General features: G+C 50.8%; 19 protein-coding genes across 32 annotated transcripts; 9 read left to right on the forward strand and 10 right to left on the reverse strand.

The window, feature by feature from the left end:
- Positions 1–3985: 3985 nt before the first annotated feature.
- CSNK1E (casein kinase 1 epsilon) lies at positions 3986–27262 on the forward strand. 4 transcript variants are annotated; one of them, XM_084205483.1, is made up of 11 exons: positions 3986–4211; positions 8286–8373; positions 14677–14787; positions 14952–15100; positions 15789–16017; positions 22316–22486; positions 23970–24118; positions 24627–24819; positions 24924–25067; positions 25452–25512; positions 26175–27262. In XM_084205483.1, exons 2-11 carry the CDS (start codon positions 8298–8300, stop codon positions 26341–26343), a joined length of 1452 nt encoding a protein of 483 aa, XP_084061609.1. In that variant the 5' UTR covers positions 3986–4211; positions 8286–8297; the 3' UTR covers positions 26344–27262. The 4 variants fall into 4 exon arrangements, with proteins under 4 accessions (XP_084061609.1, XP_084061610.1, XP_084061611.1 ...); XM_084205484.1 differs by having other exon boundaries at positions 26045–26308; XM_084205485.1 differs by having other exon boundaries at positions 24924–25063; positions 25447–25512; positions 26045–26308.
- A 1985-nt stretch (positions 27263–29247) lies between these two features.
- On the forward strand, positions 29248–59974 carry TMEM184B (transmembrane protein 184B). Of its 2 annotated transcripts, XM_084205603.1 has the most exons (10): positions 29248–29408; positions 42299–42559; positions 44851–45016; positions 48247–48337; positions 48874–48949; positions 52081–52172; positions 52459–52628; positions 54556–54750; positions 55630–55653; positions 56693–59974. In XM_084205603.1, exons 2-10 carry the CDS (start codon positions 42359–42361, stop codon positions 56932–56934), a joined length of 1257 nt encoding a protein of 418 aa, XP_084061729.1. In that variant the 5' UTR covers positions 29248–29408; positions 42299–42358; the 3' UTR covers positions 56935–59974. The 2 variants fall into 2 exon arrangements, with proteins under 2 accessions (XP_084061729.1, XP_084061728.1); XM_084205602.1 differs by lacking the exon at positions 55630–55653 and having other exon boundaries at positions 29278–29408.
- Positions 59975–60975: 1001 nt separating this feature from the next.
- On the reverse strand, positions 60976–64304 carry MAFF (MAF bZIP transcription factor F). Of its 2 annotated transcripts, none has more exons than XM_084205924.1 (3): positions 64205–64304; positions 63042–63098; positions 60976–62960 (listed from the first exon to the last, which is right to left on the reverse strand). In XM_084205924.1, the coding sequence occupies exons 2-3, from the start codon at positions 63075–63077 to the stop codon at positions 62547–62549; spliced, it is 450 nt and encodes a 149-aa protein (XP_084062050.1). In that variant the 5' UTR covers positions 63078–63098; positions 64205–64304; the 3' UTR covers positions 60976–62546. The 2 variants fall into 2 exon arrangements, with proteins under 2 accessions (XP_084062050.1, XP_084062051.1); XM_084205925.1 differs by having other exon boundaries at positions 63042–63095; positions 64205–64298.
- A 492-nt stretch (positions 64305–64796) lies between these two features.
- On the forward strand, positions 64797–79963 carry PLA2G6 (phospholipase A2 group VI). 2 transcript variants are annotated; one of them, XM_084206009.1, is made up of 16 exons: positions 64797–65147; positions 65658–65873; positions 66896–67076; positions 68237–68424; positions 69610–69706; positions 70652–70834; positions 71025–71133; positions 71721–71873; positions 73364–73454; positions 74196–74359; positions 74873–75023; positions 75202–75338; positions 75952–76106; positions 76853–77020; positions 78126–78199; positions 78721–79963. In XM_084206009.1, exons 1-16 carry the CDS (start codon positions 64939–64941, stop codon positions 78860–78862), a joined length of 2418 nt encoding a protein of 805 aa, XP_084062135.1. In that variant the 5' UTR covers positions 64797–64938; the 3' UTR covers positions 78863–79963. The 2 variants fall into 2 exon arrangements, with proteins under 2 accessions (XP_084062135.1, XP_084062136.1); XM_084206010.1 differs by lacking the exon at positions 71721–71873.
- A 1054-nt stretch (positions 79964–81017) lies between these two features.
- BAIAP2L2 (BAR/IMD domain containing adaptor protein 2 like 2) lies at positions 81018–91755 on the forward strand. Its single transcript, XM_084205727.1, has 14 exons — positions 81018–81059; positions 81966–82041; positions 82327–82413; positions 83514–83575; positions 83863–83934; positions 84541–84657; positions 85045–85191; positions 85664–85816; positions 86240–86381; positions 87164–87389; positions 88308–88379; positions 88704–88884; positions 90652–90692; positions 91517–91755. The coding sequence occupies exons 1-14, from the start codon at positions 81021–81023 to the stop codon at positions 91590–91592; spliced, it is 1491 nt and encodes a 496-aa protein (XP_084061853.1). The 5' UTR covers positions 81018–81020; the 3' UTR covers positions 91593–91755.
- Positions 91756–97014: 5259 nt separating this feature from the next.
- SLC16A8 (solute carrier family 16 member 8) lies at positions 97015–101777 on the forward strand (the record flags this gene model as incomplete). The annotated part of the gene is made up of 4 exons (XM_084206919.1): positions 97015–97243; positions 97737–97880; positions 98422–99285; positions 101386–101777. The coding sequence occupies 4 exons, from the start codon at positions 97015–97017 to the stop codon at positions 101775–101777; spliced, it is 1629 nt and encodes a 542-aa protein (XP_084063045.1).
- A 2552-nt stretch (positions 101778–104329) lies between these two features.
- On the reverse strand, positions 104330–113937 carry PICK1 (protein interacting with PRKCA 1). Of its 2 annotated transcripts, none has more exons than XM_084206640.1 (13): positions 113890–113937; positions 112992–113083; positions 112287–112398; positions 111687–111815; positions 111497–111563; positions 110141–110230; positions 109676–109729; positions 109508–109570; positions 109003–109136; positions 108148–108240; positions 107251–107301; positions 105869–106013; positions 104330–105615 (listed from the first exon to the last, which is right to left on the reverse strand). In XM_084206640.1, exons 2-13 carry the CDS (start codon positions 113030–113032, stop codon positions 105374–105376), a joined length of 1221 nt encoding a protein of 406 aa, XP_084062766.1. In that variant the 5' UTR covers positions 113033–113083; positions 113890–113937; the 3' UTR covers positions 104330–105373. The 2 variants fall into 2 exon arrangements, with proteins under 2 accessions (XP_084062766.1, XP_084062765.1); XM_084206639.1 differs by lacking the exon at positions 113890–113937 and adding an exon at positions 113544–113848.
- A 25444-nt stretch (positions 113938–139381) lies between these two features.
- On the forward strand, positions 139382–146609 carry SOX10 (SRY-box transcription factor 10; the record flags this gene model as incomplete). The annotated part of the gene is made up of 3 exons (XM_084206383.1): positions 139382–139806; positions 145231–145496; positions 145894–146609. Exons 1-3 carry the CDS (start codon positions 139397–139399, stop codon positions 146607–146609), a joined length of 1392 nt encoding a protein of 463 aa, XP_084062509.1. The 5' UTR covers positions 139382–139396.
- A 3754-nt stretch (positions 146610–150363) lies between these two features.
- Positions 150364–155300, reverse strand: POLR2F (RNA polymerase II, I and III subunit F). The gene is made up of 5 exons (XM_084206103.1): positions 155251–155300; positions 155043–155112; positions 154766–154896; positions 153222–153293; positions 150364–151632 (listed from the first exon to the last, which is right to left on the reverse strand). Exons 1-5 carry the CDS (start codon positions 155268–155270, stop codon positions 151542–151544), a joined length of 384 nt encoding a protein of 127 aa, XP_084062229.1. The 5' UTR covers positions 155271–155300; the 3' UTR covers positions 150364–151541.
- A 65-nt stretch (positions 155301–155365) lies between these two features.
- On the forward strand, positions 155366–158824 carry LOC311154076 (UPF0193 protein EVG1). Its single transcript, XM_084206261.1, has 6 exons — positions 155366–155514; positions 155762–155824; positions 156190–156366; positions 156828–156962; positions 158108–158208; positions 158503–158824. The coding sequence occupies exons 1-6, from the start codon at positions 155424–155426 to the stop codon at positions 158605–158607; spliced, it is 672 nt and encodes a 223-aa protein (XP_084062387.1). The 5' UTR covers positions 155366–155423; the 3' UTR covers positions 158608–158824.
- Positions 158825–159561: 737 nt separating this feature from the next.
- On the reverse strand, positions 159562–180126 carry MICALL1 (MICAL like 1). Of its 4 annotated transcripts, none has more exons than XM_084205905.1 (17): positions 179939–180126; positions 173827–173875; positions 171659–171800; positions 170439–170542; positions 169660–169787; positions 168411–168539; positions 166870–167450; positions 166273–166336; positions 165223–165608; positions 164468–164886; positions 163881–164015; positions 163426–163552; positions 162979–163069; positions 162535–162608; positions 162016–162130; positions 161635–161681; positions 159562–161331 (listed from the first exon to the last, which is right to left on the reverse strand). In XM_084205905.1, the coding sequence occupies exons 1-17, from the start codon at positions 180082–180084 to the stop codon at positions 161210–161212; spliced, it is 2859 nt and encodes a 952-aa protein (XP_084062031.1). In that variant the 5' UTR covers positions 180085–180126; the 3' UTR covers positions 159562–161209. The 4 variants fall into 4 exon arrangements, with proteins under 4 accessions (XP_084062031.1, XP_084062030.1, XP_084062032.1 ...); XM_084205904.1 differs by having other exon boundaries at positions 164468–164946; XM_084205906.1 differs by lacking the exon at positions 168411–168539 and having other exon boundaries at positions 164468–164946.
- Positions 180127–183167: 3041 nt separating this feature from the next.
- On the reverse strand, positions 183168–192703 carry EIF3L (eukaryotic translation initiation factor 3 subunit L). The gene is made up of 13 exons (XM_084205936.1): positions 192615–192703; positions 192487–192535; positions 192167–192377; positions 191504–191583; positions 191189–191250; positions 189824–189893; positions 189057–189130; positions 188021–188192; positions 187606–187760; positions 186671–186841; positions 185169–185666; positions 184112–184192; positions 183168–183371 (listed from the first exon to the last, which is right to left on the reverse strand). The coding sequence occupies exons 1-13, from the start codon at positions 192645–192647 to the stop codon at positions 183333–183335; spliced, it is 1695 nt and encodes a 564-aa protein (XP_084062062.1). The 5' UTR covers positions 192648–192703; the 3' UTR covers positions 183168–183332.
- Positions 192704–193003: 300 nt separating this feature from the next.
- ANKRD54 (ankyrin repeat domain 54) lies at positions 193004–204338 on the forward strand. Of its 3 annotated transcripts, none has more exons than XR_014616194.1 (9): positions 193004–193268; positions 193597–193644; positions 197888–197986; positions 198412–198483; positions 198887–198934; positions 199049–199173; positions 199992–200099; positions 200769–202349; positions 202384–202444. XR_014616194.1 is itself a non-coding variant. In XM_084206641.1 (9 exons), the coding sequence occupies exons 1-9, from the start codon at positions 193013–193015 to the stop codon at positions 204280–204282; spliced, it is 888 nt and encodes a 295-aa protein (XP_084062767.1). In that variant the 5' UTR covers positions 193004–193012; the 3' UTR covers positions 204283–204338. The 3 variants fall into 3 exon arrangements, 2 of the variants coding, with proteins under 2 accessions (XP_084062767.1, XP_084062768.1); XM_084206641.1 differs by lacking the exon at positions 202384–202444 and adding an exon at positions 204222–204338 and having other exon boundaries at positions 200769–200839; XM_084206642.1 differs by having other exon boundaries at positions 200769–202421.
- A 2737-nt stretch (positions 204339–207075) lies between these two features.
- GALR3 (galanin receptor 3) lies at positions 207076–208880 on the reverse strand (the record flags this gene model as incomplete). Its single annotated transcript, XM_084206152.1, has 2 exons — positions 207076–207973; positions 208531–208880. The coding sequence occupies 2 exons, from the start codon at positions 208878–208880 to the stop codon at positions 207076–207078; spliced, it is 1248 nt and encodes a 415-aa protein (XP_084062278.1).
- Positions 208881–211402: 2522 nt separating this feature from the next.
- Positions 211403–212170, forward strand: LOC311154081 (noggin-like; the record flags this gene model as incomplete). The annotated part of the gene is made up of 1 exon (XM_084206266.1): positions 211403–212170. One exon carries the CDS (start codon positions 211403–211405, stop codon positions 212168–212170), a length of 768 nt encoding a protein of 255 aa, XP_084062392.1.
- A 2751-nt stretch (positions 212171–214921) lies between these two features.
- Positions 214922–219651, reverse strand: GCAT (glycine C-acetyltransferase). Its single transcript, XM_084205935.1, has 9 exons — positions 219424–219651; positions 219205–219335; positions 218504–218605; positions 217829–217975; positions 217388–217542; positions 216772–216854; positions 216222–216393; positions 215689–215810; positions 214922–215286 (listed from the first exon to the last, which is right to left on the reverse strand). The coding sequence occupies exons 1-9, from the start codon at positions 219623–219625 to the stop codon at positions 215135–215137; spliced, it is 1266 nt and encodes a 421-aa protein (XP_084062061.1). The 5' UTR covers positions 219626–219651; the 3' UTR covers positions 214922–215134.
- Positions 219652–221749: 2098 nt separating this feature from the next.
- Positions 221750–222714, reverse strand: H1-0 (H1.0 linker histone). Its single transcript, XM_084206924.1, has one exon. It carries the CDS (start codon positions 222525–222527, stop codon positions 221904–221906), a length of 624 nt encoding a protein of 207 aa, XP_084063050.1. The 5' UTR covers positions 222528–222714; the 3' UTR covers positions 221750–221903.
- Positions 222715–228073: 5359 nt separating this feature from the next.
- TRIOBP (TRIO and F-actin binding protein) lies at positions 228074–242715 on the reverse strand. Of its 2 annotated transcripts, XM_084205867.1 has the most exons (14): positions 242461–242715; positions 238782–238838; positions 238364–238432; positions 237863–237952; positions 236477–236586; positions 235473–236028; positions 234756–234866; positions 232641–232788; positions 232038–232149; positions 231411–231570; positions 230966–231079; positions 230585–230671; positions 229552–229709; positions 228074–228855 (listed from the first exon to the last, which is right to left on the reverse strand). In XM_084205867.1, the coding sequence occupies exons 1-13, from the start codon at positions 242464–242466 to the stop codon at positions 229554–229556; spliced, it is 1776 nt and encodes a 591-aa protein (XP_084061993.1). In that variant the 5' UTR covers positions 242467–242715; the 3' UTR covers positions 228074–228855; positions 229552–229553. The 2 variants fall into 2 exon arrangements, with proteins under 2 accessions (XP_084061993.1, XP_084061994.1); XM_084205868.1 differs by lacking the exon at positions 238364–238432.
- Positions 242716–254996: 12281 nt separating this feature from the next.
- Positions 254997–258292, reverse strand: NOL12 (nucleolar protein 12). The gene is made up of 6 exons (XM_084205409.1): positions 258193–258292; positions 257996–258101; positions 257861–257909; positions 257313–257455; positions 256343–256443; positions 254997–255757 (listed from the first exon to the last, which is right to left on the reverse strand). The coding sequence occupies exons 1-6, from the start codon at positions 258270–258272 to the stop codon at positions 255586–255588; spliced, it is 651 nt and encodes a 216-aa protein (XP_084061535.1). The 5' UTR covers positions 258273–258292; the 3' UTR covers positions 254997–255585.
- Between the last annotated feature and the right edge of the window lie 674 nt (positions 258293–258966).

Here is a 258966-nt window from a genome sequence, read left to right on the forward strand (position 1 = left end):
CACAGGACACCTGCAGCACACAGGTTAGATGGTGTTCTGGATGAGCCTGGGCTGTGTCATGAAGAAGGCTCTTTGCAGGGACTCAGCATCATCTCTTCTTTCTGTTATTGTGTTGTTTTGTTTTGGTTGTTGGTTGGTTTTTTTTTTTTCCAAAAGTGTGAAGAGAAAAGAGTGACTCATTGCTGAGGCAGTTGTGTGCTGGCCTGGATCCTTGCCCTTGCTGCGGATTTCCTACCTGATGCTGAGCGAGTCACACACAGCAATCTTTTCAGAGGTAGCTATTAGCTATGTTTTATTTATTTTGGCATTTTGCTTTGTTTTTAGCCTTGTGCTATCCTGGGATCCTGATGTCTCATTTGCAGGAGTATTTATTGCTCCCTGCTGCATGTGAAAGGGGACATGCACCTGACTCTAGAAGATGCTTTAAACTGCAGAGCGCTCTGGTAAAGTGCTCAGATCAGCATCCCCACCTTGCAGGCTGCATTTGACCTTCCCTCCAGGAATGCTGGATCTTCTCTAAAATGCTGCTGTATTGCTCAGTATGAGTATTGAAAAGGCAAATCTATTATTATTTGTAAAGTACTGAGAAACTAGGTGTATGCTGTGTAAAAGAGACCCTACGAACATCGACCATTGTTTTTGGAGTGGGGCTGCACATTCTGAATGAGCTGCGAGTCAATGCTTTGAAGAACTCTGGCAGCCCTGTTGGATGTGTCAAGCCACAGATACCTTCCTCCTCAGGTGCCTTTGCTCTTGAATTACAGGTGGCAATGTGTTTGTCCTCACTTCTGAGCTCCTACTTTCACTGGCCTTGGAGAAGTAGAACCTCAGCACAGTGTCAAAGTTTTGTCTGCTCTTTTCCCAATTGCTCACACTTTCCTAGCACATGCAAGTGTCTCTGTAACAAACTGATCTTGGTCTTCAAAGCAGTTTGTCCTTCTCCAGAGAGTGGGTGAAATGGCATTCTGCTTTTTGTTGATCAGGCAGAGCTGCCAAATGCGACCTGGCAGTTCTCTGAGGTCTGCTAGGTCACTGGAGCTCAGCTTTCCCGTGAGTTTTACTAGCTGCTATGAATATCATATACTGTGGCTCTGGAAGGCCACCTACCCAGCCACGACACTGTGAATAAACAGCCCAACTCTAGCCCTTCCTTTCTTTTCCTACCTGAGGAATGACATGATGGGCAGTGGAGAGGCTGGCTGGGTGCCCAGGGAGGTGCAGCCCCCTTGGATGCACCAGCCCACAGGACTCTGCTCCAGACACGTTGCTGTGGGTTCCCCCTACAGAGCTGCAATGAGGGCACTGGGGACAGCCCAAGCACCCTTGCGTGTGACTAGGACAGCAGCCAAACACAGCCCATCCTCTGCTTGCCTGCCTTCAGCAGCAGCACAGCCTGTAGCATCTAGGGGTGCCCTGACCATGTCTGAATCCTGTGAAAGGCAGACATGAGGTGTCCCAGGGGCAGGGCCCCGGCTGCTGAGCTGAGGGGCTTGGACTCCCTTCCATGCTCTTGCACCCAAAGACCCCTTCCAAGCAAACCAGGCAGACAGGACAAGGTGAGGCCTCCTGAGGCCTCATTTGGGAATGTTGTTTTGAATGTGTGAGCTGTCTCACCACTGGGTCTGGGGGGTTAGACAGCTTTCAAGGTGCTGTTGTCTGAAGAGAGTCTTACTGTACCTCGGTTGGTGCCCATCACAGTGCTAACCTGAGGGGTGTTCCTCTTTGGAGAGGTGCACAGAGTAAAAAGGTGCTGCAGATACCCACCACTTTGATCACTGGGAGGAAAGGAGAGGGCCCAGAAGAGTTTGTCAGCATGGATTCTGCTTGTCCCTCAAATTTATTCCCTCCCCAACTCAACCTCGGCTGGCCTCTCTTTAGTTGGGATCCTGCTGCTTGTGTCATACATAACAACTTCCTTTATCACACACTGGGGCAGAAGATACCTGTTGCACTGCTGGAGCAATGACATCCGTGATGGAGTCAGGGTCCCTGAAGTACTGGCTGCTACATGCATAGCCAAAATCAGCAGCCCCTGGCCCAGGCTCCCTAACAAAAATTACTCCATGAGAAGAGGTGTAACTAGGCAATGCCTGGAGAGAGGTGGGTGTTAATAGATCACATGGCTAGCCAGCACTAAAATCTTGATTACAATTCAATTAAGGGAATGTTTCTAATTAAAGAGTTCTTATTTTAAGCTGTCAATGATTAAAATAAAAGTAGCTAAAGTGTCCGTACACACTCCAGTTTCATCCCCAAGGGCTGCATCTACGTTGGTGATTTCTTCAAATTCCCTCCCACTGCCTCAGTCAGCAACAGGGGGAGAGTTGGTAGGGCCGCTGTCCTCCCAGACCTTGCACCTGCCGGCCAAGCAGTGACACTCTCACTCTGCTGCCACAAGGCATGCTGAGAGCTTCTTCTCATGCATGCTGATTCAGATCCATCCTTCCCAGCTCTGTATCAGAGCCCACCTCTCTCAGTGCCTGTATCAGCCTGCCACTTGCAGCAAAGTCACGAGCGGCGCTGGGCTTTGGCAAATCCCTTCTCTGCTGATGTGCACCCACCCAGGGAAGGAGAGCAACCCTTGGCTGGATCCAGCAGTGGCTGCATACTATTACCTGCCTTCCCATCTGCTCACCGTTACATAAGCTGTGAAAAAACAGAGGCTCAATGGAGCATGTGTAAGGAAATGTCATTACTACAAAAAACTCAATTAAATTTTAAATTCTCCGAGTGCTGGCAAAGTTCTGTAATAAAGCAGGCCCAGCAGTGGGAGAGGGAAGCAGTACTGGTTCCCAAAGGCTTACATAAAAGTGGAACAATTCCCAGGTCTCAGTGAACTGTCAAGTCAGCACAGGCACCGGCTGGCAGTGGCACTCAGAAGGCTGTAGCCCCTCATCTCGGTACAATTTGGGGCAATGACTGCTCTCTGCAGCACACAGTGCCAGCACGGCTGCAGCTTCGGCCTCTTGGTGCCGACAGCCCGTGCTTACGTTTGGAAGGTGACATCAGGGGCCTGGCTTAGAAGCACCTAAGGGCTCTTCTGGTGTGGGGGCTCCTGAGCTCTTCCCCATCACACTTATCTCCAGCTGCAGGAACTGGGGTTCTTGACTTTAGGATGCCTGTGCTAGAGCAGCTCCTGGACGCTGGTGAAGCATCCCAGTTGCCTCCAAAGCTGGGCAGCATCTGGCTCTTGCTCCACAGGACCCTCTGTCCCTTCCAGCTCACACTGCTGGCCTCCAGCCTTTCCTGCAGTCCTGTTCCCAGAGCTCTCAACAGCACCTCCACTGGCTCCTTTGCACATCCAGCCCCCATCTCCCAGAAGCCCCCAAAGAGTTCCCTAGCCCAGGCTCTGCTCCTATACTCCCCATATAGGTCTGATACATCCTGGCTGCTCCCCCTGACTCAGCTGGCTTTCAGAGGTGCTCTGGGACTTGCTGTGCCCAGCTGGCCCGCAAACACCCCTGCGTCTGGGGGGTAGCCCCAGCTTTGCACCCATCTGTTGGTGGGTGCGCTGTGCACCTCTGTGTGCATTTCCACATTAGGGTTTATGTTCATGCTTCGATATTTATGTGGCTTTGTAGGTGCTTCACCCAAGGGGCATCCCCACTCCTGAGGGGCGTGGGCTGAGGAGCCCTGAGTAGTGTGGGGCCTTCCTGATGGAGCCCCACTTGACATCAGCTACCAGCGCGATGGGACCCAGCACCCTCGTTTAATCATTCCCGTGCGGGGCCACCCTGCTGCGGGGGGCTGCCATGGGTGGGCTGTGCTCCATTCTGAGGAAAAACCTTTAGGGGGTCGCGGCCCCCAAAGCCGAGCCCGTGTGTGTCTGCCTCGCTCGCCGGAGGTGAGGGACGGTGGCTGGGAAGGCGTCGGGAGCGGCGGCGGTTGCGCCTTTAACGGCGGGCGGAGGAGGAGGCGGAGGAGGAGGAGGGCCGGGGCTGCGTTGGGTGACATCAGTGGGTTTGGCTCCGGGGCTCAATGGAAACTGGGTGAGCGCCGGGCTGTGCCGAGCACACGCCGGCTGGAGGGGACGGCGAGCGGGCGGGAGGCGGCAGGCAGCGCCGCGCCGCGCCGAGCCGAGCGAAGGAGGGACGCGCCGGGCACGGCCGCCACCAGCCCTCCCCAATCCTCCGTCATCCTCCCCGCCGCGGCCGCCTGGCCCCCTGACAGCCGGCGGAGCAGCATCCCCACACGGCCCCCTTCCCGTCAGGGTGGGTATGGGGGGCGCCCGCCCGCATCTTGGGGCGCAAACCCCGGGGGAAAGGCGGCCCCTCCGGCTCTTTGTGTGCGCGGAGGGAGGGGGAGGGGGCGGGGGAGGGGAGGGCAGGGCGCGATGCGCCGGGCCGGGGGGGCGCGGGGGACAAAAGCCCCTTTGTGGGGGCGCGGGGAGGGGGTCGCCCCTCCGCCACCGGCAGATTTTTGGGGGGGGGGTTCCCCCTTCTCTCCTTTCTCCGCCTGCCGGGGCCCTGCCTGGCTGCCGGCGGGGCCGGGCGAGGAGGGGGGTGCCGTGTGCTCCCGGCGGGAGTCTGCGGGGCTCCCGGCGGGGGGCCGCCCCCCGGGGGATTGAGCCCCCCACTCCTTCCGTTCAGTGATGCTCCTGGTCTCCTTCCCCGGCCCCCCTCATCGCTTCCTTCGGCGGAGAAGGGGTGTCTGCGTTTGGGGGGACTGTGGGGTCGATGTTTCCTCTTGTGGGAGGCGGTAGGGGTGGGGGTCGATGGCCGAGGCCGGGTGCGAGTGGGGGGACGAGGAGAAGTTCAGCGCCGTTCCCGGGGGTGGCAGCTTTTTGTTACCTACCCGGAAAAATAACAGCCCGGGTACGGCTGTCTTCGCGTAGTGTTTGCCTGTAGGGGGTGGGGGTGTAAGGGACACATTTATTATTATATTTTATGGTGTGTGTCCCCCCTTTCCTGTTTTCCTGTTGTGGCTATTTCTTCCTCAAATGTAGTTCAAATGCTCTGTGCTTGGGGTTTCTTTCCTCCCCCCATCTTATTTGCTGGTCTCCTTTCTGTAAGTGTCTAAGGGTCTGGAGGGGATTGGTGTTTTGCATTTCAATCAAAATATATTTTTATTCTTTTTTCCTTCAGATTTTTAAGCCAGTTCAAATTACTGTTTTCTCATCCTATCCTTTTTCCCCTTCAAACACACACCCCCGCCCCCCCCCCCCCAAAAAAAAAAAAAAAAAAAGCCGTGTAAAGCCTTAATGGTCTATGGGTAAAGCAGCCCCCACTCCCTACACTTCCACTGAAAGCTGGAGCGGTGCTGGGATCGGCAGCCTCCATTATGGAGCCGTGGGTTTGGTTTTGTATGGCTTTTGCTAGACGGGGCATCTTCTCATTCCCGACCCCCTCGGGTGGGACAGAGGTGTCCCTTCTGTCCCCCAGCCCCTCTTGATGGCCCCCCCCCTCCCCCCCAGATGGTCCCTGCATCGTTGGTCGCCATCGTTGCTGGCACAGCAATGTGATATCAACTCTTATCGTGTGTTTATATAATGGCCTTTGTGCCTGTACGTGGGTATTTTATATTATATAAAAGGGGCTGGTGCAAAATGGTGTGTGTGGGGAAGCAGCGCTGGCGGCTGGATAGTATTATTATTTTTTTGAGGCTGTGTAGTACTGGATATTCACGTATGCAAACGCTCATGCAGAGCACACTCTCGCTCTGAGGTTGTATGTGTGTTAATCCCTTATGGAAAACTAAATGGTTTAACTAAATGATTGCCCTGCAGCCCCTGGGAATGCTGCCTTGGCTGTAGAGTGCAGGAAGGGTGGCAGGGCTGGGGGGGTTAAGGCTGTAGAGGGGGGGCTGGGAAGGAGGGATGGCTTTTTAAATATTACATGTATAAAAAATACCTAGAGGGGTGATACAAATTTCACGTATAAGAATATATATTTTGTGGGTACAATTTTCTTTCTTGTAACAGTAGACCTGAAGATGAGGAGATAAAGGGCGGAAGCTGTAGATGGTGGTGGGGGTACACGTGTGAAATAGAAGCAAATAGGATAGATGTTTGTACTCCTGGAGCAGTTGTTGAGGGGGTGGGATGTGTGTATGTCCTGCCCTCTTACCAGGAATCTGGTCTTTTGCTCTCTGGCTATCCTCAGCCCAGGTTTTCTACTCACACTTGTGTATGTATGTGTGTTGGGGGGGAGATAAGGCAAAATGACAGCTGTGTGAGACCATGATTTTTTTTACTCCATTATCCTGCTTCCACCCCCGCGCCCCAGAGCATTTTTTAGATTCCCCTTTGGAGCCTGTTGCTTAATCAGCTACAAGGGCTGCTGCCTCGTTGTGTGAGAAACCCTTCTTAACCTGGCTCCTGCCTGTCCCAGAAGGGTGGGTCCGAATTTAGGTTTGGGACTGTGGTGTTGCAGTGCAGTACCTGCTGCGTCCCAGTGCGGCGCAGACCCCCCTGGGACCTCTCGCCTGGCCTCTGCCTTGTGCTCGGCTGTGCTCACCCCAGCTGGGAATTGGACTCAAGTGGAGATGTTCGGGGTTCCCAGGCCTGGGTAAACACTCCATGAAGGAAGGAGGATAGAGAGCTGTCTTCTTGACAGTGGTGTGATGGGTTCCCGGGGACACAGACCTTTGATCGCTTATTGGAGTAGGAGTGTAAGCAAGTCAGATGTATGTTAATGTGGTTATACGGAACAACAGGCAGCGGATAAAAATCATGTCTGTTTGCTGCACCTTCACCCAGGTACGCCTGCCTCCTGGTTCAGTTCCCAAGGCTCTGCCTACATTCCTGGTAGTAAGAAAGTCAGAAATAGCCACAGGGTTTTGTAGACTTCAGATGCCCAGAAACCCACATGCATAAGCAAATGCTAGGTGAGGGGACTCCACCTCTGAGTGTTTTGTGTGTGGTTTCTGGTGACTGGAGCTCTGCTTTCAGGGTTCACAATGTCCCCTGAATGCCTTGATAGGATTATTTCCCTGTACATCTCCGCAGCCCGTCCATTCTTCTTTCTGTAATCCCATCTCCTGGGGCAGGAGAAGCAGCTCTGGGTTTATAGTATGCTCAGAATCCTGTGGCTGAGATTATTTTTTTGTACTTCTGCCTCACAAGGCTTTCTCCCTTCTTTCCTTCAATGATGCTTCCTTCCCACCAAGCTCCAGCAAGGGAAAGTTCCTCGCTCCCACTTGTGAAAACATGAATCATTCCTCACCTTTCCTGTCCCCAACAGGCTCTGTGTCTGCATTTTGTACGCTAATAATGTGGCATTGCATAAATTAGGACTGTGGCAAATCCCTCTAAAAGGAGACACATTGTCTGTCTCAGGAAGAGATGTGGTTCTTAGAATAAGTTGGTGGCCACAGAAGAGGCAAGAGAAAGGGGGCTGTTAAGATGGGAACTGCTGGAGCTGTGTTTGGCCTAGGTGTTTGCAGCAGAAGTTGAGGTTGGCAAAGAGAACAAAACTCTGTGGCTGTGGTCCTTCCACCTAGTTGGTTTTCTGTGGAAGGTGAGTAGGCTGAGCCTGGGCATGTTGATGTGGTATATCAGGTCAAAGGGTTAGCTAATCATCTCAAGTAAAGGGATGAGGAAAGGCCTGAGCTGCTAAAAACAAACAGCTGGCACACCTAGGTAGGCAAGAGAGTTGGAGAGGCTCAGGTAGACCAAAGGAGGTGGTGATCACATCAGCAGAAGCGTGTGGAGATGAGCAAGGGGTGTTCCTGGCAGGGTTCAGTTCAGTGGGATGTCTCCTCCCTGTCCCCTGTGCTGGCCCCTGCCTAGGAGAGATGGAGTCGCTTTCTCCTGGCAGTTTGTCTGTCCCACACAGCCCTTGGGTCCTGTGCTTCACCACCACCACCAAGGTGTTGGAGTAGGGCTGGGTCAGGGGGAAACTCCTCACAGGGTTTATTATGCCTGACACTTCTGGTGTCTCACAAGGTACTTCTCTCCCAGTGCCAGGTACTGTAAGGTACAAGAAGCAGTACCTCTTTAGAGTGGCGTGATCACACACTGAAACATTCTTAGAAGGGGTTTCCTGAACCCCTTCCTAGTCTCTGAGCAATTAGGTGGGGAGGAGGTTCAATCATGCTTCATTCTAATAATGGGAACACGGGAAAAACATGCTTGAGAGTGTTCTGTTCTTGCAGTGTTTCTTGCTCATGACGTCCCTGGAAGTTCAGGAGATCAGAAGAGGTGTTAGAAGCCATGAAAAAGTGAAGTATTTAAAGATTTAAAACTACTCAGCCTCTGGTGAAGTGGGGAAGTCTCTTCTGCAGTCTTACATGAATCACTTCCTGTTTCTGCTCTGACACTGCTCTTTCTGTGCCTCTTTTCTTAGCACGACTGAACCATGGAGCTTCGAGTGGGAAACAAATATCGGCTGGGCAGAAAGATTGGCAGTGGTTCGTTTGGAGACATTTACCTAGGTGAGTGTGAGAATCTGTCTAAAGGTTGGTTTTCTCAATTACATCATTGTTTTGGGGTTGTTTTTCTTGCCTGTTGGTATTTGTGGACACTATGTAAGGTTGGAAGGGGTGGAGAGAGAAAAAACTAATGGAATACTGCTAGTGGCTGCTGGCCTTCTCATGGCAAGGAAAGGGGGATGAGCTCAGCTTTGCCTTACCACATACTGAAGACACAGCGGTGGTTGATCAGACTGATTTAGATTTGGACTGTTTGGGGCATATTTGTCACACACCCTATTCCAGTGTTCTCACTTCCCTTTCTTGAGCTTGGGTGTGTGTGGGTTTAAACTCTGTTCACAGAGCGTGTGGTGGAAAGGGAGGACATAGCTTCCTTCAAGGATAGAAGGAATACAGTTTTGGGAAGATTGGTAGTGGAAGAGGTGGTCCAGGACCTGTAAGAGAAAGGTCTGAGACAGGAGATGTAAAACAGGTCAGAGAGCCTGGTCTGGTTGAAGTCCTGGGGCTCAGATCTGTTAGATCTGTAATGGGATTTAGAGTTAATGTCTGGAATGACCTGAGCTGGAAGCTCAGTGGACAGAGCCCAAGAGGTGCTGGGTTTCCTGTTACCACAGCAGATCACCTGGGTAGAAGTTCTTCCAAGCCAGTGTGCTGATTGTGTAGATATGTTCCCTGATGCTTGCCTGCTCATGTTTTTTATTGGCTCAAACCATGTGGGGCCAGAGTGGCGAGACTACCCAGCAGCCTGCTCGATCCCTCCATGAGAGCTGGAGTTACCTGTCTCTGGTTCTCACCACTGCCTGTTCTGCTGTGCTCCTGCAGGCCAGCGGAAGGGCTGCCCTCTGCTTTGGTGTCCACACTCTCTGTGTACTTGCAGGTGGTCCTCATGTGCTCCTTGACTGTTAATTTGTTCAATTGAGTTGTGTTTTGCTTCCCAGTACATCCACCATTCCTCACTTTTGCTGGTCCTTCAATTTTTCCTAGTTTCTTCATCTGCTGAGCAGCTTGGAGCCAACACTGCTTTTGAGGTGTGGCATTTCCAGTGCTTGGCAGTGGAGGACTACCCTCGAGTGAGCTGTAATGTGATGCCTCTGCATAGGCTGCTCTGGGTCTCCTTGGCTTTCCCCATCACCAGCACTATCAGGTTACAGAATTGGCCTTAATGCACTGTCAGCTGTATCGTAGGAGACCTCTTCTAGGATCTCCAACATCTTCTCATCCCTCCCCAAATCCCTTTTATTGAATACCTCTAGTTCAGATTACGTTTTCCCGTGATTGTAAATCACCGTCTATTTTCAACCTCTGTTTTTTATCTCCAGTTCCCTCTTGCTTTATTATTCTCTCTTGATTGGTGTTGGCTGCCCCTCTTGATTAAGTGTCCCATGGGAATCATCAGTAACAGGCTTTGTTGCCACCTTTATCCAGAACATGAACAAAGATGGCAAATAATGGATCTGGGATCCCAGTTCCAGCGTGTGCTGCCTTTACTGCAGCCTGTTCCTGTATGCCGCTCCTCTGTGGTCCTCCAACCAGTTAGTGTCTTGGGTGACAGTGCTTTTGATTCCCAGGTGCTAGGATTCAGGGGTGATAGCTCAGACACAGCATTTTCCACCTATGCTAGGGTTTGAAGCATTCTGGACTTCTCTAGGACAGTGTAAATTATCAGGATCTTGCTAAACATCTGGGGTACATGTGGGGAGAGAAAGAGGAGGTACTGAGCAGAAAGGCCTGGTCCTGTATTGCTCTCTACCATGTAACAGGTCATCCACCTGTGCAAATTTGGTATGGAAAATAGCCCCTGGTGAGGGGGTTGTGCCTGCCTTGCCTTTCACCAAACACAGAAAGCCCAGTGCCCCAGTGTGGTGAGCACAGCAGGATTCAACCAACTTACTTGAATGCAGTATCAAAGCCCTTGTGATGTTCCTTGAGGTGCAAGCCAGCATGTTTTGAAGCAGTGATAGCGAGACTTCATGGAGCCTGGGTGACTCCCCAGCCTGGAGGGATTGGGCATGTAGTCTGTGGTGGTGCGTCTGGAGGACGCTTGTGCTCGTGCTGTGCTCTCACAGCCTGCTCTGCAGACACAAGGACTCTTTCACGGGGACTTCTCTCCTGCACCAGTTCTCTCCTTTGATAATGGTGTGGACACACAGCAGGGCTTGTCTGTCTCTGAGGATTAGCAGGGGCTGTATGGTTTATCCTCAGCTTCTCTCTTTCAGGGTGTTACTACCTTCACCTGCTCTGTAACCAGTGGGTGCTGTGTGCTGACCTCTTTGGGGTTTGTTTTAGGATTTTTGTCTGTCAGAAGGAAACTTGGATTTTTACATGCGTAGACACAAAGGATGGACTGTGTTAATCCTTAGCTGGGTCTTGAAGCACATTCCTTCCATGCCCTACTTTGAGGGATAGGTGTGCTAAGTGGAATATTTTCCCCCCATTGGTTTGAGAGGGTGGGAAATGAGATCAGGCTGCCCATGAGCCTTGGCTAGCCCATTTACCTCTAGAAATCCTCGTTCCGAAGAGCAAAACCCAGTTGGCAGAAGAATTGCCGAGACCTTTGGGCCGCTGGAGGGGGAGGTGCTTTGTCAGAGGTGCTGGCCAAGAGGCAGGGCAGGGTTGCTGGACGCGTAGGAATCGTTTGGCCAGGATGCACACTGGTGGTGGAGAGGAGCTGGGCAGACAAAGCATGCTGGGACCTGAGCTGGCTGGGGACAGTTCCTGGTGGCAGGCTCCTCCCTTGCTGGGAGGGGAGTGCCTTCCCTTTGTTTCCTGGCTTGTTAACTCTCTCTCGCCCTATCTGCCTTCATCCATCTGTTCCCAGCCCTCCATTCTTCCCTCGGCAGGCTGTGGAGAGGGGCACAGGCGGTGGGGAGTGCGGGGCCTCTGCTTGTTGCCCCCGATGCTCCGGGAGGGCGGTGTTTATTGTATCAGACATGCAGTCAGGATTCCACTCTGAAAAGATCCTGTTCAGCCAGTGACATCCTCTGTCCCCGGGGCCCCGTTTCAAAGAGCTTGTGATGAATGAGTTGAATTTGTGCAGCCCCCACAGCGCAGCGAGACTGGGGGAGGATGTTAGGAATTATCCCCCATCCTACTTTCAGTCTCTCGAGTGGCTGAAGCTAGCAGACTCTGCTGCATTTGTCTGAAACACGGTGCTTTCCAGCCTGTAAAGAGAGCACAGAACTGTTGCTTTTGTACTTGTAGCTTTAAGAAAGATGGTGGTCGAAGCATGGAACAAAGGATCAGAAAGACTCCTGCCCTTAAATTCCCTCCTTGCTAGTGTTGGTCTCGATCTCTGTGGATCTCTAGCCAAGAAATAGTACAGGGAGCAACTTGAAGGTATGATGGGGTTTGGAAAGGGAACAAGCCTAAAGAGTTCAGACAGTGACCCCCTGATAGCAAAGGATAGGTCAGATTGGTTCAGAGAAGGACCACAATAATGATTAGAGGGATGAAGCACCTCTGTTATGAGGAAAGTCTGAGAGAATTGGAAAGTCTGAGAGAATTGAGATTGTTCAGCCTTGGAGAAGAGAAGGCTTTGGGGTGACCTAGTTCCAGCCTTCCCCTTGTGAAGGAAGCCTATAAGAAAGAATGGAAGAGACTTTTTGCAAGGGCACATATTGATAGGACAAGGGGAATGAATTTAAACTTAAAAAGGTTTAGATAAGGTATTAAGAATAAATTCTTAATTTCTGTGAGGGTGGTGAGAGACTGGAAAAGGTACCCCAGAGAAGTTCTGGATGCCCCATCTCTAGAAGTGTTCAAGGCCAGGTTGGATGGGGCTCTGAGCAATCTGGTCTAGTGAAAGGTGCCCCTCATGGCAGGGGTGTTGGAACTAGGTGATCTTTAAGGCCCCTTCCAGCCCAAACCATCCTCTGCTTGTGCTCTTCTTGGCCACAGGGTTGTTTCTTCTCTCTCTAAGTAGCACCTGTGTTTGGGCTATGAAGAGTGTGGGCTGAAGGCCATCTGAATTGCATCATCACGTTTTGAGGAATCTGAGTCTTCTTGATGCCTACCCTTGCTTTCCCCACAGATAACACTCCCTACCTGCAGAAAGCCCAGTCATGGATGCATCTCCATGTTTCTGAACACACAGGGTAATGTGGAGATGAAAACTCATTCGTGTTTCCGTCGTTCATGTTCTGGGAATCAGGTTCATTCAAAATGCTAATGCTGCAAAACGTCAGGGAGACTCATCATTGCTTGTGTGTCAGAAAATGTCTTGGGAGAGGGAAAAATTCTCCCTGGGGAGCAGACAAGGGAGCTGCTTCAGAGGATTTGGAGGAAAGTCTTCACATAGGCATGGGGAAGGGACGAGGCAAAGAAGTACTCTTATGTTTTTTGGATGCCCTGGGTGTCTCCACGCTGGATGAGGGATGGTGGTTGAACACTATATTGAAAGGTGGAAGGATACTAGTCCCTTTGTTACTCTTTTCCTACTTGCACCACCTGGTGCTTTTAAGAAGGGTCCTCTGGTGGAGTGAAGGGAATGTACGGACTTGTTTTTCTGGCTGCCACTTTTTAAGTGGAAAATGCCAGCATCTTTTCAAAAGTAAGCATTGGACAAATGTTTCTACCTCTCAGGATGGCTTTTCCCCTTTCCCTTCTCCTGGATCCTGAGTTGAAATCTGTATTAAATTAATCCCATTGCTCCTCCTTCCTCTCCCTCAGAGCACCCTAAATAATTCCTCTCCCTCCTTAGTGTTTACAGCCTTCAAATATTTGTAGACTGTTGTCATGTCCCATTCTTCCTCCCCACCCTTCTTAGTTGTATCTCTTGTCTATGTTACATATTTAGCTCTTTTAATCTTCCTTAGTAAATCAATCCCTCTAGGCCCCGATCGTTTTTGTTGCTCTCTTACAAATTCCTAGCAGCTTGTCTGTCTCAACCCAGCACTGCAGCATCTAGATCATGTGTTTTTGCTAGCAGGCAGCTCTTGGCTAACTTTGTGTACAAGCCAGAACTCTTCAGCTGGAGATGGATCTCTTTTGGATCCATGGGGAGAAGCAATCCAGTTGTGTGAACATTTCCTTCTTTTCTTTGGTCCCTGGCTGTGTAGGCGGTGTGTGAAAGAGGATAAATGAAGAGATTTATCTGCAGCTTGTCCTTGTGGACTCTTAAAGTCTTATCACAGAGTTCAGGAGGCACAAATTAGCCAGACCTATCAAAACTAGCTGTGGGATATCTGCAAAACATCACCTTTGACTCCAGCTCATGTTTGGCACGCATGTTCTGGAGTAGTTTATTTTGTGACAGTGTTCATAAGCTGCTTGTGATCAGGGCTGCTCTCTGATTTGTGTTTAGTGCAATTTCTGATAGTTCCAGATACGAGGAAGGGCTTGTCAGAGTGTGTGAAGCGGGCATGGTGGGGGAGGAGAAAAGCAAGTCTTGAGTGTCATTCCCGTGACCCGTGTACAGATATTCCTTCTTTCCATTTTAGGATGATGTGAAACATCTGGAATCCTTTCAGCTAGTACAAGAAAAGGAGCAGCCTGTTCCTTCTTTGACAGTGCACTTTGGGACCACAGTGCTGGCTTTTGCAGCTGGCAGCTCAGTTGTTTGCAGAGAGAAGCTGTGGGGTGGTGGTTTAGTGTCCTTGCAAAGTATCTAGCAATGCCTTCAATAAAGGTGTCCAGGCAGCTTAATTCAGGACCGGATTCTGCTTATTTCTTCATGCTTCTAATTTGTGATATAGCAAATGTTTCTGTGTTGGCAAAAGATAAAGGTATTATTAAAACCCTCCGGAGAGGGAGAAGCTGGGGATTTAGAAATTGTCTGTATTGAGCAGGTCAGTGCTGTGGAGAAAACAGAGAGCCGGCCTGTTAGTAATGTCTCCTCCTGAACTAATTGGCTGTGTTGAAATGATGTAACTGAGGTAACCAGTAATTTTTCTGGGGAAGAGATACTTCGTATCACTGCCTGAGGGCTGCTTGGGTTCAGGGGCTAGGTTTATGATCTGAGGAAGCTACAACTTCCACTCAGTTTAGGAACTGTTGATATGTGCAGATTGACCTTCCAAAGTCAGTCACTTTTTGAGATAACAAGGCAGTTCACGTGTAGCATTGTTGTTCTAGACTGACTCCAGGATCTGATCAGGTTTCCTATTCATGTGCCTCTCTCTGGGCTTGCATTTAAAAATGGCAGTGCTGGAAACCATATGAAGTTGAAGTGGCTGAATCTCATTTCTGTCACAGAGAATAAATTTCAGGGCGAATCTCAAGGTCTTGGCATCTTTACAGGCCTTGTTAAAAGTGTTTAACTTCAGTAGACGCTTGTGCAATCTTCATTTCACTCTCATTCCTATGCAGGAGCCAATATTGCAACTGGTGAAGAGGTGGCCATCAAACTGGAATGTGTCAAAACCAAGCATCCCCAGCTCCACATTGAAAGCAAGTTCTACAAGATGATGCAGGGAGGAGGTGAGATGGGAAGGAAAGGATGGGGCTGGGGGAGTGGTTGGAGAAGGAAATTATTCTGGAGGGCTTTAGAAAAGAAATTATTTGGTGTTACACATGATCTTCTCAGCAGGGGATTCAACATCTATTCTCTCTGGTTCCCGGCCTTAATCTTTTTCTTTCCCCAGTGGGTATCCCCTCCATTAAGTGGTGTGGAGCAGAGGGGGACTACAATGTGATGGTGATGGAACTCCTGGGGCCCAGCCTGGAAGATCTCTTCAACTTCTGTTCCCGCAAATTTAGTCTCAAGACAGTTCTGCTGCTGGCAGACCAGATGGTAAGTTTCCTCTGAAGCATTTGTGCCTACTCTCCTTTTCCATGCCTCTTCCCCCCACACATTCCCCTCCCATCCCCTCTGCTTGAGAGCTGCTGTATCTGAGGCTTTCTTCATTTAGCACAAGTGGCTGCCAGCTTTCTATTTCTTGATGAAGTTGGGGGCCTGGAACCTAGGCACTGGTGGCATTTCCTTATCTCCATCCCTCCTTCCTTTGCCTGCTGCTCGCCTTGTGTTAGTGTTGCACACATAGATACTTTTGCCTGCATGATGAATTATTGGCACCTATGTTAATTCCACTGCTCAAGCCCTGGGTTCAAGATCCTTAACTCTTCTGGACAGACCTGTTCCTTTCCTGGCCCAGTTAAGTTCAAAAGCTGTGAGCTGTCAATGCTGAAGCTCAAAATTTTAGTTCCTATAGACTGGCTTCCCATCTTTCCTTCTGATGTTTATGGTGACCTTCCCAGAGTGAGGTCTGGGCTGGTGTGCAGGGTTGAATTCCATCTCCAGATCCTGCAGAGTCCAGAGAGTGTCATTTCCTTGGCTGTCATCACCGATACTCAATGCAAAGTGTCCTTTTCTTGCTCTGATGGGCCAGTGTCTTGGACAGGCTACTATTTTTAACAGGTGCAGTTAAAATAAATTGGTTTCTTGGTTGTCTCACTGTTTATTTAATCTATCCCTCCTCCAGATCAGCCGTATTGAGTACATTCATTCCAAGAACTTCATCCATCGGGATGTGAAGCCAGACAACTTCCTTATGGGCCTTGGCAAAAAGGGCAACCTAGTATACATCATTGATTTTGGTTTGGCCAAGAAGTACCGGGATGCCCGGACCCACCAGCACATCCCTTATCGGGAAAACAAGAACCTGACTGGCACAGCCCGTTATGCCTCTATCAACACCCACCTGGGAATTGGTGAGCCTGCTTGCTGCTGCCTCTTGGTCTGGCTTTCCAGGGGAGGTTGTATGTCCCCAGAGGGAGGGGGTCGGGTTCTTTGCCTGACTCTGCTGCTGACCTGCCTTGAGATGGTGGGCAAATAACTTAAATGCTACACCTGTGTTACTTCTGCTGCTGTGGTGGCACTCTGAGTTCCTGAAGACAGAAATTGTCTCCTGATCTGTGTTTGTGCACTGCTCAGTGCAGGGGACCCTGTTGAGCATCAAGGCTGTGACCTTCCTGACTCTGCTCCTACTAAATCTGCCTTTGCACAATTTTTGCAGGCTGATTAGATATGTAGAGGAGACATTCACAAGCACTGAGCCTTTAGGAATATGTGCAGTTGAAACCTGTCTTTTTGACCTCTGAGTGCATTCATTAGGGATTGTTCTGTAGCTGTCAGAGCTGGAAGATGGAGGCCCACTGCAATATGGTGTTACCCACCACTGAGGATGGGGATGTGCTGGAAATATACAAGAAGCTGAAATGAGAGGAGGCTTTCTGCTGCCTGAACACCTCTGTTCTGTGATTGAGGATTGGCTGTCACAGGCCTTCAGAATATATATGCATGTCTGTGAACTGCACTAACTCAGTGAGGCAACTTCAGGGAAGTAGGGGTCTGCCCTTAATGTGTGTGGTTAGTACTGAAGGGATGAAACTAGGCTGGAAAAGAGTGCTGAGTGTTCAGCCAGGTCTTACACTGGTGATGACCATCATCCCATCTTTTGTAAAAGCCTTGTGCAGGTTAGTACCCACCATGCTTAAACCTCCTGAAGTCACCCAAACTCTTGTCCTGGGAGTCAGCCCCTGGTGGCTGTGAGGAACGGATTTGAAAACCTCTTGCAGTTTTCTCTTCTATTCTCTGCCCAAAAAACATCTTTCTAGCATTTGACCTCCTTTCTCTGCTAAATTTAAGCTAAACTTTGTTCACAGTGTGAGGCTTCCTTAGTTACTGTAGGGTCCGTTTGGAACAGGCTGACTTGGTTCTGCTATTGACTGGCAACTCTTAAGGAACAGAAACACCGAAGCTGTCATGCCTGTTGGACCCAGGGAAGTATCTGCTGTGCTTGCAGATTGTTTATATCTCTGGGAGGCCCTTCTTCTCAAGTATATAACCTAACCTGGGAATTTGAAAATCAGAGCAAGATTTTAAACTAACAGCTTTCAGAGGATTTCATGTTCTCATTCTTCCTACATTCTCCCCTCTTTTGCAAATATTTCTCAGATATCCAAAGTGAATACTTGCCCTGTAGAAAATAAAGCAGTTTTTCCCACCATCTTCCTTGCTTAATACTATATAACTTTGTATGGATAATGCTTTATTTATATAAAAATTGGGAGTGTTGTGTGTTGAGAGTGGGCTGTAATCTCCTGACCTCTTCCATGTTATAAAAATAGTTCTCGTAGAGCTTTCTGAGTTGGCCTTCTGTATTTTGGCTTGACCTGCATATATATAACTGACTCTCCATTGAATTCTCAGTCAAGATTTCCACAGCCATGGTAACTGCCACAAGGAGACATGCACAAAATAATTCTCGCTGCTATGTCTGTCGATTCTTTTGTGTGTGCCTGTTCTGCCTGAACTGATCACGAGAGGCTAAATGTCTGCTTGTGGCTTTTGAACGACTTCATTATTCATTCCACCCCAACTTAGCCCTTTACTACTGGTGTGTCAGGATGAGCAAACAATGTCTAAACAGTAATCCAAGGGCAAATTGCATATGCCATGGGTCTGAGTGCAGCCGCCGCTCTCTCTGTGCCCTTTGATTGGGGAGAGTCTGGGTGTGAGTTACTCTGCGCAACAGGTCTCGGGTGTATTATCTCCACGTTGCCGATAGTTGCCCTGAACGGCATAAAGGTTACATGACTTGCCTGGAGGAAAGGGGGTGGGGGTGTTTGGGTTTCAGCTGGAGTTCCTGTTTCTCAAGACCTTGCCACAGGGTGTATGACAGAGATATTTATGAGTTAGCAGCATTGCCATGGGAACCATCACTCTGAATTTTTTGACTTTTCAGAGACTAAATTCTCTTTCTTAATGTTACGTTAATGTGGTCTAGGGAGAGAGAAGGAACCAGGTGCCAGGGTATTTGTGTGACAGGAATAGCAAATGAATAAATGCCTTTATTTGAATTTGCAAGCTAAGGGTTGGGCATTCCAATGTCTGGAGGAAACACATTCTTTTCCTGGTGACTGGGGAAAAAAGTAGGAGGCAAAATTGGGGAGGGTTCCACAGCTGGAGACTTGCCGTTGGGGGAGTCATTGGACTGTGTGCAGGCTTCGGTTCACGCATTCCAGTCAATTTTCACATGCTCTAGGGATGAGAGTCCCTCGCACCCACTGTAGCCTGTAACGTCTGAAATAGATGCCCGGGGTGCCCATAAGACAGTCTTGGAAGAAGTCTGCTGGTCCCTGTCTGGGTGACAGAGGGGGTGGGGGGGCAGTGCCTTCCCAGATGAATGTCCTAGACTGTTTTGGTGTAGGCTCTGCAGAGCGTAAATCCTCCTGCTCATCCTGCCCTCTGTCACCCATTTCAGATTCTTGCGTGTTTTTAAAGGCTGTTGCCATGCAGTGGGGAGAAAAAGGGGAAGTCTAGTCCAGCATGTGCAAGATCAGATCTGAGTATGTAATCAGGAAAACATTACTTGGTGTAGCCTGCCTGCAGCTGGGCTGGCTCCAGGGAAGACAGCTGATTTCTAGGGAGTTCTGCATGGGAGCAGCATCACTTCGGTAGGATCAGAGTGGAGGAAAACACTCTTTGGACAGGGGGGCCAGGATAGAGTTTAGGCTGCAAAGAAACGTGTTTTGTCATGAACTTTGTGTCCAAGGCAACCAGTCCTCAGTCTTCGGTCTTTGCCTAAGCATGTCTTGTCCTGTCCTGCCACTCACCCCTGGCTTGTCTTCTGAGGACCCTGCTTTGGGAAGGGGATGAAGGTGTGGGCTGGCTGGGAGCCTCACTGGGGGTGGGAGGGAACTGGCAGGACGCTGCTTGCAGAGTGGGTTGGGTTTGGGAGGTCATGCTGGGTTGTGTGGGAAGGCAACCTTGTGTTTTCTATTGGAAGGGCTTTTGGGAAGGAGGGAGGAAAGGATGAGTATCTTATGAAAAAGACATTTTTCATAAAATTTGCTTTCAAACACCCCCCCCCCCCCCCCCCCCCCCCCCCCCCGTTGTAGGAGAGCTGGGATAAAATGGAGAGAGGAAGTACGGTGTGGTATCACAGGTCATGACTATAATCCTGCTTCTGGACTGACTTGCTCAGCGGATGCATTCACGTCACTTGTATTTTTCTTTGTCTTTTTAAACTTGAAAGTGAGATCTTTTTTTCCTGCAGCCCAGGGATGCTGTGAGAATTAGTCATTGATTGTCATGTTCTAAAAGTGGAAAGTAGTAACACTAAATAATGTTTCCTTGGTGTGTAGAGGTAAAGTTTTATTTCTTACTCTTAGCTGTTTAATGTTATCTAGTATCCTGACCCTGAAAAAAAAAAAAGTAATTAAACTTTGGGAGATGTGTAATAGTAACTGAAGATGAAACAAAGAAATGGGATGTAGGAACTGTTGTCCTTTACCCTCCTCCAAGGTTTAATTCACGATCTTTTACTGCTACAATGTTTTGAGGTAGCTGCCCAACTGTGACTGTTGGTACTTCAGGCTCATCAGGGGTGTGAGTCTCCCTGAGGTTGTTTGAGTGGGCTGCAGTGACCACGTGTACGTGAGGTGCGAAACATCGGGAGTGCAGTGCTGTCAAACACTTAGAGTGCTCGGCATTTTAATAATTAGGTGTTGTGCTTGCAGTTGTTTTTCCTTGATCATATTGCTGTGTTAAGGCACAGTTGAGGCGTGTTTGCATGCACCTAATGGATACTAGTTAGCTTCCCATTTTGGTTTTTAACCCTTCTCATTGCCTTCAGTGAGGGCTCATAGCATCCCCCACTGACTTCAGGCTCCCTAATCTCAAGTCTCTAATTCTGGCCTTCCCTAAAGGGCTAGGACTGTGACCAGGCATCTGTTTGCAGAATGTATCCCGTTCTGGATGGCATTGGTGGCTGTGCTCAAAAGTGCTGTGCTTCACACAAGTGGAGGTGTGTTATTCAGCCTGCCCTAAGCAGTTCGGAGTTCAAGCAGGATTTTGGAGGCAACATCCTGATTTATTCCTGAAAGGTTGATTTGCTTGTTCAGTAGGTTTCTCTGGTTCCTGCCCTGCCTTTCCCTACTCCTCTGAGGGGAACCACCACGCTCAAGTCAAGAAGCCACAGCTAGAGGTGATAAAGCTACAGCCTGGATAAGTCAAGGGCTGGCAAGACTGCAGGACTGAGGTTATCCTTGTCTCCTGTGCTTTCAAGCCCTGGGTGTGTGTTCTGAATCCATTTCCACATGCCTCCTGTCTAAGGATGTAGGTCATTAGCCAATATTGTTTAGTTTTGTTTATTTGATATGCATGGTGAGTAATCGCAGCCCTCTGAGAGTACACGTATCCCAACCTTAGGCTAAATGCAAAACTGAGTTTCTTTTCTCTGTTCCTGTCATAGCATCTAAGTATCTCCCAGACAGTCATGTAATTATCTTTGGCAGTAGCCTGATAAGATTAGGAAGTATTAGCCCCTTTAAAGTGGGCAACTTGAGACAGTAAGTTAGTGAGGTCAAAAAATGCTGTAATTTCTGCATGCTCAAAGTAAGACATTTTGGGAATCTGCAGGGCTGCTTTCTCCTCTACCATCCTGGAATGTGGCACTTCTGTGGTGTTTCATGTGCTTTGACCCAAATGATCTCTCCTATCAGTTACGGAGTGATGAGACCCTCCTGTCCTTCTGCAACCACAGTACTTTTTTTCCCCCTCAACAGTTTTAACTTGCCAAGCCCTGAGTTCTCAAAACAACTAGGAAGTTGTGAGAGAGATTCACAAGGAAGAAGGAGCCTTGTGACCCACGGCTTGTGTTGTTACATGAGGATATGTGTATCTGTGACCTGCTGCAGCTACTCTTTTGTCATGATTCAGCTCAGCTAAAAGAAAAAGGGGTAGCTGTAGTGATCTACTGGCCTTTGAATGGGACAGGTGGTAGAGGTGGTAGCATGGATCTGATACTGACAGCTCATAGATTAGTATATAATCTGCAACATCTTCCAGGATGTGGCACTGAATCCAGAAAAATGTGCTGTAGTAAATTAATCTAATAGATGGAGCTCTTTAGTCTTTATTCTATCCCTGTGCTCTCCCTTAAGCCATATTTTGCTTGCTTGTTATCTGTGTCAGTTGTTCTTCTGGAGATGTAAAGTACTTTCTCCAAAGTGTTTATTTTATTTGGGAGGGAAACGAGAACAAGACAATCTTGGGAAGATTTGTAGATGAATTTGCAAGCAATGTTGGAGGAGTTGGGAGGAGTTAACCAGGCAATATTTGCAGTTGTTGAGGTGCTGCATGAAATCCTTCTTGAGCTAGCTTGAAACTTAAAAATGGCTTTGCTATTCCAGAGAACAAGGTCAATGTGAAATGCTGGGGTCTTTTTTGTGAGCTACTTTTGTTTTATAAGTAAGCATCTGAAGATGCATCCTTCCAATGGAATCTTAAGGGTGACCCTTGGTCTAAGTAGAGCTGGTAGTGATGCCAGTTACACAGTCATTCCTCATTTGGAGGGGAATTTTTTCTTCGAAGTATGCCCCTTTCCTCCACAGCTTGAAAAATGTCACCAAGCTGGAAAGACATCTTTGCACATTACGTGTTAGGCTTCTACTATCAACAAAGTTGTTTACTACTAGAAGGGGTCCCTAGTTCCTTGTTTCTGCCCTGCTTAAAGACTATCAGCAGTTTAATTAGACGATGTGTTTCAAAGGGCTGTGCTGGACTTACCTCTGTTAGCTTTGTCTATCTGTGACTACCTCTGTCATGACTAATCCCTGGACTGAAGAATCATTCTGGGTGGGGAAGTGTAGGTGCCCTTCCTCTGGGACTGGGAAGAGCAAAGTAGGCAGGGCTGCTGCAGCAGCTCTTGAGATGTAAAATTCTTGTGTGAATTAGGGCTTGTCGAAGTGAGGACGTAGTCAGAGTCATTAGTTATGAAGTAGGTTGGGCTGTATGCGGAGAGGAGCACCTTAGCTCCTCTGGCATGACCATCATCACAGGAATTTGCTATGGAATGTCTTCTACAAGTTTGACTATCTGTAGAAATCTACCAGAAAAGCGAGAGGGTTGGTTGTTCCGTTCAGTGTTCACCTCCAAAGCTACGTGATTGCCAAAGCAGTTTTGCTTGCTGCTCACTCCTCGCCCCTTTGTAACTTCTCACAGAACAAAGTCGCCGTGATGACCTGGAGAGCCTGGGTTATGTGCTCATGTATTTCAACCTGGGCTCGCTGCCCTGGCAGGGCCTCAAGGCTGCCACCAAGCGCCAAAAGTACGAGAGGATCAGCGAGAAAAAGATGTCAACGCCCATCGAGGTGCTCTGCAAAGGGTACCCTTGTAAGTGCTCTCATCTTGATGGCTGTGTTGTCTGCTACTTAGCTTGTTCATCTGCTGAAACCCCCTGGAATCCTGAATCCTAAAGGGCAGTGCCAATACCCCAGACCAGGATGTGCTGCTGACATGGGTGATGAGAAGGATAATAGTGTGGTTGTGGTACAGTTCGGGTCCAGAAGTAGGAAGTGAGTTTTTGTGTACAGTCAAGCCTTACATTAGCAATGGCATGAGAGTGCTGAGAGGAGGGGCTATCTTCAGGACCTGGTTAGCCTTTTAAAGGAGGGTGGGCATTGAGCTGAGAAGGTATGCTGCTGATGATTCATTTTTTCTGTTTAATGAGGAGTTTCAGGAATAACCAGGCCATAAAGTGGCAAATGCAGTTCTTTGTAGGGAAACATGGAGTAAGGTATGTGAGAGCAGAGAGGTGTCTTGCTCCTCAGGTCACATGCACAATAGTAGGCTCTGGCTGACCAGTGCCACTCACCAATGAGCTGTTGCAGTTACAATCCATGGTTCTGTGGAAACATCAGCTTTGTGCTCTGTGGCTGCTGAGGAAAGGGAGTATTAGGAATTACTAGGAAAGAATCCCAAACAATGTGCATAAACCCATGCACTGTCTAGTCTGGTCCTTCCCACTGTTTCACAAAGGATATGGTATAACTGAGGAAAGGGCCAAAAGCATGACCAGAGGTGAGTTGATTTCTGTCCAAGTATTGAGTCTGCTGGAAAAAGAGGTGGATAGAGAGATTATAGAAGTCTTCTCTCTGGCTATGCCTACAGAAGTTTGGATGGGAGCTGATTATTTGGTGGCCCCAGTTTTTGTACTGGAAGAGAAACAGTGCTGGTTTCTGCCAGCTTTAAAACAAAAGGATGTGGTTCTTCACACAGCCATTGTGGAGACCTGTGGAACTCCTTCCCAAAAGATGTTGTAGATACTTAAATCTTACAGGAGTTGGAGGAGAAACGGGACAATATGTGGAAGAGAGATTGTGTGAGGATTACTAAAGAGTTAGGAACTACATCCAGATCAGGAGGTTCCTGGAGCTGAAAGCAGGTGATAGGCTAATGTCAGTAGAAGTGTCAGATGTGTCTAACCCACTCTTTCTCTCATCTACTTCTGACCACTGTTTACGACAGGCTACTGAGCTAGGAGGACTTCTGTTCAGAGCTGAACTTTCCAAAACTCGTCTCCAGCTCTCCTTTAAGCCTGCATTCTTACTGTCCTTCAGCAGGCACTGTGACTTGCTAGGTCTTGCTTGGAGAAGCTGAGACAGAGATGCATAACATTTTCTCTGGTAAAAAGAGAGATGGGGTCCTTTTGGCGGCCAAATCACTGCCACCAGCAGGCTCATCTGTGTTACACAGCTCTGTGTTTGTGCTGCCCTGGTCCAGCAAGCCGCTGCCGAAAGGCTGCAGCAGCTCCATGGTGGTAGCAAGGAGGGTGGCTGGCAAACCAGAGCCATCATCTGTTCTCTGCTCTCTCCAGCTGAGTTCTCGACATACCTCAACTTCTGCCGTTCACTGAGGTTTGATGATAAACCTGACTACTCGTACCTGCGGCAACTCTTCCGCAACCTCTTCCACCGCCAAGGCTTCTCCTATGACTACGTATTTGACTGGAACATGCTTAAATTTGTGAGTGTGTTTGGCAAAAGGGCTGGACCAGGGTTGGTTTGTATCATGGAGATGGGGGAGGAAGGTTGGAAACTGCCTGCTGTCTGTGCTTAGCTCTGGTGAACAGCCTGAGCAGAGGGACCAGGCAGAGTGAAAAAGAGGCAGAGTTGTTTGGTGTATAATTAACTGGGGGCATAGTTACTGTTGTATTAGTGTGTCTGATAGAGCACTTGTTTCAGTAAATCTATAGCTAGAGGTAGGTAGAGATAATTTTTCAGGAGAGAGCTATATTTGTAGCTGGGACACAGACGTGGATTGCAATAACAGCTGTAGTTCATATGCTTTCTTATCTATTTCATTTTGGAATAGAATGAGGTCCTTTCTTGGTGCAAAGGAAGGTGATGGGGGGAATTTTGGGGATGCCGCTCCACTTCCTTGGCATGATGGAGCAATATGTGTTTTCCGTCTGGGGCTGCTGCTGTCTCCCCTGCCTGACAGCCGTGTGTGGTGTTGGGGTTTCTCTACTCAGGGAGCAGCCCGGAACCCTGAGGATATGGATCGGGAGCGGCGAGAGCACGAGCGGGAGGAGAGGATGGGGCAGCTCCGAGGGTCAGCCACACGAGCGCTGCCCCCCGGCCCTCCTGCCGGAGCCACTGCCAACCGTCTTCGCAATGTCACCGAGCCCATGGCCTCCACCCCCACCTCCCGAATCCAGCAGTCCGGTGAGGGGGGTGGGAGAGCTGGGGGAGGGTGCCACCCCTGCTGTTGGCTGGAAACCAAAGCTATTGACTGATATTCTTGTCTGGACATTTCTCTGCCCCAACAGGCAACACGTCCCCCAGAGCAATCTCAAGAGTGGACAGGGAGCGGAAGGTCAGCATGAGGTTACACCGAGGAGCTCCTGCCAACGTCTCCTCATCTGACCTCACAGGGCGGCAAGAAGTGTCACGGATTTCAGCATCACAGGTGAGTTCCTGCTGCAGTGTTCCTGGCCTTGGCCTGGATGTCCCAGGTCTACAGGCCCCAGAGCAGTTTTTGCCTGATTTGCTGAGCTGACATGAGCTGGAAGCTTCTGGTGTGGTGAGGGGAGTTGTACCAAGTTACACCCTTGCTCTTCTGTTATGTATTTTCTGGAGGCCATGCTGAGTACTGCCATTTTAGCTCTCTGCTTTGCTTGGAGTAAGCCTTCATCTTGCTGTCTTCCAGACCGCAGTGGTTTGGAGAAGCAAAGCAGTAAACTCTTGAGAGGGAGGGTGTTCTGAGAGAAACATGCAGCCTCTCTGTTTTGGTGCCTTTTTTGCTTTATTTTTCCTCTCCAGCCCTTAGCAACACTTCCTTTTCTTTTGTAGACAAGTGTGCCATTTGATCACCTTGGGAAGTGAGGAGCAATTGCCACTGGACCAGTGTTTGCTTAGGTGAGCCTGTACTCATGCTTGGGAAACCCCGAGGAGGGAATTGCTGGGAAAAAAAAGCCCTAAGACTTTGTTGTTATGGGGGATTGGTATATTTCCTTTCCTTTCACCTTGCTTTGAGATGTCTTTTGGCTTCAGAGGGAAGAATAAGGTTGGCTGCCAAAACTTTGAGGGAACAGATTGTCTTAGGTGTAAAGGTAGCTTCCAGTGCTCCAAGAGGATAGGAAGGGTGGAGAAGGTGCTGGGCTGGGGAGCCATTTTGTTAGTTCCTCGTGAATGCTTTTCTGGCAGTGTGACAGTGTTGGGGTGGAGGGTGCTGAGCAGGTAATCAAGTGTGCAAGACTTTGTGCAGCAACTGAGTGCCTCTTTTAGAGGAAACGACAGTAGCTGGGCAAGGTAACTCTGAGGGGAGGCAGGAGTGTAGAAGAAAGGGCTGATTTGATTTGTTACACTCCAGCTGGCAATAGAAGTGCTGGGAAGAGCCTTTACTCCTAACATCTCTTGCCTTTTTCTCTCTTTTGAATTCTCTTTTTAGTGTCTTCACTGTATTTTTCTTTTAAAAAACAAAAAACCCAAAAAAAAAACAAAAACCTTAAAAAAAAAAAAAAGACAAAAAAAAAACCAAACAAAAAAACCCAACAGAATTTCTTTTTGCCAACGATGAGGAGTCGAGCTGTGCCCCCGCGCTGGTGTGAGCCGTTTCCGAGGGCCGCCTGTCCCTGGTGTGAGCGCCTCCGAGGAGCTGCGACGCCGCGGGAGCCGCGTGGGAGCACCTGCGCTGCTCCCAGCCCTATCCCGCTGCCCCCGCTGGCTACCCTCAGTTCCCTCTCCTGACTCTCTGCTCCTGGTTTTGATTTCTCTCTCTTTTTTTTTATCTTCTTCTTGGCTATCCTCTCCTGCTTTAATTTTTCTTTTTAATATTGTTTTCAAATCATATGGTTTCTAGCCGTATAAATTTAAACTTTGCTCTCCTTTCTTTCTGAGGGCAGGGGTTGGTGGTGGGTGGGTGAGGTATTTTTTTGGTCTTTTTTGTTTTGTTCTTTTCAGGAGCCTTGTGGGCCAGGAGGGAATCAGATTCCAGCCACACTTGATGGTAGAAGTCTGATTTTTATTATTATAGAATTTATTTTCTCAAGCATTAAACACATTTTAAGCTGTGAGGGGGAATTGTGGCAACAGCCTAATCATTGACTCGGGCTTCCTTTCCTTGGGTGGCTTCTCTGCGGTTTCTTTTTTGGCTGTTGGGAGAAGTGCCAGCCTTCCCTGATCCAAGTGGTCCTCACACACCGAGGGATCTCTTTGGAGAAGCACCTGGTCCCACAGAAGATGGGATTGTTGGAGCTGACATACAGGGAGAAATATACTTCTCATCCCTGCAGTGGGGTCGTTTTTTTTTGTCTGGCTGTGCGTGTTTTTCTATTTTTATTTTTTAATTAAAACTTGTTTTAATTCCTGCGGAGAGAGTGTGGGACTTGAGGAGAAGAGAGGGCGCACAGAAACTGGAGTTTGGAGTTCTTTCAGAGCGATGGTTCTTGCTCTCTCCTCATGCAACCCCAAGTAAGATCCACCAATACATGCACAATCCCCTCCTGCCCTCTCCCACCCGTCTCCCCCCCCTTTCCCCCCCACTTTAGTTGTTTTTAATATAATTTAGGAATACTCAAGCTGCTTTGTGGCGCTTGGGGCTTTGAAACACAATGATCACCACTGCGACCTATGGCCTGTAGCAGACACACTGTCACTGTAGTGTGGAGCCGATGGGTTGTTGGCAGGGCGGGGAGGGTGGGGTTAGTCTTTGTTTTGTTTGTTTTTACCCTTTCTATTTAACACTTTATTTTTCCTCCCTGTTTTTTTCCTAATTTATTTACCCCTCTTACTGTCTCTCTCTTTTTTTTAATTAAAGAGCAAAACTTTTTATTACTTTGTAATTTAAAAAAACAAAAAAAAACCTGAAGAACTTTGGGGGGGATTTTGTACTTTTTTCCTGTGTAAATATTGGACTTTTTTGAGCTTTATCGTGGTTGTTAATTTGAAGTAATAAAGTAGAAAATGATAAAGTGACGCCAGCATCTGTCATTTCTTCCTTTAATGGCCCTGGCATCTTTGCTGGGAGTCGCATCTTACACACAGGAGCTGAACTTGTTTCTGAATTCCAGGAACAAGTTTGATCAGAATTACTGGAAAAAAAGGCACAGGACTGGAGCGCCTAAAAATAAACCTGAGCTGATCTCTGCAGTTGCAGCCTTGGAACAGGCGAGAGTTATGTGAAATCTGATTCAGGATCTCTTGGTTCCTGGATCTGAGCCTCTGGCATCCCATGTGTCTGGCCTTGAGGAGGAGAAAAGGATGGGCCTTTCCACGCCGTTGGCCTTGGGTGTGTGCTGGCTTCCAGAGAGGTGGACCCTGGATTTTGTGGGTTTTGCTTTCTTCAAACTTAAGTCCTGAAGGAGAGGGGCGCGGAGCACTTGACAACAGCACAGTGCCTGGTGCAAACAGACTGAGCTCTCTGTGGAGTGGCACCTGCTGCTTCGGTGTCTGTGCTGGTGTGGTTTGTTTGGGTTTCTCCTCCTTTGCTTGTCTGACCAGTCTGGCAGTAAAATACTAAATTTTAATACTGATTTATTTCTAAATTGCTGCTCCTATAGTTACACATCCCTGCATTATCCTGATGAGAAGCCTGTTTCTTCCAGGCTCTGTCAAACCCTTGAAACTTATTTTCAGAAACACCTGCTGGGAATAAATGATGGATCTTGGTGACTTTGCAAATTCTTTCCAAGCCTGTTCTTTGCCAGCTGGCCAGGAAGAGCTGTTCCTTTGTATCCCTGCTGCATAGGTCTTCCAGCTCCAGGGATGAGTGTAGAAGGGATGGGAAGAGCAAGGTAGTTCCACGGGTATGGGGTATTCTGCCGTTACCTCTACCCTGCATTTGCCCTGCCTCCATTTTGAGTGTGTTTTTGCTGCATCAGAATGAAACTGGACTTTTTCCGTTGTAAATCCTGTTTTCTGTGAGAAAAGGGGGACGTTTCCTGTGTATAGGACAGCACTGCCCTTCCCTGCAGTGTGGTGGAGGCAGCAGAGCCGTGATCTGGCAGGGTCCAGGAGCTATGGGGATGTTTGGGGCAGGAGTTCTGCCCTGGGACAGAACGGGAATGCGCTGCCATTTTGGGGCATGTGTGGTAGCAGCTCCGTATCTGTTTCAAGATGGGCAAGGGGACTTGTAATGCAGCAGGAGAAAAGGAGAAAATCATCAACCCTATCGCGAGTAGGATGTCGCCTCCTTTTGCTAACAGAGTCGTATTAAACGTTCTAGGGTGTGGTGCGTTTGCTTTCTTTCTTCGTTCGGCTTTTGTGGTTTTGGTTTGTTTTTTTGTTTTTTTTTTTAGACTCAGAGTGCCTTGTTCAGACTTGAGTAGAGGCACGACTTTGCTTTCCAACAGCTCTCCGTGTGCTTGTTTCACTTGGGGTACGGGGGCAATCGGCGCTGAGATCGGGTGGAAATCTGCTTGGGGAAGGCTCTTCCTGAGGCCAGTACTGCCTTTAGCCGCCCGGGCGGGCGGGAAGAGCCGCTGGACCGCCGGCGTGCCCGGCGCCGGGAAGCGCACGCCTCCGCCCGGCGCTGCGCAAAGGCGCCGCGTCACCCGCGCCCGGCGGCGCTGCCCCTTTAAGAGAGGAGTGGTGACGTCACCCTGTTCGCCCTCCCTCGCGGGCAGTGGGCGGCACGCGCGGTGCCGTGCGCAGGCGCGGAGGGAGGGCCGGGCCGGGCCCGGCGTCGCCATGGGCTCCTGAGGCCTCCGCGCCCCCGCGCCGGTGCCGGCGCCGCCCGCGGGGCAGCGGGCAGGGCCCGACCCGACCCCTCCTCGCCCCACCGGGCTGGGCCGCGCCCGCCCGCCCGCTGCACGGTAAGACGTGGCGGGGGCGGCAGCGGGCGCGCGGGCCGGGCGGGCCGGAGGGGCCGCGCTGGCGCGGGGGTGGCTCGTTGAGGCGCCCACGAACTCACCTTGCGCCCCGCGTCGGCCCGGTGTGGTCGCTATTCCCGCTCCCCCGTTGCTCCTCCCGCTCCCCGGCGTGACCCGCGCTACTCCCGCCGTCCCCACTCAGCCCTCCGCCCCGTTCCCCTCCCGGTGTGCGCCCCCTTCTCCTCAGGGCTGCCCCCGCCATTCCCCCTCCGCGCACATTCCTCCCGCATGGCCTCCATACCAACGCACACACCGCCCACCCTCGCGTCTACCCACAGCCTCCCAGGGCAGCCCCCATCCCCGGTGCAGCCCACCCAATGCCTTCCTCTCCCTCCTTCCCCGCAACCTGTCCTTGCTGCAGCTGTTCCACTCTCCCTGTGCACGCACACGCCCCAGCACAGCCCCCTCGTTCCCCGCCGCTGTCACGCTCTTTGGTGCCCTTGGGTGGCTGTCTCTGTATGCACGGGTGCGTCTGTCCTGGGTGGGCTGGGAGCTCAGTAGGCTGCAGTAACGTGGTGGGCACCCGATTTGTGTTTGTTGGGTTTCCTTTGGCACTGGATAGACTGACAGACGCCTCGTGCGTGTGCTGATGTGGTAGGTGTGTGAGGAGGCTGATACTGTGCCTGCGTTCTCTTGCACTGTGAGTTGTGGTGGGTCTTGTTCGGATGCTTGTGGTGTCTCAAAATCTTAATTGCTCTGTAAGGGCTGAAGTCAGCCTTGGCAGCTGCAGCGTGTAGTGGAAGGAGGGTTTTGGAAGAACGTGTGCGTGACTGAGTTCTGATGAATTGTGGAAAGGGACTAGAGTGATTTCAGGGACAGCTCTGTGAAAGCTGCCTTGAACACTCTGAAGCTGTCAGGAGTGGGTGGAGGAGGAGGAGTGGGAAATCTAGAGAAAATAGTGAAGATGGCTCCTGCTTACAGAAAGTTTGAAATTGTTCTTGCCATGAAAGGAGCTTGAACAGGAGTAATTATTGAAGACGTAAAGACGGGTTTCCCCAGAGAGAAGACTGTTTACCTCTGTTAAAGATAAAAATAGAAGACATTGATCAATAATAGAGCAAAGGCTAATAGGGGGAATAGAAATGGCTTTCCTGTCCTGAAAAAAAAAAAAAAAAAAAAGAAAACAATCAATGAAAATGTAATAGAGCATACAACCCACTAACAAAGACTTGGCTCTTTTAATACAGCAGTTAACTGTGCCTTTGAACTTGTGTTGCTGGATGTTACCCTTTGGTCTAAGAGCTTAGCAGCCTCCCTAAAAGGGGACACAGATTTCTCTAGAAATGTTTGTGTTATTCAGGTTTCTAATACTAAAGGTTTGTATTTGTGTGGTACTGTTGGCAAAAAAAATAAACTGTCATGCTTTTTGGGATGGTGGCTAAGTACTAAACAATAGGGGGTTTGGGAGAGCTTTTCTTATGGTGGAGGTGTCCCAGAAAGGCCTACTTCAGGCTTTCTTTTCACCATTGTTTCCAAGGAAATTGGTTTCAAAGCTGCTCTAGTCTAGGGGAGCAGGTTTTTGGTCCTTAATACTGTCATTAGAGTTGTACTGTAAACCTTAGGTGGCATGGAAGCAGCAGGTGGGTGCCTCTGCATCTGGAGCAGGAGTGATTTGTCTTGCTGCAAAATGGTTGGGAAGCTTTACCAGTGAAGTCAGCGTTTCTGACCAGCTCGGTGGTGCGGGTAGATGTTTTTCGTTGTGATCCAGCTCAGGTGGATCACAAAGAAGTGCTGAACAGGTGGAGCAAGGGGATGAGCCAGCCACTCCCAGCCACTGGGCACCTTTTGGACTTCAGTTTGTCTGTCTCCTTAGGACACGTGGCAGTCAAAAGGGGAAGGTTCTTAGATAGACTGGTCAGAAAGTGAAGTTCAGTGTGACTGGCTGGTCTGGCAAAAGCATTCTGAGCTGTCTGGTCTCTAACCATTTGACAGAATCCAGCTAGAAATCTGCCTTATTCTCTGTCAGCTTCTTTGCCTGTTTGCTGGTAGCAGGCTGGGAGGTGAGCTTTTGCAATTGGGGATTCGGATTCTTTTCTTCTTATGGATAAAAGAAGGGTGGGTGGGCTTTTTTCCTAGCACAAAATAGCTTTTAAAACACCTCCTTCCCCCTCAAAAAAGGTAGTCCCTTTTTCTACCCAGTTCTACTGCTGCACTTACTAAAGCATCTAATAATCATGTTTTGGTGTAAGATGACAACCTTTTAATTTCCATGTGAGGAACTTACCCTTCATTCCTTCTCCCTTCCTGTTTTGGTTTCGTTTTTAATTGGCTTTTGTTTACATTGAGGGAGATAAATTGTTACCTGCTCCTTCTAGCACAAGTGCCTGTTTTATTTTCCAGCGGCTCTAAGGATATCTTTGAGCTCTTGCAGCAGTGGAAACAGTGAATTCCTCAGGAGATGTTTGTTGTTTGGTCCTAGCTGCTTCAAGAGCCCAGTGTTGTATTGAATGAAGTTTGAAGTAAAACACAAAGTTTCGAATCAGCCTTGCTGATTCTGCAGTGCCATTGCTATGACTCGTTTTCTCAGTGTTTCCAGCCTAAAATTGAGGAAACCAAGGAAAGCAGCAGTGAATGTACAGGTTGGTCTGTCTGCAGTATGAAGAGGACAGCACAGCCTCAGAAACTGCATTTAACCTTTGTACAGTCGAGTTTTCTAGTACATGCCTGCTGCTGGCTGCCTGTGTAACAAAGCAGCTGGGTGTTATTGAGCAGCCCTGGCTGGGGGCAGAAGCTCTTCTCTGCTTTAGAGTTTGTGATTGATTGTGCTTGTCAAGGCCCTGGAAATTTGAGGTGCTGTAGAGAATAGCACTGGGTTGGAGTTTTGTGTGCTGGCTTGCCCAGCTGTTTGCTTGGAGAGCTGTGTCTGTTGTGTGCTGTTCTCACTTCTTCCCAGATCATTGGGGTTTGCTTTCTTGTGGTGGAAGAGTGGTTTCCTGTCAAGACATCACATCCTGCCAGAGTGCTTGGGACTCTGAAAGCAGTTTGACGCTGTGATAAGATGGATTGAAACACTTAGGTAAAACAACTGTAAAATATTACAGTGCTTGAACTGAAAACACCCTTATAGTATGGGATTTGAAGTATTTTTTTCCTTTTTTTTCCCCCCTCTCCCATTTTTTTTTCTGGGGTTTGGTGTTTTGTTTGTTTGGTTTTAGTTTTTATTCTTGTTGTTGTTGTTTTGGGGGGTTTTTGGTTTTTGTTTTTTTCCCCTGCATGGACTTCTTTTGGGGAGAGCAACTGGACTTGTTTTCAGAGCAGCAATTCCCCAGGAAAGTTTTGGAAGTGAAATTCTGCCAGACAAAGCCATGAGTTGCAACCACCTCAGAATCTCTCTCTTCTAAGAAGAGGCAGGGGCTGGAGTACTTGCTCATAGCCAGGTTCTCTCTCTTTAAAAATCAGGTCATCCTGCATGGGGTTTTTGTTTCTGATGGTGTAAGTAACGTGTCTGGGAAGGCAACAGAGCAAGCTGTGTCCAGGGAAAATACAGTGTATAGGCAAGCTGCTTAGGGACTGTGCTGTATCTGGCTTTGACCAGGTCTTTATAGCCCCAGAGGGAAATAATTCACAGGAAACCTGAGAAGGGAAATAACTGACATTCTACCTGCAGTATTAACCCATACACTACCTGGATATTTGTCTCCCCACCCTCAAGTCTGTCTCTGTATTGAAAGGATGGGAATGTTGCTATTATTATCTTACAGTCACAGTGCCTGGGAGTCTGATGATACGGAAAGGATCAGCTATTTGAGGATGTTGTGTAATGAAGAGTGACCAAGAGCACAGAGAGTTGGTGTCACGGCCTCGCATTTTTTGTGTCTAGCCCCAAAGCGTCCATTTCTGCCTGGGTGTTTTGTATGTGGTGGCTCCTGATCAACTCGCTAGTAAAAAAAAAAACAAACAAAACAACAAATCCCTCTGATTCAGCAAAGAAAATGACTGCAACATGTTACACAGTGCAGCAGTGAGGCTTCAAGAAGATGAGATGAAATAATACCTTAAAAGCTGACCTTGCAGACCCAGTGTTCCCTCCTCAGGCTGCAGAACATGACATGGATGCTGTTGGCGGCTGCTGAGCTGATTGCTTGGGAGCCTGCAGCTGCCTGGTCATCTCCAACACAGATACAGCCTCAGTAGCAGTAATGTAGCTGTGTCTCTGTCCAGGTTACTTGAAATGAACATGGACAAGTCAGTCACTTCAAGAGGCAGGTTAGAAGTGAGTGAATTTCTCTTCTTGGATCACCATATCTTGTCTCTTCCTTGCACTTTTTGCTATGAAAGACTAGTTAGTTGTGGGTGAAGCTATTTGCAGCTATTTGTCCTGTCAGCTGGGAGTGATGTCTCTCTTCCTCCAAACTCTCCTGACTTACAGACTTCCTTTCCCCCCTCCCAATGACTTTGTGATGGCACTGATTTTACAAGAATCTTAAGCCAAAAGTCATTTATACAAATTCCCTTTCAAGTAACTTCATGCAACTGCATAATTTAATGTCAGAGTGTCTGGAAACATTGAGTTAAAGCTTTGTCCTTTTTTTTAAGCATGCACCCTCTTGGGTTGATGCTTGGCATGATTTTTTTCTGTATAGAGAAGATGCATTGCTGCTGATGGCTTTTGGTATAAAGAGACTCCCATGTATCCAGGAATACAAAGGTCCTAATTTGGCTTTCAGATCTTTGCCTCTGTAGTATTTTTATTTTTCTTGATGAAGTAGCAGGGCAGGGGAGAAGTGTAGAGGGGCTATTAGATAGGAGCAATGAATTTAGGAGTTCCTGATTTTGAGGAATTAGGAAGGATGTTTGTGTCCTAAGTCCAAAGGTTTAGCGGAAAAAAAAAATTAAAAAAAGAGCAACAAACTACAAACAAAAAGAAGCCAGCCACCAATAACAAAATGGCTTTATAGAAGTGTGGCCTTGCATGCTTTGTTGAGAATCACTGATTTTACTCCTGCAGTGTTCATCACTGCTACATGTCTGCGTCAGAGAATGATTGCTGGGGAAGTCAGATGTGCCATTGCCCTCATATGCACCACTGCACAGTTGCCTAGACCTCTGATAAGATGTCTGGGTTCTTTCAGCTCATTTATTTGCTAGATTGTATGGATCTGATCTGATAGATTCTATATGTCATCTTCTGGGTGGAAAAGTATACTCTAATGTATTAGAAAAACTTCCGTTGTGTGTGACTGCCACAAGTTCAATACTTTTCCATGCTGCTGTAGAGTTTGAGTTCTGATTCTTCTTAAAAGAGCTGTATACCCTGTGGTAACTTTAAAACTATTGTCTACCCTGTCTTGGCACTCACAGGTGGGAAACAATGAATGCAAGTGTTGGTGGAGTAAGTTCTGATTTGACTTTGTTCTTGAGAGTTTGGAAAATGAAATGCAAACATCCTCTGTCATGTGGGACACAACTGTTTACAACACATCCTTTTTTCTTCTTGCCTCTTTCCCCTCTGCCAGTGGCAGAATATCTTTACACTCTTTCTTTGTTTCTCCCCTGGGAGCAGAGGGCTTGCCTGGTTTGTGTGGAGTTGGGCTGTTGGGAGTATGGGAAAGGGATGCAGTGCGTGGCCTAAGTATGTTTGATCCTGTTCTCAAAGGAGAGAAGGTTGGGGAACATCCCTTCTCCTCCTCTCCCTCCCCCTTTCTCTCTTTTTTCCTGTCTTCTTCCAAAAAAGGGACTGGATGTTAGATATTGACCTATCACAATGTGGGTCAGTCCACAAAAAAAAAAAGAGGAGGAGGAGGATGGGGGGAGGAGGGCTGTGCAAATACAGTGAGACAACAGAAATTAATAGAGCAGAAAAAAACTCTGGAAAGAAGAGTGCATGGCTCAGGGTAAAAGGGTTTTGTTGTTGATTCTGAGTTTTTTAATGGGCGCATGGGGAGGTGAAGCTTCTCTTAGGATGACTATAGGCTAGCAAAATGGGTGGGGGCTGTGTGAACTGCATGTGCAGAAGATTTTTGTGGTATTCTCAGATTTTAGTTTCCCTAAAATGAGGAACATAGGGGTGTGACCGTGTTGAAGGTTAAATTGTTTGTGTGTGAGTGCGGTCTTATGTGTATGTAGGCATGGGATCATCTCTTGAGTATGGCTTAGTAGGTGTGTACCTTGCCATGTGGTTTGGTCTGCCTTAGGTGCCTGACTCCTCTACCTTCTGTTTCTGAGCTAATGGCTCCCTGCTCCACTCTTGCTGACCCTAGTGGTCTTCTGTCCCAGTGACACTTTCCCCTTGTTCCACTGACTGTACCGACAGCTGTGAAATTGTGACTCAGGCATCTCTTCAGACTGCTCACTCTGAAGAAATAACACTGAGGAGAACTGCATTTGAATCTGCACTTGTTGTGCAGACAGACAAGCATGTTAAGTTGACATGGGGTGCAGCAGCTGCAGATGCAAGCACTGGGTGTGTTTGTGAGTCTGGTGAGTGCCTGTCTTGTGACTGAGCACAGCATTGCTCATGTGTGTTCAGGGTTATCCATGTGTGCCTGTGTGTCAGGTGTGTATTGTGGGCTGACTTTGACCGACTTGAAGTTAAGAAAGCTTTGCCCAGCATGTAAGCAGTAAAATGTAGATGAGTTTTACTAGGTAAAATTGCATGCCAGGTCACATATTAACTCTGATTGTTTTGGGAGTGCTGCTGGAGAGCTTAAAAATGCACTGCTGGGGCCTTTTCATGTCTCATAGCTAAGTAAACTAGATGCCACCCCAGAGAGCAAAAGCAATTTAAGAAGTAATAAATGTGAAAGCATTTGATTTTACTTGGATTGCTATCACTGATTTCAGCTGTGCCAGTGACTCTCTTACTGTGTAGTGCTCTTTTGTCCTATCTACCTGCCCCTTTTCCTCTCTTTTGCCATTTCAGCTGGTGATGCCATCCCTTTGGGTGTTGAAAACACCTCAGATTAATTATTTATCTTATATATCTAGCACAATAGAAAGAGCTGGTCCCAGTTGGCAGTTCTAGGCATTGTTATAATTAAAATGATCTAAAATAAACATTGAACCATTTTGTCCTGTGTTTTTGTATTCCTTCTAAGTCTAGGGCACATTGTCAAAAACATTAAGCTTCTGCTTTCACTAATATAGAGCTCTTGCTTGTGTCCTAATAAATGCAGAAAGTTCAGGCTCTGATTTGTCTACTACATGGCACTTCTGTATTGGCCTTTTTGGATCCAGAATAAAGATAATTTAATGGAGAAACTCTTGAAGAAATAAGAATTTGAGGGGAATGGAAAATGTTTTTCTGGTATTTTAACAAAGTTCAGTATGGTGGACATTTAAATCAATATAACTGTGGAGTAAGTTTAAAGGAAAGAACATTTTCTTGTCTCGTAGCTCTCCAGGAGAGCCTTGCAGCCAGGTTGTGTGTGTTTTTTTGGTTTGTGTCTTGTACAGCAGAAGGAGGCTTAGCTGTTAAGACTCTTTCATGGGATAGCTTTGTGTATCGTTCTTTGCTCACTCAGCAGTTTAGAAATTAAATACTTTCAGCCTCGGATGAGATGATCTATTTTAAAACCACAGATTGTTTTTGCAGATGGGAGAGAACAGCTTCTGAGTCCTGCTGTTTGGGGTTCTTTTCTTGTTGCCACTGGGGTAGGTCTTGATCAGAGCAGGCAAACTCCTCCTCCTTTACTAGATTGTGTTGGAATATTCAGATGTACCCCATGGAACTAAAGGATGAACCTTTCTTCCCTCCTCTTACATCACTTTTGTTGTGTCAGAAGTGAGGTTTTCTTATTTATGTTTATGTAGAAATAGCTCCTACTCAGTGGTAACATTTTCCATGCCTTTATGCAAGCCAGAAATTAAGTTTTTTGTTTTCACTTTTGCCACATCCTGTCTGTTTTCTGTTTTGAGTTTATTTTCAGCAGAAGAAGCTGCCATGTTAATGTTGGAGACTGGAGGTCTCTGTTTCCCAAAGATACAGGACTGGCAATCTGCTCCTGATGGAGAATTAGTATGCTGGTTTTTCTGTGGATGCAGGCCATGTGGACACATCCCTGCTACTTTACATGTGTGTGGTATCATTAAGAGAACTGGTCCCCATGCCATTTGCAGCTTCTTCTCTATCAAGAATATTTGTAACAGTGTTCTGCATCTCTGGGGTTTTATCAGGATAGTTGTCTTGATAGAAATAGCACAGGCTTTGTTCTGTTTTCTTTTCCCTTCCTTGCACTGAGAGTGCCCCGAGTACTCCCAAAGTGTTTTCAGAAGATGTGTTAGATAAGTGTAAGAGGTACTAGTGTGGTGTTTAAGCTAATGCCCTGGCAGCTTGTTTTAATGTACATAATTTGTGATGACATCTGGGCAGGAACTGGTGACAGCTTGTAGGGGATGGGAGTGTGATCCGTCCCTTCCATGTTGGGAAGTGGTTGTGTATCGACCTCAGTACTGCCAGAAACTCCTGTAACCCATGTAGAAGAATAATACTAGCTCTGATCCAGATTTCTTATGGCCATCCTGAAATACACCTAACCTGTGTCCAAAAGTCCTGTGTGTTTACACAGATGTACTTTAATGTGTGCTTGTTTCCTGTTTCCAAATTTTGGTGCTTTTTGGGGTCTCTGTCACGGTCCTGTTATGTTGCAGGTTACCTCCGGGGGGAGCAAGGTAGTCACTTGGAGATGGGGAAAGCTCCAGGAGTGAAATCTAGAAATGTTGAAATATTTTCCTTTGATATGTTTAGGAGTGCTCTCCGGAGAGGGAGAATAAGTGTGCAAGGAGATTTACTCTTCCTTGAACTGAAAGCAAGGATAAAACAGGTGGGAAGAGAAAACAGGATATGGTAGAAGAGTAAGAAATGCTTCAAAATTTATTATGCATTAGATTGGTTTGTATTGCATTGGTAATTTGGGTTTCCAAATGCCCCTAATTTGACATATGGTAATTTCAAGCGCTTTCCTCGTGGTTTGGTACCTTGCAGTGCTGGGAACTGTATGGACAGAGAACAAAAAGATGGTTGTCCCAGGGAGCTTAAAATGCACAAGAAACAACAGAGAAATACAGCCAGCTGGGAGCAGCACCAGGAAAGAGATCACAGCCAGGAGGTGATGGAGGTGAATAGGGAATAGCTTTATAGCTGTTGGAAAGTACCTTTTTACCCAGGCATGAGAGTAAGCAGGAAAGTGTGTTGTGGTGCTGGCTTGGGCTGTGATGGAGGTAGGTGCCTAAGAAATAAATGTCAAAACACATTCACAGTGTAAGAGGGAAGCTGCTGATACCAAGGCACTGGATCTGTAGCTTATCAAGGCAGTATTTTTGTTGTGACATGTTCCCAGGCACCAGCTTTTCTGGCCTTTTCTGGACTTATGTCCTGTTGCACAGTGGGAAGAGACATCTCAGAAGCAAGGCCTGTTGAGATGAGTTGCCACAGCCCACCCTCACAACACTCTTTTTAAAATGGCAGAAGAGGAGCTAGCAGACTGAGCTGGTGGCAGTGAATGAGCTGAAATCCACTTTCCTGATTAAGGCTCCAGTCATCTGTGCTATTACCTGTTTCTTAAGTATGGACTGGAATTGCTCTTATAGCTTCAGCTTCTTGCATACAGTAGAATTTCATAACAACAGCTTTGTGCGCTACTTACACCTGTCACCTGTGGTGTGTGGGACTTGAGGAGATTAGAAGGGATAATTTGGAAGGCTTATGTTAATTTTGTGGATTTTGGAGTACAGCATTCCTTAGTGTTTCACTAGAAAGGAGAATGAGCTGCAAACTGATGCATAGAACCAATAAAAGGTGTGAAGGAAATAAAATGCTGTCCTCAGGGGCAGCCCTGAGTGCTCATGGGTGAGGTGGTTTGAGTAGAATGTCACTATAGACATGAAATAACACGACACGGACACGCTGCTCTTTCAAGGTAAAAAGAGACTTTTTAATTTCTGACTCCAACATTTATAGATTTCCAAAAGTGACAGTGGATTGGAGGGTGACAGTGCCACCTCTCCAATGACACTGGACCAACCAACAGTCTATCAAATTTCTCTGCTTCCATAAAGAATGCAAAACAATAAGCTATTTACAGAAAGTGTGTGAGAAAGTTCGTTACAAGAATGTAAACATCAGAAAACTTAGAAAATCTTAAAAAATCAAGGTGACAGATGTAAACCCTGTTTTATAAGAGGGTTTGTATATTTTCTTTCAGAACACAGTGGTGGAAAAAGTTATTAATTTCAATGACTGTGTGAATTGAAGGGGATTAGGTGAAGAATGATGCACAATCCTGTAATTAATGGCTGTTGATGTATAATCACAAGGGGGCAGTGTTAAGATTACATACACAACTTCAATTTATGACTGACCTTGCTTATGAATACATAACCCTTGTCATGACAAAATGCTTGTTGATCACTTTTTGCTGTTTTTACTTATTTTTAAATGAGTGCAGAGACACAGAAGAATTCCCTTTCAGATCATTGGTTCTCTTGATGTTACTGCTGCTGCATTTGGGTCTCTGCTGCTGATGTGGTTTGATTAGCTGGAGTGTGGAGGTCCAGGTCCTGTTTCTCCTGGCACCTGTGGTCTGCTGTACAGATCCTCTCCCCCATGAACTTTTGGAAGGGCTTAGCAGCTTCCTGTCTTGCATAGCTCCCAAAGTGCACTGGGATGTGCAGGACTGCAGCTGGCTGGACTTTATTTAGAGCTAGGTTAACCACAGGTGCATCTGCTCTGATTTCATTTTAGATGTGCCCTTCTTGAGCTTTGTGGAATCACTCTCAGCACTGTGCATATTCAGTTGCTTCAGAAATTACTTGGGTAGAAATCCCTTTCTTTTAAAAGCAATAAAAGTCTTGCTAACTTGTGATATCTCCACCCAGCCTCCATCTCTCCAAATATTTAGATATAGTACAGATGATGAAATGTGTGTGTGTGTGTATGCTTAGAAGCTCAAAAATTAAGTTACATTTTCTGTACTGATCAGGATTGGAGAGGAATTATCCTACTGTACATGCAGTTATGGAAAGCATAACTCAGAGCAGGGATCTGTTGGAAAGAAAAGCCAGGTTTGACGATTAGTTTGTAAATTAAAGCACAGCACTTGTGCAGCTCCCCCTATAGTAAGACATGCTTAAACAAATCTGAGTGTTTCCCAGGACTTTTCTTTTTCCCCCATGGAAGAAAGCAGAAAGGAGGTGGAGTGTGACATAAGGTAACATCAGACTGCTGCACACTGGTGATACGAGTGTGTGCCTTGGAAAAGCCTATGCTAAAGGGGCCATTTTTGTGCCTTAGTGTGCATGTGGAAAGGACTTGCTACTGGCACTCTGCTTTCACTGGGTACGTGTTCCCTAGTTTGTGCTGTGGCTTCAGGTGGAGCAGGGCTGGGACAGTTCCTCTGTGAACATATATTCTCTTTTGTGTTCTGTAACAACCTGTCAGTAGGTGACAGATGTGTCCTTCCCTGGTGCAGCTGTAAACTGGCAATGGATCATTGGCCTTTCCAAAGCCCTTTCCATCCTCTGATTATAAAGGCCTGTGTAAAAGCAATGACTTGAGCTTTTATAGAAGTGCTCTTCTGAAGAATATTAGGAGGTTATCAGAGGGAGGCAATATTATGCTGTTTCCTTTGATAGGGGGATCAGAAGCAGCTCTTCTAATGGATACGACCAATGGCTGCCTGCTTGTGATCTTGGTTTAAGTGGATTATCTTCCTACAATCCAGAGGTCACACTAGAGCTGCTTATGACCAAATTGAAAATAATAGCTACTTTAGATCTTAGACCGTCAAGAATTTTTTCCATTGAAAGAAAATAGCTTTTTAGCCAAGAAATGGCCAAGGGTCATGCTGGTTTGGAATCTTGCATATTCTTGTGTTCTGTATGTTTTTATGTGTCAGCTGGCTTTTAAAAACCAATCAGATTAAATTCACATCCTGTAGAAAACAGTGCAAAGTTAGTAACATTAATGACAGGCTGGCTAAATGTACCATGCCATACAAATTTTGGTAAAAGCATGACTTTCTTGCTGTTCACACTGTCAAAGTGAGGAGAGCTTTCAGTGCATATCCTTCAATGAGAGTGCTTTGGGGTGGTTTTCAGCATGGCTGTAGGAGAGGTGGGCATTGCTTGCTGGAGAAATTAGGATATTCTTCCCCCTGCCCCCTTCCTGCACAGGGACACTGTGGCACATGTTCTTGTTGCTTGTTGCTGCTTGGCAGGCTAACCATGATGCTAGGACACAGCAGAATAGCCTGTACTCTTATGGAAAATAGAGATGTTAACTTAATTATGCCTGTCATCTTCCAGTAGGTTTAGATACTTCCTTCTGATCTTTTTACAAGGGTGTGTAGTGATAGGACTAAGGGAAATGGCTGTAAACTGAGAGTAGATTAAATTAGGTATTAGGAAGAAATTCTTTGCTGTGAGAGAGGTGAGACAGTGGCACAGGCTGCCCAGAGGACTTAGGGATGCTCCATCCTTTGAAGTGTTCAGGGACAGGTTTGTTGGAGCTCTGAGCAGCCTGGTCTAGTGGAAGCAGTCCCTGGCCCATAGCACAGGGCTTGGAACTAAATGGTCTTCAAGGTCCTTTCCAACCCAAACCATTCTATGATTCTGTGATCTCTGGTGAATGCTGTATTCATCTTATATATTTTTATTGCAGAAGGGGGGTGATGATGGCAGTGGCCAAATTTCATGATCTCTGGGGGGCTGTCAGAGGTTCCTGAGTATCACATGATCTGTTGTATCACAAGGGGTGGCAGTGGCAGACTTACCCAGGTCCTGCTCACAAAGATGTGAGCAGCCTGGTGGAAGGCATGTGAGAGATGCAAAGTTCTATTACATTCCTGACTCTTTTCAGCTTGGTTCAATTGCTTTGTGGTTCTCTTCCCTGACAGGTCTTGGCCTGTGGGCAGCTCTTTAGCAAACCCAACTGGAACCTCACACCAAAAGGCACCATGATTATGATGACTGATGTCACTGCAGCCCCCAGACTGGGGTCAACTGCCACCACTCCAGCTGCGGCTCCTAACTTCTCCTGGATGCCAGAGGATGGCAGCCCCACAGCTGTGGAGCAGCCAATATTCCTCATGACCACTGCTGCTCAGGCTATCTCAGGTTTCTTTGTATGGACAGCTTTGCTCATCACCTGCCATCAGGTAAAACCCTGTCACTTGTACTTCTCATCCTTTCCTTTTCCCCACATGCAGAACAGACCATTTCCATAGTGTGAATGGAGAGAAAGCACACTTTAAAAAACTAGCAGGTGTAAAACATTTGGCCATCTCTTGAAGGTCTGCAGAAAGGTGTGTTATCTTAGGTCATCCTTTCACAGGTCTTTAGCTGAATATTTCCATTTTTTATTGTGTCAGCTGTTAGCTAAAAGATCCTAGTCGCCTGTTGTTTGACATTCCTCCTTTGATCTCCCATGCCAGTGGATTCCACAGGCTGAACTCTGCTGTGGAAATGAGTAGCAGGAAATGTTTCATTTTAATTTTTTCCTCCTCCCCTCTCTCTGGGGCAGGTGTCCTGGGAGCCTGAGTAAGTCAAACCCTGCATCCTGTTCTATACCTCTCTTTCATGCAGTTGTCATGTGAACTGAAAAATACAGTGGGGAAACACAAGCCCTGTTATTTATCAACCCATGTTTTGTACCTGTTGGATTGTAGATTCCAGAGTGATGACTAGAATGTAGAAAAGTACAGCCTATTGGTGGAGTACAGGGGCTAGTGAAGGTAAAAAATGGATTAGTCACAGATGAATAAGAGTAACACCTGCAGTTTCACCAGCTTGGGTAACAATTACAAGTGCCATGGATCCTCCTGTCAAATTGATCACCTGCTGAGGGTAGGAAGAAATTTTCCTGTGCAGTATAACATTGCACAGTTAGGCATTAATGGCCTTCTCTGAGGAAACCCATGGAGGTCAGTGCCAGAGAGACACTGTCGATTGAAATGTGCTGTTGTCCTCTTACACGGCAGCAGTTCCTGTGCTCTCCCAGGCACACGGATCACTGGGCTCTTTTGACATCCCAAGGGCAAAGCTTGGAGTCATCTGAACTCTGGTGTCAGCTTTCTCTGTGCTGGATGAGATGTGTCAGTGGGATTGTCGCAAGGCAAAAATATCTCTAAGGTTTGTTAGCTTATTTTCGACCTGTTCTCCTCAGGAAATGAGTTATTTGTGAGCTCCTCATGGGTTAAGAAGAGGAATCGGAAGTATTTTTGAGCACTTCATAGGAAAAGGAAACAGAAATATTTTTGAGCCCTTCAGTCAGTTTTGACCAGGGAGGAACAAGCAACAGACAGCTGGGGAGGCACAAGCCCCTCTCCCGTACAGGGGAAAGATGAGAGTGTGTGTTTTTTTAGTCTCTGGAGAATCCTCACAGCACTCCAAAATGCAGGGTGAAGCTTCAAACAAATGCTTGTACCTCTTCAGGCAGCAGAATCAGTCAATGATGAGGCACATATGTAATCAGCTGGCTGTTGCTAATTCCAGCAGCTGGGACAGCAGCTCAGTGAGAATTGCTGTACAGAGGCCTTGCCTCTCCTGACTCCGTGGTCAAGAGAGTATACCCACAAATAGTGCTGAAGCTCTGCCTGGGTTATTAGGGCATTGCAGGGGTTGTGCTCATCTTCAGGGTGTGCTTGTGGTCAATACCTTTTCGGGGAGGTGGGTATTCTGTAAAAAAGCATCTTAGGTGTGGAATTTAATGATGGCTAAGGAACTGTGAGTGGTGGGAGCGGGAAGGGTGGGGATGCTGTGCTCCCCCCCAGCCAGTGACTTAGAGGGATCGGCATGTGTGCAGTCAGACCGAACAAACTGTGTGGTTCCTTTGAGCGCACTGCATGAGCTCAGTGCTCCCTAGATGGCTGACCCTTTGTGGCTGTGCTGTCACCCATATGCAGAATAACACCTTTTGAGCAGAAGGGCTGTGGCTTATCAACTTTGGGATGTGCTGTAAAGGACTCTCTTAGGTTGTTTCAGGTGAAAGTCTCGAAAGCATCCAAAACAGCCAAAAGAATGAGTATTCACAAGTGTGCCTGCACCTTCTCTTTTCAGAGAAAAGCAGCCTGCAGTGTAATGAATCTTAGGTACTTAAAGGAGGATAGCAGGGATGTAGAACTGATGACTGGAAAAAAAGGTATGAATAAAAAGAATATGGGCAAGGTTATGTAAAAATAAATCTATTCCCTATAAGAAACTAGATTGGATGCCTCCATTTTCTCTTCCCTCTCCTTCCCCCCGTCTGCAAACTAAGGGTTGCTATATCAATGCCATACAATAACAGTGATATATCTTTTCTTTTATGTTCATCACCTTGAGGCTGCTAGAGGCAATCGAGGGGTGATTTAGTGAGTTTGTTTTTCCTGGCCCAATTGACTCTCCAGTTCTGCTTTCTCCTCTGTGCTCCATATACCGCTGATCCCGGTCTCCCCTCTCCGTCTCTCAGATCTACATGCATCTCCGCTGCTATAGCTGCCCAAATGAACAGCGCTACATCGTGCGGATCCTCTTCATCGTGCCCATTTATGCCTTTGACTCATGGCTCAGTCTCCTGTTCTTCACCAATGACCAGTACTATGTTTACTTTGGCACAGTGCGGGACTGCTATGAAGGTAAGGAGGGCTCAGGCAGAAAATGAGGGGGGTGGGATATCTCTGCCCTGAGAGAACTTTATTTCTGGTTGAAAACAGCATTTCTGGAGAGAGCATCGCTGTCACCTGCTGAATGCTGTGCCTAACTGGATGACCATGGCTTGCTTAGTGACTGAAAATCATAGAATGGTAGGGTGGTTTGTCTCAGGATGGACCTTTGAAGCTCTAGTGCAGCACCCTTGCCATGGTCTGGGACACCTTTAACTAGATCAGGTTGCTCAAAGCCCTGTCCAACTTGATCCTCTCCCTCACTGGCCTCTGAGCATGAGCCTTCCTTCCAGGGTTCTGTAGAGACTAAGTTTATGGTTTTCTGTGGTCCTTTGCTTCTGGAAGGTAAAAGCTTTTGGTGAAGCCAAAAAATCTGATGGTATCTGGGTGTTAGAAAGTATTTCTTAGCTCCTGCCTCCTTCAAGAGCACTTAGCAGCCAGACACTGCTTTGTCCTGTGTTCCTAGTACAGCTTGTTAGCAGTGTATTCTTCTGGTCCATCCTGTGGCCGCTAGTGTGCTTGCACAGGGTAGCACAGTGGCCATGTGCTGGGGCTGGTGAAGTGTGAAGTGTTTTGGAGTCCTGTAGAAGAGAGGGTGCCATGTTCAGAATGAGCACCTGCTTGGTTTTGGTTATCTGCTGCAGTGATGTAATACCACTAGCACTGTATGTGAGGGAAATGGTTATTTTCCTGTAAATGCTATTGTAACTTCCCTCCTGGTCTCATCCTGTAAGAATCCTCTACCCACTCAGCAGATACTCTAGCAGTGTCTTTTGAGGACAATTTTACCCTCATTAAATCCTAAATCATTGGTGCAGTTGTTTTGGTGAGATCTGCAATGCAGAGAGTTGCCCCTGGCCATGTGAACAAGTTCAGCTGAAGAGACCAGCAGGCCTTCCTTCACGTCCACAACAATGCTCTGGATGCAGCAGCAGATGGCAAATGCGCACGCATGATTCAAGAAAGCATCTTTGTTTGGGGCCTGTTTTTTTTTCTTTCCCCGCCCTGTGCGTGTGTATGGGTCTAGCAGGAAGCCTGCTGTTCTCCTAGCAACAGCCACTGTCCCTCTGCCTCTCTTGCCCTGGGAGTTTGCAAGCATTTGAGCATCTGCTCAGGAGGCTGCCAGTGCTCCACCTCAGCACGTTTGCCTCTGTAAGTAAATTACAAGTGGAGGTGAAGACACACCTTTGGAAAGCAGGTTCTCTCCCTCACTTTTTCTGGGGATTGCTCAAAATAGCCTTTTTGTCTCTTGCCATCCACCTTCTTTATATTTTAGAAAGGTTTTACATTGCAAAGTGGGCTATTAGGGAATGGAGGAAGAAGACCCTACTAGTAAATTTTGAAAGCTGTCTTAAGCTGTTAATGGACTATATTTTGTAGTGTGTGTTAGGAGCAGCCTGTTCTGGTTTTACTCTTTCATGTCACTGCTTCTATACCAACCAGGGTGTCAGAAACACTGACACAAGTAGGGTTTGTTTGGGGGTATTTTTTATGTTGATATCATGAATACCATCTGATGGATGTGGATGGGAATGGGAGAAGAGTTCTTTGCTGGTGTGATGAGCTTTGCTAGTTAGCACTTCTTTTGGGGATGAATGGGCAGATATTTCTCCCTCTTGTTTTGTTTTCTTCCTCTGATGTCATCTTTTCCCTAGTGCTTGGGGAATGGGCAGCTGGTATTGTAATGACCACATCAAAGGGCAGGGGTCACTGGAGGACAATAGGAAAAGCTTAGCTTTTCTTCCTCTGGGTGCTGGCTGCTGTCAGCTAAGTTGCAGGAAAATTGAAGGCAGAAGGGGTTACCACAGTTATTTAAATAATTTTTTTGTGGTTGGTGTTTTTGGTCCTAATTAAAGCTTTGGCAAAATTATTACTGTGTGAACTTCGTTCAATAATAAGGATTACAGATAGAATAACAATATCCCAATTACATACATAGAAGCATGTATACCACTGGCTTTTATGTGCCATAGCAGTCTTGCCAGCTACTCACGTCTACAAGCCATTAGTACAGTGTTTTGAGACTGTAAGTGTTTTGGGGACCATGGAGTATCTCTTTGCCAGGGCATAGTTTAGATGCTTATAGAAGAATTTGTCTGACTTTGGAAGATCATTCATGTGGAAAAATTGACCTCAGGTCTAATAACTGGCTGCTTGGGGAGATCAGCTTCTCAGTGTTGTACATTATTAAGTTTCTGTTCTTTTTTTAAAGTTCATTGAGACTGCTGTTTCTATCCCAGTTATCTGGGGCAAAACCCAGGATTTGGGTGTTGTCATTCCAGGGAATGTCCAGATGCAGGTGACCATAGAATATAATGTTGCAAGAAGGGTTATCTGGTCTGTCATTTCACCCCAGGGCTGTCTGTGTCAAATGCAGAAGTACAATCCTTGCCCAAAAAAATCTCACAACTTCGAGGGTCCAACAGCAATTGCAAGTCAAGAGAGTGGCAGACAGGGTGTATACAGGCTCACTTCATGCACATTTATGTGAGTCTGGATCCCATAAGAAGGAGATAAATCTGTAGCTATGGGGAACTGAAGTGGGGCAGTGTTAGTGGTCAGTCTGTTTGTCATCTGTAACAGGTTTCTGGGGAAGGCAGAAAAGAGGTAGCCTAAGGAGAATTTTATTCAGCACACAAGAAATTTCATCTTTTTGAGAAAATGAAGCACAGAGCCTGTTTTGCAAAAGTCCCCACAAGACATGAAAACAGAGTTTCACTGATTGTTATAAACTCTCTGTTTCTCCAGCTGTTATGTCTATAGCCTGGTTACCTGGCAGAGACAAACTGTGTTCATTAGCTAAAAGGTTAAATACAGGAGATAGCATATGGCTGATGGACCAGTGATACCTTTTCCAGATTATTTAGTACCAGTGTTATGTCCTGGAATAATGCACAGGAACCCTGTAAAGAATGGCATCTTACAAATGCCAAATAAAACAGAGACTGACCACAGCTTTAAATGTTCTGTGACCCTTTTGGCATGAGTCGTGGAACTGGCCTGGGACCTTGGCCAAACTCCCATTCAGATAGTCTTGTGAGTGCTGAGGTAGGATGATAAATGCAGTGAAAATCTGGAGTGCTTTGAAGAGAAAGGTGCTGCATAAGCAGTCCCTGCTAATGTTTGGTCTATTGCCTGTGCTTTTCGTCCTTGCACCTGTTTTGAAGTTGGTTGTCATTTTACTGTGATTGATGTCTTTGCAGCCTTTGTAATATACAACTTTCTCAGCCTCTGCTATGAGTACTTGGGAGGGGAGAGCTCCATCATGTCTGAGATCAGAGGGAAACCAATTGAGTGAGTATTTATTGTGCTTACAGCATGACGCTGTCCTCCTTCTGTGCCCATCTACTATTTCTCTATCCCTGTCCTGAAAAACTGTGTCAGGTGGCAAATGTCTGCTGGAACTGGCCAGCATGGATGATGATGATTTACCAGTACCTTGCTCTGAGACAGATCAGGCTGATCACATCCTCTTAGGCAAGCTGGACTGATTCACAGTTTTTCTGGACACCTGCCTGTTCCTTTGTTTATTTTCTGACACCCTTCTCTTCCTTTAAATCTCTTCTGTCTTCAGTTGATTGTGTGTGTCCTCTAGGATTTATATTTCTCCCCATGCTATTTGGTGACAGGAAAAAAATGTTGCAGCGTATAGTCAGGATGTTGTTTTAGACACGTCTCCAGAAGAGGGTATGGCCGTAAATGCAGTCATTGTTGGAGAAAGCACCAGTCCTGCAACTTGGCTACAGAGAGGTAGATAAAGAGGGTAGGAATCTTTAACTCTTGCCCAAATCTTGCTTGTGAACTCTGTCATCTTGTGTTGGTTCTTTCAGGTCCAGCTGTGTATATGGGACTTGCTGCCTGTGGGGAAAGACATATTCAATTGGATTCCTGAGATTCTGCAAACAGGTATGGGCTGGGACATTCTGCATAAATTAAGTGTGTGGGGGTGGCAGCGGTGCCTTTTGCTGCTGAATTTCTGAGATTTTTGATAGGGGCTCTAATAGCATTTTGAGAGGCCTGCAGACTGCTGAGAAGAGGAGGTGTTTCAGGGTTGGTTTGGTGTTAAGAATTATTTAAATATGTTAAGAATTATTTTAACATTTTCTACTCAGCCCCACATGAGGAAGGCCTTAGTTTAGACACAAGTTTTCTCCTGGAACTGATGTTAATCCTAGGCAGAAACTTTTCATTTCTGGATTAGAGAGGTCCCAACTCTAAGAAATTGATGTCTGTGTTGTGTCGCAGACACCCCACAGTTGTGTAACAGCCTCTTGAATTCCCACTGCTGCTTTTGTGGTTTGGAGCTGAGGAGGGGTGGAGGTTAAGCATGACACATTGGTTTGTAGGAGGAACTAAGTATTGCTCACCATGTGTGTCTGTCTGTGCTGAACTGGGTATGTCGAGGTCGGGTGAATGGGGGAGGCCTAAACCTCTATACAGCCCTTGCCTGCTCATTGCAGGTCAGTCACCTCTGGCTGTCATGAAGCAGCAGGTGAATTTCAAGGCTTTACTCACTTGCTGAAATGAACACAGGAGGTTTCTGTGGAGGCAGTGTGAAGCAGGTCTGGTGCCCTTTGAAAGGGCTCAGGTCATTGTAATTTCAGTCATCTGCCGTGGCTTCTCCTGAACATCATGGCCCATCTTCTGTGTTTTAGCAGTATGCAGGAACATCAAAAGTACAGTGCAGCCTCATGGTAATATCCAGTGTTAAGCTGTGCTGCACAAGTGGCCATTTTCAAAGGACCACTTCTTTGGCATACGTGTTCTATTTGTCTCTGCCCCATATTTTGTCCTTACAGCTTTTCTGTTTTCTTGCCTCATAATTTCTTTTCTAGTCTGAACCCAGTATGTTACTTCAGCTGTTTCTCATGTGTTTCATCTGGACACCCTTTGGCTGATTCACTGCATTACCTATTCTTCTTGCTCCTAATGTTAATTTTTATCTTTTAAATATATTGTAAGTAGATTAAATATATTGTAAGAAGATTCACCCATGAAAGTGAATGATCCTGGTGAAATAATTTCCCGTAGACTCTTGCTTCTCGTGTCCCACAGCCTCTTGCAGTCACTACCTGGGTTGCACATGTCTGTGTTTTGAAAGTTTGTTCACAACAGTGAAGACTAGAAGCACACCTTGGGGTATGGGGAAGGTGTGTTTTTTCTGCTGGCCTCCACAAATCCCAGCTCTTTTGGTAACTGTCTCTGGTAGATATTTTGCTTTCCTTTTGCTGGTATCTGGCAGCAATTTTTCTGCTCATGCCTGCCCTTTGCTAACTGCTAAGTCTGTGTGGAGACTGTGAGGGAGGTGTATTGCAAAGAGATGCTTAAATACTTCAGTCCTTCTTGGCTTGAACTTTAATATTGTCTTGGTGAGAAATTGTTGATGCCAAGGTTCACTTTCTGGTATTTCTAGACTTTCAGGATTTTGGGGGAAGTCCTTTCAAGGTAGATTCCTGGGAAGGCTGGTGTGAAAGGGCAACAGAACAAATGTCAGTGCTGACCTGTGCAGTATCACCATGGTGATGATCAGGAAGAGGAATATGCTAAAAGGAACACCTTGCCCTTTATAGCCCTGTTCTCAGTATCTCCAGCACTTCTTTTGCCTCCCATCACCACATGCCCATTTTCTGCTCTTTCTGGTCCCTTTCATCCTGAAGGAATCTGTGTGTTATAAATTTTTTTTCTTACCACCTTCACTCTGTCCCCCCCCAGTTTTTCTCAGGCAGGTGCCTGTTGTGGGTCAGTCAGTCTGCCTGTGTTGCCTGTGGACCTCCAGCAGTGTGGTGGTGTGTGGTGTGAAATAGGAACAGCTTGTTTCTGTAAAGATGTCTTGATCAAGATTCTTTGCTGAGCCTCTGTCTGGTGACCCTCACACATGGGTCACACACCATCCGTGTGCCTCCCATATGCTATAGCATCTTCTAGGGAAGCAGCTAAAAATAGTATGTGGTGGTTTGGATTGCAGGGAAATGGTTAAAATGTCCCCAGATTAGAAGGAGGGGAAGCTCAGAGGATGGAGTTGTTTACCAATTAGCTTGACCTTTTCCAGTTCACATATTTAAAGTGACTCACTAACTGGCATGTGCTGGGGTTTTTAATCTCCTTGAAGTCTTATGACCACTAACAAATTGCATCGTATCCAAAGCAATTATTACTGTTTGGTTTTACCTTCTTTCCATACATAGCCCTCCCCGCATGCACACAGGTCAGCACCTACCCAGGCTCTTCTAGCCTCCTTCAGGGAGGCACAGGTCACATCTCTTTAGGGAGACATTTTTAGGTCCATAAGTCTTTCTTTTTTTTAGGACTTTGAAGTTCAACATCTGCAGAAAGTTGAGGAATGTGGTGGCTTTGAGAGAACACTCAGTCCCAATAGGAGCAGTAGTTTATACGGGCAGAATGGATAGAGCTGGTCCCAAGTGCCACGGAATCTTTGGGGAGATTCAGTAAAGGTCATGTGGATGACAACAGAATAGCTCTTGTGTGTGGCAACACACATTGCTGTGTTTACAAAACGCCTGAATATTGTGGCAGTTGTAAAAAGTTCCTCCTCAAACAGCGGGGTTCCCCTCGGATCCAGGGGACTTTCTTGCCTTACTTTGTGACAGCTACGGACTGGAGTTTGCTTTCCTTCCCCAGTATGCCTCTGTTAAACTTGCTGTGTCTGTGCCACAGCACAGTGTGAGATTTTTTGCTTTTTGTACTGTTACAGTGCATAAATGTGCTGCAGCACAGCCTGTGAAAAGCAGCTCTGGAAGAGTGGGGCTGACAGCTTCTAGGAACTACCCTACAGAGAGGTTTTTCTTCCTATTCTGGACAAGCAGATAGCACATCTACATCTTCTGAAACTTCTTCACCTCCTGGGTGCTGCAGTCCTCAAGCAGAATCAATTAGCAAGTGGCAGAGGCAGACATCTTGTTGAGGCTGGATTGTGTTGCCTTGCTGAGTGGTCCCAGTGGACACTCCATTGTGATGCTGTTGGCAGCTTGTCCTCTTACACCACCTGCCTTCTCATTCCTCCCCTCTCATTCCTGTAGGCTACCCTGCAGTTCTGTGTGGTGAAGCCCCTCATGGCCATCAGCACAGTCATCCTTCAGGCCTTCGGCAAGTACCAGGATGGTGACTTTGAGTAAGTTTATTTATTAAACATGCAAGATTTGGCTGCCCTTTTTCTGCCTGGCTTTGCTTATTGTCTGTGTGTGTGCTGGGAAAAGATGGGAGTACACGGGTTGATGTGCATGAGAAAAGAAGGCGAGGTAGCCCTCTTTTAGCTTCATGTTTCTTCTACCTTGGTTTGGGGGTGGAAATGGGATGGGGAGGCAGGAAGGAAAGGGACTCTTCGAACTTTCCATTGGCAGTGGCAAGGGGAAAACATGCTGAAGTTTCAGGCATTCATATGTATCTTCTATTTTCAGTGTAACCAGTGGCTACCTCTATGTGACGATCATCTACAACATCTCTGTCAGCCTGGCACTGTATGCCCTCTTCCTTTTCTACTTTGCCACACGAGAGCTGCTCAGTCCCTATAGCCCAGTCCTCAAGTTCTTCATGGTGAAGTCTGTCATCTTCCTGTCCTTCTGGCAAGGTGAGCTGCTTTTTCCTTCCCTTGGTAGGCATAAAGAGCTCTCTGCAGGGGCTCAGGCACAAGAGTTGATGGAGCAGATGTTGATTATTAGACAAAATGTCTTCCTGTATTCTATTTGGTTTATAGCCATTCATTGCTTTTCTCTGGGAAAGCTGTTTTGCACAGTTTAATTTTTGTTTATATGCTCCTGAATCCTTATTATCCCTGTGTGTGTGTGCACATGTATTTGGCAAAATCAGCTGATAGGTTGAAGAGTTCTCTGCATTCCTGAAACAATCATAAAGCACAAGCTGCCAGCATTTTATCTGCATGCTGCCATTTTATTGATTAAAGTGACACATCTAAAAAGTTTTAGTGCTTTTTTTTAGTGCTCTAAAAATAAAATTTTAATGGTATGTCTGTGGTGTATGTGAAGGAGCAAGCTGGCTGGATGCAGTGTTTACTGCCACAGAACCACTGCTGGGAGAAGGACACTCGGAATTCATACACATGAAGCAGAGGCAGAGTCAGAAAGCTGAAATTCCACCTAAGCTTAGTGCTTCTGACTAATTGGCTCTAAGCATTTCCCTGTTCAATGCCCTACTTAGGTTTACTGAGTTGTACTTCAAAGACTAATTGAGTAGGAACTTAGGTGGAATTCAGGCTGTTGGAGTGTAGCCCATCCTCCCTGTTTACAGACAAACTAATAAGCTGTCTGGTTTATCATCTTGAGGCATCTGGTCACACACTTTGTCTTCTCTGAAATTCTTCAGCCACCAAGCTGTGGACAGGGAGAAACCTGTCAAAACACTAATATGCTTAAATGAAAAGTTCTCTTACTTCAGTTTTTGTTCTAGCTAGTGCAAGTGCTGATGTTGCAAAAGGTGGAATACATCAAAATTTTCTTAAGGAGGGATGTTCTTTGGTGTTTGATCTTTGTATGCTTTCAAGTCTAATCAACAAGAAAAGAGGTTTAATCTGTGAAACAGGAGCTAACAAACAAGCTCCAAGTGATGTCCAGATGTTAGAAAGACAAATTACTTGACAGTAGAACTGCCTTGTTAAGGTTAGGGATCAACGTTTTTCAGTGACCTCAGGAGAGGTCGGCAAAGCTTGGGAAGAGGGATGTACCACAGATAGTGGACACAAAGAATCCAGAATTTACAAGCCACAAAGACATTTGGCAGAACCCCCAAGGTAAGGAAGAAACTAATAAAGACAGCTCAGCAACTGTGCTGAATCAGCTCCAACAGAGTAAAAGGTAATTCTGGCAGGGGGAGATCATGGCCACTGACCCAAGAAACCACCGACTGGAAAGGAGAGAGGGACTGAGCGTGCAGACTAATTAGCACGAGCAGGGAGAGGTCCATTAGCCAATAGAAGACAGAATACTAATTAAAAAGAGAATTAGGTAATTTTTAGCCAAGGAACATTAGTGGCTTTGTTTGGTAAAATGTATAAATAGCAAAAAGCTTTGGTAGTCATCATGCTGGCTTTGTGGATTTGCCAGCCAGCACCCCTTTCTGTGCAGAACTCTAAATAAGCCAAATACCTTTGTGTGAATTGGCCTCTTGCACACTGTGTGAAAGAACCTATTTTGGGACAACACTGAGATCACAGGATTGCTTACAGAAATATCTGACTCCTCTTACCCTTTTGGACTTAATCAAGTCCTACAGCAGTTAGTTCCACAGTTTGTGTCAGCTGGGGATAGAAGAGGGTCAGTGTTTGAACATTCTTTGTCTAAATGTATTTGTCTCGTTTTATTCTTCCTTTCTCTGTTGTACAAGTGACCATAGGTGCGTGTTTGTAGCCCACTCTGTTTGTAGCTCCTGTGGTGAGTGGTCTTGTGTCTAGGACATACAGCACAAACAGCTATTTCCATTCTTTGCAGTTACTGTGAGACCATGTTTTCTGCACATTTACATGAACTTATTACTTTGTTTAGGGATGCTGTTGGCCATCTTGGAAAAGTGTGGTGCCATCCCCAAAATCCACTCTGCTAATGTGTCTGTGGGTGAAGGCACAGTAGCTGCTGGCTACCAAGACTTCATCATTTGTGTGGAGATGTTCTTTGCAGCCATTGCCCTGCGCCACGCCTTCACATACAAGGTGTATGTGGACAAGAGGATTGATGCCCAAGGTAGGAAGCATGCCAGTGCCTATGGTTTGTCTCTTTGGTAGTGAGACTGGGTGGAGACTGGTCCCTCAGGCAGGCAGCACACTGATATGGCTCCCAACCTGATAGCTTGGAAAACACCGCATCCCCTCCTGTGTGGTGTCTGAACAGATTTATTGTGCAACAGCTCTTCAGGGCAGAAACCTTGCCTCAATTACACTGTTCCCTTTTCAGTTCCCCAGTATGCCACCCACGACAACTCGTTGCAGACCTGAGGGCTGTAAGATGTTGCATTGTTTCGGTAGAATGGGTTTGTCCTTCTTCCTGTCTCCCCAAAGGGGAACTCCATTGCTCCAGATTGTGTAACAGACTGAAGGCAGGAGGGACAGGGCCTAAAACAGGCTCTGTTTTGGATCTGGCTTGGGAAGATGAGGCTGTGCTTTGGCAACATGTTTGTCACGGAGGAGGAGGATCTTCCTGTAATGACTTTGTGAGGGCTGGGCTGCTATAAGGAAAATTCTTATTTTGGGGAAGAGGAAGATGGATGTTATCTCTGGGAAAAGGGGGTGTTTTGCCTACTCTATGCAGTATTTTCCAAATAAAGGGCTTCCTTCCTTCTGGGGGGATCTGTGTTGAGGCGCTGGAACACGGCAGCCCTTGTGCAGTGTCAGTGTAGGTGACCCCTCCATCCCAGCCAACCCCAGAGGTTTTGGAAGAGCAGTGGTTGAAGTGGGGGGACATGAGATCTATGGGTGATGAAAGGGTAACTACAGGTCAGTACAGTGGGGAATGTTTCTGCAGTGGGCCTTGTTCAGTTCTTGTTATTTCCTCTTTCTCTGTCTCTGTCTTTCTCTCCTCTTCCTTTTATCTCTCCCTTGCTTTGGCCACTGGTCCCTGATGCAGCTGTTCCATCATATGGGCCATACGGTAGGTACAGCATGCTTTGTGTTTTTGTCTCAGTTGGTTTTTAGCTGGGAGGCTGTTCTCTCCTGATTCCCAAACTGCCTACAACCTGCCCTGCCCCTTGTTCCCCTTTCCTTGCAAGTCCGTGACTCCACTGCCTCACACGGCTGCTTTAGAGTTGTCTGGGTTATAAGTAGTAAAACATCTATGTGGGCATTAATGCATAGCTTTAGAGCATTTGTGTCAGAGCTCTGGGAATCTCTCTCCAAAGAGTTGTGCAGGCTCTCAAAGGAGCTGCCCTCACCCCGGCCTCCCTTCACTTTTATAATTGCCACAGATGATCAGCATACTTTGGTTCTCTAGGAAGCTCATCCCCAGAACTGAGCAGAGCCAGAAGCCCACACTGGAAATGGAACCTAGAAGCCATGAGACATGGCAGCTCCTAGGAGACACCGCTTCCCTCTGTGCTTAGCAATTGGGTGGTACATTCTCCATCTGCTGCTTTCTTCATGGCATCATCATGACACATGGGGTGGTGCTGCCTCTAGTGCTGCCTGTTTCCCTCTTTTCCTTACTTTGCGCTACTTTTTGCTCCTATGATCTCTTTCCCATGGGCACTTTGATACCACCTAGCAGTCTTAATTTGTAGTGAGTGGAATGGCAAATGGCATTTCTCCTATATTTTTAGAATTTACTTAGTTTTTGTCTTCTGAAAGTGTTTAGAGGAGCACCTCCCTACCTGACTGTATTCATTGCACACTCAGGCCAGCACCAATAGTGTGTAATGGAGGTTGTCTCTGTGGGTATGTCCTGTTCTCATGGTATGTCCGCCATTTGGTGCTGTGGTGGATTCACTTGACTCAGTGTCTGGGTTTAGGAGCACCATTGGTAAAACTCAACACTTCTTGTGTGGCATTTCCTCAGCAGCTTCTTAAGGAAGTCTGTAACTCACCTTTTGCGGGATCTAGGACTGCATGTTCCCTGTTCTCCTTACCTTCATATTAAGGGGTGTGGGGAAGGCAGCAGTGTTCTTTACTTGTCCCTTCCTGTCTTATCCAAACAGGTCGCTGTGCTCCCATGAAGAGCATCTCCAGCAGCCTCAAGGAGACCATGAATCCCCATGACATTGTCCAAGATGCGATCCACAACTTCTCTCCAGCCTACCAGCAGTACACCCAGCAGTCGACACTGGAGCACGGTCCCCCCTGGCGTAATGGCAGCCACGTGATCTCGCGCTCCCACAGCTGCTCCGGTGCCCGTGACAACGAGAAGACCCTCTTGCTGAGCTCCGATGATGAATTCTAGGAGGGCAAACTGCCAGCACAGGCTGTCATTTTCCTTCTTTTTTTTTTTTTAATAATTTATTAATGCAGAAACACACAAGTCATATCACTTCCTAGAGAGTAAAGATTGCAGAAGTGGGCACTTCCCATTAGCTTTTGTGGGTACGGACACAATGAGCAATGTGGAGGTGGCAGAATGGCCAGGACTCCATGCTCGAGCCCATTCCTTATGGCAGCAATCAAATTGAATGATTCAAGCATTGAATCCATGACTGGAGCCTAGAGCTGTAGCCAAAAATGTTTTTGGTTTTTTTCTAACAGGACAACCTGACTGCTTTCTATTTCTTTTCTTGAATGGTTGATGTAGGCACAGTTTTCTCCCCAGCTCGCTGGTACTAACATCTCTGTGATCCTTGGGGAATAGGATGGGGATGCAGCCATAAGCGTTCCTGAGGACCACACCAGAGACTGGTCTTTCTAAATAGCCATTGCCCTGAGTGCTAAGTAAGGAACATCTGTACCCACCCTTCTGAGCACCTGGTTATGAGTCCTGGAGTCACTTGAGCGAGTGAAGGGGAAAAGGACAGGGCTTTCTGCGTGTTCCTTGGCTCCCTGCATCCCAAGTTGCTATAAAAGCTTGTTAAAGCTCAGTGGGGACGGAATTATATTTTCACAAGGGTGGAGTTTTTTAATCACCAGGTGTCCAAGCTTCCCATCTCCCCAGTGTTCCTGTGACAGAAAGCCTCCCTGGAGCATCTTTCTCCTGCTAACAAGACTGAGGACTGGCTATGATAGATGGTTGAAGTTTGTAGAGCTCTGGCCCCTTCACCCCTCTTTGGGAAGGGAAGATATGTAAACACAAAACCAGTTTTTCTTCTTGTTTCCTGTCCCCCAGCATCACATCTGCCCCTGTTAGAGGTAGGTGCCAGAGCAGGTCCTGGTTTCTCACAGGTAGCTCTCCCCATGCTCATCATCACTGACTTCCCCTGAGCTACACAAGTTTCACCCTTAGGCTGGAATATTCAGGAAGGAATGTTGCACACCCCTTTTTTTTTTATCTCTGTAGCTGTTCTGGGGCAGACTTGAAACCTGACATGACCTGGCTGGTCAAATTTGTCTCTTATTTTCTCAGGCAGCAATTGCTGCTGCTGCACATTTCACAGGCTCTGCTGCACCTGCAGTGCTATCAAGGGTGGAACCAGCATCCGTGGAAGTGGGAGAAATTTCCCATTACTTCTGTTGGGTTTTGGATGAACCCATGGGTACTTAGTGGAGCCAAAACAAAAGTGATCCCTCTGTAGATCTATCCAGGGACCAGGAAATGCCTCTTGCTTGCTTAAAATTATCTGGGAGAAAAGTAGGCAGCACACTCAAGTGCTACAGCTCAGATGCTCCTACCTGCAAGCAGGAAGCAAAATTGAGAGATTGGAGCGAGCTGCAGTGTTCAGCTGTAGTTTCTCCATTCCTCTCCTGCTTTACGCCTCCCCTGCCGAGAGCAGATCTGCGTGATTCTGGATTGCTCCTTGCTGTCCTGCTAGGAGAACTGGAGTCTGTTTTGCTGCCTGGAGTTTACCTTTCCATTTGTTTCCTAATCCATCTGCTTGCTCATTGAGTGTCTCAGAAGCAACAGTGAGTGAAGAGCCCCTCATTTATTCAGCACCTCTGCCCAAGATGGGCAAAAGGGCTTGAAGAGAGGCAGGTTTGCTCCCTGCTGTGAGGATGAGATAGGGAAAAGCTGAAGGACAGTGCCTCTTCCTGTACTGATGTTTCTGGGGGATGGTGAAGCAGGTGAGTTCAACAGAGCTGTTGAGGGAGCTGGAGGCAGGGTCAGTGGATACAGCAGCTTCTCTGCTGCTGGATTTCCCCATTCACACACATCCTGCAATGCCATGCTGTTGGTTACTAATTTTCCTAAATTTGTGACTGCTTAATTAGACATGCATACACACTCTGCCAGGCTTTGTGTGGGCTTGGTGTAAAATTTCCTCATGCATAAGGTGCCTGGAAAGCAGGGCCAAAGGTTGAACAGACTTTGCTTCTGTTTTCTATGGCTTTGATTAATATTCCTTTAATGTGAGATACTGATGTTACTCTCTGTCTCTTAGGAAAGTGGGGCATGGGACATGTTCCCATCCTCCCCTTTCTTTGCATTTGCAGGCCTTGATGATGTCCCAGTATCACTTGGTGACTGCCCCCAGTCTTTGTTGCATTTGGCTGGCTGAAATCTGTGTGATTGCACCATTGAGCATGAAGGTGGTCCAGGCTTAGAGAATCATGTCCTAGAACTTAATTTGAAATGTCTCCTACATACATATATATATATATATATATATATATATATGTGTGTGTGTGTGTGTGTGTGTGTATATGCACTGTGCAGAGGATCTGGATATTCTCAAAGCATCCTGTGTGTAATGGTTTCAAGTATAACTCTTGCACCAGCTGCCTTCAGAGGAGCCTGGTGAGCTAGTACCCAACAAGCCAGCTGCCCTACTTTATAATTTTATATATATATATATATATATATATATATATATATATATATGTTTTTTAACACCACACAAAATCATCCAATACTGAGCTTCCTGCTCTTCCTCATGACCGGCAAATGCCAGAGCAAGCGCTGGCTCTGAAGCCACTTTGTGTTGGAGGAACAAATATGAGATCCAGAGCTTGAGACCAAGGAGGCCAAGGCATCCATGGTCTCGTTGGTCTGCTCATGGTAGCCCAGGACCCAGGAAATGTGCCAGTTCCAGGAGTAGACCCTTGGAGCTGCTCTCCCTCACCTGCTTCCGCTCTCCTTCCTTCCTTTTTTGTTTACTATGTAACATACCCATGGGATTTGTTTATTATTTTTCCATATAGAGTAGTTCTTTGTATATAAATGACTGAAAAAAAAGTATGATAAATAAGACAGAGTCACCTAGTTTTGTACCTATTGTGTTTAACTGATGTGAGCTCAGCGACAAGCCGCTCTCTATTTTGGTCTTTGTGACGTTATACTCCACAGAAATGAGCAAATATGATGACAAATAAAAAATATAGAGATAATATAGATTGTACTTAAGCTGCCTCGGTGTGGTGCTGTCTGTGTGACTTCTCTGAGTTTTTCCTCCTTGCAGGGACTGAGGCTTGGTAGTCAGGATCTCCTGTCCTCTTCTCAGAAGGAAAGCTCTTAGGTGTCTGTGTAGGAGCTGATGGAGAAGCATCACTCCAGCACCCTGGGCTGAGACACCACTGCTGGCCCAAGGCAGGAGTGAAACCCATGAGTCAAAAACCTTGAGTAGAGATGAATCCTTCCTTAGGTGCTCACTGTGAAACAGTGATGGGAGGGAGGGGGCCCCAGCAAACAATGGCTTTGGGATTTTCTTCTATGAGCAGTGTTTGAGGCTTGTACCATTTGCAGTGGCAGAGGGAATGGGAATGTCAAACCCCCCAAACCATCCCGAGTGCTGCAGCCTACTGGGGACCTGGCCCACCTGGGAATTTGGAACATGCTCACCACTTCCAGCTCAGCTCTGAGGAAGGGTAGCTTTTGCACACAGGGAGGAGGTTGGCTTCATCTCGTGATAAGGTGCCTTCCACCCTTCTTCCCCTTCTCCTGCCATCTGTGGGCAGCTCACTTTCTTCCTTGCTGTTCACAGGTAAGGTGATAAGGTCACTCAACAGGGAAGTTTTTGGGCACAGATGCCCTGCACCTGCCTCTCCTGCACCTGGTCCAAGGACAGCCTGGAGGGAATTTTTGTAGTGAAAAGCATTATCTTTCGCAGGAAAAGCTGATTCAGCACAGCTGCACAGCTCCTGAAAGCAAGTGCTTTGGGGGGTAGTATTCAGCATTAAGCGTGCTTTTTTAGCCCTTTTCTCTCAGAGGCTATATATCTGGTTTTGTCCTAAAAAGCCATGAGCTATCCCCCATCCCATCTTTTTTGGGCACATTCTTAAGCATGTCCTGCAGCAAAGCCAGAGGGAGATAGAAAACCTGGTCTCAGACATAGCTCTGCCCTAAGTTCAAGAAGGACCAAACACACTCCTGCTGTGGAAAAAAAAAAACAAACTTGCTTTATTTGTAAAGTCTACAAAATACAGGAGTCGGGTAAGACACATACTGTAAGTCAGAAAATAAATAAGTTTTTTTTTGCTCTATATAAGTATAAGATAAAATGTGATTTGCATATATAAAATATAAAGTACGGCTCTGTACCAACATCCTGGCTGTGCCGAGAGGCGGAATGGCAAAGAGGACGTGAAAATAACTTATGTTCGTGCAATAAATAAACCCAAGAGGAGTCGGGGTGGGGGATGCCAACCACAGTGCCCCATCCAGGAGTGGCAGGCACCTCTCTACAGGGAAGAATGGAGGCTGCAGCCGAGGACGGCTGGCGTGGCAATACCCAGGCAGGGGCAGAACGGAGGGGTGGGGGAATCATCTACAGCAGCAGATCCTGAGATGGACCTGCCTCCTGCTCCCTCCCCTGTGCTGCCTGCACTTAGCAAACCCAGCTCTTCTCCAGCCTTTCAGCCTGCTCCAGAGCTGGTTATCCCACACGGGTGTCCAAGCTGGAGGAAAACCAAAGGGAGGAGCCTACCTGCCTGCCAGGCAGCTCCAAGGAGCAGGAATGCTCTCTGTCCCTACTTCCCACCTCCTGAATCTCCACCCCTCTCTCTGCCTCCACATCTCTGACTCTGAGGGCCGGGAGCACCTTTCCATGGGCCTTGTAGGCAGTGGGGCACCGGGGAGGGCTTGGTGGAGCCATACAAGCTGGCCTTTGCTGAGCTAAACAGTGTTTATCTCTGCTCCAGCTGCCTCTGCTTCCTTCCTGCCGGTGCTGCTGCAATTCAGACACTGAGCCAGGCCGAGTGTCCTGTCGGCAGGAAGAGGCGTGAAGGATGTGCATGATAGGGAAAGATAAAACAGCACCACTGCTTCTGCCCTTTGTGGGCAACAGCCTGGGCTGACTCACTCATGTCTCCCGGCTTCCCCCTGCCCAATCACTGTCACCTCTGGGGTCCCCCAGCACCACAACCTGCCACAGTGCTTTCCCATTCCATTCACCCTTACCAGGCATTAACACACAGCCACTTTATCTCCCCCTCTGACCTGCTAACCTTCCCTTGCCATCTGCATCCCCAGAGATTTCAGACATGCTGCCACCTCCCCCCCTGCTCCAGCTGTGGTCCAGGCTGTCTGCCCAATGCCGATACCCTTCTATCATGCCTTCTTCCCCTACACTGCAAAACTTCTCTCTCCTCTTTTTCCTCTCTGGCACATGCTCCTGGGACTGCCTGGCACACATTTAGCTTTCCCATACCCTCTCACAAAAAAGAGGTGTCTGGCATTTTCCTACCAGCTTGGAGCTGTGGGATGCTTCCCCACTGTGTGGGTTCGCTCTCTCCTGTCTGCGCACCCAAGGAGGGAGGGGGCTATAGGGGCCACCAGTGAGGTCCTGTCCTCCATCCGAGCACCCACATAGCAGCAGCCCTCCCTACCTGGGGGAGCTGGAGGTCAAGGGATGGGAGAAAGAGGATTTTGGGCCCAGGTCCTGACAGGGAGGAGGTTGGGGAAGGGCTGGGAGGCAATTCGTGGGGAAGGCACCCCGGGGAGGACCATGTCCAGCCGGGGGACGGAGGCCAGCACTAGGAGTAGGCAGCCTGGTTGGTGCCGGACTTGACGATGGTGATGACGCTGGCGGTAGCCACCTTGGCGGGGGGCCCGTGAGTGGCCACGGTGCGGGCAAAGCCCTGCAGGGCCTCGTACTTGCCACGGAGGGTGTCGAGCTCCAGGCGCATGGCGGCGTTCTCCCGAGCCAGCTTGTCCACCTCCCACTCCAGCTCCATCTTCTGCTTCTGCAGCTCTTCCTTTTGGCAGACGCGCTTCACTCGGCAGCTGGCAGCATAACCCCGGTTCTTCAGCGTCCGACGACGCTGCTTCAGCCTCGCCACCTCCTCCTTGGAGAGGCCCCGCAGGTGGTGGTTGAGTTCCCGCACTGACAGCCCCATCAGCTCCTCATCTGACAGCAGCGGAGTGTTCTCCCCCAGCTCCCGCTTCACCTGCCGGAGAGAGGGGTGGTTGCCTGAGACCCCCCAAACCAGCCCCCTGGCTCCCAAGCCCCTGTTCCCACTGGTGCTCACCTTCAAAGCCTTGCTGGAGAGCCCGTCTGCAGCCATCCTTTCCTCACTCCGGCCCTGCTGAGCAGCCAGGAGAAAAGCCGGTTACTGCCAGCCCTGTGTTCCTCACCTCAGAAGAGAGGACACTGGCCCTGCTGGTCGCCTGCCCGCTGCCCACATCCCCCCCACCCCGGGCCGCATGACTCATCCCACTCCTTTTAAAAAGTACATAGTAATAATATTTATAGCAATGATGACTGCAAGCAATAATAATAATAATGGGGCAAGGGTGGACCTCCCACCCTCCTTCATCCCATCATGAGAGGGTTGGGATGCTGCTCTGCCCAGGGGACCCAAAACGCCCCAGCCGCCTGCTGGGAAGCCAAGCCTTCCCCGCGGGGAGGAAACAGGCGAGATCCGCCCGAGGCTGAAGGGAAAGTAAAAGCAGCAGCCCCACCGAGTGACACCGTGGCGAAGTCACCCAGCCGGGACCCGCGGGGAAGTGCCGCCCCACCGCCCGGCGAGAGCACCGCGGGTCCCGGCACAAGGGTCAGGCGTACCCAGGCTCCGGGGGCGGGCGAAGGGTCGCGGTCACGAAGGGCAGGGGGGGTGACGCGGCCGCCCCGTGATTCAGCAGCCCAGGGGTGAAAGTCACGGAAGCGGTGCCTGCCCCTCGCCAATGGCCAGTCCCTCCCCGCCCCCGGCTTCGGAGAGTGAGGAGGGGTCCGGGACCCCGGACCTCAGCCCAGCAGCCTCTCCCCACCTCGGGGAACCCCGGTCTTGTTAGGAGAGCCCTCGGAGGGACGAGGGGGGCCGGGACGGGGCCGAGAGCGCCCCGAGAGGAATGAGGGGCTGGAGGGGGGCGGCGGGAAAGGTGGAGCCGTGCCGGCTGGAAGCTGATGCAATCCGGGCCGGGGATCCGCCGCCGGAGCCGAAGGAGCGGCGGCGGATCCCTCCAGGGCGGTGGCCGGGAATTGGAAAGGAAGAACCGACGGCCCCGAGCGCGGCCGGCCGGCCAGCCCCCCCGTCCCGTTCCCGCCAGCCCTAGTCCCGGTCCCGATCCCCGCCTTCGGCGGCGGCAGAGAGGCCTCCAGCCGGTTCTGGACCCCGCCGCCCCCTTCTCCCGGCCACCCCGCATGGGGCGAAGGCAAGGCGGGAGCGGAGGGGCCGCTCCGGCCGGCGTTCACCTGGCGGCTGCACTGCTCCCGTGGGGCCGCTGCCGGGTCAGGGCGTCGGGCGGCGCCGCCAACCTCGCTCCGCGCGATTACTCACCCGCGGATTCTTTTCATTCATAAAAACACAGTCATGCGGTGACGTCACCCTCGCCACGCCCCCTCGCCGCCGCTGCCGCGCGGGGAGACCGCTGCCCTTAAAGCGCCCGGTGCCCTTAAATCGTCCCGCGGTGGCAGCACACACCGCACGCCGCCGGCACACACCGCACGCCGCGCTGCGAACGCAGCCGCGCTCCAACAGTGCTGGCTTGAACTGGAGTCCAGGGGTGGCGCAGGACCGATGAGCGGCCCTGGCGGGAGCAGAACGCCCCACAGAAATGGGCCCCTACCGCTTTAAGAAAGGCGGCCCCACCCCTGTCGCCCCGCCCCTTACAAAGATGGCGCCTTCCGCCCGCCTCCCCGGCAGGCGGCGGGCGCGGCTTTAATCCCGCCCCCATGGCCCCGCCCCGGAAGCGACGCCGCTGATTGGCCCGTCCCGGGGGCGGTGCCGGCGATTGGCGGGCCGCGCGCGGGGGGCGCTGGGGGCCCGTGGTGCTTTGCCCGGCGCCATCCCCGGGTCCCGCCCGGTCCCGTTCCTGGCCCCGCTGTCACCTGGCGGCGCTCCGGGTCACGCCGCGCGTGGAAGGGCAGGGCCGGCAGAGCCAGTGGCCGCCTTTCCCTCGCGAGAAGCCGCCTGAGGCTCTGGGAAGATGCAGTTTTTTGGGCGGCTGCTGGACACTTTCAGCAGCGTCTCGCAGATCTTCTCCAACCCGTACCGCGTGAGGGAGGTGCCGGCCGCCGAGTACGCTGGTCACACCTGCCTGCGGGAGGAGGGCAGGGTGGCTCTCTACAAGAACAGCCTCTCTCGTTCCTGGGACTGCTTGCTGGTGAATCCGCAGAGCCCGCAGGTCGCGTTCCGGTGAGTGACAGACCTTTAGCCATCCCTGCTGACGTGGGAAACCAAAGATCCCGAATTGCTGATGTCGGGGCTGCTTCGAGGCCGTGAGCGTGGGGTGTTGTGTTGAAGCAGCAGGTGGGCTGGGAGGGGTGGAAGGCTCATTGCGTGTGCTTGTGGAGGATTGGCCGCAAAACAGCTTGTGGAATCAGGACAAGGTCCAAACATTGCGACTACAGGTAGCTGTGGTATGGTTCAGGACATCCACGTGTCCCTATGCATTTCTGCTCATTCCTGTTGGTGTTCAGCAACCACAGGATACTTCTGAGCAGAACCTAACATTGTTCAGGAAGAGGGATGCTCTCTTCCAGTGAAGTAGTCTCCCTGCTTCCCTTGGAACAAGGATGACGCTCGTTGAAGAAGAAGAGGAAAGTTCCCAGCGCTGCCGTTTGGAAAAGAGCTGTTTCCCTCAGATACTCGGGACTGGGCTTGTTCCTTTGAGCAGGATGAACCCTGTGCTTGCCTTTTCTCCAGGCTCTTCCAGCTGGACAACGAAGCAGACGCCCTGGTGTACTTTGAGCAGTATGCCCGGCAGCTGCGCCCTTTCTACGAGAGCTCGTGCCAGCCCCTGTCCCTGGAGGAACTGCAGCAGCTCAGCGACTGCGTCCGCAGCTACCCCAGCTGGTCCCCGGCACACATCGCCGTGGAGTTCGGCCGCCGCGAGAGCTTCCGGCACAACCACGTCCTGAGGCAAGGAGCCCCCTGTCTCCAGGGGTCTGTGCTCAGAAGGAGCTTGGGAAGGCAGGCTGGGCTGTATTAGATATCCCTTCTTTGCTGTGGAAGCTGGTTGGTCGGCTTCAGCCTGCTGCTGCCCCACACAGCCACTCCTCATTCTCCCACCAGAGGAAGTGGAGAGAGAATTGAAAGGGCAAAAGGTAGAAAACCTGGGTTGAGATAAAGAAAGGGAAAGCAAAAGCCATGTACACAAGCAAAGTAAAACAAGGAATTGAATCACTGCTTCCCATGGGCAGGCAGGTGTTCAGCCACCTCCAGGGCCCCATCACACATTGTTGTGACTTGGGAAGACAAACAGCATCACTCCAAATGTCCCCCCCCCCCCCCCCCCCCCCGCCTTCCTCCTTCTCCCCACACTTTATATACTAAGCATGGTGTCATATGGGCTGGAAAATCCCTTTGGTCAGTTGGGGTCACCTGTCCCAGCTGTGTTTCCTCCCAGCCTCCCCTGCACCTCCAGTAGGAAAAGCAGAAAAGGCCTTGGCTCTGTGTGGTAACCCTGCCTAGCAACAACAAAAACATCTCTGTATCGTTAGCTTTGTGTTCAGCACAAATCCAAAACACAGTCCCACACCAGCCTCTGTGAAGGAAATTAACTCTACCCGAGCCAAAACCAGCACAAGTTTGCCGAGGATAGGGCAGACTGGTGAGGAGTTAGGGGACTGGAGGGCAAATGGCAGCACCAATGCCAGGTTGCTGACTGTAACTTGTCTCCTGCCTTCCTTTGGGCAGAGGGAGCCGATCCCATATGGAGGGCAGGACAAGAAGCAGCATATCAAGGGGAGAGTCCAGGGCAGGGCTGCTTGATGTCCCTTCCCTGTGCTTCTTCCCTGGCAAGAGGCTGGGCTTTCCTGAACCTCATGGTTCACACTAGATGGGACAGGTGGAGGGTGCCTCTGTGCCAGCTCCTGGAGCAGCTGCATGCCCTCCTCTTGCCCCTGGCCATTCCTGGCCTGACGCCGAGCCCTCTCTCGCAGCTGCGTGAACAGCACGGACAGCGAGGATGGCTGCACCCCGCTGCACCTGGCGTGCCGCAAGGGGGACGTGGAGTGCCTGCTGGAGCTGCTGGAGTGCCACGCGCGCGTGGACATCACCGACAGGAACGGGGAGACTGTTTTCCACTACGCTGTGCGAGGAAACAACCCCCAGATCATTGAGGTGGGAGCGACTTCTAGGCTGGGAGAAAGTGGGACTGGAACGGGTCTGCTCTGTGCTGTGCTAGAGATGGGAAAACAGCTACACACAAGGGAGGAGAAAGTCAGTTCCTTCTGCTGAGTTATTGCTTGAGCCTGATTTCAGCCTCTTACATCCCCTCTTGACTGGGACTGTTTCCCACATACAGAGTGCAGATTCCACCCAGCACTCCAACAAGAATGTTAAGCAAGTTTCCTCAGAAAGTAATCCTTCACTTCTGTTTGCATCAGGCCTTCATCCTGCTTTTCCTCAGGCCTGTGGCTGTCTGTTCCCTCTCTCCTCTGAGCAGGGTGTTTGGTTTTGGGCAGAGTGCTCCTGTAGGGAAGTGTCTGCTGAGGCTGCCATGGGGGATCATGTGCTGCCCACGGAGCGAAGGACAGTTTGGAGCTGCCCTGGGCTCTCCTAAGCTGCAAGACCTGCTGTTTGAACTGAATGGCCTTGCATGGGGGACAGTGATCAGAGCCTTGAGGCAGAGACAGTCTGAAGTTGTAGATGTTCTTGATTGCTGAGAAGTGCTGGGCAGAGTGACTGGGTTTGTAGGCGTGGGTGGCCTTGCACATGGTTCCTGAGGTCTGTCAGCTCTCCAAGACTTGATGTGAGCCTGAGACTGACTCTTCCCCACGGCTGAAACCCCCACGTTTGCCCAATACCTGTTGTGACAGCTCTCTGCCTACCAGTCTGTGTTGGAGTTTCCTAATGCACAGTGAGGTAGGATGAAGATCAGGGCTTGCCATGCTGTGGAGTGGGCAGTTAGGAACCTTGTATTAAAAAGATATCCTCTTCTTTATTTCTCTGGTAGCATCTACTTGGCTTGTTGTCTGATCTGTCTCTTGTTTGCTTGTTTTCTGTATTGATTCCTTGCTAAATCAAAGAAAATGCATTCCTATTTCTCATGTGTGCACCAGGCTCCTAGGATTTCCCCAGTGTGGCAGTGAGATACTTTTCTGCAACAAACCAGTCAGCACCTAACAGATCTACAATTTACAGGGAGCAGGGATGGAGAGGACAGGCTGTAGCATTGTGAGGGGTTCCGTGCTCCATAGTCTGTCCTCAGAGCTCAAGAAGAGACTGTGCTCTTCCGTGTTTGTCTGTCTATTTATTTATTTACTGTCTCCTCCTTCCAGCTCCTGGGCAGACCCCTGACTACTGGCTTGGACCACCTGAACCACGAAGGGCTGACGGCTCTGCACCTTGCGTGCCAGCTGGGCAAGGAGGACATGGTTCGGTCCCTGCTCAAGTGCCGTGCCAGCTGCAGCGTCGTGGGCACGCTGGGCTACCCCATCCACACAGCACTGAAGTTCTCCCAGAAGGGGTATGTAGGGTCCCCTCCAGCCTGGGCACTTGTGTACTTGCTCAGCACAGGCCAGGGCTGTGCTCAGTAGGACAGGTCTTGTGTGTAGTCACTGGCAAGGAACAGGGAAGTGCTGGTGTGGGGAAAAAAGAAATGCTTTCAGAATAAAACCTTTTTGTCCTGTAATACCTTATTCAGTATTAGACATCAGGTGATAGATTTAAAAAGATATGTTTGTGAAATGCTTTTTTTCAGAATGAGCTGTAGGAAGATGAGTGGCTAATGCTTAGATAGTATTAATTGCTGTACCTCTGTTTTCGAGTGCTCTGATCCTAATAAGCTTTCATTTCAAAGCTTAGTTTTTCCTATCTCCTGTTGGCCGGAGGTACTCTTGACTCTTAATAACACACCCTGGAAGGGAATCAAAAGAAGCACAATATTTACTCCCTGTTTCCTTCGGAGAAATTCAATTCCATTTGTATATGCTTTATAATACTTAATGTTCAAAGAGTGTCCAAGCTCTACAAACAGGGCTTTCAAGACAACGCTCGCTGCTGGTAGCTGATTTTTCAGCATTTTGAAAAGTACTTCCCGACATTAGACACATATTCACAAGCCCAGAATAGGTGATAGAAATAGGGCATAGGTCACTGTGGTTGCACTGGGGCTCCATCTCTTGTACAGGGCTTTTTTTGGTGGTACTGGAGAAGATAACCAAATTTCATCAGTACACCTACCCTGTTTTCTAGGCACCAGATATTGGCCTCTTCACAACAGGTGTGGTTTTTCACTCATAGGGAAGTACACAGATTCTTAATTTCAGCAAGTATTTAACTATTACAGTTCTATCCCCATGTTCCCATGGGAAGAGAGGAGAAGAATTTTGCTTCTTGGGTTTGGAGAGTTTCCAGAAATGCCATATTCCTGAATTAGAGAAGAACCCAGATATTGCTCAGCAACTTGTAATTGGAGAGATTCTCCTGCTCCCAACACCACTTGGCTTGTATGCTTCCTGTTGTGCCAACACTTTCTGTGAAGAGCAAAACAAAAGTGCAACTGAGGAACTTGCAGGTGTTGCAGAGATGCTGCTGCTGCTGCTGTAGGCTTTCCTGGTTTTCCTCTGGGCAGAAGGCAGGTGGTGATGTGAGTGGAGGTCTTGAGTCAAGACAGCAGCCACCCATCCTGTCACCTCACTATGTTTCCCAGGTGTGCCCAGGCCATTCTCGAGGCAGATGCCAGCCAGGTGTGCTCCAAGGACCCGCGCTATGATGCCACTCCACTGCACTGGGCAAAGAAGGCAGAGGTAAATGGAGCCAATCTATGGGAAGGGCTGGTGCTGCTACTCAGCACCCAGTTAATTCCTTGTGTGGCTAACTTGTTTGAGTGCAGAGCCCTGGGAGTGTCAGAGCCCAGCCAGCAGCCCAGTGTTTGATTCTCTTTGCACTGTGCCACTTGGTGCTGCTTGCCACAGGGAATAGAGGAGTGGAGCCTTGCAGTGGAATAAACCGGTGGGCTCATTCCTAGTATTTCATCCATGGCTGCGAAGCTGCCAGCTTGTCCCTTTTCCTTTTTGTTGAAGAAATTGCAGCACTGTCCCTGAAGCATAGTTGCCCCTGGAGGGAGCTCTCTTCTCATTACCTGCCAGTTTCCTGGGAGCAAACAGGTTGATGCCGTAGAAACTGCAGGGGAAGTGTGAGATAGACACAGAGTGGTGGTGTATGGAGGAAAGTCCGTCTCCTGCCAGAGCTGGGCAGGATGGTGATATGCCATGCTGGAGCACCTGAATGATGCTTGTTGCAGGCAGAGGGCATTGCTATAGGAGGGCTCTTTTCCCTTCTGCAATAACCCATTCCTCTCAGAAAAGTCCTCTAGAGTTTCAGAGTTGACTTGAATTTGCTTGGCTTATAAAGAGAAGCTCAGAAGGAAAAATTTTTCCTTTCAGTCTGTGAGGATCCTTGCCTGAGTAGGAACTGGTTTTTTCTCCATTGATCTCAGCCATTCATTATAGTTGTGTATCAATCCCAAAGGATCCAGAAGCTCCAAGCAGTTTGTGCAGCCACCAACTAGTTCTGTGGTAGAAAACAGAGAAACCCCAGTGCTTGGAGCAATTCAGCTGGCATCTGCCAGCCAGCTGTATCCAGGCTAAGGCTCCCTCCTGTTCCCCTGCTTTGTTTGCCGTGAGACCCGGATGGTTGGAGTGCCCAGCCGGTTGTCCTCACGACTGCTTTGTCTCTCCTTGCCGGGGCAGCTGACGCGGCTGCTGCTGGAGTACGGCGCGGAGGTGAACGCGAGCAGCTGCACGGCCGACATGGCCCTGCACATCGCCGTGCAGAGGGGCCGCCTGGACTGCGCCATGGTGCTGCTGACGCACGGCGCCCACACCAACGCCCGCGGCCGCGACGGCAACACGCCGCTGCACCTGGCCATGAAGGTGAGCTTCTGCAGGGGCTGCTGGGAAGGAGAGAGGATTTTCTGGAAGGGTTGAGACAGTGACAGAGTCCTTTGAAATTCTGGCCGTTTTGTGCGGTGTTCCCTTGTGGGTGCTTTGGCTAATGAAAAGGGGAGGGAAGGAATGAGAAATCATCTAGAGGCTCTGGACTGAGCTTTCTCTTGTCCTCTAGCATGACCACCTGGATATGATCAAAGCAATCATCGTCTTCGGAGGAGATGTTGAGATCCCCAATGATTTTGGGGAGACACCAGGACTGTTGGCAGCCAGGAGCAGCAAAGGTGAGGGAGCATGTCCACAGCCTTACAGGGTGAGCCCAGCATCCTGTGTCCCCTTGGTGGCCAAAACAGTGTCTTGGAGAGAGGTGAAAACGTGCCATGCATGGGTGATGCTTCTCCAACATGCTTTCCCAGCTTCTAGTTGCTCACGTAGTAGGCACCTACTTTGCTCGCAGCACAGGCTTTGTATTAATAGCCATTGATGAATTTCTCTTCTGTGGCGCAGAGATGCAAGAGGAAAAGCTGGCATGCACTCCCCCTTTTCGGGCCACCATGTCAGGCTCACAACAGGATGATGTAGCACTGCTGAACTGCCCTGGCACAGGCAGACATGGGCAGGTCTTCAGGGCCAAAGAAGTGTGTGGCACACACCCTTGAAGCTGCACAGCAGTGGATACTCCTGCTGTGCACAAGTCCTGCTGCCTGGCCTTTAGGGAGAGATACCTGGGACATGTTTTGCCCTTCCCCAGGTCACCCCAGAGGTTTTGTGAGGGTCAGGCCTGCTGTGAATTAGGCAGAGCACGTTCCCCCGTGGTGTGCACATGCACTGGTTCTGTTTCTGATCTGTAACTCCCCCTTCGTCACCTAAGGTGCGAACCGGAAAGTGCTCTTAGACCTGCTGCAAACGGTAGGGACCGAACGCTGCCACCCACCACCCAACCCTGACTCCCCAAGCCTGGCACCATCTGCTGCCTCCTTCCTGGAAGGCCAACCTTCCTCACGGAGCAACCTCAACAGCTTAGGTAAAGCCTTCCCTGGCCCTCCCTCGCTCTTCTCCCTTCTTGCTTCACAGTGCTGTCTCAGACCTCTTCTTCAGATGGTCCGTGCTCTCGGAACTGTCAAAGCTCTCACTGCCTGCTGACTCTGTGGTGACTGTCCTCATTCACCTGTTGCAGGATCCCGTCTCTTTTCTCTGCTTTTCCTCTGTGTGTATTCTGAACTCCTGTACTCAAAACATTGCTTTTATAGACCGGACACAAAGTAGCTCTGTAAAAAGAAAGACTGATGCCCTCACATGTGTGGAAGAGCCTTAGCCTGCAGGTACTTTGTCCACTGGGTCATGTGTAGACAGGAAGGTGCTGGTCTGCCTTGAGGACTTCCCAGTGTTGTGCTGGGCACAAGGAGATTTAGAAGTGACGCTTATTCAAATCCTGGAGGCCAGCAGCTGGGAGAGGGAAAGGGGGCAGCCTGAGGATAAGCAACCTGATTATGGGGTTTGTTATGTATAGGAAAAGCCAATGTGGGATGTTTGATTGTATTGAACCTTGTGGTCTATACTGCCCAGAATAAGCACATAGGTCTGTTCTAAGTGGTGGGCTTTCTGCCTTCAGGGAGCTCCAGAGCTCAGGAAGAGGCAACAAGAGGGGTTGTGGACTAGGCAGCAGGGGAGTTGACTTGGAGGGCCATGGGAAGACCATGAAAGTGGCTAACATCTGCTTGTGGACCACTTCCCATCTCTCAGGTTGGAGGTGGAAAGCTCTCCTGTGGGGCCAGGGAACAATCCTGGAATGTGTCTGTCACCACAAATCTCAGTGGCTGCTGACACCAGGACTTTCTTCTCACCACAGCCCAGTGAAGGCAACCTGTGCCCAGTTCCAGCTCTGATGCAGTGACAGAGCAAAACCCTTTTTTATCATGGACTCTGCCCTTGAAGAAACTCCTCACCACAATTCATTGTCATCCACAGCCACCTTCTGGCCTGGGTGCTGACAGGAGTATGTAACTTCTCTCCCCCGTTCTTTCTTCTTTTGGTTTCACAGGCTGGCTTCTCACCTAGCTTGGATTGGTTCCCCACACCCAGGGTGGCCTGGGTGACCATCAGCTGAGGGGTAATGACAAGTCACCCTGTCCCCACAGCTCTCCTGCCTAGGTTACTTTGAGGAGTAGATTTAGGTTCTATCTTAACAGCTTGCAGTAAACTGCGTAGTAGGCACGCTGCTGGGCTCTGCCTTCTCTCATCCACTGTGCACATCATCTGCTTCTCCAAATCCTGTCTCTGTTCCAGTGCATCTACAGCTACCTGCTCTAAAGGGTGGTGTTGCTGTCCTTTGGTGTGGAGTTAAATTTGGGGGGTACCTGTTGGCTGTGGGTAAGATGGTTTGTGTCTCCTGCAGGGACCTTCATTTGATGGGGAAGGGAGTTGGATATTCTCTCTTTGTTTATGGTGGAAATCAGTTACCACATTATGATCTCTAATTTATTTTTTCCCATTTGCATGTTCATGGCCCTCTAGGGTACAAGGACCTTCTGTATATTTCCACAACGCTTGGACAGTTGTTGAAGGCACCAGATGTTGTGGACATGCCCAGTGAGGCTAGAAGAAAGTAAGTGAGGAACAGCTTCTGTCCAGGCTCCTGTGCAACTTGAAGGTGAAATCTGTGTGAATTCTCCCCTCCCACACCCATGGGAGTGGCATCCTCAGAGCTGACATTATTTCATGTCCATCAACATTGCAGTTTTTCCAGCATTTTTTGAGAAATCTCTTGTTTCCATAAATAACCCCTGCCTGTCCTGCCCGGGGCTGCAGTGGAAGCTGAGCTCAGGAGGTGAAACCCTGCTTTGTCCCTCCCCTGTGCTACTGGGCACCCAACAGTGTTTTGGCTTTGTGATTTCCCCATCTCTACACACTGCCCTGATGTTCACTCAGCTCCTCTGCACTGTCTTGGCAGTGCCTGCACCTCATCTTGTGTGGAGTGGAGAAGGAGTTGGCACTGAAGTGCTGCTGGCAGGATTTAGATCTGTCTGCTTTTTTTATTTATGACACAATACCCATTACTGTGTAGTAAGGGACTTGGGTGTGTTTTTGGCTAGTCAGTCTCTGGTGTAAAGGTTAGAGGTGGCTGTGCAAGAGCAAAGGATGTTGCACCAGCTCTGACAAGGCTTATTGGATGTGTCTTATTTGCGCCTGAGAAGGCACTGCTGGATTTATTTATTCACCAGTTACACTGTCTGCAGCAATCTAATTGCTGGTATAGCTTCCCGTCCCCAGGGCCATGTTCCCACAGTGTTCTGTGATTCATAATCTGTCCCACAGCTCCTGGTCATCTGTGTCTGTGTCTCTGCAGTCAGGACCGGCTCCTGTGCTTGGATGGAGGGGGTATCCGTGGCCTTGTGCTCATCCAGCTTCTCCTGGCTATTGAAAAGGCCGCGGGCCGTCCCATTCGTGAGATCTTTGACTGGATTGCAGGGACCAGCACTGGAGGGATCTTGGCCTTGGCTATTGTACATGGTGAGCACATAATGGATCCCTTCTTACTCTGGTCTGAGTGTTCCTCCTGGGGGAGCAGATGTGTGGTGGGAGCTGCCTCTCTGAGTCCCAGCAGATCTTTTCTTCCTGCCAAAGGAGGGCAGGGATGTTCCTTAATGAAGGAAAGCCTCGACCTGGCTTTGCGCTTGCTTCTCATGTCAGCCGGCTTTGAGCAGCTTTCTGAATTTTGGGGAGTGCATGGTGGCAGAGTTCAATGTTCTGTATTTCCTGTGCTCTTCACGGAGGCCTTCCAGCAAGGTGGTTGATACATTCTGGTAACAGGAAACTGCTCCAAGCTTGCTCTTCCTCTGTAATCCTTCCCAGTCACGCTGCTGAGAATCAAGCAGATGACAGGCAGCTTGGGAAGGGGATTGGCTTAGGAGTGATGCCTCCCAACTCCCACTTGTCCTGGGAAATCCTTGCTCTGATGTGCTGTTTGTTCTGCCTGCCTTTCCTCCCACTGCCTGCTCCTGCCAACACTCTTGCCCGTCTCAGGGAAGTCCATGGACTACATGCGCTGCCTGTACTTCCGCATGAAGGACATGGTGTTCCGGGGCTCTCGGCCCTACGAGTCGGAGCCCCTGGATGAGTTCTTGAAGAAGGAATTTGGGGAAAACACCAAAATGACAGATGTCCGAAAACCCAAGTAAGTCCTGCCTCGCGCTGTGCTGACTGATGCTGTCTCACACGTGCTCTAGACCTGTGTCAGCAGAGATGTTCAGCCTTAGAGCAGATCTGGAGGAGTGTGATTTGCAGACTGTTGAAACTATAAGTTGTTTTTTTTTTTCCATTTTACTCTCATTCTCTCATGTCTCCTTCTCCAGGGTTATGGTGACAGGCACATTGTGTGACCGACAGCCAGCTGAGCTCCACCTTTTCCGGAATTACCCTGTACCAGAGACAAAACGCTCCACTGAATACAAGACAAGTGCATCTTTCCAGCCACTCACTCAGCCAGAAGGTAAATGATGGAACACACAAGTCCAGCTGGTTGGCTGGGGAGGTTTCATCCCTCAGAGACAGATTTCATGCTCTTCCTCCCTGAAAATCAGCAATAGCTCATCCCTGGTCTTGGCTTGTAATTAGATCCTAGTGATGGTTCCCATTTCTCCTCTCTCCTCCTCCCTTGGCTACTCTTGAGCCTCACTAGCCAGGCCCTGTTCCCGGTACATGAGGGAAAGGGTCTCCTAGAGGAGTCCTGTGTACAATCAGCATCTTTCCCTGGGCTCCCACAGAAAATCATGGAAAAGCCATGTAACTGATGTGTGCAGCCCCCTCCAGCTTGCTGCCTGGTCTGGTACGCATGAGTGGTTCACTATCAAAACAGCAGCAAGAAAATGGGTAGAGAGGGAATTTTACACAGGATATGTAGGAAGTGGTGAGAACATCTTTTGAAGCCCCTCAGAGTCATCCTGTGCATCCAGGCACCCTGCTGTTGGTAGAAAGAGGCACAACCATGGAGGCCAGGGTTTCCTGGGATTGCAAGCCATCCTGATTTATGTTGGTGGAGCTGGGGTGCTCTTTGTGCACAGCAGAGTTGCTGCAAGAGGCCTTTTGCTCTCTGTCCCTTGCAGAGCAGCTCGTGTGGCGCGCTGCCCGCTGCAGCGGTGCAGCTCCCACTTATTTCCGGCCCATTGGCCGTTTCCTGGATGGAGGGCTGCTGGCCAACAACCCCACCCTTGATGCCATGGCAGAGATCCACGAGTACAACAAGACACTGATCAAAAAGGTAAGGGAAATCCTAGCCTTGTCTGGTAGCTGGAGGGTTTTGGTCCCGCTGAGCCTCTCTTGAAGAAGAAGTAGGTGTGAGAGCGGATGCATCTTAGTGGATAAACAAGTTAGCAGTGCAGCACCCCAAAAGGGAGTGTGTGGAGGGGGATGTGTTGGGAATAGTGGCTAGGAGGCGAGATGCCTCTTCTAACAAGGGTGTGAGATGGGGAGACAGTCTCATCAGCCTCTCCTTGCTCCTTTGAACCAGAATGATTGAGTTGATTGTTGTATATGGCCCTTGACATGGCTCTGCAGGGTCTCTTTTTCTGCCCAAAAATAAGTAGAAAAGACAAGGATATGGTACCCTGCAAGGCTGAAGAGTGAATGCCTTCTGTGGTGTAGCAAGTTCTTCAAAAAGTTGAATAACCAGTGGCAGCTATTGCTCCCTGTAGCTGAAATGGGAGATGTGTTGCCAAAATGACTGAAGAGGTGGACTGCTTTGTTGTCCTCTGGTCCTAGGACTCATCTCCAGGGTGGTCCCATGGGTTTGGGCGTGGTCAGGGGAGAAGGGACAGAGCAGTGCAACTGTTGAAGTCCTGTGGGTCGCAGCTTTCTCACCAGGCCGTACTTAGGGGGAGGATGTGGGAAGAAAAGGCTGCTGAGCCTTTTGCCGTGGCTTTCAGAGCTTCCCCGGGAAGCTGCTGTGAAAGAGATGCTTCACTTTCATTGTTGGTCATTGCAAAGAGCTCTTTTGTTTGTCCTCAGGGTCGGAAGCAGGACGTGAGGAAGTTGGGGTTGGTGGTCTCCCTGGGAACAGGGAAGCCTCCGCAGGTCCCAGTGAGCTCAGTGGATGTTTTCCGCCCCTCAAACCCTTGGGAATTGGCGAAGACCGTCTTCGGGGCCAGGGAGCTTGGCAAGATGGTGGTGGATTGTGTGAGTACTGGGAGGAGGGGATGGCAACACACCCCTGGGGTTGCTTGCAGGGAAGGAGAAAAGGTTTCCAGTTTCCAGGTTCACCCTTTTAGAAGTAAATTCTGCTCTGACTGTGGATGTAGTGGGTAATTTAAGAATTGCAGGAGCACTGCAGGCCTGAAGACCTGCCTGATTCTTTGGGGTTTTGAGTGCCCCAAAGGGACACTCATCCCCCAGAGATATTCTTGCAGCTGAAAGGAGCTAAGGACAGGATGGTGGTCAGTGACTCTTAGGAACATTTGCAGGTGTCAGTTTGTGAAACTAGGTATTTTTCCAGGAAGAATTGTTTATCATCTGAGCAACCTGGGAGGAAAAAAAATTATTCATGCCTCAGAAAACAGCAATTCATTTTTCTTTAGAAAAGCTTTGTTTTTCCCTCTGAGGAAATTAGTAAATAGCAGAGAAGCGAGAGAGTCATTAATTAAAAACAATAGTTGAGAGCTGTGGTTAGGAGTGTGTAGTTGGCATATGCACTTGTGTGCTTCAGGAAGACGATCATTACATGTTGTTCATGAAAACACTCTAAATGGATGAAAGCCAGAAAGATCAGAACTGAAGTTCTGATTATGATTTTAATGCTGTTGCTTTACCTCATTTTTAGCTTCCTGAAATGAGAAAATGCCCAGAGTCCTTTTGCTTCTCCTGTTGTTTATCTCAGGGCTCCCAGGGAAGCTGTCCCAGGATAGCCCCGCAAGCCTGAAGTAATCACAGGCTCTGCTGTACAGGGCTTGGACAGAATGGATACAGATGAAATCCCAAGGAGGCTGTCATTCAGATCATCCTGGGAGTTTCCATGCGGCAGTCCACTCTGTGCTGGGATGTATGAAGGGCCTGTAGGGTGCAGTTCTCGTGTCCCAAGGATCGGGAGCACTGCCCTTATGATAAAGGGTAAAGAAAAAGAAAAGCCACCCAGCTCTTGGTGGCGAGCAGTGCCATCCAGGATGCCCTCGCTCTTGGTTTTTATTTTCCCTCTGGGGTTTGTGCAGTTGGACTTGGTGCCAGGGAAGCCTGTGGCAGGCAGGGGAAGAGCAGGCAGGCTGTAAGCGCGGGCCTGTTTCTCCTGCAGTGCACTGACGCAGATGGCCCAGCTGTGGATCGTGCCAGGGCCTGGTGTGAGATGACGGATGTCCCCTATTTCCGGTAGGAGCTTCCTTTCCGCTCTCTTGCACAGCCCTATTTTTATCCCCCTCGCTTCGGACCTGGTTGTGCCGTGCGTCATCCCAAATGGCATCCCCTCCGGAGGCACGCCTGCCCAGACCTGCCCCTGCACGCGCCTCAGGGACAGGGTGGAGCGTGCCCTGGCCCTCCGCAGAGCTGAGGCACCCAGCACGCCTGCTCTGGCCTGGCTGAGGGAGCTTTGGGAGGTGTTGCCTTGCACGGCCCTTTGGGATGTACATCCTGCCCCGTTCCACCCCGCACAGCCTGTTTTAGACTTGTCCCTCGTGTACTGCAGCTGCTTCACTGTGGCTCAGCCCTGAGTGTGCCTGGGCCTTGGAGGAGGGGGAAGGTCTCTGCTCTGCAAGCCTGACAGACCACGGGCTGGCGTGCTGGGCTGGCGAGCACGCGGTGGTGGGAGCCGCGGGGTGGGAGTGTCCTGCTTGGCACGGTGCCCGGTCACCTCCTGTCTGTGCCCAGCTGCTGATGCTGTCTCCTGCCCGCAGGCTCAGCCCTCAGCTGCAGACGGAGGTGATGCTGGACGAGGTGAACGACGCCGTGCTGGTGAACGCTCTGTGGGACACCCAGCTCTACATCTACCAGCAGCGGGAGCAGTTTGAGCAGCTGGTGCAGCATCTCTGCCCGTGACTGACCTGGAGGCTCCCACTCTGCCTTCTGAAGGCACGGAGCAGCAGGCACTGACGTCGCTCAGATGTGCCCTTGAGCCGAGGTGTCAAGGTGGGGGACAGACTTGTAATAATCGAGAGGAATTAGTATTGATTAGACACCAGTGCACATACACATGTATTCCAGACACAGAATGTATGACATGTATGATAGCTGTGAAATGCTGACAGTTATCTTTGTGCTGTAACCCCATCTCTGCTGCTGTGCTTGGTTTTGCTGCCCTGCTCTCTGACCCAGAATCCAGAGCCCTCACCTACTTGTCTTGAGCTGTAGCAGCTGGAATGTCTCCTGTCTGTGCAGTACCTCCACTGACAAAGCACCGTGCACCTTCCTAAGTCACAGAATGGGCCTAGGCCTGATAAAGCTTCAGGGATTGCTTGGCCCACTGGGCCCAAGGTATTTCAGAGTGTAAAGTTTGGGGAAAAGGGATTGTTTTTCTCTCAACACACCCAGTTTGCAGGGGAGCTGAAATGCTGCAACTTTTTATGATAGATACAATGCAGAAAGTTGCAACTGGTCTTAGAGAAGGGCAAGTCTTTCCTGAGACAGTTGTCTTCTGCAACAGCTTCTCCTTCTCCCTCTGAGATGGGCTGGCAACTCCGTGCCTGGAGAGGGAGCAGCCTCCCCCACCCAGGACTTTATTGTGCCACTGATTTGCTGTGTTACACTTTGTTCAGGGGCTGAGATTGGAAAGCCTGTCTTTACAGCAAGCTCAGTGGAAGGGACAAGAGCCTTGGCTTTGTAGAGAGATCATTTCTCTTTATTCTTAACATGAAACTGAAATGCTTTGAGATGGGTTCCCACCAAAGAAGCCAGCCCTGGGACAATTTGGATTTACTTTTTTATTGCAACTGGAAATTCTACTGTTATTGCTACACCAGTTGTTTTTTCTGCAGTAGTTTTTGCATATTTATAAATAATTTATGGATCTTTTTGGAGGTGTTTTGAGGAGTAACCTGAAAAACTGAATTTTTAATGATTTTGTTTTGAGGAAATGGACTGCTGCTGCCTGTTTCTGTAAGAAACTAACATGTCCTAAAATAAAGAGGGATTTGCATTTCGTTCCAATGTCATGGTGGTCTTGTCTTTCTCTCCATCGTAGGAGTTCCCAGAGCGGTTCTAGGCTTGTAGACTCTGAATTTCTTACAGGTAGAAAATCAGAGAAAGGGCTCCTTGAGACGCAGGATTTATACCCTTTGTATAGGCTGAAGAGGTGAATGAGCTGTCCCTGCAGCCAGCCCTGGGAGCACGTGGGTGGTACGAGTGGCTGGTTTTACCCCACAGCAGTTGCAACCAGAGTGGAGAGGCTTTGGACCAGCTGCAATATGAGGATCCTCTTGGAGCTGTCCAGGCTTAAAAAAATAGAACAGTAGGTTTTGCTTGATCCATCTCTTCCCAGACACATGCCCAGAAGAAATCACGATGGCAGCGCTGGTCCCAGCTCACCAGAGGTGAAACCTGGGAAAGGGTTCAGACAGAAACCTGTTCCTGCTGTTAAGAGAGTTTGACTGAGAGTGGGAGTGGGAGGGAGGCTAAGAGCCAGAGGGCTGAAGCCTGGGGTGGGGGAATATGGACAGGGGAGAGCTGAAGTTTGTGTAGAGCTTTCCTTGGGTTCCCCCCTGCGGGCTGCTCTTTGCTGCCTGTGATCACCAGCTGCCAGGGATCTCCTGGCCTGCGAGGAGCCTGTGCGAGAGGGAGCTGAGCGCGCCTCACCCGTCGGAGCCGTGGCAGGGTTGGGGACAGCGAGCCATAAGGCAGTGACTCGGGCAGGTGGCTGGCACCGCAGGTGTCGGGACAGGCAGGGCTGGGCACCAGGCTGGCAATCAATAATGCAGAGAGGCAGTCACATGTCCTTGCTGGCTGTCGCAGGATTCCTCTCTCCCCCCCAGAGTCTGGTTACTTCCAGAGATCAAGTTCCAGCCTCTCGGCTGGTGAATTATTAAACTCCATCAGTGCTCCCTTTGTACCGCATCTCTGTCTTCCTGCTGTCCTTCCTTGCTGGTGACAGGCTCTTTCCATCCAGCTGGCTGTGCAGAAGCAGAGTCCTTCAGGCCAGAATAGCACCTTGTACTCTACTTTGCTCCTTGCTTCTCTGTGGCAGAGTGAATAGGCTCCAGAGATGGATCTGTCCTACAGATCCACCATCTCCATCTATAAGGTGAGTGTTGGCATCAAAGGCAGCTCCTGACTGCATATGGGGGACGTGTGCGTGGGAGATGAGAGTTTTCTGCCAAAGGCTCCCTTGGGTGGGCAGCTGAGGGCTGAATCCATCCACAGGCTGAACTGCAGCAGCTCCTGTGGGCTCCGGGCTGTGTTTGGGAGCCGGAGGAGAGGGTGGTGTGGTTCCTAAGGAGAGATTCAGGGAGGAACTGGGCAGGCAGGGTGGTTTGGACATGGAGCATGGAGGGTGGCACACCTTGGCTGCTGGCAGGAAGAAGGTCGATGGGCTATTTTGCCCCTCCCTTGAAAGAGTCTCTGATCTCATAAATGCTTCCCTACACACACCAGTGCTGAACCAAGGGGGGAGGACTGACAGAAGTGGAGAATTGCTTATTCCAGTTTCTGGTCTTCTCTGTAGTCAATGGACGCCTTAGATAAATGCAAATAAAAGCAGAGAAGCTGGTTGTCCATTCCTTCCCTTACTAAGCTGCTGAGTCTGGCAGTGCACCACATCCTGGCCAGGAAAGGGTTATGTTCATGCCTGGATAATAAGCAGTGGCCCTCTGGCTGGCTGTGGGGTGAGGGAAAAGGCAGCTCAGATCCCCTTGCAGTTACTCCCCTGCCTGCAGTGGGTGTGGGCCCTTGGGAGAAAGCCATCTTCATTTAGGCAACCACCTGGCTGTGCAGGGGGCTACCTTTCCCTCTGGCACTGCCCCTCTCCTGGCTGGCTTGGGACGACGGCTCAGGGCAGCTGAAGTTGCTAGCCAGCCTCGATGCAGGGAGCTGGCTGTGCTTGGCTGTGCATTTTCTGGTTCCAGAGCTCCAGAGGGGGCTCTCACCCAGCCAAACCACAGCACAGGAGCATGAGGAAGAATGGCATTAACGTGCTTCTGCCTGGCCACAGAGTATCCTGGAGCAGTTCAACCCTGCGCTGGAGAACCTGGTGTACCTGGGCAACAACTACCTGCGTGCCTTCCACGGTGAGTGGGGTCCCACACAGCCAGGGCTCCAGACAGCAGTGCTACCTCCAGCCTGGCCACCCCCCATCCCCTCACCCAGGACAGTGTTGCTGCTCTGCCACCTCTGACGTGTCCTGAGCTGCTCTCAAGCGCTGTTCAGCTCCAGGACCCACTCCTGATGGGGAGAGATGGGGGGCCAATACGCGAAGTACCAGGAGGTGGCAGTTCTGTGTGCTGCTCGCTGGAGCTGCTGGTGGTGGTGGGAAGGCAGGCTGGACCCTTACCACTCCTCTCCTCTCCCCACAGCTCTATCCAAAGCAGCTGAAGTGTATTTTAAGGCAGTTGAGAAGATTGGGGAGCAAGCACTGCAGAGTTCCACCTCACACATGCTGGGTAAGGCTCTCCTGCACATCATCATCTCTCCTGTGGTGAGCCACAGATCCCTTTTTTTTTGGCCTTCTCCCTTAGTTGGTCCACTTCCAGGTACTGGGGCAAGAAAGACAGCTCCTCTAAATGGTGTCTCTCTGTACCAGGCCCTGTCCAGGTGGTGACAGTCAAATTTATTGTGTGTCTTTGAATATTTCTCACAGTCCCAGCAGTCTTCCCTGTATCTCTCTGAGATCAGTGAGTGAGCTCAGCTCCTGTGATGGACCTCCAGTGATAGACCTCTCACAGAAACCAGTCCCTGTTGAGGCATCCTGCCCCCACAGATGAAATTTTCATCAGGGAGGAAGCATTTTTCTCCTCCTTGAGGATGTGAGGGAAAAGCCAGGGAGCATGCACTGACAACAACTGATGGGATTTTGTCCTCCTGAACCTGCAACTGGCAGCTTGGGGCTGAGGGACTCACACTCAGCAGTGTAAATAACTCTGCAGCCTGGCGGTGACTGCTGAAAACGTGGTCAGGGAACTGCTCCACTGCCAAACATTTTAGCAAAAAGCTTCCAGCAGATGTGCCCCTTCTGCAGACTCATTATCTGCACCTCCCAGCTGGCTCCTCTGCTCCCTGTCATCAGTCTCTGCCTTCCCTGGTTTCATAAGGCCAACACCAGTGAAGTGGGACCATGCCCAGCATTGTGCAGTGCAGCTGGGGAGCCTTTGGGGTTAGAAATGGGGCCTGCAGGGGCTGTGGCAGAGCAGAAACCCAGCAGGCAGAGCCCATGGCAGAGGTGAGGCTGCCTCTGACACCTGGGGCTGTGGCAGAGCAGAAACTTAGCAGGCAGAGCCCATGGCAAGGCGAGGCTGCCTCTGACGCCCGGGGCTGCAGCAGAGCACTGGTCCAGCCTCACGTGGGCTGGGGTAACCCTGCATTGGCAGTGCCTGGCAAGGAAGGCTACCAGGGTGCAGAGAGCAGTGCTTTGTGATATCTCTTGGACTTTCACAGCCATGTGAAAGCTCATCAGCCCGAGCTGCACGCTGCTGGTCTGCCTCCTTAGGCACATGAGAAAATGGCCACAGGGCTTTTTCACCTTCTCCTGTCTTTTTCCCCCAAGGTGAAATTCTGATGCAGATGTCTGACACGCAGAGACTACTGAGCTCTGATTTGGAAGTTGTGGTGAGTGGTTTTCCCAAGGGCTGGGGAGGTGGAGAATAAAGTGATTTCCTTCAATACAGCTTATCAGCATTTACCACATTTACCCCATCAGCTGCCCTCACACGTGTCTGCAGGCAGGTGTCTGCCTCCCTGCTGCACGTGGCAGAGGAGGGTCACAGGGCTGGCCTGCCCAGAGCCTGGCTGCAAAGCACTTGCTCTGCAAGTTTTATGAGCCACCCCTTATCAGAGTGCATGCAGCATCCCATATGGTGAAGGGATAAGGTTGATGGCTCCTTCCCCTCTTTCAGGCTCAGACCTTCCACGTGGACCTGCTGCAGCACATGGAGAAGAACAGCAAAATGGATGTGCAGTTTATCAGTGTAAGTGTGAACTCCCTACTCGTCCTCAGCTCTGCTTGTTTATCTCTCCCCTACACCCAAGGGGTTTTGCTTCAACACTTGAGGTGTTTCCGTGATTATTCTCAGCAGGAGGTAGGGAGTCTTACCTTCTCCCATCATGGAACAAACTCCCCTTGTTCAGCTGATGATGGAGAGCTAGAAGAGGGCAGGTGGCTGTTCTTTGTGCAATGGGACTTAACAAATGCTTCAGTGGGGCTGAGAGTCTCAGCATTACAGAAGCAGAGTTCCCAGCTTGCCCAAATCCCATGCTGTGCTTGTCTGTGGCTCCTGTGCTGCTGTGGCCCAGCTGGCCGTGCTGGTGGATGGTGTCACAGAGGAATACCGAGGCCTTGGGACCCAGGGCTGGGGCAGCTGGGTGCTAGTCCTTGCTCCTGAGATCTGAGATCTGGAGGTTCATCAGCACTCTTGGGCATTTAAAATTAAAAGAAAGGCATTTTATAAGAGGTCCAGGTGAAGCCTGATTGCAGGTGGACTCAGATGCCCAACCACCCATCAGAGCAGGACCCTTGCTGCCTCACAGTGTGGCTGGTCTCTGGCTCCTTGCTGAGCCTGTTTTCTCCCTGGCAGGAGAGCCAGAAGCAATATGAGCTGGAGTACCAGCGAAGAGCCACCAACCTGGATAAGTGCATGGCAGAGCTGTGGAGAATGGAGAGGGCTCGTGACAAAAATGCCCGGGAGATGAAGGTGAGCAGTGATTGCAGGAAGGGGAGCTGGTAATAAGAACTGGATGATTTCTCGGGAGCCAGGGCTGATTCCTCAGCAGCTTCTGCCAAGGGGTTGCCCCGATGTTCAAAAGGCAGCAGGCTTATCTGGAAAGTAGGATACTCCTGTTCTACAGGGTGCTACTGACCTGTGGTACTCAGTCCTGCCAAGCCCTTTCCTCATTTAGGAAGCCTCAGGGAGCGAGGACTTAATCCCCGGCACTCTGCTCTAGCTCCTCTCTGCTGCTGCAGCACTGCAAGAGGACTGGGAAGCTGATAGACAAGATGACCCCTTCCAACCCTTCCCCTGAGTCCACTCTGCTGCATTTTCACTGATCCCTTCCTCCCTTCTTTCCCTCCTTTCTCACAGGAGAACGTGATGCGGCTGCGCTCGGAGATGCAGGCGTTCGTCTCTGAGAGCCAGAGGGAGGCGGAGCTGGAGGAGAAACGCCGCTACCGCTTCCTGGCTGAAAAGCACCAGATGCTCTACAACACTCTTCTCCAGTTCTACAGCAGGGTACAGCCCTGCCAGGCTGGGAGCAGAGCTGGGGGAGCAGACAGCAGGGCTGGAGGGGGAGCATGCAGGCAGGAGGGAGCCAGGGCTGAGCCATCCCATAGGTGAAGGATGCATCTGTGCATGGACTGGGCAGGAAACTGTTTTGTTTCTTGCTGTGAGGTTCAGACTGGCTGTACTAGGCTGGGAGAACATGTCTGGGGCTGAGGGTGGTGCTGGCATGGGGTTAGTTGGGTGTGTGAGTGAGTGATGGAGGAGGGAAGGGTGCTGAAGGTGTTTATTAGCAGGGTCTTTGAGACCGGGAGATCTCTGCTGGAGGGTGCCATCCTGGAAATTCCTGCCTACAGGGAGCCGTTTGGCCATTCCCACAAGCTTAATTTTGGGGGGACCTGGTCTCTAATGCACGTGTAAGTCCTAGGCTTCCTCTGTAGTGGTCTGCCCTGCCCATCACCCCCTCTTGTCTGTTTCTTCCCAGGCTCGGGCCATGATCCAAAGCAAGGCACCGCGGTGGAAGGAGCAGCTGGAAGCCAGCCGTAACCCCTCAAACAGCCACTCACAGGGGCTGCTCTCAGCCTCCCACAGCCAGGGCTATCCATCAGGACGGCTCACACCCACCCACCTCGAGATGGTGAGGAGCCCACAGACAGCTCAGCCTTGTTTGGGGAGATATTGGAACAGGTTGCCCAGAGAGGTGGTGGATGCCCTGTCTCTGGAAACATTCAAGGTCAGGCTGAACTGAGCTGTGAGCAACCTGATCTGATTGGAGATATCCTTGCTCATTTCAGGTGGTTGGACTAGATGGCCTTTAAAAGTCCCTTGCAACCCAAAATATTCAGTGGTTCTTTGGTGGTGAGGTTGCAGGGCAAGGTCAGTCCTTGGCCAGCCATGGTGCCTTGTCCAGCTCCAGTGGCCTTTCCTGGCCAAGATGAAGTGGGCTGCAGTGGAGGAATGTGCTGAGTTTGGCTTTCTAAGGGGGACTGCATATCTCTCAGAGCATCTTCTGCCTAACACGGCCTTCGTGGATGTGTCTTCAACCCCTTCTTTCCAACAGCCCCAGAGACCCCTTGGGGACTTTGCTTCTTCTATGACTGGGAGTAGATCCAGCATCTTCTCTCCAGACCCTCCAGAAATGAGAATGTCTCCTCAGCCAGAGTCTCCCAGGCGGCCACTGCGGAGGACGCCGTCAGCAGCCAGTATGACCCACTTCTGGGAGCAGTGCTCTGGGGAAACACAGGGGTTGGAGCTCTCTGGGGAAAGGGTTGGGTTTGGGAAGGGACCACCACTCTACCAGAGCACCAGACCTCGGCCACGTTCCTGGGCATGGTGAGAGGACAGCGCCTATGGGAGCTGTAGAGGGCAAGGCTGAAGTAGAAAGTGAGCTCAGGGCAGAGTCCATCCAGGGCAAGGCCAGGCTTTGTGAGGTGGGGAACCTACGAATGTAAAATTTTCAAAGCTCCTTGAACTACAAGAACTGGTTCTTGCTAGAGTTCCCATTTTAGTAAAGCACCTTCTCTCATACTACCAGATTAAATATCAGCCTGCCCTATGAAACCCAGCCACTCAACCCATGACACACCTGATTTCCTTCCTGAGAAATTTCACTTTAAAGTTTTTATAAGAAGTAAAAAAAGGACAGCGAGAGAGAGAAATTGCCCAACCTGTCAGTAGCTCTAGCAGGTCAGGAAGAGGACTGTCAGGCAGGGAGGGCATCAGCCAGGGCATGCCATGCTTATGCTCTAGGCATTTGGCCAGAGAGGACGCAGTGCAAAACAAATGGGTTTGGCTTGAGTGGATTGTCTCCTGCAGGATGCTTGCCCTGCTTTTCCCATGCTATGTTTTGCTCCCTCCCTGAAAGGCCATCTGCTCCTCCCCTAGAGTAATTAGCTGACTGGGGAATCACTGGTCCCTTTGGGGCAGCAGGGTCTTGCAGGAGGGTGCCAGCCTCCAGCCAGACCCTTGGGGTGCCTCCCCGCAGGTTTGCTCGCCACGGGCCGTACGTCCCGCTCGGGCTCCTTTGGCGAGGCCAGCAGTGGCAGCGAGGGCAGGAAGAGGAGTGGCACCGCAAGAGTCCAGGCCATTGTGCCCCACACGACGGGTGCCAACAGGACCCTGCTGCGCTTCGAGCCCGGGGACGTCATCGCGGTGCTGATGCCGGAGGCACAGAATGGCTGGCTCTATGGCAAGCTGGAGGGCTCATCCACGTATGTGACTCTGCTGCTGTAAATTGGACAGATGCAAGATTGTTGAGTCCGGAGCTGGAAGGGTTAAGCCCAGAATTATCCCCCCCCTTCCCTCCTGGTGTGGCCTGGGCGCTGTGTCCCACCCACCATCTCAGTGGGACAGCGCTGTGTCTTCAGCGACAGGGGCTCTCGGTGCCAAGGACACGCACTGTGGCAGGTCTGGCGTGGATGGGCTGCCTGGGAAACCTCCAGGGGCTTTGGGTGGAAGAGCCAGGGATGCAGTGTCCCCCTCCTGGCTGGCGTGACTGAGTGACTCCTGTCATGGGATCCAGCTCGGGGCCACGAACTGCTGGAGTTACCTGAGAGGCCGGGCATTTCTTAGCTCATGCTGCAACTGCTGCCACAGCCTCCAGCACAGGCAGGGCATGGAAACTGCTGCACCCAGCACTTACTGAATTACTCCCTGTGGCACTGCCAGCCAACAGCTGTGTATAAAGCCCGCCCCATTCCACAGAGGATGTGGTCTGCAGGAATGCTCACAGATGTGAGATGAACAAAAGCAGTGCCTTTCTTTGGGCAGCTGTTTCTGGAGTGGAGCTGCTGTAAAATCCCTGGATGGGTTTTCCCCAGCTTCCTTGTGATTGTGGTTGGTTGGAGTGTCTCTTGCTGGATTGCACCAGCATTACTCTCAGGAGCACAGGTTTTGCACAGCTCCTGAGATAAGCGAGTCCTGCTCCAGGCTCAAGGTCCATCCCATGATAACTCCTGGGGCCCATCTATGGGTGACAGAAGTGCAGGAGCCCTGTCACACATGGTAGTGGTAATGTGGCTTGACTGACATGTGGGATGGGTGCAGATCAAAAGTGTTTGGCAGATGGATCTGAAGAACCACAAACCATGGTTGCCTGGACCTCATTTGGCTCTATTCCTGTGCCCTAGGTGTGGCTGGTTCCCTGAAGCTTATGTCAAGCCCTTGGAGAATACGAGGGAGATGGAGGAGCCAGACACCAGGTAACAGGATGGCAGCTGGCCAGGCAGGAGCTCCTGGTACACCACAAATGCCAGTGGGGTAATTGTTCAGAGCGTGCCCCATGGAGAGCTGCAGGGCTCCCGTGCTGGAGCGCCTGCCAAGAGCCTCATTGTGCCCTGGGACCTCGCAGGCTTCCCTAGGCAGCTCCCATAACCTGGGCAATGTCATCTCAAAGGTTCTTGCAACTGGACTGGTCCAAGACACGTGTATTTCCTCCAGAGACATCCCATGTTGTGCTAGCACCTGTGCTGCTCCCTGATCCTTGCTCTTTGGCTCCCACCTCACTGTCCTCTCCTCTTGCTCAGGTCCTTCCCGCTGCGAAGCAGTCACAGCATGGATGACATCCTGGACCATCCCAGCACTCCATCCTCCAGCAGTTACTGGTCTGCTGCCGCCCAGCCCAGCGTGCCGACCCCACCTCCCCTCTCAGTGGGTGCCAGCAGTCACCAGAGTGGGGTGGTCACCCCAGTCACCTCTGGCTCCAAGGTGAGTGCAGGAGCAGTGACTGGCGGGTGTGTGTGAAGGGGCCCCGTCTGACTTTCATCCTCCAAGGCACACTTGTTCTGCTTTGGCCAGTAGAGACAGAAAATCACCTTTCTGATGTTGGTGAAGGGACCTGCTGCTTTCCTGAGTCTTATTAGCACCACTCTTTCTCACCCAGTCTGTTCACATGCCACCCCCCTGCCAGTCTTCCTGTTGTGTGCAGATCCTCAGTGCCTGGCTTTGCTCCCTCATCTCTCTCTCTTTTTGCTCACCAGGGACCCTTCAGTTCAGTCCTTTTCTCCATGACCTCCCAGCCTGATTTCTGGTGGCTCCAGGGCAGCACTTCTTTCTGCTAATAGTAGGACCATGGAGTGACCAGGCTGGTCTGGGAGCGGGTGACCAGCTAACAGAGATGCCATCCTTCTTCTCCCTTCAGAGAACAGAGAGGGGTTTCATAGGGTTCCTCTTGTAAATTCAGATGAGGGTTGGCTTAAACTCACAGCTGGGGTAGGGGAAAGCTGGCAGCAGAGGCTGAGGGCGCAGCACACCTATATTTAGGAGCCTTAGAACAAGTTGTGTCCAACTTGTTGAGAAGGAAGTCCTCCACTTAGTATTGCTTCCAGCAGTAGGGAATTGACTGGGGAGAACCAGGGTAAAGGTGAGGACCTGGGGGAGGAAAGAACAGTGCTGCCCATGGGGCATTACTTGCTCAGTCTCACAGAGGGCTGTAAAACCTTTTCCACGGTAACTGGTTCCAGGCCAGCACAAGGTTGCAAGCAATTGAATGTCTCAAAGAACTGAAAACTGCAACATTTAATTACTCTTTTTTTCCCCCTTTATGTCCTGCTCTGTGGTCGCAGGTAGCCTCAGGCTGTGCAATGCAGGCAGACAGCCTCTGCAGCCTTTCTGTCCCTCTGGATCACTGGGATTCATCCTGCCTCATGGCTAGGGGGGAGGGATAGACCTGGGATTGAGTCATGAATTGTGAGCAGCATTTGGAGCAGCATGGCAGAGTGTGGAACCTCACTATAAAGGAGGGGAAGGCTGATTTGGAAAGACTCAGCCTTGCTTTAAATGTATGCCCAAGACATCCCCCAGCTGAGCCACAAACAAATGGGTGTGACTTTCCAGCTGGATGCCAGATAGCCACATGTGGCTTTCTTGTCTACCACCAGAGTGCTTTAGCAGGTCAGTTGTCACTGATCCTTCACTATCTGCTCTCCAAGAATAAGGGCCACAGGGCCTAGGTCCAACTTTGTCCATCAGGTTTGTCCACTTTTAAGTAATGTATGGTGTAGGGCAGGTAGGTACAGCTCTGGAGTTCCCCATGGATGCTGGAAGTACGTTGGGGCATGGACAACAGACCTTTTGCCAGGGTGTGTGGGCAACATGAGGGGGCATCTCTGGCTGTGCTGGAGGGTGAAATGTAGCTCAGACTGTCACTGTTTGCTGTGCTCTTCAGATATGATATTATTGGGGATCTGAGTCATCTCCTTTCTTCCTCAAAACAAAGGAAGATGTCCTAGGGGAGTAAGGAACCTGTGGTGTAGGGACAACCCCCCACAACAAAATTCAGGGTGTTATCTACAGTGGGGAATTTGTGGACTTTTGCAAAGCTTGACTGAAAAAGGAGTCAGAGCCCTGCTGGGCTCCTAACTCACCTAAGTGTTTTGTGAAATCTTTCTCCATGTGTGCAGTGTCTCCTGCCCCACTCTTCTCTCTACATTCCCTGCTCCAGATTTCTCACTGCTGTTTTTCTTTTCACTGCAGAAATCAGGAGTATTTGACCAGCCCCCTGAACTCTTCCCACGGTGAGTAAGGTGTGGAACTCCACTCTGGAATAATCTGACAGAGGGGAGTACTATTACAATGCTATTATTATTTAATCTTTTGGATTATCAAATGTGGGAGGAACAAGGAAGTGTCTGGGGAAAGGCAATGCCCAGCCTACCTTCCAGGACAGAGGCAGAGGTGGTCCATTCTGGCCTCTGCTGACTGGGAAGGTCCTATCCTGACTCAGATAAAATGAGGTAGGACCTGAGCACCCTGAACACGTGTCCAGACCCACATGCTCCTTCCCATCCATCCTGGAAGGGCCACAATAGCAGCTCGCAGCCTGAGTGTGGAGCTGCACGACTGTGCATCTCTGCCTGCTTGGAAAGGGCTGAGGCGTAAGAGGACATGGCTTTGAGTTCTGATCAGTCAGGACTGTGGGGATGAGACTTGCCATAAATCCCTGGTTTTCTTCCTCCTGGAGCTGGGTGGGTGTCTCCACGTTTCTGGTGTGGTGCTGTGGCCTTTTTCCGCTCCCCCACTCCTTGCTTGGAGGGTTGGTGTACACTCTACGGGTGTAGAGTGCTGCCATGGGGGACAGCCATGTGCCAGTGTCCCTTCCTCAAACTTTGGAAGAAGGAGGGTGAGGAGCCCTCAGGCAAGCCCAAGGGGAACCACATGGGAATGTGCAGCAGGGTGTGTTAAGGATGGAGAAAACAAACTCAGGAATTACTTTACCACGCTCTCCTCCTTGGCACAGAGGCGACTGCAACAGGACTAAGTGGCCTTGGCTTGGTCACAGACATCCCTGCATGGCATTGGCAGACTTTCTGATGGTTGCCTCTTTCCTTTCCCATTCCAGAGGCACCAACCCCTTTGCCACAGTCAAGCTGCGCCCCACAGTCACCAACGACCGCTCGGCGCCCATCATCCGATGAAACAGGGCCGAGGGCGGTGAAGCATTTCAGCAGAGAAGGAGGAGGAGAAGTGATAATGCTGTGACCTCCAGCTGGGCAGCAGCCCAGTGCTACCACTCAAGGAGTGAACTCTCTTTTCCCCTCCCACACCTCTGGGACAATGGGACCCATCTCACCTGGGTGCCTGGTGTGCTTTAGCCAGAAGCAGAGTTCTGCTGCTCTTTCTGGATTGATCCCTGCTTCCCTCCCCTTGTAGTGTTTCTGTACTTGAGTGGGAGGGAGCAGTCTGGTGCTGGTGGCCTGGGAGAGGGGATGGTGCTGGGGCTGGAGGTAGGGCTGGCAAAGATCATCTGCAGCCAGGGCAGTGCTGTTGGGATGTTGAAGGTGAAGCTTTGCCACCCCTGCTTTGGGCAGAGAAGAACTGTCACCAAACGGTTCTTTTGCCACCAGAAGAACAAACCCCAAAACAGAAGGCTACAAGAAGGCTTCCAGTGATGTGGTCCAGCTAACAGGGACTGGTCTTGGCCTCTTTGACAACTGTGCCCATTTGTAGCAGCACCTGCCTCTTCTCACCCCAGGTGCAACCCCCTACCTTGGTGGGCAGTGCTGGGGCAAAGCAGGGGCAGGTGACATTGTCCAGCACCACTGCCCTGTTCCTTCATGTACTGTCCCGTGGAAAATAGATGGGGTTTTTTAAATAAAATGGAGAAAGCATCTTCTGTGTCCATTTCAGTGGCTGGGACATCACCTCAGTCACAGGATGCAGGGGGAAGAGGACAGGCACTCCACACCAGCACTGTGGGGCCATGGTGGCTGCCCACGCTTGTGGTGTTGGACACTGCAGTGCTGGGAGTCCAGATGGGGCAGCCACCAGCCCAGGGGCCTGGGGTGGACGTGGAGGGCACCAGGGGGGCTGCGCTGCCCATTGCTGGCTGCTCCCCTGCGTTCCCCTGTCTGTCCTGTTGCCGGAGGGCAGCAAGGACCTGTGGCCCCCTTCTCCTCACCCACCGCTTGAATGTGTGTCCTGGGCATCCCAGGGCTCCTCAGTGCAGGGAAAACCTTTCCCCTAGGGCCTGTGGGGGCCTCCCCAATCTGGGATACCCGACGTGTGCTGGGGAGCTCTCACGGGAGCGGCAGCGTGAGTGAGGGATGGAGCGCTAGCGATGGCGGGGCTTAGCTGATTAGCCTTATTAATAGACATTAAACCCTGGCTGTGAGTGTGGCCTGGCCCCGCTGCCCCCCTGCTGCTGAGGGGCTCCAGGGGTTTACAGCCCAGGCCTTTTCCTCCCCAAAAGCCCACCTGGGCTCAGTCCCAACCCCTTCCCGGGAAGTAAAGTGTTCCCCCATGAGCAGCCAGAGACTGACTGGTCCCAGCACCTGCCAGACCTCTCCTGTGAGCCAGCCACTGGGGAGGCTGGTTTTGAGGGGGGTTATTGAGCTGCCCAGGGTGGGCAGGATCTGGCAGTTTGAGCCATGGCAAGCAGCGATTCCTTGGCTGCACCACCTCGTCTCACTTCTCTGCTGGGCACATGCCCTGCAAAACCCCATCACCGCTTCTCCATCGTGGCTGGCAGCTGAGGAAGCTTCAAAAGCAGCTGCTTTACCTATTTTGCCCCTGACTGAAGCATGGGCACATGGTCTCCTCCTCCACTGCCTCCCTCCCCAGCACCCAACACCCCTCACCCCACTTCTTCCTGTCTTGGTCCCTCCGACTGAATCCATCCCTGCCAGCCTGCCCTGCTCTGCTGAGGAAAACGCAGGGAGCCCCTGGGCAGCGGGATTACCGGGGGATTCGGGCTGTGGCAGGCAGCCACCTCGTCCCCATTGGCTGGAAAAGCCTCTTAAAAGTGGAGAAGTGCTTTCTGCCCGCTCAGCACTCCGCCAACCTGAAGCCATAAGCAGTTCCTGACCCACATCCACACTGGGGTGCCGTGGGACACTGCTCTCACCCACAGGAGGCAAAGGAGTGCCCCACGCAGGGTGTCCCCCCCAGACCTGCCACACAGAGCTCTGCTGGGCACGGCTGGAACTGGAGGGAAGCAGGCTGAGAGGGGGATTAGCTGTCTTGTGAGGACGTAGCTGCTCCGAAGGAAGGAGCGGAGCGCAAGAGACTGCTCGACGGGTGCCAGATTCCTGCAGGCACTGTCCTGTGCCCACCATGGAGAAAAGATCCAGCAGGACCTTCTAACCAGGCACCCTCATCCAGAGCCAGGAAGTGTCAGCCAGTGGGAGAAGGAAGCGCTGTTGAGGGATCTGCTCAACCCTCGGAGGCTCGGCTTGTGCTCGGGAGGTCATTGCTGCATTGCCCAGGTCAGTGCTGTGCAGGGATGCTGGCACCCTCGCTCCAGCAGCCGATAGGAACAACTCATCCCGGGCCTGCATTCATTTAATTCTCTAACAAATCTTTCCTGGGGGTTGTCTGTGGGTCGGAGAGACTGGTGCCGTGAATCGTGGGCCTTGCACTCCATAAATAAACTCCCCAGCCCGTCTGTATGCATGGAGGCACTAAGAGCATTTATGTGGACACTCCTGGGTGCAGCTTGTCTAGCACAGCGGGGATTTTCTGGGCATTATCCAGCACTGGCTGCACTGTGTCCAGGGACTGGCAGCCACAGCTGAACCTGTTGTGGTCTTCACCCTTCCAGCCTGGGCTTGTGCCTCTGGTGTCAGTGCAAGTCTTCCTGCAGCCACCTGCAGCAAGTTCTGTGGCAGTGCCTGCTCTGGCCCTGTGATGCACAGGGAAGGGCAGGTGCCCATGCTGATGAGCTTTCAGGTGCCTGTGAACTCACACACAGGGTTTTTATCTGTGGATAAAGCTCCTTAACTGGGGACAAAATGAGCTGTAGAGTGTGCAAAGGCAGGTGCAGGGTATGGGGTGTGACTGCTGTGAGCAGACAAGCATGTGTGCCATGGTGCTAGGAAGGAGGCAGCTCTGAGCTGCCTGGCTCACAGCTGGGATAAACCTCCAGCAGAGGTGTGCTATGGCATATTGGCCTTGGAGGCATCTCCACAGCTGAGCTGCTCTGGTGCACCCTGTCATTTTCAGCCACACCTAGCTGCAGGCAGGTAAAAGTGCTTTCAGGCTTTGCTATGCAGCTCTGCAGCACGGAGCAAGTGGCTCCTGCAGAGGTGCCCTGCAGCTCCAAACTCAAACAAGTACTCACAGACATTTGTCTAATGGGCTCTTCAAAATCAGATGCCACGGGTTCATCACTGACAGGCAGTGCTACAAAATCTCTGAAGAGCATGTCGCAGACAGACAAATATTTTCTTGCTAGGATGCTGGCAGGGAGCAGCAGGGTTGAGGGAAAGATGGATTGCAATGGTTTGGTTGATTCATTTAATTTGCAGTGCTGATGAGCTCAAGAAAAGCAAGGCTGGGAGAGGGGCTTGGATAAAAAGTCTCAGGCTACATTTGCTGGCAGCTCTAACTTGAGGCAGCTACGTGCAGCAGATGGTGCAGTGGTGGAGCCCCAGCTCTGACTGAGAAATCAGTGTGCTTTGGCAGCAGGTCACCTTTTGTACAGCTGGATCCAGCTTGTCAGTCAGCTGGAGCTGGGACAGGAGCAGTGGGCAAAATGGCAGAAACGGAGCGAGGCTGTTCAGTCTGGCTGTCAGGGTGCCAGTGAGGGCGAGATGGGGGAGGTATGGGTAGCTGGAGAGTGTATCGCTAGTCTTCTCTTCCTTGTAGGGATTCCTTGCTTTAAAAATATCTTTATAGGCCCCTGTTTTCAGTTCATTGCTTCTTTTTTCCTTGCCACAGTCCCTGAGACCTGGGCTGGGAGGGAGAGATTAGAGTAGCCTGTGCTGGCCCCAGTGGTTCAACCCAAAGGCTGCTAGGAAACAGCCATCCAGAAGAGTTGCCCCAGTCCATGCTCAGAGCCAGATTCAGCTCCCTTTTTTTGTGCCTAACAGCATCCTGAAAGTTTGGGGAACTCTGCTGCAGGGACCCATGGTGTTGGCAGGCATCTGAGCGCTGCACTCAGTTTTTCCCCTGGAGAGGGGAAGGAGGGCTACAGCTGAGGGTGGCTGTGGAGTGACACTCTTGCCAAGTAAGGCCCTCTGCCTGGGGTCTGCCCCAGCTTGGCCCATCCACACTTTTGTCTAAAGGATTTGCACTTCTCTGACATTCAGAGCAACAGCAACTATGGGAATCAGCTCAACTCACCCCCTTTGCATGGAGGACACCAAGAGCAGAGACTTCCTTGAGAAATGCACCCAGATCCAGAGATCCCAGGTTCTAGCTATGTGTGTCACATTCATAAGACAGTCCCTGTCCCCTCAGCACTCTCTAGTCCTTTTGTGACTCCTGGCACTTCCCACAACTGCTGGTGCCAAGAGATGAGGATGCTGCTGCCATCTTGCAGTCCTTCAGCCAAGAGAGGTGGGCAGGAGAGAGGAGCTAGGAGTGTGCTGCCACAAGACAGTGATAGGAGACAAACTGGACCCAAAATGCCCAGCTCAGGCATGGAGAATGCCTGTCTAATCTACTTGGGAGCATCTGTAGGGTAAATCCAGTGATGGCTTTGATGCAGGTGTGGAAATAATCCTGGCTAACAAAGAAACTGAGGCCAATGGTGCTGGAAGGGGCAGAAAGCTGGTACCTAAGGGAGAAATGAAAAACATACCCATAGCAGTCAGCTGGAGCAAAATTCCTGGGCAGCTTAAGAGCCCTGAGAGCAACTCACAAGACATCCCCTTTAATTCCCTCCTTCTCCCCACTTAGGCTCTGTTCTGGCCCCTCCTGTAGGTACAGAGCCCTAATCTCTCCGGCATGCAAATAACCACAGGTTTTTGTGCTCTCCCCCTTCACCTATTTCGGAAATCTGGCCCCTGAGGGCAGGGAGGGGAGGGAGAAGGAGAGTGCCATTCGCTGGGGCCTCCCAGAGGAAAGAACAGAGGGCTTAATGGATCTCCTTGCCTCACTGCTGGAGGTTTCTGTGGCAGGGCCGGTCCTGGAGGACTCCCCACTGGAGCAGACCAGCACAGGAGAGGCTCAAAGGCGGATTTTAGGAAGGAAAAAGCGTTCACATTGCTGGTCTTTGCCTAGCCCCATCTGTAGGCAATGCTGGATTTGAAGCAAGGGAGGTGCTGCAGATCCTGATGCTGCATCAGATGCAGCACTCCAGGCTCAGCTGGGAGCCGTGACAATGCTTGGCTGTGTTTGGCCAGGGGTAATGGAGCTCTGGGCTGCCCCAGTCTCAGGGAGAGCTTCCCACCTCTGCCCAGCTGAGGCATGACTTCACACCCCAAAGCAATCTCACCTCCCCTGGCAGGATCAGGGTACAAAGAGCAGATGTGGCCCCTGATGAGCCTCTCAGAGCCTGGAGAGAAACCTTGCAGTAAATGTTTGCTGCTCTGCTCTTCTCTTCTTGCAGCACCAGCAGACTCTCTCTGTTGCCCTACTTCCTCCCGGCCTGCCTTTCCATTCCTAGGTTAGAAGATGGGGAGACCTGACCCAGAGGAAGGGCAGCTCCCGGCTCCTGTGAAGCCCCCGGATGGTGGCTGGGGCTGGATCGTGCTCCTTGGCTGCTTTGTGATCACCGGCTTCTCCTATGCCTTCCCAAAAGCCGTCAGTGTCTACTTCAAGGAGCTCATGAAAGATTTCCACGTGGGCTACAGTGACACAGCCTGGATCTCTTCCATCATGCTGGCCATGCTCTATGGGACAGGTGATGCTTGGACACACTTCCCCTTCCTCAACTCACACCTTTCCCACTCTGCCATGGGCCCAGATCATGTCCCCAGGGACTCTCCTCATGCTCACTGGCCTGGTCATGAACCACGATGCAGAATACAGTTGTCCTACCACTTCTCTTCTGGAAATGTACTGCATCTCATATCCCTGATTCCTCAGCCCCAGGAGACCTCAGGGGTCACCCCACCTACATCCCAGACAATTGATACAGGGCTTGCTCCCACTGCTGAAGTGCTGTTCCTATCACACCAAGTGCCAGGGAATAGGGGTCCAAAGGCAGGGCAGAACAGAAGCTTCCACACCACCAGCCCCTCTCCCTTGGCCAGGCCCAACAGATGTGTACCTAAGCAGCCAAGTAGTGAGCTCCACCATTACAGCTTCATCTTCCCTGAGAGCCCTGCTTGGGCTGCCTGCCCCTTCCCTATCCCCCCATGGTCACCTACTCTGTCTCCTCTGCTTCCTCCTAGGACCAGTATGCAGCATCATGGTGAACCAGTTTGGCTGCCGGCCTGTGATGCTCATTGGCGGGCTGCTAGCTTCTGCTGGGATGATCCTGGCATCTTTTACCACCAACATCATTGAGCTTTATCTGACAGCTGGTGTGCTGACAGGTGAGAGCCCCGGGAGTTGGGGGGCAACACAGGCTTACCTGGGGAAGAGCCAAACCCACGTTGTATTTCCCTTTAGCACTGCCATGTGTCAGGCCTCCCCAGCCTATTTGCACATGCTGTGGGAAGCACCTAGTCCTGAATGTTGCACCTGTGAGGGGTGCATCTGCTGGATCTAAAAAGCCAGGGCCCGTGGTTGAGAGACAGAAGAAACCTGTGGTGGTGTTCAGTGACTGTGGCAGGCAGCATCAGTACACAGCGGCAGGGGAAAGAGGCAGAATTCCTGTGTAAGGCTCAGGTCCTGCCTAAGTGTGAGCACAATTACCTGATTCAAACCCACTTCAGGTGGACAGGCTGGTTTAGCAGCCCATCCTCTGCAGGGGCAATCCACCAACATGAAGGCACAGAGGCTTGTAAGGAATACATGCATCCCATCATGGGACTTCAGGACTAGGAGAGTCTGAGGGGAGTCTTCAGCTTGTTGCAAAACACATCTCATGTTCTTGCACTCCGTGTCTCCCTCCTGGCTCTCACTTCCATGTAGGTCTGGGTATGGCATTGAACTTCCAGCCCTCACTGATCATGCTGGGCACCTACTTTGACAAGCGTCGGCCTCTGGCCAACGGATTGGCTGCTGCTGGGAGCCCTGTCTTCCTCTCCTCCCTCTCTCCACTGGGGCAAGTGCTGCTGGAGAAGTTTGGCTGGCGAGGTGGGTTCCTTATCATGGGGGGCCTTCTGCTTAACTGCTGCACTTGTGGGGCAGTCATGAGACCCCTGGATATGGGCATGAAGAAGAAGATGGGGAAAACTCAGGACAAATATGAAGCCAAGGAGATGCTGCCCATTGGAGGGAAGTCAGATGAGGGGATCAGCACCACTGATGGAACCAAGAAAGGCAAGAAAGCCAAGAAGAAGCCCAAGAAAGGAAAGAAGCTTCTGGATTTTAGCATCTTCTCCAACCGAGGGTTTATCATTTACACCATTTCAAAGTTCATCCTGGTCTTGGGTCTCTTCGTGCCCCCCATATTGCTGGTCAACTATGCCAAGGACACGGGCGTCCCGGACACCGAGGCCGCGTTCCTGCTCTCCATCATCGGTTTCATAGACATCTTTGCCCGCCCAGCCTGCGGCATGGTGGCAGGGCTGAAGTGGGTCCGCCCTCACGTGGCATACCTGTTCAGCTTCTCCATGCTCTTCAACGGCTTGACAGACATCTGCAGTGCCAGGGCGAGCAACTACACGGGGCTGGTCATCTTCTGCGTCTTCTTTGGCATCTCCTATGGCATGGTGGGGGCACTGCAGTTCGAGGTGCTGATGGCCATCGTCGGCTCCCAGAAGTTCTCCAGCGCCATCGGGCTGGTCCTGCTTATCGAGGCTTTCGCCGTGCTCATCGGCCCACCCTCTGCAGGTAGGTGTCTTGCTGCAGGTGGTTCTTTTGGCTGCCACTGCTCCATTGTATTGCAGGTACCGGGCACGGACACCACACTTGAAGAAAGACCCTATTTCTCAACTTTAAATTTGCTCTAAAAGCTGAGAGTTCATCTCTGCCTTCACTACAAATGTTGCATAGAATCATGTTAAGGATAGGGTCAGGCACATGCTGCAGACAAACCTTTGAGAGTCTTCATTAAGACAAAGCAAGTGTCTCTCAAATTCTCCTTGGTGTCCATTCCATGGCCTTTTGATTGGCACTGTGAATAGTGATCTCAATTTGTTCTGATCCAAATTCCAAGGCACAGGTGTTTTGCTGTCAGTCAAGTCAAAACAGTTTGCACAGTTCCCTGAGGCATTTGCTAGTAATTTTTCTAAGAGGATTAAGACACTCACAGCTTTTCAGCCAGTCTAGTCTAGGTCACAGCCCCTGGTAAGGTCCATGTCCCACAAACAGCCCATAAAAAGGCTGTTGAATAGAGGTTGGTGTAATGTTAAGTATCTGATCACATGTGAGAAAGCCAAATCATGCCCAAGGCTTATTTCCAAACAAAGTGCAGTTTCCTGATTTGGAAGGAAGAGTTAGGGACAAGACTATGGAAAATCCCCATGCAGGAACCACTCTGTTGTTTCTTGCACTCCCTTCCCTCAGCTGTAACACATAGGCTAAATAAAGCCCATCATTGAAGACCTTTGTGTGAATGGTCTTTTCCTCAGCACAAACCACCAGTTATGAGTAAAACTCACCCTCAGCAACTCCAACCAGTTCTCAAGTAAAATTTGGCAGCCAAGAGAAGACCCTCTTAAATGCTAACAATAATTCATGTCTCACTTTATAAGCTGTGGGGCAGTCAGCAGTCCCAGCCCAGGGAGGGTCAAGAAATATGTGTGTTGGAGGCAGCTGCAGAGAGATCATTGGGGAAGAGGGGGATTTAACAGCACCTTGCCCCAAGGAGCAAGGTCCACCAGTGGGGTGCTAGCAAGGGAACCCCTCAGCCCTCCTGCCTGAGTTCAGCTGTGCCTTGGTGCTGCGTGCACGTACAGTGGCACACAGACAGTGCGGGGTCACCGAAGAACCGCGCTGGGGGCAGCCGAGTCGTGCTGGGGGCTGTAGGACCCCCCTGGCGCAGGAAGCTCAGGCGCTCTGACAACCCTGACGGCTCGGACTCGGGGAGAACAGTGCTCGGCTGGGAGAAGGGGGTTGAACAAAGTGGCTTTGTTTGGTGTAATCCTCCTGAGCTGCTTCCCGCTCCGTGGGGCCGAGGGGGTTTGGCACAGGATAAGCTGCACACACACACGCACACGCACGCGCGCTGGGGCACGCGGGCTCCTCGCTCGCCATCCGGCTTGGCTGAACAGGGGCACATTCACCTGCCCAGGAATTCGCCACGTGCCTCCCATGACTGCTCCGGGAGGCACCTCGGCGTGTCCTGGGGCTGGTTTCTGTAGCACAGCAGGGACTGGGGTCACATGTGCATTTGGGAGAAGAGTGCGGCTCCACGGCTGCATCCTGACCGCAGCAAGGCAGCTGTTTGTGCTCCCCAGCACCAGGGACTGGGAACTCTTCCTCCATTGCCAGCCCCAGTGGATACAGAAAATATACTGAGACTCTCTCTGGCACAGAAATCATCGGGTGTGGGCCAAGCAGAGGGATTTCTCTGCCAAAGAGAAATTTGTTCTTCCCTTCAGAAGGTTTTCCTGACATAATAGCTTAAGAAATAGCAATGCCTCTCAAACTTTCTTTTATGAGACTGGCCAATCCAAATCAGTAGAGGCTTTTCCCACCTTGGCAAGTAGAAGATGGCCCACCATAAAAGAGTCACAATTATTTAAGCTTGTCCAAACAAGGAAAAACACCAACCATGCACCGTTACCGTACTTTCCCTGGAAGTACAGCGTGGCTCTTTCCCAGGGTGATTTTTAGGTATTTGGGCTCCTTGCTGTTCCCTTGAGGAATGGGTCCTCAGCCAAATGCAGGTGTTGCCCATCTGCACTGGGCTCTCCATGCAGGAGTGCGTAGGCCAAATTTAACCATCTCATGTCTTCTCCAACCATCTCATGTCTCTCCAACCATCAGGCCGCCTGGTCGATGCTCTCAAGAACTACGAGGTGATCTTCTACCTGGCGGGCTCAGAGGTCGTGCTCTCCGCCCTCTTCCTGGGTGTGGCCAGCTACTGCTGCCTGAACCGAGGGAAGAAGGAGCCTCCCCCAGAGAACAACCCCACTACAGGAGGTGGGAGCGACACCGAGGAAGCAGAGTCCGACGTGCAGGAAGCCGAGGAGCGCAGCAGCGACAACCACCAGCCGGCCCACAGCACTGACAACGCCGTGGCGGTGGCCAACGAGGAGGCCAACCATGTGGCAGAGGAGCAGCGAGGGGAGGGAGGCGGCTGTCCCGCAGGGGATGGGGAGGTGCTGGCACGAGATGGCTGCAACGCTGACCAGATGGTGGAGAGGGACAGTTTTTAGCCAGGGCAGAGAACAGGGATGTATAAAACTGGCCTTGTTTGCAAGCACCTCAGCATGGGAGGGTAGGTGGGATGCGGGGAGCAGAAAGTTGGGACAAAGGCAGATGTAAGAAATAAGAGGGAGAGGTATAAGAATAGCTGGTCCTTATGTACATATGTCCTCAACCTACCCAGTGATACGTCTGCTTGCATCCTGCACCCATGCTGGTACAACACAGGCTCAGAACAGCCCAAACACCAAAAAGAAAAAAATAATAATCTTCTTTCCTCACTTTCAAACCAGCCCTGGAGAAAGCCTTCCGAAGAGGCTGCCAAGGACTCTCCTTTTCCTTCTGCATTGTCACAACACAGAACACAAACAATTAGAGACTCTTTGTAATCAGATCTGGTACACTCTGTTCTGGTGTCAGTGTTTCCTTCACCCCAATTCCATGGTCTGGATAGTGTCAGTCTCACTGGCAGCACGTTTAGGAGGTCCAGGGGGCACCAGCATGGGGGTAGACACCAGGCTCTCTGCAACACCTCCCTCGGGCACTGCCGAACCAGGAGGCCACCAGCTCCAAGCACCTCTGCCTGGCACATCTTTTGTGGACAGTAAAGCTGGGGCAGTGACACCTGATGCTGCTTCCCCAAGTAGGGAAGCGCTGTGTAAGAGGCTGCTGCTGAGGTACAAGAAGAAGACACCTAAGAAAGGCTAATGCCATTAGGTGTGCAGCTGCAGCACGGAGCCTCGCTGACAGGAATAGCACCAAGCCAGCTTTATCTAGGCTCAAGTGAGCCCCGTTGACGTGTGAAGGGAACAACTTGGCCCCTGTGGGGGCGGAGGTTTCAAGACAGGTAAATAACCATGTCCCAAGCGATTATCCACTGAGCAGGAATGGCACCAGACGTGCCTGTGTTTTCCTCTTAAATAGAGAAAACCTCCTTACATAAAGGAATCAAAGGTAAGGCAGAAGGACAAGCCCCAGCCCCTGAGTGCTGCTAACGAGGGTGTTGGAGCACGTGGTAAAGCAGGCATGACCCCCTCACCCCCTGCTGCAGTGGTGGATTTCTAGATTCAGAGAGGACAACCTTCCCTGGCATGCTTAAAGCACTTCTAATCTGCTTTAGGACTGGATCTTTTATAAACACCCCTGGCCAAAGCTCTTTCTTCCGGTTTCCTGAACTGCTTCACCTCAGAGACCCTGGGGGAACCTGTGACTATAACAGGGGATCAAAAACTAAGCAGAGGGCTACAGGGAGGGCAGCTTGCTGGGCCACCAAAAGTTGTGTTTCATTCCAGACCAGACAGACTACAAATTAATGGGTAGTTGGCAGGATCCATAAAGCCATTTAAACACAGCAGGGGAGTGGGGACATGAAGAAAAGGGTTTTATTCTAGGTACTCCCAAACAAAAAACAGCAGTAAATGATGAGCAAAATGAAGCTGTTGAAGAATATCAGTTCAAGAAGAGACAGAAGAACTGGAAATTGGAGGGGAGAAGGTAAACCCCATAAGGCTGTACTCTGTCCCACCATAGCTAACACCACTGTTAGATCTGATATTGAGCTAGTCATAGTGGTGGCTTTGGGCTTTTTCCTACTCAAACTCACTTAGAAATATCCCAAACAAGACTAAACCCCATACCAAACCTCAGATGCAAAGCTCTGGGAAAATGAGAACAGCAGCAAGGGTGCTGGGGCCCTGCAGGCATTCATCCAGGGCTCTCAAAGCTTGTTTTCCCTCCCAGCAAGGAAAGATCACTGTTTCTGTTCAATCAAGCTGCTCTGCAGCTCTTTCCCCAGTAAACCTAGGCTGGGTTTCCCTTATTCACTAGTATGCCCTCCAAGGAGCTCACAACTTCCCAGAGGTCCAAGGTCCACAGCATGAAAACAACTGCCCTTGTCAGCCAGGCTGGTCACTAGAACAAGGTCCCCTCTGTTTCCTTGTCACAAGCCAACATTTCCCACTAAGCCTCCCACTCTTAAATTATTTTCACAAAAGCAAATAAAAGCCCTCAGGGTACGAGATCTCACTACAGACAGTGCTGCAAGATTCCCAGACCTCTTCCTAAAAACCCAGCTATGCTGCTTTACACTTGGTTTCAATGGCATTCAGGCAGACTCTGCTGAAGCATTTTCAGTTCTCCCTCAACTGCTTCTTGTTTTGGCCCAACAAACGACTCCGAAAGAGGATCAGGGACTTAAGCATCAGCTGAAGCTTGTGATGCAACAGCTGAGCTGTGTGGAGAAGCTGGCCCTGGAGAGGGACAGGGATGCCCCCTTGGTGGGACTGAGGCACCTGGAGGCCTTTAAAAGGCTGGTGTTCCTCTGGGAAGCTAAAATGCAGAGCAGCTGGTGTTACTGGAGGACTGGCCTACAGCACTTATAACTCTCTTCCTCTGGAAATCTGCACTGACCACCACAGGTTGGTATAGAGATTATGCACCAGTACAAGAAGACAAAAATGGCCGGCACATAACACTCATCTTCCCAAGATTGTACCTTAAGATTAAAACCAATGGAAGATAAGCAAACCTCTCATACAAAGGCATGAAGGACATGAAATGAAATGTCAGATATTTCTTTATTATAGACAATAGTCACTACACCAGTCTGTTTAAATTCTCCAGAGCAGCTTGACTATGGATGGCTTTTTTTCAGGCACCCATAGAGATGAAGAAGCTTCAAAAACAATCAAAGAGAAACACAAATCCAAAAAGAAAAAATCTTGATCATAAATTAATGCACTTAAATAACTTCTCCCATGACCACTTGAATGTAATAACAGAGAAGACAAAACCCCTGGCCCAAGAACACCACCACTCCTGGGAGTTGTACTACCCATTAACAGATAAAGTGCCATCTGTATCTGGGACTGGCCCACAGGGATGGAGGGAGGGGAAGAGAAAAGGAAGGAGGAAAGAAGCACTCTCACTTACCTCAGCTTTCCTTTTCCCCCTTCCCTTGTGCTAGGGAATAGGAGGATGGCTACTGCTGCTGGCTGGCCCAGAGGCAGCACAAAATAGTTGTGCAGAGAGGAGACCATACTAGTCATTCTTTATACTAAAAAATCCCAAAGCCTCTTCCTCTCTCCACAAGGGCCTGTGTCTCCTTTCTATTTTAAAAAGATAGAGCATTTCCATCACAGTCCTAAGGTGGATCCTCAGAAGGAGCTTGAAGACAGTAAACAGTGATGCCAACACTTCCCCATAGCACAAGGGGAGGATGGAAGGGGGCTGCTCTCACCATTTGTAATCACCTCCAAACCCTTAACCAGCTTCCATGTGCCAGAGAGGAGTAGTGCTGCCCCCGTGCTCAGCAGAGTCCTGCCTGCACAGGGGCACATGGTGGTGTAGGAGTGGCTTTTCCTCCCCACACTGCAGCACCCAGGTTGCGTACCAGAAGTCTCCAGGGGAAAAAAGAATTATCCAGGCAAACAAGCAAAGGAAAAGAGAGGAAAGCAGAGGTTGGTCCAAATCCAACCAGCTACCCCCACCCAAAGCAGAGGAGGAATCCCAGGCTGGACACACAGAGAAATGGCAGAGGATGAATGGCCACATGAAATACATGTTTTCGTAAGTCTGCAGAGTCCTCCCTCTGGCCATGCTGACACACTCAGGCATCATCAATGAGCTTCTCTCCATTTGCATCCTGCCTCCCACTACCCTCTCTCTCGCTTTCTCCTTCTTCTTCCGCCCCATCTGTGTACATGTCCTTCTGCCCATAGCTGAGAGTGGTGCGGGCAAGGTCCACCTCGATGGGAAAGACATCCGCGTCCCGGAGCACGGCGTAGCAGTCGTCGTAGTACTTGGACATCGTGGAGACAAAACGCTGGAGCTGGAACACGATGTCCTGCACTGTAGTGGAGACATGTTGGGGGGAAAAAAGTGTAAAAATTTCCTTCCCAAACAGTGTGAAGGCTGTGATCAGGCCTCCCTTACCAGTGTTAGATACCATCTCCTACACATTTTGCCCCTCAGGGCTGATGTAGCGGATACAGCCACAAAGAAGCTCTTCAGCAAAGGAGCTCTTGAGCTGTCTTTTGAGCTGAGACAAAGGAGGAACACAAAGGCCAAAGTCATGTCTGCTGAACTCGGCAGTGGCACTCACCATGTTTCTGGTCCAGGAGCTCTATTTTCTCTAGCACATCCTTCCTCATCTTGGCAAAGCGCGTGCGAGCCTCCTGACGGCAGCGCAGGATGAGGCGGTACTCGTAGTTCCCAGTGCTGACCCTGTAGAGAGGCTCACCCAGAGCCTGCCAAAAACACAGCACCATTTTAGAGACTCCCACAGCAGTGCTTGCACACAGTCTGCCTACCAGTGTGGACTCACAATGGCCTTGGGTTATTACAGACCTCCCAGGCACACGGGAACTGCTGTCAGGAAGCAGAACCAGGAGGAACACTGAGCCGTGTCAAAAACTGGCAGTCAGTGGGGCCACTTTGAAGGCCAAACACACCAGCCATGGTAAATAAAAGCATCACTACTAAGCAAATACAAAAAGACAGGCACCTTTCAGTCCAGCAGGAGAGGTGGCATGGCTTCTTACCTGGACTAGCAAGTCAGGCATTAAGAACAAGTTTATATCAAGCACACTGCCCTCCTCTATAAGGTTTTCCTTGTATGGATTGCATAATGAATTACATATCTACACAGGGAACCCTCTGGTATCTACAACCATCCAGACACAATGCTGGAAATCAACAGGGAGGGACCTATACATTGTCCTGCAGAAGTCTGGACAGGGGTTAGCTCTGTCAGCAATGAAGCATCCTACCCTTGCACCTGTAAACACAACATACAGAAAAATCTGTGCTACAGACTACAGCTCCCTAACACACACTGCACGTGCCAAAACCCAAAGGTGCTGCTCTGCTGGGCAAGACTGGGATTCTTTCCTTCCCATTAAGAACGAAACATATAATGAAAGATTGTATTAGGAGTTTGATTCCTGCCTGGCACTTGGGAACTAGGCATTCCAAGAAATCAAATGGCTGCTCTGAGGTTGATACCGAGGATAAAAAAAGATGTTACTTTTATGCAGGGAAACTGGAATTTATGGGATAATTTTAGCTATTTTAAACAGAGCTGTTAAGGATTAAAGTCCTAAAACTCTAAACTATAAACCCCCTATTGTTAAGAGATAGACTTTAATCAATTTCCTTCACTTATAAATGCAGCTTCACATGCATTTTGCTACAAGAGAAGCTAAATCTCCATTTCTAAGAAATAAGTCTTAATGATAAGCTGTACATTACACACAAATGGAATCTGTGAAGATAACACCTTAATCCTCCTTACATAACCTAATAGTACTTAAACACTGAGAAAGGCAACCACAGCAAACAAGCTGCAGTGCTTCCCAGGTAGCATTTAAGGATCCCCTATTTCTAATACATTAAGAATAAATGTATGTAATTCCTTAGGATGCATTCCACTAGCCTGGGTGCTGACAGGCACAGGAGTACTTTTGCAATTGTACTGATACTCACAATGCAGCTGTACTCTTCATCATCCATCTCTTTGACTTTCAGGCAGTAAGACTTTGCAGAATTAAAGGAAAAAAAAAAAAACAAAAGAAGCAAAACAAGAAGGAAGTATTAAAAATTAGAAACAACTTCATCATCACCCATACCCATGAGGTTGGACCATTCCAAGCCTTCCTTCAGGAGACAGACTGAAGAAAGCACAGTGAGAAAAATCGAGTGTTCATCTACTCTTTGGGAAAAGACAGTACAAGAAAAGTATGAGATGGGAATAAATAAGAAGGGAAACAAAAAGATTAATTGCAGGAAGGATTGATGTGGGAAGAGATTCTGACATATTCCCCTGCCTTAGGGCTCCAGCTCCAAGTACTACTCTCAACAGGTAAAAGGAAATAAATTCCTTCAATTAGAGAATAGGTGCACTGAGCAATCTTACCCTTTTTGGGTAGAAAATGAGGGCTGAGTGGAATGAAGGAGAAAAAAAAAGGCAAGGTCTAAATTAAAGCAAATATGACTTGACAGTTGTTTACTTTGGCTAAAGAAAGTGTCCAAAATTACCTGAAAAATATGTAAGGGGGAGCTCTTTAGAGGAGTTCAAGAGTCTAAGTTGGAGAGAAACTCTTTAGAAATAAATCAGGAAATAATTCTGATCATGTAGAAAATAAGTCATATGGGTACTGTAAGATCATTCTTACCAGTGAGAAGTGTTAAGCTAAAAGCAGGTATCTGAATCTGAGCAATCTGTCAGTAAACAAAGAACTAGAAAAAGCAGGGCATTTTCTCATGGATTATGGAAGGATGGATATGTGATCATATAGGCTAAATATGACTTTCAGGATGATTCTATGAAACTTAATTTCAACCAACACTTAGAGGGAAAAAAAAAAAAAAAAGGCAGCTCACCAAATATTCAAACTTGACATCCAGGTATTTTTTGATAGTCAGCCTTGTGTCAGGAATAGCTTTATTCAGATAGGTATTCAAGTCAGTGAGCATCTGCAAGGGAAACACCCTCTTGCTGAATTAAGACTAAAAAACATGACTACAATTCAAGTGCAACCTTTTACCCAGCACAGGCCATGAGGCTGCCTCTAAACTCTTCTTTGAACTCCAACACATTTGAAAGAAAATATGTGATCATGGCTCAGAATGGTTAGAGCCTCCTCTACTGCCACTGACAAGTGGTTCCAGAGCTAGAAACGCTTGCCTCTCTTCCAGCCTGGATTCATCTGCTTTTGACTCGTTTTATTTTCAGCTGTTTTGGAAACAGCTCTCCCTGATTCAAAGTTTCATGACCCAGCATTGTCTATCCAACACAGCACTGAAAGTGGTGCCCAAATCAACACTTAAATTCTCTCACTGCCAAACTAAGTGCAGTGATCCCCTGTAGACTCTCACTCAAATATATTGATTGAAATTCTTATTGCTCCTGCGTTGCTTGTCTGAACACTTTTAGTGACACAATGCAGTTATGGGTACCAATATCAGGTCCTAGACTGGTCAGTGAGATGACTCCCTCATTCCCAAAAGGACAGGAATATACCCATAAGCAGAAGTCACAGTGACAAAACTGATATATTCATTATGTTACCTCCCAGGTTCTTTTCATTACCAAGAGAATTCCCTGAAGGAAAGCAGACAAGGATCCTTCTTTCCTTAATGAATGAACTTTTAAGACCACACCTTTAAAGAGAGGCTTCTGCCTTTCTAGATTCCCCTCTCCTCCAAACCCTTTACTCCTATGGTTAAATTCTTTACCGGCTTAATTGTTTTCAGGAGGTGAATCCCAAATTTCTCAATGTTGCGATGGGCATCAGCAAATTTCACAAAGGCTTCACTGGCAGCTGGTTGTGGTTCCCGTACACCAATGACAGAGAAAACATCTCCAAATGCTGCATCAGCAGAATAAATACAGACAGATGAATAAAGAGGTGAACCCTGAGAAAAATCTTGCTCCAGCATTAGAAATCTCTCCCATAACCTTATAATTAGCTGAGGGATAATGCTACATGTGGGAAATAGTAAAGGTAAGCTACATATCCCCTAAAGACCAGAGTTTGGCAGGGCATTTCCCCAATGTCTCATGTGAAGGACAGGGCCTGTGTTAGCACTATGACTGTTAATACAGGAGACCAGCCTTTCACAGCTCATTTCTGCAACCCTTAGTTTTTTTTTGAGTGAGAGAATCACACATCTAAGTACTGACAAAACCTCCTGAAACTGAAGGTCAAAGATTTGTGCTCCCTTTGCTAAAATTCTTTACCTCTGTGTGTTTGAGATAGCTCAAAGAAAGCCCTGAGAAGACTCTTGGTGTGCTCTGTCAAGCCTGTGACGGAAGCCAGAAAAAAATTTAAGTCACTTCACTGGAACACAATGAAGGTATCCTTCTTCCTTCTCTCCCATCTGCTGTCTGATGGAATACCAAGTTTACCTTTATATAGCTCTGCAGTCCTCTCCAGCTCCTCTAATCTCTTCACTAGTCCATCTAAATAGAAACAAAAACCAGAATACAGAGTTATAACAGTCACATTCAGAACATGGTTAAGACCTGATTGGGTGGAAAAATACCAGTTTCATATATTTGGTTCAGGCTTCCCTCATCCCTTAATGCCTATCCTGTGATACAACATGAGAAGCTGCAAACTTATTTTATAGTGTGGTGTCATCATCCACTGGCATTCACTAAGTTGGTCCCTGCTTTAAATTAATCTGACCTGAGATAACATTTAGAATGGCCACAAGGACAGGCTGTATCACCCAGGAAGGGCAGAGACAATCACAACAGCAAGGCAGAGCAGAAGAAAAGGATGTGGACTATGCAAGCAACAATAAAAATCAGGCAAACACAGGAGAGTAAGCATTCCATTAGGAAAATGTCCTCCTGGACAATACCTACCATTGCAAAGTATGGCTCGGCTTAACCCCAGAGCATCTGCTGTCCCCGAGCTCATGTTCTCTACCAGCCGGTGCTTTACCTTCTTCAACACTAAAGGCCAAAACAAAGTGACAAACCAGCATCAGGGTCACTTCCATGGGCATGAAAAGCTCACCAGCACGTTTCACTGGTTTCCCAGGCATTGGATATACTGCACTTAACTCAGTATTAAGGCAGCAAGACGAAAGAATACTATAGAAACAGGGCACTCTGGTCCAGCCATGCATAATACGTTTTCTAACTCGCCTATCTCCTCTGCTCTCACATCCTAAACACTTCAGTCAATAGAGCTCCAGCAATTCTTTTGGAAGATTGTCCCAATCAATCAGTTTGCTATAATCAAAGCACTTATCTTGATATTTGGAATTAAACTTTGCTTATGCTATCTGCTGTATTACTTCAGCTGAATTCGGGAGATGAGGCTGAGAGACAAGCAGGACTTAATGCTCAGTGTTGTCTCTTTCCTTACTTTTACCTTTTGAATCCTAATTAAACCCTTTTGCCACCTCTTGATGGAATTTCTGCCTTTGGTGGTCATACCCTACAAATTACTAGAGACATCTACGCGCTCTTTGGGACCAGATGAATCAGTCACCTTTATATCCAGGCAGACTTGCCTGCAGATCCCAAGAACTCAGCTGAAACCATAGTGTTCTGGAAAATACCATATTCTCATCACACTTCTGTTTTCCCAGAAAACCACCTCACTATTCACAATTTTCCAGAACTCCTGTCAATTTATTAGCACCATAATCACCAGGAAAATAAATGAGAGCAAAGAGAATGATTACATTTTGCTGAAATAAAGGCAGACCATATAAAGGAGACAGCTGTGTAGGCTTAGTTCAAAACCAGACACTTTGTTTTAGCAATAAAGGTTCTCCTGTCTCCCATAAAATTTATGTTTGTACAACACTCAGTGTAGATAGGTATTTCATCACTGTTCTCCACGATTAGAAATCACCACCAATGCCTTTCAATTGACACATTTCTGTGTACATCTCAAAATAGGTCACCCTAACTTCCACATAATAAAAATAAATTAATTAAATTATTATGCAGTTGAGATTCATCATCCACGCTAAACACAGCACTGAAAAACAAGCCTCCCACAACAACAACTGCCTTGATTTAACTTTCAAGTCTATTTCAAAATGTCAGGGAAGGATTTTTTTAAACCTGTAACTCTCTGACAGCATCCATTTGAAAACGACCGAGTTAAGAGCAAGAAAGAAAATTGATTTGGTTTTAGCTGGGACCAAACTTTCATCCTTCTGCATCATTTTAACACTCTAGGGAGAAAGAAACCAGTCTTACCAATATCCAAAGACTTGCCCTGCTTTGGGTCAGCCTGAAGCTTGTTGTAGTGTATTGTCACTTCTCCCTGCAGAGAGAGCAAACCCCAAACTGCTGTGCTGGAAGCAGGCAGCAGCAGCTCCCTTTACCCAAGGACAATAAGCTGCCAATTACGACCCAGAAGCTCCAGTGGCCCCCTCCTACCTCTCACCTTCACCATCTGTATCATCTTGGCCACCTCCACTTTGGTCTTCCCTTTGACGGATTTCCCGTTGACCCCGGTGATTTCATCCCCGGCTGCTACGGTGCCGTCTAAGGCTGCTGGAGTGTTATCGAACACCTAGGGCAGAGCACAGGCAGCTGCAGGCAGGAGAGGGGCAAGGCACAGCTGAGAGCACAAACCAAACAGCTGCACTGCTCCTACTTAACCCACTTTACTCTGCCCATGGTGAAGCTGCAGTTTTCCCCCTTTCCAAACCAAGAGGTGGGCTGATCGTCTTGCTCCCTCAGGAAGTTCTTGCCCCTAGGATGTGCCTCCTGGAGCACAGGATTTCCTGATGTTGGGAATGTCACACTGTTCCCCTGTGAATTCTAACATGCTCTCCAAGGAGAAGGATAGTTCTAGAAGTCTTAATTTAATTCTTCCACACCTACTAGGTACTAGAGTAAGGAAATCTTTTCACTGGAAAGTGAGATGTCATCTCCCACTTTGAGAAAAACAAACAGCATAGGGCTCTCTTTCCACACTTCCCATCTCTCAGGCGAACTCTGTTTTTAAAAGATGGCTTATTTTTCCTCCCCAGGTGCCCACCTGGACAATGTAGAGGCAGGGGCAGTACTGTGCTCCTCCTCCAATGCTGATCCCAATCAGGTTCTGAGAGTCCTTCTTCAGGGTCACTGTCCCAGGTACAGTGGGGATGCCCCTACAAAGAGAAAGGAATAACTGAACGTAGGCAGAGCTGCCTGCATATGAAACAACTCTGGCATCTGAGTCAGTAGAAACGGAAAACATCATGGGCACTGCACATCTGAATTCATTCTCTCACCTCTGCCAAAGAATCTATCAGCATGGGCCAGCAGGGAGACTTTCTGTGCCATCTTTTTCTTGGGATTGCATGCAAGGATTAGAGGTGGAAGAGACACCCTCATCCACGGCTAGGCACTGAAGAAACACTATCATGCTTTAGCACTTAGTGCTGGGGTGAGAGGACAACTTGCACAGCATAAATGTGATGCAATCAAGTGCTGTACGTTAAATGCAGGACAGTCACTGCAGAGCAACATAAATATTCTCCTTTGCTCACCAGCACAGTGATGCCTCATCCCCACTCTCCAAAGGGAGCAAGAAATCAGCACTGAACAGGAAGGCTGATGTTCAGCATCACATGTTCATGTCACACATGATCATGATGTTCAGTGTCACACAGAGGTAAATTTATCAACTCTCATTAGGTCTTGGTTGTGAAGCCTACTTCTGTGGTAAGAAACATCAGAAAAAGATAAGTTAAATACTCACAGCTTATCTTCCTCAATATCATAGTCCAAATCTGCAAACATTGTTTTGGTTCAGTGGAGTCTGTTTGTCTGAAGCTGCTTATTCCAAACTCTCTGGGAAGAAAGAACAGAATAAACCAAATAAAAGAATGATTGCAATAGAAAAAAACAGAGAACCAGCCTGTCACCCATATCAATCTCTTTTTTCTTTTTTGGAATGCCACGTTGTGGTCTCTGCTCTTATATCAAAAGATGAAAAATTAGTCAAGTGTCCCTGGTTCTCTGCTCTGCATGCGACAGGATGAAGCCCTCGAGTTTGAATGCTGCATGTTCCAAACCCAAGACTGACACATGTGCGGCGTTTCCAAAGGACAGAACAAAACGTGGTCCCTTCCCACGCTCGACCTTGCACCACGGCTTCTAAAATACTCAGTTGTATCCCCGACATCCATCGCACATCTCCGTGCGCTTGACTTCACAGCAAGTCACGTCACTTTCTGACGTTCACCGCCTGTCTCGGCAGGCCGTGCCCAAGCTTTCCACCGAAAGCCTCATTATTTCCCCATGCACAAACCTCGTTCCCATTTAATTTCGGGCAGCAATTAGCTGGCACGTTTGGGTTCCGCCCACCCTTCGGCAGACGCCGTGAGGGTGGCCGCCTCCACCACACCCGACCCTGAGGGACCAGGGCTTCACCGACAGCTCAGCGTGCCGCAGGGGCCGGGCAGGGCAGGGGCTGCGGGCAGGGCAGCGGGCAGTGCCCGGCCGGGCAGGGCAGGGGCTGCGGGCAGGGCAGCGGGCAGTGCCCGGCCGGGCAGGGGGCGAGCGCAGCCCCCGCCCCAGCCCCAGCCCCAGCCCGCCCGGCGGGACCGTCCGGGGGCAGCCGCGGGGGGGCGTCCCTGAGGGGCCCCCAGGCTCACCGGAAGCGGCCGCGCGGCGCCGTCAGCCCCCGCCGGCCACGTCACCGCCGGCTCCGCCCGGAAGCGCCCGGCCGAGCCCCGCCCCCCGCGCGCCCGCCGCGTTGCCATGGGGACCAGGGGATCGGGGCCTGGTTAGGCCGGAGACAGGGAGGCTCGGGGGTGCCCCGATCGCTCTGTGCAACCCCCTGAAAGGAGGCTGTAGCCACGTGGGGATCGGCCTCCTGTCCCAGGCAACAAGAGCACATAGCCACGAGCTGCACCAGGGGAGGTTTAGGTGGGAGATCAGGAGGAATTTCTTCACGGAAAGGGTGATAGACATGGGAATGGGCTGCGCGGGGAGCTGGTGGAGTCACCGTCCCTGGGGGTGTTTAAGGAAAGGCTGGATGCGGCACTCAGTGCCACGGTGTGGTTGACACGGTGGTGTTCGGTCACAGGTTGGACTGCATGATCGCAGAGGTCTTCCCCAACCTAACTGATTCAGGGATCCTGTGAAATTGCTTGGCACAATCACGATCAGCAGTGACCCGAGGAGGCATCGGATGGCAGCGGATGTGGACGCCAGTCAGCAGGGCTGTGTGCGAAGCCACTGCACTGCCTCGTGTGCGGCAGGACCACAAGGCTTCCATGCCTTCTTCTCCTCTGCTGCGTGTGGGGACAGTGGTTGGCTGTTCAAATGCCATCATGTTCCTGCCTCCATCATGACAGCACCACCACTGGGAGAACGCTTTGATTTCCCAGAGAAATGTGGTCGCCTTGTTGCATTATACGTCATCTTTTCCAGCTGCTCCTGGCTTCTGAACAACTACCAGGCTTCCAAACCCGAATTACTGACGCAGATCAAAAAACCCCACAACCCCAACACTGTGCCCTTTGAACTGAAAACTCCTCCGTGACTAGGAACGAGGGCTGGCCCTGGCAATGACCTCTCCTGCTGGTTAAGAGGGTCGTTAGTGTTTGCGCTATGCAGCCCTGTAAGCCTCTTGTCTGCATGCATCAAAACACTGCCTGAAGCCACCCACAATGCTGGACTGCAAGGGGCAGGAGTGTGTTGTTAATGATCTTTTTATAGTCCTGGGTCAAAGATGTGATTTATTTATGAGGGGAAGCTGAATGAGAAATGCAGTCCTTCAGGTGGGAGCTCTCTGAAGAAGAGAGGCTGACATCCCGACCCTGGCCACTGACAGGAGATTTCCATTAGTGGAGCTCCAGAACTGATGAGCCAGACCCTGATCTCTGCCCGAAGAGCTTGCTGGGGCTTGGCAGAGCAACAACACTTGGCTGTGGCTGCAGGTGATACAGAGAAGATGGACCCAGACTCTTGAGCGTTTTTGCACAGCTAAAGACAAGAGGAAGGGGTTGCGAGTTGCAGGATGGAATTACAGTGCAACAAAAGGAATAAAAATCACTATGAGGGTGGGTAAGCACTGTTACATCGGCCCAGAGAAGTGGTGGAATATCCATCCCTAGAGACAGTGACAATTTAGCTGGACGGATTCTGCGATGCTGCAGTCCTGAGAGAGACCCTGCAACGCAAGCAAAGAGGTCACCCCGCAGAACCTTCCCCAAAGGTGACAGCTAATACAGAGGGCTGGTTAAGCAAATGTCACACAGGTAGAACTCGAGCCTGCTATCCGTCCCACGCCCCGGCAGGACTGCTTCTTGCGTCCCGCGGGACCGTGTGTCCTGCGCTGTCCTCGGGGGCTGTGCAGGGTCGGGGCCGTGTGTCCCGCGCTGTCCCCGCGCTGTCCCCGCGGGCTGTGCAGGGTCGCCCCCGGCCGCGCTCCATTTCTAAGGGTGGAGCGCCACCGCGTGGTCAGTTCCCGGAACTGCTGCGGCAGGAGGGGGCCTGGATTCAGGGTTTGCGGGGCTGGGATATTTCTCCTATTTTACTGCAAAAGGGGAAAAAGAGGTTTTCCACACACACAGGAGAAGACCTGCATAACGTGAATCATTTCCTTGCGCCCAACGGGATTGCTCAGAGCCTTGTGCATTGGCTGGGTATCAGACTGGCTAAAAGAAGTTGCAGGACCTCATTTCTCCTGCTGCCCACTTCTGCTACTAGAGCTGCGAGGGAGATGAACAAGCAGTGAATGTTTCCTTTGCTGGCATCTCCTGCCATTCAAAAGAAAGACAATAAGCAGAATTCTCCCGAGGTGAAAAACTGGACCTGCTGACACTGACAAGGCCAAAACCTGTAGGTCTGATGAACCTCGTTTTGTGCTGCTCCAGTGAAGTGTGTGTGCCGTGCATGTCCTTCAGTACATCCCTGAAGCATCGGCCTTTGTATACGTGTGCTGGCTGACCCTGCCTTTTGTGCACAGCTGCCCCAAAGTGTCCAAGATCGATTGGATTCTCTCTGTGTGAGATGGAGAATGAATCTGCATGTGCCCTAAAGCCATCTCTGTCTCAATAGTAGAAATCCATTGCCTCATCGCCTCCTCCCAAGGGGACAAGTAATTAATTGCTGATGAAAATGGTTACGTAAAATCAAAAAAAGTAAGGTTAGCCAGCATTTAAAAAAATCCCAGGAAGCTGTTCCTTTTCAAGAATAGGTCTGATTAATCGTATCAAAAATTTGAAATGCAGCTTTCTCTTGACAATTGGGCGCACTGCTTACAGTCTACCAATACGGCTTTTATCAAGAGGGCTTAGTTTGCACATACAGAGATTTTTCTATGCGCAAGTACACAATCCATGAAAAGTTTGACTCTGAGAGTCAAAACTCCCTTCTGCTTGTCTTTCATCACATGTAATAAGGAGTCTGCTAGCAGATCACACGTTGCATGACTGGTTAGCTTCTTGGCACTCAGATGTATTTCTGTGTACTAGGGCTGTGCTGAATCTCATGTTTCTGGCTGCTTTTCTGCTACTGTTTTCAGTGTCAACACGACTAACTCTGCACTAACATCCTCCTTGATTGCTGCCCCTTGAGCCATGTTGTCTGTTTTGGGGTGAACTTTCAGTGAGTAAGTGTGGGCATTGTATTCCTGCCCATCATTGCACAGCCTGCCTGCCCTATCCCTACCCCACTTCTGCTGAGTGCTGCCAACACTTGCAGCAGCCTCTATAGGGGCAGGTGGGACACGGCCCTGTTGGGGTGGAATAGGGGACTGCTTTCACTGGGTGTTTTCATTGTCCTTCCTCTGAAATTTCCTGCATTTAGGATTCTCCAAGGTTTACCCAGAGGGAAGCTGGGGGAAATGACAATGCTCTGTGGCAGATGCATTGTATTTCCATGTGCACCAAACATGTTTCAGTGCCCCTGGACTTTGTCCCCACAGATTTCTTCTCCCAGACAAGGAGATAGGTCTCGGGGGCATCTGGTGCAGTTGTTACCTCTATGAAAGCATTACTCACAAAATCAGTACTTGCAACCTGAAAAACCTTAAAGGGAACCTAAAGCCTAATGAGTTTTCTGAGACCCTGCAGGTGGAAAGCGTGAGCTCTGGCTTGGCTGATCATTTTTTATTTGTAAGGCAACTTTTAGCCTTTCCAATCCAGGGGCATGACTACACCCTGTTGCACATTCCAGAGGCACTACTGGCCTGGCAAGGTGCTATCAAAGCTTGTGGTCCTTCGGATGAGCCCGTGGGATGTTGAGCTCCACAGAGGAATAGTGACAGAGCATATGGGGGACCACATCTCATGAGCAGTGGCATAGTGAAGGGTGGGAAACAGGCAGAGACTTGCCCTCATTATGCATGGGTCTAACATGGCCAATTACCCCATCCTCTCCTCACCTCTGCAATGTGAAAGACTGTTGTTGAGAGTGGTCATAACTCATGGCGAACACCCTGCCTCCCCCTTGCTCCTTTCACACCCACTGCTCTCCATTTTCCTTCCAGAAAAAAAATGTGTCTTTGATGAAATGAAATGGCTCAGTCAAAGAACCCCTCAAATGGTTGGGGACCCCTGCAGTTGGCCACCCTTGCCCACTTCCCAGCTCTATTTCTGGCTGAGTTTGGAGTTTAAGTGGGCTGACCTCGTGCCCTGACTGCCCTGGGGGTCAGTGATGAAAGCGGATGGAGGCTTCACAGTCAGGTCTCTTGTGTGTGACTCTTTTGTTCCCAGGACAAGGGTGTGCAGTGCCTGGGACAGTGCTTAATTGTCTGCGGGCACTGCTTTACCCGTCATGCCCTTCCCCGGGTGGCCCCAGCCCTTCTTGCTCATGCGTGGGAGGGAAGCAGCTTCCCCACTCAGGGTAAAGAGGAGGAAGCAGAGCCTGGGTTGCTCGGGATCATTTCTGGCTGTTTGTCAATCTGTGTCATAAATTTTGCAGAGTTCCAGAAAGCAGAAAGAGAAATAAAGTTTAAAAAAAAGGATTTCCTGGCATTTTGTGACTCCTGTCTGTCACTGGACTCCTGTCCTCCATTGTCCTTCTGTGCAGACAAGAGCAACATCACCTTGTCCCAGCCAGCTCCTGTGTCCATCCACTGTGCTCCATGGGATTCACCCCATCACTGAGACCTCCCTCTGCCCTTCTACAGGCACTTAATGATGAAAATCCTGTGTCAGGCCTGAGGCATTTGGCTTCGTCCAAGTGGAGGCAATGGGTTCACACCAGGGAGGACAGAAACTTTGTGTTGATCTTGTGGGTGTGCAAGCCTAGGGCTGGATTTATTGAGACTTCTGGAAAGCTTTTTATTTGCTAGATCTGAGCTGCACACCATGCCTGGCACTGCCCTGAAAACATGCAGAGGAGTGGTAGGTTTTCTGTAGGTGTGCTTGGGCAGAGGAAGGATGCTGGACAACTTGTGGGCATGATGATAAAGAATTGAAGGTTTACAAAGCCTTGCCTGGTGGAGGTGGGTCAGCAGAGCTCAGCACAATCATGTAGGACGCCTTGTACCACTCAATACCTCTTTGGCTGCCCCCTCAGCATCTTTCTTTTCACAACGAGTTCTTCCTCTGTGCTTCACATCTTCATTAGAGCTGGAGACTGGGGCAGGAGCCTCCACAGCAGGCCCTCCCCTCTGCCATTTCGGGGAGTGACTGTGCAGAGGAAATGGATAAAAGGAGCCCAGGGTCAGGGTTTAATTACCCCATTGCGTGCAGAGACGAGTGATGGACAGAGACTGTCAGTGGGTCACTGATTAGCTGCCACAGAGCAGACAGAGGAGGGGGGAATGTGATGAGCCCCTGGGACAGGCCAGTGCTGGGGAGAGCTGTGAGACAGAGAGATGGCAGCTTGTTGTGAAAGACACTTTTTCTTTTAGTTCTTTCCCCGGTCTTTCATCCCACTGTTTGTCCCAGCTCCATCAGGAGTCCTGTGGGCTAAAAGGTCTCCTGCTGTCCCGTGGCTGCTTTGCTGGTTAGGGACAAGTTGCTGCTGGGGTGGCAGGTTCCCTGGGGGGATGGAGAAGAAGGGATGTCTCCTGCCAGCTGTGGTGATCTCTTGTCTCTCTGTGGCAAGGTGGCAAAGAAGGATAGAGGGAGGGATCAGGGAAGGAGTAATGAAAGCACGTGAAGGAAGGAAAGGAAGAAGGCTGAACAAAATGGCTGCTGGCAGGTGAGATAGTGCTCCTCTGTGCAGGAGTGAAGTTTTCCTTCAGTGAGATCAGCCCAACGAAAGTGCAAACCAGGCTGCCTCCTTTGGACATGGCTGAATGCCTCAGGTAATAAATCTGTCTGGCATCTGTTGGGTCTGGGACTGAGAGAGACCAGTTTTATTCTCCTGGCAGATTTGGTCACCTGGTTCTGTGTAGCAATATGCAGAAGAAACAAGTTTCAGCAAGTCTTAATTCTTCTGCTACTAATCCCATACATAATTCTGCCTCCTTTCCTTCTCATCCTCATATCAAGCCCTTGTTCCTCATCCCACCATACTGTCTCTGAGCCCAGCCTCCCTTTTCCCACATTTAGACAACTCAAGTCAACTCATATCCCTGACCCTGCCCTACAGTGCCACACAGTGTTACACCTCACACACAATCTTCTTCCACCAGTCCTGTTACCCTTGGTCTCAAGACTCCTCTTTCTTCTCCTTTTCTCTACAACCCCTATCACACATTCTCTTTTGGAGTGTGACCTTCAGTTTCTACCTCCATGCACAGTTGTCCCCCAAGGTCCTGCTTCCCATGTTCACTCTCCCTATCACTCCTACCCTTTCCTCTCCTGTTCTTGCTTTTCCTCACTCATCCTTTATCCCTCTTTCCTGTCCCCTTCACCCCTGATCTCCCAGGGCTGTTTGCGTGAATCGTTTCTGGAATCATGAGATCACTGTTTTTTTCTGTCCCTGTCAGTGGGAACATCACATTAAGGAGCGTGGATAAGTGACCGGGGGCCATTGGGGTGACTCTGGCACCCCCTCTCCCCACTGTCCCTACCCCCCTCTTCTTCTGTATCAAAGGAAGCTTTGTTGTCCAAAAGCAGAAAGAGAAAAGCAGATAAAAAGGCGGAACATGTGATCTCATTGGCTTTATTTAGACATCCAGCTATCCCTCCTCTCTTTTCTTGATTCATCCAAAATTATCTAAGAATCCATAATCCATCCTTGGGCCTCTCATTTGTGAAAGAGATGGTGGTAGATTCTTTTTTCCAAAGGGGCTCCAACAGCTGACCTCTTGGTCTCCACAAGGTGCAAAGATGACCCTGATGGGGCTCTCTAGACATTGTAATGCCTTTGATTAGAGTCTTCGCATCAGGAGTGTGGCGTCCCACCATGTGAAGGAGAATTGAAGCAGGGAGAAGCAAAGCCTTTTCCTTAAACTTTCACCATTGTTTAGTGGACAATTCCAAGACTATCCAGCAATATTGCTTCATCAGGGGCACTGCTTGGTGGGGAGGTTTAAATTTGCAGCATTAGATGCACAACATTGAAATTAACAAGTTTCTGGATCTTCCAGGGACTTGGTTTTTAGACAAGGGCAAAATTCTTCATCTCAGGGTGCTTTGGTTGTCTTTGGTGATGGAGATGATCAGTGTCCTGGTGAGCACCCTCTAAGATAGAGCTACTGTGGGAGTGGTGGAGCACAGCTGAGGTTGCAGGAAGAATCTGTGTCTTTATTGGGATTCATTTAGATGCTCTTAAGCCAGGAGGCAGGAAAAAGGGTTATTATATATTCCTTTGTTGTTACATATTGGGTGAGTTTGAGGCTTTCCAGTGAAAGCTGCCCTGCACACTGCTTTGAAACAGTATGGTTGACTAAGCAAAAATCCTAACTGTGGGCAGAGCCGTACGAATATAAAGAGTTGGTCAGTGCATCATTTTCATGATGTTTTAACCAGCTTGGTTAAAATCCACCAGACAAGAAGTCCTTCTAATATGGGAATATAATGGCCCTTTCATCTGTAGTCCATTCCCCTTCTCTACAGGAGTAAAAATGCTCTGCATAACGCCTTACATCCACAGCTTTGTATGTGTGTGTGCGGGATGTGGCTTAGGCTGAAATTTAATGATTGTTTCAAAGACTTTCCAAAATAGTGAAGGCACTAAATGGGAGAAGAGTGCAGAAAGCTTGGCAGATGGACACAGGCAGCATATGCCATGCTCATCTAACACATGACACGGACTGAGATTGACTCAGGACAAAGGGTGGTCAGAGGAGTGAAGAGGGTCAGTAGAGAAGAAGGTGAGCAGAAAGGCAGAAAGATTTGCATCAGGTGAGAGTGAAGAATTTTGTTTTGTTGCAGAACACAGTATCAGTGAAGTATATACCCAAATGCTATGAAAGGAAGGGAGGTGGGAATTTGGCTAAGGAATTGTTTCTGTTGCAGAAAGGTCATTGTAGAAGTTACAGTGACTTTGGCATCATATGATCTTTTACATATCTGTGTGCGTGTAAGGTGACTCAGTGAAGCAGTGTGTGCAAGGAGACTACAGCTAGAAAGATGCCTGTGGGAATGCCTGAAGTATAATTTCAATAGGGTGTGTGATGTTCATGGGGATTTGCCACAACTTTTCTGTGGTGGGAGATCATGCACAAGAAGATTTACAGCAACAGTGCAGGGAAACTATGTGACACTACAACCCATCCAACAGGGAGTGTCAGCTCCAGCTCACAACCAACTGAATCAGTAAATGTTGAGGCAAGAAAGAGACTTTTTTTGTGCCTCCCATGTGTTTTTTAATAAATGCCGAGTTCCCATAAAAATTTAGACCCATTGTAGCTGCCACTCGACTCCTGCCAGTTCTGGGTCCCTATCATTTGATTTTATTGAAAAAGGCACTGTGAGTCAATTTGCAAGATATTTCCATTAGTATGTTGGGCTGATTCAATTTATATCCTGCCCCATTGTGTCTGACTCATTCTTCCCCATCTCTAAGAGAAGCCCAGTGGAAGTAGAGGGGCCTTCACATGGATGCTCAAGGTCTCTATCAGATAATAGGTGAAGAAATATTTGCCATGACCAAGTTATGGTCATTTTTTGCCATTCCTTAGTCACTTGGCAGCCAATGGAGGGAAGAGGCAGAGCAGGGTGGGGGAGAGTAAATGAGACAGAGAGACAGAACAAAAGATTCTTTTGTGGTACAGAGAGAGAGAAAAGGGAAAGCATCACCAAATGCCCAGAAGCCATGTTTGTAACAAGAGACCTATTCTCTCAGCTACTTGGAAAACAACTTGGAGTTGTAAAAGGCTCTGGCTGAATTAACCCTTCATGGAGGCGATTTACTGAGTGTGAAGGAAAGAGGCATGGCCACGGGAGATATAATCTGTGTGAAGAGATAGCAGTCTTGGCTCTTGGGCAATTTAAAACAACAGTCAGTTGTCTGAGAAGAGGAGCTAGGGATGATGCTGGGTGGTTTGACCATACTGAAGTTTTAAAATGTCAGATATCCTTTCTTCATTGGAACTTTGGTTTTGGAAGAGATCACCAGAGGGGTTTTTGCAGCATATGAGGTGATGACTTTTCGGTTGATGTTTTCCTAGGGATGCTATAGTGTAAGTTAAACACCACCCCTAAAATGTATGGCTTACTGCAGCATAATCTTGTCCCATCACAGCCTCTGTGAATTCAGGTTCAATTGCTGGCCTTCAAAAACTCTCTCCTCACCCATTGTGTCTCTCTTGCTCATGTCTTGGTCCTCTCTTTGACTGAGAAGAACAATTTTACTCGAGTCAGGGGTTCTCTGTAAAACTGATTGAAAATATGCCAAATCATCAATTTCCAAAGAAACAACCATCTTTAGCTCATTGCCTCCTCCACATTATTTATAAGGAATTTTTCTCTTTAATTGAGCGGATCTTTGGGTGAAAGAAGACTCTGGGCTGAAGGTACCAGAAAAAGCTCCACTCAAGGAAAAAAAATCTGTACCTATTTGAAGATAAACATTGGAATACCAGCATATGCCATGTCAGTTTGACTGCAAGCTTGCTTCTGGGTGCTCTAAAGGAGTGAGATAGATCTCAAAGTAAGCTTTTTTCCCTCATAAAAGTGCAGGAGGGACAGCACCCTGCCTCTGGAGCCTCCTAACACAGTGCCAGGCAAAGAGGTGCAAAGAGCAGTGGAAAGACATTTCTCCTCTCTGCTTCATCGTCTCACCAGCTCAGCAGCAGTGTCCTCCCATCATGGGTCAGCCATCCCCCTGGCCTGACGGTGCAGATGGGGAGGATGCAAGGGGTGCCCCTGGAGCCCGTGGTCAGGTGGGCTGCCAAGCGGATATGAGATGCAAACAGCCTTACAACTGTGCTTTCGTAAATAAGCCATCACATGGGACTCGTGCATGTCTCTTGGAGCAGCAGCTTGGAAACCAGGAAAATCATGTGGCAACAAAAGTCTGCAGGCTCCCAACCCTCCCCCACTCCCTAACCTTCTTGCTCCCTTTCCTTCTCTCTCTCTCTGTCTTATTGAGATGGCAATCTCAAAAGCTGGAGTTAGATTTTGCTCCCACTAACCTCACCCAGGGCTTTGGGGTAGATGTGTTGGCACTTGGTGTTGGCATTCAGCCTACCTGTGCTACTCAGACCACCTGTGCTGTGTGATGTCCCCTGCAAGCCCACCAGGGGAATTTACAAATTCAGTCTCCTAAAGGGATTGAAGGACATTTACCCAGAGGGGATGTTAAATATGATTAAAGCCATTGCTCAATGGGATTTTCACTATTGCAGGAGAGTCTGGCAGAAATTGTCTTTTTCTTGGCAGTACGGTTTTAATACCTGGTGGGCAATTACTGGAATAACTTGTAAGGTCAGAAGAGAGAGTTCTGGAGTTTTTTAAACTAAAGAAACTTGACGTTCTCCACTGCTGCCTCATACAACTAACTCATTCACAATGGCACAGCAAAGCAGGAGTTTCAGAACATTGAGACATCAGCTGAGCTAAGAGCAGGTAGTGTTCTGTGAACAAAAAATGCTACTACATTGTCAATTAATGCGGGTCTTTGAGCCTTGGCTCCATTCACGGCCTCCTATTGTAACTGAGGTCTTAGGTGCATATGCCAACCAACCTTGCTGATTGCAAAGAACTCAGAGCCAGGAAGGAACTGAGGGATTTATTGGGCTGCGCCAGGTGAGGCTCAACCTGTCCCATTGTCCTAGCACTTGGTGCTGTTGTTGATTATACCTTCTTCTACCATAAATTCCTCTAGCTATCGTTTCCTCTAAGCTGCCTTTTCCTAGCTTAGAAGCTCAGGATCGGAGTCCAGAGTTCATAAGACCTTTACCTTTTCTTGCATTATGCACTCCTCCCTGTGCACCTCTGCTGGCTGCACTCTCAGCTTCTCTTCTCTTCTCTTCTCTTCTCTTCTCTTCTCTTCTCTTCTCTTCTCTTCTCTTCTCTTCTCTTCTCTTCTCTTCTCTTCTCTTCTCTTCTCTTCTCTTCTCTTCTCTTCTCTTCTCTTCTCTTCTCTTCTCTTCTCTTCTCTTCTCTTCTCTCTTTCTCCTCCTGTTAGCTGCCTTAGGCTGTGTTGAATCTGGATCTGAAAATGGGACTGGCTTGGACTGAGTTAATATTTACAGCAGATGGGAGTGGGCTTGATGGAAAGAGTTTGCCTCGATACAGTGCTGCTGAACTGGTGTGAGTAATTTCACTATGCCTGGTTTCAAAGCCCTGTTTCTCTTATACCAGAGCCTTCTTGCCACTTGGCAAGCTGTTTGCTGGACCAGCTTTCCATGGACAGGAAAAAGATTATTCAGCAAGTGCTGAAATGGGATTTCCAAAAAGCTGACAAAAATCTTTAGATCCTCCAGCTGCTCCAGGCTATCTCCTTCTCCACAACCCATGAGGGATTCATAGCAGAACATCTCCATCTTCTTCCCAGTTTGATCCACCAGGCCAAATCTGTTAATTACTAGCCCTAAAAAGGAAAATCATTCTGTCTGAGAAATTCCCTAGCCAGGAATCATAGAGTCATGGAATCATAGAATGGTATGGTCAGGAAGAGACATTAAAGATCATCTAGTTCTATCTCCCCTGCCATGGACAGGGATGCCACCCACTAGACCACGTTGCTCAAAGTCCACTTAACCTAACCATAAACGGTTCAAGGGATGGGCAGGGATGGCAAACAGTGTTTGAAGTGAGAAAATACGACCTGAAAACCTCTCACAGGATTTATATTTTGACTAAGTTTCCTCAATAGAACAAAATTTCATCCAGTCTAATATAGTGTGTATAAGACATTGCCGCAATGTTACCTATCAAGGGAGTAAAATATTTCGACATAGAATAAAACCCCAAATAAAGGAAAACTAAAACTGTTTCCAAATAAATGATGTCTCAAGATAAAAGATTCTACCTGGAGGATCTGGCAAATTAGTCTATGTCACAGTGCTGCCAAAGCCTTTCCCTCTGCCCTTGTTCTGTCTCTGCTTTAAAAAATTAAAAAATAAAAAAAGAAGAAAGAAACCAAAGCAGAAAGAAATGTGTAGTGATGGGAAGGAGATGTGGTCCCAGGGAGAAGCAGAGCCCATCTCCTTACACAGCTAGCAGGGAGTGGAGCAGGAGAGAGGAGGGTAGCACAGTGCTGTACAGCTGCAGGGCTGCTCACAACAGGGCAGAGCTCCCAGAGAATGTGCTCTTTGTTCCCTGCCTTTAAAGGGTAAGAGAAACACTTATGCATGGCAAATTAGCCCAAAAATGTATTTCTCTAAAACACCCGATTGTCTGGCCAGCTCTGCAGCTGCAGGGAAGTTCCAGGGAGAGAAGGGGGAGGCGGCGGGGAAGGAGGAGGGAGGCAGGGAAGGAGGATATTGATGGCTGGGGGCGGAGGGGGGGGCAAGGCAAGATGATTGTGCGAACGAGGGAGAAATTCTCATGCCACCATTCAAACAGAGCTGACCACTGAGCCAGGGGCTCCTGAGAGAGGGGCCACGTTGGTGGTCAGGGGACCACGATGTCTCCTGGGGGGCAGGGAGAAGAGGGGGCACAGCCAGCTGTGCTGCGGACAGCGTGGGAGCAGGCGCTGGTGCAGCCGGCGGTGCCGGGGAGCCCTGCCACCGTGCCACCCGCAGGTTCAGCTGTGCCATCTGGGCCGGGGTGCTCCGCCAGCAGTGCCATGCTCCTCTAGTCACCGTGTCATGTGTGCTGCGGCTGTGACTCCTCTCTGGCTCCTGAACAAAGTGCACAGGGTTCGACTGTCTTTGAGGAGCAGAGCCTGTGCTCTTCTCAAGGGGTGGCACTTAGGTTTAAAACATCCCAAATGTACCTCTTGATTAGGAAATTGATCTGGGCTTGTTAAGAATTTCCAGCTTGATGCTGACACCCATTTAAAAACTCCCAGATCCTTGCTGGCAGAAAAGTGATTTCTTAAATTTCCCTGGAGTTTGGGAAGCAAAACCTAGTGATAAGATTCTTGACAACAGCTTGGACTGTGAAGTTCACGGTGACTGTCACAGTCTTGTCCCTGCCCCCAAGGGATGCCACTGAAAGTAGTCAGGCCTACCCTGAGCACAGCTGAGACCTCAGAGTCCAGGGAGTGTCTTCCACACGGTCTGGCATGAGACAACCTCTCCAGGTGCATGCATTTATTTTATTTTCCATTACCTGCTGATGTGGACAGAGAGGTGGTCCTGCTGCAAACTACAGCACTTTGCAGGTAGAGCCTTGAGGTAGCCTGACTTGTCCTCACCACTGCTGACTGAATGTTCCTGGGGATATCTGCAGAGTGACTGAGATGCTGCCTGCAGAGGAAGCAGCTCAGGTAGGCTTTGCCTTTGAGGACACTCAGGCATGCACTTGTCTGCATAAATCCAGGTCCTGGTGGTCTGTCCTTTCTGCCACGTGTCATGGCCTATTTTAGGCAGACACTAACTTCTTCAAAGTCACCAATGTCACCTGCTGTGAGGGCTGGTGAGACTTGGAGGTAGCTTTAGGTTAAGCCAAGCTTAGACTGGCCATGAGAAAAGAGAGACATGAGAATGTCAGATGGGATTTGGTTTCAATACATTCCCACGACTGTCCAGCTCAGGTGTAGGATTGATGTTGCCACCAGTTCAAGTTGGTCCAGGAAAACTATTTCCAGGTTGCTGTAACACTCATCATGTGACCAAATGTCTTCAAGGAAAACCCTGTAACTCTTTGAGTTTGTAATCCAGAAGTCCTGCAAAGTCCCCTCTCACTGGACTGGAGGATGGGAAGGACACGTGGACCTGGATGATTTATCTGAACAAGAAGTGATATCGACTGCTGCTGAGAATTATTCACAGATTCACACAATGGGTCAGGTTGGAAGGGATCACAGTGGGTCATCTGCACCAGCCTCCCTGCTCACACAGGCTCATCCCAGAGCACATGACACAGGACTGTGTCCAGACAGTTCTGGAATGTGAGGAAACTCCACAGGCTCCCTTGGCAGCCAGTTCCAGTGCATGGTCACCTGCACAGTAAAGAAATTCTCCCTCATATCCAGGTGGAACTTCCTGTGCATCACTTTCTCTGCCCATTCCCTCTGGTCCAGTTGCTTGGACAATTACCTTTTCATGCTTTGAATCTTGCTTATTCATTTTTTCTTTCCAGAGGTTTCATGAAGATGCTTTAGTTAACACTGAATATGGAAGTAACTGCTGGATACAGAGCAGGATCTGATGAGGGAAGCCAGAATCCAGTTTGAGAATATCCTATAGTGGAGAAGCTCATCAAACTTTTCTTGAAGAGGTGTGATGAGCAGAGGAGGGGGTGGGGAGCTGAACCACTCTTTAAATGAAGTGTTGGGAAGCTGCTGGCAACTAGTATAATCCTGTCATCATTACCTTGCATATTTCTTTATGGCCATTCACTCTCTCATTTTATGTTTGCATGGGAGAAGGGAGGATGAAAAATGCTAACTTTAATCAAGTCAGCAATCCTTCTTGGCTTTGACACACTTCATTTTCCACTCAGGTGAATGAGTTTCTTCTGCATGCACTGACATATATCCCTGTGATGAGGGGGATCTGTCCTGTTCCATCCTCTCAGACCTTCACATCCCTGCCACTCCTCATAGGTCCCTCTAGAAACATCCTGAGCTGCCCCACACAAACTTCTGTGACCATGTGCCATGAACTCACCCTTCATTTTTAAGGCCACAAGGCCACAAAGGGCAGTGCCAGTGCTGGGCTTTATGGCTGAGCTTCATGGAGTGGGTGACACAGACTGATGGCAGGCCTGCTGTGAGTTCTGAGATCACTTGTGCCAAGGTGGGACTCGGGCAAACCAGGAATCCAAGCACGCTCCACCACTTCATGGAGACCCTGAGACCCTCCAGTTACAGCAAGGATGTGGCATCATTAGGTGGGAATGACTGGTACCAGGGAAGCATTTATTGGTAAATAATTTGCTAAGAAGTGAGAGTTCAAGGGAATGAAGTTGCAAATTCAGACATAATTCAACAAGCGCTTTTGAGTGGAAAGTGAGTGTGGGAGATGGATTTTTAAAATATCAAAACATTTCATTTCAAGGCAATCTTCCTGAATTATTCTTTTCTAAATGCCAAAATGCTGTGAATGGACATTTTCAAAGTGAGTTTCTGACATTTTGTTTCAAGCCAACATTTTGCATTTAAAACTTGACCCAGGCTGAAAGATGAGAGGTCAGTCACAAGACTCTATAACAATGAAATAAAACTTGCTATTTAAAGTTCAGAATAATGTTTCAATCTCTGAGTTATGCCATTTGAAATAAAAATTAAAAATCACCATTGGGCTCCTATGCATGTTCAGATCAACATGGCCCTACCTGACACCTCTGAAGTGGTGGAGTCACTGGAGCAGAAATAGACAGTGTGGTTGTGATAAAACCAGCTAGTAGTGGCCTGAAATGGACTAAAAAATGCCCTTGTGCATCCCGGACAGAATTCCACCCTTTTATCAATAAATTTCACTTTGATCTCAATGAGGCTCCTTACCAAGGGATGTGGTCTTCTTAGGGATGTTTGCATTCCTTCAGCTCCATTGGTAGCAACAGGCAGAGCAATGAAGAGCAAAGCCCCTGTGCCTATGGCAGTTTTACTCTGCTGGCAATGACCTTCAAGCAAAGTGGCAACCAAAGTGTTACCATTTTCCATCAGTTTCTGGGAGCACTGTCCCACTGATCTCCATGAAAACCAGTGGAGCTCTTCATGGGCAAGTGCCCATAGGCACCTCCAGGGAAAAAATGCAAGCATAAGCAAATCTGGGTGCAAGAAAATCCTTGCTAATTTGGGAAGTGGCCCTACTACGTCTTATAATGGGTGGGTATGTTGGGTGACAGCAACCAAGCAGGATGAAGGGCACTGACAGTGTTTTGAGAAGATGCTGTGTCCCCCAACTGCCTCTTCTGTACAAAGCCAGGTTCAGTCTCGAGGGACGTGAGGATTAACCTTCCTCCCCCTTCCTCGCCAGCCCCAACTCCTCACTCCTGCTGGCCCGGCCTCCCTGCCATGCGCACGTGGCCCGGCTGGCCATGAATAGAGTTGGCACGGGTGGGTCCAGCCTGAGCCACTGGGGCTCACGACTCCCGACCTGAATAAGCAGCATAAAGGCACAGAGCAGCCCCGTCGCGGCTCTGTCCCGACCCATCCTCCCCAGCTGCAACAGCATCCGCTGTGGGCCCAGACCGGCCATTCTTATCGAGTCCTTCTGTGCAGTCTGTCTTTCTCTCCCTCTCTCGTCTCCCCCCACCCCCGCCTTTTTTTTTTTTTTAATCCCCTTTTTTTCAAACATATCATTACAGGAGCAACAAAAAAGATGGGACAATACGGCCATTGATGAACTGCTCTCGTCCTCCAGTCCCGATCCCCCCCACTCTCTCCCTCCCCTTCCCTGGTGCGTGCCAACACTCTTTCCACCCGCCCAGGGCTGGAGCCAGCGCCAAACAACCTCTGCTAATAAACAAGAGGAACCAGATAAACCAGGAACACAATAGAGGGATTTGTTGCACTTTAGTGATGGTGGGAACAATGTCAACTCCGTGGCGCAGCTGCATGGACCCCCTCCCATCCTCTCCCCCAAACGCCTCGTGCCCCCCGCGTACTTGCAGCCCAACACTGTGATTTATGAAAGGCCAAAGGTCGCTGTGCATTAAAGGGCTTCTTTCTTGCATCATTTATTAACCCCTCTATGACAAGGCGTGCTCATTGTGGCGGTGGTGGTGGCACAGGGAGCGGGGCACAGGCAGAGTCCATCCCAGTGGCACCATGCATCTCCCAGAGGATGCTGAGACACAGGCTGGTGATTAAGCCTGGTTTTACACCGACCTGGTGCTGGGGGGAGGAGGGGAGGCTTTGGTGAGATATGTTTTGGCCAGCAAAGGCAACTCCAGCACAGCTCTGTTTGCACTGCAAGCAGGTCACCCTCTGCCCCACCTACACTTGCTGCCAGGCTGGTGAGCTCAGGTTGCTGTCCATGCTGTGGCCATGCACACACTGAGAGCTGACCTGGAGGTTCTGTATTTCACATGGTAGAGTTGACCACGTTGCATCAACAGAGCCTTAAGTCACCCTGTGCTACCAGGCGTTGTCACATGGGCTGCCCAAGATGCAGCTGGGCAGAGAAGAGGCGGGGGGTCATGGCAGAGGATCACTCCAAGGTTTCCTTCTCAGAAAAGTAGAGATGTGTCCAAAATCTCTCCTTGGCTCAACAGAGCTGGTTGTCACTGCAGGCAAAAGCTGCAGTGTCATCATGCAATATTTTCAAGCCTTCCTGTGTAGCCATGAAGCAGCGCCATGAAACAGCAGCATAACAAATCCTTAGACTAATCTTTTTCTCCTGAAATTGCAGTGACCAGGTGAGTTTGAGTGAGCCATTGTAGTAGCAAAGGCTTCAGCACTGAACTTCGAACTCTGAGGACAGACAGCCCCATATCCCCAGCTGTGTTTGAGGGTTCCCTGGAGACCCTCTCCATGGGCAAGCTTGCTTGGGAGGACAACATTGCCATCACAGGCTGGGGGTGGTGAGACAGCTCTGGAAAGGGGATGCCTGCTAAAGTTCATGTCCACTGTAAGAGCAGTGGGGCTGTGCTGGCCCCTGGTTGCCTGGCCCATCCCTCCAGGCTCAGCAGAGGGCAGGCTGTGTTGGTGGGCCAGGATATCTCACCCTCCCCAGGATGAAGGGATGGGTAACAAGGGACAAGCTTGGGAGCCCTTTGGATATGGGTGTCAGGGTGAGCCCCTGCACAGGGCAGAGGGGACATGGAGGCTGGGGTAGAGAGGAAGACGGTCCCACTGCCCAAATGCTGGCTGTAACTCTGGTTCCCAGCCAACTGCTCCTGCCCCAGCTCTGGTGCCTTGAGGCCGTGCTCCCTCACTCATTCTCCCTCACATTCCTCTGGGAGCTGATCAGAGCTTGAATGACACCCCAGATGACTCTTTGCTATTAATTCCTGTGAACAGAAAGGGCTCCTTGTTCTCCCAGTCCTACTCTCTGGAGGAATTACAGGGGCCAAGGCAGCAGGCTGAAGCCTTCCCGACTTAACCCTTCCCCCGGCTCCCCAGGAGCCTCCCTGCATCCAGGGGACTAGCAGAGGTGAAGATCACCCTGGAGCCACCTTGACCACCACAGAATGAGCCCACTGGAGTCACTCAGCATTGCTACAGACACAGGTCCCATTGGGAGGATCCCCCTTTTCTGGTTGTTCTGCCCAATCTTGTACAGTTCCCTTCTTTTCCCCCTCCAGGCATCTCTCATCTGGTGTGCAGACTGAGAGCATCCAGCTCCCTCCATTACATAACAATGGATATGCCAGGCTCCATCCAAGAACAGGCAACCTGGTCTTTCTCCGCCAGTTCTACTCTACCCCTTCAGTGCATGCTTTTTGGGGTTAGCTTTTTGGAAGCACACCTGTCCTCTCCAGCAGGAGATGCAGGGGTTAACAGCCAGGCAGGCTCTGTGCCATCTATCAAAGCAGGTAGCAGACAGACATGCTTGCCCCACTCCTCTTTGATCTTCCCAGACCTGAGTAATGCAGGAAAATTGTCCCGTTTAGCCATCACAGGTCCTTGCCATGCCAATGAAACATTAGACTGGCCAAGATGACAGGCCAGGAGCTGCCTGGGGTCTTTGCAATGTTCAGAAATTATTCTCCTCCCTGCTTTCCATAAGGTTTTCCCTACACCTTCTCTCTGGAGCAGCTGGCACTGTAATCCACTGCTTTGGAACAAAATATGCAGCTGAGCAAAGTCTGCTTGGCCACATCAAGGCCATACACCAATGGCAGCAACATTGTGGTATCCTGCACCTGTGGCATCCTGCACCATCCCTTGGAGAGAGAACAGGTTTTACTCCTGCTCTGGAGCCAGGCAGGACTCTACAACCACATCCCAGACCCAGTCCCCAGAGAACTTCCTGAGGACTCACACCCCCTCCTGAGGTGATGGGAGTGCAGGGTTATGCACCAACCAGCACCATCCAGGCTTTTTTGCCCATGCAGAATGATAATACTGGAGGAGGGTAGCCACTGTCACATTTCTTTAGCTGCCTGCACAGGACACTGGATTGTCAAACAGCCCAGTAAACAACTCCAGGCACTGCCTGCCTTGTGTTTCCCCTGATATCCCATGGCAAAACTTCCTGCACAGTCCCTGCCGCTGTCATGTAACCACATGGATGCTGTATGGTGCTGCCAAAACCCACACAGGGCTGCAGGCAACTCTGAATTTCCTGACTGACCCACACCACTTCCTTTCTCCTCAAGCTGCATTGCAAACAACCAGTTCAGCAATGCCCACGACTGGAAGCTCAGAGGCACCTGGAAGGGTCTAGGACAAGCAGTGGAAGTTTCAGCCAAGAACAGTGAGGGGTGATGAAGATCAGAGCCCAGCAGTGGCTTCTGTGCCCAGCTCTCAGTTGGAAGGCTGCCTATGGCACAAGGCAAATCAAAAGGCTCTTTGGAGAGTGTGGCAGACACAGAATTGAGGAGGGTGACACAAACATGGCCTTCAGGGATCCTCTGCTTCCTCTTGTTCATGGAAAAGCCTTGAAAATGACCCACACTCTGGGAGCCTGGGAGAGGAGTCATGACACTGGATGGGAGAGGAATTTGGAGAGAAGGGCATGAGGAAGTGGTGGAGACAGGGCTGGGCTTGGGTGCTGCAGCAAAGGGTACGACCTGGTCCTGATCTCTCTCAGGCTGTCATCAGTCATGTCCCATGATGTCTCACGAGTCAGACCATCTGCAGACTCACAGGTTTTCCAGACATTATAGTGGTCTTTCCCTTTGCTCCTCCCTGCTTTTTCTCACACTTATGCAATCATCAAATAAAAAGGGTAACACTTTGAAACCTTTCCAGTTTTTCCAATTTTCTCATGATTTCCTCTGTGTCAAAACTGACCAGGGGTCAAATGGCCACCTGGCCATTAGCTTCCACTGGCCCCCAGGACTGAGTAACGAGCTTCCCAGCTATCCCATGGCCATGATGATAAGGTGTGATAAGGCTCAGTGGCATCTTCACACCAAAGGGGACATGCACTGCGGAGGTTTGGTATACTGCTTCTGACTGAGGTAGCGGGACTTCCAATGTGGGTCAGCTGTCCCTGACATCTTCAACTCTCCAGTGACCATCTGGGTTGCCTGGTCCTCTGCCTCCCTCCTTCTCCCGCATGGGCAGGCAGACAGACCCCCTTTCCAGAAGGAGGGCTGTCCCCCTCCTCTTCCTCACCAAGCCATGCCCACCAGCCATGCCAGGCAGCAGCAGGAAGCTTCATACCAACAAAGATGCAAATCCCACTTTGGAGATAGGGTAGGTACAAGGGTTTGGCTTTGGTGTGAGAAATCTAGTTTCCCTCCCTAACATGATGTTGGTATGGCCATTCCCTGTCATTCCCACAGCATCACAGGGGGTATACAGCCACAGCAAATCCACACCAACCTGGCTGGCACAGGCAAGAAGGCAGCAGGGGCAAGACCCCCTCCCACCCCCGAATCCCAGACCATTCCCCCACCCCCCCAACCATCTGCCCCTTATTGTCTCACGTGCCCACTTCCACGTGAAGGGGATTTTGCAAAGAGGAGGTGGTGCCAGCTCATCCATCCCAGTGGCTGTCCCCATCCTGGCCACTGCCGCCGCCTCAGCTCCTCCTAGCCCGGGCTTCCTCTCCCGTCTTTGGGTCTGGAGCAAGCTGGACGCTCTTAAAAAGCTTTTTATGTGCGTGCGTGTGTGTGTGCGAGTGTGTGTTAATCACATGATTGTCATTCACCTGTATCCTGAACAAAGACTGTGCACTGTTTAAGGCCCAAACAAGAAAGCCAGAAAGGGAAGGAGGGGGGGTTGTTGGGAAAACTGAAGGGGCTGTTGAGAGAGCAGGCGCGCGCGGGAGAAAATCCTTATCAAACTCCCAATTCATGGGTCTCCCTTTCCCTCAGCACACTGTGGGTATTGTTTGGCTGGGGGGTGTGTATGTGTATTTTTTCGAATGTCTGTATCGTCCCCTCCTTGCTCCCCAGCTGTGACGCTGTTTTACTGTATGGAAAGATTTCACAGGGAACCCCTCCCATTTTCCCAGGCAGTCCTGGGACAATACCAGTGCTGTGCCCCCGAGTTGGGCAGGGGACAAAAGCTGGCTCTCATGCTGGGGATCCTGCTGCTCCTCTGCAGTGGACATGCTCTCTCCTATGACTCCTCCCTCGCCACAGGTGCAGGGGATAGGTGTCACCTAGCAAAACCCCTCCCCGGAAACCTCCATGGTCCCACCTTGGTGCAGGAGGTGTCCCACCAATGTGGTCCCCTTGCTGAAACCCTACCAAGCAGGTGCCACTGCAATGATGCTCATTGTTCACCAAGTAGCCAGTCTGGAGCAGGGTGTCTTTCCTATCATCCTTAGGAGTGGTATGGACACAGGACACAAGGACAGAAGAGGCTTGGACAAGGATATACAAACACCCAGTGCTCTGAGAGGGGGCTGAAAAAAGGGGTAAACAGACTGCAAAATAAAAGAGAATTCAAAAAGTGGAGGCAGGACCAAAGGAGAAAAAATACAAGAACTGGAGAAAAGCAGAATGGAGAGGAAAAGCCCCTTCCTCAACACTTAAATACGAGCAGACACTGAGATAGCAGAGACTGTGTGGCTGGTACACACTCCTTTGAGGACATCCCTCTCTGCAGCTGAGCCACCCATGGCTCTGCAACGAGGCACAAATTGGACTTGGCTCCTGGCTGGCTGGTGGCAGCAGGCTCTGACAGGGATGGTGAGCAGTGGGAAAAACACTGGTCCAGTGCCCTGGAGGTTACTGAAATCCCTTCTGGGTCTGATTCCTTTCTTGCCCTGCTGGGAGCTGTTCTCCCTGCAGAGTTCACCTGTTGCCCTTGGGGTTTGAGCTGAGCAGGTTGCAAACTTCACTCAGTGGCTTGTGAGGCTTTTGTTTTTGTTTCCTGACTGGGGATCCTCTCCAGCAAAGCACTAGAGGACCCCTGGCCTCTCGTTCCCTACCAGGTGAAGCTCTGCACCCTGTATCCTCACTTCAGAGGAAAACAAGCAATGTCAGCCACACCCCCTTTTCCCCATGGAATCCGCAGGAACTAGACACCTGAAGGGAGAGCAAATAAACACCATTTTCTGGCTATTTTCTGTGTCATTCTCCCTCCCTGCTCCAGATTGGAGGTGGCTGCAGCCAGGAAACAAGCAGGGCAATGTTTCTCAGCAGAGGCTGCCTTCTTGAGGGGCAGGAGACCAAACTTCCAGTTCCAGTTCTCCCACACTCGTATGCAGGGCCCCTGTAGATTGAGGATGACCCTTACTGGCTGGGGAAGGGGCCATTGGCTCTGCAGTATCACTGACTCTGGATCCAGCAGGCCACAGACAACTGTGTAGGAACTGGCTTTGCCTCACTTGCTTTGGCTGGTCATCTGCATGCCAGAGAGAGGGTGAGCTGCCAAATTGCCTGTCTGTGCCAAGAGTCCTCTTCTTGTGCTAGCTACAACTGGGGAGTTGGTAGGTAGGAGAACTCATCCCAAATGGCAAAACTTGAGGTTGGCCAGCTGCTATTTTGGCCAAGAAAGCAGGGCCTTGATGCTGCTTTGTGAGACTCTCCATTGGGTTTTCTTGTCATCAAAAAGACACTCATTTTCCTCTCTTCCAAAGGGAAAAAGGCATTGTGTGAAGAAAAGTATTTGAATCCATCTTCTTTTCCAGAGTAGGTAATACTGAAGACAAGAAAGGGAGGAGAAGATCCCTTGAGAGTTATTTTTTTCTGTGGGTGCAAGCAGCCTGTTTAAGCAGAGCTGGCTGCTTGATCCCAAGGGCCTGTAGCCGTTTCCCCCTCACAGCTCTGTTCAGTCAAGGCTTCTCACTGGGGTTTAGTGACTTTTTCCCTGCAGCCCCCCTAAGGTTTCAGAGCTTTATTTACTCCAGACAACACCAGGCATGCAGGGAAACAGCTCTAAGCTGTCCGCCAGTTTGCAGGGGCAGCAACCAGCCCCACAGGTTTGCTCTGAGGGCTTGAGCTCAGGAGCTCAGCACCATCCTTGGGACTGGCTCCCTTACAGACCATGTGGTGCCAGCCAGTGGTTTTCTGGGTCTTTCTAACACAAAGCTTCTGGAGAGTGAATATCTGTTATAGGAGTTGAAAATGTTCTTGAAATCCCTCCAAGCAGTTTGCCTGGGTCATAGGCATTAATCTCTTTGTATTTTCTGACTTAGCACTGAAATGTCTTTAGGTTGGGTCTGCAGCAGGGAGCTGGGGCAGGAGCTCGGTTTATCTCATTGCTACCACAGGAGATCATCAGAATTTTTGTGGGTGACTTCTCATGGTTACAGAGGTGTTGGTCTATATGAGCCCTGATAACAAAGGAAATTGAAGAAACCAACTACCAGAGGCATGTGGGAAGGAAAGTGAGCTGGAAAACAGAAGATGTGAGGGAGAACATTCTAAACCATTGAGAGCTGAGATCTACTATGTGTCCCAGCGCACAAGCAGCAAGAATGAGGGTGAGTGTGAGAGTCTTCCTCATTAGGAAACCCCACTTTCCTTGTAAGACCACATTTGCCTATAGGAGCAGCTCAGCATGCTGGAGGAAGCAGAGCCTGCTTATCTTGGCAAGATCCCACAGAGCCCACCCCTAGAGTACAAAAATCTTAAGAAAGCTCAAACTGGTATCCACTGTCCAGCAGCATGGCATTTTCCCTGGACCTGATGTCCTCCACTCTCAGAACACCTCTGATCCCCTGCATCCCCTTCCCTACCTTCCAGATGCAGGTCTGAATGATGCCCTTTTCACAGTGCCTTGACCCCAGGGTCCCAGGTCAACTTGTTTCAGCATAGAGGAATCCTCATGCAACTCTGTGATGAGGACTAGGGACTCATTTAGCACATGGGGAGTGCGAGATCCTTCAGGAGTAACCATGATATCAGGGAGAAGGAGGGGGACCCCCATCCTGAGGATGCACACCCTTCTCCCCAAACCACCCGCACCCCTTCCAGCATCCCATAACCCCAGCCTGCCAGGGTTGAATCCTCTAGCACCATCTCTGGGGTGGCCATGCCACTGAGAACAGCAATGCCAGCAATTCTCATGAAGAAGCTGGCACCATGGAAAACAGGGAACGTACTGGTGGCTGAGGTGGGGGGCTGCCTGTGTCCCCTCCCCGCCATCCCTGGCCGGCCGTATTCTGGCTCTGAGGAGTGCTTGGCTCCACCTTCCGCCCTTCCCTCCCCCGGTGCTAAGCAGCAAAGCCAGCTAGAGACATCCAGCCGGGGTATTAGTAAAAACCAAGCCTCCCTCCAGGAATGGCACTCGCTTGAGAGCCTCCCCGTGCTGCGTGCCCCGACACCGCTGGGGCTGGCAGAGAGAGCAGGGGGGCTATTGGGATCCCAGCCCTCGTAGGATTTGCCCGGCACACCGGCCAGCAATGTAAGTTTTCCTACCTGAGCTTGCTTGCACACACGCACGCTTTCATTCGCGCTTTTTCCCCCTCTACTTTCTCCTACTTTTTTCATTTTCCCAAACAAGAGTCTGTGTTGCCCTCTGAAACTAGAGGGACAGCAGCTCTTGCTATACACTGGCTTTTTTTTTTTCCCAGTTAAGCCAGAGGCATGCTTTTCCATCACTTTGTTTTTTTTTAAAATTTCTTTCTTCTTCCTTTTTTTTTTTTTTTTTAATTTCTAGGTGGGGAGGATAGAAAGGCCTTTATTTTTAGAGTGCTTCTTTCTCTTAGGGGGGAACTGCTGCACAGCAGCAGGGACTTTTAGAGGTGACTGCAGACAGAAGGAGAAAGGCAGAGTGTGTGGGACAGGCAACCCAAAGCTATGGCATGTCTCAAAGTTAAACTTGGTTGTGGTTTTGTCTGGATAGATACCAATACAGATACAGATACAGATACAGATACAGATACAGATACAGATACAGATACAGATACAGATGCAGATACAGATGCAGATACAGACACAGATACATGACTGTGAGTATGCATATGCATACACACAGATACTGGAGGGTGTGTGTGGATGAAGCGTAGATGTATTTTAAGCCTTTGGTTTATTTTATCAGCTATGAGAGGAGAGTGAGGGATGATATATCCCCGCTGAAGCACTTTCTCACAGCTGGGATCAGGGTCTCTGGGTATGGATCCTGGGCCTGGGCTGGTTCTCTGCATGGTAGTGCCACCCGCTCAGGTTCCCTGGCACCTGGGGTACCAGTCCCTTCTGGCTTATAGACAGACTGCTGGTGCTTCCCCTCCCGTGCCTCCCTCCAGACATTTCACTGCATGTCTTTGAAATAAAGTGGCACATCCCCACCCAAGTTTGGTGGCTCTCCTCCACATTCCACTCCTCTGTGGGGTGCTGTGCCCAGGCAGAACAGTGCGTGTCTCTCCCCTTTTGGGTCCCCAACTTTCGTTATCCCTCTTGCTGCAGGCCCTTCCCCACATGTCAGCTCCACACGATTGCAGAGATAGGGAGCAGTATCCGAATTAATCAGGGGCCCCGACCCATCCCCACCCCCACCGATCACGGGTTCTGCGGTGTGCACGGCAATTGCGTTGCTTGCCCTTTAATTGAGCAGCCCCTGTCTCGTGGTCAGTTCTTCAGAGACCTTGGAGTCCCTTTCAGATTTGGTGGTTGCTTCTCATTTTCTCTCTTTTCCCCCTTTTTTCCTTTCTTTCCTTTGTTTTTGTCTTCCTCCCTTCCCTCCCCAGTGAGAAGAAGGACAGCAAGAAAGAAGAGGGAAAGCTTGAGAGCAACGATGGCTGATGACCAAGACCTTTCAGAGGTGGAGATGAGCCCAGTGGGCTCTGAAGACCACCACTGCCTCTCCCCAGGACCCTCCATGGCATCAGACAACTCCCCGCACCTCACTGGCTCTGGGAATGGGGAGATGGGGAAGGTGAAGAAGGAGCAGCAAGACTCGGAGGCGGACGATGACAAGTTCCCGGTGTGCATCCGTGAGGCAGTCAGCCAGGTGCTGAGCGGCTACGACTGGACCCTGGTTCCCATGCCCGTCCGGGTCAATGGAAGTAACAAGAGCAAACCCCATGTCAAGAGGCCCATGAATGCCTTCATGGTGTGGGCACAGGCTGCCCGGAGGAAATTGGCTGACCAGTACCCACACCTGCACAACGCCGAGCTCAGTAAGACCTTGGGGAAGCTCTGGAGGTAAGGGAGAGCGGCGGAATGTGGGGTGTGAGGACTGAGGTCTGGAAGTGTCCTCTAGAGGACTGTGTGGTCATGTGGAAGGATGGAAGGGGTGTCCCTTGAGGGGACTTCTGTACGGTGAGCCCCCTCACAGGAGGCACAGTTGTTGACTGGAGCAAGAGTGGTGGTTGAATGTAGTGAAGGCTTCCTCAGCAGAGCTCACCTCTGTCCTGGGCAGCAGCCCTTTCCATGTGTTTCCTACTAAGTTTTCCTATTGTTCCTGATGAGGACACTCTCATTCTGGTCCTCCCTGCCTGACTGCCTGGGGAGATCTTGTTTTCTTGGCTCACCCTCCCTGTAGGGCTCAGTTTTGCAGTAGCAGTAAACTGGCTGAGCTCAAGACTTACGACTAAGTCACAGGTGGCTGCCTCAAGCCTACCTGAACTCAGATGCCAGTACTAACAGGGTTTTTCTTCTGGGCAGTGCCACAAAGCAAGAGGGATTTACAGCTAAGGAGGAAGGTCAGGGGAAAGGCAACACGCAGTCAGAGCCCAACACCCATCCTTCCCGGGATGGTCCCACTTTTGGCAGGCCATGCAGGTGCAGTGAGATGGACAAGGAGAGACACAGGTAGAAATAGGGGCTGAGGCTTAGCAGAGAGGAAGAGACCTGCAAGAGTCCCAGCCTTAGCAGGCTCTCTTGGAATATGCTGACTCAAACAAACCCCATTTTTCTTTGCACACAGAGAGATGCCCTCCCTTCTCACTAGCACACATACACTTGTCCTTTGGCGCTGCCAGTTTGTGCACCTATTTTCACTTTGCGCAGATCCTGGATCCTTTGAGTAGCCTCCCCTCCTTCCTCCAGCAGATCCATAGGCTGTTCTCATTGAGTGCAGCCAGCCCAGGAGTGTGCAGAGAGCCGTTGTGCCAAAGCCAAATGTGTCAGGCTGGCTGTGCCGCATCGTTCCCGTCGGACGCTCTCTGCCGATAACCCCATCAACCTGTTACTTTCTGCCACAAGTCCCCAGCACAGTCCCCTGCCTCACGCCAATCAAGGCAAACCAAGGCTCATGCAAACAGCCCTCTGATTCTCACATCCTGACATCATTTCATAGAGGAAGCCCTCAGTTTTGGATGAGCCAAGACACATTTTTTGAAGCAGAAGCTTCAAAACACACTCTCTATAGCAGCTGTTCATTCCTAGCTTCAAACGGCCTAGCTCGCAAGGAACCAACCCATTGGGATTAGACTCTCCCTCTGCTATGTCAGCCTGTTTACCATGACTCCTGAGTGTCTAATGTAACCCCAGCAAAGGGATTTCTTTGGGAAGTCCAAGGCAGAGCATTGATTGTGAATGCCTCATCTGACCTTCTTTCCTGCTTGGATCTCCTCTGCCTTTCCTTTACCACAGCACTGCTTTCGCCTGGGACACTGCTGCCAGCCTCTGGATTGTGAAGCTGTATTGAAAAGGGGGTGTGTGGGGGGGACCTACCCCTTTTAGAGCAATGGTGTCTCCCTCCAGGCACTGCATTTTCCTTGAAAATATCAGTGAAACCTCCACAGGAATTGCATTCAGAGCGCAGGGAGACAGAGCCCCAGCCCACAACCACTGTCACGCACCCAAATGCCTCCCTGCTCCCAGGACATGGCTCCCACTGCTGGTCATACGGGACTCAGAGCAGCAGGACGCTGCTGCCAGACAATGGTCAAGGTCCCTGTGTGTTTCTTAGGGCACAATACAGCCAGGAAGCATTGCTCAGATGAGAAGCTTGTGGCGTCAGGCCTGGGGTTGTTGTAAGCTGCTGAGTTTGCCACCTGGGTGCTTCTCTTGAACATCTCCTCTCCTAGCGCATGCTGAGGATCTCTGAGCTGTGCCAGCGCCTACGGAGATCACACAACGCAGCAAGCTGGGTTATGGGTACAGTCAGTATCTGGCCATAAGTGTGTGTATTCCTGTGAGGCTAAGGGGAGCCACAAAACTCCAGGGGAGGTGGCCCAAAGGTTTCCAGGACAGTAGCCCAGAGCCTTGCCTTCCAGCCACGGTATGGCTGGGCTTCCTCTGCTGAGGTTCCCACTGCCTTATCTACACTGTCCCCCAGGTATAGCTCCTACACATGGCTACAGCTGCAAGCAGACGGGATTTTTTTCTGGATGGCTTAGCCTCAAACTTTTGATGAATGAATGCCCTTGCAAAGATTGCCACAAAAACCCTACTGCCATGGCTTGTCGCTTGGGAAAATGTTGGCTGTTCTGAGCTTATACAGATAAAGGGTGGGTTAGAGGAAAAGCTGGTGACCACAGGGACTCCCTGCAGACTACCATTAAACCAGGCATGTCCCCAGCAATTGGCACTGGGTGGGGATGGAGGAGGATGGAAATCTTGAGAGGCAAAATAGGATGCGACTGTGCAGGATTTATTTTGAGCCCAGAATTTGCACCGCCATGTCCTCCACAGGCACCAGCCCTCATTGGAAGGGGCTGCAGGATATGCCCTGATGGCCACGTTACCTGCCTGACCCCAAACACAGTGCCAGGGGGCTTATGGCCCCATCCACCTTCCCCAGTCTGTAGCCATTAGGGTGTGTGATGGGCGCAGACAACAAACAGGACATACCAAAAAAGAAGGGAGAGTTTTTGTGCTTGACAGTCACAAAATCTGTCCTCAAATGCTTTCCTTTCCCAGGGTGGGACAGGGAGCAGCTTTCAAATGGAGGCTGGCTGCTGAAAATGTCAGCATGACTCCCAGCCAAAATGCCAGCCAGCACCACCTCCAGGGCTGAAAACAAGAGAGGCACGGGAAGAAGAGGAGGAAGGCTTGGCAGGGAGGAGCAAGGGGCCCTGATGGAGAGATCTTTGCATGAGGGTGGCAACACCCAGGGAATTGGTTCATGCCCACAAAATCTAGGGCCATGGATGTGTAGGAGGGCTGCTTTCTGCTCCCAGCCAGCTTTTGCCCTGCATCAGCCCCAGTGCCCAAGCCCATCACTGCACTGACTCATTGGCAGCTGAGCCCCAGCCAGGGTCAGGCCCCTGGCTGCTGAGCCAGGCGCCGGGCACACAGAGCCGTGCCATGCCAGGTGGCAGAAGGGGAGGCTCTGAGAGGTGAACAGGAAGGTTTTAGCCCTTCTTTCTCCTCCCAGAGCGCGGCGCTGGATACTTGCCCCTCTCCCCTCGGCTCAGGGGTGAGCATTTGGTGTCAGGCTTGGATAAACCCCATGAAGGGCTTTGCTCTGTGATCCGTAACTTTTCTGCCCGTGCGAGATTCCTTTGCATTATGGCCTGGAGAGCGTGGGGGGCAGGAGGGGGAGGGCAGGAAGCAAGTGAAATCCAAATCCCCCCAAATCTCCTGGCCTTTGCCTGCTCGCACCAGTTTCACTTTGCTAAAGCTGATTTGAATTCTGATGCCAGTGGGAGGGAGGAGGGAGCAGGCAGCCTTGCAGAGAAGGCAAAGATGTGGGGAGTGGACTTGCCTCTGTCCCGTGGGTAGCTGATGGAACTACCCATGGGCTGCTGTCAAGGAGGTGAGAGAGAAGGTGAGGCACTTCAGCATAGATCAGGGGGCAGGGGTCTGACACCTGTGTAGCCTCCAATGGCTCCATGATCCACAAGACAGATCTCAGAGGCTGAGCTTTGCAGGTTTTGCCTCTATTCTCCATATCCCATGTTCCATAAGGATGAAGATTTTGCCAAGGCAAAGTTGCTCCCAGTCCAAAAGGCCTATGAGGGCTGACCTTTAGAGAGCTGTCTGGAGCAGCACAGGCTGAGGGATTAGAACCCTCTGGGACTTGTGAGCATGGTATACAGTGGCGGGAGGGAGACAGGAAAGCTGGTGCTGGATTCATGGTGGCTCAGTTGCTTTAATCTCCAGGATTAAGGCAGTGGAGGAATGTGGTGTGTGGCCGCAACCCGCTCAGGCTGACTGGAGTGAACCCAGGTCAGCACCATGCCACACACCTTCCATCTACCAGCCGAGGTGATGCACAAGGAGCAGGGGGGAAAAGGGTGTTCAGGGACCAACCCATTACTTGCTGATGACGAATCTGATTGCCCACCAGATTTATCTGTGCATTCCTTCAGCCATACCTCCACTTCATCTTCAGTTTTTCAGGTCAGTTCAGGCCTCTATATTTCCCCCAGAGCCTACAGCTAAAGAGAATTGGTCACATTTTAGTGCTAAGGGCTTTGGGGGTACCAAGGTGCTGGCACAGTCCTATCCCCATGTAGTTCTTTTGCTGGGGAGAAAAAGGTGGGGGTGTAATGTAAATGGATTTTTTTTGGCTGTTTGTGAGCCCTGCCATTTGTAATGGCTGTTTTGAGTTCCCAGTCATGAGAAGACTGGTCCCTTCTGACCGCACTGGGTTTTGGTTGAAGGCAGGATGACCTTGAATCACAAGAATATGAGGAGGAAAATCATAATATGAAATTGAAGTGCTTCCAGCTGAAATGCTGCAAAAGGCTTGAGCAATGAGTTTGATCTTATCTTCAAGTGCTCTGAGGCATCCTGCCTGTGCATTTCACCATTTCCTCAGAGAGTCTTAACTAGAGCAGCCCATGATCTGGCAGGAAAACAGACAAGGAGCTTACATTTCTGCAGTGCCTTTCATCCAGAGACCAAGGCTCAACTACTTCTACAAAGCCAGCAAAATAGCAGCTCAATTTTTTACAACTGCTTGGTCAAGTTCAAGGAAGGCTGGTCCTTTGTGCTTCAGCCTTTTGCATTATCCATGTCTGAGGTGAGCAGGAGCTCCAGGAATAGCAGAATACACAGTTTCTAGCCCTTCCAAACTTTCTTTCTGCTAGGGTTTCTAGCCCTTTCCAAACTTCCAAATTCCCTTTTAGAATATTGCAAAATGACTAAAGGTTGCTTTACATGGTTCCTGTGGAGCCAATATCAATTGCTGCTATTGGTGCTCCATACAGCCTCAAACTAGGATCAAAGACTATAGAAGGGGGGAGTTTAACCTGGAACAAATACAGTCTGGGGAAGAGCAAGAGACATGGGGCCGGCAGCACTACAGGTAGTACACTACCTTTGTCCAAAGGACAATTGCAACTGCCTTTAATTTGCCCAAAGTTTTTAAAAGCAGCTCGTCCACCCTTATTTAACACAGCTACAAAAGGCAGTGCTTCGCCCTTTGGCAATGGAAAATAGGGTAAATTGAACTTACTGAGGTGAGAAGCATCACACAGGTGGGGAAGGGGGACCCAGCACTGGCACCAACCAGTGGCAGGGCTTAATGCCTAAGGAGAAGGAAAGCATTGCTGTCTCCATGGAAACACTCCAAGTTCTTCCTATTGTTTTGGGAAGTACCCTCCACAGGCCAACATCCTGGCATTTGGATTTACACATCCTGTCCCACAATACTGAGCATAGGTGTTTTTTTCTGATGGACCTGCCCCACTCCTTTCCCTCTTCTCTTCTTTACCACCTTGGTCTCTGCAGGTTATTGAACGAAAGCGACAAGCGGCCCTTTATTGAAGAGGCGGAGCGGCTGAGGATGCAGCACAAGAAGGACCATCCTGATTACAAGTACCAGCCCCGCCGGCGGAAAAATGGCAAGGCCACACAGGGCGAGGGTGAAGGCCAGGTAGAAGGGGAGGCTGGTGGGGCTGCTGCCATCCAGGCCCACTACAAGAATGCCCACCTGGATCACAGGCATCCCGGCGAAGGGTCGCCCATGTCTGACGGTCACCCGGAACACTCCTCAGGTGAGTCTTGGGTCTCAGTGAATCTCTTGACAGACTACAGCCAAGTCAGAGGCTCAAAAAGGACAAGTCATCATGATGAAAACCTTAGTGATGGGGCTCACACCTTATTCATGACCCAGCAGACTGCTGGTGTCAGCAGTACAGGGACATGCCTGAGTTTCAGAGGCACTTACATTCCTCTAGTCAGGCAAGGTATTGTTGCATCCTCCCTTTTTCCAACAAGATGATATAAAGAGATTTGGTTTTGTCTATTTCCTTCTACCTCCACCAAAGTCTTCAGCTAGACAGCTGCTGGCATACTGGGAAGAACAGAGATGGGTTGTATGTAGAGGAAGTTATAAAGCTGTAACTCACCTCTTCTCTATTTTTCCTTTTCAAAATGTTCTTCACATTGCAGGTCAGAGCCATGGGCCCCCCACACCTCCTACCACCCCTAAGACCGAGATGCAGGCAGGCAAAGCTGATTCCAAACGAGAAGGGCGTTCCCTGGGGGAAGGGGGAAAGCCACACATTGACTTTGGAAATGTGGACATTGGGGAGATCAGCCATGAAGTGATGTCCAACATGGAGACCTTTGATGTCAATGAGTTTGATCAGTACCTGCCGCCCAACGGACACGCCGGCCACCCAGGCCATGTCGGGGGCTATGCGGCAGCGGCTGCTGCTGGCTACGGCCTCGGGAGCGCCCTGGCTGCGGCCAGCGGACACTCTGCCTGGATCTCCAAGCAGCACGGAGTCTCCTTGTCCACTGCCACCTCATCGGTGGTGGACTCAAAGGCCCAGGTGAAAACGGAGGGGTCCACCCCTGGAGGCCATTACACTGACCAGCCCTCCACTTCCCAGATTGCTTACACATCCCTGAGTCTGCCCCACTACGGCTCGGCCTTCCCCTCCATCTCCAGGCCACAGTTTGACTACCCGGACCACCAGCCCTCGGGACCCTACTACAGCCATTCCACCCAAGCCTCTGGCCTCTACTCTGCCTTCTCCTATATGGGACCTTCCCAACGTCCCCTTTACACTGCCATCTCTGACCCTGCACCCTCCGTGCCACAGTCCCATAGCCCCACACACTGGGAACAGCCCGTGTACACAACTCTCTCCAGACCATAGGGAATGGGGACCGGTGACCGAAGCAGCGACGGAAAGGCTCCGAAGAATCAGCACAGGCAGAAGAGCCTCCGAACTCCAAGGTCACTCAGTGCCATCCAGCCACCAGAACCCACCAAGCATACAGAAGTGCCTTTCTTGATCCCAGCTCTAGCTGGCACACCCGCCTAGAGGAAGGTTTATCGTCCTTTCGCCCTTTACCAATTTCACACAGGCCACATGACTGGCTTGCGATGCCTTACTGGCCTCCTAGACGAGGAGGATTCTAGACATGGAGTGACTGGTCTGTGGTGGGTTTTGTTGTGCGCACCCTGGACTGTACGATGAGAGAGACTGTCCTTTCCTTCTCCTCCCACACTGCTTCAGGGAGTTTGCAAGTGTTTCCAACAGGCCACGATGGCCAACATTTTGTCACCTGCTGCAGGTGTCGGGTGGCCGCTCAGCCTCGGCGGATATGTCCCGGGAGGAGCAGTAGGATGGCATGGCTGGCTTCCTTGCAATCAGTATCGTGCAGCAGTCCTGCCTAAGATTCACACATGCATGAATCTTGAACACTTTGGAAGACCAACCTACGCTTGCTTCCCTGCCAATTTCCACAGCTGCACCCTAGCTTCTCTCCCCACCATCCTGTCCGTGTTTAATCCCACACTCTTCCCAGCATGGAGATTTGAAGGCTTACCTGAACAGTACATGGGATTTGGGAACAGCATGGCCAGCCTTAGCATTACTCGTATCACAGCCTGTGCGCACATGCGTGTTCACCTATGAAGGCAGAGGAGAGGTGGGGAAGGACCAATGAATCATTACGGTGCTATGGGTGAATCCTCCTTTTTTTAAATTCCTCTGTATCATTCATTTATGTCTGGCATTTCTGGCCTCCCAGTCTCTTCTCATCTCTTCAGAATCCCAAATAACCTCTGAGCAAGCCTGGCCCTTGCTCTTTCATGTCTGACAGTGCCTGCATGAAATGAAGAGGCACCAAGAAAGCTGCAATGCACTTGCCAACACCCCGAGCTGATTCCAGTACTCTGAGCTCCCACTCCAAACCCAGGCTGAACTTGTTCATCCATGATGTCTCCCAGTCAGCCAACACCTCCCTCCCATCTATGCTTAGAATGGAAAGATACTCCTGTGGCTTTAAGCAAGGTACATACAGACCCAATCTTGGATGATGGAAGAAGCCTCTTTAGGTGCAAAGTAATCATCTTTGCCTTTGGGTTTCAAACTGGAAGCAACCACGTCTTAGAGATCAACTTCTTTTTTCAGCCCAACATCTGAGGACAGTCTGCTTGCTTCTCCTTTGTCATCTCCAGGACTGGGGTGAAACTGGGAGTGAACTGGCACAAAAATTGCCGCATGAAAAGATGATTCCTGACAGTTGATGGCAGAGACATGCTGTGGGACTTCCCAATGCATATGCCAGTCTAGAAAGAGACTTTAACCAAATGTGGACTGTGATGGGTGCTGCTGTATCCCTCTGTTGATGACTGTCAGTTGCCCTTCCTGCCTCCCTTAGCTACAGATGACTTATCCTTGTGGTGTCTGAAAAGATCATGTAGAATGTTTGCTCCCTGTACGCATGTAACCTCTTCCAGCCCTGTCCCCTTATTTATGCAAGTAGCACCTTCCTTCCCTACCTCCCTTTCCTCAGTCTCTGTGCCATCCTAGCACATTAACTCTGCATTACACATATGGAATAATAAACTTATAAGTTTCATTTGCACATGTCTGTGTTTCTTCAGCCTCTTCCCTGCAAATCTCTGTTTTTTCCCCCAGTACATGTATGATGGGTCACACACACTGCCACATAGATCCTGTGCACAGCCTTCCTCTGCCTGTCAGGAAGAGGACGCAGGTACAATTCTGACTGGCCGTCCAGACTCCGTCATGGAGATGAGGCTCACCTTCTGTTTACACCTCACCTCCAGCCATCTCTTCCATGAGAAAAACACTAACACTGACTTCTGTTCTTCATCTGAGATAGAGCACACGCAATCAAGAGTACTATTTTGCATGTGCTTCACCAAAAAATTTCTTAGTGTGATTGCTAATGTTCTCTAGGATAGAAGTGTGGGGCTTCTCATCTTTGGTCCTCATGACCAGGTAGCAGGTGACATACCTTCAAAAAAAAACCTTCCCCACATACACAAATTTGTGTATTTTGGGAGCAGCCATGAATTTCTCTGTAAAAACTCAACCCTCCACCCTCTTGCCTTCCACAAGCAAGAACCTAAACAGAAACACTCATACACACAGAATATATTCCAGAACCATGTATACACTTTTTAACTTGTTGAAGAAGACATTCTGTATATAGTCAGGTCCTGGGAAGGTATCTGAACTTGTCTGGAAAGAAAAAAGTGAAGCAGGTATCACTCTGCTAAAGAACGTCTCTCAAAGCAGAACGGTAGGAGCCAATTTACCACAGACACCCTCACCAATTACAAAGGGCTTAAATCCTGGTGCATGTGAGCAGATGCAGTGAGTTCCTGCTCACTAAACACTTTATGGGTGAGTATAGTAAGGAGAACATCTAGGAACTGTGGAATGTTCAAAGCTTTTTAAAAAGCACAGCACTACTTGGATGAAGTTCTGTATAGGGCCAAGAGCATCACAGCAGGATGGCTTAATTAATCTAATAGTGATGCCAGCTAAAGAGTTCCATGCAAAATAGGACTGACCATTCATGGAGAGGAGGAGAAACCTATACTGCAAATCACAGGCTGTGGGAAGAGCCCAGAAGGGCACTGCTGAGCAAATCAGGAGCACAGGTAGGGAGGAAGGGAAGCCATGGTGGAATTAGAGGTATGAAAGCTGATCACATGGGTGGGAGAATAAAGTGACACAGCATGGATAAACAGAAGAGTGGGAAAAGAAAGTTCTTAATCTCACATAAGTACTCCAGCTCTTTAAGAAGCAAATTAGGAAAGTGAGTGGGCTCTGCCTCAACCATTTGCCAATGGAAGGGGATGCCTCTCATAGAGGGGGGTTGTTGCAAGTAAGACAGTACCAAGAATACCACTGGTAACAGAGGGGTTAACCACTCCTCCTGCAGCCTAGCAGGAGCTGGCCCGGCATCCTTCCCTATCCCTTTAATCGTATCTGATACAGATGCAAGGCTGGGGAGGGGAGTCCGGCAGGGAACAAAGAAGCCATTTAAAAAAAATAAAAAAAAGGACAAGAAAACGACCCCGCGCTCCATGGCAGACGCCAAAACGATTGCACAAAGGCACCATTTCAGGGCTGAAATTTCACCACACCAACGTGATTAAAGGATTCCATGGAGGGTGGGGGGAGAAGGCTGAAGGCCACACTGCTGCAAATTAACCTTTTCTTGGTATGGATGGCCTGGACCAGGAAGCATTTGGGTTCTTCACAGTCAACCCCCTCCATGCACCTGCAAACATCTCCACATCCCCTTTGACCTGTCATTTCACCCAGGGACCCATTCAGCTCTTGCATTATTGCCTCCAAAACCAGCACTTCCTGTGCACACCAAGAGAGCAAGGATAGACTGGTGCTTTTACAGAGAGCAGTAAGAGAATGACATTCATGGCTGTTACATGAGCCAAGTTCCCAGGCAGGTGGGTATAAACTCCCTTTGTGACATGGATGCTCATGTGCAGGCACCGACCACACATACAGCATGGAGAACGATCACGTAACATATAAGCACAAGCTTTAATACAAACTAGTCAGAAATATTCTTTCTGGACCAGACCACAAAAAAATACAAAGGCAGAAAGCATAGGTGAGGTGTGCCTTTCTCCTTCTCTTTAAAAATAGAACCCAAAACCTCTGACAGCTCTTTTTAGTAAGATAATTGAGAAAGATTTGGTGTGTTCTGCCCAAGCTCAAGTCTTCAACATGCAGAGAAAGAACCTTGAAATACACAGATGAAGAAACGAAAACTAGGTGAACTGATGAAAATCTGCAGCTGGCTGGAAGCCTTTGCAGATTGTAAGGCATCCACCCAGCTCTTGACTCGAGCCCATTACCTCCCAGCACATCAGAGGTGAGAGTGCAGGTACCTGAAGGGGACAGATGACTCATCTTTCACCACAATACAGATCAAAGGAACTCTAGGATTTAGCTGCAGTTGTGCCACCATAAGAATCACCAGGGTATGTTTAACTGAGACGGCTTGTCCATCCCCAGGACCTCAGTTCCCCTGTGTCAGAGAACAGCTGCCCCAGGAGCAAGTGCAACAACAACCCACACCTGCCGAGCTGCTGGGACAGCCAGGGGCGGCCACGCTTCCGGCTGGGGCAGTGCCACTGAAAGGGGATCCCCACTTCTGATAAGCAGCAAGGGAGCAGGGAAACAATAGGTGGCTTGATGAGAGCTGCTCTACGATACTCCTGAGAAGCCCCACAGTCAGCACTGGCCAAAGAGGAAATTGGGGGTTTCCACAGCAACCTGTTCAGGGCACAAAGGCCCAACTGTCTAGGGGGAAGCAATGGAGGTGTCTCAGCACTCCCACTTTAAGAAGGGACAGTGGTGGAAGGCTGGAGTCTTTCTGAAGCTAAAGTACCTGCCAGAGCATTTCTGTACAGCAGGAGTTTAATTGGGTATCAGTTCTGTAACGAGGGAGGAGCAGTGCTAGAGGTGGGAGTTACTGCAGACTTTGGCCTAGCTATAAGATGAGGCCTTCAACAGTGCAAGAAAGCTGAAAAAACAGCATTGCACTTGGCTCCCTAATCTTGCTAATATAGCACATGACACACAGAGAAAAAAAATAATACTCAAACTGGTGGAGACAGCTAAGAAAGTAATCTCTCAGACGCACAGGACTGAAAGAGAAAATCAGAGGGCAAAAAACCCCAAATACATTTAATTTAAAATAAGGAGATCTAGAATTTATTTACACAAACACTAACCAAAATTAGAAACATCCCTGGGAATGCCAAACCGAAAACAATGGCTGGAATCTGATCAGTCTGTGATAATTAACTCATCCACACCCCAGTCTTCATAGCTCCCATCTGGAAGGTAACGACGGATGATTATGGGGATCTTGCGTGCTCTGATGGGAAGAGAGAGAGGAACAGAAATGTCAGAATCTCCACTGTATCACTTCAGAAGGCCTTGGAAGTGATGTACTTGGTGGCTTCAATGAGCTCATTAGATTTAACTGAGGGCTGTGCAGCACCAGTCATTTGATATTATGTAGCAAAGTCCCAACAACCTTCCCTCATTTGTACATGCAAAGCACTCAGCACCCTCAGACTAGGAACACCAAAGACCTCTGAGACCTCTGATGCTCCTGCAGGAATTGAGCCTTGCGGTCTGAACCCACTAAGAGACAATACCAAGCACCTAACCCTGATATAGGGGGAAAATATAAATCAAGGGACTTGAAGAACAAACTCACTCTTTGTTTGAATGAAGGTTTTTCCCCCACACAACACTAAAAAGGTGGAAGAATTCTGAGAACTTCCAGAAGATACTGGTTATTTACAGAGAAATTTGCACCCTGAGAGCATCAGTTACATTTTAAGGAGGATACATGAAACAGTGACTATTCAGGTACCAAAACCTGTTACAGCTGGGGTGGAGCACAGCACCTGCTCACAGCGCTTCGGATTAGAGAGCAAGAAAATGCTGAATACAATTTAACTTCATGAAAGTAGATTTAAGTCAGCAAAGCATAATGAGACAGTCTGGAATCCAGCCAGGGCATCAGGTTTTAACTGTATCAGATTTGAAAAGTAACACAACTTCTTTACATTCAGGGAGGTTGTTTTTCCAGTAGTAAAGTAACTCCCCGATGCCAAGAACTACAACTGAATTTTGGCACAGAACAGGACACACCACCCTGACTTACTCTCCAGAGTTCACACACAGGCAGTGACCAGAAGCAACTGAGTCTGAGCCTGGAGATCTGACAGGAATATGACCTAAAGAGCTTTCAGCAATGGCAGAGGGAGCTGACACAGATATAAAATCTGCAAGAGCAGCTTCCGTGCACTGAGAAACCAGGGAAGCAGGGGGACAATTCTGTTCAAGGCCAGGGACCTAATCACTAACAGAGTCCAGCGGCTTGCAAGTGACTTAGACTGTGCAGGAAAACTGTGGGACAGCAGGGAGCTCTACTGTGGAAAAGTGGGCCTGCAAGTGGTCATCCAAAAGCTGCCTCTGCTGCAGTCAGAAAGGATTTATTTACCTTTCTGTAAGCAGGGGAAAGCACAAGAAGCCAAGCATGCAAGGGTGCAGGAAACAAACATTCTCACCAGCCTGACCCTTATTTTAATTTTTGCCAGCACTTCATTTGAACACAGGTGTGTTCAGATGGCTGCTTTAAAACAACTCCATTTGGGGAATTAAATCAATTTCCAAAAGATGAGGACCTTGGGATCCCATCATAGAAATAAAGAATACTGGGAATATGAAGTAGAAGAGGTCCAGAGCACTCTTAATCATCACTGTTTGCAGGAGCAATTAGTTTGGGAGACAGCAACTGTGGAGAAACTCCAAGGTGAAACAAGGAAAAGGCAACTACAGTGCTCACTGTTATTGAGGGATGGCAAGGCTGTCCTAGAACAAACTGCTAAATGCTGGGATGAGGAAAGGACTGCTGGCTTTAGGGAAATCAGTACAAAATCTGGGACTTACTTGAGTTCTTTCATGGCAATGAGCAAGGGGTCTGTCTCTCCTTCCAGCTCCACCATCACAGGGGCACACATCCTAGGAAAAACATCAAGAGCCACTTGAGCAAAAACACAGAGGAGGAAGAGCTGAACACCTGCCTACCTGTGTCACCTCTACAACAGCCAATAAAGTAGGAGGGTGGGACACCACCCTGGCAAAACTGATTTGCTCTGTTGTGCACTGCAAGAAAAAAATTCCCTCAGATGGTTACAGACCAAACTTTTAGTTCAATGTTCTTCTTGTCCCATCCCTAGGGCTCTGCTAATCAGCTCGTGCTCAAGGACTGGTCAAATCCACACTCTCCTAGTCGCCCTCTGCTGTACTTAAACATGTAGAAAAAAATGGTTCTACATTAATCCAATGGAAAGGGTGCAATTGCTGTAAAATGAGCAGGCCTCCTACAACTCCAACACATCTCTTACATTCTGACTTGCTCACAGCTTCCAGGCCTTGGTCAGGGGAAGAGAGGGGCTGGATTTACAGGGCACTTTATCTCTTGGAAGAAAAAATTCAGCATTTTGCAAAGGATTGTGACTACACCCATCCACTGGACAGCGGTGGCACAGAAAGCTCACATCGTGTGGGGTGAGTCCATGGGAGCTGCTGCAGGCCTGGGTTCAGCACTGGAAGCAGAAGATGCAGGTGAAGCACAACCAGAGTGTTTTGGATTAAAGGCCTGGCATAGGCCCATCTCATCACCCCCGTTTTTCTTGCCTCTCACCAACTGAAAGAACATGCATAAAACAGCTTCACAGGCTGTGCAAAGAAAAGCTTGCCTGCCTGTGAGCTTCTAAATGATGCACAAGAAAAGCCTCATGATGAAAATGGATTTAACCAAGATGAAACTCAAACCCTTGCCACTGTCTAACAATCTCTCTCAGAAGGTAGTTTTTCAAAAAGCACAACACTTTCTAAAATTCTTTATTAAAACAAGTCTAAAAAGGCAAATGGATTAAGAGCAGCCAGCCTTGACAGCACTTAAAGTAAATTATTGTCTATTATAAGTAAGGCCTTACTATTGCAAATACTTTAAAAACCTTACACTTTAAAAACCCCCAATGCAACTGCATTTAGAACAAATTTCAGTGGTTTCTTCACTCCCAAGTCCTACAGCCCTGTGGTATCAACTGAAGCATCTCTCCCTCCAACATCACCTTTCAAAAACCAGTCATGAGCTTCCAAGTCCATGCTGGCTCTCTTAGGAAAGGCAGAAATCAGAACTGTCTTGTCCCATTCCCCAGTAACTTTGCCTGTGATCTAGGAAAACTCATTGTGGCTACTAAAAGCTCCCCTTTATGCACAAGTAGCACAATTTCAGGCAAGGAGAGACACACAGACTTCAGGAGCAATAGTGTCAGCTTCAGGCTGACCAGGGGGTGACACACAAGCTCAGCAGTTATGCAAAGCAGTCAGAAGACCCGGGAATTTTTAAGGGAAGAGGGAAGCACTAACCATTGTAAAGGGAGGTGCAGCTGCAGCAATGCTGGGGCACAGTGGGCAATACTCACGCTATCTGCAGGGCACGAGTGCCCAGGACTCTGGCTCTCTCGTACTTGGTCATGTAGGGGGTGGTGATGCGCTTCTGGTTTGCCTGCTGCCGCTCTCCCGAGGGCAGAATCTCCACGTTCTCCTGTCCCTCCTGGTGGAAACAGACCCACGCCGCTGCTCAGCCGCACCCCCATGGAGGCCCGGAGGTGTGGGGGGAGCCACCGAGGCTTCCCCAGCCACAGCAGCCGCCCAGCCAGGCTGTGGCGCGGCCCTGCGGGCGGCGCACGGGGCACCCACCTCCTCCGCGTTCTCCAGGTCCTCCAGGCCCTCATCCTCCTCCACATCATCGAAGTCATCCCCGTCAAAGCTGCGGGAGAGACACACGCATCGCACTTGTGGCCGAGCCGCCCCCACTCGACCCGCGCCACCGCTCCGAGGCGCCACACGCCGCCTGGCGGCCTGCCTTCCCTCCCTCCCTGCCCTCGGCCGCCCCCCTCTCACTCACTTGTCCTCGTTGTCGGACATGTTGCCCGGCGGCGCCTCTTGACCCGCACTTCCGGGAGCAACTTCCGGCTGTTGCCGTGACGCCACAGGAAGTTCTCCTGCGCCGTTGCCGTGGCGACCGCCGCCGCTTCCGCCGCCCCGCGCCCCCCGGCCTGCCCTGTCGCCGCCGTCGCGATGGAGGCGGCGGGGACCCCGGGCCGCGGCGGGGTCTCGGCGGCGGGCAGGCCGGCCCGGTACAGCACAGGCACGCAGGAGTTAGTGAGAGGTAACGGCGGGGCGGGGCTCAGCTGCTCGGGGCGCCGGGGTCCCGCGCACCGTGCCTCGCTCCGAGGCAGAGCGTCCCACCGGGCGGTCCGGCAAACGGGTGGGCCCGCCGCTGCTGTCTGGCTCCGGCTGGGGTCTCCCAAACCCGCATCTTCCCCTTCGGGTTGGGGTTGTGAGGGGAGGTGACCCTAGGGCAGGCTCCCCAGCCCGGCTGGGCTGCCTCTTCATCGACACGTTGTGTTTTTCAGGGATGATGGAGGAGTTGCAGATGACGCATTCCCAGAAGCGATACCTGATGGACTATGTGACACGTGAGTGAGGCCCTCTGGCTCTCCTGCCCGCTGCTGGGCTGTGGGGAGGAGCTTTTGCATCTCGGCATTGGCCCAGAGCCTGCTCGGATGGGCGAGTGCTTTAAAGCAGCAGCACGGCAGCTGCTGATACATGGGGACAAACGGGGTGAGCTGTCCCCACGGGTCAGCCAGGAAACAAGGCGCAAGGGTGTGATTTGAACTGCAGTCGGTCGTGCCCAGTGACCAGGGTGAGACATCTGGGGCACTGGGGTCTTCGTTTGTGATGCGGCTATAGATCAACAGGTAGATCTGCCGGCAATGGCCCGGAGCCATCCATTGAGAGTCCCCGCTGCCTGATTTGCTGTTATTTTTGGTTCCTCCCCCAGGCGGAGATGCCCTGCCCCTTCAGAGATTCCCCCCATCCAGCCAACAGCCAGTGCCTGTTCCCTACCCAGCAGCCTGTCAGTCATGCAGGCTTCCAGCTAGACCGTTTCTCCGACCTGCCAAGGTCTGCCAGGCAGGAGATGCCTACACCCGAGAGAAATTCAAGCCACAGCCCACAAGTAAGTCAGCAAACATTGCTAATAAATACACGGTGATGCCTGGAGCCTCTCTTCCCCTTCTGTCCCTCCCCTGCCTCAATCCCAGCAGTGGCAGTGTGTCTGAATAGCTCCACATCCTCACGCTCTCAGTCTGCTTCACAAATGGATCTCTGAGGGAACATCTGCTGCAAGTGCTCGCTGACTTCTGCCTGCCAGCTGGGGGGGGACAGGTGATAGGGACCTGCACAGTCCTTGAGCAAGAATGGAGCACTACATCATTTTCTAGCACATAAATGTGAACCACACCTCTGGTGTTGGTTGGGTGGGCTCTGTACACCTGTGTGGTGCTTGCACACAGTCCAGGGATGGACTGACATTAATGAATCACTTCCTCTGGCACACTTAGCAGGGAAGCAGAGTGGTCAGGCTCCTCCATGAGGAGACACGCTGATAATAATGTTTTTTTCCTTTGGCATTCACAGGAGATTTGGAAAAGGAGAAGAGAAGACTTCAGAAGATCTTAGCATCAGGGAAGGATGAGGTGGAGGACAAGGTGGAGCAGGTGTCTGTTCGGAAAAAGGAAGAGGAGATAGCTGAGCCTGACCGGTTTGAGGAATGTACGTCTTCATGTCCCCAGGAGGGGGGCAGGCAGGAGGCCTGGGAAGCCAGCTCCCTCCTAGGGCTGGCCTGGCAGCCTGTGGTGCCAGTAACCTAAAGCCCATTAGAGAAGGAGCCACAAAGGCCAGTTTCCAAGAGAAAGGACTCGCTGCTGTGACACTCTGATCCAGCCATCCTCACAGAGCTTATACTGCTGAGGTTTGCTGGCAGGTGGCTCTCTGGGCTGCCCACACAAAATGCACCCTGCTGGCAGGGGAATAGCCATGGCATGTGCAGGGATACCTGGGAAGCAGGCTCAAGTACTGTTGGTCCTTTTCCCAGCAAGCATCACTCAACACAGACCAGGTCACTTGATAGCTTGACCACAGTTTGGGATGTTCCACTCCAGGATCACAGCACTTATACTAGCAAAGCTTGAGTATCAAGCAGAATTTGAAGCAGTGAAAGACTTTGGTCTGCAGTGTATACTGGGATAGCAAAACCCTGCCTAATACCTCTCTGTGCTTGAATCTTCAGTGTGTGTGTACAGCCCTGCCAGCACCTCGCCAGCCAGGGCAGCACAAAGATGGGCATTGCTAGAATAATGTGCACAGAAGGGGTACTCCCTGCTGCAGGGAGCCAGTGCAGCTGATTTTACTCGTGCTTGGTAGCCTCCAACACTTGTCACAAGCTGAATGTTGTCCTTGACACATCTGTGACAGGATTTGGATCAGCTGGCTGCAGGTTTGTGCTGCAAAGCAGCAGCTGATGATCCATGCCTGGTCTTGGATGGTTGCAGTCACTGGATGATGCATATCAACTAATGAACCTCAACAGCAGGTTCTGTCTCCATCCACAGACTGGTTATATTGCCCACAAACAAAAGATAATTGTCTACATAAAGAAAAGTACAAAACTAGTGTTCCTGGGAGTCAGGGAGTGGTAAGAAGTTGGGCAGAGGGAACATTTCCCATTATGTAAGGGACTGCTGAGATATTGTGATGACATGTTGTGCAAGGTGAGTGTTACAGCAGATATCACCCTGCCTAGATGGGACTGCTGTTCAAGCAGAACTAGGAAATTGGGGGTTCAGATCTAGACAGAAACATGTTTTCTTGCCTCTTGGCTGCATGCTCTGTCCACAGTTCTTTCTCTTATCCACCAGTGATGAATGAAATTCAAGAGAGGAGGGAATTCCTGGCAGAGATGGAAGCTCTAGGACAGGGCAAGAAGTATCAAGGGATCGTCCTCACTGAAATCTCACAGGTATGCAAGGGCCTTGGATGAACAGTGCATGGAGGGAATCCCATGTGTCAGAGATCATAAAGCAGAGTCTTTTCTGGTATCTGAGCAGGGAAGGGGGCAAAGAGCTGCTTCCCTTCATGGCACAGCTCAGGTGTGAATTTGGGGAATGGTGGATAGTTGTTTTCCAGCTTTCTTTCCATCTCTGCATGTAACTTAATCAGGGAAACAGAGTTTTTATTCTTGAGATTGGCAAGAGAAGAAAAAAAAAGCTGCTGGTTTTCTCCCTGCTCAGCTCTTCTCCTTTTTACTTTGCAGAAATTGCATGAGATGGAGATCATTGACAAGAAGAGAAGTGAGGACATGAGAAATATCATGACAAAAGCCTTCCCTGTTGGGAACAAATCCAGTCTCCAAGACTAGGCCAAGGGCAAAACACAGGTGCAATTTGTTCCCACCTATTCTTCCCAGACTCTGGGCATCAGAGGCTGGTCCCTGTCTGTTTCCAAAGAGGGGGCAGCACCATCTGTTGCCTGAAACTAGAAGGCAGGACCAATTTGTACATACACAGTGACAGAAGTTGTAAAATCCTTCCCACACACTGGATCCCTTCTTGCTCAATAATATTAAAGACATGAAAACACACAGCAACGGCTCCCAAAACATGACAAAGTAGAGCCTTCTTTTTCCTCTGCAGTGCCTCAGAGTAGAGCAATCCTTCCATAGAAATGTAACTCCTTCCCGTCTACCCAGAGGTGGAGGTTTCTTGTGACAGCATGATGGTAACACACACTGCCACCACACCTGTAACCTGCTCGCTCCTGGCCCTGTGACTCCAGGGATGTCTCTGGAGGAAATGCAGCTGCACAGCCTTGTGCAATCACAAGCCCTTGGCATTGCTGCACGTCACTGTGACTGTGACCTGCAGCATCAGCAAACTGGTGGCAGCCCACTGGGCAGGGGCTTGGGAACACAGCTGTGCCAAGCAGGGACAGGGGATTTCACCCCAGTGCCTGCTGCTCTTTGCTGGGGGGTTGCTGTGATTTTTTGGTTCCTGAAAGCATGGTATGCAGAATAGCCACTCTGTTCCCACAGAGACTGGAAATGGTTGTTTGCTCACCTCATAAATACCTGTACCTCTGTCCTCCAGCAGGCTGAAGCACGATGTCCAACTTTTCATGTGGAAATCCCAGCATAACTTCCAGTTTCCAATTTCCTTAAGATCTCATCCCCTGCTTCTTAGCAATACTCAGCCACTTTCCAAAGCCCAGGCAGCATGCCCTGGCCCTGGGACAGCACGAGTGCACAAAGGAATCAGAAACCTAATCCACAATAATTTTTTTAATCCAATGTTTCTTTTATTACTGTTCAGGTGAATGGAAGTCATGGGGTTAGTACAGTATAATTTACAAATCAAACTTCTGACTGGGCACCGGGCCAAGGGGTGTCAGGCTGTAGCGATCCCAGTGGCCTTTGGCAACAGTGATGTGACAGCAGGCTCTAAAGCAGATTTGTTTCTCCTTGGAGAAGAGTTGTGCTTTGGGATCTCCCCTCCCCTACCACTGTTCCTCATCAGCCTGCTGGGTATGGCAAGGGTGAGATAGCATTATCAGCACAGGGCTGAGCTGGCCAGCTCCCAGCCATGGGGGCCATGCTGGGATTGAGGAGGGGCTCAGGTCCCTCTGGTTTTGGGAAATGAGGATTCCTCTCCAGAATGCTACACCAGCCACCTTGCAAGGCACTGCTCCATGAGCATTTTGGCTAAAGCCTGTTGGGGTTTTAGAAGAGACTGCAGCAGATGGCTCAGGGCTGGTTATGTCTAATTTGCTAATGAGAAGGCATGATGAACAGCTGACCAACCAAACACCCATAAAACTCTAATTGAGACTGATCCAATAATTCAATAAATAACTTATCATCTTGGAAGTGAAGGCAGGAAACAAAAATGGAAGGAAGAAGGGATGGTTGGAAGAACACTGCCCCCCAAATTCCCTCTTCTGATGTACACACACGCACACACATGACAAATAAAATAAGAGGTTTAAAGTTTTAGGATAGGTTTGAATTCATCTAGTAAAGGAGGTGTAAAAAACAACCAGCCACATCTGCACACTTTTAAAGTATACACAGATGGAGCTGGGTAAAGGTCAGTTGTGACTGCGCCTCTCTCCCCTGCCGCTCAAGGGTGGCACTGGTGAGCAGGGACACAAGCTTAGTGCCCCCTCACTCAGTCTATCTTGAGCTTTTCTGCCCTTGCCTGGAAAAGGAACAGGTCCTCCCTCCCCAGGAAGGCAGCAGAGTCAGCAGTGTTTAGCAGCAGCGGGGTTCCTGAGTAGGGCACATGAGCTACATCCTAGCAGCTGTACGCCATCCCCTTGGGTCCTCTCAGCCTTGGGACAGAGCCCACCCAACCCCGGCACTCGAGGGAGGGGACAGCTCAAAATAAATAGGGCATCAGTTGGTTTTTTTGGCTATGGTTCTAGAGCCTTGTGATGCAGGAGTATTTTCTTAACCTTTTAGTTTAGGCCAGTAAAACCCAAAGGATCCTGATTCTAATGTCAGTTTTCTCCTGAAGTTAAAAATGGAACAGAAGAGGGACAAGAGTGGGCAGGCAGGGAGGGACAGGGAGGCCCAGTCCCCTCCTGGCAGAAATCAGAGGCACGTGGAACTGTCACAGTTAGAGCAGGAGAAGGGACGGGATGCAGTTAGTGCAAGTTTTCCCACAAATACGAAACTCCTTTTCTTGTTCTCAGTTATTGACAAGAGCACACAATTGGGTAACGTATCTGAAAAGCAAACCCGTCTTCTCCCCCTTTGTTAACAAGGCTTCACAGAGGGTATGGCCATGCTCCCCTACAGCCTCGGGAAGGGGAGGGCTTTGGTCATTCTCACCCACTCTGGGCTGAGGGCTGGCATCTCCCTGGGGTGGCAGCTTGGGTGCCTGGGGAGGGAGCAGGGGCAGAGGCGAGCCAGGGCCAGGGAGAGGCGAGTCGGGGTTCCCTCCCACTGCTGGTGTTCCCCTGCTCTAGCTTTTGTCCTTGGGTGACTTGCTCTTGGAGTCATGCTTGTTGCCCAGCAGCTTAAGCACCTTCATGGGCTTGAATTTGCCTTTCTTCTTGCTCTCTGTCTCCGTCTCCTTGTGAAATTCTGGGGTTGCAAAGGGAGGTTGTTACTGTGGGATGTCAACAGTTGTACAGACACGCTCATGACAATAAGCAAGGTGACAGCCATGAATCAAAGCCCTCCACTGCATGCACACTTTCTCTGATAACAGGGGTGTACAGCACAACTGAGCCTCTAACTTTATTGGCCCTACAGGAAAGTCTCCCCAGTCTACACAGAATAGATTCAATTCTCTCCTGCACACAATTTCACAAATGGCTCGTGCTGCCCCTTACTGGGGTCAGCAGTGAAAACATCACTCCAAAAAGCTTCCCATTTGTTTCTTACCTTTCCTTTTAATCATGGCTTCCAACATTTTATCCTCCTCCTCTTCTCTGAAAGAAAGAATGGGAAAGAGGTCAGGAATTCAGCCCTGAAAACAGCTGCTGTATTGTTTAAGGCTAGAGAGCCTCCTACTTAAAAGCCATAGAGGGGCACATCCATCACTGTCTTGTGAGTATTTGCCACCAGCAGGATAAATCCCACAGGCTGCACATGCTGTCCTGTCTTTCCCACACAAAGCATTCAAAGAGACAAGGATTGGGAAGCCTAGGAAAGACATCAGCAACGTGGACATCTTGAGACACCCCCACAAGGCACTCATGTGGCACTGAGTCAGACAGGCTGTGCTTTTCCCTTCTCCCCCAGCTCACCCCATTCCTCACTCACCTCTGCCGGTCCTCATCCAGGCAGTTCACAATGGCATTCCTCTGCTCAATGATGGTCACCAGCTCCTGCATCAGCACCTTCTCCCTCCCTCGGTCCTCATCGGTCCAGTCCTTCTCTACCCAGCCAAAGCCCAGGGAAGGACAGGCAATTACATGGCTGAAGGAGCACTGAAATTCAGGGCTTCGGGGCAGACATCTCCAGCACAATCCCCTCTACCCTGCCGTGTTACAGGGCCAGTTGGGCTAGCAGTGCTATGGGGACAGAGCCCTGCATGTGGCATTCCATGGGGACAAAAAGAGCACATCCCTGCACAAGACTTATATTGAGATGGAACAGAGCCTCTAGAGCCAGCTGATTGCACTGGCATCCCTACAGATCTGCCTCTCTTCACCTGAGATCCACTTAGAGAAAGGGGAGATATTGCCCAAGGGATAAATGGTCCTTGTGGGTCCCTTCCAACTCAATATAGTCTATGATTCTATGAAAAAAGGGGCTAGCACACCCAGAGTGGTGCTTTACCTGGCTTGTTGAGGAGGCACCGCAGCTCATACTCCACATCTGACTGCCGCTGCTCCAGGTTCTGCTGCTTGAAACTGCAAAGGAAGAGGGAAATGTTGGGAAGCACCGCAAGGCTCCAGAGAGGTGGAACATCATCCCAAAGTACAGGGTGAGCTTGGAAAGAACATCAAGATGCTGATCTTTCCCTGTATAGCCAGGGAACCAAGGACCAGTAAGGACCAGCCCTGACTGCTCAAGGCCTTCCTGGAGTAGATGCTGCAGAGGCTCTGGTGACACACTGTGGGTCAGTTCTCAGTGCATCTGGACAGATTTGCTTGCCCTTAGTCCCTCCCTTTTTAGGCAAGGCCAGGTTAGGATCTCCCTCGGAAACACCATTTCAGGAGGGCTGAGAAAGGGAACCCCAAGAGGGTGTCAGTGCCTCTCCAGACCCCTGCACACACTTACATGTAGATGAGCTCCGACTCGTGGCGCACCAGCATGTGCTTCTCATGGATGAGTTTGAACCAGTCCACAAGCAGGTTGTCCTCAGGGTTGTCTGCCAAGCAAAGGGGCAGTTCAGAGCCATTCCCAGCCCTGGTGGATCCCATCACCCTGCAACACGCTGGGCTCTGCCTAGCCAGGGGAGAGGCACTGGGCTAGAGCCAACCCAATCTCAGCCTATTTCTGAGGCCCAGAGAGACCCTATCTTTTCTCCCACCTGTTTCCAGTCTAGGGACATCTCCATGTTCAGGGTAAGGTTGTGACCAATCTTGGAGGCCAGCACAGCCTCTTGTGCTCTTCCAACCCCAGCATCAGCAGGGAAGAAGTCACTGTTGCTATTTCCTTGACTGGAGAGAGGGCAGCCCTAGGGTCTGTCCCCCCCCCCACCCACAGACAGCCCAACCCACACACCATTCTCAGCACTGCGCAGTTTTTCCTCCAAGGCCACCCCACGGTGCTCCAGCTCATCCAGCTGATGCTCAATGGCATCCATCTCCCCATAGATGTCTTCCTCAGGGATGTACTGATCTGTCTGCACCTGCCAAACCATAAATCAGACACTTTCATTACCACCAGACTCCAGTTTCCAGGGGTAATCCAGAGAATTGGTCAACATTAGCAAGGGCAGGGGTACAACAGAATATTCCATCGAAGTGTGGATCTGAAATCCCCACCCCACTCTGGAGCAAAGGAAGATGATGGTGCTTTCATGAATAAGGTGTAGCCTGCACACCCTCCTCCCAGCCACAACCACCTGCTGTAATCCCTGCCCACACATGCCTCAGCAGGGTGCCTGCAGACTGCTACAGCCCTGGGGGATAGCACAGAGCCGGCTTTCCCCTCCTCGCTCCCCAGGGCCCTTTTACCTTGCGTTTGATCAGTGGGAAGCCGTGGCCTGGCGCAGGAGGACGCGCAGGCTTGGAGCCCTTGGGAGGTTTCTTTGCAGAGGGGGAGGCAGCAGGTGATGGCTTCCGATTGAAGGGGTTCTCTTTGCAGGAAGACTGGAAAGGGCAGACAAAAGCAGATACATGAGCATCCAGGGAAGGGAAGGGATCCCAACAGGTGGGGATAGCAGGGCAGTGCTAGCATTTGTCCTGCCCCACAGCCTCCTAAAGAAGGAACACAGCACTCATCTCCACAAGCGCCTAGTAAAAAAAATAGCTGTGCTCGTGTTTGACATCAGTTTCCCAGCCTCTCTCTCACAAGTATGCTGAAATATTTTCCTTCATGGTTCCCTTCCTGTTTGCCCAGACTACATGACACCCAGCCTCTTCTCTAGCACATGGGGTAGGCAGAGTACAAGCAGAGGCACCATTTAACACAGGTCTGAAGCTTGCTTTCCGGGGGTCGCACATCAAGCAAAGGGGTAAGCCTGGACCCACAGATTCCCTGTGACTGATGGATGGGGAAGAAAAGCCTTGTGATCTGGATGGGGAGAAAGTCATCATCTCACCTTCAGCTGCGGTTTGGGTGAGGAAGATGTCTTGGGGCTCCCAGCACCCCCATCTGAAGCCAAGAGGATGGGTGTAGGGCTAGCCCCAGCTGGTGGCTTGGGCGGCAGCCGGCTGGGGCTGGTCTTTAGGCTGCCAGTGGAGATGCTCCTGCTGGTGTGCCGGGTGCTGGGCTGCGTCTCCCCACTAAGGCTGGCCAGCTCGCTGGAGGAGGAGAAGGAGGAGTTGGTGGAGAGGCTGGCTGGGACAGCAGGGCTTTCACCGGAGGAGACGCTGGCCAGCGGTGCATCAGCGCTGGAAGTCTTGGCTGCTGCCGGCATGTGCACAGTGGGCTCAGAGGAGCTTTTGGGCACTGAGGCCTCATCGGTGTCTCCCAGCACCTTGGCTGAACTCTCAGAGTTGATGCTCTCGAGGCTGAGGGCTGGAGAGGGGGTGGAGGATGATGGCTCAGAGTGTGACAGCCTGGAGATGGGGTGGTGGGCTGCAAAGCAAATTGAGAGCTCAGGGAGGAGTGAAGGGACCGCCAGGACAGAAGGGGAGGGTGGCATACACTGTACACACGGGTCAGCGTAAAATCTTGCCTGCAGATGCCGTGCTCCAGTGGGTAGAGAGGACATGGCTAATGCAAACTAATGCAACCATCACTGCATAAAGGCCTGGCCTGCCAGGGTGATGCAGAGGCACCTGGGAAGGGGGAATCTCCAAGGGGATGCACGGGGGCTGAAGAGGAGTGATAAAGGAGCGGGAGGAAGCTCACCTAGCGGGGAAGCATTGGGGGCTCGTGGAGCTGGCCTCTTCTTTGCCTTTGGACTGCTGGTAGGAGTGATGCCATACCAGGGGTGGAGAGGTTTGGCAGCAGTCTCGCTCTGCTCCTGCTCAGGTGTGCTCTTTAGGGTGTCAGCACTTTCCACTTCCTCCTCATCCTCTTCCTCAAAGGGGTTGTACGGTTTGGGCTCTATCGTATCAGATCTGCTCTCCTCACTCCTGGCTTTCCTCACCTCCTCCCCATCCTCCTCCTCTGAAGTCCTACTTGGAGTCTCATGGCTGTTGCCTGGGGGAGGAGGGGGAGCTGGCTTCTTCTTGGGCTCTGCTTGCACTAAGGCCATCCACGGTGGGTCCTTGGCTCTTGCAGTAGCTCCACCACTGGTAGAAGAGAAAGAGAAATCGAGATGGCAGAGACAAGGTGGGGTGGCAAGGCACTGGAGAGGGACTTTGCCCCTGGGGGGAAGGAAAGATGAAGCAGGACATCTCCCATGCAGAAGGAGCTTTCTCACCCAAGGATGGCCCTAGGCTTCCCCAGACACAGTGTCTCACTCTCTGTGGGCAAACCTACAGGCCTTAGGGAAACACAGCCTGCCTGACTTGCCTGCTGGGCCCAGTGTTTTGGTGTCTGAATATTACAGCTTCCATCTGCTAAGCAATGGCAAAGGCTGAGCTTTATGGGCATAACTGGTCTTCCTACCTTTCCCAGGACAAACCCTCCACAAGGCAGACAAATGTCGCCTTCTCAGCACCCACAAGCAGGGCCATTTCAGAAGGCATTTGGCAATCTGCCTGTGCCACAGAAACACCTTTCTGAAGCTCTCAAACTCTTTACAATAAGAGAAAAATGCCCAGGAGGTACGGATGAACACTATCGGCCTGACCATGCTGGGCTAGCTCCTATTGGAAAAGGAACCTGGTCAAAACCTTCATCCTCCTAAGAGCAGGAGCTAATGCAGGTGGGAGAGAAGACCACAGCTGTGCTGTCCCCATAGCCCCACCTTGCTATGGAGTTCTCAGGTGATCTGCAAACAGAGGGACGTACCGATCAGAGGAGCAGGGTCTCCCACGAGGTTTTGGGACAGGGGGGCTGGTTTCAGGTACCCGACCTAGAAAGACATAGAGTCAGACTGTCACAACAGCAAAAGGACATGAAAAAAGAGTTAAATCAACATGAGGCACCTTAGATACCTTCCCACAGGAAGGTGGCTATTCCCACTCCCTGAAGACCCCATGGCATTTCTCCCACAGTTGATGCAGCCAGCTAACCCCAAACATCCCCTTTCCTTTCCCCCCCCCCCACTTCTCCCTGGGAGCTGCACCTGGAGAACTGACATGCCCCTCTGTTCCCACACCTGCAAACTCCTCTAGCTCTACCAACTTCCCTCCACACTGGCTTGCTGCCTTTGGAGAGCTCTGGAGAAGTACAAGGGAGCAGACAGGCAGGAAAATTAGTACTGCTCTCCTTGCTATGGGGATGGCTGGCAATTGTTGACAATCCTGGTATCTGAACCCAAGATTTACTCAGAGGCAGAAGAGTGTCAGGCTGCAGAGAAGGAAGGGAACCCAGCCAACCTGCAGTCAAGCACCTCACCCACTGAGGATGTGGAGGGCAGCCCCTGCCACCACCCTGCCCTCTTACCGTTCACCATGCCAGGCCCACACTCGCTGCCCTCGCCCTGCAGAGTGGACCTGGGCCGGGGGACAGGGTGGGAGGCTGGAGGGGACAGGGCAGACACATCGGTGGCCTTCCTTGGGGCTGGGGTGGGACGTGAGTCTCTGAGCCGTCCATCCAGTGAGCTGCCTTTGTCCTGGGTGAGCCCTGCAGGCTTGCTGGGGATTGGAGGCCTGGGGGGAGTTTGGGACACAGGTGCCCCACTGCCAGCATGAGCAGGGGCTGTCGGTGTCTCTGCTTTGCTGGCTGTGCTGTCCTTCTCTGGTGGGCCAGCGAGGCCCTCTGCAGCCGTAGAGGTCTCTGCCACACTCTCCTGGGAATCAGCATCATCCTTCCCCACCTCTGCTATTGCCTGGAGGGCATCTTCACCCATGCTGTCAGCCCCAGTCTCAGTTCTTAGCTCTGGTGACTGTCGGTCTAGGCTGGGTCTCCTCTCTGCCTTCCCGCTCATGGCCAATTTACCACGATGCTGCATGCAGACAAAAGTCCCTGCCTCTGACCCAGGCTTGTATGACCCCGGGAGCAGTGTGCTGGAGCATTCCTTACACCTGCCAATGAGAAGAGAGAGCACCATGAGATGGGGGATGCCATCCTGCCCTTCACAGAAAGCAACACACCTGGAAGACCCTTGTAGGGACAGGGAGTTAGTTCTTACCCCTGCTACTAAATCCTACAGTGCCCTTGGAGAAGTAATTCAGAAAATAAGTAGAGAAATGTAACCAGGCCACTGTAGGAACCCAGGGCAAGTTCACAACTCAAATACTGCACACATGTGGGTTCTTCCTTCATCTCAGAAAGGATTTAATAGATGTGGAAGGGTGACAGTTGGTATTGGGATATGGTGTGGTTTCCACAATTGGAATGCGGAGAGGGCCCAACCATTCAGAGACATGAAACAGTGAATATCAACTGGAATTAGGGAGCAACTGGTTCAGAACTGGCACAGGGAGACTACCAGCTGCCTTGCGGGGGATAAGGGTCCTGGCACATTAAAGAGCTGTCAGACACATTTGTTTGTAAAACAGCCACTCCCCAATGCTGATTATCAAATAAAATTACATCAATTTCTACTCGGGAAATGCCTGCAATGGAGGCTTCCAGAGTATTCAGGAGAAGGAACACACAAGCCTGGCCTGGTCACATGCTCCGCCTCAGTAATGCTGACTATGGCATCCAGCTGGGCCACAGCATTTGGCTGAAAGGACAAGGGCCTTAGGCAGCAGGGCCATTCTTACACTCTGCCTTGCCTGTTGAAATTGGGCTAATAGCTTCCCTGTCCTTTGCTTTCTGCCACATCTCCTTGGATCATCCACTCTTCCCCCACTGAGCCTCTGAATGCTTCCTAATGAATCCCTCCAGGCACAAGCATGATACAAAGCACTGGCAATCAAGCCAGTCCTTCTCCACCTGGGAAGGGAGGTGGATAGCATACGTGAAAGACAGCCAAAGGCAAGGGGCTGATCAAGCACTCCCATGAAAGCCAAGCTTGTTCCTTCTTGTCTGAATACCTGGTGCTTGCAGCAGCTGGCTGCCCTACGCTGCCAGCAGATAATTTTGGCAAGGAATTCTGCTCTGGGCATCCAGTTGACTGGGACTTCCTTTGAAATGGAGAGCAGAAGTGTGAGGACATAGGGACTCTAAGAGAGAAGGAGTAGGATGAAATGAGGAGGTGGAAAGCTCAGACAAGGGGAGAAAGTGGTTTGCCTTGGGTTTATCTCCATCAGCCCACAGGAACCACTGTCACGGGACATTTCTGACCAAATACCGTCCATGAATCAGGACAGGGGAAAAAAAAAATCCAAAACAGAAAATAGACAAGAAAACAATCAGGAGGCAAAACATTTGAGATTAAATTACAGGGATCTCCCTGCTCAGTCTGAAGGGCTATGAGCTGTGCCACAGCAGACATGGCACCTCTCCTTTTCCTGGCCCATGAAGACAGTGCAGGTTGCACCTGCATCCCAAAACTCCTGCTTTTGTTCCAGCTGCAGATGAGAAGCCTGACGGACCTCAGCTCAGCTGCCCTGCTGTGACACTGTTTCTACAGCACATCGCCAGCTGGCTTAGGCAGGTGAATGCGGCCTCCCACATCTTCCCAGTGGCTCGATGTCTCTGACCAAATGCCAGCCCTTGTTCTGTGGTCCATGGGAGAGATCTCATTTCTTCATCATCACAGCAGGGAAAGCAAAGTGAAATGATTTCACAGGTGCTGCAGGTAAGGACCTGTACTCAGGGAGTAACCAGAGAGCTGCTCATTCCTCAGTTTGTTAACAGTCTGCAGCTCTCCACATGCTCCCTGGGAGCTCAGCACCACCCAGGCAGCATGGAAGCCTGTATATCCAGTTAAGGATGTGGAGTGTAGGTGGAAGGAGGTCTGTAGGATGATGTCATGGCTCAGACCTCAATGGAAGGGGATGGGGGGTGGTCCTGAGTAGGCAGGTGGTAAAGAGGTAGAGCATCCTTTTTTTATGGAGGTGGGAGAAGCTCAAGAGGCTGGGATTCCAAGTAAGTGAAGTGGGAGAGCACAAGTCAGCAAGGGAGGCAGGGAGCAGGATAGGAATGGAGCACAGGGACACAAGGGGCCAATAAGACCCCTGGAGAGGGGGCTGGCAGGCAAATGGAACATCTTCACTCTCACTGTTGTTCATGTTCCGTGCTGCCCAGGGACGCAGACACTCGAAGATGGGGTGCAGCAGGCCACAGACCCCCCGTGTGCCGAGGAGAGAGGCCACCCCAGCAGGCCTGGCCAGGACCTACCTGAAGCACTGGCGGTGGTAGAGCTTGCCCTCGGCCAGGTAGCGCTGCACCAGGTGGACGTGCTGCTGGCAGGCTGCGCAGGTGCTGCTGAGCGCGCTGCGCTGGGGCCGCTCCGAGGGGGCTTCATCCTGGGACACAGCACAGGCAGCTCAGCCCGGGGGGCGCGGGCTGCCCCCCAGAGCACGCATTCTGCAGAGCAGCTGCTCCCTGGGCAAGGCCCATCGCTGAGGGCTGACCTCAGGGGCTGACAATGCACACAACAGCTGCCCTCAAGCCCAGGCACAGGCAGGCTGCCTCTTCCCAAATTAGAAGGGGCCACTTCAAAAGGTGCCTTGGCCCTATCCACAGCTGAAGGGCTGTGGAAGGGACTCATCTGTACCCCATGCACCAGGGTCCTGCGAATCATTGAAAAAGGTCCCATCCCACACAACTGCAAAAAACTGAAAAAAAGGCATCTTTTCTGCCCTTCTAGTCCCACGCTCCTGCTCTTTCCTCATCCTACAGTGTTATCCCCACATAGGAAGGACATTCAGCTCCAATCTGCCCAACCTCTTGCCTGCTATGAACAAATTACAGTCCACAGACTCAGAGAAAAATCATTCTCGGCTGGATCCCACAAGGAAACAAAATCCCAAACATCCCTCACTCCCAAAATACACAGGCAGGCCCCTGCACAGATCCATGGCTCTGTGACAGGCTTTTCCCCATCTCCTCACCCGCAGCACAGGGGGTACCACTGCCTCAGGCTGTCTTGGAAACTTTACCAAGAAATTAGGTACCTGTGGGGCTGAAGGACTCTCAACTGCAGGCACAGGGGTCTTGTGGGACAGCAGAGGAGGAGAGGAGGCGGCAGTGGGTCGCTTCATAGGTGGAGGGACGCTGGCTGGAGGCAAGAGGGAAGGAGGATCAGGCGTGGAGAGCAGTGGTGACTCACACCACCCATGTGCGGGAAGGGGAGGGGAAAAAAAATAAAATCATCCAGCCTTGTGACATAGGATGAGACCTGCCTCTCCCAAAACTTCAGTGCTTATTTTAGGTGGAAGAGACAAACACAATCTAATAATGGGTCGGCTGTGAGGCTGCCAGCGAGACTGGCCTGCTGTGGATCCCCTTCTGTGGCCCAGGGATGCCAGCCTCTCACTGTGATTTTATTTACTCATCACGTGCTACTTTGCTTCCTTGTAATTGACTGCCTAAGCAACGCTCAAAGCCCAGAGCAGCTGGGGTAGCTGCTGATGTATTGTGGTGACCTACTGGGCCCCAGGGCTTCCAGGCTGTCAGCAGGTCTGTGAAGCATCTCTTGCTCTCGGGGCAGGAGCTCACACACCAGTCCCCAGCAGGATTCCTTGTCTGGGAGACCAGCATCCCTGGAGCAGCATATACAAGTGGAAGGATTTATCTGGTGTTGTGGCTACAGACTGAAACAGGGGAGACCTGGAGCTCTCATTTCCACCCAGCCAAAGGATGCCCGGGAAGAGCTGTCTCAAAGCACTCAGCTCAGGCTGCAGTTGTAGGGACAGATGAGCTGATTTGAAACATTCCAGCCTGGCTCCACTCCCTCTGTCCTCCAGTCACTTTACATGTACTTATGTCATAAAGATTAGCTGTGGGAGATGGGCTCCTACTTAGCTTTCTCCTATTTTAGTGGGTTAGAGCAGATCACAAAGAGTTTTGGTAAGCACCAGGGGTGGTGGCCCAACCCAAGCTGGCAGGAATGCAGTGCAGAGGGAGGAGAAAGGCGTTCCTTTTTCCATAGCTTGAGCTATTACATCACCCCACACCTCCTGTGAAACCTCACCCAAATGCACTCTCTCTTCCAAGCCCTCCTCAGGGGCACCAGCAAGATGCAGGAGAGGCAGGTACTACCTGCTCCTCTCCCCTTCCCCACAAACCCAGCTCTCAGTTGCCACAGGAAGGAGGAAGCACAAGGCTGTGCTGGGTTTCCTGTACTCAAAGAGAGGCAAACTGGAAGCCTGAGGGCTGGGAGGACACCACTCACCTTGGCTGGGGTTGTTGAAATGGTTGTAGTACTGAGACACGTAAGTCATGATGCTGAGGCAGTCGGGCACCTTCATGGAGACCATGTCATTGGGATCCAGCAGGGCTGGGATGCCCAGCTCCCGCTCTGCCAGCTCAAAGGCCTGCAGGAACAGCACGGAGGCATTAAGGAAAGAAAACTGATGCTTCATGAAAAATAACAGAAATATCAAGTTGCAAAGACCCCAGGGAAAGTTAATTACTGAGCCTATGGCATCCCTTATGGACAGAGGCTTCCAGACATGCTGCTTGACTAAAAAAGTAGCAACAGAAGCAAGGTTCCCTTCAAGTTTTCACTGAAAAAAAAAAAAAACAAACAGTGTTTTTTCAGCTCAACCAGCAGTGCCCTCATGCAAGAACCTGGCACAGTCTTGGCTGGCACCACGAAGGGACGAGGGCTGGCAGGTACCTCCAGTGACACTGAGCTCTACTGAGCAGTGTCCCCAGCCACCCCAAATGCTCACCCCACAGAAACACTGACTGCCCATCCTTTCATGCTCTGGGGCGCCCCGCCTTCCCCTCCCACGATCAGCAGAGCCATCCCAGCTCAACATCCAGCACCCTGCTATGCACAAGCCAGTACTTCCAGTACTTTTCTGTGTCTGAGCAAGCAGAAACAAGGACACTGTGATAAGAAGCACCCATCTCCTCCAACCACGTACATAGCTACAAAAGGAAGGAATGGAAGAGAAAAAAAGCTGTTGGAGAGCTTCCCACTTGTCAGTGTGTGTGGTACACTGGCCATCCCTCTGCTGAGCCAAGGGCAGCATGCCCACAGTGATCTCCCAGGGACAGGGGTGCAAGGCTATGGCAGGGACTGAAGAGAAGTAAGTCAGCAAGAGAAGAGAGTGGTTTGGGCACTGAATGGTGAGGCACCAGGTGCACAGGTAAAGCTACTGGGTGTGGGTAAAGACTGAAGGTGCTTATATCTGGGGCATGAGGTGCTGTGCAGGGTGTGAGATATAAAGGAAAGTAATGGAGAAACAAAAGAAAATAGATATTTGCAGTAACTAGGGGCATAAAAGTGCCTCCATGGACATCCTGCTCTGCTCAGCCTGGCTTTAAACCAGTTGTCCAGACTGAGTCTTACTGAACACAAGGCTGCAAGGAGCAAGGAGAGAAGAGAGACCCCACCTGAGAGGTCTCTAATAGGACAAGATACCCATTGCATGGGGTTTGAAGGGAAAAAGCTGCTAATGATTGCAAGGGGCCAACAGGTGTAGGAAAGGACATGCCAGGACACAGCTGGACAGCCCTAATCCTGTAAATCCCAAATCACTGAATTACAGAATGGCTGGGGTTGCAATAGACCTCAGACATCATCTAGTCCAAACCCCTGCTAAAGAAGGTGACACAAAATCACATCCAGCTGGGGTTTAAATATCCCCAGAGCAAGAGACTCCACTTCCTCTCTGGACAGCCTAGTCCAGTGCTCTGTCACCCTCACAGTAAAAAATGTTTTTCCTCATATTCAGCTGAGGAATTCCTGTAATTCAGTTTGTACCCAATGCCCCTTCTCCTGTTGCTGGGCACCACTGAAGAGTCTGGCCTCATCCTCAACACCCACCCATAAGATATTTATATGCAGCATAACTCCTCTTGGGGAGGTGATGGGCCATGCCTTTCCACAGACTATCAGATGGAGCCTGCAGCAACTTTTTGTAATTTAATAAAAGCAGGGCAATTGCTGTTCTGTCCTACCACTGGCCCCTGGAGCTGGGCACCTCCCCATTCCACACTGCCTGCTTCTGCTACTGGCTCCAGCTGTCCCAAGCAAGAAGGGAACACTGCAGACCAGGGTCTAGCACGACCTTCCTCTCTGCTGATCCCTGAAGTAAAACTAGCTTCCTGCTTCCATTGCCTGCAAACCTGGAACAACTGAAGTCAAGATGTTTGCACCATTTAAATCTTCACCTGAGATGTTGTCTTGGCAACTATTAGGATAAACAGGCTGGAAGCTGATGTTTCAGATTCCCTTGTTTCCAGAGAAGCTCCTGGCTGTTACTTACAAACACAGATTTTTCTTATACCCTCAGCATTGTCACAAATTCCTCCCACACTACATGACCTCCATCGAGTCATGTAGTCACATAATTTCTTCCTTCTGTGCACTGCAGAACAGGAACTTACCAAGCGATTATTCTCATAGACGTCATCCTTGGAGAGAGAATCAAAGTCTCTGAAATGAGAAAGCACAAAATAGCCACATGAAGTGCAGAGGAAAAGTGCCCCAATACCATCACGCGTAGATTCCCAGGGCAGTCAACCTTACAACAACTCAACACATAAGATCCTAGATAAACAAAACCTTGGCAAAGCACATTTCAGGTTGTAACGGGACAAGGAAACCAAAGGGAAATTGCAATTTAAAAAAGAAAGCGAGTCCCAAATGGGTGGTGACCAGGAAATGAAAATGTCATTCTTGTCTCTTGTTACCCGCTTCTGCCCTTGAAATTAAAGGCTGCAGAAACACCAGGGCCATGTTTCAATTAGCACCACACACTGCTGCACCAAACACTGCACGACATGACCCCAGACTTGCTTTTCCAAGGCCACTGGCACAACAGTGGTGGGTGGGGATACAGATCCCTCACTTCAAAAGAAAAAGGGACAGATACAGCTGGCTCTATGAGGATCCTTAGACAAACCTTCCTGCACCACCTCAGGGAATCTGGGGTGACACAGAAGATCTTCAACTGCACTTCTGTCCTGGCTTTTCCCCAAACATTCACAGTGCACAACAAATCGTCCTCAGCTGCAGCCCTTGGAGCTGAATGCAAGGTGCTCAGGGCACACAGAGGCATCCCAGCAGTCTCCATCCCAGGGGATCCATTTGTTGCAGCCCATTTCACTTGTTCCCCTGGAGCCCTTTGGGGGTTCAACCTAGCCACAGGGACTGATTAGCTGCCTTCACCAGGGAAGCAGAGGGGAGAAAGCTAAAGCAGTCTGCAGGCTTTCAAAAGAGGGGGAGAAATGAAGGAAGGAGTTAGTTATGACTTCTGCATGTGTGTGTGGGTACAAGGCGTGAAAACAGCATCACGCTGCACTGCTTACAGCTCCTTCCTGCCAAGGATCTCAGCTTTGCTACAAAAAAACCTCCTCACGTAGCAACTAGATGGATTCACCGGAGGACGCAGTCCAGAGAGGTCTAGGATCAAGCAAAGCCACCCCAATGGACCACAGAGACGTGCCAAAGCTTGGGAGATCAACACAGAAGGACAATTCAGACTAGAGGAGGGAATGCATTCCCCACCTCGAAGGTGGTATGCAGGATCCGGTGAGGTGGCACCACACACCTGCTACATCAACCTCCTTCCTCCATCCCCCTCTGGATCTTACTGCCTTTTCCTGAACACCGACACAACCCGTCCTGGTGCCACATGGCAGGGCAGCCAGCCCCGTCTCGAAGCCCCTCAGCAGCTTTCCCAAAGCTGCAGAGGAAGTCCGTGATGAGCTCAGGAAGGTTTTCCCGGCTGCCTACCCGACCATAAAATTACACTTCCTCCCTTCAAAAGCAAGAGGCTGCTGGTGCTGCTTCCTCACAGACGAACGAAGCTGCAGCTGCTCACTGCTGCAGGAGCAAATGCAGCAGACACACAGAAAGGTGGGCTGGATGTTCAGCTCTGTCACCTTCCTGGCAGCTCATGAGGATACATGTACACAGCTCAGACTGCTCAAAATACCACAACTTTTCCTTCTCTACATGCTGGTGAGCAAAAGCTGCAGCTGCAGCCTATGCTTTAATGTCAAAACCACTGCCATTTTTGTAATTATAACTAGTCTCCACTGGGAGATGTTTTCTTTTCCTAAGTTTTTGTTTTGTTTTTGCCAAGAGAAGTCCTTTAACCTTGCAGTATTTTTTTTTCCTTTTAAAGAAAATGCCAACTTGGAACACAGGCAAAGTTATAAATCAACTGCCCTCTAAACATTCATGACCTTCATTTTGAATGCCTTCACTTTCAGGATTTGGGAGTGGTGTAGCTGGAAGCTCGAAAACTCCTTGGTGGGCCGGGCTGGGAGAGTATTTTCTGACAGACAAAACATTGTGTCCATTCCACTCTGCCCCAGCAAACCAAAGCTGTTTTAGTATACCAAGGCAACTCTGTTAGGAAAAGCAGATGCCAGCAGAGAGCATATGAAGCTCAAGAGGTATCGAGGGGTTACCAAGCAGCAAGGGAATAGAAGATTCTTTTCCACTAATGTAAGATTGCAGGCTCAGCTTTATCTGAGACGCTGAAGTCCATCAGTACATGGCCCCAGGGATCAGTTTATTCAGTTCCTCCCCACTGCATTTTCCAGCTCCCTCTCTGAGAAGCCAGCAGGACCACAGTGACCTGTGTTGCTCCTGACATGAACACTCCCATATGCCATTTGATCACGTGGCATCCCTGTGGCTCCAGGCAAGCTCCCAGTACCAATGTGCAAGGAGCATGGCCTCTCAGGCACGGGGAAAAGTCACTCCAGACACACCCCTTTCCCCTCTGTAAACTGTCTCCTCTGCAGAGAGCCCAGAACTTGCCATCTCGCAGTTCTGTGACATGTGGCTGCACGTCACATTATTTCCTTGGCCTGATCTCAGCAGCCTTTCATCCAGCCCTGCTCAGGCTCTCCTGCCAACAGACCCATCCAAGAGACTGGATGTAAGAACAAGCAAGACTCTGGCTATCCCAGCTGAACAACTGTCTTGACTCAGCAAACCCCAGTGTTGTACTATATCCTGGAGTAATATTTCTATGCAAATAACACCCCAAGCACTTACCTAATTAGATACATGCAGAGCCACTAAGCACTCCAGGGTTTAGGGCAGCTGCCAGGGAGTACAGCAGATCCAGGGAAGGGGGAAGGGTGTGCTGTACAGCTAAAACCAGAGCAAATTCCTGGATTCCTCAAATATAAATCATGAGCACTTTAAGGCAGCGCCACATAATAAGCCATTCAGCTTTCCAGGTCTTGTCAGGGAAATGCAGGCAGTACATATGAAGGAACAAACAAGATTTGTGATCCTGCCTGTAACCAAAACCACGGCTCTAGGGACACAAAACAGCATTTCTAAAACAGCTCTCATCTCCTGTTATCCTCAAGTCTCGATCTCTCCCAACACTCCAAAGGCATGTGCTGTACTCCTTTATTCTTCTCACCCCTGAATGCCAAGATCCTTCCCTGTATGCCAGGGAGGCTGTACAGCTTGAGATGCTGAAAGATGCTCTTTGCTTCATTAATCTGTAGCAAATGCCCTGTAAACACTAATTTCATGCTTCAGATTTCTAGAGCACTGAGCAAACAAACTCATTAATCCCCACAGTCCACTGTCAAGTTGGTCTCGCTGTTGACAGCTTAACTGAAAAGAGAAGAGAAGAGATTAAATGTCTCATCTCCAGATCACACAGCCAGCAGCACAGTCAGAGGCTAAATCCAAGTTCCCCATTTCCCTGACTGGGACAGCGAGGTAACAAAGCCAAGTGAAGTGCCTACAACAATGGAGTCAGGGATTTTAATCTGCATGGTTCAACACACAGGTCCTGGAGGTGTGCACCTCGTTCTTGGCGGTCACTTTAGCTGAATTCAGTAGACACTGAGGAATTCCAGTCTACTTCTTTCAAAAAGCCCAAATCTACAGTGTTTCCAAGAGCTCTGCGGGAGCTGCTCCCAAGCTCTCCAGGGCAGCACATCCCTCTGATGCGAATTTGCCTTATTCCACAGTGATTCAAATCAGGGTCATGCAGAAAACTGTCCTCAGTCTCACTTACCCATATGGTCTTTCATGACAGCCTCTTCCTCAGTGTGCTCTCTCCCAGCACAGCAGCACAACAGGGGTGCACCCGGGCAAGGTCAGAAAACCGGGATAGGCTGACAGCCACCACAGCAGCACTGCCCAGGGAATCAGGGCGGCAGAGGAGAGGGGCCACACAGGTAGAGAAGAGCTTCAGCTCCGCTCTCCCATGGATGTGCCCATTCCTCCTCTGCAATCCCAGGGGAAGCCAGCAGAAAGCAGGGAAGCAGAGGAACTCGCACTTCTGTGGAGCTCAGAGGAACTCCAGCCTTCGGCGAGCAGCACAGCTGTCTCGTGCGGGCCAGGAGAACCCCGCACAAAGGAACACCACACAAGGTCAGAAAGGCATTGCAGATCCCTGCCAAGTCCCATTACTGCACTGACTGAAAGCACTTTAGAAGAAAAGAAGGGCAACCACTTTTCCTCTGCCGTCAGGAGATTTACTGTCTCTGATCCAATCTTCCCACTTCCAAATCGGGACAGGCTGAAGAAGCTGGAATCAGATGAAATGATGCTGCTCTCCTGACGGTCTGAAAATCCTTCTACAACATGCCATGTCCTTGTAAGGCCCTGGGCCTTGTCTCTACAATGAAGCTCGTTCAGAGGACCTGTGAAGCACGTAGTTAGGACATCTGCCAGGAGCAGATTTAAGCCCCCTGACAACTTAAGAGCAGCAGCCTTTGCTTTAATGGGATGGCAGATATGGTTAATGGGAAACCATCAGGTGGTTTTAGTGGTGTTTATCATAAGCTTTTAGTGAACCTCTGCTTTTCAGTTCCCAGCTGCCATGCCATTTACAAAAAAAAAAAAGTAATTGCAAGTGTTCCTGTTCTTAATTTGCCTCTTCCCACCCAACAGCCTAGTAACTGGGACCATTTTCAGAGGCTCCATTCTAGCTAGTCAGAGTGAGCCATACCATCCAAGAGCTGCAGGACACAAGACCACACAGCTCCTTCAAGACCCAGAGATGTGATGCAAAGACACGGTATGTCTTGGCTCTCAGTCATTCCAGAGCACCATGCTGAAGGTTTTGGGGGAACCACCTGAAATACTGCAGGCAGCAGTTCAGTTTCCAGCCTACCTGCTCAGCTTTAGCTTGTAAGGACACCGGCCTGTTCCACTCTCATGGCTACCGCAGCTCCACAGCGCAGTCACAGCCAACCCCCTGCCTGACAGAGGTTACTCTCATGGCAAAAGGCCTTCCTGAGGCCAGCTCAGGAAAGAGAACTTGGTCAGTATGGGCAGCCTCAGGGGAAGAACCACCAACCCCAGAGCAGAACGTGACGGGACGCATCACCCGGCCGGCTTTAGCGGCAGGCCAAGGAGCGCGCACGCTGCCGTGCAGGCACAGCGAGCTGGGGCGATGCCTACCTGCCCTGCAAGGGCTCCCAGGGATTAGAGCAGATGGGCGCCGGATTCCCAGCACCGCCGGGGCACACAGGGTTACAGCACAGGTCGGGGCAGATTCCTTCCAGCGGCTCAGCCAGTTTCTCCAGCCTGACACGCGCCCCCAAGCAATCCCAAACTCACTGTCTGCCTCCTGAAACTCACATTCCCCCCCAGAGACACCCAAGTTGGGGGAGGCTAGAGAGGATCAACACCCCTACTGGCTTTTGCTACCTCCTGCTTTCACTGTGGCATCCAGAGAAAACAAGCTAGAAGCAAATGCAAGCAGCAACCTGGTCCAGGCCTCTACAGATTTTAGAGTGGCTGCCTCTGGGAATGTCCCTGTGCAGGACAGGCCTCTGGCCCTCCTGGAGTGTGAAAGCTCACCTCTTGCTGTGGCAAAGCACCCTCACACCCAGATACCAACACCATGTCTCTTCTCCGGTAGGGACTGCTCCCATTAGGGCACATGGCCCCAGTCCACCTCCGTGCTCTCACCACCCTTCTATCACACGACTTCTGCTAACCCTGACCTTGACAGGTCTGCAGAACCAGGTCAGAAGGTTGTTTGCTGAAATACAGTGATAGAATAGTTTGGCTTGGAAGGGACCTGAAAGATATCTGATTCTAGCCCTGCTGCCATGGGCAGAGAAACCTTCCAGTGGACCAAGATGCTCAGTGCTCCATACAATCTAGCTTTGAGCGCAGCTTGGGAATATGAAATTCTTCATTCCCAGTACCCAACTATTTCTCAACAGCATCTTCTTCAGCGCATCCCCTACCAGCACACCAGCGCAACAGAGACAGATCCACTCTCTGAGCCCCTCATGTCCACGCTCAGGGAGCTTCCCTGCCAGCCAGCCTGGAGCCGTTTCCCATGGCTCCTCCACCCCCCTAAATCCCTGTGAGCCCCCCGTGATCGCTGCAGGGCACAGGCGGCCCAACCCCTCCAGAAAGGGGGGTCCCGGGGGTCCCGCGCCCCAAACCTCCGCGCCCCCCGCTCCTCCCGCCAGCAGCGCCCGCGGGCGGCAGCCGGGGCCCCGCGGCGCCCCGTCCGAGCGGCGGCAAGGCGCGGCCTGCACTCACAGGAGGTCGGGCCGGTGGCGGTGCAGGATGGCGCAGAAGGCCAGTCCGTCGCGGAACGAGGTGCTGAGGTCGCGGATCTCCACGCCGCGGTAGCCCTCGCATTGCCGGCGGCACCAGGCTTGCAGGGTGCCCCGCGGACCCGACATCGGGGCGGCCGCTCCCAGCGCCGCCGCCGCCAGCCCGGGGCCGGGCGGGGCCTCCCGGGGCGGGGCTCCGGGGGGCGGGGCCCGGACACGCCGCGGAAGCTCCCGGGCCCCCGGGCTCAGCGCTTCCCGGGGAGCAGGGCGGCCCGCTGGGGAGAGCACCCTCTCCCACCTCGGGGAAAGAGTTGGCCCTGAATACAACTTAAATTCAACTAGATTAAAAACCACTCGGCAACCTGATTTCTGAAACCCTCTCAGGCTTAGACAGAAGCTGCTCCAGGCAGAAGCAGTTCTCAGCAGTCCTGGGGCATAAGCAGTGGAGTGTATCTGGGACGTAGGTGGCTCCCAGGGTAGGCTCAGGGCCAAGGAAAGCTTTGAAGATCAAGACACTTGGAGTCACAGGCAGCGCTTCACAGGAAGCCCTGGAAGACGTGGAGGAAGAGTGCGATACAATCTCAGGAACAACATTGAGGCGATGGATTGTCACGAGAGCTGGTGTGCACGCTCGGGGTGATGGCTTGACAAGGGGGGGAAGCACACTATTAAAGGCTACTTTATTTGGCTTAGCTTTCTTTTCACCTCCAAGAGGTGAAAAGACCTGTGGAAGACCAAACCATCATGATGTTGAGCTTATTGCTGCCAGTTCCAAATCTTTAAGAGTCCATTCTCTGCAGTTATTTTTTATGGGCTCTACACTCCTTCCTTCACTCAGATTTCATCAGTAGTACTCTCTTTCTTCTACCCTGCTGTTCATTCTATCATTCTACGGTCCCATAACTGTAACAAGTGAAAAATAAAGTCTCTGACTGGTTTGTACAATCTCGCTACTCTGTGCCCGAGATAAGCGGTGGCGTAAATCACAAGAAAAACTCCTCTGTAAGCAAAAAAGGAAATGAAACATTGTGTCAGTTTTGTAATGACTGTTCTGGCTATTCAGCATCCCCCCAGCCGCCTGACAGCGTCTTCCTGATGTATCCTAAGGGACAGTAGGATGAAGGAGGTTTTCTTGAATTTTCCAGGTTCCATAATTACACTCACCCCTTCACAACTGCAGGTCCGAGACAGAGACACAGAGCACATGACCCTGTACTGTGGTACCCTCTGACAAAACCATTTTGTCCAGAACCACTTCCACTCACCAAACCCTGCTGCAGCAGGCGAGGCTGGAGCTCTAGCCACCCCCACCTCCCTCTGGAGTGCCTTTCCAGCACCAGTGGAGCTCTGTTGATGCTGCTGAACACCCTGCATTCCTCCAGCCTCAAGCAGTGCCAGGCACCGCAGCTCGCTGAGCCCATCTTTCCACCCAGTGAGAGCTGCAAGCTCCTCCTGGCTTTGTTCCACCAAGTGCCAGTCCTGCTCAGTTAACCTTCGGCAGTCCCTCAGAGGAGGCGCGGAGCCAGGGACATCAGTGCATGGTCTCTGTGCACCCTTTGGAAGCTGCTCTGGCAGATGGAAACAAAGCAGCAGCATACTCACAGATCTGAGAACAGCCTGTAACCACTGGAGTGTTTCAGATGATACAGATATGCATTAAAAATCTCTAATTCTGACATGCCGAGCAGATATTAAAATCCCAGCAACACGCTGGATTTTTTTGCTACGCTATGAACTAGAACGGATCATCGAGATACCTGCCAGGTTTCTCATGTTGTGTATCATATCCACCTGAACACTTCCTGGGAAAGATTTAGGCTTTGGATAGGAAGAAAGTAGGGCAGTTGCTGTTGACAGGTATGCTTACTGTGCTGCTCTTAGCAAATACACAGAAGGAAAAGTGCCAGCCCTAAAATCAAAAAGGAGCAGATTCTGCTTGATATGAATACAGCTCCCCATGGGCTGCTGCAATGCAGTGGCATCTCAATCCTTTAATTAATGATATGGCTGCCTCAAGCCCTCCAGAACTGGAGACAGTGAGCTCCTAGCATCCATAACACCAATACCAGCAGCTAGGCAGCCAACAGGAATTGCTCTTTTAATCTCACAGCGCTGCCCGTACTGCCTGAGTTACTTTGTGATGGGAAACAGAGTTTACTTTTGAGCAGTATCTAGGACACTGGAAACTTGACCCTCATTCAAACACAGAATATAATCCAACAAAGGCTAATTATTCCCTTTGTTTAAACAGAATCACACACAGAGCCAAACTGGACAGCTAGGACACCTCTCTCAGTGGAAAGGAATGAGAGGGAGAGGTACAAAGAGGCAGATAGTGTATGTGAAACACACTTTGTGTAGCTTTCTATTACGCATGCAGGTTTTCCTCTTGCACCTGTTTCTACCACTCAAACACCAAACTATTTAAAGATGGCAAAAGGGAGAGAGGCTGTGGAGGGATGTGATTCATTCTTTGCATTCTCTTCCCCAATACTTGCAGGTCCTTGATTCCTTTATACGTGACTTGTTTTCAACTTTTTTCACTTTTTTCAAGGCACTACAAATTTGTGGCTGGAGAGCAGGGAAAATTTGCATTTAAAGGGTTTTAATAAATTAAAGGCCCTTGGGGAGTTCTCCAGAGAAACTGAACTCAATTAAATCAAGGGCCAGGTCTCGGGCATCACTTCAGCTGAAATAAAACACAACCTCCAGCAAGGACATTTCATCAGACGACTAGTTAATTTTGGTTCAATGTTTACAAAAATTCTCCCCTCTCCTTTAAAAACACCACAATCCACTTTAGAGCATTTCTACTCCGTAGCAACTAAAATAAAATAGAGGGGAGGAAAGGCAAAAATGTAACCTTCTAAGAATGTAATTACCACTCAGGTCTATTCACTGCATGGAGTAAAAGCTAAAGGAATAGAATTAGCTTACATCTCTTTTCAAAATCCTGTGAAAACACTGTAGGACAGCTCATTTTGTTCCTATCAATCAGTTTTGCAGCCTTCCCCATTTGCCGTGCATGGTGAATGCACAGAGCACCGAAACAGATTTGCTCCCTATTGTTACCTGCAACACGGACCAACAAGAGCACCAAGCCAACAGCAGCTGCCCATGTGTCCAGATGCAGTTATATTCTTATACAGAGGAAAAATAAACGAGTACAAATGCTCATCAGGAAAATTCCACTAATTTATTAGATGCCTTGACCTTTGTAGGATAGTTTGAGCCAAACAAGTCTGCATATTTAAATACAAAGTACCTTCTGAGTCACAGGAGATTCCAGAAATGCCAGAACTCTGAGCTCCCCTCCCTCAACACAAAGAATAATCTCTCCCACCCACTTCTCTGCCCAGGCCTGCAGTGCATCCACATTAGGGTCTCTGGCCCATCTTCTTCAATGTTCGGTTCAGCTGGAATTAGAGAAAGCGAAGGTCAGAAAAATACACAGTGATTGATACGCACTACTGCTCCCCTCAGCACACCTTATCCAAGGCCTCTTAACTACTTCCTCTCCAACCCTCTGACAAGAGAGCTCTTGAGCTCTCACAGTGTGTCAAGCAGAAGGGGAATAAGTAGAACTCTCTCCTTTCCAAGCTAGCAGAGGAAGATGTGGGGAGAAAAAAGGATGCAAACTTGTAGCAGCGATATCACAACCCTCTATTAAGTCCCCAAATCTCAGAATTTTGCCCTCTGAGTTTCCAGTGCAGAACAACCTCTGCTGGGAGAGAGTGGAGACAGAATGTCACCTCTTGGCCAAGCTCAATGCTGAAGCCATCTATGCTCCAGAAATCTCTGAGGCCATTTTCTAGAGCCATAGTTATGAAGTTAGAGATATGATTTTGGTTGTGTTACTGACAGGGACATGATATTTATCTAGGGACAATGGAATCAGCATCCCTGGACAGTAAAACTCCTCCTTTTCCACTGTGGCTCAACTGAGCACTGCTCACAAAAACATACCATTCCTCAAAGGCCAGCAGCTGCTGCTTAGAACACCTGCCTTTGCCCAGTGCCTTGCAGAGCCAGGGCTAAGTCCAGCATGGAATTACACAGCTGTCTCAGACAAGTGTGGACCCTCGAGGGCCTGCACAGCCCAATGACTGCCCCATATTTCCTACAGAGCTACACAGCTCTCCTGCCCAGGCCTCACCTCCTCAAACTTGTGGATCTGGCGGATGAAGAAGTCGCCGTAGCGTCGAGCGACCTTTGTGTCTGCAATATGGATCATGTCCTGGGAAGAGAACAGGATGAGATTAGGAAAAGGACTGTGCTACTAGCAGGGAGACAGCAAGAACTGCCAAACATAAAGATCAACCTAGGGGGCTTTACCCAGCCATGGTTCAGCACCACACATATCTGGCCTGTGCTAATCCCACAGCACCCATCCAGTTCTCCTTGGGCTGCCTTCCCTCATACCTTTGTCTGGGATGGGTTCCCCGTTCACGTTGTATTTACTTCCCACATTCTTACACACACTGGTTTTATCTTCCTTGCAGCAGTTTGACAACTCCAATCCCAGTTCATGCTTCCCTCTTTTCAGTCATGCTATACACCATGACAGCTGGGCTGAGACATGGCATGAGACCTTGCAAGAAGAGGTCTGCTAAAAGGATCAAGAACGCAGGGTAACCTGGTCTCCTTCCTAGCATGAAACCTAATTGTTACTGCTGTCTTCTTTGACTACAGTCCTACAAGACCCTTTGCTGCGCTTCCTGCCGCTGGAGCTCCAAGGCACATGGTGATAGCTCCACACCTTGTGTTTAGATTCCTCCTAGAGCAGCCATAACTAAATGCTGTTTCAGTGCAAAGTAGATCTGTAACATAACCAAGCAACATCTCTCCTTTGTCAAAAAAAGGAGAGATGTAGGGGACACCTAAAAGGACAATCCCACCTGACACACAAACAGCAGCACTATCTGTCGCTCAATTATCACCTCCCAGAACACTGACAAGCAGCTCCCTCTGTCCTGGGGAAGTGTTTCTTTTCTAGGTACGTTGACTGACAAAGGTGCCTGTGATATTCCATCACTCTTCTTCCACTGACACTCCTTTCATGCAGGGCTAGAACTTTATCGTGGGCAGGTAAACCTTATAAATGGGAAAGGAAGAAGGAATGTCTCCCATAGAATGGAACAAAACTAGGTGCTGCCAATTCCAGAATTTCCTGGGTGAAAGAATTTCCCAGCCAGTTAGTGGCAGATACCAACCTTGTCAATATAGAAGTCAACCTCAGAGGCAGACTGGAACTCTCCATCCAGGGCAGATATGCCACTGGTCCATACCAGGTTCTTCATCTTGTGCTTGAAGACAAGCAGCTGGATACGGAACTCCTGCTCTGTGAGGTCCAAGAAGCCGGCCAGCTTCGCCACAGGCATGGTGGTGTAGAGCTTGAGGAAGCTACGGATGGTTGAGAGCTGGGCCTGCTGCTGAACTTCATCGGCGAAGACCTTGAGCTGCTGCAGGAAGGGCTCCTTGTGGTAGTTGGGGTGCACATTGTCATAATTGGGCACCACAGGGGAGAGGAACTTGGGGCAAGCGTAACTGAAGAGCTCCTCGTAGACCTGCGCGTCGCCCTTCTGCATGCGCAGCATCTTGTCCCCGTACTTCTCGCGCAGCTGCAGGTGGATGCTCTCGTCTATGCGCATGGGGTACATGGTGAGGGCGATGGCGAGCAGCGCGTGCATCTGCTCGTTCTGCTTGTTGATCTGACACAGAGAGGAGACTCTGTCAGCACCATGGTGTGCTCAGGCTTTAGGGTGCCCAAGGGAGCTTGGCAGCTGCACTTTGTAGAGTAAGATCCTTTACACAAAGCACTGATGGTCCTAATGCTCAAGGGGGAGAACACAAAGAAGCAGTGCCTCTGGGCAAAGCAAATGGATGAACCACACATCAAGGCTCTTAGAAATAAAAGAGAGGGTGGGCAAGAGGAAGGTGCAGAGTAAATGCATCCAGAGCCACGCAGAACCCAGAGGGCCAGAAGCGCATTTGCGCATTTGACTGTTTTGGTACAAAACATGCAGAGAAGGGAAGGCAGATAGTTTAACAACCATCTCCTGGCAAGGGACAGTTGTCAGGGAGGCCAGTGAAGAAAAGACTGAGAAAGAAGACTTATATGAGTGTGGGATGAAATGGACAGCTGTGTAGCTGAAACAGACACAACCAACTTTTTGAAGTGTCATGGAATTAAGACTGGCAGGATTTAGCTAAACAGAGAGTTAGGAATTAATCATAAGGATAAAAAGGAGACAGCAGGTAAAACAGGCAGCAAAATCAGGAAGTAAAACAGCTTAGGTAGAAAGAGAAAGGAGCTTTGCTATAGCCATGTCTGTGAATGATTATCAGATAATGGAAATATATCTGACAAGTGCATCTGCTGAAGTGCAGCACTGGACTAGAAACACAACTAAGTCTGAAGAGGTATTGACAAGAGTATCATCAGCAGCTCATACTCATTACAACCCTGCTCAGAGTTAGAGTGCAGATGGACCTGGGACAACAGTATGGGGAACACCCAAAGTAACCAGTAACATAGCTAAGAGCAAATATTGTTACCCATGGCAAAGGAGTTCAGAAGATCCCCAGGCATCACCAACAGCAAAGTCCAGGATAATAAAGCTGGACTATTAGACGCAAGCTACCAGGTGATAGAGCAGGGATGGGAAAGAAGTGGCTTTTTCTTTGGGGAAGTGTAGTCTATTCTATCTCTTACCATCTCATACTTGTAGGTCGTCCTCTGAAACATGCTCTTTGTCCTCTGGATGTAGAGGAGGATGTTGGCAAAGACACGGATGGCATCCTGGTAACGCCGCATCATAAGGTAAGCGAAGCCCACATAGTAATAGGTGGTCACCTGGCACTCGGGCACCCGGGAGTACATGCTCTGAGGAAGAAGGAGTAACATGCTGTGTTAGGGGAAACAATCCACCCTGCTTGTTAGCCGCAATTCAGCCACCTCTGCTTTCACTCCCATCCCAAATACAGTGAGGAGAGGGTTAATTCAGTATACTTCACCTCCCACCCATCCCTGCAGCAGCTTCCTCACTGTTTTATTAGATCATCCCATTTCCTATGTTTTCCAGTTTCAGCTTCCTGCAAGGAGAGGACTATTGCTCTGTGCCTAACATTGCTCTGCTTCCCTTTCCCCCTATTTCACTCCACATCCTGTGCCAGACAGTACATATGTAGATCTGTGCCAAGCCTTGGCCCAACACCATTGCAGCTGAACTTTTATTAGCCACATGCAGCACTCAATTCTAAGGCAAAAACAGCCCAGGTGGGGGCAGGCACAGTGAGAACAGAAGTCAAAAATACAAAAAAGAGCCACAAAAGTAAGAATGGTGTGTTCAGGTAGTTACCACTGTACTACCACTTGGAGTTCCAGCAGTATTCTCTGTAGCAACACTGCATTGCACAACACAGCAAACCTCCTAAAAAACTGGGCAATTGTGCTGCAACAGCATCAAGCATTTTCATATGGCTTGACTTAATGCCAAAGCTCCAGCTGTGCCCAGCCACAAACTCCTGACAACTTCAGCAGATACAAACAGTTTCTCGGCTGGAAGACTCAGTACAGCAATTTTTCACTAGCATGCTTCAACAGAGGCATTTGGAAGACTGCAAAAGGGTTAAAACATGTTGTATTACCTTCTTGTTGAGCTCAATGTTCTCCAGCACCTTGATGGCTTGGTAGTAATCTCCCAGCAGAGAGTGCAGACGCAGCAGCCCAACCAGGCTGAAATAGCCCAGCATCTTGTACAGGGAGTGGCGCCCATATTCACCAGCCACACTTTCAGGGTCACCTAGAGAAAAAAGCAACCACAATGCCATCCTCCAAGGATGCAAGCTTCCCTTTCTATACTTTTCTCCTTAAAACAAAGGGAGCAAGGCCTGAAATGTAATCACTAGTACTTCTCACCTAAGGCAAACAGCACCAGTTCCCAGCCAATCCATCCACTGATTATGGGTTTGATCCAGCTCCCAAACAAAGTTAAGCAGCTTGGGTCAAATCAAAGCAAGGCAGCACAGACACCAGTGCTGCTTGGCACCTCCCAAAGCTCACCTCCACTTGTATAGACCTCCAGCTGTCGGTTGATGTTGGATTTGTCGACCAGAGAGTGCAGCACGTTAAGGACACTGTGGACATTCCAGATCTTGGGGTTGGAACGAAGGAAATCAATCTCCTCTTCAGACTTTTTGGCTGTTTTACAGCGGTACTGGCTGAAAGACTGGAACTACAGGAAAAAGCAGAGATTCAGTGATAAGCAGCTTGTCTAGAGATGCTCAGGTAAGTGCACTAAGCTTACAACTTCCTCACACAAATGCATTACAATAACTACAAGTTGCCTGGAAAAAAAAAGAGTTTGACATGAGATCACATGGAAATCAAAATGGCACATTATACCACCTTTAAAGCACCTAAAAGAATTATACAGTACAGAGGGAAAAGGCTAGGAGACAGACTGAAGCAGAAAAGGATCTCTTAAACAATTAGGAAAGGCAACTAAACACAAATTTGCTGTCTGGTAGCAAGGCGAATGACCAAATTATAAGACATGTTTGCATACACACATCTTTTTCCCTTATATGCACGCGTCCTTTTTGTTCTCAAGACTGACCAAACAACACTTAAGGAATTCCAGGCAGCTCTACAATAAAATGATACAGAGAAGGGAATATATTCTCTAAAGAGAAAAACCAATAGCATTTCAGATCTGTACTGCTGCACTCAGAACAGTAAATGGAAAAATATTTCTTAATGTCAAGATCTCAAACCACAGCTTATTTCAAATCAGGTCATCAGTCTCTCAGTGCACCCATAAAGACCCTACTGACTAAGAAAGACAGAAATTTTGTTCTGAAAGAGAAACAGGCACAAAAGTTTAGGACTCCCCAAAGAGCACCCTGTAATTTAAAAATCTGTATGTTTACAACTACTTAATCCACCTGGCAACACAAGAGTAACAGTGATCACCAAAGATTTTCAACTTGCAATGGTACCCTTGCTATGGAAATCACAGCAAGGGAAGAGATGGAAAATTTACACAACTAAAAAAGGGAAAGCCACCCCAAAATGGCCCAGTTTTATAATCACATACCTGGTATATGAATTCATCAATGATATCCCAGAGCCACTGGTTGGGCAGTTCCAGAGGAGCGGGGCCATCAGCATCTGCAGGAGAACAGATAAGAGGGTTAACAGCTTCAGCAAGAACTGGAGGAACAGACAAATTAAAGAACACAAGAATTTCCCTGAAATGGGAGATGGAACAACAGATGAATGAAGCTTTCGGTAGGGCTGAGATGCAGCTTTGACTACCTCAACTGCCTTCACTTTCAAAGACTATGAACATGCAAGGGTGAATCTCTGGAGTGTGACTGCTCAGCAGCAGCAGCTCCAAGAAGCTGCACAGAGACTGCAGGGGTTTATCTTGACTGATCCATTCTCCACATGAGAATTGGCAGGCAGTCATAAACACTAACATTTTTGCTCCAATGGGAGTGAACAACAGTAAACAGCTAGGAAACAGGGCAGGTTTTCTTTAGCTTACTGTTTCATTTTACTTTTTAATAAAGATAGGAGAAGCAGTTCTCAGCAAGACAGAAAGCTAAGTAAGTTTTATTCTTTACAGTATTTCAGAAAGCACTGGAAACTATTTCTGCTTTTTGTGGTTTTAAATCCATGGATGCAAATTGCTCTTCATTCAACAAACTCAAACATGCAGAGAACTTACAGACTACCCTTCCCTCTATTATTTATAAACAAACATGTTGCAATTCTTCTGACCCTTTCTTCAGCTCTGCCCTCTCCAGCTGATCTTTCTCTCCAAAACTCTCAAATCAGGAATTAATTGCAGCAACTCACTGAGAATGTAGTTGAAGAGATTGCAGTAATTGTAATAGGACTCAAATCTCTGCTCCAGCGTGGGCCCCCCCTGAAAAGAGAAGCCAGCAGAGTCTGCTTCAAATCAAGCAGGGCAGGAGGGAGTTCATGGGCAACAGCATAAGGACAGTCACAGCAGTAGAGGGTCTAGTTCAGGAGTGCTAGAGGCAGTATTCAGCCCGCACACCCACCAGCATCACCCAGAAAACCAGAAATTGTACCACTGTTGTCCAACAAAATAGGGGTGACTGCTCCTGTACAGACAGCTTCTCCCAGGATGTTGAGCAGTCAAATCCTGAGAATATTCTGCATTTTAACCTTCCCTGTTCCACTCTGCTGTTCAGATTCAAGAACTTCCTATTACCTTCACCAGCTTTCCTTCCTTCTCTGCTCGTGAGAATTCTTAATAGATCAACAATTTTGTTTCTGGACATCATTTCTAAACACTTGACCTACTGGTTCTTGTTTCAGCTGGAGACACTGAGTCTGAGAACCACTAACAGCACAGCCTGAGAAACCAGTTTCTCCTGTTGAAGCCTGGCTTGGGTTAATGCAGCAGCCTTTTAAAAGTGCCCATTTCTCCACCCTCTGGTCCACAGTAAAACTGCAGTTGTTACTAATTTACCCATAAGTCATGCACCTGTTCAGATTTTTTTTGCTTTAAGAACCAAATACTATGACTTTCTCACTGATTAAAGAGTTTTTAAAATAGGCTTAAAAAAAGGCAGCAAAGTTTGTTTTGTTTCACAGAGCATTATTCCTTCCATTTCCTTCTTCTCCATCCTTCATGGTATCCACGTTTCCCTTTTCACAAGGCACTCTGATCCCATGTGAGGTTTTTTCATGACAAATAATGCACCTTCCTCTTGTGACACCCCTTCTCACTGCCTGCTCATTTGAAGAGGAGTCACAAAGAAACACACATAAGCAATAAAAAGAATAATGCAGTTACCTTCCAAAACCCCCTTCTTCCCTGACTCACTAACCATTACATTTGCTGTGAGCAACAAAGAGCCTCCTGAACACTCAGATCCAGTCTCCTGATTCATCTGAGCTACCAGAGAAACCTGCACACTCATCACCACCAAGCTTAAAGAGACAGGTAACGAGCCTCAAACAGACAGTCAAGTCTTTCTTGCTTTTCAGCAAACTTAACTAACAAATAGCAAGAATACTAAACTAACAAAAAGCAAGAATCAGTGTGACTTACAGCTCACGACCCCATCCAACCCTGCCTTGCAAAGATTAGGGGACCACTGATACTGTAGTGGCAGCAAGACTTGCCAAGTTTGCTGGCACAGAGAAGCCAGCACAAAGCCCAGAAGAAGACACAGGGCCAAAACTCACGCTGACTTTGGCATAGATGTGCCTGTAGTACAGCTCCTTGTATAGGATCAGGAAAACTGCATCTGGAAAAGACAACAGAGGAGGACATTAGCAAGCCACAAGGCCTACGAGCCTCCTGCCAGAACAATAAAAGGAGGCACAAAACCACATTTTGCTCAAGTCTGACTTCTTGCCAGGCATCTGCTGAAGGAGCTGCCAGAGTGAACAAAGGTGACTGACTCAGGCAGCAACAACTCTGTGCACCTCCTAACTCAGGATAAGGAGGGATTCAGTTCCTTCTCTCCCTGACAACCCAAGGAAAAGTGGAAGACTCACCATTTCCAACCTGAGGAGCAATGGCCTCAGCTTCTGGCCATGGAGTGTTCTTAAAAAACCTTTCTGTCAGTTTTGTCCAGCTGAAAAACAGACACATGTGGTATGAAAAGCCATGTCTCACTCAGTATACAGTGCTGGAGCCAGAAATGACAACAGAGAGAGGCCTTGGACTTGGTGAAAGCTGAGAGCACCACCAACCCCTGTTAGTAAGTCCAATGCTGAAGCAAAGAATGAGAATCACAAACTAACCAGTGAGACCTCAATTTATCCCCCAGGCACAAAACAGACATGTATGTCACTTCCACATTCTCCTTATGTCAAGCTGACACAGCTACAAGCAGGAGTGGAAGTAGCTGTTGGGAAGAGACACTAAAGCTACACCTGACAGTTTTCTGCAAACTGCCTGACTAGCACCACTGAGAGCCCCCTTTGCAGCCTCCCTTCCTGTCAGGCCAGGGCTGACACTTCCCTTCAGACAAATCACAACTCGTGTATACTCTCAGTAGCCTCATAGACTGGAAATACCTAGGAGGTTTTTTCCACAGTAACCAACCCAAACCTGTTTCAGAGAAAGCCCAACAGCACAGGTAGTAGTCAGCCTTTCCTTTTAACAGCATCACAGTTAAAATAGCGATTTCCATCTGCTGAAGAATAGTATTGTACCTGTTCTCATAAATGTCCTGGATCTCGTACACCTTCTGGTCAATAACATCACTGGAAACACGGCTGGCCTGGAGCTCGTACACCTTCTGGTCAATGAGATCTGACACTGTCTTGTGAAAATACTGAATGAAGTTTTTGATCACTTCGGGGATCACCTGGTAGGTCTGCTGTTCGTACTGGCGCTCGTAGGCCAGGTCTTGCTTGGGGTCTCCTGCGGAGAAGGAGGAGCAGTGAGGCAGCCGCCGCACGGCCCGGCCCGGGCCCACAGACCCAGCCGGGCGCAGGCAGGCCCGGGGCGCGCCTGGGGCCCTCACACTCACCCGTGTGCATATCATAGTCGTTGGAGTACGCGTAGGGGTCGTAGGCAGCCTGTGGGAAGAGGGCGGCAGTGAGTCCCCGCGAACAGCCCGGACCCGACCCCCGCGCCCCCCCGGCCCGCCGGCCGTACCTCGTTGTCGTAGTCCTCCCCCGGGTAGGCCATGGCGGCGGCGCGGCACGGAAAGGGCTCCGGCCGGAAGCGCGGGACTGGCGCGGCGCGGGCACAGGGGCGGGGCTGGCATGGGGGCGGCTGAGCCCTTCTATTGGCTAGAGTAACTGCCTGTCTTCAGCCTGCTGAGCCGCCACGGGCCGGCCGTGGCCCCCTTCCCTATTTGATTGGACAAGACAACTGCCCGTCAGGCTCTCCTGGTGCCACAGCCTCCACTTCCTGCCCCGCCTCTCTCAAATCCACTCCCTCCCCATTGGCTGCATGCCGGGTTGTGTCGCCCTTCATTGGTGGAGAGGACGCGGCCCGCCCCGTTGCTACGGCGACGCCCCGCCCCTCTCCGCGGCCCGGGCCGTGACGGGATGGAGGGCGGCGGTGGGGCTGACGGGGCGCCCGGCGCGGGGCCGGAACCGGGACCGGCACCGGGGTCAGAGCCGGGGCCGGAGTCGGAGCCACAGCCGCGCATCGCGCTGCCTCCACTAGGACCGGGCGCACCCCTCGGTTACCTGCACGTCCTGTGGCAGCGGGAGGAGCCCGCGGGCAAGATCCCGGCCCGCCGCCTGCGCAGGGCCGCCCGCCTCCACCGCCGGCTGGGGCCCACGGGCAAGGAGGCGCACGGTGAGCGGCGGAACAGCCCCTCCTTCGGCCGGCTGCGCACGGGCTGCGGGAGGGAGGTGGGCTCTGTTCGGTGGGCGGCTGGGGAAGCGCCCCGGTGCTGCCGGGGGAGGGTTCCCGTCAGGAGTGGGCGGGCCCGCGGCCGGCTTCGGGAGGAGACGGGGAGAACCATCCTTACCTGGTGCCTTCATCTGCTTCCCGTTCTCCGGAGCCAGTAGCAGCGTGATTTGGCCCCGCACTTGTGCTCGAGCACACCGGGGTGGAATGTTTCCGTAGGGAAACGTGCCTTTTTCCTCGGTGCTTTCCAGTAATTGCTTTCTTTCCTCTATAGCTCTGAAAAGGCTGCGTGAAGCTGCCAATAGCAATGATTTGGACACAGGTAAGTCTTCTGTCAATTATGGGACCTCTTGGAAGGGCAGTATCTCTAGGGCTCTTACTTTTGGAAGGAAGAAAGTGAGTGCAGATAGTTTCTGGACAGGATGCTTTAGATGCTTCAGATCTAGAAAATGCTTTTTTGAAGGCCAGGTTTGTTCTCCGAGCAGAGTGGGGTTGGTAATTGTGTTCACTTTTTCACTGCACCTGGTTCATAGTGTTAGTTTTCCATCTGCCTGGAGCTAAACCAGCACTGCACTGTCACAGCTGTTTTGGTATGTTCTTTTGCCAAGTTGCTAGCAGCAAGAGTATAATGTTTTGATTTAGGTGGAAATGTTACAATTATCTAAGCCATACCCTGTATGATGAGGCAGCATGACCCAGTACATTAGAACCAGGGCCAGAGCTGCACTCTTCTGGTTTCTGCAAAATTCCCTTGGTCCATAAATTCTGCTTTCCAGATGTCCAGCCTCAACATTACATCTTTCTCTCTCAGGCTTTGTTAATTGAAGCATATCAGAGTTAGTTTATCAAAACTTAAAAGTTTTAGTAGTTTTTGCAATCTGTGTTCCTACAAAAATAACTTAATGACAACTTTTCTAGGTGCTGGCTAAGAGTAATAAAAGAATAACACACTATTTTTAATTAAATCTTTATTGATTATGACTAAACAATCAACTTAAAAGGTACTTAAAGCCATTAACTAAAATTACTAAAAAGTTCTGACATTTTTAACAATTCCCCTCTTTGGAAGTGATCTTAATTTTCCTTTAAGATTACTTCCACTTAAATCATTGAGTATCTAGCAAAACTTAAACCATTAAAATGCAAAAATTTTGCTTGTGTCTTGTTATAAAATATCATAGGTCATTCATTCCAAATGAAATTCCAAATTGGGGTATCATCTATTTTGGTATCTTGGTAACTTCTCTTGCTTTGTTGGTGCAAGCAGCTATCCAAAAAATGTGTCAGCTAAAGCCAATAGGTATCAATATCCCTCTTGTCGAGGTAACTCAGAAAAATCTGTTTGCCTAGAAACTCCAGGGCAGTTTCCTCTTTTTGTAGTCCCTCAAGGAGGTCTTTTGTAGGGTAAGTGATTGATTCCTGGTATTTTTACACTGATTACTTGATGTTTCAAGTTATCTCTAATAGCTTCTGCTCCCCAATGTGTTTCTCTGTGTTTATCTTTGGCTCCTTGTCTCATCACTGCCTGAGGTACTATGTGTGGTATGTCATTCCATTTCTCTTTCTTTTGGCAATATAACATCAACTCTAAAAGACCATTTTGGTGTAAAATACCATGAACTGGCCATTTTCTTGATTATCTAATAGATAATCTAGCCACCAGAAAATACAATATTCTATTACCTGTGTCCAAGTTAAAGAATTGCTTTAAAATTCTTTCCAGTGCTGCAAAATACAACCTAAAGGCGAACATTTGGGTATTCCCCCTCTTCCCGGGCTCGAGGAGAAAAAGGGAAGCCCGCAGAAAATAGGAATTCCAGCAATGACTAAAACGGACACGAGAGAGCGCTCTGTGCACACCAATTCAGTTCCAGTCGCTGAAACAGTAGCAGCGCTGAGCTAACAATCCTCACTTCAACAATTTACATTTCCCAAAACCAAACACTTAGTACACACCAAATACCCTAAAATTCACAGTCCACATGCAGTGGCTTCGGCACTCTTACAGCCAATGAATTTTCATACAAACTTAATTTATACTAATGACATAGATTACCACATGCTTGCATTTTCTAACACTAACAGATACCATAGGCTTTAATAAGCGCAGAAATATCTGGGCAAAGCCCTTCCACAACGTGGCTCTTTGTGCAAGCAGCACTGTCTGACTAATTTGTGGGCAAAGCAGAGGGTGAAGCCTCAAACCACACCTTTTGATAGTCTCTTATATAGTTTTACAATTACAGTTTTCCAGCTAGGCAGTGGGACTCAAACACAATTCCATTAATATTCACTTACAGAGTTTTACACTAACTTTTAATAGGAAATAGCCAATTATATCATCACTTTCTTAACTCTTAATGTGTTAGAGAGTGCAAGCTTATGATTAGATACACCTTTTTAAACCTTCAATAATGTCTTAATAAACTCCCAGGGGTTTTTGCCTTGAACTCACCAGGATCAGAGGATTGAAAAATTTCCCTGAAAAAGTCTGTGTGCACCAAAGTCCTTGTTCCTGTGAGTCTGGGGAATGTCAAATGTGCTGTCTCACCTGAGTCACCAGCAAATTGTTACCAAATCCTTCAAAATTGTTAGGGTAAATAAACCTTTCTAACACTTTCTTTTTAGTGTTAGTGCATAAGATGTTATGTTGTTGTTGGCCAGGAGGGATTTGTGTGGCTCACAAAATTCTGGCCTCCACTTAGACACAAATATAAAACTTCTTCACTTATTTATACTTTATAGCAAACAAAGAAATTAATGTTTGTTGGTTATAAATTACATAATTCTCTTTTATTAATTAGTATTCTGTCCTCTGTGGGGTATTGATTTCTCACTTCTCATGCTAGTTAGTCCTTATTTTTAGTCTTTTTTGTATCTTTTTCCTCTGGTAGGGATTTTCCAACACATACACTGAGTCTTTGTTAGTCCCTTCTTTATCTTCTGGTTTCTGCAAAGTCCTTGTGGTCCATAAATTCTACATTCCAGATGTCCAACCTCAACCATACATCTTTCTCTGGTTTTATTCATTGAAGCATATCAGAATTAGTTTATCAAAAGTTAAAGTTTCAGTAGTTTCCCCAAGCTGTGTTCCTACAAAGGTACTTTATGACAGCTTTGCTAAATACTGGCTAAGAATAATGTAAGAATCACACGCTCTTTATAATTGCGTATATAGATTATGATTAACTAAAGCAATTAATTTCAAAGTTAATTAAAGTCACTAACTAAGGTTATTCAAAAGTTGCATCATTTCCAACAGGAAGATGAAAGAATGCAGACTTTATGGAAGTCTTGGTTTCAATACATATTGGATTTGATAGACAGGTTCCCATGTTTATAGTCCTCTTGTGTCTTGTTTACTCTGCAACTTGAGGAAGTGTGCTATGACTAATTTATTTTTCATCAACAAGTAAACATCTTTGCTGTTTCCTGTGGTGGCACTGGGTGGAGAGGCTATGTCATTCCCACTTGGTTCAGGGGAAGAGTAGCTAAATTGTTCCTATTAATGGTTCTCCCTGGGGCACTGTCAGTCTCCCATTCTTTCTTCTGCAGTATCAAACATTCCATGCTGACACCACTTCCCTCTTTTTATGTGTTCTTTTCAGTTCTGTACCACACTTGAAGTAGGATGTGTAGAGGAAGAGATTCAAAGCTGGCTATAATTCACTTTCTAGAAGCTGAGATGAATGGTGACTTTCAGTGGCCTGAAGCAGTCTTGACTGTTCTAGAATGTGCTGTTTAAAAATCTCAAAATGCAGTGAACCTGTCAGCATTTTTAACAGCTATGGAATGAGCTCTGTTTTACACACCAGGTAGTATATCAGGGTGATCCAAAACAGCAGAAGTATCAGCCCTTGCAGATGCCCCTAACACATGTTGTGTAGGTGCTATTTTTATGCCCCTATCTTTCCACCGTTTACTGATCTCTTTGCTTGGCTCTTGCCAGGTCGGTGCATTCCCCTGCCTGCTTCCCAAACTGTAGCCACCATTGGTTAGGAAGGGGCATAATCAGAACAGGTGTGAGGAAGTGGCTTTTCTCACTACCTGTGCTTACACTGTGAAACTTCTGATCACGGGTCCATGTTGATGTCAAAACTTTACACAGGTGCAGAAAATGTCCATGTAAACCCACAGGGAAAGCCCATGGAGGGGTAGTAGTAAGCACCGGATGCTTATTCCAGCTTGGGAAGTGCCTGAGATGCAGCTGACTAAAACCAAGAGTGAGCCCCACGTCCTTCCTATCCTTTTGTATTCTTCTCTAGGTATTTGCTGCTGATTGTCCTTGGACCTTGAAAATTTGGCTAGGTGGATCTTTAGCCGTTAGAGCTGTTGGCTTATCTTTTATAGCAACATGTGGAAGGTGGTGAAGGATGAATCAGAGGGTGGAGGTTATGCTGCTTAGGCTACTTCTGCTGAGCTAGGACACTGGTGGGAGCTGGTTCCAGTCTAATTGACATAGCAGCTGACAGCATGTTTCTCTACCCCCAAAGGAGCAGATAGCATTACCTCTCTGATCAGGTGCCCCTTCAGCTTACCTGCTTTTTTCTCCTTGGTTCTGTCAGTGCAGCAACTCTTGGAGGATGGAACTGACCCCTGTGCTGCGGACGACAAAGGCCGGACAGCCCTGCACTTTGCCTCCTGCAATGGCAACGATCACATCGGTGAGGGGGGAGGGGAGTTCTGCCTTCCAGCCTCTCTGTGGCGGGGATTTTGAAGGGTGCTCTTTATTTTGCTTCAGCACCTTTAAGAGGTTGCTCTTTTCTGTTCCTTTTGTGTCACATTGCTGACTCTGGCCCCAGGGTTTGCCATGTGTGCCTGCTGGAAGGATCTCCCAGTTCTAGGACTGTACTGGTGCAGAGGGATGGGTGTCCTTCCTCCTAGTTCTTTGCATCAGGGAGCCCAGGAGCAGTGGCACTGCATGGCTTTGTGCTGGGTCTTTCTGCATTGCTGTGCAAACCTCTGTCCCTGTCTCAGTAAGGAAGCTGATGAGCTGAACAGAAGCACCTGTAGGGTAACCTGGTGTCTGCCACATGGACCTCTGGGGCAAATGGAAGGGACTGATGTGTCTCTGTTTCCTTGTTTCTAGTCCAACTGCTTCTGGACCATGGGGCTGACCCAAACCAGAGAGATGGGCTGGGCAATACTCCCTTACACTTGGGTAAGTGCCACACAGATGAGCTTTGCATGCAGAAAAGTGAGGTGAGAACCTCCTTACTGTTCCTTTCCTCTCCACCTTCCTCTTGCCTGTGCCTGACAGAATGCATCCCCAAATTTAAGGACCTAGGAGGGACTCTTTGCATTTCATTATATTCACTCCTCACAAAGATTTGAAGTCAAAGAAAATGCTTGAAAAAATTGATTTCCCTCCCTCTGCCAGCCCCAAGGAGTGCAAGATCTGTTCCAGAGAGAGTACTCAGGCTTGAGTGGGTACCTTAGCATTTGGGCCGTTCCTCTTTCCTCTGACAGAGAAGCCCTTTGGGAAGCAGCAAGCTCTGTGCTTGAGCAGAAACTCATTTTTGTTTGTACCTCTGAGTTGTGTGTCCTGTGTTTTCCCTCCCCAGCTGCCTGCACGAACCACGTTCCTGTCATCACCACGCTGCTTCGCGGAGGTAACATTTCCTCTATAACAGTTACAGCCTGTTCCCTTCCTGCCCTGTTGAAACTCTCCAGGGACACCAAATCCTGGTGACAGACCTCACTGTCCCTACTCCTGCATCTTGCAGGGGCCAGAGTAGATGCCTTGGATCGAGCTGGCAGAACCCCACTGCACCTCGCTAAGTCAAAGCTGAATATCCTGCAGGAAGGATTCTCCCACAGCCTGGAGGCTGTACGCCTTGAAGTGAAACAGGTAAAAGGAACAGCCCCATGTTCTGGTAATGGGGTGCAGCCCCTGGCAGCCTCCTGCCCCCTTTACTTAAATGTCTGTCTGTAGGCTCTTAACTGCTGTGGGAAGAGTTTGACTTCCATTTTCAGAGACCTTCCTTTTTCCCAGCCTCTACTTTAATTTTTTCCAGGGCCTCCCTTGGCTCTGGTAAGCTAAGGATGCATTGAGTGGATTCTTGGGCTATATGGAGCATACTCTTTTCTTCAACCATGATGTAAGAGATGCCTTGTGGCAGAGGGACAAGACACGAGGCTGTAGCTGTGCTGTACACATTCTCTGTATTCCCAACACAGTCTACCCTGCTCTAGTATGTAGAGGCATGGAATAGGAAAGCACTCCTGGGCCTGCAAATGCATGGGGCATGGGCCTCACTTCAGGGGCCACATAGACACAAGGATTTTTATCTTCTGTGCATGAGCAGATCCTGCTAGAATTAGAAGTCCCTGCTCCTCACAGTGAGGGAATCTGACTAGCCATAAAGAAAAGTTTGGTGCTTTCAGGGCTAGACCTTGTGCTGCTTCAGCTGGACTTATCTCTCTTCCCTATTCTTAACCAGGCACAAGGATCACAGCTAGTCCATCTGTGTCTGGTGAACGCTTCTGGTGACTCATTGGACTCTGATGCTGCCATTAGTGCAATGTAGTTGCTTTGCCTGGGTTCATCTCTAGGGGTCGTGTACTGCAGCTTCAAGGCTGTGTGCTTGGCAATTTAATTTTTCCTGTAGAAGCACTGCAGCCTGGTGCACCTCTCTAATGTTTGCCTCTTATGCTTGTTTGTTTCAGATTATCCAGATGTTGCGAGAATACCTGGACCGTCTGGGGAGGCATGAGCAAAAGGAACAGCTGGATGACCTCTGCTCCAGGCTACAGATGACTAGCACAAAGGAGCAGGTAGGCAGCATTGAGCTACTCTGACTCACCTCCTTGCATTTGGGCTCCTGCATTCGGGAAAATGCAACTGCATGAGCAGTGGGGCATTGAAGACATGGGTATTGCTCACACTGGGGCAAGTGGGCAAGTTACATGATGACTTATGATACTCCTTTAGGTGAAAATTTAAAGTGCAGAAAGCATCACAGTGCCAAGCAGCAGGGAAGCTGAGGATCAGATGGGCTGAGGACAGTCAGTTTAAGGCCAGCATCAGCACAACTGCGCAGCGTTGCAGGGCCTGGGGTTTTTTTCCTACAAAAGACTGGCCCCTAGAAACAGGCTTAGAGGAAATAGCCCTGATACCACATTTGAGTTTTGGGTAATGTAGCAGCATGTTTGTATTTTAAGGACTGGTTAAATCACACAGAATGGAAGTCAAGCATCACCTCTTGAAGAATGGGTAGAAGCTCCTATTGCCTTAGATTAGGGCTTGTTTGATGATGAGGATAGTAGCCCTTCTGCATGATTGTTGGCACCAAAAGGATCCTGTTCTAGTAGAAGTTCAGTATGGGCATTACTGGCAATTCTAGTGCAAGGGGGGTCCCTGCTGCATGGGGGTTTCTTCTTTGGGGCTGGGGGACTGCACAGCTGCATTCGCCTCCCTGATGGCCATCTGTATTCTTCTGTCAGGTGGATGAGGTTACAGACCTCCTGGCCAGCTTCACGTCACTCAGCCTGCAGATGCAGAAGATGGACAACAGGTAATGGGCTGCCAAATCATCTTCCTGAAGCAGCAGGAGAAGCCTTAGAGAGAAAAGGAAGCTGAAGTTTGCTTCTCAGATCACTGACTAAACATTGCTGCCAGCAGCCATTCCTGCTTAGACTGACTCTCCAGTGGTGCTCAGACTGTTCGTGTCGGTGCTACCACAGCTGCCCCACGGGAAGGCAGCAGGCTTTGCACAACAAAGGCAACAGACAAGAATGCTGCAGCTGTGACTTAGGGGTAAAAGAGCTGCTCTACTTTTTACCAGATGGGCTGGCAATGAATAGGGTACCCTTTCCAGAGATATTTTGCCTTCTCCTAAGTACATCAGCTCAATGTAGGTGGTGACCAATGCCATGTGCAGTTACCAGCCCTGACTAGTGCACTCAGCAGCTGGCCAGCATCACAGAAGTGCTTGGAACATTCCTGCTTGGAAAAGGCACCTTTTGCCCCCTCCATACTTCTCAACTGCGTGAGGGAGAAAGTGAATGCCTTGAACAGCAGAAGGCTGTGAGAAGAACACTCAACTAATTCTGCATGCTAGAAGCTGAGCAAACAGTCTGCCTTAAGAAACATGCATTGAGACTTAATCCTCACCTTCTGCAGAGCCTGCTGTCTGAGAGCAGAGAATGTGTTTGGTTACAAATGGCATACAAAGTTTTCATGGCTAGACTAACACCTTTCACTGGACCCATTTTTTAGGCCTGCTGCAAGTTAGTGCTAAAATATTACAGTGTAACACTTCCAAAAAGCACCCAGGTACACAGCAAGCAGGTCAGAGCTGTCCTGTTGCGAGAATAAGGACTGGAGTGTGACAATCTTAATGCAGTTCTAGTCAGACATCTACATCTTGCAAAAAAGCCCCACCATAGCTAACATTTGTGTTTCCTGTTACTGGCAGTCTCAGGCAAGAGGTCCAGTTGTGACAGGAGGTATTGTGCACTCAGCTGTATTATTGGGCTAGGATGGAGGTGGATTTATCTCTGCCTCAGCAGCACCAAACCCATTGGTCTGCCATTCTGTATCTCTTGCTTGTCATGGAGAACCTTAAGTGCAGTGTGAGAAATGAATTATGGTTTATGCTGGGAGCCTGAAGTGATGCAGCTATGAAGGATGCAGGGAAATGCTCTTCCTGCTCTCACTTCTGCCCACTATGGTTAGCAATGAAGATTCAGGTTGCTTTGCTGTGGAGCAGGGATCCAGGAAATCTTGTTGATAGGGCACCAACAGCAACAGGGCAATAGGATCATGTCAATAGTGATCTGAGTTCCCACCTGTGTACCACACCATGGTGTGCTGGGATACCATGGCTTGGGAGTTACTGGTTTGAAAGAGGTTATTATTAAGATTCAGCTTAATTATGCAGCAGCCACAGTTTGGAGCATTCTTCAGAGATCTTCACGTCAGCATGCTCTCTGATATCTGCTCTTGTCCAGGAAGAGGCTAAGTGGACCTCTGTTCAAAGCTGAGATACCAGAAATAGGTATGGCTTTTAGATGGGTTCATCTGTAGGCTGCTGGAGGACACAGCTGGGAGCAGCAGTCTCATGGCTGGGCTGGAGCTGTCACTGTGCATATTGATACTTCATTATGATGTGCTGGATGGGAAGGATGCGAGAGGGTGGGAGACAATCTGACCTTTTTGTATTTTCAACTTCAATAAAATCCTGTCAGCCTTTTGTGACTCCTTGGCCAAGTTTTCTTTTTCAGAGCAGCCCATTCCTCTTTCTTTACATCTGTTCCAGGCCCCATGCACAGCACTGGACTTGGTAAACGCTACTCTCATACCTGGTACTCAAATCAGAAGTGACAACACAAAGTTGTTTGAGTTCAATCACCACTCTGTTTGCAGATCAAAGTACAGGGTTGCTGGCTGACCTTTTCTGATCCTGACTTCCACAGCCAAGAAATCCAAATTTAAAATCTAGGTAGTTGCTGTGAAACCGTACAAACAGAGGGAAGGGAATCCCAGCAGGGGTGTTTCAAGATGAGATATTTTGCAGAGAGGAAAAGCAGCCTTGCCCGGGGGCAGAAGTTGTGCCTTGTCCCATAGTGAATAAAGTGCCTGTGCTGTCAAGAGACAGCAAGAGGATGAGGGGCTGGGGAGGGACATCTGGGCAGGGCAGAGAATTTCCAGTGTGGCCCCTATGTGAGGAGCAGGTGACCTCATGCCCAGTCTTTACTGACCTTGTCTCTTCCCATCTTTACAGCCCAGTCTTGATGTCCATATACACCCAGCTGCCTGCGCTTCTCCCCTCAGCAGCCTTGTTGCTGAGGAGACCATTAAGGTGCCTGAAGAGCACGTGGCTAAAACACTCTTTATCCCTGCAGTTACTTCAGTTGCTGATGTTGTCTCTAAGTAGACACCTCTTACAAGCTTACCTCAAACCCAGGAACACATCTAGCTGAGAGTCAGAGTGAAGCTTTTAGTCTCAGCACACGTGATGTTGTCGACAGGTCTTCAGGCTTTTTTCTTACCTGGTGCTGGGTTTTTTCTTAACAGCTCCTGACAGAGGGGAAAGGTGGGGGTGCTGCAGCCAGCCAGGAGCAATTGTCTTGCTTCTTTTGCCACACTGCTCCCACCATGGCAGGAGAGGCACTAAAAACCAAATGGCTGTAGGAAGTTTTGCCACTGCTTTAGCAGTAACACCAGGTGAGAAAGAGAAAAGCACATCTGGTTTTCAGTGGAGGAAAAAAATGTATCATGTAGGAATTGTATTCTATGAATCACCACAGTCAGTTCTGCTTTCCTGCCTCAGGGCTTGAAGCTGTGGGCTGCCCTGAGCCATATCATGTGTTTGGCACTGGATGGAGAAAAGTTTTAAGTTTCTTTGCATCAGCCAGTCATACCCAGAGCTTTAACTACCCTGTCATGCTCAGCAGCTGTATCCAGAATGAGAATTAGGTGCTGGTCAGGAAAGAAGCTGTTCCAGGGAAGGAGAAAACATGGCTTCCCACTGTGCTGAGAGCTGTTGAGTGGCACTGCCTGGTTTTCTTCCTGCTTCTTCCTAGAGGCTTCAGCTTCTCCTAGCAGCTTTTCTCTGTCCTTGCACCCTGTGCCACAGATTTCCCTACACTACCCATGAGGCTGGTGGCAGTTCTCTGTGTTTCCCAGAGGTGTCTGCTGCAGTAATGGAGAATAGAAACAACAGCTCAGGTTTCCCTCTGCTATTTATTTTGCCATTAGAATCAGTCCAAACTCCTCATTTTCTTTATGCTACACCATCAAATGTACCCCCCAGATCGCTTCCTGAGCAATGATTAGTCCCTGTTCTCAGGGCCATGATATCAACTGGGACTTTAGGCTTTGGTTCCCCCTCACCACTACCTGACCTCCAAATACACTATTTCCCTGCCTGATTCAGAGCATGTGACTTGCAGAATTCCAGCCATTGAACCCAGCAGCAACCTCCCTGGCTCTAAGGCTGCTGCTGTACTGTAAGATGCAGCCAAAAGCAGCCTGACTGAGGATCTGCCTCGAGCAAGCAAACAGCCAAGACCCTGCTTGTGTCTCACAGAGGAGCCATAGCAGAAGCCACAGCTCTGACAAGGTCTCCCAGCAAAGCTGCATGGATGTTACTAAGCAAATGACCTTTCTCTGGAGCAGCCACTTCACCCACACAATCGAGTGCAAAGCACACACTGCAATGTGTGTGAACATCAAGAACTTGTTCAGCTTTTCAGCAGCCAAAATAATTAATCTCCAACAGCTAAACTCATTTACTTCCTCCACGTTTGCCTTTCTAGCAGACTTCAAATCCAGCACAGCAATTATCTGTGCTGCTAAGAAAGCCCCATGAAGTGTCTTTGGCAAACTTCTCACCCTTTCATCCACTTCCTTTGCTCACTCTGTGAGCAAAGGTCTCTTCCATCACAGAAAGACACTTACAAAAATATGCCCTCTTCATGCATTGTGCCTGGCCAGCCTGGGGAGCAGCCCTGGGCAGGCCAGGGCCCATGGGGTGACTAGGTGGAGGAATCAGCAAGTTTTGATTAGGAAGATGATAAAGGAGGTATGGCAAACAGCGTTCCTCTGGGGTTTTTTTATTAAATCTCTAAGAGGGGAAGAGAGCACATGGAAGAATTAAAATAATCAGCTGGCAACCTGCTAGTGCTGGTCATAGATTAGCAACCAGCAGCTAAACCCAAGAGCAAATAACCAAAATTCCCTTCCCAGGGTTGCCAGATTTACACACAGGGTCATAAGCAGGATGAGCTTCTTGGCACCTGGGTCTGGCACTTCCCAGTATGTCAGGCTCATGTCACACATGCCAGGGAGATGCCAGACACCAGAATCAGCACACAGTTGGCAGGACTAAGTTACTCCACAGAGAAGAGCTGATGCTTACAACTAGACGCAAAACCCTGACCTGCTACACCTCTCCCATTTCATCTACCCTGTTCCAGATCTTGGGACAGCTGCACTCTACTGATGTGGCAAACCAGTCCCTGCAGGGTTAAAGATGAGCTTGTCAGCCTGAGTGACGAAAAGTAGGATAGAAAATAAGAGAAAAGAGTAATTAATTAAGGCAAGAAGCTGGGAGCAGAGACTGCAGAATGCCAATCAGTCTGGAGGGAAGGCTGCGTGGAAAGCAGCAATCAAACTCTTTCAGTTTTAATTAAACCTGTCTCTCTATCAAGGATGTGACATCTATGCTTCACCTCTGCTTTTCAGCTGAGAAACCAGTTGGAGCATGTAAACTGGTACTGGATAGACAGGAATTCCCTTCTGGCTCCAGAGCCTTCCCAACCCAGTCTCAGCACCTGCCCTTCCTGCTCATGTGCTCCCCAAAATTGGGGCTTAGCACCAAGCAGATTGTAGTGAAGGGGCCCAGGGCTTGCAGACACTTGTCATGCTAAAGGCACCTTCTCCCCAAGATCTTCCCTGTCCTCTCTGTCCTGTTTCATTTAGGCTTCACCCCAATGTGCAGCAGTATGTCCTGATCTGATCTACCCTATTTGCAACCGGGGACCAGGAAGAACAGGGTCAGGGGTGAGCAACAGCCCAGCTGCTTCTAGGCAAGAACAGGCAGCGTCCAGCTGTGCCACGTCATTGTTCCTGACTGCTGTTCCCTTCTCCCTCCAATGCTCTGCGCTGGGGAGTAAGTCTTAACCTGAAGAAACGATGAGACCATGTGGGCTGGCCACCAGCCATGGCATAATGTGCAGAGGGTGGCTGCAGAACTCACTGTTCCCAGGAAGGCACACTGGACACGTTTCTGAAAGAGATCCACTGTAGAGGAGTGGCAGCCACCACGAAAGGAGAGAGGTGGAAAAATCAGAAACAGGGAGCGAGGCAAGGGAGGCTCAAAGGGCAGAAAGCAACATCAAGCACTTGAATGGAAACAGAAAACTAATTCCCAGCACTGTTGGCCTTCCTCTTCAGTTAGCCTCCGCACAGAAAAAGGGATGTCCTTGGAGCCGAGCTCTGGCAAGGTGAACAACAGCTTCAGTGAGCGTTAGAAATACCATGTCGGCTGGGAATTGAGAGTGGGCAGGGCAAAGTGAAAAGGAAAGATTTACGCAAACAGAAGTAGGAAAAAGAAGAGAAATAAGGGGGAGATCATAGCTCTGCTCATCACAGCTCTGCAAGCTGCCTGATGTCACCCAGCCCCATTGTACAATGCCTACAGCACTGGCTGAGGCCAAAACTCCTTTACTTTTGACACAACTTCCAGCACCATGCATGGGGACAAGTGAGGACACCAGAGGATTTTTTAGCCCACGCAGGGCTCAGCACACCTACAAGTGCCATGACAACCTGTAATTGTTTTCCAGCTTCAGTGAGAAAGTCTGGGTGTCCCACAATGCCACACCTTTCCCTAAACACTTTTTCCTAAGCTTCCCAATTTTCACCTTCTCTTAAGAAATTACAGGCGCAGACCTGCCTCACATTAAGGGTTACATATTCAGGGTCCACACAGCACTAATAAAACACCATACGTACTTAAAGAAAAGGACGGCTGTTGCAGTCACTTAAAGTTTACTGTGAATATTGAGCTGGGATGATGGTGGGTCTCAGGCATGAGTACAGGATCATGGAGGAGGTGTTTGAGGAGATCTGGGGGACTTGAACTCAGTTTAATGGGTCTGAATGTGCAAGCTCATCTCTTACTGCCAACATAAAACCATTTCAGGGGGGATAAGGCATGGGCATGATGATCCTGGAGGAAAGCAAAACCACTGTGATGTGGTCAGAAAATGTGATGCAAATAGAGACTTCTTTCTTGCCTCTCTAGCCCTTTTCTAGGGCTGCTTCTTGGTCTTGTCCAACAGCTTCTCTTAGAGGGGTCACATCTAGGGAATGGCCAGCTGTTGCCAAAATTTCCTCCTCCAGTAGCTCCTTCTGAACAGAGACCATGGCATCTTGTACCTGCTGAGTCCATGCTCTGGCACAACTGGTATCTTCATGGTCCCTCTTTCTGGTGTTCTCTTCTGGGGCTTGGGTCACCTCAGAGTTGCCTCCATAGAAGTCTCCTGTCCTGTTGGCAAAACCTCTTTCCACATTGACCATATGGACTTTCCTTCCAGCTCTCTTCTTCTTCTTTTTCCTGATCTTGTTCTGGAAGAAGAGGCAGGTGAAGGCCTGCTTGAAACGCTTGCGGAAATGCTTGGAGATGAGGGCGTAGACAATGGGGTTGAGGCAGGAGTTGGTGTAGGAAAGGCAGTGGGAAGCCAGGCGGAAAGCATAAGTGGCCCGGTTGAAGGGAAAGTGGCCAAACCAGAAGCAGAGGATGACCAGGTGGTGGGGCAGCCAGCAGAGGCAGAACAGGATGGCCACTGTGACAATCATCTTGGTGACCTTGCGCTTGGCTTTCCGAGACTCTGAGATTCTTTCTATGGGGTCTACAGAAGTCCACAAGAACTTGATGGTCCTCGAGTATGCCAGGCTCACCACAGTCACAGGCAGCAGGTATCCAAATACAAACGTGAGGATGTCCAGAACCTTTCGGCGCTGGTCCTCCCAGATGGGGACACAGATGGGCACACCATGGTAGTGGATTATCTGGTAGTAACTGAGGTAAGGCCCTGCGAAGAGCATCGACAGTGACCAGATTACCACAATGGCCGCTCCTGCATTTCGGGATGTGCGGAGATCCCGGGACTTCAGTGGATAGCGAATGGCCAAGTACCTGGCAAGAGGGGAAAGAGAAGGAGAGACAAAACATAATGTGGGTGAGATGAGGTATTCTTCCTGCCCTGTGGAGCTGCCATCTGTGTACCCATTCCCATGCAGCCACCCATCTCTTCACTCCCAAATCTCTTGGTGAATTCACAAAACTATCAGGGTCATTCCAACAGTGGGCCTGGGATCTCTATTGTCCCCTCTGCTGTGCTAGTTCAGGAAGGGCAAGCAGTGTATCTTTTGAACCAGGTAAGAGAAGGATAGGAGTAGGACTCTCCTGTTGTGTTGCTGCACTGGGGGTTTTGCAGTTCTTGCTTATGCATGGTGGACTCCCCTCCTTCCAAAGTGAGCCCTGGGTAATTAGGCGGAGAGCTTGGCTTGGTGGAGAGGGAGGGCATGGGGAGCTGGGAGACTGGCTCTGCTGGCCCTGCCTCTGGGGAGACCCGACCTTCTTCTTACAGGACACCCACCGGGGTAAGTAGTGGCCTTTCTCCCACCCTTAGCTCAAGAATGGCAAACACAGTGTCCCTGAGCTGCAGAACTCAAAAGGAAGAGGACACTTACCTGTCAACAGAGACAGCAGCCAGGGTAAAGCTGCTGGCATACATGGTGAGGTAGATCAGGAAATGCACAGCCTTGCAGGCAAAGGCCCCAAAGAGCCACCCATCCAGGGTGTAAATGGTGGCCTGGAAAGGGACACAGCAGATGATGAAGCACAGGTCAGCCACAGCTAGGTTGAGGATGAAGAGGTTGGTGGTGGAGTACTTGACTTGGCCATTCCACAGCAGCACTGCCAGCACCAGCCCATTTCCCACAGTACCCACAAGGAAGATGAGGGAGAAGATGATGGGCACAATAATCCCTGCTGCTCGTAGCTCTGGGCTGTCAGAAGAGATGTTCAATCCCCCTGGCATCTTCCTGTCAGACTGCAGCAACCTGCATTGGGAGAAAGGGATAATAGGCCCCAAGGTGCCTGATCCCAGCCTTTGACACTCACATTTCTCCCAGAGATGCCAATCCCAACCAGCTGGTTAAATGATGCCACCAAGACCCTCATGACATCACTGGCAAGAATGCTGTTGTGGTCAGTCAGCCCACATCTGCCTGGCTTGAGCAGAGCTGAAGCCTCTTTCTCCTGCCCAGATTCACATTGCCATCAGAACACCTCCTCTGCTCCCAGCACCCTGAAGGAGCCCTCCTGCCCTGCCACCTGACCTCATGCACCATCCTTCTACATTCCCAAATCTGCTAAACTCCTAGGGATTGCTTGCTTTGGCAAGTCTAAACCCTGGCTAGTGTTCAACAGGTTCTGGCCACAGAGCCATGAGGTAGGAGGCTCCCATGGGCCGTAAGTGGTCCCAGCACACTCAGCCCAGGGCTGTGCCACCTCCTGCAGTAGGGACCGATGCCTGAATCACACCACACAGCAACACACAGCACCCCAACACATTCCCACCCCAAGGGAACTCCTTAAGCTGAGACCCCCTCCACCCCAGAGCTGGCTGCCCCTTGCTCCCTGTGCAGTAGCTATGCTCCACAGAGCGAAGGCAACTAAATGCACCTTTTCCTGATGCTGAGAGGTGGTCACGGGCTGGATGGCAGCAGGTAGGTGAGGATGGGGAGGAGACCCTAGAGCCACCTCAAATACAACATGATGATGACTGTGAAGAAGCCTGTTATTATCACAGCTCAAGGTATTGTGATTTGCTGCAAAACTTCCTCCAGCCCTGAGTGACACTGTGCTCAGGCAGGGAACACCAACAGCCTATCTCTGAATAAGCCTTCTCCTTGTTATGCTATCATTAGAACAAATTGTCCTTCTCTGAGCAAAAACAGAGAAGGAAAGACACTGTTATCTAGCTACTGTTGACAAGCAATTAACTCGGTTTTGGGTCATGCATGCGCCTTGACTCCATGCTCCCCCATCCCTCAGCTCATGCCACTTCTGCTTCCCAGCTTCTTTGTGTATCACACCAAGAGACTGTCCCTGCCTCTCTGTGTCTTTGGTCCCCCCTGTCCTACAGATAGCTACCCTCCAGCTTATCCATCTGGCCCCATGGGATCTCCTCACTGAAGGAGAGGAGCCCGGTCTCCTTCTGGGCATGCAAAATGCACCAGGGTGTCTGTGCTCAGGGAGCCTGAGGCCACCTTTCAGCTTTGGAAGCCAGTACTCACCTTTCTGAGGTAGGGCCTGCAGCTTTGCCACTCACTTAGGGGGAGACCTCCAGTCCAGCCCACGCAGTGGTAGTGAGAGGATGCAGACCACGGAGGAGTTTATCTGGGCAGCTCAGTTATCCCAGTCGCTCCTGCCTGGTGCTCCGCTGCCTCCCCCTGCCTGCCACCAGCTCTGCTCTCTCTTCTTCTGGAGCTCCTCTCCTCTCTCTCTGACTCCCCCTTTTCCCTCCCTCTGCTCTTGCTGCTGATCCATAGTTCACTGTTGGTTTTTTTTTCCTCTCCCTGAGGTTGGGTTTGGAATTAACTCCTCTCTGCCCAGCTTTCCTGCAGGCTCAGCTGCTCCCTGCTCCTCCTGCTGAGAAGGGGGTGGCAGAGATAAAGCCCACTACTCTCTGGTGGAAAAGGGAGGATGGAGGGGGAAAGGGTCACTTGGATCTCAGCAGCCACTTCTCAAAGCTGGGTGTTCAGGATGTGTTTTCCAACACCTCCAGGGAATGTAAATATCCCACATCTGTGAGCCTCATCCCTGCCCTGTCCTTCAAATATAGGATCCTAAACCCTCTAGAGGATGAGCAATTAATTGCTGTTACTAGATGTTATTAATTAGTTGTTAGTAGCAGTGAACAGATTGAGCCTCTCTCACAATGTCTGACCTAGGGAAGGAGGAGAAAGCTGGTTTTGGATTCCATCCAGTCCAGGTCTCCCCTCCATCAGTACTACAGTATGGGAGGGAGGACAAAACCTCCAGGATGGCCACCTCCAGAGGTCCAGCTCCATCACAGCTGCCTGGAGACACATGGGGGCTGGCTGATGTGCCAGGAGAGGACAGTGACCCACGCAGCCCTACTGCCATGTCCACCCTGGTGACAGGACCTGTGCCCCGAGGATTTCCAGCTGCATTAAGTGCAGTTTGGTGATCCTTTCTCAGCAAGACTTAAAGGCCACCAGCTTCCCTTCATTGGGAAGGTTGTGGGTACCTCTTCCAACGATGGTGCAAGATGTGGAGAAGGAGGCGCTGGCCCCTTCGCCTCCACAGCAGCCCAAATTATTCCCACTGGCTCAGTGGCAGGAGGGACCATGTGGCTTCTCCCCCACACCTGCCCCTCTGGCGGGAAGGAGCGAGGTGTCCCCGCCAGCTCCCTATCAGCCGCTGTAACCAGGGAAAAGGGGAAGGCCGTGCCTCGGCACGCGGTGATAACCCAGGGGATGCGGCAGAGTACGAGCCCGCAGCCTGGCACAGCCTGTCACAGCGCTGCTCGCCATGGAGGGACCGCACCGCAGCTGCCTCCTCCTCCTCCTCCTCTGCCTGCTCCCACCGCCGGGCATCCCAGGCCCACCGCCGCCTCCGGAGGAACCCCGGGAGCCGCCGCTGCCGCCGTCCAGCACCGCTGACCCCACCGCGCACCTGCTGCGCGGCCACCCCTCGGCCCCGGTGCGGCCCTACAGCCTGTCGCTGTCCCCCGAGGATTACCGCTACGCCCCCAAGCCCCGGCACCTGCGCCCCGGGCGGCTGCGCCGGCTCCTGGGCTCGGCCTTCGACCCCTTCTGGATGGCGACCGAGGAGCCCCGCCGTCGCAACGGGAGCATCCTCAAGGAGAACCTGGAGTCCCTGAGCAGGGACCTGGCCGAGGGCGCCGGGAGATACCGCCGCAAGCTGTGGCGAGAGGTGGAGGGGCTGGAGCTGCCCACCCTGCTGCCCCCCGCCCCGGAGCTGCCCCCGGAGCTAGCGGGGGCCCTGGCCCGCCGCCTGCGGCAGTGGCTGGTGGAACGGGCCGCCTGCCGCCTCACCTCCGCCTGGGTCGACCTGGGACCCGTGTTCTGGCCCCGCTGGGTGCGCCACACCACGTGTGAGAGCGGCCCGGCCGGCTGCTCCTGGCCCCCCGGCATGGCCTGCCGGCCCGCACAGCTCACCCGCATCCAGCTGCTGGCCTGGCACTGCTGGAGCCCGCAGCCCCCCGCCCCCCCAAACTGCACCTGGCGGCACGTCCCCTACCCCGTGGTGGCCGCCTGCAAGTGCTCCTGCCGCTGAGGGGGCCGGGGGGCCACAGAGGTACCTCCCGCCACCTGCTCTTGCTGCCAAAGGGCCTGACAAAGCAAACGTCTGCCTGGACTCACCCTCGGAGCTGGGGGAAAATCCCCCAAGCAGAAATAAACCTCCAGGAAGGAAGAGGGGATGGGTGTGGTCGTTGCTGTGTCTCGCCAAAGCCCCTGAGTGGGGGGTGCAGCTGCCTCACCCCTCACCCAGCAGTGCCTGAGGCAGTAGCACCAGCGGAGGCCCTTGTGCAGCATTTATCTCCAGCAAAGGACGAGAAATGGAAAAATTACGGCACTGAACGGCAGGTCCAGCCCCCCTTTGCAGCAGCCCCAGCGGGCTCAGTCCAAGCTGGGGCACCCCTACCTGCCTGCGTGGGGCTGCAGGCAGGGAGCCAGGGCCAGGGAATTCCAGCAAAAGGTAGAGGTGGGTCACTGCTCGGGGTGGAAACAGCAATGTGGAGAGGGGCCAGAGTGAATCAGTGGGCAGTGGGGTATTTTGGGACTGCAACAAGGCAGCCTAGTGAGTGTAGAAGTGGGAGGTGGGCCATGACCCAGGGCTGGAAGCATTTCTGGGGCTAGGTGTGTATGGAAATGGGATGGGATAGGATAGTCCCCTACTTTGAGGTAAAATGGCGAAATACATGGATCTCCCACCTATCCCCCAGTGCAGAGGGTGACAGCTCCAGACTCAGGTCTGCCTGAGCAGCATACAGGGTGTGGGGTAAGTCAGGGAGCCCGGGGTAGGAACCGCATCCTCAAAAAGTGGCATCTACCTCTACATTCCACTCAGCAAAACAATCCTCTGCTTTCTGGGCTAAAAGCTGCCTAGATCTGTAGATCAGACCTAGGTTGGAAGGCCTTGACAAGGCAATAAAGAGCAGGAGGATGTGCCTCAATTCAACATTAACACAATGCCTCAAAGTCAATGAGTACAGCATTATTCATTATCAGTGTGCCATCATCTGACCCTCCTGCCTTCCTGGGATTCCAGCACTACACAGTCTGTTCCCCAGACAGCTCCACAGCCTGCTGCTGAGCTTGGCCTTGAAGCAGGCAGAGTGCAGGGAGTTGGCTGCTGAGGTACCCAAGAGATACAGAGGTGAGAGGGAGGTCAGTGCATCTGACGAGAAGAGGAGCAGAAGGGCGAGCCCACACGTGCATGCAAAAACTCTGAGCATCACAGGAGGGAGGCTGCTCTTGCTGCTCCGGCCTGCAGCTGAGCAGAGACATCCGTAGGGCTGCTCTGCCAATGAGGAGGACTTGAAAGCTGGAGCAGGGTTAAACTGCTTGGGTTGTCTGCCCTGAGTGGAGCAGAGGCATCAGCAGGGATGCCTGCAGAGGGCCAGGGGAAGAGGGGGAGACCAGGGCTGGGGACCAGCAGGAGAGAAATGCGAGGGAGGGTGGTACAGGTGTGAAGTGGAGGTGTGCAGGTAGGGGGAGCAAGGGGAGCACATGCATTGGGCTCAAACCAGCTGCGATTCAGTTTAGGGTCTCAAACCTCCCTGAGCCCATCTGGCTGAACTTTCATCTCTTCCAGATTGCACAAGGGGCCTGAGAGCAATCTCCCTGCCCTCCCCATGCCAAAATGCTGCCTGTTGAAAAGGGTTTGCAGCACTGCGAGGGTTCCACAGCAAGGGAAGGCCATACCATATTTTATCAGGTGGCTGAGTTCAGGGCCTGTGGGGATGGAAAACTAAACAAAATCAGCACATGGTTACACTACCAGCTGTTCTGAAAGAGTTTGGTTGCAGTCCTTTTAACCTACAAGACATACTTCTCCCCTGTCCTTTGCATCCTTGTAAAGCCCTACAATCCTGGATTAACACCTGCATTCTTCTGCAGTTGCTCTGGCTCAGGTCAGACATTATTGCCCTGTAGTTTGCTCCCTGACAGCCTAGTGACACAAAAGGACTTCAGAGCAGGTCTTTGCTGATACAACCCAGTGCTCCAGCACTCAGGCACAGCACACTCCATTTCAGCTACAATCTGGCCCTGGCTGCAGCTACTAATTCAGCACATAGGCAGCTGGCAGGACACACAATTTCTGATCTGGAACAAAACTGATGCAAACAAAGAAACCCTAAGAGATGCCCAGGTCCCCCTCGTGCCTTTTTGAATGCTGAAACACTACAGCACAGCTTGGAGGAACAAATCCAGAGATTCCTGCCATATGGAAGAAAATTAAGGGTTTCTGTCTCCTGCTCTGCCCCTGGCCTTAGTCAGATGCAGATCCTCTCATCATGCTGCTGCCTCTGCCACCTCAGCTTGCTCACTGCCTGATGGCCTCTCTGGGGCAAGAATATCTTTCCCAGGACAGGTCTGGGACCACTGAAGCAACTGGGAAAGCCTTGTAGCTGGGGACCAAGCAAGCCTCACATCTAACACCTGAGAGCGAGAAGGAGAGAAAGGAGCACTGGATTGTTGGTGGGCCCATGTCCTCTTTCCCTAGTCAGCTGCTGGTGGCAGAGGCTGCAAAGGACCTGGGAAACACCCCTGCCTCAGCTGGGAATTGCAACATTCAGATCTGCCAGGATGGTGCTGCTGGACCCACAGGAGAGCATAGAAGAAGCAGGCATCATCATCAGTGCTGTTATTTCCATCAGCAGGAGACAGCAGGAACTGCAGTGCTTCAGCATCTGGACTGAGGCTTCAGGGAAGGCACAGCAGAGAGTCTGGTCTCAAAGTGAGACGATGGGGATGGGGTGCAGCTCCTGGATGAGGAAATAGGAGGCAGACAAATATCTGCTGCACTGCAGGACATCTTTAATGACACTTTAAAGTGCTGGTTGCCAGTGCCACTGCCAGCACACTGCAATAGCCAGCTGGCTGACTCATGACGCAGGCCATGATGCCTTGAGGAACGGTCCTGCTTTTGGCAGTGTGCTGCTCAGGCCTTTTTCCCCATCAGAGGCACTTGGTTGTGGACAGGGATGGTGCTGAAGAGGTGTTTTCCGGCCCCTCAAGGCAGCGCTCCGTGCTTCCGTCCCACCTCGGTGAAGGCTTCCACGCAGCGGTCGATGTCCTCGTCGCTGTGCACGGCTGAGATCTGCACCCGAATGCGCGCCTTGCCCTTGGGCACCACGGGGTAGCTGAAGCCAATCACGTAAATGCCTGGGGAGGAAACGCAGGCAGAGTCAGAGCCGGCTGGGATGGAGGCAGGCTGAGCTGTACTGGGTGACAGAAAGGCTCCTCTCCCAATAACCACTTCCAGCCTTCAGGGTTGTCAAGTGCCATCTGCTCCCAAGCATGGAAATGAGGTCAAGGGCCAGCAATGGGGATGGAGTCCAGCATAGCAGGACGAGAGCATTAATGTAAATCCCCTCCCTAACAGAGAAAGAAGGTGCAGCCAGCAACATCTGGGGGAGATCATGAGGACATTTGCACCTGGAGGGTGGAGGAGTACTGGATTTCATGCAGGAACATCCTCTGAAGGAGGGCTTGTGGTGGCACCACCACCAACTGTCTCTTCCCTCAGGGAATGTGTCTGCATACTGAGCTCCCTCCCCAGATCACCTCTGTTGAGCATGTCCTCTGCCATCACTGAGGCCAGCCGAGCATCCCCCAGCATGACTGGACAGATGGGGTGGTCTTTCCCTGAGATGGTGAAGCCAGCTGCCGTCATCTTACTTCTGAACCTGGTGAAGGGAATGACAAAAGGATGACTAAAAACCTCAACAACTCTGTCCTTGGAGACCACTGCCTTTCTTTCCCCTGGGAGCCCTGCCCCCTGAGAACTGGGTAAAGTTTGCTCCACTGTTTATCTTCTGTGCAGGGAAGAGATCTCCCCTCTTGGAGTGACCTCCTACCATGTCCTGCTCAGCATAATGGGACTGGAGATTCTTGAGTGGACAATGTGCCCCAGCTTATAGGGCATCCAGATGTGACACATCTACCTGACACAGACAGACACATCCTGCAGCTTTCCCTGAGCCCTAGTTTGCCAACTGTCTTCACAGTTATCACTGGGAAAGGAGGGGTGAATAAATCACAGACAACTCACTCCTAACAAAGCTGCCCCTGCTCCCACCCCCAAATGGTCCCCTCACCGTTGGGTTTTGGCAGCCATAGACTGTGCAATGGCATTGCTCTCCATGAGCAGGTCCAGGGCCTTGGATGCACAGCCCACCACGGCAGGGGGCAGGCTGTTGGAGAAGAGGTACGGGCGGGAACGCTGGCGGAGCAGATCGATGAGGGGTTTGGGACCTGTTGTGTACCCGCCTGTAGACGGAGGAGAGAGAATTGGACAAGGCACTCCAGGATGACCTGTTTAGAGTGAGGCTTCTTGAAAAAGCCAACCTGGCACCTATAGCAGAAATTTAGGTACAAACCAGGTCTAAAAATCACGGCTGATACTTTTGACCAAAAGCTTCCACCTTGACCCCAAAGGCAAATGCATGCAAAAGATGACAGTGCAAGGGGCACATGTCAGGATCTCCCTTAATCCTGCAGCAACATCACAAACCAAGCCTTATGCCACCAGTGGAAAAGGACAACATGCATTTGTTACTCTATCATTAGGCAGAGGAAGGAAATGTAAGACTGATGCTGTAAAGCTCTTTAGGGCATGCAGGATGCTGGACAGGAAAATGCCTTCACCTGCAGCTCCTCCAAGAGCTTTTCCTAGGGTAGAATTGATGATGGTGACTTTGTCCATCACTCCCAGGAGCTCATCAGTACCCCTGTAGAAAAAGGAACATCACATGGTGCAGCTCTGGTGCAGCTCTGCCAGCATGTACCAGGGAAGCTGCCGGATACCTCAAGGAAAACAAAGCACTGTCAGACAGGTCTGGTCTCTGGCATCCCTCCTTCTAGACAAGGAAGAATAGCCCCTTGAGATAGTTCATCCTGAGTGCTGACCTTCCTCTCCTGCAGGAAGCCTAAGCTAGGATCTCATCAAGTAAGAGCATGGGTTCTTCATCCCTTAGAGATGGGAAAGCGCTCAAACTTCTCACACAGAAGTTTAATAGTCCAAACAAAGGACCTGCCAGGAGAGGTGGTGGCCAGATGAGATGGTCACACCATCTGTTACACACTGAGAAGCAGCTGTCTCTTGGGGATGGATCACTGCTGATGTATCTCCTTTCAATCCAAAGGTGAGGTGCAAAGCCTTCTAGGAGCCCCCACACAAAACCACGCTGGCCATCAGCACCTTTGTCTCGCTTCAGAATTAGTCACAGTAGGAGGAAGAAACGGGGCCGAAGCAGTCACTCACCGCCCGTTGGGTCCCAGGAATCCTGTGGCGTGGCATTCATCAATGAAGACCAGGGCATCGTACTTCTGGGCCAGCTGGCAGATTTCCCTCAGGGGCGCGATGTCACCGTCCATAGAGAAGGCACCATCAGTGGCCACCAGCCGCAGTCGGTGCTTCTGTTGGAGGGAAAAAAGCATCCCCAGGAGTGAAGATGTCACCCTGAGGAGAAGGGCTGGCAAAGGGACACACTCAAACTCCTGTATGGAGAGGATGTACCTAACTGAGACGGAGGGGATTTGCATCACAGCCTGCTGCTTTGCCACCTTGCCTATCCATGCCTGTTGGCAAAAACAATGCCTATGGCATGGGAAAGGGCAGAGCTCACCCTCTAGGACTGGCTACTGCACAGGCAGCACAGCTAAGCAAGTCCCCTGGCATTGGGGTGGGAGCAGACCTCCATACCTGAGCTTCCTTCAGCTTGGCCTCCAGGTCCTGCATATCCATGTGCTTGTAGCGGTACTTGTTGGCCTTGCACAGGCGGATCCCATCGATGATGGAAGCATGGTTCAGCTCATCTGACAGCACTGCATCCTCTGGGGTCAGCAGGGCCTGGCCGTACCAAACAGAAAGGATCATCCTTTGCTCTGGATGCCACCTCACCGAAATCTCCCAGCCTCCCTCAGTACAGAGAACAAGGCTGTGATTGATTCCAGCTGCCACGTCTCTCCTGACACTGCTAAACCTTATATTTCCTTCCTAGTCACCTTATCCCCTGATTTCTTTATGCCAGGCTCTTGCTTGTGGCTTCTGAGCTCAAAATCTCCCTCCCCCTTTCCTAACATGTGAGATCACGCCTGCCCCTCACCTACACTTAAAGGGGGTAATACACACCTCTGCAGAAGTGGAAGCCCTCCCCAAGAGCTGGAGCTGGCTGGAGACAGCAGAGGTGAGTTAAATGCCTCTGGCATGGCTTCCCTGGTGCAAGGGCCCCAAGTCAGGCTCCTCACCACCACCAGGCTCCTCTATGCGCCATCTTTTCTGGCGCATAGAGCTCACAGCAGAACCTCTGGAAGGCACGGCAGCCACACTGCTGTCACCTCCCTCCTCCATGCACAACACAAGGGAAGCCTCATGAACCTCAAAGATACCAGCGTTGGCATCAAAGCAGCTGGCATAGAGAATGGCATCTTCCCGCTGGTGGAAACGTGCAATCTTCTCCTCCAGGTCCTTGTGTATGCTCTAAAGAGAAGAGAGGAGCAGGAGTCAACAGTGAGGCAGCACAAGTTCTTGCTTGCCCACTGCTGTTAAATGCTGACTTGAAAGGGGAAGAGACAGCCAGGTTTTATCCAGAAAAGGTGTGTGCGCATGGGAGAAGTTACTTGTGTTCAGCAAATGCAGCCCTAAAGTATAATTATGGGTTTGGATGCCAAAGCTCAGCAGGGAGACTTCAGGCTCCCCATGCACAAGGGAGAAGCTCTGCTTGTTCTTTGCACTTAACCAGGCAGCACTCAAAAAAGGCTCCAGCAGGGATAAACTGGGCTGGGTCTGATGGAGCCACTTCAAGTCAGGTTCACTGTAATTTCGACCCAAAAGAGAGAGAAAAAGACATTTATTTTCTGAATTCAGAGGGGTGCTCAGTTTCTTTGCTCTCAGGTGTTGTAATGGTTTAAATTGGCATATTTCCAGATGCTTGGCTAGTGGGGATTTGGCAGGCTCCTTTTCTCACGGGGCCACGTGTAAGTTAGCGCTGTACACGCATGCCGAGTGGGAGTGCCGAGAGGGGAGCCTACGTGGACACCCTGCGAAAGACCCGCGGGGAAGGGGATGCTGCCCGGTACCTGGGTACCGCAGATAAAGCGGACGGAGCTCAGCCCGGCGCCGAACTTCTCCAGGGCCTCCACAGCGGCACGGATCACCTCGGGGTGGCTGGAGAGCCCCAGGTAGTTATTGGCGCAGAAGTTGATGATCCCTGCGGGAACAGAAAGAGAGAAGCAGGGGCATGGCACCGAGGGAAGGGACCGAGAGCCCTCCTCCTCTCCGCCGCCCCCCGCACGCACCGGCGCCGCCGCCCGCCAGGCGGAGGTGGGGACCCTGCCGGGAGGCGATGACGCGCTCGCTCTTCCAGGTGCCGGCGCCGCGGATGTCCTCCAGCTCGCTCTCCAGGCGCCGCCGCAGCTGCGCCGCCGCCGCTCCCGACGCGGCCCGGGGGGCGCCGACCCCGGCCCCGCGCAGCGCCCGCACCGCCGCCGCCCGCCACATCCCAGCGCTCCGCCCCGCACGCCCGGGGGCGGGCCCCGGCGCCCAATCGCCGCTAATTAACCACGGGTTAATTACTGACCAATGCCCATTGGCCGCCGGGGCACCGCCCCCCGCCGGGCGGGGCGAGCGCCGCTGCAGCTGCCGCGGCTTGGAACGCTCGGGCACCTTCTCTAGGAGGCGTTCGGCGTCTTCTTTGGAGGAGAGGATCTGTCCCAAGGGGTTTAGGTACCGCAGAGCCATATATGTGATTCCTGGAGTCTGAGGGATTTTGGGGGAGCGCCATCCATGAGTTTTAGGAACTGTAATGGGGTCTGTGGGATTTCATAGCAATAGGGCATCACGGACATCAAGGATCAACAAGCCTAGGAGCATTAGGTGCCTCTGCCTAGGGGTTTGGGGTCCTCAACATAGCTGACTTGGATCCTTGCAGATAGGTGGTTTATGGGTGCCCACCACTGGGGATAATGAGCCATGGGTCTGTGGCATGTGGGTGTATCCAGCTGAGGTGACCAACAATCCATTGGACAGAGAGGTTTAGGATTTACCAGGTGAAAATTAGAATACCCAGACTCAAGGGATTTGAGCACCTCTGGCTAAATGTGTTTGTAAACTATTGGCCCAAGGCTTAGACACAAAGGGCCATAGAATGACAGAACAGTTTGTGTTCGAAGGCACCTTAAAATCATCTAGTTCCAAGCTTGTGCTGTGGGCTGGGACTCCTTCACTAGACCAAGTTGGTCAGAGCCCCATCAAAACTCAGCCTGAGCATTTTTAGGGATAAGGCATCCACAATTTCTCTGTTCCATCTGGATTAGGTATCCCCTTCCTCTACTACAGCTGACTGCAGAATTCTGTGGCCAGAGTGGTTTAAACCACCCATTCCCGGGGACTAAGGTACCAGGCTCTTGAAAGGTGTTCAGGATCTTCAGAAGAAGGTGTTCTGGTAGCCTTTGATCCAAGGGTCTTAGGAACAAGAGCCCACAGGGATTAGGGGCATCCAGGCCAACGATTTCAGCATCCTGAAGTTCTGAATTTGGAATCCTTAATGGCTAAAGGACTCAGGCACCATTTGCCCAAGTGATTTAGGAAGAACAGACTGAAGGATTTGGGAGCCATGAGGAGAGGGCGAAGACCCTGGGTTTATGAGAGTTAGGCACAGCAAGTCCAAGGGCCCTGGGCACCCAGAGCCCCTGGGAATTCAGAGCTCCTGGCCCAGGTGGTTTGGGATCCTGATGATCAAGAAGTTTATCTGTCTCTAGCCAAGAGGGATTAGGCAGCCCCTGCCTGAGGTTCAGACCTCGCTGAGCAGTGAGGCCAGCCCACAGGCTCCCTGCCAGCCCTGGCTGTCAGGATCACCCAGCCCAGCCCAGGGAGGGGCTCTGGCAGGGGATAGGCAGGCCCTGGAGTCGTGCCAGCCTCCACTGGGCACAAAGCCAGAGCCCTCGGGTCACAGCAGGGCTGAGCCCAGCAGTTCTGCCTCACTCTGCCCTGGCTGCCCACCACATCCCACTTGCAGAGCTGTCCACTGCCTCAGGGTGCTCCTCCCTGGGGAACAAAGATGCTTGTGGCTGTGTTTGTCTTTCCTCCCCACGGTGATCCCACTTCCCACTTCATGGACACCTTCAACTCCTTGAAATCCAATGTGGACAGACTCTGGCCGTGCTCCACCTCCTCTGTCCCATCCCTGCCCCAAAAGTCCCTGTCACCATCCAGCTGTGCTGGCGCAGCTCCACAGGCAGGCGGGCAGCCCCAGTTATCTCCAGCGCCAGCTTGACCTCACATACAGCAGCCCAACATTCCTCACCTCATCCCCATGGTGGGGATCTGCAGCACTGGATGAGGGAACAGGGACCCAATTTCCTCCTCCAGGGAAGGCCAGGGCTTTCACAGCCATTTGTTCCAGCTTCCCCACCAAAGTGTTTGCCCAGCCCCAGCAAACACGTAACCCCCCCCAGGAGCTGGGGCAGGACCAGGAATTGAAATCCTGCATGACCCCAACAGGCACACAGAGTGACCATCACTCCCAACACACAACAAGCAGTCCAGCGTTAATAAAGCCAACAGACACACACACAAGAAATTTCTGAGACAGCAGAATAAAAACCCAGACCAGTAACACTTTAAAATTGTTTTTTTTCATTCATCAACTGCCTTGTTTCAGCTATTTCAATTCATGAATAGAGCAATTCTTTATAAAATGCAGTAGAAAGGAGTAAAAACAAAGGCAACAGCTATTTACAGAACCAACGGGGAGAGTACCGAAATGCCTCTAGACTTCTCACTTCTTCTTGGGTGACTTGCGGGCACCGGACTTGGCTCTGGATTTCGACCGCCTTGCCTTCTTGGGTTTGGACGCCTTCAGGGACTTGGCCTTAACAGTCTTTGGCTTCTTGGCTTTCTTCGGGCTCCTTGACTTCTTCCTGGCCTTCCTGGCGGCAGATTTGGGCTTCTTGGCCGGGGACCTGGCTTTCCTGGACTTAGCCGGCTTCCGGGGTGAAGTGGATCTCCTGGCTGTCTTCTTCCTCTTCTTGGAAGGAGACCTCTTCCTGGAAGGAGACCTCTTCCTGGAAGGAGACCTCTTCCTGGACGGAGACCTCTTCCGCTTGGCTAGGCGGAAAGAGCCGGAGGCACCAACTCCTTTGGTCTGCTTGAGGACTCCAGTGGCCAGCAGGCGCCGAATGGCCAGCCTGATCTGGACGTCGGCATTCTGGCCCACCTTGTAGTTGCTCTTCACGTACTTCTGGATGGACTGCCGGGACGCGCCACCGCGGCTCTTGTCGGCCCGGACGGCCGCCTTGATCATGTCCGAGTACGCAGGGTGGGCCGCCGGCCGCCGCGCCGACCGGGGCCGCTTGGGCTTGGTGGCCGGAGCCGGTGGCAGTGGGATCGGGCTGTCGCTCATGGTGAGAGCTCCGTCCCGCGATGCCCCGCTATGCCCTCGCGGCTGGAAGCGTGGTCCGCCCGGCCTGGGACCCCCGCCCCTGGGCGGGGAGAGGCAGGGAAGGGAGCGGTGGGTGCCTGAAGCCGCAGCAGAGCCGGTGACGCTCTGCCGCCGGTGCCCCCGCTGGTGCCTCTGCGGCCGCGCCCGCCGCGGGCTCCCTTTAAAGCCGCGGTGCGGACCGCGGGGAGGACTGCCCCGCGCGCGCCACCCGCGTCCCCGCGTGTCCCCTGCCACGCCCTGACCCCACCCACCGGGAGGGACAGTGCGGGGGACACTGTGGAAAAAATAAGAGTATTGGGGGAATACATGGTGGGGACAAGGAGGGACACCGATGGGATCAGCAGGGGACAGTGAAGAGCGAGGATTGTAAGGGACACTTAGTGGGGCACTTAGGTACGAGGTGCATTTGGAAGGATATCGTGTAGGGACAAAGAAGGACACTGGGGGGGACATTGGGAACACTGGTAAGACAGGGACAGGCATATCAGGGATATTCAGAGCAACATCAAGAGATGCAGAAAGACAGGGCAGACACAGGGACATTTAGGAGCAACACAAGGAGACGTGCTGAAAAAATATTAGGGGACAAGAAAACACACTAGGGAACATATTAAGGGAGCAAGAAGGGACACTAGAGAAGACACTGGGTGTGGCACCAAGGAAAAAACAGGGAGCACTGGGCACAAGTCAGCTCAGCACAAATACCCCATGGCCAAATGCCCCTACTCCCTCTTCTGCCCCTCTGCTCTCCACCAGGTGCTTTAGGAACACCAGCTCAGCCCTTGCATGTGGATTGTGAGGGGTCACAAATAACAGGCTGCCCCCTTGTTTTGGGGACACACACAACTCCTAGTGCAGGGACAGAGCAGGGACATAGTGACAATCAGCCATCCTTTCCTCGCTGGGTGAGCGGTCGGCTGTTCCTGGGAGATTAAATATAGCCACTATCATCATCTTGCCTGTAGGATTTAGATGATGTTTTCCCGTTATTTTTTAAAAACACATGGGTGCAGCCAGCTGGTGCCCACCAACGTGCCATGCAGGGCTCAGAGGTGAACCAAACCTCCCCGTGCTTCAGTTTAGCATTAAAATACACAGTGAAGCACCTCTCAGTAGCCTCTGAGTGCCCTGGGTGTCCAGGTCCATGAAAACCACCAGCCAGGGACACACAGAAGTATGCATCAATAAAACATCAATATAGATACATAAATACAAATATAAATACAGAAATTGAAATAACAGAAATAGTAGAAATCGAGATAATAGAAATACAATCATAGGATTGTTTGGGTTGGAAGGGACCTTAAAGATCATCCCGTTCCAATTTCCCTGCTGCGGCAAGGACCCCTTCCACTAGACCAACTTGCTCAGAGACCCATCAAGCCCGGCCTTAAACACTTTCAGGCATCCACAACTTCTCTGGGCAACCTATTCCAGGGCCTGATCCCACACACAGTAAAGAATTTCTTCCTAATACCTAATCTAAACTTGCCTTTTTTCAGTTTGGAGCCATTCCCCCTTGTCCCATCACTACATTTAAATAGAAATAGCAATCTTTGATGTGAAGACCTGGCCTGGCAGAAGACACTCAGGCCCCTGATGCTTTCCCACAGATAGAAGGACTGAGTGCATCTCCTTGAGCCCTCCTCCTGATGGAGTTTCTTCACATGCTCTATTCCATGTAGGGAGTGGGAAAGGTTCTCAGCACCTGCAAACCTTTTGATTTAATTGGGCACAAACTGATCCTAATTGTGAATAACCACCCTCCTGCCTCCTTTGGGGTTTGCTTTTGTTTAGGATGTAATAAATAAATGTCTTTCCATCCCATATGGAGAGCAGGGAGCTCTGGTGGCCTCTATGCAACACTTTGACCGGCCGAGAGACCTCTCATTTTTCCTATCTGGGAATGAACCGCCGGCGCTGGCTGCTGCACGTAGGCAAAGCCAGGCACGCAGATAAGGCACCATCTGTTTTTATTTGCATCCAAGTTTGTAACCGTCGCGCGTGGCTCGCCTGCGCCAGGCTCTGAGGGGACACCGGGAGGTTTAGGGGGGGTTTAGGAATTGGCCCCGGGGTTGGCACAGCACCACGGGCTGCCTGCGGAGCCTCCAGCCCTAAACGCCAGGCAGCGATTATCAATCCAGTGCAGGGATGGGAGGCAAAGGTGGAGGGAGGGACACGGCAGATGCTCTACCTAACTTTGGCCACCTTAGGGGTCTAATCTCACTCGTTCACCTGGGCAGCTCCTGCTGCTGATCCAGGCAGCCCGTCCTCCTCCGGCGGGTGCCGCTGCTAGCAAACAAACATGCTCTCCCCTGTGCGTGGAGGTTCTGGCTCTTTTATACTGACTAGATCCCTATTTTTAGTCAGTCAAACAAAGGGGAAGATCCCGTGCCCACGGGCAACTCACTGGAGGGAAGGCACACAGGTGGTCACAGCTCGTCAGGCTGCTGCTGGCTTTGCACATGGGGGGAAACCTGGTCAAGGCAAACCCCCAAGCAGCCCAGTTGATACTGGAATGCACCCTTTGAACTTTGCACTGTTTTGACAATGCATCTTTAACATGAACTGGTCAGGACTGAGAGCATGAGAGATGAGAGGGTTTTCCAGCCCCTGGCAGGATGTCATGCCTGGAGGTGGAAGGGAGATGCTGCCAAGCAATGCAAGCCCTGATGCCTCTGGGAAGTGGGTCCAGTGCTTTTGGCACCCCACTGCACATGGGACTCATCCAGGAGGAAGAGTTACTCCCATAAGCACATGTGCCACCATGGCAGTCTCAGGTTCATGCCTGTATTTTTGGCCACAGGAGCCTGCCACCATGCCCAGGATGGGGTGGGTTACCCCCTGCACCCACTTTTCTCCTCAGGAGTTGCTACCCAACCACTCCAAGCCTCCCAAGCCTTCCCTTGCTGGCATTATTCTGCAGAGATTGGGAAATCCCACATCTCCAACAAAACCCAGAGGACAGAGCCTGGCAGAAGAATCCTCTCTGTAATCCTGTTTACCTTCTCCTCCCTGCCTGCACTGAGTTCAACCAGACCCCATGGGGATTTACACATTTCCAGCTGCAGATTTCGTCTTAAATGGTCAAACTGTGTCCACTGTGGATGTGCTACAGATCCATGGGGTAATAGCCCCTGCCTTGTAGGGGCAGGACAGCTGTTCATAGGCCTTCAGGAGCACCAGGGTGCTTCTGGCAATTAATGTAAGAGATAACATTGCATTTTACCCAGTTTCCATTTCTGAGAGACTCAAAATCCCCAGCAGTGGGACTTGGTCGTAGTGGTACTCGGATCCAAGAGATTCTGTGCTTTTTTAACTAGCTGAAGTTCCAGCTGCGCTCATAAGAGTTTCAGCTCTGAGTCCCTGGTGTGCAATGCAGTGTGGTCAGCCCAGCATGAAGGCACTCAGCCTGGCCATTGCTAGGGGCAGAGCAGGCTTAAAGGATACAAATAAATGGCAAAGGGCATCACCCCTGACTGCTGGACTGACTACCACTGTTTTAAAACAAGGTTTATGGGCTGCTTTTTAAGGCCAAGCTCCTTATGTGAGCTGGGGTGCTGACTCCCATAGGACCATGGTGCTGTACAGCTGTGGGTTTTCCCTGTGCTCGAGGCTGGGATTCTCCTCACAGTCACCATCCGGCTGCAAGCAAGCAGATGGGAAAGCCATCGCTTTGGGATGTTTTTTGGGCTCTGCCAGCCATCACGCCTGTCACCCGTGGGCATTTTGGTCATCTCCTCTCCTGGCCACTCTTCCCTTGCCCGGTCCCCTGCTCCCAGGAGATAAGGATGTGGAGATGCCAGGGTGACCGTATCACCCCGACGCAGGCGAGACAGGCCCTGCCTGATTAGCGCCGTGCCAATTTTGGAGGCGCGTCCCCCGTCGCCCCGGGATGAGGGGATGACTCTGCCCTGCTGGGGGCTGATCTGCAGCCACAGAGCCTCAAGGAGGGGCAGCTCCACCACATGTCAGGGGCACTCACATTTTGCCTGTGCTTGCGCCTCGCGCTTATCGGGCTGAGCAGCCCTCGTCTGAAAGGCAGAAAAAAACAACATACCACCCCAACAAACCAACCCAAACACAAGATAGCAAACTCTTCGGGGAAGGGACGGGTGAGCAGGCTGCTGAGCACTGTGCAATTGCTTACCCTCTGCTTGTCCCCAGTGCCCACTTTTGGGAGTTTCCTCCCCCAGGAGTAGGTACAACTACACTGTTGCTCGAGTGGTTATTTTTTCTAAAAAACACACATGGCCTGCAACACTGTGTCCTGAGCCCTTTTTTTCTCCCCCGCTTTTGGCTCCTATAAATCCCCATGGCAAGACCAAGCTCTGCAACCTGACAACAGCTGCTCTGAGCTGTTCTTTCACCTCTAGCCATCCCATGGACAAATCCCCCAAATGCTTGCCCCTCTTCAGACTTGATGGCAACAGCCATGTCCTGCTGGGAGGCAGAGGGAAAAGCCTGGACCTTGGGCAGCACAGGGACAGAAGGGTTTCTAGGCCAGAGGCAGAAGGCCAAAAACCATCAACAGCAAGCCCTGGTGCTTGACAGGCATAGTAGGGAGCTGAGCTCATTGCTTGGACTCTTGCACCATCCACTGGGTTGCCCAAGGGCCTTGCGCTCGTGACTAAAATCTGCAACCCAATTTTACCAGAATTTGCGACTAACAAAGTGATCTGCCTTTCCTAGGGAAAGTAGTCCCTGCAGCCCTTCCCAAGGGAAGGGCAGGCCTTCACCCTCTTGCCCTAGGGGATGCCAATACCATGGCAAAAGAGCGCCACCCTAATACCCCTCATTTCAGCTACCACTGATGTAATGCCACTGCATTCTTACATCTTGCTTCCATCCCCAGGTCTCACAGTACTCCAGTCTCTCAGCCAACACATCAATGTCACCTCCATCCAAGAATCCTCCTTGACCCCTTTTGTCTTTCCTTCTTCAGATGCTGCCTCCAGCCCCAGCATGTGACTACAATTAGATCTCTTTGTAGAACAACAGCTCCTATTTATATCGGGATGGGGCTGAATGAGTAGTAGTCACCACCAGGTCCTCCGTCCTGACAAAAAAGCAACATGCTTCAAACAAAAAACAGGAGGAGGAAAGCATTTATGGTATCTGTCATCTCCCCAGGATCTCTATATACTGTTTACTCTGCCAGCAATTTGCAGTGCCATATACCCTTCCAATACCGGATTCACTAATGCAGCCCAGGCTCAGGGTCCATATGGAATTTTGGGAGCAGTGCAGTGAAGCAGATTATTTTCCCCCTCAAACCCAAAGGTGGAGCAAACTGCTGGGTAACAGCACTGCAAGGCTCCTCTCACTCTTCGGCCAGGGGTGCTGCTGTTGCTTTCCCTCACCAAATCCTGAAGAAAGGAAGCAACTGGTCACTATACACTAAAACCGCAAAAAAAAAATTACACTCACACAGCCCTCGCCACAGGATTAGGGCCACATGGCAAGACTTTTTCTCAAGGAACACATTTTTCTCAGCGAAAGGGGAAGATTTTATTAAGTTAAAAGTTAAGGGCACAGCAGAGCAGCAGCAGCTGTCACCCTGGGGAGGTTGGCTCGGGCGGGTGCAGTAGCAGCCTCACAGCTCCTCTTCCCCAGAAAGGAGAAGCCCCGTGGCTCTGGGCTCCTGCCAATGCAGGTTCGTGCAGGAGCCAAAAGGGCAGCCACGGAGAGAGAGCTCGGTCATGTGGACTCTTGCCAAGGTGTCCTCTTTCAGCCGTCTCCGGCAGCACATCCATGGCAGACAGCCCCAGCAGCTCCCCCCTATGGCTTGCGTGCCTTCTCCGCAGGTCCTGGGGCTGGCACGGGGAGGGGGAGTATGGTCCCTGCCCCACATCCCAGGGGGACCATGGAGACATTTGGAAGAGAGGGAATATGTGCCAAAGGTGGCTGTGTGTGGCCAGGAGAAATGGAGCTAGGAAAGGGGGAAAAACCAGGTTCTCTTTTTCAGGTTAGAAAAATGCTGGTGATGTAGTAAAAGTCTTCCTCCGCCTCTTCTCCTTTCCATGGGGAAAAAAATTCCTCTATAAAATATAATTTTCACATATAAAATCCTGAGGAAGGTGCATGTAAGGAGCCAGTCCAAACAACGTGCTCAGGTATGCAGGCAAAAAGGTTTCATCAAAAAAGCTTTGGAAGGGGAGTGAGGAGGTTGGGGGTGCGTGGGATTCCTCGTCAAGGTGGCAACAGATAGGGATTCAACCTCCCTCTCCCCACGAGTGAGGAATGGAGCAAATACAAAACAAGAATAGATAACAAATGTAGAGCAGACCTAGAGAGAGACAAAACCAGACATGGTTTAGAAAGAGTCCGGTGAGCACAGAAATGCCATCCCTTCAGCTCCCTGGGGAGGTGGCTGTCTGGTGCCCTGCTACACTCCCACTCATCTCAGCACCCATCAGCAAGCGCTGGTGGGTGGAGCAGGGTGAGCCCAATACAAGCAAGAAGCAGAAGCACGCTGGACAACAGGAGGCCCTCATTCCCGTCACCCTGCTCCCCCCCATCTGTGGCAGGGATGCCTGCAGGTGAGCATGGGAGAAGGGCTGGGTCTAGTCAGGCCTGCTTTGATGCAGACCTAAAATTATCATGCTGCGATAGAGAAACCACTTCAAAGGTGAAGGGAGCAGAAACACTGCCTACACAGGGAATGTGTAACCACCCACGCTGTCACCCAAGCCACGGGGCGAAGGCCAGTATTTGCCTGGCTCCCACAAAAGCAGCCTGGTTGAGGAGTGATTGGTGCTGGCTGCATCAAAAGCACTGTGAAAGGGGGGCTGGAGCCCCTGGGAGAACATCAGGGTCAGCAGGAGGGCCAGCAGTGCAGGCCAAGAGGATGCGAGAAGCACAGAAGGATGAGTTTAAGCCAAAACTGAGTGGAACAGGAGAAACTGGCAGCTTCCACGGCCCTGCAGCAGTCTGTCTCAGCCACCTGCCCCTGCAGGGGACGTCCCAGCACGGCCAGGCTCACCGTTACTTGCTGTTGCACAGCGACTCCTTCTCCTGCAGAGCCGCCATGGCCAGGCGCAGGTGCTCCTTCAGCTGCTCGATCTCTCGCTCCGAGCGCACCTTAATGTGATTCAGCTCTGCATAGACGTCTTGGTATTTCCCTGAGGCAAATCTCTTGTCCTGACAGGGGAGGGAGAGGGGTCAGGCAGGTTGCAGGGCTGATTTTAGGGAGGGTGGCAGCAAGGAGAGCCCAGCAGAAGAGCCAGCAGGTGAGGAGGGGAGAGCTAGCTCTGGGTTTGAAGCCCATCCCAGTCTGGGCCAGGCAGAAACCATTCAGAAGTAGAGCATGAAGATTATCACTTTGCAAACACCAGGCCAGGGAAGAATGCAGAGACACTGGCCCCACAGCAGCAGGGATGTGCAGCACTAGGTTGAGGAGGTAATGTGGGCTTTAACACAGCTTGTGTGCACGTGGGGCAGCCATATGGGAAATATAACCCCACCAGGAATGCAGGCCATTGAGAGAGCTGGGTGCAGCTGCTTATATGGCCAAAAACTTATGTGAGTAAGCTACAAACTCCTGGAGCATCACTGAATTCCAAAGCCTCTTTCAGGTTGCCCTTTGGCAGGGGCCTTTGAAAATTCCTCTGAAGGAGCTGCTGCCAGTGGAGGGAGCAGCACACCCAGAAATAGTGCCCAAGGAAGCCCATCCACTCAGAGAGGGTACAACTAGGGGAAGCAGAATGCCAGGCAGCCTTCATCCAGGTTTCCCACTTGCAGAAGGCAGCTTCCTGTCTTGTCCATGCTTATGTGTGCATACATCTGGGGAAATCAGCAGCTCTGTGACTCTTCCCTTGTCCAAGGTCACCCTTTGCCAGTCTGTGCTGTTGGAGTTGCTCTGTGCTCTGCAGTCAGCAAGGACAAGCAGCACAGGCGACAAGAGGGTTTGTCTCGAGTATCCCATCAAACCCAGCCAGAGCCTGCTGATTTGCAGCCCTGCTGCCTCCCTGCCTTCCCTCTCCTGCTCTTTCCAATTGCTCCTAGAAAACACTGACCTTTTGCATCATCTGCAGCTCCTCCCGGAGGCACTGCACCTCCTTCTTTACGTACTGGAGCTCATTCTCCTTCACCCGCAGCAGCACCTGGCAGAGAAGGGGGAGAGGAACCAGAGGTGACTCAAGAGCCACCGCCTCGGAAAGGCCGGCAGGCCCTGGCGCAAGCGCAGCGGTGGAAAAGGAAGGAAGGGCCAGAAGGGCTGGGGCAGGAAACGGCACAAGCAGCCTGAGAGAGCAGCGGAGGGGAGCCTTGCGTTCTGCTTCCTGCGCCGCTCCATCCGTCACCCCCTCCCACCTGCTCCAAGCCAAAGCCATCAAGAGGAGAAGACCCCCGGGACAGGCGGGGATGGAGGCAGCGGGGCAGCCAGGGGGATCCCGTACCTCCAGCTCGCAGGAGCTGCGCTCGTTGTTGTGTGCGGTGCGGTCCCCAGAGCCCCGCGATGAAATAAAGCTTCGCAGCTTCCCGATCTCATCCGAGAGGCGGGTCTGCAGCTCCTGCAGGCAAAGACAAAAGACGTCAGAGTAGCTGTGGCACAGAGCTCTCACTGTCCTGACCATTCCATCTCCGTGGCAGCCCTTGTGCAGCCTGGAGACCACGTTGTAACCAGAGGCAATGGCAGCATCTACTTCCAGTAGAGTACACTCGCCATATTTAACGCCACAGTTAAGACGGCCTCTAAATCTTAATATTTTTTTTTCTGATGATAAAATCTCAGAAGGGAAGAAATAAGACCAAATAGGGGAGTTTTAACAGAGGGACTGTGCTGTGTGAAGGAGGAACATGCTCCAGTGCTCCTCTCCGCTGGCAGGAAAGCCCTTCTCTTGCCTGATTTTTCTGGAGGAGGTCCTTCCCCTCCCGCTGACAGCGCTCCAACATCTGCTCCCTCTCTTCTGCCTTCTGGGTGAGCTCCCCGATTTCCAGGCACTTTTGGGAATACTGCTCAGAAAGCACCTGCAGTTCCCGCTTCAGTGACTCCACGTCCAACCTGCCAAAGAGGCACCAGCTCATTGCTGGCCCAAAACCCTCGCCAACTCCTGGCCCCTGGCACTGCCTTCCCCCCTGCCATGGCCAGCCTCTGCCCACATCAGTCATTAGCACAAGACAATCCTCCCTCTGAACCCAAGCTTCAGTTCCCACACTCCTGCACATGACCGTGGTGCTTCTTAGAGCTCCAAGCCATGCAGAGAAATGGAGGAGCTTTCCATAAAGAAAACAGAGGGGAAAAAAACTATAGGTATAAGGGAGGTGCTATAGGGAAAAGAGCCAAGCAGGGGACAAACTTCGCTTCCCTACAGCTGCAGCAGCCCTGGGAGCCACTACCGGGCACCCTGAGGAGGGAGCTGGGGAAGTGGCAGGAGGAAAAGCTCAGGACTAGAGCCACAGATGGAGCGTGGTGACAGCAGCACATGGTGGAATCATTGGGCAAGGGGAGTGAGAGAGATGCTTTCTTACTGGTGCTGCTTCTGGAGGGCCTCTGGGAGCGAGCTGCATTGCTGGAAGCTCCGTGTCCTGCCCAGCTCCTTATTCATTTCCTCCCGGTGGGCTTTCTTCAGTGCCTCAATGGCTGCAGAGTGAGAAATGAGGGATTAGGCCGTGCCAGCCTCATGGAAAACACACCAGAGAACTGCCTAAGGTCTTTCCACTGCAGGTTCCCCGATCTGTCTCTGCAGATTCCTCCTCTTCCCCTTCTTCCCTCAGGGTATTCCCCACCAACTCCACACTCCAGGATAATCATGCTGCCAAGGGGACTAACACAGAGCACTCTGGGAGCTCTCTACTACTTCTGCCTTGCCCACCTACAATAAAGTGCAGGTCCCCTCCCAGCCATCCAGAGGCATGTTCCCATTTCCTTCAAGATCTTTACCACCCCATCTCCACCAGCACCGCAGGAGCGAGGAGCACCCAAGCTCGTGCTCCAAGGAGCGCTAGCCTCACACCAGTACAGTCAACAGTGTGGCTCCAGATCACTGGGATGTGTGGCGTCTGGCAAGAGACATTTGGGGAGAGGCAGGAGGAACCAGCTGAGCAGAGGCACAGCCTGGTGTCTGCTCCTACCTGCTGCCGTTGCCGCCGCCTCCTCTGCCAGGAGCCGCTCCTTCTCCTGCCGCAGGCGCTCCAGCTCCCGCTGGTGGTGCCTCTGCAGCTCCTCCATCACCTGCTGGTGGGATGACTCCATCTCAGCCAGGCTGCGTTCACAGGCCTCCTGTTGTGAGGAGGAAAGGAGGTGTGAGAGACCAGGAGAGGAGGAGGAAGGGCTTGGGCAAGGACATGCACCTGGCTGCAAGTCCAGAGACATTTTCAAAGAAGAGAGACTACTTCCCAGGAGGGTCTTTTCCTTCTTAAAGTGAGACGGCACTTTAATCACTGAACACAACCATTGTACACGGACACACATCTTGCAACACCCCTTTGTGCTTTATAGAGGAAGAATGTTCCTCTAGCTCTTAAAACTAAAGCAGCAAGACAAGAACATCCCTCTTGGTCCAGGAGCTGGGAATAACATGACCGACACCAGAGTCCCAACCCTACACCAGGCTGCACTGCCTGGCTGGAAGAGATCAACAGTGGGAACTGCATCTCAGTATCTGCCTTTTAAATGAAGCAGCATCCCCTGGAATCAATGAAAACCGAGCCTCCTCTCCTGAAAAGTGACACCCTGCACTACCCTGTGACATGATGGAGGCTGCCAAAGAGCCCTCCCCACAGCCTGGTGGTTAGGGATCCTCCTCACACAGCTCTCCCTCCTTTCTGATGGCTGAGACCAAGGGCATTCTTTCTGTCCTGAGCGCTATGATTAACTTGGGTTAATGCAAAGCAAAGAGGTTCCCACCGTGGCCTTCACTCCCCTTCTAGATGCTGGGAGTGCCTCCCTGACCCTCCCAGGAAGGATTTGTTCCCCAACAAACTGTGCCATGATGATTAATAGCCTGAGCCTCAAGGACATCAGTAGAGAGCGAAGATGTCACCACATCCCCCAACAGCTCCTTGCCATCCCATTCCTTCCCCACTGAGGACTAAGGCTCATACAAAAGACACTGGAACATGCTGTGTGAATGCAAACCCTTCCTGGCTACTCCTCTCTACTGTGATGAGGGAAGCTGAGAAGCTTCACAGAACAACCGAGAAAAAGGTGAGGAATCAATTTGGTGATCTATCCAGAGATCAGCTGCAACCCTTGGCAGACAGAGAGAGCGAATCCTTTGGGGAAAGGCCAAGTTTGGCCTCAGATGTGAAATGCTGGCTTTTTGAGCCAAGTTACTAGGAAGATAAGGAAGTTCCTCCCCACTGCTTTTGCCTTTTTTTTTTTTGACCATAAAGAGGCCTGTAAGCTGCAAATATTAAATCACAGTAACACAGAGACTGGTAAGGGCTGTTGGGGCTGGGTGCTACAAGGCTTCTGGGTTTCTTCATCTGTGCTAGGTACAGCCAGCCCTGTGGAACAGACTTCACCAGCCCCAAATTCCTGACCTGCCAACCCCCTCTGCCCCAGTATCTTCCAACACATAAGGCCCATCCTGAAAATCCCACTGTATGGTCAAACAGCAGCCTCCACACAGGAAATCCCTGCGGGATGTGACCCTGCTTGCTTTGGATCAGTCCATGAGAGGGGAAAATAAATAAACAAAGAGAAGTGAGAGGATGAAGCATGAGCAAATTCTGCTTTGCTGGCTCTCCCACGTGCTGTCCCAGCAAACGAATGGGCTGCGCTGTCAAAGTGACCTTCAGGGCTCGGGCTGTCCCCAGGGACTGACTGACTGCTTTTGATGAGACACGTGGGAGCCTCAGTTAGCAAGAACCACACGTGGTGAGCGCCAAACCACCAGGGAATGACCAGAGGCTCAGCAGGAAGCTGCTGGCCCACTCCTGAGCTGGGGGATGGCTCACCCCCACGGCCCAGGACAGCACTGCGCTCACATGCAAAGCAGGACACAGATCCTGCACCTCTCCCCAAATTATCCTTCTTTCCCATTATAACCCTGGCCCCTTTAAGGCCAGGCAACATGCACCAGCCTTTATGTAATTAACATTGATTACAAATGGGCCCAGTTAGGGTCACCATGGCAACCCAATGATTAGCAATATCAGCTCAGCAGTAAGCTGTGTGCCAGAATTTCCCAGTTTGGAACTGGGAGTGACCCCCCCAAGCCCCGGGTCTGGCACTCTGCTCACCTGTGAGATGTACCCTCGGGGCACATGGCTGTCCCCCTGGGATTTTGCTGCCTCCCGAAGGCTCTCGTTTCTGGCCCGGCAGGACTCCAGCTGTGCCCGCAGTGACTGGATCTGCCAGGGAGGACAGAGAAAGATGTTCAGCTAAGGCTGGAAAAGTGCCATGGCCTGACCAATGCGCCACATCCAAACCCTGGGCTTAGGGATGGGGAGGACAACACACGGCCAATGGAGGCCTCTGCTTCCCCCACAGCCTACCAAGAGACCACACTGCCAAAGCCAGCCCCAGCCTGGTTAGTGCCAGTAAGGAAGGGAGGAGACATCCCAGCTTCCAGAGGTGGATCTGTGCTGGAGGAAACCACCACAGTATGGCTCTTTTCAAAGGCTGGCAGGTGAAGAGCTTGCAGGCTTGGGAATAGCCAGAGAAGAAAGGCTGTCAATGTACTCCCAGGAAAAATAGATTCCACACAAGTACTGCCACCAAATAAATTAACCTGGATCAAAACATGCTCTGGGGGACCTCTGCAGGTGTGTGAGAGCTGGCCTCTAGCCTTGCATGACCAGGTTCCTAAAGCTTCCATGCACTTGAGGAGCCAGAAAGAACTAACATCTCCCTGCACCTCTGCCTTGCTCTTCTGCAGAGCCTCCTGTAGCCAAGTACCACATTATGGGGCCACCAGAATCCCAGAGATTTCAGAGAGGAGGGATGCTCGCTCATACCTCCTTTTTCAGCGCCTCACTGTTGTCTTCCTGGCCTCCCTTGCTTTGGTTCAGCAGTGTTGTCAAGGGCACCCGCCGCAAGTCCTTCAAGGGCAGGTGCTCCAGCTCCAGCCACTTCTTCTCGATCTCCTCATTCAGACGAATCCGTTGTTCCTCCGAAAGCGGAGGAGTGGGGAGGTCCTGCTCCCCGGCCTTGCGGGCAGGGTCTCCTGCTGGGCCATCGCTGTTGGGGACCCTGCCATCGGGGGTCTCAAACCACCTCCTCCTCTCCTCTGAACGGATGGCCAGATCCCGCTCCAGCTCCTCATACCTGGGAGCTCGCTCCGAGATCTTCAAGCTCCCTTTCGTCCTCTGCAGGGACCCCTGACTTCCAGGTTCTTGTGGCAAGGGAGACAGCTCCACATAGTCGAAGGCATGGCGCTGCCCATCCGCCTTCCAGTGACTGCCCTTGGAGTTCCCCTCGGAGCCTGAGCCCGGCCGCTGCTGCTCCTCCGTCCGGAGTGAGCCCTTCTGGGGAACACAGTTACGGAAGTTCTCCTTGTCACAGTCAGGGAGTCTGAAAGCAGAGCAGGAACTGGTGAAGGAGAGACACCGTGTGGGAAAGGATGCCAGCAGAGGCACTGCCAACTGCTCAGGGCTCAGACCCTCGCTCAGCCCAGCCTTACAAAACCCCACCCTGAGTGTAGAGCAGGGCCTGTAGTGTCCCATCCCCCAGGGAAATGGATTTCTCCACCAGGCAGCAAGGATCCACCCTGGTTCCAGCTAGGCTGGTGGAGAAACCGGTCTAAACTTATGTGGTGAGGAAAAAGCAGGTACAAGAAAGGGAGCCATCAGGTTCTCAACCCCTGTCACTGGCAGGTGTAACCAAACCCCTTTCAGAAGGAGCAGAGGGCAGGGCTGCTCTGGTAGGGGTGAGATTTCCAGAGGGGCCTTCCTTGCCCCTGCCAGTCAGGGTAGAGGGGCAGCAAGGGAGAAGAGGACAAGCAGCACTGGGCAGCTCTTACTTGGTGACGTCTGGAGCACTGACTGGGCGCACATTCTTCCTCAGGGCCTCGATCCAGTTGCGCCGGATGCCAGAGGTCATCGCTGACAGGGTGAAGACGGCATCCTTTGTCTGCAACAGGGAGGTGACAGAGGATCTGTCATCACCCAGTGGATGTGCAGCAGCTCCCTCTTGCTCCCTGAGACCCACAGCTGCTCACATGCACTACTGCTGGGTTGTTAGAAAGGCCACCCTCTGTCTCAGGCTCTTGGGGACATGTGGAGGGATGGGAGAGGAGAGGTGGGAGGGGTGTTTGGCGGGGATCCTTCATGAGACTATCTCCAAGCAAAGGCAAAAGAAACCTTGCTGGCATACTGGGCTGCAGTTATATTTCTCTTCACAGAGAAAAGCAAGGCACAATTCTTCCCAAGAATATTTCTAGGTTTCACATTTTCTGAACCTCAGAGAAAGAAAAAACAATTCTTATCTCATTTACTGCTCCTGTGTTGTTCACAAGTAGAATACATAGCAGAAAATTGTTTACATGAAAGGAACTGATAATTAGATTCTGGTGTGAGTGTTTTGATTCACTGACCAATGGAATCCAGGTGTGTGTGTTGGGACTGTCGGCTGACAGTCGCGAGATTCTGCGCAGTGGAGTGCAATTAAGTGCTTGGCAGATTCAGTTTGGATGTAATGTAATATAGTGTAATATAGTATAGAATAATATAGCATAATAAAGTAATTAATTAAGCTTCTGATAAGATGGAGTCCTCCTCATCATTATTCCTCCTTCGTCAGGAGCAAAAATACTATACTGGGCCAAACATGCACTGGTGCAATCCAGTTGTTCGGGTGCTAGGAGTCAGGTGCCAGCACTGGCGTACAGCAGCAGGGCACAGGGAAACCCAGACCATGAAGTACCCATCTCTGCACACCCACAGAAATACTATATCTCATGCTGCCTCAGCAGCCACCTCCTGCTTTTGTAACAAATAGCCAAGGACAGAACTGTACTGGGGCTGGATCCAGGGTACAGGTTGTCATTCAGAGCATGGTCAGCCAGGTTACATTGAGATCTGCAGTGCTCACCACTCCCCCCCCGCAGCTGTGGAAAACTTGCCTTGGCCAACAAGTCACTCAGACACTCCTGGCATTCAGCTTGGCTCCTGGACTGCCTCCAGTACAGCCTTCAGCCAGCCCTGCAAAGCCTCCTCCTCCTCCTTCCTTCCTTTGCAGGCAGCCCTGATACCCCAGAGCACTGTCACCCAAAAAAACAGCCTTGGGCCACCAAGCTGGCACAAGATCTGTATGAATCGCCTCTCCGGATCTTGGCAGCGGCAGGGAGCACACATTCCCCCGTGCCCCTCGGCGCTGCCGCCCCATGCGCGCGGGGCCGGGCACTCACGTGGATCTGGAAGCCGTAGTTGCGCTGCACCGCAAACTCCGTCACATCCGTGCAGGAACGCAGGTCGATTTCTCCGTCAAGATCATCAGCCTGCAAGCACAGCCATCCACTAGGACATAAGTGTGCAGGCAGCTTTGAAAGAGGCCACCTCTGCCTTCATCCCACAGCTCCCCGGGAGCCAGACTCAGCGCTTTGGGAACCAGGCTCAGTTCCCCAGCACAGCCTGGCCTCTTCTAACCCAAGGGCTGCCAGCAGCATGGATGGAGAGCATCCCACATACCCAGCCACAGGACCAGCCTTTCTCCCCACTTCCTAGTCCCCAAGACTTTGCCACCATGCCTTCATCCTCTTCATCACCCCTTGGCCAAGAGCAGCTTGGCACCTCAGCCATGCCTCAGGAGGACATGGTGCTGCTGCTTGTCCCTGGTCACGCCAGATCTGCGCTCCTCTGCCCCCTGGCCAGGAAGGAAGAAAGGGCTGGTGAAGGCTGGCCATGCTTACCTCCTCTGCGTTCGAGTCCCGGTAATACCTCAGGCTCGAGTCGGTCAGCACGAACCAATGTTTCTTCCACTGCAGGCGCATCGGGCAGGGGGAGGGAAGGGAAAAGACAGGAGGGAAATGGATAGGCAGTTACCAGGGAAAGCATAGGAACAAGGAGGGACGCTCTGCACTATGACCTCTTGGCCTTCTCTTCCCCCTCCTCCCTCCCAGATCCCCCTCATGACCCTCAACTGGGAGAGAGGCACTCGATGAACCTCTGTGTCCACACACCGAGCAAGGCACCTCCACCAAGAGTTTCCCATTGCCTTTCCCAGCAGGAGAGACCTCAGTAAACAAAGAGGAAGGAAATCAGCGGGCTCACCAGGGCACTCCAGCAGCAGGGGATAGGGGAAGAGGAAGACTCTCATCTGAGGCTTACCTCTCCAGACTCGTCCAGGATGGACATCCATCCCTTCTTGAAATTGAGAAGATCCGGCTGGGAAAAAAACAGACAATTACTGTTTTGGAGTGACCCACAAAAGGGCTTTCCATGTCAGGGGTGGAAGGTGAGTCCCCTGTGGCAGAACAAAAATGGGAATAGTCTTTTAGGAAATATGGGGCTGTGCAACCCCTATGGCAAAAGAAAACTGGGAATAGCTCTCAGCAGCAGTCATTCCTGTAAGAGGAAGCAGGAGATAAGGGAAGAGGTTTAAAAAAAGTAAAGGAAAATATGCAGCAAAGAGGTTTCCACAAGGTGCCTCAGAGGTATTTATTCAGAGAGGGGGAGGCAGGGACAAGGAGAGTGGGCAGAAGGGAGTGCTCCACCACCACCAATGGGGCTTGCCTCAGAGATGGAGACAAAGCCACAAAGAACCAGACACGCCTTGTCCCAACCCTGGCTGTGCATGCCCCAGAGCTACGTCCCTCTGGTAACTTCACCACCAATCATTTATTAAAAACATAGTAGCTCAGCTCTCACCAAAAACCTACAGGAGGCAATTCAACAGCTGTGAAAACACGTTGACTTTAAACAATGTGCCCCAGGGTAGAGATGAAGTCAGTGCCTGATCCTCTCCCCTCTCCCTCCAAGGTTCAACCCTCTCTGAGATTCTGAGAGTTTTTCTCTTACCCAGCTCTGTTTGCTCCCCTCCGCTACAGTCTGCCCTCTGCCCAGCCACAGCTACAGCAGATAAGGATGAAGAGAATTTCACCCAGATTACCCTGTGCCACAAAGAAGTTTCCATGAACTCTCTGCCTCCTCCTAACCTCATGTCGCTGCTGCAGCATCCCAACCAGTTTATCTTCTTCCCAAGGTGGAGCACCAGAGAGCTGACTCAGGGGAACCTCTCTCCCTAGCTTTGCCCTCAGCCAAACAGGCTTGAGCTGGTCCCTCCTCCCACCCCAGGAAGTTGCACCATCCAAGAATTCAGTCCAACACCTCTTCTCCCATGGAAGTCAGTTTGCCAACCTGCCCCTTCTGAGGCAGTTGAACCAGGCAGGGACAGTGTTGGAGAAGTGACGATACCAGAGCTGGACTTCCCAGAGGTCCAGCACCAGACCTGCCAGTCCTGTGAAAGCCACCAGCAGTCCCCACATGTCACAACCACCAGCTGAGATGGAGCTGGAGAGAAGGAGGTGGCTCAGCAGCCGATGGCCACTCCACATCCCCTGAACAAGCCCAGTGGCCAGCCACAGCTGCCCCACAAGCCCAGCTCCCTGGCTGTACAGCCAGGCCAAGCCTGTCCCTGCTTTCATCTCCCTGAGCTGCTGCTCGTGGGTTACACCCAAGGTTATGGGGCGGCAAGAGCAGAGTATGTGCCGGCCCACCCTGGCGCTCTGGCTATTGGTTCAAGCAGGAGCAAGGAGTCCTGCCAAGGGGAGGTCACCGCCTGCTACAGCTTCAGGCCTGGCCAGAAGCATCCGGCAGTCCTGAGCTCCCTGGGAAGGGAGGGAAACCAGAGCGAAAGGACATGAGGGGCTCCCAAACCTCACCTCCTGCTGACAGATGCTGCTGGCACCTAGGAGACAAGGGGGATGCACCCCCATCAACCCAGACTTGTGGTGGCTCCACTGCTGCCCTGAGAAAGCACCCCGAAAATTAATTCTTTCTCCGCTGCAGCAGCTCCACCCTTTTTCCCGTTATTCCTTCCAGTCCGGTGACTTAAGCTCCAGCTCTGAATTCAGAGTGGTGAGAGGGAAGGAAAGGAGACAAAACATCAAAGTACAACCACCCCCCTCCTGGGACGCACGTGCACTCAACAGAAGAGAAAGAGATGGGCAGGCTCCATAGAGGCAGAAAAACAATATAGGGAGACAGCGGGGCTGTTGTACAGATCAGCTGGGTCTCATCTTATTGAGCATTTACAACCCCAAAGCATAAGGTGCCAAAATAATTAATATTAACAGGATGCATGCCGCCGGAAAAACTGCCACAAAGTTCGGCCAAAACTGCTGCCCCCAATGCAGTGCTGGGGCCAGAAAATTCCCCTGGAGGGCTTTTCCCAAGCAGGCAAACTGCACAGGGTTTCTGCTTTCCCTGCCAGCCTTAGACACAAAGCTACTGCTCTATAGAATTGTCTTAGAACTATTCTTGTCATAGCGGGGTCAGTACCATAAGTAGACGCATCAGCTGACACACAAAGTGCTTAAAGCCACTTTTCTTCCCTTCCCCACAACCAAATTCAGTTTCCTCACCCAGCATAAAGAGCTCTGAGAAGAGTGTGGGGCTCAAATAGAACCCCTCATCCAGAGGAAACGGCCCAGCAGTGGGAGGAGGAAACATCCAGGAAAGCTGAGCTGCTGGGAGAGATCCGGGTGCCAGAGATGCAATGATGTGGCAGGATGCACCCCCGGCAAAATGCATGACCCTGCAGCTCGGGGCTGCGGATGGCTTGGGAGGTGGTGGCAGTGATTTTGCCCAGTTGCATCCATACCCATCAGAGTTTTACGTTCAGCCCCACAGCTGGCCAGGTTAAGGCACTGGAGGGGGTCTCAGGTGGCTGGGGACATAGGCGATTTCTGGAAAGACTGGCTTGCAACAGCAGGTTAAGGAGCGGCAGCTGCCTGCTCTGGTTGAAGAAGGGCTACAGGGAAGGTGATAACAGTCTGTAAGTATCCGAAGAATGTAAACACCAAAGAAGGAAAAGGGACAGGGTGGGAGCAAAGGAATTGCTCCCGGGTGGTACTGAGGCGCCAGGATGGAGAAGTGGAGGAGAAGAGGCTGCGGGAGGCTGAGAAAGCTCAGTGCCCAAGCAGGATAGTCAGGTGTGTCCTTTCATCACCAGCCTTTGTCACCACCCTGCCTCCTGCTCTTCCCAAAATCTCAGCAATGCAGGTTCTGAGCCACCGCTTCCTCCCACCTCCGGGAGATGGTGCAAGGGGCTCTCAAACCTCCCGGAAAACACAATGTCTCCTCTCCTCTAAAAAGGGAACCCACTTCATAAGGCGTGGGCCCCGGGCCAAAACACAAAGCAAAACCGCTCCAGCTCAGCTGGGTGAAAGCAAAATCACTCCCAGCCTGGAGCACACATGCAGGTCCCGAATCTACACGTGCAGTGAGAAGAGCCAGCGGACGACGGGCTCTCCCTTTCCCACCGCCCCCGTGCGAAACGCCGGCAGGCACAGCCCAGCCTGTCACCTCCATTACCCCGCTCGCGGCCGGCAGCCGCCTGTGCCAAGGAAAGTTCGCCCCAGGGGTGGGATGCTCCCTGCCCCAAACCGCATCTGTTTCCCACAGGGAGCCGGAGCTCCCCACGCCCGGGGGGACACCGATTTCGCATCCGACCGCGGTCATAGGTGCGGTGAGCTGGCCTGGCCTCAGCCCGGTCCAAGCTCACGCTTATCGGGGTGGGGTGGTGCCCACCGGGGCCGAAGCGGCCACGGGGAGCTCTGGGGGGGACCCCGGCGGTGACGGGGAAGGGAAGCAAGGAAGAACCGCCACAGCCTCGAGTCCGGGGGCCAGAGTGCCCCAGGGAGCTGCGGCTCCAGAGACCCCCGGAGGCGGCGGCTGACAGCTGGGGTCCCCCGCCCCCTCCCAGCCCGGGCTGTCCGCCCGGCTCCGGAGGAGGAGTCCCCGCGATCACGGCCCGCCATGCCCCGAACCCCGAGTCCCGACTCACCGTCATGGCGGGGGCGCCGCGGCCGGCGGGGCCGGGGCCGGGGTCGCGGCGGGGCCGGGCGCTGGCAGCCAGGGCGGCGGGGCGGCTTCAGCGCCCGGGCGGCTTCCACGACCCCACCATGCCCGCTCCGCCGCCCGCCCCGCGATCCCGCGCGCCGCTTTCCGTCTTTTTTTTTTTTTTTTTCCAAAGGAAAAAAAGAAAAGGAAAAGGAAAGGAGGGGGGAAAAGAAAACCACCCCAAAAAACTTTTCTTTCCTCCCCCCAGAACTTCCTGGGAGGACCCGGGCAGGCCAATGGCAGCCGCCGCCGCCGCCCCGACCGCCCGCAGCCAATGGAGCCGCCGGGGCGGGCGAGGCCGCCGGTCCGCACGGAAAGGGGCGGTGGCCCCGGGGCGTTGTGGCCGCGACGGGACGGGACGGGGGCGATGCTGGGGCTGAGCCGTGTCCCTTTCCAGCCCCGCTGGCCCGGGAAAGATGAAGCCCTGGGAGGGATGGGTTCAGCCGCTGCCGCCCCGGGACGGGACTGCCAGGAGCCCAGCCCTTACCCAGGCAGGATTTGCTCTCAGGCTGGGATTTTTCGAAGGCAGAGATTTTGAGCAGCACACACAATGGAGTCCTCGCCTTGGATCCTGGGGATGCTCGGTTTTTTCCAAAGAACTGAACCTCTCCGGGCTCATGGCAGGGGTGGTAGGAGGTCATGGGGAGACTCCCAGTGCCCCTGGAAAGCCATGCCAGCTGGCCTCGGGAAAAGGAATTGCTAGAGAGTGTCCCAAAGGAAAAGGGGAGAGGAGCTGTGCATCACAAAACGCCAGGCTCTACTATGCAATCACATCAAGGTGATGCTTCTTGCTGCAAGGCAAAGGGAAGGTGCCAGAGCTCAGTGCTGAAGAAACCTGGCACGGGTGGGGTGATCTGGCCCGACTGCACAGGGTGAGTTCAGGGCTTTGGGCTCCTCTCTGGCCTGGTGCAGGGAAGTGAGGGAGAGGATGTCACCCGTTTTGAGTTTCAGAGGCCTTTGATGGCCTCTTTCCTGGCTGCAATTTGTCCTTGTATAAAGAACAAAGGCAGGTCCTAGCAGAGGATGACCTGGCTGAGATGACTGATGTGCACACAGGGGGACAGAGGCAGGAACTTATGTGCAGCTGGCAGCTACATGGGCTCCCGGAACACTTTCTGCAGCCCCCTATAGCTGCCGCAATGCCACTTTGCAGGAATGCCAACACAATGCCCTGTATCTTCTTTCACACCACTAAAGCCCACTTCATCCCTGTAAAACCCTCGGTGCCATCACAGCACTGGCCAATAATAAAGCAAAGGAAAGCAGCTGTACTGAGATTTTAGTCCCAGGTCTACTGTTTGCCCTTCTCTGGCTTTACAAAAAGGCTCTGTGCCTCAGTTTCCCCACCTGAGAAATGGGTGAAGGACAAAGAGAAGGGGCATGCTTGTGAGTACAGCATTCAGGACATCATGGGAAGGCAGCACCACGCTGGACCTGCTCAGGTCAAGTGCTGGAGACCTAGGTCCTGCCCTCAGTGACCCCCAGAGAAGGGCAGCTGCCCTTCCTCACAGTTCCCAGGGCCTGGCCCCTACCTTGTTATGCTTCTGACTGGCATTCAAATGTGGCTGTGGGCTTCCTGAGGAGCCAGTTCTGCTTTGTGGTGGGAAGGTGCTTCCACCTAGCTGGGGCTGCAGGGGAGAAAGCAGGAGCTGAAGCCATTGGGGTTTAGTCCTCACCTCAGTTTCTCAGATCCGAGCATCCGTCTCCTGGCGCGAGGCAGGGAAGAAAGCATCTTCCCTCCTCCCAGTGCCAGGCGGGCAGTACAGTTTCCCTGGAGAAGTAGAGGATCCGAGGGAATCAGGGTGCACAGAATTGCAACCCAGTGGACCCACCCAGCCTGTGCTTGCCAGTTTTAGGCCTTGCAGGGTCCCCATCACCTCTGGCTCCTGCCCTACTCACGTGGTAAACGAGAAGACTCTTGTTCCCCCAGTCAGTTTCCAATGGCTTCTCAGGGTTGTGTGCATCTCGTGCGTGCTCAGGACCCTTCCAGTCCTCCTCCAGATCCTGTGCTGGACTCTCAGGCCTTTTCCAGCTGTCATCCGGCCGTAGTCCCCCATGCAGACATCTAGCAGGGTTTTTCCAGTCCCTTTCCAGCTGGCGCATCACATCTGCACGGCACACGGGCATCTCTTGGCGCTTCCAGTCCTTCTCCCACACCTGTGCTTGGTGGGCGTCCCCCCGGCCCCTCCAGTCCTGCTCCGGTGGTCGTGTTGGGCTTGTGGGGCGCAGGGGCTTGCCTCGGCCTTTCCACTCACTGCTGGCGCCCTTTGAGGGCTGGGAGGAGGTCAGCTTTTCCCGGAGACTCTGCCAGCTGCATTCCGATGGCTTCCTGGGCCCTGCAAGGTGCAGCGGCTCCCCCGGCTTCACTCGTTGCCTCTCTGCCCCCCGCACTAAGCTGGGAGGGGAGATCTCCTTTTGGCTTTTCCTTGTGCTCTCTGTGTGTCTCCCAGGACTGAGGGCCCGTGGCGGTGGCCCTGCTCGGCTCAGCCTGACGTTATCCGAGCCCTTCCCAGCACGTGTGGGGTGCAGGGAATCCCCTCGGCTCTTCTTCTCCAGTGCTTGCCGTATACCCCCTGCTTGCCAGGTGGCTCGGCCCCTGTCCGAGTCTGCGGGGCGGCTTCTCCAGCTTTTCTCAGTGCGACAGGGAGGGGTCACGGGCTCCCCTGCTCTCCTCTCCGACCTGCGGGCTGGGCTTGCGGCACGTGGGCTCCGGCTGCCTCTCTCCAGCAGCCAGCCAGGGCTGGCAGGGCGTGGGGAGTCCCCCCGGGCCCTGCTGGCCTTCTCAGGGTGCCGAGCTGGGCTGGGGGAACGCCGGGGCTCCTTGGAGTCTCTGCTGCGCTGCTCGAGCTGCCAGGAGAGCCGCTGACCCTGGGTCACAGGGGAGAGAGAGCAGGGATCCTCTTAAAAAAGCGACATTGAGCAGAACAAGATGGGATTAGGGCTGGCAGGTGATTTGGTTAAATGGTTCCCCAGAGAGCAGTTGCATTCCTCTGCATGGAGCCAGTCCATACTGTAGAGAAGCCTCTTGCATGCAAAGGGTGAAAGGGCTGCTGCATTTTAAGAGACAAGAGTCCCAATCCATGACAGAAGGAGAGCTGGGATTAAAGGGAGGAGGGAGAAAGGGAATGAAAGAGAGGAGCACATGGCAGAAGAGGAAAATGTGACAGGAAAAAGCAACTCATCTTGCAGAGTTGGGATGAGGTCCTGCTGTGCAGCTAAGCCTCACCTCCCTGGGCAGGTTGGGGCTGGACCGCCTCCGAGTTAGGTGGCCTTTGCTGGGTGGCACCGGCGTCTTGCCATCGAGCCGGTCCACACGGCCCTCCTCCAGAGCCTGGAAGGCCTCCAGCGTCTCTGATTTCCTGTGAATACAAGTTCATCCAGCTGCCACTCTGCTCAGCTTGGAAGCAGAGCCCCTGCAAACCCTGCTCCACCTTAGCCTGACCCCACAGACCTCCACCTGCCCCCGACACTGTGTGTGCTGTAGCCTCTCCCTGTCCCCACCAACCACCTCAGCTTTCATATCCTGCTGCCTTACCCATGTCTTCTTCACACTATTCCTCAGGTTTTCCTCCATCTTTAGAGGAATCCCACCCACTTGCCCAGGATACTTTTCCATTCTCTATGTCCCTTCCTCCCCTGTGCTACCAGTACTGGAGCTGCTCTTGCTCCTCCAGCTAAAGCCTGAACAGCTACTGGGTATTTCTTGGCATCGCCCATCATTTCCTGAGTGGCTCCTACAGTGAATGCGGAATCCCTGGGGAGCTTTGATGCTGGGATTGGGGAACACCTCTTTCCTGGCCCTTGAACTGTGGGGAGCCCTGCTTTGCAGCATGTCCTGCAGCTTCCAGGTGGCTGTGAGGATGAGGAAGGTGGGCTGCTCTCTTCTAGCAGTGCAACTTAGCTGCACCTTTCCAACGGCCTCAGCTGCCCGTGTACGGCAATGGAGGAGGCTCTGAGCCTAGATCCAACCCTTGCTTTGAGAGAAACTTAAGCACAGCTGAAAGCTGAGCTCTGCCATCTAGCTCTGCCTTCGTCCCGAAGCACAGCAATTCAGAGGGGGCCCCCCAACAGCATGGAAGGGCAATCCCCTGCCTCTGACCACAGTGGAGTCCCGTTACTTCTCACCTGCGTTCGCATCCAAACATCCTCTCCACCTCCACTCGGCCAGGGCTGAGTGTCCGGGAGCCATGGCGGTCAGCAGCGTCCCGCTGGCCGAGGCGCTTGGGCTTGGGCAGGTCTGCCAGCACCGTGTACTGCTGCCTCTCCAGCCCGTGCCGCGCCTCTGCAGCTCCGCCGCCGGGCTGCCCGTGGGACTCCCGGCCCCGTGGGCCAGAGAGGTGCCCGCTACCACCCAGCAGGTCGCTGCGGGCCGGCGGGGAGCCAGCGGCGGCGCGCGGCAGGGTGGATGCCCAGGGAGGGTCAGTTTTTCGGTGCTTTGGCCAGCTCTCCTCAGGCTTCTGGCTGGCAGGACGGCGCTCTGGGACGGGGAGAAGGCCGTTACTGGGGGAGGCGCGAGCGACGCGGGATGCCACCACGTCCACGGCAAAGCAGGTCTTCGGAGGAGAGCTAGAAATGGTCCAGGAGGGCAGAGATAAAACCCAGACTCCCTCGAGGCAGGGTGGGAGCACTGGAACACAGCACTTTGAGCCGAGGGCATGCCAAACCATGCAGATAGAGAGCACCCGAAACACCCACGGTTCACAGTGAGCACGCACACAGATGGACCCTCACATAATGCCCATGGATGTGTTGAACACTTCCTGGGACCAGAATTAGATGAAGAGATGCTAAATCTCAACAGAGATCTGCCTTGAACCTCAGAGACCCCTGGGTGGAAAGCAAACCAGAACCAGGCTCTCACACAGGAGCAAACCAAGAGTACCTGCTTTCAGTGGACAGATTTCTTTCCTAAAGCCCTCGGCTTCAGTTCTCACCCAGGATCCAGAGGGAACAGGCTGAGCCCACCTGGGTCTGTCTGCCTGTGGGGCTCGTGACCGCACCTCCTCCTTATGGCCCAAGTAGCTCATCATGTCCCGTTTGCCCGATCCCACACTGTTGTCCCACAACCGGGTCATTTCCCCTTCCTGGGAGACAAGATAGGGCAGATCTCTGCAATGGGGACTAGTAGCTTCTGTGGGCTGTAAGGAGGTAAGAGTATATATGAAAACTTACAGTCTGTTCAGCTCAAAGCTGCTGGTTAAAGGAACCAGAAGAGGAGCTGTGTAAGTTTAAGATGATGCCAGACCAATGACAGCAAGAAACAACATAGAAAAGTCCACATGGGAGTATCCAAGAGCAAATCTCATGTGCTCTTAAGGGGAAGAGCTTCTTTTGTGGAGACTGAGTCTCAGCTGATCCCTCCCTTGTATCTCAGGACCTTAGAATCATTGTTTTAAGGGACCCATAAGGATCATCAAATCCACCTCCCTGCACATGACAGGCTCTTTCTTCAATCTGGCTGAAGAAGGAGAGCCAGAGGGGCAAATTTAACATGTCTATGTGCCCAGGAATCTGCTGAATGGGCCCAGCAAAAGTGGCATTGAAGGGCCAAGGGAGCTGGGGAGACCAAAATAACCCAAACCACAAGAGATCCCCATCTCACCCTGGCGAGCGTGGAGTTGGCTTCAGCACAGGCGCTGGGGTCGGTGCCAGTTTCTCTGTGCTCACCCTCAGCTCCGGGGCTGAGTGGGGGATATCGCCTGCTCTCGTGCCAGCTGTGGGGCAGGGAGAGAGGACAGCTGGTGGTCAGCACAGCCCGCAGAGCTCAGGGGCGAGTGACAGCACTGGCAGCCCAAGCCACACTGACTCACTCTCTACTGGATGGGCAGAGGCTGGCAGAGCCCATCCTGAGACCACCAGCCTTGCTCTGGAGGGAACGAGGATGAAGGACACTCTTTCAGGGGCTTCCTGACCTCTCCAGGGACAGCCCGGAGGAATGATTAGAGGGCATGGCATGGAGGTTTCTCAGTCCTTTTTCCCAGGCACCAGTGTGCAGAGCATCAGGGAAAAGACAGCTGATTTCCCCCTGCTTGGCTTCCCGCTCCCCCTCCTCCGTTCTTCCCACCGAAGGGGCTCGTTGGAGCAGCAGGGCTCCCGGCTGGTACTCACCGCTCCGTGCCCTCCGCCGGGCCCACGCACACGTATACCTCGCACTGCGGGGCTAAAATATGCAGGGAGTCCCAGGGCTCTCCTGGGGCTGTGTCGCTGCAGGCATCGCGCCCTGTGACCTCCGTGGCATGATCCTGCGAGGAAGAAGGGGTGCAATGGTGCTGTCAGCGTGCCAAGGATGAGGATGAAGGCTGCCCGTTAGAAATGCCTGCTCCTTCTACCTCCTCCGAGAGCAGCCTGGCCTCCAGGGCTCTTGATATCTTTCCCAGCCCACCGTTGAGGTTTTTCTGCTACATCAAGAGGCCAGGGAGGCCCAGCATGCTCCTATTTGATGCTGAATGCTGCGGACATCCCAGAGACTGCATGTGTGGATGAGGGTTCAGGGAAACTGCCCCCCCGTGTTGGCACCGATGCTGCTGGTAGCCGCTCTCCCTCACCAGTGGGATAGCTCAGGGAGAGGCAGTGGAGCCAAGAGGAAGGAAGATTTTTGCAGAAAAGGCTGTAGTCCCAGCCTCTGCCTCTCTCTGTCAGGGCTTGCAGGCGTCTCAGCATCCTCCCTGGCCCCCGTTACCTGCGGGGCTTATGAGCAGCAGTGGGGGAGGCTCCGGGGAGCCGGCTGTCTGCGCCGCCTTCCCTCCAGCGTCTTGCCTGCACCAGGATTCACTCAGAGCTGACAGCTCTGAGCAGATCGAGGGTGAAGGGCTGAGGTAACCTTAGAGGGCCCAAGGCCAGGAGGAGAGGGGGAGAGGGTGAGAAAGAGAGAGGGAGGCTCATTACTATTTCATCATGCCTGGCCAGTCGCTCCTGGAGGACGTCAAACAACACGAAACCCTCTGTGAACATGAAACCAGCTGTTGCCCAGTCAGAGACAGCCAAGTAGCTTGTGTGTCCAGTCCTGTCCCAAAGGATCGTGTTGGATCAAGGTATCTGGAGCCCAAAACCCCATGAGATTTACCCCTCTCCTGCCTTCTCCTCTGGGAACATCTTGCTGAAGCTGCCTCAGGGACAGAACTGAACCCTGGCCCCAAGCCAACAGCTGAGGCCATAGGGAATCGACCAGGACCATATTTAAGGTGAGGCAAAGCTGTAAATGCCAGCAAGCGTCAATCAGAGATTAATACAGGGCGGGCCCCTGCTCTGCCAGTCTCCAATTCCCTGCTTGTGTCTTTGCATCTGTGACACCCCTGCTTTCCCTTCTAGGGAAAGGCTATCAAGCCCCTCACATCCAGTGTCCAGCACTTCCCTGCTCAGCTTGGTTCCCAGCTTTGGTCTGGCACACTTAAATTAAGCATTCCTATGCCTGGAAAGGAATGCCCATAGAGGTTTTCCCCAAGAAGAAATCTAGAAATCCTGGCCAAGCCTTTGTCTTTGGGATTTCTATCTCTAAAAAGGCAGGTGGAGTCCTAATATAGAACAAAGAGGCCCTTAAGGAAGTATCCATAGCCTGCAGGTGGGATGGAGGAGCTCACCTGGACAGCATGCTGGTGAGCCCCTGCGGCTCGGAAACAGTGCTGGCACAGGCTCTTTGCAAATATGTTGGCTTCAAAGTTCATGCAAGGCACGTCATCCACTGAACCAGACATTGTGCATAGCGGGGACGAAGATCTTTGGCTGATGGGCTACTGGCAGGGGCCAGCCAGGAGAAAAAGGAGGAAGGAACAGCAGCAGAAGAAGCTGTGGAAGCAGGAATGTTATTTCCAGACTGAAGTTTGCTGCTCCCAACTGTCAATACTGGAATCAAAGGGAATTCAGGTACAAGGTGATCCATGTAAAAACAGGTAATAAAAGAATGTGCTCTAGCAGAGACCTCTTTTAGAAGGGGTAATGCACCCTGAAACAACTGCTGACACCTCTCAGTTTGGGAGTCCTTCTGAACTAAGGGAATGATGCACATGTCCTGCTGTTTTGTTTGGTGGAAGTGTTCTTTCTCTCTTAAAAGGCACAAAAACTAAACCTTTCTTCTTATTTATGTTGGTCATAAAGGGATCGCTCTAAGCAGCTTAGGAAATTTGGAAACCCACTGAGACTCTTGTTAATCCTGCTAAAATTTTGAGACCTGTAGGACAGTGGACTGCAAAACTGTGAAGGGAACAAGCATTGCTAGCACAACAGCTGGGATCCACATTTCTGTTCTGTTTTCTTGCAAGCATCCTGCCCACCATCACCTCCTCTGTCCTGCAGGGTTTGAGAGTGAGTCCTCGAATTTGAGAATGTGATCTGAGCTGGGAGGGTTCTGCCTAATTTGCCTGGAGGAGGCACCAACAGAAGGACAGAAATCAGACCAGCATCTGAGATGTGAACATGCCACTGGTGCCCTAAACATGGACATTTGAGTCAGAGCAGCCGATCAAGGCTATGGCCGCTCCCCAAAACAACCAAGGCTAAACTCCAACTCCAAAACAAAGCTATAATTTTTGTTTGTCAGTGCACTCATTTTCAGTACAGCAAATTGCACTAGGTGCCAGCCTTGCAGCATCCTTCCTCACACGGGGGCATGTTTGCTTGACTTGTGCACAAAAAATGCTTGACAGGAGCCTAAGCACACCCCTGCCAGGGATGCAGCACAAAACACGCCAACATCGCTGCCCACCACTGCCCTTGGACTGCCACCCGTGGCTAGAGCCCCTGGTACCCCAGCGCCTGATGGGCAAATCATTACTCCCCGCATCCCTTGGGGCTGACTGTCAGGATAAGGCTGCGATCCCCAGGGCCTCTGGCACGCATGCAGCCGGCCGTGCTCAGTGCTCCCAGTACCTCCCAGTATCCCCAGTACCTCAGTTTCCCCACGGCTCCCAGCGCCTCGCCGCCCGCCGCGCTCCCCCTCAATGAAGCTCGCCGTGGGAACCGCGGGGCGCGAGGCCCCGCCCCCTCCCCTGTGATTGGCCGAAGCCGGGCAGCGATTTGAATACCGCCTCCTGAATGGCCGGCGGCGGCGCGCGGCCATGGCGCCCCCGGCGCGGGCTCCCACGTGTCGCGGGCAGCGGGCGGGCGATCGAGCGGCCGGGCCGGGCCGGGGGGCTGGGCCCGGGGGCTGGGCCCGGGCGGCGGCTCCGTGCTTTGGGTCGGCCCCCAGCCCTTCCCCTCGGCTGCGCCTCCCCAGGGACCGCGCACGGCCTGCCGAGGGGCTACCTAGTGCTCCTCCCAGGCAGCACCCCAAGAGTTAGTTATCCCGAAGCCGAAACAGATGCCAAAGCAGCGGACTTATCCGCGAGCACTGAGAGAGTGAAACGCCACCGCGCCCCAGCACAGCTCCAATAGGGGGTCATGCCTACCCACAGCACTCAGAGAGATTTGTCTAATGTGGGCTTTACCTACCAAGAACAAGCCCTGCCTGACCCTCGCTATTTCTAGCAGAACACCCTTAAAATCTGTCCTCCCCTGCTCCTTCTCAACTCAAACTCCTCTTCCCGATGCTACAGTGACAGTTAAAAAAAATTGAATTTCACTTTTTGTTAATTCATTTGGGGCAGTCTGCAATTCACTCCTCAAACCTATCTACATCATACAATCCATTATTCGGCTCCCTTTTAGTCCCCTAAAGTTCTCATCACTCCCCCAGTACCTTTTTTCCTCGAGTTCGTTTCTGGGACACAAGGCTGGAAGCAGCAGTATCACTGTACTGAGTACAGCCTTGAGCTTGATACATGACAAAAGCAGTAACTACAGTGCACTGAATATCACACAGCTCATGCACACACTGAAGCCGTTCCTACTCTTTGCTGCGCTCCAATTTCCCCCAAATGTCTGATCTTTTTGGCTCCCAGTCTGCTTTTGATCCTCTGTAATCCCAATGATATTTTTGTATGTGCATGTGTGTGTAACTGCAGTCTAGCCAGTGAAAGCCATGATGCATGGCAACCCCAGTGTGGCAGCCCATGTCAAAGCCCTGCATCTCCGTGCCAGCCTGGGGCACGTGCACAGCACGGCGCAGGTGTCTGAAGTGACCTCACTGCAGAGCCACACGTGAAATGCCTGTGGAAAAAGGGCTTCACAGGGAGCTGCTGGTCTCTGCTCTTCCTTCACAGAGCAGCAACTGCACTAGCATGTTCATTTTTGCAAGTACCTTACATTCTGCAAGTACCTTACATTTGGAAGCAGCCTCCTCCTGAGCAGGAGGGGGAAAAAAACCCCAAATGCTCAAATCTCTCTTGAAAACAAGTGGAAGCATCAAAGAATTTTAAGCCAGAGACTGGTATGAACTGTGACATGTCTGGCAAACACTCACTGACCTGTGTGCAAAAACTCATATTCTCATTTCAATTTATGCAGGGGTAGCCTGACTGTATACCCTGCACATAACAAAAACAGCAGACTAGGGCTGAGTCAGTAATTCACGTTACAGACTAAAGCTTTAATCAATCAAATGGAGAAATCAATAGTGTAGTGAACAATCCTGATGGTTAACACTGTATAGGATTTAACAGTTCTGTTCTCAGTTTTTCCATACATTTTTTTTTTAATTTGAAAACTCATTTTCTAGCAGGAAGTGAAAGATTTCAGAGCTTGGAAGGGGTCTTTTGGAGACTTCAGCTGACACTTGAGAAAGGCTCAAAAATGTTAATAGGCCAGGGAAACAGCAAACTGAAATTCTTCTGGATTACCTGGCAGCAAAATGACAAAAACTGAAGCCACTCTTAGCACCTCATCCGGAATACAATGAGGTCATCCAGCTCTGTCCCAGCTACCGTGCCAGGCTGCCTACAGGCTGGGGAAGGCAACTGATCCACATTCCACACTCCAGATTTCTCAAAAGGTTAGTACATTTCTTTTACAGCGGCCATCGCAGCTGCAGAGCAAACTCCTCGGGTGAGGAAGCACACAGGTCACCCTTTGTCCAGTGTCCACAAGGCACTATGTCCAGGAGAGAAGGGAAAGCTGCTGTATGATCCAGACAAAGATGACACCCTGTCCTCCAGCTTTGAGCTGCAATCCCCTTGGTGTGATACACCTCTCAAAACAGTACTTCTCTCTCCTTCTCTCCTTCATCCCTCTCAAACCCACCAAACACGGAACACTCTAGAGCATATAACTCCCAAACCAGAACAAGAAATAATTTATGCTCTACACACGGGACCTCTTGGATATTTGGCTGAGATCCAGCTCAGCATAACACTTTTGGCCTTGCCTGAATTGTTTTGGCAGCTCTGAAACACCCAAGAACTCAAGGTGAGACAGGTGGATAGATAAGCTCCCCCATTAAACCCCATGACCTTTCTGGAGTGGTCTTTAAGGCAGTGTTAAAAGGTGAGGTGAGAAAACCACACACATGCCTTAATAACGGGACTGAGTTTATTCTGTGCTAGTGCCCAAGAACTCAGCCCAGGGTGGGACTCTGAATCCAAGGCACCAGAGATAACAGTGTCCACTTCCCCAGCAATTACCTTCTTCAGAAGGGAAAGGGAAGTGCAAGAGGGCCCCATTCCTTACCACAGGCACATGTTGTGCGTTGCCTGGTTTGCTCCAGAAGCCTCCCTCTAGCAGAAATTGTGCTGCTGCTGTCAGTGTTAAGATCAAACTCCCCCCATACACACTCTGGAGAACAGCTCTGTGTGCACACCCTCCAAGAAAGGATGGAGACATACATCAGGCTGGTGCCACTCACTTTAGCAGCTGGTGGCCGTCAGCATTGTTCTGATGTTCCTCCATGCAGCCTCAGGCACTGCTTTACTCTTTTCCCTCCCATTTCTGGCATGAGGAATCTATTTACTTGCCCATTGCTGGGTTGCAAATTTTTCTGGTGTGGGTTTTGGACACATAGGCCTTTTCTTTCTTTGTCATTTCCTTTTCAGTGCACACATGGCATGGGAGGAGGCTTGGCTGACAGAGGCAGGATACTCCAGGACAGAGGCCAGCATACTGCCTGGGCTCACTCTCCTCCACAGAGGATTCACTCACAGTTTTGCCACGGATATTCCTAAATCTCAACCATACAATTTTTTTTCTTCCCCTGCTGAGGGCAACCACAGTAAAAAACATACACTGAGGTCCTAAGAAGAAAGGCAATTAGCTGCTAATAACTGCAACAACCCTGAGGTAAAGGACAAGGGCAGCCTGTGCCACTCCCACCCGGAGAGGGCCACACACACACAGCAAGGGCATTAGGGCATTTCATACTCCCCTGAGCTATCGCAGTTAGGATCGCATATTCAGCAGACAATGGAATGAGCGATTCCTGCTCTAGCTGGCTCTGCCTTGCCACAGAAATAGCTCCTAGCTATTCCATTTTCCAAGCACCAGTGGGTTCCAATATCCTTTAAACACCAGGAATTACCTCCCCTTCTTTCCAGTTGGTACTGGCGTTAGCACAGCTCCTCTTATGCTTCAAATAAGTCACAGATTATTTTTTTTTTCTTAGCAAAATGACTTCAAATTTATTCACAAAGTTACCCAATTTCACCCGGCACACATACCAAACAAAAAGCACCCCAGCATTCAGGTGTGGCACTGTGTTGTGTGGTGAAGAAACACAGGAGACAAGATGACACCATGTCTCCATGGAAAAAGGATTTACTGCACAGGAGAAATGCCACGGCACTGATGCAGGAGTGCAAGCAGAGCTCTCCCAAGTCTCTCAAATTGCCCTGACAATGATGTGCCTTTTGCACTCTGCCCCAGATCCCCTTCTTTGATAAAGCCAAGTATCAGCTTTGAAAGGAGGGGGGCAAGGACAGAAGGGCTATGCCAAGTAGAGAACATGACCTTCAGCAGAAGTTTTTAAGAGATTCTGTGGTACCCAGACACTTAGCTGGAGATCACTGCAAAAATAAATGGGTAGAGTGTCTAGTGACCCTGGCCAGTGCTCAGGAGGCTACAGAAAGGCTGAAGTGGCCTGGGTTAATGGCTGGTCAGAATGCCATGTAAACAAGGTGCTCGCCCACAACGACAGGGTCCCAAAGAGCAGCAGGCCAGATGTGGAGCACTGTCCCAGCTGGTGGTCTCAACATTAGTTTCTCATTCTCTGTTAATCCTGGTCACGGCCCATTTTGCCAGTCAGCCTCCGACGCTGAGTCTTGGTGGTTCGCCCTGTGCTGGACTTCTGGATTTTCTTACGTGGGCCTTGTCCACGTTGGGATCTCTTTCTTTTTGTCTTCTTCTGGCTATGCATGTGCAGCGTGGCAGTAAGAGATGAGATTCTGTACAGGGCAGAAAGGGAAAAGGGTTTGGGGACCAAAGCTTGCAGAAGCAAGGCGACATCAGAACAATAGCTGGAGAGCTCTGTGTGGCCCAGCAGGAATGGATGCCAGACACAGCAAGACCCAGAGGGACTCTAAGCTATGCAGGAAACCTGCAAGTCTCCATGTGCAGTGACAACAAAAGCATCGTGCTGCCCAGACCCCACAGAGTTAAAGCAACTCTCCACACCCTCAAAGCAGTTGTAAAACCTGGATAATGAAAAATGTAGACAACACCTTAGCTTTCAACTTTAGGAGCCTCTGACCTTCAACCCTAGAGACCAGCTCTGCACGCTGCGGAATGTGCCGCGGTGAAGGAGTGGGTGAGAGGTGAGGACGAAACCCACCCTCCTGCCTGGTCACCGCAGCGCAGCGCAGCGGGGCGTGCGGGCCGCGCTCCGCCAGCGCCGCCTGCCGGCTCCGGCAGCACCGCACCCCTCCGGCAGCACCGCACCCCTCCGGCAGCCACGCCGCGCGTCCCGGAAACCGACATTCCCATCAGCTTCCAGAGCTGAACAGCGAAGGCCTGAAGGAATCTGTACATACTTTTCAGACAGGAAAGGGTTTCTGGACTTCTTGGGCATTGTTTTCACAGGCTTGTTCTTCACCTCTTCCCCTTTCTCTTCTTCAGATCCATCAGTTTTTTCCTTAAAAATAAAGCGCTTTTGTGATTCTAGTGTTTCCACTGCCGTCTTGGTTTTATCCTGTTTTGTGAACTAACTAGTCACAGATGAAGATTTCTTAATTCTCCACACCCTCGCTGTCCGGGTGTCGAGGTTTCCTATTGCAGTCCCGCAGAAAGGCACAACCAGAGATGTCCTACAGAAATCCACCCCAAGACCCAAAAACTTCAGCATGATCTTAATGGCCATGCGATTGAAGTTTAAACCTGAATGAACCAAAGGTCTTGGCTTTTGCTTAAATTACTACCAAGATGTCTCTGAGTGGACTTTCAGATTAGATGACCGCACAAATATAACAAAACCAACACCTGAGAGCCTCAATGAAAGAAATACCAGCTCTTAGTTACAATGTATTTTGAGAATAAAAGTGACCACAACCAGAACTGAATGGTTTCCTTATCTGAGGTCCAAGCACGGGATTATGGAGAGAAAAATGCTTCTTCATGCTAACAGTAATATTTCTGACCAGGACACAGGAAAGAGGACAAGGACAGACCATTTGGCAAAGTCTGAAATCTTGCTGCTTGTCTTGTATCAGCTTTTAAAGTATTACACTGTTGCTATCCAGTCCAGTAACACTTCATTTAACCAGGGTCAGCTGGGACTAGCAAAGGGTTCCAGAGTGGTGTGGAGAGAGCTATTCATACAGAACATTCCCTTCTCTTTAGAGGCCCAGTTTAAATTGTGGAAAAATATAAAAGTTATGAGTTTCCATTTTCATCCCTGTTCCCAGCCAGCTGCAAGGCCTTGGACGTACGCAGGGACCACCAGCCCTACCTCACCAGCCCCAGGAGTGTGTACAAGTGATACAGAGAGGTAGCAAGAGGCTTTACCACAGGGCTGCTCAGTCCCAGCTGGCGTGCCCCCGAGAGGTCCAGGTCGCTGATGGTGGTCACTGTTACAATGTGGTTTGGGTGGTCGATGTTCACAGACTCTGTCCGCGATGTCACCAAGTGCTCCAGTTCATCAGCTTCCTCTGGGAACACAAGAAATCCTACACTGCAAAGTGCCCAACTTTTCACGGGATAAACTCACTTGTTCCTGATGCACCATACTGGGCTGGGGTGACACCCGGCCTTGGCATGCACAGGCCTTGGCATTGCAAGCCTGGAGGGCAAGCTCCTTCTGCCCCCTGAGGGGACCTGGTAACACCTTGGAGATGTCCTCCTGCTCCTTCCTTTCTGTACGATCCCCATGATTGCCGGGACAGAGGGCTGCGGGGTCACCGCTCACATTTCTGCCCAGCTTGTCTGGGGAACACGACAGGGCCGAGCAGCAGGACCGACAGCGTGCGAGCATCCCTGCCCCAGCCCTCAGCACCCACTAAAGGCTGTCGGACCACGGGCACCCACCTCCCTCCCCACGAGGGCCCAGCACGTACCGAGCGCCTCCTCCCTCTCGCTCAGCATCTTCAGATACTCCTGGTGCCGCTGAGGAAGGGAAACAAGTCATGGGGGCGCCTCTGCCCGCCCCTCCTGCCCCGCTCACTGCCCGCCTGGACAGACCCTTCCCTCACCTCCTCTTTAATTTTCCTCTCCTCTTCCTTCAGCTTCCGTTTGATCTCCTCCAGCGCCGCCTTCCTCCGCTCCACCTTCCGCTTGTGGAAGCCGGTCAGGTACTCCCTGCCGCCGCCAACACAGAACCGCCCGGCTTTCAGCGACCGAGGGACGCCTTCCCTCCCCCCCTCCCGCCCTGGGGCCCGCCCGGCCTCACCTCCGCCGCTCCTCGTCGAAAGTCACCACCAGCCGCCCCTCGCGGCCGCCCGGACCCTTCTTGTTCTTCTTGCGGCCCATGGCGGCCCCACGCTGCTGCTGCCGCCCGCCCCTTCCGCCGGAACGCCGCGGCTCTGCCCGCCGCCCCCGGCCCGGGCGGGACGCGGCCGCCGGCAGCACGGACCTGGCGTGCGCCTGTTCCCGGCCCTGGAGTCCGGCCTGGCGTGCACGGGGTTTGCTTCAGGCGTGCGAGCCTCCTCTTCAGCTTCCTCCCAGCAAAAGCTTCTTTGGCGCTGCCTTGTGCGGAGAACATGGCAGTGTAGCACCCGCCCTCAAAGTGTAGCCTGAGACTCGTTCTGACACTCCAGAGTGTTTTGCATCTACATCTCTCTAATAAATGTTACTCTTCCTAATAGTTAACATTTTCAGTTCTTCAACGGAGCATTCTTCAACAGAGCACTGAGTTTATTTCAAGCTATTGTCATTTCTTGGTGTTAGCAGAGCATGTGCTGCTCCTCTTATCCGGGGAAGGCAGCTGCAGAGTTGGATCTTGGCTCTGATGCTGTGCCCAAGTCGCAGCATCTGGCTGGGCAGCCATGATCTCTGTAGTGGTGGAGAGAGGTACTGGCATGAGTTGGTGGGGGCGTCAAGACTGCCATGTTCTGGCTTAAAGTGACATTGGCTGAGCTCCTGAACCTTTGTTGCTCCCCCGTTCTCGCCTTAAAAATGGGTGTAATGCCTGTGTGGTGGCCAGCTGACTTCGGTGGAAGCTTCC

This window comes from Fringilla coelebs, assembly GCF_963513975.1.
Source record: "Fringilla coelebs genome assembly, chromosome: 5".
NCBI lineage: Eukaryota > Metazoa > Chordata > Aves > Passeriformes > Fringillidae > Fringilla > Fringilla coelebs.

Excerpts from the sequence above, each read along its gene's own strand:
- CSNK1E (XM_084205483.1), top strand. The coding sequence starts at position 8,298 with ATGGAGCTTCGAGTGGGAAACAAATATCGGCTGGGCAGAAAGATTGGC. Across the intron at positions 15,101-15,788 it reads TGCTGCTGGCAGACCAGATG|ATCAGCCGTATTGAGTACAT; the intron begins GTAAGTTTCCTC and ends TCCCTCCTCCAG. Across the intron at positions 25,068-25,451 it reads GATTTCAGCATCACAGGTGA|TGTGCCATTTGATCACCTTG; the intron begins GTTCCTGCTGCA and ends TTTGTAGACAAG.
- TMEM184B (XM_084205603.1), top strand. The coding sequence starts at position 42,359 with ATGATTATGATGACTGATGTCACTGCAGCCCCCAGACTGGGGTCAACT. Across the intron at positions 48,338-48,873 it reads ATCAGAGGGAAACCAATTGA|GTCCAGCTGTGTATATGGGA; the intron begins GTGAGTATTTAT and ends TGGTTCTTTCAG. Across the intron at positions 52,173-52,458 it reads TACCAGGATGGTGACTTTGA|TGTAACCAGTGGCTACCTCT; the intron begins GTAAGTTTATTT and ends TTCTATTTTCAG.
- MAFF (XM_084205924.1), bottom strand. The coding sequence starts at position 63,077 with ATGGCTGCAGACGGGCTCTCCAGCAAGGCTTTGAAG. Across the intron at positions 62,961-63,041 it reads TCTCCAGCAAGGCTTTGAAG|GTGAAGCGGGAGCTGGGGGA; the intron begins GTGAGCACCAGT and ends TCTCTCCGGCAG.
- PLA2G6 (XM_084206009.1), top strand. The coding sequence starts at position 64,939 with ATGCAGTTTTTTGGGCGGCTGCTGGACACTTTCAGCAGCGTCTCGCAG. Across the intron at positions 65,874-66,895 it reads CGGCACAACCACGTCCTGAG|CTGCGTGAACAGCACGGACA; the intron begins GCAAGGAGCCCC and ends CCTCTCTCGCAG. Across the intron at positions 73,455-74,195 it reads CCCAGTGAGGCTAGAAGAAA|TCAGGACCGGCTCCTGTGCT; the intron begins GTAAGTGAGGAA and ends GTGTCTCTGCAG.
- BAIAP2L2 (XM_084205727.1), top strand. The coding sequence starts at position 81,021 with ATGGATCTGTCCTACAGATCCACCATCTCCATCTATAAG. Across the intron at positions 85,192-85,663 it reads TTCTCCAGTTCTACAGCAGG|GCTCGGGCCATGATCCAAAG; the intron begins GTACAGCCCTGC and ends GTTTCTTCCCAG. Across the intron at positions 86,382-87,163 it reads GAGGACGCCGTCAGCAGCCA|GTTTGCTCGCCACGGGCCGT; the intron begins GTATGACCCACT and ends GCCTCCCCGCAG.
- PICK1 (XM_084206640.1), bottom strand. The coding sequence starts at position 113,032 with ATGTTTGCAGATTTGGACTATGATATTGAGGAAGATAAGCT. Across the intron at positions 110,231-111,496 it reads GGGCAAGTCTTTGGATATTG|TGTTGAAGAAGGTAAAGCAC; the intron begins GTAAGACTGGTT and ends TTTGGCCTTTAG. Across the intron at positions 109,137-109,507 it reads GCTATCTCAAACACACAGAG|CATTTGGAGATGTTTTCTCT; the intron begins GTAAAGAATTTT and ends CTGCTGATGCAG.
- POLR2F (XM_084206103.1), bottom strand. The coding sequence starts at position 155,270 with ATGTCCGACAACGAGGACAA. Across the intron at positions 155,113-155,250 it reads ATGTCCGACAACGAGGACAA|CTTTGACGGGGATGACTTCG; the intron begins GTGAGTGAGAGG and ends TCTCTCCCGCAG. Across the intron at positions 151,633-153,221 it reads ATTGCCATGAAAGAACTCAA|AGCACGCAAGATCCCCATAA; the intron begins GTAAGTCCCAGA and ends TCTTCCCATCAG.
- LOC311154076 (XM_084206261.1), top strand. The coding sequence starts at position 155,424 with ATGGAGGCGGCGGGGACCCCGGGCCGCGGCGGGGTCTCGGCGGCGGGC. Across the intron at positions 156,963-158,107 it reads GCCTGACCGGTTTGAGGAAT|TGATGAATGAAATTCAAGAG; the intron begins GTACGTCTTCAT and ends CTTATCCACCAG. Across the intron at positions 158,209-158,502 it reads TCCTCACTGAAATCTCACAG|AAATTGCATGAGATGGAGAT; the intron begins GTATGCAAGGGC and ends TTTACTTTGCAG.
- MICALL1 (XM_084205904.1), bottom strand. The coding sequence starts at position 180,084 with ATGTCGGGTCCGCGGGGCACCCTGCAAGCCTGGTGCCGCCGGCAATGC. Across the intron at positions 165,609-166,272 it reads AGACCCTGCTCCTCTGATCG|TGGTGGAGCTACTGCAAGAG; the intron begins GTACGTCCCTCT and ends CTCTTCTACCAG. Across the intron at positions 164,947-165,222 it reads CCCCAATGCTTCCCCGCTAG|CCCACCACCCCATCTCCAGG; the intron begins GTGAGCTTCCTC and ends TTTGCTTTGCAG.
- EIF3L (XM_084205936.1), bottom strand. The coding sequence starts at position 192,647 with ATGGCCTACCCGGGGGAGGACTACGACAACGAG. Across the intron at positions 191,251-191,503 it reads TGCTCCTCAGGTTGGAAATG|ATGCAGTTTTCCTGATCCTA; the intron begins GTGAGTCTTCCA and ends TGTCTTTTCCAG. Across the intron at positions 184,193-185,168 it reads TTGACTTCTATATTGACAAG|GACATGATCCATATTGCAGA; the intron begins GTTGGTATCTGC and ends TTCTCTTCCCAG.
- ANKRD54 (XM_084206641.1), top strand. The coding sequence starts at position 193,013 with ATGGAGGGCGGCGGTGGGGCTGACGGGGCGCCCGGCGCGGGGCCGGAA. Across the intron at positions 198,484-198,886 it reads CAATACTCCCTTACACTTGG|CTGCCTGCACGAACCACGTT; the intron begins GTAAGTGCCACA and ends TTCCCTCCCCAG. Across the intron at positions 200,840-204,221 it reads ATGCAGAAGATGGACAACAG|AATTCCAGCCATTGAACCCA; the intron begins GTAATGGGCTGC and ends TGTGACTTGCAG.
- GCAT (XM_084205935.1), bottom strand. The coding sequence starts at position 219,625 with ATGTGGCGGGCGGCGGCGGTGCGGGCGCTGCGCGGGGCCGGGGTCGGC. Across the intron at positions 218,606-219,204 it reads GCTTTATCTGCGGTACCCAG|AGCATACACAAGGACCTGGA; the intron begins GTACCGGGCAGC and ends TCTTCTCTTTAG. Across the intron at positions 217,543-217,828 it reads CCAAGCTGAAGGAAGCTCAG|AAGCACCGACTGCGGCTGGT; the intron begins GTATGGAGGTCT and ends TCCCTCCAACAG.
- H1-0 (XM_084206924.1), bottom strand. The coding sequence starts at position 222,527 with ATGAGCGACAGCCCGATCCCACTGCCACCGGCTCCGGCCACCAAGCCC.
- TRIOBP (XM_084205867.1), bottom strand. Across the intron at positions 231,080-231,410 it reads ACCTCCTCCAGAAAAATCAG|GAGCTGCAGACCCGCCTCTC; the intron begins GCAAGAGAAGGG and ends CTTTGCCTGCAG. Across the intron at positions 229,710-230,584 it reads AGCTGCAGATGATGCAAAAG|GACAAGAGATTTGCCTCAGG; the intron begins GTCAGTGTTTTC and ends CTCCCCTGTCAG.
- NOL12 (XM_084205409.1), bottom strand. The coding sequence starts at position 258,272 with ATGGGCCGCAAGAAGAACAAGAAGGGTCCGGGCGGCCGCGAGGGGCGG. Across the intron at positions 257,456-257,860 it reads CGAGAGGGAGGAGGCGCTCG|AGGAAGCTGATGAACTGGAG; the intron begins GTACGTGCTGGG and ends TTGTGTTCCCAG. Across the intron at positions 255,758-256,342 it reads AACCCTTTCCTGTCTGAAAA|AATCTCATCTCTTACTGCCA; the intron begins GTATGTACAGAT and ends TGCCCTGTACAG.